We start from the raw sequence: 285,079 nt of genomic DNA, 5'->3' as shown, positions 1-285,079 counted from the left end.
GTTTCATTATCTGTCACATCTTTATCATCCAAACTTGAAATCTCAAAGAATGAAATCAGGTTGGTTTGACAAGACCTATTTTCCATAAACCCACATTGTTTTTATTATTGAGTTTCCTCCATGCCTTGAAATCCACACCTATCATTTCACACACCCAGAACAGGCAAGGCATGTGCTGTCAACCTAAAATAGCTTCTGTTTGTCCATGACTTGGTCACAGAAGTGCAATAATTCCCTCCAACCCCAATGGATGGGGGGAGGGATAGCTCAGTGGTTTGAACATTGGCCTGCTAAACCCACAATTGAGAGTTCAATCCTTGAGGGGGCCACTTAGGGATCTAGGGCAAACTCAGTACTTGGTCCTGCTAGTGAAGGCAGAGGGGCTGGACTCAATGACCTTTCAGGGTCCCTTCCAGTTCTAGGAGATAAGTATATCTCCAATTATTTTAAATTTTATTTTTATTTAAATGGAAGAGGTTTCCCCACCTCAGGGGAAGGGGCAGAGTCCTACACCTAGGTGGTCCTATTTATAGGGCCTAGAGCATTTGGGCAGCCATGCCATATTACTGACCTTGCTGTAGGATCATGCTCTGATCATTAGACTATCCCAGGAAAAACTCCCTTCTCACCTGAGTGAGCCTCCTTGGCCTCGTTCAGCCAAACCCTCTTCTAAAGAAATCCCTGTGGCCCAGAATTGCTTCACTCCCGGGACAAAGCTGAGCCCACAATTCAGCATCAGGATCAACCATGAGGCCACTGAGTGCTTTCATAGGAAAGTGGGTCAGATACCAACCTGGTAGTCAGGGCTCCTGATTCTACAGCCTCTTTGCCAGGGGTGGCTCCAGGCCCCAGCACGCCAAGCGCGTGCTTGGGGCGGCATGGCGCAGGGGGCGCTCTGCCAGTCGCCGGGAGGGTGGCAGGCAGGCGGCCTTCGGCGGCATGTCTGCAGAGAGTCCACCGAAGCCGCGGGACCGGCGACCGGCAGAGCGCCCCCCGCGCCATGCCGCCGTGCTTGGGGCGGTGAAATGTCTAGAGCTGCCCCTGCTCTTTGCCCAGGCCCTGTAGCTCTCGCTGTCTTATTCACACACCCGGGCAAGGGGGCTTGCACTAATACACTGTGTTTCAGGCTTTCCCAGCTGTAACTCACCAAGCAGCATATAAAATTGGCCACTATTAGCCCAATGCTACTGGCCACTTCTCAGAACCCTCTGGACAGACTCAGACCTTGCCTACACTTGCAGCAACATGTAAGGTACACGTAGCTATACGCCCCAGTGACAGGCAGGCTGTGGCCACACTCACAGTGGCATGTAGCTACATATGGCAGTGAAAGGCTCTGGCAGGGGGGAAACAGAAGGGAAAGGCTCTGGCAATTCCCCACTACCAGAGCTTTTCCCTGCTGGAGTCTTTCACTGTGTCGGGGAAAGGCTCTGACAGGGGGAAGGCAGGGGGACACTACACTTCTAAAAATAGCAGTGTAGACATCAGAGACACGGCTTGGGCATTGCTGTGACAATTGGGTGTACACATGTACCCTGATTGTGAGTTTAACTGTAAAAAGTGAGTGTAAATTCATAAAAGGTTGCAATAATCTACACTAACAAATGTGGATGGAAACAGGCGGAAAAAAACCAGACAGAAACTGGATTAGTCTAAACCAAAGAGGCCATGTTGACATAATCCAAGGACTGTTCAAGTTATGCTTGTTAAAAACAGATGATGTGGAGCTAGAATTAACTAAAATTGGCGTGTCAGATATTAGGCCTAATTGGTGGACAAAACAATGAGGGGATGGGCTCTTCCACCCATTGCTCCCTTTTTGGGATCCTTAAAAGAAAGAGTATGTGGGGCGCCTACAAAAGAACAAGACGAAGAGAGGGGAAGAACAGACAGAGGCTACTGGAGTGAGCTCCACCATCTGCCACCCTCACCATCTCCGAGGACCCCAGGCAGGGGCACTGGAATGGGGCGGGGGGGGCAGAGAGCCACAGGCCTCCCCTTTTTCACCAGCCATAAGGGCGAGCAATGGGGTGAAGGGGACACAGAGGAGTGACTGGGGGGCGAGGCCTCATGGGTAAGCAGCAGTGTGCCCCCCCCAACACTTTTAGGGACGTTCTGCCGCTCCTGACCCCAGGCCTTCATCATCCTGATCCTGAGAGATGTCCTGACCAGAATGGGCCAGAGAGAAGCAGCCAGATGACATCACCACCCCAACCATTTCCACCTGAATCCCAATCACCACCTGGGATGAAACAGGATCGGACCTTAACAACAGCGCCAGCACATAACACCTAACTTCTTGTCTTTTCACCAAAAAGGACAGTTATTACCATCTTTGATACCATCTAAGAAGCTGCCACACAAGGGTTTTTCCTTTTAAACCCCTCTCCAGCTAATGGGAAAGTGAACAAGGGATGACGTTGAAATGAAAGTCTTATTTAATACTTTACATTGCAAAGGCTGTAACCATTTTCCCATCTTTACTGTATCTTTAGTAAGAGGTTAAAAGATGTTGAATGGTGTGCTTGCCATGGCAGTAAGCAGGCATGGTCTCTGACCACCAAACCACAGACCTTGTTTAATGTTGCTCAGTGACCGGGTTGTGTGAACACCTTTAGCCCCTATATTCTATCTAAATTAATACAACAGTGTGTAGAGACACATGTAGGGTATATACCCTAGGGTTCAGGTATGTAGGGCACTCTACTCACGTAAGCCATGCCTCACCATCTACACTACTATTTATACCACTGCTAGCTGGACACCCAGTGTCTGTACTGTACACACCCCCAGAAGCATAGACCTACTCTCAGGCTCAGGCTCCCCAGCTTTCCCAGCTGTAAGACAGACATGGCCAACTCCCTGCTGCCTCTTCTTCACTGCATCAGGCACTGTCTTATTATGTGTTTGAGCAGCACCCAGCACATCACTGGAACATGAGCCTGACTAGTGTCTGGGGGTTCTGCTACTGAGATCTGACTAACACTCCATAGGGCTCACTGACATGAGGAAATTGACCGGAATAGCTTTTGTGGAATAAGCTATTTCACAATAACTAATCCAGAATAGCCCCCATGTGGCCACTATATTCCAGAATAAAAGTGACTTTATTTTGGAATAATTCATACTGTTCCAAGGTGGAGTAATTATTCTGGAATCAAAGTGCTTGAGCGTTCCATACTAGCTATGCTGATCAGGTTCCCTGTGTTGATAAGCCCATATTTACCAAGTTCCACATAGCTTGATGAGTGATGTTTTATGCAAATTACTTAGTGGTCTATTTTGCATATAGTCATGAACTTCAGCTTTTAAACATGGGTGGATTCAGTACATGCGAGAACACCAGAACTAAGGTTACCCATCTGTCCTAAATTCAGCCCCTTTTTCCATATGCATAAAGTCCCAGACCCTCTCAGATAATGAGGTCTAACTCCCATTGAAATCAAGGGGAGTTAGGAGCCTAAATACCTTTGAGAATCTGGGCCTAAGAGACCAGGATGACACCTGTGTATGGGGTAGATTATCCACACCAGCCAGCTGGAGGATTCTTACCCATTCAGAGACAGAATGCTGGATTAGAATGGAGCAGGGGTGTCATCCAGTGTGGCCTGGTGATTCCTACTTTTGTAGGATACAGTCTTTAACATACTTCCTCTCCTCCCCCGCCCCCGCCCATCAACAGGATATAACCCCATGATCTTCAGACACACTGGGAGAACTCAAATGACAGTGGTTTGAAGAGGAACTAGTATTAGAGCTGTTTGTCTTAGCGTGGCCCAGTCTGTAACTTGGCCTTTGCCAGTGAGTCACACAACTCTTGGTGAGACAGCAGTGGCATATTGAGAATCGGGATACGTGGATTCTATTGCTGGTTCTGGGAACAAAGTATGGTCTAGGGGTTAGTGACCGCATAGCAAGTACATAATTTGGCATATTAATTCAGGAAGGCAGAGGGGCAAAGCGGCTGAGGCGTGGGTCTGGTCTGCCAGTTTAGAGATCTGAGTTCTTCTGCCGGAAGTGACCGTGAGCAGCCTCTCTGTTAGATCAGCTGCCAGATGGGCGAATGATAGCTCTCTGCTCCCAAAGTTGCCTTGGTGGGCCCAGAAATATTCACACCAGTGAGTGGAAAAGCTGGGATTAGAAATCACGTGCTCCTGGCTGGTAGCTCTGCCCACAAGACCCACACATTGCTACTGGAAGCGCTCTCATGCTCTCAGCTATGGACAGGCACAGCAGAGTTGTCAAGGCCATGCATGACGCTTGGCACGGCTGATAACACACCCATTTCCTCGGAAGGACCATTAAAGTGCTGATGTGATGATAATAATGAAAGGCTCTGGACGCACAAACCCAAACCCACAGTGAATTAGCACAAACCGGAGGCCCATGTGTGAACAGCAATCCCACACCATGGGTCACTGTGTCATTGCTGGGCACTCACTGTGCAGCCAGCCCAGCACACTTGCTCCCCTCTCATACCGACAGAGACACAGAGAGACATGTACTCCTTAGCATCGGCCCCCTGTGGGGCTGTTCTTCCATGCTGATCGAGACACTCAGGGACTCTGCAGAGAGGCCAGGCAGCAAACAGAGCATTCAAATCATCACCACCCCATTCCTGCCCTGTTAGATCATTAATAAATAGTAAAAGCTAATAATAGACTTAATAGCTACTTGCAACAAATAAATAGCTAATAATAGTCAATAGAAACCAGCCAAATATAATGAACAGTTAATAACTGGCCATAACAATAAAAAGTTAATAATAATAATTAATCTTCCCTGCCAGCTTGGGACTCCAGAGCCCTGCCTTGTTGAGCCAGACACACTAACATGCTGCAACACAGACCCAGGTCTGGTCCATGCCCCCAAAGCTGCAGACTTTAACCAAAAACAGCTCAGCAGGTTACCTCTCCAGCATCCAGACACCAATGGGATCCAAACCCAAAACAAATCAGTTTTACTCTGTATAAAGCGTATACAGGGTAAACTCAAATTGTCTGCCCTCTATAACACTGATAGAGAGATGTGCACAACTGTTTGCTCCCCCAGGGATTAATCACTTACTCTGGGATTATTAATAAACAGAAGTGATTTTATTAAGTATAAAAAGTAGGATTTAAGTGGTTCAAGTAATAACAGACAGAACAAAGTAAGGCACCAAGCAAAATGAATAAAAAACATGCAAGTCTAAGCCTAATACATTAGGAAACTGAATACAGGTAATATCTCACCCTCAGAGATGTTCCAATAAGCTTCTTTTACAGACTAGACTCCTTCCTAGTCTGGGCCCAATCCTTTCCCCCAGTACAGTCCTTGTTAGTTCGAGCAGACATCTCAGATGGTAATCAAGGGCTTTCTCATGACAGGCTGCCTCCTTTGTCCTGCTCCACACCCTTTTATAGCTTTGACAGAAGGCAGTAATCTTTTGTCTCTCTGGGTCCCCACCCCTCCTTCTAAATGGAAAAGTACCAGATTTAAGATGGATTCCAGTATCATGTAACATGGTCACATGTCCTGTGAGACCCCAGCCTCCATTTTTCCTGGGCTGGCCCACAGGTACACAGGAAGGTTTGCAAGTAAACAGAGCCATTTACAGTTCATTGATTCTGAAGCACCCTTAATGGCTTCCACTTAATATGTTTACATCAGTAATACAAGTTTATATCTTATTCTTCTAACTCCAGATATAGAAATAATACATGCAAACAAATAGGATGAACACACTCAGTAGATTATAAGCTTTGTAATGATACCTTACAAGAGACCTTTTGCATAAAGCATATTCCAGTTACATCATATTCACATTCATAAGCATATTTTCATAAAGTATATGGAGTGCAATGTCACACCCTCCTCCTGAACTTACAGCCAGAGACTTGAACACTGTCCATGGTGGAGGCATCCCTGTTCATCTTTGGTCATACTCCCTCCCACAGGGACCTGCCTTGAGCCCCGGGGCTACAGGAACTGGCCTTGACCATCCCTGCCCCCGATGGCCCATTTTCCACTGCTACAGAGGAATTAAAGAGACACTCTCCTATTTCCCTAGCAGCACCCTCCCCTCTGGGGCTTTCATCACGAGATTCCTTCTTGCTGCTAACAAACCCTGGGACACATTCTGCCACATCAAAAAAATCATTCCCAAGTAGAAAAGGGGGGAAATGGTGTGCCACGGCTGCAACACTTAGTTCATGCTTCTGGGTCTCAATTTGTGCTCGTATCTGGGCCTCAAATTCGTTGTCTTTTAAGTACAGGGTTTGCTGGTGGGCAGCCTTTTCTTTTTCCAGGGCAGCTTTTTGTGCTTCAATTTGAGCCTGTTTCTGGGCCTCAGGTTCTTTGTCTTTTAACTCCATGGCTCTTTCATGAGCAGCTTTCTCCCTGGCAATTTGCGCATCAATTTCCATTTGTCATTGCATCTGCCTTTTGTGTTCATTTTCCTTCTCAGCAATCTGCAACATGTGCAGTTCTAGCTTCTTCTGAGATTTACTCTCACTCATTTTGCTAATTTTCTGCCTTTCTTTCCCTTACCCGAAATAAGCAAACAGAAAATAACAAACCCATAACTCCTTTGTCTCTTCTCTGGCCACCACACTTAAAACTCACTTAAAATCACTACCAGTGTCTCAAAACAATCAGCTGTGCCTAGATCCTGTTCAACTATGCCACTGTGACAGGTTCGATCACAGAGACCCCCTTGGGAATGTCACTTGATGTGCTGAAATTACCTCTGAGCCTGTCTTCCCTGCCAGCTTGGGCCTCCAGAACCCTCCCTTGCTGAGCCAGACATGCTAACCTGCTGCAACACAGACTAGGGGGCTGGGCTACGCCCTCAAAGCTGCAGACTTTAACCAAAAACAGCTCAGCAGGTCTCCAGCACCCAGACACCCAGTTCCCAATGGGATCCAAACCCCAAATAAATCTGTATAAAGCTTATACAGGGTAAACTTAGAAATTGTCCACCCTCTATAACACTGATAGAGAGATATGCACAGCTGTTTGCTCCCCCAGGTATTAATCACTTACTCTGGGTTTATTAATAAACAGAAGTGATTTTATTAAGTATAAAAAGTAGGACTTAAGTGGTTTCAAGTAATAACAGACAGAACAAAGTAAGTCACCAAGCAAAATAAATAAAAAACACACAAGTCTAAGCCTAATTCGTTAAGAAACTGATTACAGGTAAAATCTCCCCCTCAGAGATGTTCCAGTAAAAAAGTACATCATATTCACATTCATAAGTATATTTTCATAAAGCATATGGAGCAAAATGTCACACAGTCAACAATAGTTAACAACCAACAACGTATAGTGCTAAAGCCAGGCAGCCACTCGGCCCCCTGGACCAATCCTGCAGGGAGCTGACTCTGGGCCCGGTGCTGGCTGCAGGGGGTTCCTACCTGTAGCCCAGTCTCTGGCAGGGCTAGGGAGGGAAAAAGGCAGATCCTGACTCAGCCACTCGGGGGCTGCCATCTCCCCCATCGCTGCGGCTTCAGGGGGTCAGACGCTGACACACTGGGTTTAAAGGGGCAGGGGAACCTCTCCCTGCAGGCCCCTCTGTAGTTGCACTGTGGCCAAGGGGATCAGGCATCAGTCTACTCCCATAGGGATCTCCAACAGCATCATGATCTCTCCTCACCCTGGCGTAGGGGGCTTGGCTGGGGGCAGGATCCCAGCCCAAGGGGCCCTTGATCCAGCTGGCAATGGCTGATCCTGTGCCCCTGCCCCAGGCTGGAAACCCATTGCCCAGAGCAGCACTCGCCTTTGCCCACTGTCTCCACCCCCAGTGGTTTCCAGCCAAACCTCTCCTGGTTCCCTTATATGCAGCCCCACTCAGCTCAGAGGAGCTGGGAGATGCAGACATGGGCTGGTCCAGGACTGCCTGGGGGCAATTTGCCCCAAGCCCCGCAGGGTCCCCCATGAGAGTTTTTCGGGGGCCCTGGAGTGGGGTCCTTCACTCTCTCCGGGGGCCCCGCATAACTCTCATGGGGCCCAGGCCCCTGGAGCTTCTTCCGCTCTGGGTCTTCGGTGGCAATTTGGCAGCAGGGGGTCCTTCTGCTCCAGGACCCGCCGCCAAAGTGCCCTGAAGACCTGCGGTGGGGGGTCCTTCCCCACCAGGACCCGCCGCCGAAGTGCTGGGTCTTCGGCGCCAATTCGGCGGCGGGGGCCCCCTGAATCCTCTGGGCAGCCCTGGGCTGGTCCACCTTCCCCACTCCCCTCCCGATGGCTCTGCAGTGAGGAAGGGAGGTCCCTTGCTTTATTCCTCCTCTCCTGACATTTTAAGTGGGGGAGACACCTTAAATGGCCCCTTCCCATTCTGGCTCTTTGGCTTGCTACTGGACTGCCTGCCCTACCCCTGATCTGGGCATCACAGGGTCACAGCTGGCTCTTTGGAGGCAGCCAATCCCCCCCATGATCCCCAGGGACTGGACCCATCCCCCATCCTGCTTTTCCAGTGGGGTTCAGTGTGGCAGGCCAGCCACCCCAAGCCCTCAGCACCCCGGGCACAGATTCCCTGCCCCCATCCCATTGTGCAGCAGTGGGACCAGGACCAAGCCCTCTCTCAACCTGCCCTTGGGGTTAGGGCACCCCAGAAGTCCCCTGCTAATGGCCTGTGCTGGGCTCTTAGAAGGTGTTATGCTTATAGAAACTCACAGAATCTCTTTCAGAGGACAGGGCAATACGCTGTGTTTTACACACACACACACACACACACACACACACACACACACACACACACACACACACACACACACACACACACACACACACACACACACACACACACACACACACACACTCTCTCTCTCTCTCTCTCTCTCTCTCTCTCTCTCTCTCTCCTGCAGCTGGTGTTATAGTTACAATCCTTATCGTTGGTCGAGTCACTCTAGTGGCCAGCTAGACGGAACACGAGTGGGAGCTGGGCCTCTGTCGGCCGCGCGTACCAATGCTCCATTGTTTTTGCAGAACGAACCCAACGCCTCCTGGCTCTCACTCCTCTTTTATAGGAGTTGATTCTTATGTTAGTCTATGGAACCTGCTGTGTCATGCTGTAATCATTTATCATCAAAACTGGTTGTTTTCAGTTCATTCTCCATCTCCTTATCTTTTGCTTTGTTCTTGATTTAGGGTGGATGCCTTTGTACTTTAGGGTTGTTAATCTGCACTTCTTCAGCCATCAGGACAAGGTGATACTGGCGACTTCTTCTTTTACTCCCTTTTTGCAATTAGGCCCATCTGTTGCTGGCATCTTTTCTCTTATTTGCTTACATACCACACAGATCTCATTCACACAAGGAACAGCACAGTCACACAGAATAGCAAGACAATATTAAAAGCAGGCCTCTACTATAGAAAAATAAGGCTAAATAAAACAATCCTACTATTACTAATCTAGCATCCACAACATTCTAACAAAACAAATGCAAAGAACAATTTAGTATTACAGACTTATAGTAAAACAATTCCATCAACCGAACTTTAGTTCACAAAAGCACCAGCCCAGCCCTGGGGGACAGACCCTGTCCTGCCTCAGGGAGCTGCAAACAGGCCCCGGGTCCCACTGCCAGTGGGTCTCAGACTGAGCCAGGAGGAACAAGGGCACCAGGCAGAGCCCAGCTGGGGACGCTGCATTAGCTCACTGTGGATGGGAGACCCCTGGGATGATTTGGCAACTGACAAGCCTGCCCTGCCCACAGCCTGAACCCACAGGGGCTGCTGTCCCCCACCACCTGGGTACCTCCTAGGGGGTGATTACCCCACCCATACCCAGGTTGGGTTTGTGAGGGATGCCCCCACCAGAGCTCTTCCTGGTGGGTGCTACCTACCCCCATCCAGGGTCTCTCTTTGGAGATTGCCCCAAACTTTGCCCATATTCTTATTAGATTTGGGGACAAGGACCACCCCAAAGAGGAAAATCTCCCACCCTGGGTCCCAAAAGCATTTCTCCCCATTCTCCTCCCTTCCCCATCTCTGCTGGTTGGTGCTGATCTTCAGAAATGGTCCCTGCTGCAGATCTGGAGAGGAGGTCCTGGAGGGACTCCATCCCACTTCTGCTCCTGCTGCCGACCAGAGCAGCTAGCCTAAATTATACAATTCCAGCCCATGGCAGTGGAGAAGATTCTGGGATGGGACAGTCAGGTAACATCAGAGATGACAAGGGGATAGGAGACATCGTGACCTGGGGCCCGGCTGGAGGGACCGGGAAGTCCCTGGGCCCTGTTGCATGTGACATTTATGAGGTATTTGATGCCAGAGACCAGCATTGATTAAAGCGCTCATTTCCCCAGACAGAAGGGGATCCAGCAACAGTCTCCCTGCCATGGCCTCCTGGGGCTGCTCAGGGCAGCTTTGTAGACCCTCAAGGCCAGCTCTGTTGGAGTGCTGTGACCACTGGAGAAGGGCCGCATGCCCAGTCCCTCACTGCCCTAATAGCCTTGGTGACTGGCCCATGCCCAGATTCCTTCCCCTGCAGGAGTAGCTTCCCCACACCAGCCTTGCCTCTCCTGTGAGCAGAGCCACCTTGAGGGGGCTCTGTTCCTAGCTAGCCTCCAGAGAACACAACAAAGCACCTTTGCAGGTACATATGCACCAGTGGGGACATTACTTAACCTCCATGTAAGCAGCTCTCAGCAGCAGTGCAGCCTGTCCGGCTCAGGTAGAGCCTCAATCACTGTATGACAGGGGTAGTCAATAGGCAGACAAATCCAGGCCACCAGACTTTTGAATAAAGCAAAATCTTTATTTGCTTATTATCATTATTGTTGTTGTTTTATTATGTTCTCTGAAGTATGGACCTTGACCAAGAAATTTGGACCTTGAAAAAAAATTGACTACCCCTGCTGTAGGACCTGGCCAAGATCAAGAAACTAGGGCTGGGAACCACCATCGCAGTCTACGTGGCATAGACAGAGGCTCAGCTAAATCCCTTTGCTTCCCCTGACTCCTGGCAGAACACCTGCATGGAGAACTCTCTGTGAGAGACCACTGCTGCTAGCCCACATCTGCCTTTGCCAGCTGACCCAACCAATCCCACTGCAGGCAGAAGGGAGCAGGAGTCCTGACTGGTGCTCAAGGCATGTCATGATAAAGTGATCCACGTGTTTGCACACAAGTCCTGATGCCAGTAGGGAAATGTGGAGCAGGGCGGGGACAAGGGGGATGATGACTCCAAATGGCTCCAGTGTCTCAGCAGTGAAGCCAAACCCCTTCTATGGCAGGCTGCAATAGAAGAGGCGGAACCAGGGCTCTCTCAGGAGACCATGGGGGGAAAACATCTCAGCCTCTTGCTAATAGGGGTTTTACATCAGAAATCAGGTCTTAGGGGACTGAAATGTTGGATTTCAGATTCAGTCCAATAAGCCACAAAAAGCAGAAGCAATGTAGTTTCTGCATGCTGCCGGAAACACGACTTTTTCTTGTGACTGATCAGGAGAACACAGGAGTGGCCACTCTAAATCAGACTTATGGTCCATCTAGCCCAGCATCTGGTCTTCTGACAGTGGCCGGTGCCAAGTGCTTCAGAGGGATTGAAAAGACCGGGCAATTTATCGAGTGATCCATCCCATTATCCAGTCCCTGTTTCTAGCAGTAAAAGGTTTAGGGACTCCCAGAGCATAGGGTGTGATGGGTGGGGGGGGTGCTCTACTCAGCACTGGGATAGTATCTTCACTTGGGTGCTTTGGGAAATAGCTTGCAAGGTCGATGCCTCTTCCTGCAGTTGCATCCTGTCCCTTTGCCTCTCTCTCTGTTTGCAGCCCCCATCTTGCTCCAATAGTCACTGCAGCCCCTCTGTGATGTAGCCCTCCGGCCAGATCACTAAGTGGTTCCCCTTCGGGGGTAGGCTTTCAAAGCCTCTTCTGTCCACGTGGCATCAGGCAGTCCTCATGGCCCCTGACCCTGGCACTCCAACAGGGCACCAGTGAAGGAAGCAGGTGCCTGGGGCGGCTAATAGAAAGGGGCAGCAGTCCGTCCCTTGTTGGGGTGGCACGTCCAGGTCCGCGGTGGCAATTCAGCGGCAGGTCCTTCAGTGCCTCACTTCCTCTTCGGCGGCACTTCGGCAGCAGCTCAATCGCTCCGCTCAATCGGGCTTTTCTTTTTTTTTTTTTCTTCACCGCTTGGGACAGCAAAAAAGCTGGAGCCGGCCCTGCACTCCAACAGGGCTCAGGCAGTCTTCCTGTTCACGGCCCCTAAACAGTGCCACTCTGCAGTGGTTGGAGCTGGAACCCAGACCTGCCCTGTACTCCGGGTTCCACTCCAGGGCCCTCTAGTGAATAGTTAGGGTTGGCATCTCCATCACCTTACTGCTCTCACCCCGGCCCAGACACCTTCCTACCAGGCTTCTTCTCCCTTACCCCAGGAGGAGGACTGCAGGCTTCCTCCCTGCTGCTTGCCAGCCTCCTGGCTTTGCAGAAGCCCCACCTGTTCCCTCACAAGCGATCCTTCATCTACTTAGCTTCCTCCAGCTTCAGTCTCCTCCCATTTGCAGCCTAATTGGCTGTGACAGCGAAGCAAGGATGTTCACATCTCAGTTTGCAATGTCACCTTCTCCAAATCCCCTTCTTGTCACCAAATGCCGTGTCCTTGGCCGGGGAGGCCAGCCATGCCGTGGGATGTTCCTAACCAGCAAGGTGAAATGTGGTGGGGAGGGTGGATAACAGCCAGACAACATCACAGAGTGGGTCTGGCAACCAGGAAACTGGCTTGGCCATGATCCAGGGCAGCTGCCCAAGAACAGGCACTCAGACCTGCCCTTCCAAGAAAGACAAGGTCAGTGCCAGGCGGCCCCAGTATGCAGTGGTAAGGAAAGGATATCCAGAGATAACGAGGGCACCAGGGCAGCTTTGGAGACCAGAATGGAAACAGCTGCTACCAACTGATAACACACCCGAGGGCCACTTCGCTCTCCCTGCCCTCCCGCAGAGTGATGTTGATGGGGGCATCAGAAACTTAAACAGTCAGATTCACTTTGATGCCAAAAATGGGAAGTCCCTGGTGAAACATGCTTAGAGCGAGAGACCCTGAGGTAGCCCCATACCACAGAGTTAACTGAAGAGCTGCTAGCACCAACTGAAATTGTATGATCAAATGAACACGTTTCAAAAATGCTATGAGCAAGCCAGCCTACGAACATTTGACTAGCAAGTAACTCAGCCCACTGGAGGTCATGTGCCAAACCTCAACGTAGGAGGAAACGTAGGCAGCAATATATGTAAAAATATACTGTTCAGCCCCCTTTAATACAGATGTATATAACAGGAAGTAAAGCAGGTGACTGCATCATCCAGGAAGAGCAAGAAATGATAAGCTCTTAGAGATTAGTACAGTGGGAAGATCTGACTTCGGCACATGAACCTTTAATAAGAGCAGAAAAATTTCAACCAAAACTAGCATGAACAGGGAGAGAGCTAGCTGGAAATTAGCTATGGTTAATGACTGAGGAGGATCAGTAGACAGCAAATTAGAGACACATTTGCGATTTTTGCAGCCAATGGGATTCCGTGCAGCTCACGTGCAGCCACAACTTTGTACAGAAAGGAAGTTGGTGTTGAGTCCCTCGTGGTGTCACTGGCGATACCATATCTGGAACAATCATATGCAGTTCTCAGGACCAAGATGATGTCACCAAACGAGTGGGAGTTCAAAGAAAAGAAACACAAGCCAGTAATGAGAAAATGACCTGGGAACATTGATCACTTGATGATTGCCTGGTCTGTTCATTTCCTCTGAAGCACCTGGCATTGCCCACTGTCAGCAGACAGGATACTGGGCTAGATGGACCTTTGGTCTGACCCAGTACGGCCACCCTTATGTTCTACCATTCTTTCAAAACAAAATCGAGATAACCTCCATGGTGACTAAGGGAGATAGGATGCTATCTACACCTATATGAGGGGTTAAAAGCCACAGAGAGGAATTAGATTAATAGATTTTAAGGCTAGAAAGGACCATTATGATCATCCACTCTGACTTCCTGTCTAACAGAGGCCAGTAGAATTTCACCCAGTTAGGGCAGTAACCAGACAGGATAAATCAAGTATTTGTACATCCCAATCCGACAGCCAATGCTGAGATCTCCTAGGTTGCATTTCAAGGGAAGTGATGCGATCCCTACCTCCTGAAACATCTAATAAACTAGAATGGATTAAAAGCAGTAGGCAACAGATTGCACTGTGCCAAGTAATCTAGCATTTGCCTTCGTGGGATGGACAAAACCATGTTAATATTTGCAGAGCACTTTAAAAGTGAAATAGGCACACATTAAGGTCTCAGCAGGGGCCTAGGAGGCAGGAGACCTGAGCTCTACCAGGGACTCCCCATGGGTACACATCAGTGAAGCCCATATGTTCAAGTGTCTACTTATTTTGGGGGCCCACCTTGAGATACCTAGGGCCCGATTTTCAGGGTTCCAAAGCATCCACAATGGCCACTGACATCACTTACTGTGAAATTCAATGAATTGACTATGAAAGTCAGCTCCAAACTGTCCTCCCGTTGGGCAACCAAAACCAGGGGCCACTCCTGAAAACACTGGCCTGGGCTTTTCTGTACCCAGACTCACTCCTATGAGAACTGTGATATTTTCCTCCCAGCAGGACCATGGTCAAAGGCTTTGAGGTCCTCTCATTACTGGCTTGTCTGAAGCGCACCTCCGATGTGATGTGCCTTTACTGCCACACTATGGTGGCTGTGTGCTACTGCACCCCTACTGGGAATAATCCAATCACATTTTTGTGAATGTGATTGATGAAGTGGGCTTTAGCCCAGGAAAGCTTATGCTCAAATAAATTTGTTAGTCTCTAAGATGCCACAAGTACTCCTGTTCTTCAAATTCCAAACTGGTTCCCCACAGCTGGTGGGAGCAGGTCTCAGCTGAAGAGGGAATCTCATGCTGTAGGGTACAGAGTCTCTCCTTAATACAGATGCCTGTACAACCCCTCCTGCTGACGAGGCCAAAAGCTCATATTCACTTAAGACAAAGGCCCATGTTTCCAGAAATGGCTGGAAATGCAGGGTGCTCAGCAGCTGTGGCATCTTTCTCTCTGCACCTGCATGTCCCTTGCATGTTTTGGTGAGGTGGAATATGGCAGCCACTATAATGACACCAGCACCAAGTTAAGAGCAGAAAATGAGGAGGAAGAGCATATCCCTGGAAAGCAAGGAGAGAACTTTCAGTGGGCAGAATGGAATTATTCCTCCTGGATTTTAGCCAGTTCCTGTCCTTCCCTGCTTTCGCCTACTTCCCAGGGATCATGTGAGGATCAATCAGTGGGTGCAAAGGGCTTTGCAGATGAGAAGTGGGATGTAAATGCTACATGTTGTTATGAGGACACCCCACCCCCATTTTAATGCACACAAATGATCATCTTGGAACATTTCCGTCAAGAGACAGCACCTCTGACATCGCCCAGGGACATTGGCTCAGCATGGACTCCCGGGGAAGAACACTCCCAGCTGAATTATCGGCAGTACTTCCTCCAGCAGCCTAGCTTATTCTTGGAGGCCTTCCACCCAACAACCACTCAGGCTAGCTCTGAAATCTACCGGATCACAATTCCAATGACAGACAAGTAGAGAGGTTCAGCTTTATTAGACTCAAACACTGATGAACTAAAACAGACCGAGGCTTTCTAGGGTGGCAGGAATGGAAGTGCAAGCAGGAGAGGGAGCTGGCAGATGCCTCATGGGAGCAGCTGTGGCTTTGCAGCGTCTCCTGGTTCAGGGGGCTGTTGCTCTGTTCCTGTAGCTGTACAGAAATCCAGTGGTCTTGCCTGTGGTGGCTATAGCCCAGGGGAGTGCAGGAGGAAGAACCTCTCTGAGTCTGAGTCAGAGTCCCCATCCCAGTGTAGTGCATCATCTCCTCTGCCATCAACTGCATCCTGACAAGGCAGGGGAGAGTCCCCTACGCTGCCCAGGGTAAGAGAGATGCTCAGTTCTGTCGAAGTGTTTCAGGGCTGAGGTGGGGATAAGAGACGGGAAACTTCACAATTGTCCTAACCTAGCAGCATCATGCCACTCCGCCCTCGCTCACAGGGTGTTAGTGCGCCCCGCCCGCAAATATCAGCTCCAGGGCAGCCTGAATGTCCCCTCCGGTGGCCTGGAGGGCTCGGAGGCTCAGGTCGTCGTCATGTATACCCATGTCCCGCAGCTGCTGCAGCTGTGGCTGCCACTGGCTCTGTAGAGAGAGGAGAGATAGCTAAGGGGATCTCTCAGTACCCGAGAAACAAGAGTTATTCCCCACCTTCCTCCACAGCCTCCAGTGCCACAGCCGTTCCCTACTGCAGCTCTACACCTCTGTCATCTTGGGATCTAAGCAAACCCACAGTCCTGCCCCATACCCTCCACCTCCAGTGCTTCTGCATCATTCCCTACAGCACCTCTTGCTGGGAGCTCTGGCCAGCCACTGAGCCACCTGCAACGCAGGGCTTCAAGTGAAAGACTTTCCTGTCTTGCAATAGCTGCTGGAATCAGGGTGGAGAGAGGTGGGTCACAGAACCCTGAAATGACAAGACTGAGTTACTGACCTGCATGGCGGGCTGCCCAGATGCCTGCAGGGCATGCTGCAGGGCCTGGCTGAAGAGGTCGTTGGTGATGGGAGTTCCTGATTGGACACTAGAGGACATCGGAGAGGTGCCCGATGAGTGACCCTGGAAGACAGGAGACCGTGCTAGTGGGATCCACACACAGGTGTAACATTAACTGGCCAACACAGCAATCTTCAGAGCAATGCCTCCTCCACAAGGGTCTCCCCAACCCCAAACATTCTCCCTCCCGGAGTCTGTACAGAGGAGACTCCTGCCATAATGGGCTAGCCCAATGTCAGGTCCCAGGGCCGTTAGCTGGGACTGGCTCTCAGCGTATCTTGCTGCAGTTTGTGGCCTGAGAGAGGGGTTCCCTGATGCTGTGCTGTTACCCTACCTGGGTGCCAGGGGTAGGAGTGTGTGAGCTGCTCTCAGGCGTGCTGGCCAGGGCCAGCGCAGTTGCCAGTTCACTCTGTGTGATTGGCCGGGGTCCGGCAGCCCCAGTGTAGCCGAGCGATGCTGGGCGGGACCCAGAAGTGCTGCTGGAAGGTGTGGACCTTGTGCTCTGCCGGGACGGGAGAAAACCCATGAGTTAACGTCTATGTCACAAAGATACTCAAGTGTGCTCAGGATTCCAAGGAAGTCAACATCAGAGCCACCTTCAGAACTAACATTGCACAGCTCGGCCTGCCAACTCCCCTGCCTTTCAACGTTAACCTTCAGAGTCACCAGCTAAGAACCCCCAGTATCAACCACGGCTGTTATAGAGACACTGGAAGCCCTGAAAAAATGCAGCAATGGATGATCATACTGCAACGGTGTCAGTAACTTCAAACAAACAATTGACAGAGACCCAGAGTTCAGAGGTGGCTGGGGCCACCGGCAGTCTAGGCCATCTAGTGATCATGGCTCAGTGCTGGCAAATTGAAGGGAAACAAAGAGAAAACACAGGGTTGGGGGTCAGGGGAGTTGGCTTTGATCCGACACTTGCAGTTACTGGATGTATTATACGGAGGGAATGATTGACTAGCCATTAATCAGTGGTTCTATAAAAGGATCATGGGTTGGGACATCACCTCAGCTTAATGATCCCTGTCAGGCAGGGTGTCCCTCCCCACCCATTGCTGAATAATCAAACAATCATCCCCACCAAGACCTTGTTCCTCTGCAAAGAAACCTGCAGTGCTGCCCTGAAGCAGAAGTAGTTGCATCACCCACTCTTCACATCCAGACAGGTGCTGCACAGCTCCTGTGGTATTTGGTGCTGGACCTACTTATTTCTTACTACGTAAGCCTAACTAAGTACTGTTGTGGCTCCTCTCACTGTAGTATTTGAGCATCTCACAATCATTAATACCTTGAGTGTCACAAGAGTCCGCGGAGTTAGACACAATTTTAATCCCTAGATCAGGGGTGGGCAAACTTTTTGGCCCGAGGGCCACATTGGGGTTGCAAAACTATATGGATGGCCAGGTAGGGAAGGCTGTGCCTCCCCAGACAGCCTGGCCCCCACCCCCTATCCAACCCCTCCCACTTCCCACCCTGACTGCCCCCCTCAGAACCTCCGATCCATCCAACCCCCCTGCTCCTTGTTCCCTGACTGCCCCGACCCCTATCCACACCCCCACCCTGACAGGCCCCCCGGGACTCCCACGCTTATCCAACCGCACCCTCGTCCCCTAACAGCCCCCACCCCCAGAACCTCTGCCCCATCCAACCACCCCCTGCTCCCTGTCCCCAGGGCCCCCTGCCCCTTTATCCAACCCCCCACTCCCCGCTCCCTTACTATGCCGCTCAGAGCAGCATGTCTGGCAGCCACGCCACCCGGCCGGAGCCAGACATGCTGCCGCGCTGCCCTGCAGGAGTGCGCAGCCCTGCCGCCCAGAGCACTGCCCGCACGGCGGCGTGGCTGCGGAGGAGGTGGGACAGCAGGGGAGGGGCTGGGGGTGAGGGCGAGCAGGGGGCAAGGTCACACAGAAGGCTGTGGCAGAGCCAAGGGCTGAACCTGGGTCTCTCAAACCCTAATCCAGTGCTTTGACTGCAAGACCACCCTGCCCAGGGAGCCGCTCCAGAATCTCTGATTTTACTGTGCCTCTAAATGCAACCATCCCCCAAACCCAGACCCCTCACCTGCCCCACTAACATTACCTGATGAAAATCATCTTCGTCGTCAGAGAGACCTTCAAACAAAAAGCCACCTGCCCCAGAGAAGAGAACACATTCAAGTGGAGAAAAGCTCTCAAAACCACAGACAACAAAATCTCAGCTCCCACTTACCCTCCCAGCAGAGACTGTTAGATCTCCCATGCCTTCAGAGAGGTCAAACCAGCTGATAGACAACACTCAGCCTCCCAGGGAAAGACACTTCATGGACTACATTTTATAAGCTTTGCCCACTCACCATTAAAATGCAGTCACCTCTGGGGTGGAATGCAGCGACATTAATGTGCCTACAGCACTAGATGGGGAAGTGAAAAATAACTTCTCCTAGTGAAAGTACAGAGGGAATTTAGGGAGGCAGCACAGTTACCCAAATTAGAATACAGCCAGGACAATGGAGCTAACACCTCTTCTCATGCAAACCAACTCTGGGATCTTTAATATTCACAACTGTTTTATGTCTCATTGGAAAAGGCCCAGCCTTCAGCAGCACAGGGCCAGGACCGCTATGTGGGACACTGGTTTAGTTCTGATCAGAGGAAAGAGTGCCACCTATGAATCACCAGCATCCTAGCTTTTCCTTGGAGGATTCCCACCCAAGTGGTGACGAGGGTCAGATACTAAGTGGGATGGAGAAGACCTACAGCAGCTAAAGAGTCTATGGTTGCAGGCCCAACACACCCAGTAACTTCTTTATTGCACTCTAATTGGAGGATTCAGTGAGTTCTACTTAACGCTGCATATGTCAGAGAAGGAAAATCCCTCTCTTTCTGCCCTAAAGATTATGCCCCAGAACAGATGCATGTTACCAACTCAATAAACCAGGACTCCTGCTCTACCTGCCCCTGGAAGGCTCAGGGTCAGTTACTGCCTGGATTAGTCTGTAGATCCTGCAGTTCATCTGCCCCATGTGCACACACAGCTGGATGCTTCACACGGGCAAACTGACCAGGCATGTCCCTGTAGGAGCTGGAGGGCATGCTGCGTGAGGAGGTCTCCGGAGTTGGGAGGGGCGTGCTGCCCGCCACTGAGTGCAGAACCAGGATGATGGCATTCACCAGAGCAGGGTGAGCTGGGATTAGCCTGGACAGAGACAAAACAAGAAACCTGGAGGTTGCACCAGAGGAAGGGAAGGAAGGCTGCTACAGCGCCCAGAGTAGCAATTTCAGGCTTCCCAGTGGGCTATGCTTCACCACCATCTCCAATCCCGGCTCTGGCAGCCGGGTGATGTAACCCCTCCAGCCTACCTGGTCTAGTAACAATCCTGCCACCAGCCCAGGAGTCATGCTCCACATTTTTTATTTTATTTTATTTTTTTGTTTAAGTGGATTTGGTGCTAGTGAAAGATGGCAGGTTTGACATCCCCAAAGGCTGGAGTCTTCTCTTTATCCACTGAACATGTACTGCATGGGCAACAGTAGTGCCAGCTCCTCTGGCTGATGTATCTCATGATAGAGATCATCCTTCTGTAGGTGAAGGAAGCTCCCTCCCCTTGACCCACTCAATCCTACGCACTCTGCTGAGTTGGCCAACAAGAGGAGCCAGTTAGATCCCATTTTGGCAATGAGTTTCTGCTTAGGATTGCCAACCCTCCCAGACTGGGCAGGAGTCTACTGGAATCAGCATCAATATCCTAGTGACTACTGAAAGCAATCCGGGAGATTTTAATAGGCTGCTAAAAGTCCAATTGGCAGTGCAGCAGGGCTAAGGCAGGCTTCCTACTTGCCCTGGCTTTGTGTGGCTCCCGGAAGTGGGTGGCATGTCTGGGTCCTAGGCGCAGCGGCAGCCAGGGGGTCTCTGCGTGCTGCCCCCACCCCCCATCTCCAACTCTGCAGCTCCCCCTGGCTGGGAACCACTGCCAATGGGAGCTGCGGAAGTGGTGCATGCAGGCAGGGGCAGCACAGGGAGCCACCTGGCTGCCCGAGCCTAGGAGCAGAAGGAACATGCCAGTTTTTCTGGGAGGCACTCGAGGTAAGCGCCATCCAGCCAGAGCCAAGCACTTCTCACCTACCCCAGCCCTCTCCCACACCCAAATTCCCTTCCAGAGCCCACATCCCAACCCCCTGCTCAAGCCCATAGCCCCCTCCTGCACTCCAAACCCCTCGGCCCCAGTCCAGAGCCCCCTCCTGCACCCCAAACCCCTCATCTCCAGCCCCACACCTCAGAGCCTGTACCCCCCAGCCGGAGCCCTCATAACCTCTATCCCTCCTGCACCTCAACCCCCTGCCCCAGCCCAGAGAAAGTGAGTAAGGGTGGGGGAAAGCGAGTGACGGAGGGTGGGGGGATGGAGTGAGCAGGGGCAGGGCCTTGGAGAAAGGGCGAGGAAGGGGCACGGTCTCAAGGAAGGGGCGGGGAAGGGTGTTCAGTTTTGTGCGATTAGAAAGTTGGCAACCCTATTTCTGATGCAGGCTGCCCACTGGGACCAAAAATGAGATTCCCCACCTCAGCTTGCACAGGTCTCTGAGCAACAATCAGGTGGTAGCAATTTTCAGCCACAACCAACCAAGACTGGATTTGAACTCAGGAAGCAGAGGTGAAAGATCCAGCACTGAAGTACAAATCTCTTGAGCCATCGCACCCCCTAGAGTGCAGCCTGGGCAGCTCAGTGACAGACACCCCAGCTCAGTCTTTTCTCAGACTACTATTCCTAAGAGAGAGGGGTTGGAAGAAGGGAAGGGAAAGCCTTCGACCCAGCCTATGCCAATGGAATGGCATGTCCACACCGCTAGTTGAGAACTGGAGTAACCTTCTCCTCCCACCTAAAGAAAAACAGACTGTGCAATTGTACAAACAGGCATTGAGTATAGAGTGACCAGATGTCCCGATTTTCTAGGGACAGTCCCGATTTTGGGGTCTTTTTCTTAAATAGGCTCCTATTACCCTCCACCCCTTGTCCCGATTTTTCACACTTGCTGTCTGGTCACCCTAACTGCGTAGCTATGTGATGGCTTGGACCCAGGACGGCCATTCAAAACTTACGTGTCCAGCATGTTTGGGTCAGCGAAGACAGAGAAAAGATCTTTGTCCTGCAAGACACCTGTAAGAGACCAGGACATGTATTGAATCAGGGACAGGAAACAAAAGGGGCATCTGTCAAATGTGACCCAAAACACAAGCAAAAGTCACTCAGATCCTGGAACAGCTTTACCCCTGGGGCAGTGGAGCAATGTGTACCCCAGATGGTATCTCTCCGCTATTATTCTCTTGTAAGGCTTCCACCTCTTCCCTACAAGGCTCTGCATCATGACCATCAGCTCCCAAGCACAAGGACCATGTTTTGAGTCAACAATGGTTGCTGCTGAGCATCATGCAATACTTCCGCTCTTCAGAGCTATCTGCTCTTCTTGGCTCAGGGCCGTAAGAAGCAATAACCCAAAGTCCTACTGGAATCCGCACATGGCCATGCAGAGATGCTGCTAGCTCACTAGGCCAGGCAGGCCTGGATTAGAGTTAATCAATCCTCTGTGGCACTTGGAAGGGGCAGGTGCAAAGTAGTTGCATTCATTACACACCTCCCTCTGTCTCAAAGGTGGAGACTGCCTTTTCCTGTTCTTCCTGGAGCCTGGCGCTCCCTCCCCCACGTGAGGAATTAATAGGTTCCATGGACCATGCCTATTTACTATGTCCTTTACACTGTCTGGCCACATCTGAACTCACCCAGAGCAACAGGGTCGCTGCTGAGACCAGGGGTAGCTACAATGATCTGATCCAGTGATTCCTTGCTCCCCAGCATCTTGAAGACCTACCAAAGAAATCAAACGGATCAGCAATGCCACATAATGAGGCCAGTCTAAAACTGCAGTAGGCCAATTCAACTGCTGTTGGGCTCTCCATCCCTCTCCATTGTTCAGTCACACATGGTGGATGACAACACTTAGGGGCGAAGAATAAGCCACACTCACTGCGTCTCTATATGCAGGACTGCTATGCAGGGCGGTATGCAGGACCCGGAACTCTCGCAGTGCAGCTACTTTATCCACAGGCTCTGGGGGAGACATTCAGAAAGAGATGGGAAGAAGAATCAAGAGCTTTTATTGGTCAGTTTCATTCTGCCTGCCCTTTATGTCATCCGTTTCCTCGTAGCCAAGAAAGCCAAACCCAGTCTGACAGAGCAGTGTATGTGTGGGGGAAGAATCTTAAGACCTTTGCTCTAGCACTCCCAACTCTGCAATCCCAGTGCCACTGCTTTAATTTACCTGGTCTGATGCTGACCACAGAACACTTCAAAGATGGATCAAAATGAGTGGGGATCTGATTTTGGTCCTCAACAGAACCAGTGTAATTGACTGGAACTCAGCTAGGGGGTTCTTTCTCCATGTATCATGGGGCTCTTTCCACAGTTCCCATGTCAGCGTGAAACAGACAGAGAGAGCTCCCCTTCCTTTGAGACTGGAGGTTTCAGAGAAGACACCAGATCAATCCCAAGGAATTCACCTCCTTCCACTATACCTCTGTCCCTGAAAATGACAGGCAAGCAGGCATATGTGTCCCCATCTCAACCACAAGAGATAAGCACCACACATACACATGTTTAAAAGTTCCAGAGGGTCATCCCAGGCATCCTCTCTCTTACCTGGTTTCTGATCCGGCTCGGGCCATGACTTCCGTAGGACATGAACAGTTGAGCCTGACTGGATGCCATAAAAGTCAAGTGTTTGGTCATCCTTCAGCTTGCGGCCACAGTAGATCAGATCTGAGAGAGAAAAAGCACAGCTCTATAACACAGTGTGTTTCTGTGGAAAGCCCTACTGCTTGACCTTTATGGGATAAGTACATTTCCAGGCGTGCTATCAGCCTGCCACATGATGTACCTATTGAAGTGGCAACTCCTAAATATTCAGCCGCATAAACACTTGCACATTTAAATTCAAGGGGACCTTGAAGCTTAGGACACAAGCCTGGCTGTGCATCCTCTCACAGAACTACACAGTTTAAAAGAATTGCCCCAACCCCACAGAGTTCTACTGGTGTGAGACACAACGTACATCTCATAGCAGAGATAGGGGTCTACTAGCCTGCCTTGTTAGAAGGATTTGTTAAAAGCAAACCTGGAAAATAGGGATGGCTAAGGTCTCCATAATAACTAACATTATACACAGCAGCGCTGGAAACAAAGAAGCTATATCCAGCTGAAACTGCTGTATGTAATTACCCCGTTGAAATTTGGCCATGATCCCAGGCCTGACTAGGCCCAACCCTGCAGTAAAAGCAGCAACTCACCAATGAGTTCCGGGTCTGGGACTGACTCCTGCAGCTTTCCAGTGATAAGCTGCTTCAGGTAGGAGATGCTGCACCCACCCAAAGGACACTCTCCCAGCTCGGTCTCTGGTAGCCGCAGGATGGATTTGGGGGCCAACGGCTGATCTGCCAGCTTCACTGCAATATGCCACTCTGACAAAGACATTGTAACTGTGTCACCGAGAGGAACTGAGCCTCAGAAACCCAGTTCTGAACTCCAGGAGAGGCTGTGAACGGAACAAAACAAACCAACATGAGACGGAATGGATCTAGATTAGGCTATACCCTGTCCCCAGTTCTGGGTGGGGATATCTACAATAAGTCCCTGCCCTAGTCCCCAACACTGGGGGGGGGGGGCTATGTCTTGGTCCCAAACCCTGATAGAGCGGGGAGGGGCTCCCCTACCAGGCCTTACCACGGAGCCCAGCTCGGCGAGTGGGCAGGTTCTAGGCGAGGCCTTTCCCGGCCCCAGCCCGGGTTAGGGGTGGGGTCTATGTTAAGCTTTGCCCTGGTGTCCAGATCCGAGTGCCGGGGGTCGCTATTGGACCCCAAACCCAGCCCACAGCCCTAGCAGTGGCGGGAGACGGAGCCACACCAGGCCGAGCTCTAGTGCCCAGCCCAGTGGACAGGATAGGCCTAGGATAGCCCAGTGACCTAGGATAGGCCACAGCCCCTGTGGGGATGGATCGATACTGATCCAACCCTGCCCGAGGCGGGAGTCGCGGCCAGGCCGCCCCCTCGGGGGCCGCGGCGAACAGCTCCACAACCCCCACCTGATGTTGTTTACACTCACCTGAGCACCATCACCGGAAACAGGAAGTGCCGGCGGCTTCACGTGCCGCATGCTGGGAATTGTAGTTCACGAGCCGAGACCAGACCTGGCTTAACTCCCCGAGCGCCTCCAGCTCCCAGCATGCTGTTCGGCCTCCCTGCCGCAAGGCCTGCTAGGAACAAGACTGGTTCGGCCAGCGACGTTCTGATAGGTGGATGGGAAGGCGGATTATCAACGCGACAACCAATGGGCGTGCGGGGCCGGAGGCGGGTTTCCATTTCCGGTGGGGATAAAGCGGCGCGCGTGGTGCCTGCGGAAGGAGACAGAGGCTGCAGCAGTTTCCGGACGTGACTGCGCTGCTTTAGGTACCGGATGGTGGGGGAGGGTATGTGCCCTGCGGACAGGGCGGAGCGGGGCTGGGCTGGCGGGGCGAGGTGTGCTGTGCTGGCCGCTTTGAGCTGGGTCTCGCTCGCCCTGGTCTCCAGTCGGAGCCGCTGAGTCCGCGGGGGCGGGCTGGGCCTGGCATGGCCTCTGTGGGGGGTGGGCGCTTCCTAGACTGAGCCCTGCTGCACCCACATCCCGGTCCAGACAACAGCAGTGTCTCTCTGCCGTAGAGCGAATGGGGGAGGTAGCCAATAACATTTCCTTGAAAACTTACATGCACCTAACAGGATCTGTGCTCCCCTCTCTCTCGCTCTCTCTCTCAGATTAACTCAAAATGGCTGATGAAGAAATTGCCGCTCTCGTTGTTGATAATGGCTCTGGGATGTGCAAAGCTGGCTTTGCTGGGGATGATGCTCCTCGAGCTGTGTTCCCTTCCATCGTGGGACGCCCCAGGCACCAGGGTGTCATGGTGGGCATGGGGCAGAAAGACAGCTATGTAGGTGATGAGGCCCAGAGCAAGAGAGGTATCCTCACCCTGAAGTATCCCATTGAGCATGGCATCGTCACCAACTGGGATGACATGGAGAAGATCTGGCACCATACCTTCTACAATGAGCTGCGAGTTGCCCCTGAGGAGCACCCAGTCCTGCTCACTGAAGCCCCCCTGAATCCCAAGGCCAACCGAGAGAAGATGACACAGATCATGTTTGAGACCTTCAACACCCCAGCTATGTATGTGGCTATCCAGGCTGTGCTGTCCCTGTATGCCTCTGGGCGTACCACTGGTATCGTCATGGACTCTGGGGATGGGGTCACCCACACAGTGCCAATCTACGAGGGCTACGCCCTGCCCCATGCCATCCTGCGTCTGGACTTGGCTGGCCGTGACCTGACTGACTACCTCATGAAGATCCTGACAGAGAGAGGCTACAGCTTCACCACCACGGCCGAAAGGGAAATTGTGCGCGACATCAAGGAGAAGCTCTGCTACGTCGCCCTGGACTTCGAGCAGGAGATGGCCACGGCTGCTTCATCTTCCTCCCTGGAGAAGAGCTATGAGCTACCTGATGGCCAGGTGATCACTATCGGGAATGAAAGGTTCCGGTGCCCAGAGGCCATCTTGCAGCCCTCCTTCCTGGGGATGGAGTCCTGTGGCATTCACGAGACCACTTTCAATTCCATCATGAAGTGTGACGTAGATATCCGAAAGGACCTCTATGCTAACACGGTGCTGTCTGGGGGAAGCACCATGTATCCTGGCATCGCTGACAGAATGCAGAAGGAGATCACGGCCCTGGCACCCAGCACAATGAAAATCAAGATCATTGCCCCACCAGAGCGTAAATATTCTGTCTGGATTGGTGGCTCCATCCTGGCTTCTCTCTCCACCTTCCAGCAGATGTGGATCAGCAAACAGGAATATGATGAGTCTGGCCCATCCATTGTCCATCGTAAATGCTTCTAAAGAGGGTCCCAGCAGGTGTGCTCAGCCTCTGCTGATGGGGTTACACACAGTATAATTGTCAGGGCAAATGTATTTACCAAATTGAGTAGTTACTTGTAAACTTTGCCCTTGAAAAGCCTTTCGTGTTGGACCAATATTGTTTGATTTACTCACCTCCCCTTATGTTTAACTTGAGTATTCCTTTGATGTACTATGTAGTAACTATACCCTGTGCATCTTAAGCTGTTGCAGGTTGCACATGTGACCAAGGTTACAATTAACTGTATTAGTAGAGAGAGTGAGTGAGCGCTACTTGTTAGGCTTTAGTTTTCTTGTGGCTGACTAGTAACCCTTTACTTTTTTCCCCCTTTAGCTATAAATTCCCTGGGGCTGGAGACTAGACTAAGGGTGGTTGACTTTACAATGTAACTTTGATGTAATGGCATCTCAGAAGTAGATTTGTAACTAACCCTAAAGGTGATAATTGTATTTTCACTGACAGCTCCTTGTGTAAGGCAAACTAATAAACTTCTGTGGTGTAAAATTTAAAATGTGTTGTACAATTGGTTCAGGGTAACTGGGGTGATCAGCATGAAGAAGCTAATTATTCTTTCAAGTGTACTAATAGAAATGCCTGTTCCTTAGTAGTTTGCATAATTAAATTGCAAGGCTATACTGCAGCCTGCCAGATTAATCTCATCACCCTAGTGTGGTGATTGAGTGCCCAGAAAATGCAATGGGGACTTCTGAAACCTGCATAACGTGTCTCGCTTCTGTTTTGGTACAGAGATTAGCTTGGTGTTGACTAGGTAAGAAATTTTGACCTGCATTTACAGCAGGGTCCTGAAGAGCCCTCTCTTCTATTAGAAAAGCATGGTTACCTGTAGCTGTTGCTGGGTACCACTAATTTTGTTCAGCGAGGGAAAATGGTGTGTAAAACATCTCTTAAAGATGGGCAAGAGAAATGGACTGGGGGGAGGAATATGATGTATGAAGGCCTGAATGTTAAATGGACTTTCTGCTGTAGATGAGGACAATTTCTGCCCCAGAGAATTGACTGGAGAAATAGTGGAAATTCACCTAATGAGTGAAGTTGGGGTGGGTTTTTAGGCTGCTTAAACAGCTCTTTTTAATACTGTAAGAATTTGTTTAAGCCTTTTGGAAATTTGCTTTTTGGCTTAAAGGTCCATCATCCTGCTGCTTCAACTAAGATACAAGAACCCACAATAACATCCACTCAGGTATCCAACATGTCCTGTCTTCCAGGCAGGACATATCATTCCTGATGTTAAAAGTATCTTCTGAGCTGCCTTTGGACTGTGAGAACTAAAAGCATATGCTCAACTCTAGTAAACTGTCATACACTTCTAAGATCAGTCAGACTAAACTAAACACTATAACTATCTTAAATGGAACTGCCCTGTCTTGCCTTGAGTACTGTCTCCAAAAGAATAAACACACTCCACCCTAGAGCCTTGTAGGAGGGACAGTTTTGTATTCAGCTGGACAGACTTTTTGCAGAAGTGGCCCTTAATTCAGATTTTGGCAGGCTTCTGTTTCACTTCACTTTGAAAACACAACTGTGAAGCTAAACTGATCTTAAAGATGAACTCAAGATGAAGTGGTGGTATCCTTTAAATAGGATACCTTCTTGATCTGGTCCTAATGGTTGGTGGTGAAACTTACCTACCTCTCTTCCTTTCCAAACAAAATCACTCCACAGGGTAAAACTACCATGCATTATGATCTCTCAAATAGTAACTTTATATGCTGTTGTATATCCTTGATTTTTTTTTTTTGCTTTTTCTGTATGTGCCCTGGTTTGAATCACATTCCTTGAGGCTGCCAGCAGCTGTGTACCTCATCCACATATTTCATTGCCTACATGCATTCTGGATGGGAATGTCCAGCTAGCATAAGCAAAGGCAAGTAGCCTGGAAAGAGTCTCTCATGGTATTGAACACCTGAGTGTGCTGGACTGGTGGCTGCTGGTTTATCCAACTTTAGTATAAAGTTCAAGTTGTACAATACTTAGAAATATTTCTATGTCCCTATCACTTTCAGATACCGATATGGCAAAGTTACTTTGCTGTGGCAACAATGGACTTGCCTGTGATCTAGGGCAGATTATATATGGGATAGCTCAGGGGTTTGAGCATTGGCCTGCTAAACCCAGAGTTGAGTTCAATCCTGAGGGAGCCATTTAGGGATCTGTGGTGGCGCAAAAAAAAAGGTGGGGATTGGTCCTGCTTTGAGCAGGGGGCAGGACTAGATGACCTCCTGAGGTCCCTTCCAACTCTGATATTCTATGATTCCCACCATTGTGGTGTACGGTATAAAAGACATGGTGAGTATTCTGCTGTGTGAGTGCACAGGACAATGGTGCCCAGCTGCTACACAGGCAATAAAGGCACAAAATATAGGAGGTGTGGGCTGTGAGGCCTTGAGAAGCAACACAATGCTATCCAAATTCTCAGACAGCTGGCAGTGTGCCTGCTTTCTCTCACCTGTCCTTATCCCATAGCTACTGCCATGGTGTGGCTTGTGTTCCTGTTACTTCTCCTAACATCATTACCCCCATACCTCCCTCCTGATACCCCATAACCTGGTCTTTAGCCTGTCCTGCCCCCTTACCAAACTCCTGCTCCACACTAACACGCCTTGCATTCTGCTACCAGGTGTGAGGATTGCAGCCTTTCTGGTTCTTTCATGAGAACAGAAAAAAGGAAATACTTCTTTGTCTCTCAAGGTGAATAGCTCTCTTTTTCATGGGGGGAGGAGAGGAGGGGTTGCTCCTTTTACTGATGGATCCTACTCTGTTCCCAAGTGTAGCAAAGGAATAGTTTCTAGGCATTTGCTATGGGGAGAACACTCTTAAATGCCATACACTTGGCAGGCAACCAAGAGACTGCTTACAATTGTTCCAAGAAAATGATTGGGAGCATTAAACTATAAATCAAGTGGTGAGGTGGGGACTTGGAACCTGAGCCTGATGCAGTCCATGCGGGTTTCTTCATTGACTACAGCAGGCTTTGGATCAGGCCCTGAATGCAGCATCTTCTGAGGAATTACAGAGACTTGCTTTGCTGCAGGTTTATAAAAGATGGTAGCCAGTAAGTCATCTTCCTGCTCTTCTGCTAATAAAATGTTCAAATGGAGACAGCATGAGTCCAACTTGCTTGCCAAGCTGTACAAAGTCGTAGCTTACCTGCCAACCCAGAATTGAATCCACTAGCTTGGAGCCTTGCACCCTACGTCTACTAGAGTCAAGGGGCCTTTGTGGGGGTGTTGGGATCCCTTGCAGGATCAGATCCAAATGTCAGACTGTGCAAACACAAGAGCTTGCGGTGCTGCAGCCCAGAAGGATACCTTGAGGAACCATCCATACAGTCACTTTGGGAGCTTGATCAGCCTTGAAGCATAGAAGGGCCCACATTGTGTTTCAACCATCTTTTCAAATCATGTTGCCGTCTAGGGAAGGTGAGTTAATCCCACCTACATTGTAAGATTGAACTATGTTTTACCTCTGATGGCCATGTGGTAACTGAGCCCCCAAGGAGGTGAGAATGATAGTATAGATAAGCCCTTATTAACACTGCATAAGGCATAAATCTGCCCCTATCCTCCCATCACTAGTGGGAAACCAGGGATATGGCTACAGTGTGAAACTGACCATGTTAATAACATCCCTTGGGCCAGCCTGTAGAAAAGACCCAGGTCCACAAAGGTATTTAGGCTCCTAACTCCCACTGAAATCAATGGAAGTTAGAAGTGTAAATACCACTGAGGATGTGGATCAAACTTATAAGCAGGGTAGTTTTTGTTTTAAAAACAGCCGGGGTGTCACGAAGAGGTACAGACCCACTGAGAGTGAGGAATGGGGAGGACAGAGCCCTTTGTCTTCCTTATAATGCTGTTGCTAGATGAGAGTGTTGGGGGAGGACACTCCTGTGGGTCTGAATTTAAGAGGCACTCACCTCTCATGGAGCAGGGATTGTGGATGGCTACCTGCAGAGGGTGGGTGCTGGGGGCCAGGTTCCTGTCATAGGCTGGAGCTGATGCAAGCTCCAGCTGTAGTGTGAGGATGGTACCTGCCATGGAGCAAGGGAGGGGACTAGGGAAGGTACCTGCCATGGGGCGGGGATGCAGTGGAGGACAGGATCAGGCAGAGGAGGAAGCCAGGTTAGAATGGCTGCAGTGCTCTGCTTCCAGCATTGTGAATGAGAATGAAACCGAATCTTTCCCAACCTCATTTGTTTCCTCATGTTTTGCTGACATCCAGCACAGGCCAGGAAGCAGGGCTGCTTTGCCCCTGTACCAACGGCTTTGCTTCATTCGGCTTCTAGCCCAATGGTGCTCGCAGCCCCTGCCAGCCTGGGAAGAGGGAGACTGGGGTTGGGTTCTGACCCATCTCCCGCAACACAGCACAATGTGATGAATCTGCTGAGTGGTCATAGTCTGAGGGTGGGAGGTATTGAGGAGTCGGTCAGGCAGGCAGGGCATCTTGGGGACCAGGAAGGACAGTGACCTTTGGAGATAGCTGGGTCATGGCACCAGGGATAGTTCCCATCAGCCTGTGATCTGTCCTATGACAGCAGGGTTGCATGGCACCACAGGGGAAACGTCAGAGGCGTCCAGGACCCAAAACACCTCTGCTGGCCAGATGCCATTTTGGGCCTGTGATCATGGAGATACTGGCACCCATGGAATGGGGGATGGACAGGGTGTCCCATGGAGAAGGACATGTGGGTGTCTCCAAGGAGGAAGTCACATGGGGACAGGTTGTATTTGGCAGGCTGGGTGGTGAGTCTCTGTGATGTCTAGAAGACCCCAGCAGGGAGCATCAGAGGGGCGCTCAGCTGGGTGGTGAGTCTCTGTGATGTCTAGAAGACCCCAGCAGGGAGCATCAGAGGGGCGCACGGGGTTCCTCAGCATGGGAATGAGGGAAAGGGGAATGTTGTGTCAAATTAGAATCACAGAAATATCAGGCTGGAAGGGAGCTCAAGAAATCATCAAGTCCGTCCCCCGGTGCTGAGGCAGGACCAAGTAAACCTAGACCAGCCCGGACAGGTGTTTGTCCAACCTGTTTTTAAAAAACTCCAGCAATGGGAATTCCACAACCTCCCTTGGAAGTCTGTTCTAGGGCTTAAATACTCTTTTATAGTCAAAGTTTTTCCTAATATCTAACCTAAATCCCCTTTGCTGCAGATTAAGCTAATTACTGCTTGTCCTATCTTCACTGGACACAGAACAATTGATCCCAGTCCTCTTTGTAACAGCTCTTAACATATTTGAAGACTATTATCAGGTCCTCCCTCAGTCTTCTAGTCTCAAGACTAAACATGCCCAGTTTTTCAACATTTCCTCATATGTCAGGTTTTCTAAAACTCTTATCATTTTTGTTGCTCTCCTCAGGACTCTCTCCAATTTGTCCACATCTTTCCTAGAGTGCAGTTGCACACAATACTCCAGCTGAGGCCTCACCAGTGCAGGACAATTGCCCCCATCTCTTATGTATGACACTCCTGTTCATAGACCCCAGAATGACATTAGCCTTTTTCATTAGCTGCATTATATTGTTGACTCATATTCATTTTTGATCGCCAGATCCTTTCCAGCAGTATTACCGCCTAGCCTTGCTGCACCCCCCGCCCCCATAGTAACTTCATGTAGACCACATTTCCCTAGTTTGCTTATGAGCATGTCATGCAGGACTGTGTCCAAAGCCTTATTAAAAATCCAGATATAGTATAGTGTTATATTTGGATTAGATTGCAAGCTCTCTGAGGCTAGGGACCATCTGTTTCTTCTGTCTGTATAGCACCCAGCACATAGGATTCCAGTCCAAGCTAATATTGCAATACAATATTTCTGTCCATGGTGTGCTTTTGTAGTCATCTTTCAGTGGTCTCTTTAGAATAGACAAGACCCACAAGTAAGTTAAGTCTCTAAAAACATGTCACTTCCTTAAATGCATATTGGCTTGTGTAACAAGTTTGCCACCACCGTTTAGAAGTAATGAGTATTATTTATTGTAATTAAAACAGGTAACAGTTGAGTCCCACCTAAAAGAAAAAAATTCATCCCCTACCCTCATCTCTTTTAAAATGTGTTAATGAGAAACTGCTGCTAAGTCTGGTTTCAGATGTCAACACTGCAAAACCTCCTAAAAACTTTGTTACCATAGTCCAAAGTAGCACTTTAGGTTGGGTTTCTGCATTGTAGGAGGCTGACCCTAGCTGGAGTGGGGTCCCATCCAAGGCTCTAGTCCCTGAGAAAGAGGAAGAGCTAGTTAAGAGGAGAAGTGACTGAGGAACCAAGAGGACTAGAAATTCAGGTAGAACTGAGTGTATCCATGGGGAAAGCCAACCCAAGAGGCACACACACAAAAGGGAGAAATCTGGGAATCTGTACTGCTGGAAGGAACTCAGGGGTTAAACTAGCAAGTAAATTGTGTATTAGCTTGCATTGTGCTGGGGCAACAAGAGGTGAGGTCATTTTGGGGCAGACTGAAGCTGGGAGGTAATCAGTTGGTCTGCACTCAGATTTTGATGTTTGAGGACTGTATTTTCCCCCTACCTACCCACCCACAGAACAAGACCATTTTAAAAGAAAACTGCATGATTGAGGACTGGGGGAGATTGAAGAGTCAGTCTTGATCACTTGTATAGGGGCAGCTGCTAGACTGTTTAGAAATTCTCACTTTTCTATGCTATTGTAGGCTACTGAGAATTTGAAGGAAACAGCAAGTTCTAGTATCTTCTCTTCCCCAACCCCAAGACAACTCCAAAAAAGGTCAAAGTGGTAGTTTTTAGAACCATGGGTAAGGTCTCATTTTACTATACGTAGGGAAAACTCTATACCTTCATTGCAAGTTACTCTTTGCAGGACAACTACTGCAACTTTGCATGGTTTTGCTGGTGTTAACCTTGTAGAAAGCCATTTTCAGCTAGACAACAATGGAGGCAGTAAAATACTCCACCGCAATGCCATTCAGCTATAGCAGTGTTTCTCAAACTGGGGCTGCCACTTGTGTAGGGAAAGCCCCTGGCGGGCCAGGCTGGTTTGTTTACCTGCCCTATCTGCAGGTCTGGCCAATCGCAGCTACCACTGGCCACGGTTTGCCACTGCAGGCCAACGGGAGCTGCTGGAAGCAGCAGCCAGTACATCCCTCAGCCTGCGCTGCTTCCAGCAGCTCCCATTGGCCTGGAGCAGTGAACTGCAGCCAGTGGGAGCCGCAATCGGCCGAACCTGCAGACCCAGCAGGTAAACAAACCAGCCCAGCCCACCAGGGGCTTTCCCTACACAAGCAGCAGCCCCAGTTTGAAAAACACTGAGCTACAGGGAATCTTAAGAGGAAAGTATTCTTTATACAACAGCAAAGTTATTACTCCTAAAAAAAATAATCAGGAAATGTGAGTTAACTGCATTATATTACACTGGTTTTGCTTTTAGATATCTCCCTACTTGCAACACCATTAGAAATAGCGTTAGCTTCCTTTGCATCGAGATATCAGAACTTTTGTTCCCCCTTCTTCCTTACTTTCTTTCAATGTCAGAACAATGCATAAAGGAGCCCCTCCCCCATCTACAAACTGAGTACGATGATGATAGCTCCAATACCCCATTACCACAAATTCAATATTTAAAGAATTTGTGCTCTCCACTTTGGAGTGGCAGAGTACATGTGTCCAGCACAACTGTTCCTACTGAGGCCTTTGGTATATAACCAATTTGGCATGCAAGAGTTAGAATTATGATTTAGCCAATATATGATGGTTTTATTAAAAAAAGTGAGATGACCAGGCTTATTCAGCCTGGAGGGCAGACCATGTGTGATTCCTGGCATACAATTATGACAACTTTTTAAACCACAGAAGTTTATTAGTTTGCATTATACAAGGAGCTGTCAGTGACATTACAGTTATCACCTTTAGGGTTAGTTACAAATCTACTTCTGAGATGCCATTACATCAAAGTTACATTGTAAAGTCAACCACCCTTAGTCTAGTCTCCAGCCCCAGGGAATTTATAGCTGGGGGGTGGGGGAGTAAAGGGTCACTAGTAAGCCACAGGAAAACTAAAGCCTAACAGGTAGCGCTCTCTCTTCACTAATAGAGAATTGTAACCTTGGTCACATGTGCAACCTGTAACAGAGCTTAAGATGCACAGGGTATAGTTACTACACAGTACATCAAAGGAATACTCAAGTTAAACATAAGGGGAGGTGAGTAAATCAAACAATATTGGTCCAACACGAAAGGCTTTTCAAGGGCAAAGTTTACAAGTAACTACTCAATTTGGTAAATACATTTGCCCTGACAATTATACTGTGTGTAACCCCATCAGCAGAGGCTGAGCACACCTGCTGGGACCCTCTTTAGAAGCATTTACGATGGACAATGGATGGGCCAGACTCATCATATTCCTGCTTGCTGATCCACATCTGCTGAAAGGTGGAGAGAGAAGCCAGGATAGAGCCACCAATCCAGACAGAATATTTACGCTCTGGTGGGGCAATGATCTTGATTTTCATTGTGCTGGGTGCCAGGGCCGTGATCTCCTTCTGCATTCTGTCAGCGATGCCAGGATACATGGTGGTACCACCAGACAGCACTGTGTTAGCATAGAGGTCCTTTCGGATATCTACGTCACACTTCATGATGGAGTTGAAAGTGGTCTCGTGAATGCCACAGGACTCCATCCCCAGGAAGGAGGGCTGGAAGATGGCCTCTGGGCACCGGAACCTTTCATTCCCGATAGTGATCACCTGGCCATCAGGTAGCTCATAGCTCTTCTCCAGGGAGGAAGATGAAGCAGCCGTGGCCATCTCCTGCTCGAAGTCCAGGGCAACGTAGCAGAGCTTCTCCTTGATGTCACGCACAATTTCCCTTTCGGCCGTGGTGGTGAAGCTGTAGCCTCTCTCCGTCAGGATCTTCATGAGGTAGTCAGTCAGGTCACGGCCAGCCAAGTCCAGACGCAGGATGGCATGGGGCAGGGCGTAGCCCTCGTAGATTGGCACTGTGTGGGTGACCCCATCCCCAGAGTCCATGACGATACCAGTGGTACGCCCAGAGGCATACAGGGACAGCACAGCCTGGATAGCCACATACATAGCTGGGGTGTTGAAGGTCTCAAACATGATCTGTGTCATCTTCTCTCGGTTGGCCTTGGGATTCAGGGGGGCTTCAGTGAGCAGGACTGGGTGCTCCTCGGGGGCAACTCGCAGCTCATTGTAGAAAGTATGGTGCCAGATCTTCTCCATATCATCCCAGTTGGTGACGATGCCATGCTCAATGGGATACTTCAGGGTGAGGATACCTCTCTTGCTCTGGGCCTCATCACCTACATAGCTGTCTTTCTGCCCCATGCCCACCATGACACCCTGGTGCCTGGGGCGTCCCACGATGGAAGGGAACACAGCTCGAGGAGCATCATCCCCAGCAAAGCCAGCTTTGCACATCCCAGAGCCATTATCAACAACGAGGGCAGCAATTTCTTCATCAGCCATTTTGATTTAATCTGAGAAACAGTAAGGGGGACAGAGAACAAGGGTTTGTCAATATCTGACTACCCTCCCCATAAGCCCTACTTAGATTACCACTGAGGCAAGAGGACAAGGATCCGGGGTTAGAAACTAACATGAGAGCCTAGGAGCAAGGCTGCAGGCCTTTATAGGGAGGGTGCATAAAGATGTCTCATCTGAGGGAGATCCCATCCGCTCACATGACCTGGCTCTACTTCCGGCCAGGCACAGAGACAAGCATTCAGCCAGGTTAAGTGATTGTACACTAGGCACTAGCAGCAACCTAGGAAGGGGAGTTTAAGTCTGAGCTAGTTAAACTGGCGCAGTCCTTGCACTCCAGACAACGGCTGTGCCGGGCGAGTCTGGGAATCCCGAGGCTTATTCCCAGCCCTCCTCCTCCCCCGCCACGAGTAGCACCAGGTTACGCCATAACCGAAGTGGTTTAAGCGTGTTCACATGAGGGGTTTGCGCCCATTTTGCTGGGCTGATTGCAGCTTCGTGTCGCGGGGGAGGGGTGCCACGGGGGCGGCGGGCCCTGCTTGCCACGCCCAGCCCACAGCACCCAGAAGGCTGTACACAGCCAGCCAGCCACCTCAACAGCGGAGATCCGCTGCACCCCTTCCCCGCACCCCGGTACCTGCACCGGCTGCCCACACACGCTCCGGCACTGCTCAGCAACTTCCCCGCAGCAGTCAGTAGCGCCCGCGCCCAGCACCGCTTTATCACCACCGGAACCGGAAACCCGGCCCCGGCTCGGTGCGCCCATTGGCTGCTGATGATAACGGCCCGCCTACTCGCCCCAGTTCCTCTACCTGATTCCGCCTCCTGACAGCTACTTCCGGTCAGCGTTCTCTCTGCGGGGGGAGGGGAGGCTAATGGCGTAGCTTCCGCTATGCGCCCCGCCCCCTCCCAGCCCCGTTTCCGGTCTTGCTAAGGGGGGCGGGGGAGGGGTGACGGTCAGAGTCGAGTGGCTGCGCGCGGGCCTGCAGCGACCCGCTCCCCTCGCTCTTGAGGAGGTAATGGCCCCTCTGCTCCCGCTGGAGGCAGGCTGCGGGGGCTGGGTGCGAGGTAGGGGTAGGGGCGGGGGCTGGGTGCGAGGTAGGGGTGGGAGCTGGGTGCGAGGGCAGGCTGCGGGGGCTGGGTGCGAGGTAGGGGTGGGAGCTGGGTGCGAGGTAGGGGTAGAGGTAGGGGGTGGGGACTGGGTGCGAGGTAGAGGTAGGGGTGGGAGCTGGGTGCGAGGTAGGGGTAGAGGTAGGGGGTGGGGACTGGGTGCGAGGTAGAGGGCAGGTTGAGGGGGCTGGGTGTGAGGTAGGGGTGGGGGGGCTGGGTGTGAGTTTGAGGTGGGGGGGCTGGGTGTGAAGGCAGGCTATGGGGTTGTTGTTGAAGGGCTAGTTATGAAGGTTTTGGAGAAGCTGGTTTGGAGGAGAAGGGTTGGTTATGGGGGTTAGAGGTGGTTTGAAGAGGTTGGGAGGGAAAGGGGTGGTTATGGGGGGGCTAATTGTCAGTTGGTTTTGTGGGGCAGGATATGTGACTGGTTATAGGGCGGCTGGGGGAACTAGTGGGGGGGCTCTGTGAGGACGAGGTTATGAGTGTTGAGGAGTGGGTTGGTTGGGGCAGGTTGTGGGGTTGGTTGGAATGACTGGCTCTGGGTTAGTGGGGTTTGTGTGGTTGCTTACTGGGGAGAGGGATTTGGTTTGGTTGAGGGACAGACTATAGGGTTGATTGGCATGACTATGGTGGGAGGAGTTGGTTGGGTGATAGGTTATGGGTGAAAGTGGTTAGTTAGGGGGCTGGTTTAGGGAAGTAGGTTACAGTGATCTGGTGTGAGAACTAGATATAGAGGGGATAATAAAAACTTGGGGGAGCAGGAACATTCCATAGTGGAGCCTGCCTGAAAATACAGGGAGCATTCACAGTTTTGTTTACTACTTTCTAAAGCCTCTCATTTCTTTTCAGAGGAGCTTGAATTGTATACTTTTAAGCATTTTTTCTGTTTCAAAATGTCCTTTTTATAGCCCCACTCAAAGCTGTCAGAAGCACACAGTGTGGTTTAATTGCAATAATTAGGTTTGGTTAAAACAAAGAAGGAAGGTTTAAAAATTCAGATGGGAAGGCTTTTTCTTTAATTGTTCTTCCAGGATGGAAATCCACATGAGGTTGGGTTACTGCACGAGAATGCAAAAGTTAAACTGAGTAATTTCACTGACCAGAGTTGGTTGTAAATCAAAAAGTTAAGCAAATACTAATACTGAAAGAAAATCAGATGTTAAAACTATTTTTAATAATCTAAAGTAGTAATAGCAATCCAGATGGAGAATTTTTTAAAAAATTGTATCCTGATCTTGTACTCTTTGTTGTAAGTATCTTTATTTACTTAAAACACTCTGAAATGTTGAATATCTTTTTACAATCACATTGACACTTAATCAGGGTGTGGTTACTATATCTTTGGTTCTGGAATCATAGAAGATTAGGGTTGGAAGAGACCTCAGGAGGTCATCTAATCCAACTCCCCTGGAGCCCTTTGGGGTTCACATTCATGTCTAATCCAGGAGAAATGTATAAATCTTGGTATAACCTTTCATACATTATTGTATCAGAGCTGTGAGAGACACATTGGAACTGCATACCAGGGCTGTGTTTCTGCATCTGAGGTGTGTTTTCCTGAAGTTAATCACACACTAATCACTTCTTATTGTGTTGCACATGAGGCATGTATTAACTGCACACCCTGTTGTGTATTGCTACATTTGAGATATGATAGTTGACACCCTAATATGCCTCAGGTGCAGTGCTACACAATAAGGTGTGTTGTGGGAGTTTTATACACATGCCTTAGGCACAGTAATAAACAATCTGGTTTGTGCTTAATGTTAGAATCCACATTCCAGTTCATTATTATTGTACAAGGGAGATGTGTATGTATTATAACACCAATGCCAGGCTGTGTATTGTGCCTGAGGAGTGTCTGATGCCCTAATCGCATGCCAGATGATGTATGATTGTTACTGACATTCGAACTGTCTGTTGCTTCACTTTTAAGCTAAAGGATGTATTGAAATATGATAGTTAAGAATGCTGGTAGACCTGTCATTGGAATGATTTTATTTATGACAATAGTTGCTTAATACAGGAAATGATTTGCTGAGAAAAATGTCTCTGGTATTGTAACTTGCACAATTTAAAATCAATTGTATTATGTTTGCGGAAGATATTGTTGAATCTCTTTTTTTAAGGAGAATCTAGGGACATTTGAGGTCTTTTCTCCTATTTTGGAACTGTGTGGAAATTGCGTCAATTAGTGTATTTGACTTGCCTACAGAAATGTGTTTTCTTGCGTTTAACCGTAGAGCATTAGCAAACTATCTTCCTTTTTAAGGACCTGGTGTTTGTTAGATTGCATACCACAGTGCTGGTTATGTGGGTGGAAGGAGGATTTCCTTAGTTTGTTTGCTGGCTGCCTTTCCTTTGTTTCTCGTACTTTATTGACTGTGTTCTGATTTACTGGTAAGTCTTGAAGGGCAGCTACTTAGCAGTTAGATCTACTTACATTTCTGATTTCTGTCATAATGCCTGGAAATGCACATTCTCCTTTAGCCTTTGAAAATTGTCTTCCCAGGATTTGCCTAGTATGTCTCAACTGTATACCTGGTTCTAGTCAGGTCTGCTAGTCTCTGTTCAAGAGGTGCCTAATACTGGAAGAGCAAGGGATGTTGTAGATCAAAATGGAGTGCTAACAAAGCCCTGTGCATCCTCTAATTAGAAAAACAGAGAGTGTCCCATCTTGGGATGTTAGGTGCATTGGCAGAGTTGTGTGTGGAGAAGGTGGGGTAAAGGTTTCCCAGTGACTAGCTATTTTGGGGGTAGGCTGATCTTTACTTTCATGACATCCAAATTACTCAGAAGAGTAACAACTGCTAAAAGAGCCCTGTTTTTACTAAGATCTCAGGGAGCATGTGGAACTTCTTTAAAATCATGAGGCATGAAATAACCTGCAAAGACAATAGTATTTGATACAGGATTATAAATATTTTCTTAAAAAGCATGCACTTAGTGCAATTATTATGATGTGCAATTCCTTCAGATAGTATATGGAGTAAGATTGAAATCTAAATTTAAAATCGAACGCTTTAAAGGTAATTAGTAAAACTTGTGGGAGAGGGGTCAGTGAAGAATATGCTCTTAGGGCAGGGGGGCAAACACTTCAGGTAAGCAGTTTGTAAAACTGAGGTTATGTTGTCGTGTGTTCAGTTTGAAAATACAATTTAAACACACTGAAAATCAAGTGCAAGTTTGAGCCTGAGGTTGTGAAACTCTAGGTTTACTATTTCACGGTCTCCTGAACTGGAAAGAGGACTGGCTTTGCAGCCTGCTTATCCTGTGACAGGGAAGAAGATGAAAGTGTGTTATATTCATACAAATATTTATCTATCTTTCAGGTTCTATTGATCTCTGAAGGTCGGGGCTTGAGCCCTGCTGGATAGAAAAGCTGTCTTTTCACAGCCATGCTAACTGCGGGATGAAGCTAGAGGCTGTTGTTGAGCAGCTGCAGAAGCAGCAGCAGCAACAGCAGCAAGGTCCTCTGCAGATGGATTCCAGAGAGAGACAGCAGAGGCAAATGAGAGAAACCCAGCTGCTTTATACTCAGCAGCTAGCAGCACAGCAGGCTGTTCTAGCAGCCACATCTGGCAGGGCTTCGGGCAGCCAAGCACTTGGTCCTTTGGCCAAAGTTCCACCTGTAATTGGGGCCACCCGAGCTTTTGATCAGAGCAGTGTGACCTCAGAACCGGAAGAGGATGAAGAAGAGGATGAAGAGGAAGAGGGTTTGGAAGATGGAGATCTTGAGGAGGACACCGAAATGACTGGGAAAGATGCCTGTTCTACTTTGAAGTATTTTCATTCTCAAAAAGTTTCCCATCACAACCAAAGAGTGGCTGCTACTTCGAATCCTCTTCCAGCCCCAGGACTTCAGCGGGGACAGCAGGAAAAGGAGGAGCAGGGTAAAGACACTACTAAACAATCATATTCTGGTTCCCCATCTGGGCGGCAGACCTGGAGAATGGATGAGCAGCTCAAGCAGGTCAGTTCTGACATCTCTTCTCTCTGAACAAAGGCTCTTTCTTTCAAAAGTGAATTTAGTACTTGTAAAAGGGGCTATATTTGACAGCTCTGGGGGTGCAGCTCTCTAACTGTACATAGAAGAGGTAAATTAAAGCCTGATCAACAAGGGTCACTGCTAGAGGTGAAAAAGGAGTTTGGTCTTTTTGGCTCATTCATTCTGTCTCCTTTCTGCTGAGACTGTCAGCATGGGGCTAGTTAGTACCAGTTGTTGTGATTAATTTTGATATAGGCACCTGTCTGTTAGCAACTGACTTAATTTATTTCACATTAACCATCTGTGAGCCCTCAGGTAGTAAAGACTTCCAGTTGCTATGAAGTTGGCCAGAATTTGAACCTGTGTCCTTTTGGGGAGAAAGTTCATATCCCATTCCTGATCATCTAAGAAGCACAGCCATTTTGTATTTCATGAGTGGATGGAAAGTGATTGACTTGCTTATTGAATAGTTACAGCAGGATGTTAATATTGGGCTTGAATCAATAATTACCAGTGCTTGAAGCTATATGCCAGTACAGCTAAGGGCTCTTCACTTTACTGTGTGCTTCATCATAAATGGGCATTTCTTTAGTGTAGTGCTAGGGTGCTTTATAGAGTTAAGATTAGCTCTGTTAGGTTAGGAACAGCCCATCGGTGGGTTGAGATTGGTTCTAAGGTTTAGGTGTGGGGGTTGGATTAGCTGCTCTTTGCTACAAGCTATAGTGTGGGTGAGCTTGGGTAAGGGTTCCATTAGGTGCTGTTAAGGTGGGTTGAATTAACTCTGCTGTGGAAGTCTCTTTCTCTATAGACAGAGAGTTTCTCCCTTGGAAATCCTGTGAATAAGTGGGAAGATTGGAGCTCCTTAGTGATGGCCTATGATGAATCATAGACTTCTGAATGTTTGCTATGAGTGCTGACAGTTCAAAGCCTGTCCCCTAAATACTGTGGGTCAGAGACCAGAGGGCTTTGCTTTACACCATCATAGGTTTTTTCAGTGGGGAAAGATTCTTATTTGACCAGCATAACATGACACAGCTCATGGAATATCACCCAGTAATTCCTGCATCAAGCTCATATCCTGATTCACTAGCTTCCATGTTGATGCACTTGGCAGGATTCCGTGAAAGTTGCCAGGTCAGTGGTAAATGGGATTCTGGACTCTCCATGCTGGTGAGCACACTAACTAAACAACTGTAGGATTTGGCAGCCTGCCAGCTGATACTCCAAAGTGCTTGTTGCTCAAGAGTGGCTAATTTGAGTGAGGAATTATTCAGACTGGTCTCAGGAAACTAGGTGGGTATGTCATTCAGGTGACGAGGTCTTTGGAGAAATTGCTTCAAAACTTGCTGCGCTTTCTAAACTGGAGTATAGTGGTTGAAGGGAAGACTAGTTCCCTTTTTCCAGTCTCTTGATACGACATAGCAGTCAGGGAGCTGACAGCACAGCAAGGCTCCTTGGTGGCACATTGTAGCAGCCTTAAAAAATGGAAACCTGGAATTTTAGGCTCCTTTGTAGTAGCTGCTGATCATATTGAGGTGTATAGGCTTGTATTTCCATGTTGACTCAGAAGACTGTTTTGGCTCCTGACTTTCTTTGTGCTTCAGTATAATACTTTCGTATCTTGCAAGAAATTATGGAGCTTTGTAAGTTAATAGGCTTGATTCACAGCCCCACAGCAGCCCCTTTATGCCACTCTGACAAACCATAAGGGCTACCAACTTGCCGGCTCTGGTGCTCAGGTAATACCTCTGGCATAAGATTCCCCAGGTGGCATAGTGATATTGTTACAGCTCCATCCTGGCTTACATGCTTAAAAGCTCTCATTGCTGTTGTACTTCAGCTGTCCTCAGCTGCCATGTGACCCTGTAGGGTCTGTTGCAACCTCATGTAGTTTTGGACCTGCCAAGTTTGTTCTAGAATCCAGGAAGTATAAAAGGGGGTTTACAACTAACTTTACTCCCCACCTCTGTGGCCTTCCTGACTGTAGTGTTGCATGGATCTCTGCTGCATGCATGAATGTGGCCCAGTGTTTGTAAAGCACTTTGACATGCACAGATGAAAATCACTGTGGTTGTGTAAAATACTGCTGGTAAATCATGCTCACTTTGGGTAGGGTAAGTATCAAAGGTTGATTGTGCCCTCAGTTGGAGTCTCCATGTAGGAGAGTGACAATTTAACTGCAAGATGATAGGTTCTGTCTCATGCTAGTCACACTTAAGGTACTGGTAGTTTTACCACTGGCTTCAGATGAAATGGGATCAAGCTTGTGTGGTGATTTCTGAATGCAAGAAAGAGCAGGCAGATATTTTTCTTCTGCTATTTAAATGATTTTTTTTTGGTTTCCTGGTGAGGTAAAATACCTTAAAAACACATGTATCTGTCTTTATATTTAACTAATATGTAGCTTTTAAAATGATTTGTGCTGCCCTTTTTAGAAGCTTCAGAATATTAAATACATCATCATTTCATCCTCTACCATTTACAAATGTCTTTCTCCACACTCTATTTTTGAAGATGTAAGTTCAAGCTCATTTGTTTTGCTTGCTTGTTTATGCACCAGTGTCATTAGTGATGTTGGCACAACATTGGGAAGAGGAGCTGATTAAATGATGCTGTGACTGCAGCAAGCAGGGATAACATTTTTTTTAGGTTGTAGAGCCCAAATGTTTTTAAAGTGTGTACAAATTTTAGCAGTAGTATTTTTAACTGAACAACGAAGTAGTAGATAATGGGTACAATTTTCAGAAGTGCCTAACTCACATTGACTGTCAATGGTACTTAGGCACAAAAGTCACTTATGTGCATTTTGAAAATGTTATCTTCAGTTTTAATACTGTACAGATGTTGAGCCTGGAGGGACATTCACCAGCAGGGTATGACCATTTTAGGCTAGATCAGATTTTGGGGGTAAACTTTATGACAATCTCATGATATTTGTAGGTTATATTTAGCTAGTTTTTGCTATTAATTATGGAGTGGAAAGTCATTTGTATTTCTTCTTTTGATAGTTATTTTCTTTTTAAAATGGGGTCTTCTGAAATGTTTTTTACTTCATAGCATAAGACTGAGATCCTCTGGAAGGGACCTATTAGTAGGGCAGTAGAAAGATGAATACCAGCATAGATGTCTGGCTACTTTTAGAGACATACTCAGCTTTGGACAGCCAAGTAAATAATTGTAGAACAAGCCAGCAGACAAAAGAGCTGGCTCAGCTTCTGACACGGGCAGTGGGAATCCTGTCAGCACAAAACAAGGAGGGAGTGTTAGCTGCTTGTCAAGGGGTTGCTGTTCCGAAAGAAGGGCGGAGGGATGCGGTAGGCTCAGTCTCTTCTAGCACTACTCAAATCCTGTGTAAAGACATCAGCTCTCCGACAGCCGAGGTTTCCCACGGCTCCTATAGAAAGGGAGATGTGGGCTGCCCGTCTTCATCTGAAGAGAAATGAGATTTTAATTCTGCGGGTGAAAATGTTGCTTTTAGCAGACGGTTGGGTGAGAGTTGGTCTAATTTTAAGCATAGCTTGGCAGTTTCTTTGGTTACTGGAAAGAGCCTCACTGCTGAGCAGATTACAGCCAGTTCAGTTCTGCTGCTGCCTTTCCAGTTCAGGTCCCAGAGAATCCTCTTCGAACTCAGGCTGGTATGCTCAGCAGCACGCTATACCACTGCTATGCCACTTTGATTGTAGATATCAAAGTGTATACATTAGTACTTGTATCCTTTCATGGGCTATAAATAATAAGGCCAGGATTTTCAAGTGCCTACTGACCTTGGGTGCCTCATAACACTTTAAAAGGACCTGATTTTCAGAGGGTTGCTGCTCAGTACTTCTAAAAAATCAGGTGTCTCAGGTTGTATACCCAAAACCACTAGTAACTTTTCAAAATCTTGACCTAAACTTTTAGAAAGATATTATGTGTTTGCAAAGAGAAGCCCACTTAGAGTGATCACTATAAACCAGCTCTGGGAAAGGGTGGCAGAAGTTCAATGGGTGCTGTGTTGCTTTAAATATAATCGATGCTGGGGTACTATTCAGAGGGGATACCTGGTAATCCAAAGGGATCGGAAATCATGGGAACAAATTAATTGTTTTACATGCTAAATGCCCTGCACCTTATTTGGAGCACTCAGTGCACACTTCTTAATATGGATTTCCAATTCCACTTGTGGGTCACCTTTAAAAAGCTGTCATGTAATGGAAAACAATTTTCTCTACTAGCAACTGTGTGTATCACATGTTCATTTAGTTCCTCTTTATTGCAAAGAACTCTTGCATGAAAACAAATTATTTGATTCTTAAGAATTTACCTGCTTTTCCTTCTTTGAATTCATTTATTCCCCATCTGAATTCCTTATCCTCTCTTAGCTGTGCAGATGACTGATGTTGCACCACAGCTGAGGTCACCATTGAAGTTGTAACTTAAAATGGGAAATAAGCAGCCAGAGCAGATAAACGTCTCAGAAACAAAGATGCTATTTTTGTTAAATGTCCCAAATTATACAGTAGAGAGAGACAGAAAAATAATTGAAATTTACTCTGTGGCCAGATTTTCAAGATTGGGTGTGTACAATTGCATGCACATATTTGATGTTCATGCACAAAATAAGGTATTTGTGCATGTTAGTGGCCTGTTAGATAACAAAATGATATACCCAATATACAAGCATAATTTCATGCATAAATTAATTTGTGTACAGTTGTGCTCACCTGATCTTGAATTTCTGGCTCCACATATCCTTTTAAAATTATCTAGGAGAAGTCAGTGTGTCTTGGTCTTCATGGTTCTATTGGCCCTGTTATCTTTGAGCTGTAAGGCAAAAGGGTTTAATTTTTTAATTGGAATGCTCTGATCCAATTTCCAGGGAGCAGATTTGGTGCTGGTTTATATCCCATGCAACTCCATCTGCATGGGATTATAAATTCCAAATTTGGCTTAAGTGTTTGCCTTTAACAATGCCTGTAGCTTGTTGTTCCAGTGCTGCTTTACAGGTGTACTAGTTAGACTAGGGGTACATCTACGCTACAGCTGGGATCGATGCTTTGAGATTGATCCACCGGCAGTCAATTTAGCGGGTCTAGTGAAGACTTGCCAAATCAACAGCAGATCGCTCTCCAGTCAAGCCCTGTACTCTACCCCCGATGAGACGAGTAAGGTAAGTTGATGGGAGTTTCTTCTCTCGACACCCCCCCTCCCCCCAGTAACTCAACCTAAGGTACATCAACTCCAGCTATGTGAATAATGTAGCTAGAGTTGCGTAGCGCAGGTCGACTTACCACGGTAGTGTAGACATAGCTTAGATCAGTGTTTCCCAAACTTGGGACGCCGCTTGTGTAGGGAAAGCCCCTGGCGGGCTGGGCCGGTTTGTTTACCTGCCCCGTCTGCAGGTGCGGCCAATTGTGGCTTCCACTGGCCGGTTCGCTGCTCCAGGCCAATGGGGGCTGATGGAAGCGGCGGACAGTACGTCCATTGGCCTGCGCTGCTTCGAGCAGCTCCCATTGGCCTGGAGCAGCAAACCGTGGCCAGTCGGAGCTGCGATCAGCTGGACCTGTGGATGGGGCAGGTAAACAAACCGGCCCGGCCCAGCCCACCAGGGGCTTTCCCTACACAAGCCGCGGCCCAAGTTTGGGAAACACTGGCCTAGGTGATCATGGCTGGGAAGTGCTTAAGTGATCTCTCTCCTGCCATCCATCTCCATCCTCTGACGAACAGAGGCTAGGGACACCATTCTTACCCATCCTGGCTAATAGCCATTTATGGACTTAGCCACCATGAATTTATCCAGTCCCCTTTTAAACATAGTTATAGTCCTAGCCTTCACAACCTCCTCAGGTAAGGAGTTCCACAAGTTGACTGTGCGCTGCGTGAAGAAGAACTTTCTTTTATTTGTTTTAAACCTGCTGCCTATTAATTTCATTTGGTGACCCCTAGTTCTTGTATTATGGGAATAAGTAAATAACTTTTCCTTATTCACTTTCTCAACATCACTCATGATTTTATATACCTCTATCATGGCCCCACTTACTCTTCTCTTTTCCAAGCTGAAGAGTCCTAGCCTCTTTAATCTTTCCTCGTATGGGACCCTCTCTAAACCCCTAATCATTTTAGTTGCCCTTTTCTGAACCTTTTCTAGTGCTAGAATATCGTTTTTGAGGTGAGGAGACCACATCTGTACACAGTATTCGAGATGTGGGCGTACCATGGATTTATATAAGGGCAATAATATATTCTCAGTCTTATTCTCTATCCCCTTTTTAATGATTCCTAACATCCTGTTTGCTTTTTTGACCGCCTCTGCACACTGCGTGGACATCTTCAGAGAACTATCCACGATGACGCCAAGATCTTTTTCCTGACTCATTGTAGCTAAATTAGCCTCCATCATGTTGTATGTATAGTTGGGGTTATTTTTTCCAATGTGCATTCTTTACATTTATCCACATTAAATTTCATTTGCCATTTTGTTGCCCAATCACTTAGTTTTGTGAGATCTTTTTGAAGTTCTTCACAATCTGCTCTGGTCTTAACTATCTTGAGCAGTTTGGGTACCTTCAAGGTGAATATGGGGAATGGCTATGCTGTATGCCAGTGCAAATCTCTTCTCCCCAGCCACACAACAAAGCTCAGATTTATTTGAAAATTAAATACAATCAGCATTGTGAAATTGCATCGCCCAGTCTTTGGTTTACTTTTTTTCAAGGGCCCAATTCAGCAGTACCCCAATACTATGGAGTTCTTGTCTTCCATTGGTTTCCTGTGCCAGGAAACCACAGGCAATTACAGCAGCTGCACAGCTGGGGGAGAGTTGTAAAGGAATCTTTATTAAAAGGTGTAACTGTCTAATTCCGAATTCATGCACTTCAGTCCTTTTTTATTTCCTCCACTTAATCTTGAGATCACTAGAATAAGAAGTACCTTCAAAGCCATAGATGTTGAATTGTGCTGTCTTGCTAGTAAGAGTGGACAGGATTTTTCAGCTCCTACAAAGTTTTACCAGACAACGGAAGGTGTGTATGTAATAATTATAACTTGGTTCTTACAGTGCCTGAGAGTTTGCAGCTCAGGGCAGTAATCCTGATCTTATCTGTGTTTTGTAGTACAACAGTTTTCTTTATACTGGCATCTGTTTCACTTCCTAGGGCTCAGCCCCACCCACAAGAGGAATTTCTGTTGATTCTCTGATAATCCTGAAATCACCCCTTTGTACATTTCCCATTAACTCAGTGTTTGCTGTTAACCTAGTGAGATAGGATAGAAAAGGGTTTTTCACAGTAACATTTAGCTTAGTGTCTAGATAGATATTTGTCACTGGGAAACCACCATAATGTTTGAAGTCTGTCTAGAAACACTAGGACTGAAATAGTAGTGATGGACGAAGCAGATCAAGTTTGAGGTACATTGGCAGGTGAGGCTCCAAGCCAATGTGCTAATGCCTCCTTACTTTGTGTGAATACTAAACTTCAACTTTAATACATAATGGGATTTAAGTCCGACATCATAGTCTCATAAACCTTATCAGACCTCAGCTGAGTCTCGTTAAAATATTTAAATAACAAAGGTATATTAAAACTTTGAGAGTTTTTCCAAGAGGCGAGTCTCATGCCTGAGATGCAGATGTTTTGACTTTTAGTGGTGAACCTTTAGGTCCTGGATCCTTTGAGTTGGACACAGGATTTTGGTTCTTGGGGAAAATTAAGACTCTGGCCGCTGTCCAGAGGGTTGGAATATTAGTACTCTTGAGTTCTAAACAGCTCAATCATGGGAGTTTTTAGGTGAATAATTTGGAGGTTTGGGGCTTGAAGAGGCTGGAATGAAAAACAAGTTGTTTGTAATTGTCAGTGACCTATTCCAGTAACTTATTTTTGAGGAAAGAGTTAACTCTGGCTTTTGTAGGTGGTAACTGAAACTGCTTTTGACATCTGAGCTCTGCTTTAATAAGATATTCCAGGTGGTTAGGAAGTAATCCTAAAATAGCCCATGCTCTAATTGCTTCTAAAGTCAGGCCTATCCTCTCTGGGGAGGAGCAGAACACTTTGATAGCTGATGAGCTTCAGAGGTGTGTTTTGGGGATGGGGGCAAGGGGAATGGGGCAGGCAGCTTCTAGGGACAGCCTGCAGGCTGAAAGTTTTTTCTCAGGGCAGGAACTATTTACAGAATTCTCTGCCTTTCTTCTACTGATACATAATGTCAGAGAGCTGAGCCAAGCTGTAGGGGGGTTCTTAGTTTTTTTCAGATGTCAGAAATGTCAGGTGAATTCTTGTTTGTGATTTCCCAATCGGTAACTATGGAAATGATTGTTTCTCAAACATCAAGTAAATTCTCTTGCTACAAAATGAGGGAGAAAACAGTAGCATATTCCTTGATATTAATTTTAAATAGTACTGGAAGGAAGCCGAAAGCATCAACTCCTGACCTATAAAACCCCCTTTTGATGCCTGGTAGAAGGAATATTGATTTCTCAAGCTCCTGCTGTTAATGGAGAGAAGGGTCTCCCAGCATAGAGTAATTATGTTTTCCGAGAAGGAGTGAAAGTTTGAGATACTGAAGCTTATGCAGAGCTATATCCTCCGTGCAAGACGCCTTTATGTAATATGTAGGATCATTTATTTATGTCAGTAATTGTGCAGCATTCTCATCTATAATTGGATAGCTATTTGTTTTCTTCCTTTTGAGCTCAAGTCACTAGCAGTGGAACGCTGTGAAATTCTGGTGGCTCTTGGTGGCTTATGTGAAATCAGTTGATGGATTATGGTCTGTTTCCCAGTGAACTGGTTTCTGACAAAACTACCTCACAAAACTGGCATTGCAATTGTCACTGCTTCATATTGTTGTTGGTAGTCTTGGCAGGGAGGCCACAAAATGGTTGGTCATGAAGGTAGTCCCTTTAGATCACAGTCAAGGTATATGGGCAGGGGAAAGTTTGTCTGTTGTTGCCTATGCTGTGGACCTGTTCTCTGGATAAATTGACAATACTGGAGAATAAAGTCTATCTGGTACTCTCTACTAGCCTGAAATTCACTAAGTCTGGTCTCTTTGTCCCTTACCTTTGCACTGGATTGTACTCTGTTGCTACCCAGAAGCAGCCCTGATTGCATGGAAGGGAGAGTTATAAGAATTTGGTCTAGCTCATCATAAAAGAAGCATAGCTTATTCCCTGAGTCCCATGTACTTTTATTTCCCCAGGTCTCATTATCTGGGAGCTTCAGTACCTTAGTCTCTCTGCTGCTTGCTATGCCAAATGATGCCCATCTCATCCAGCCACTCAGTTAAGCATTGCAATGACAGAGTTCAGCTGGCCTTTATCTCCTTTTCACTAAAAAAACATGGAAGTAGTGATGCTTTCTCACCTTTGAAGTGCTTTGAGATCTAGTGATTTAGGGGCACATAAATACTACTTTGTGTTTTTTATATCTTTGGTGATCTCTCTGATAGAATTTAAACTTCAAAATTCTAAAACTAATGAGAAGTAGATTCTTCTTTAAAATAAAGAATGTTTTTAATGCTCCATGCAGTTTTCCCACAGTAGTTCTCCCCCTCCCCTGTCAGTTGTAAACTGTTGTCAGTGGAGAATTGTTGGCTAATGTGTGCCACATATAAAATATATTTGTGGGTTAATTTGCTTTTCACACTTCCTCTCTGCCTGGGGAAATTTATACATGTTCTCTTGCCCTCTCCCCTCCTGGATTTTAAAAAACAAAAATTAGTATAGCAGGTATGGCCAAGTATTTTAAATGTTCCTATAGTGAGTTTGGGTGTTTTGACTCTTATATACACAACTTTAAATGGGGGTCTGCTTTCAGAAGGATGCTTAACACTGTCTGAAAAACAGAGTCCCTTAAGTTATGTCAACTTGGGCACTCAGAATCACTAGTCACTTTTGATGATCTTGGCATGTGTGTTTTATTCACTGTTCATCCAGGTTTTTAGTTGCTCTTAGTTTTCTGGCTTCTCATCAGCAGGATGTTAGGAGCAGCTGGATGTTATCATAATTAGCAAAAATGTGTTTTTAATCTCTGTTAGCCAAGGACACCCAGATGAATCCTCCTGTGAACAAAACCTATCTTCAGAACTCTTCCTAGAGAGGGATAGTAATTGACCTGCTGGAATAAACAGCTGACATAACAGAAGTGGCAATAATCCCCAATTAAATATCTTTCAGCTGATGGGGCTCACTGGATAATTGACTTTCCAGCAGGAATTACTGGCTCAAACTAAATCAGCCGGCATTAGAGCAGCCCACTGCTGATTTTAAAGGGAAAATGTAGCTTTGCCTGTCTTTGACAAGTGCTATTCATCTTTGTAATTCAATGTATATGTCACTACCAGGTGACTCCAAGATTTCAGATGTTAAAGCAACTCTAATTAAAATGTATTTTTGTTCTGAAATCTCTTCACATATTCAGTGTCTTTCTATCTGATAAGGTGCAGTGCATTTGTAACCAGAATGGCAGGTGCCACTTATAATTTACCAGAGCATTTGATTGAGTGGCTGGCTGTACCAGTGGCTACTATTATTCTATGGTGTTTGTGATTTAAAGATGGCTACACAATATGCTGTATCACCCTTCTGTTACCACAACTGTGAAATAGCCAGATGCTGCCTTTGCTATTTTCCAGTTCTGCTAACTATTTCTCTGTAGTGATTTGCCAAGCAAGTGGTGTCCCTATAATGCCTAATGAGAAGTGCAGCCTTAATCCAACAGAGTTGAGCTTTCTGTCTCCATGCAGGAGATCTGAGTACAGTTCCCTAGGCTTGTGCATACCACGATTGGTACAGAGGTCCCAACCTTATTATACCCTATTTCCCATCCCCATGACCTATTCTTAGACCTGCTTATGTCGGAACGTCAGAGCAAGCCAGGCTGCATGTTTTCCCAGCCTGAAGTAAGATAGTGCCGGTCAGATGGCTAACAGAAAGGATGAGGCTCAACATGATCAGGTTGACAAGAATGGGTGCTTGGCACCTGCTGCTTTCAATATGGGCTCTATAGACCATAAGTAAAATGCACCTGTGTAAGTAAGGATGGTTATACTGTAAGAAGCTTCATTCTTGAACTTGCTCGGCTTTGAACAATGAAGTGAACCTGGCTACAGTGAATGAAGAGATCCCCCACTTCAGATGTTAGATCACTGATGTTTAACAGGTGGAATAATGTGCCATTAGAGCTGTTCAGGAATTTTCCAGCAGCTGGGCTAGAGGGGACCAGCTTCTGGCATGCAGTCAGAAAGTAAAATTGACAAGAGTCTTCCAGAGAAATCCCATGTTGGAAGCCTCAAGGCAGAATTTTTCAGTTTGCCAGCTATCTGCCTGGAAGTTCCTTCCTGCAAAAATTTTTTGCATTTTTGACTTTTCATACAGTTAAGAATAAATTTTATTTTAAAAAATATGAACATTTTTGTGGGAAGGGATTTCTATTTTCCAGCCAGCTTTTGTGGCCACATTTGCTTGGAAGCTTAATTAAAATAGGACACGATTCTCTGTTTAAATACTTCTCTCCATTCCTGTGCTCCCTACACCAGAATTGCCCTCCTCCGTACGTGTACTCTCCATTTGAAATTGCCATCCATAGCAAGGGCACTCTCCCCATAGTCCACTCATCCTCTCCTTTCTGTTCCCTTAGAATGGAAGTCTGACTTGGAGTGAAGAAGCTGACGGAGGCCGAGGAAGAGAAATCTCTCGAGATTTTGCCAAGGTAAATCTGTCTGACCATTGAATTTCACTGTGTGTGGAGCTGGGGTTGGGGGAGATAACTTTCAGCATGTTCCTCCCCTCTGTTTTGTCGAGGGATTGCTAATCCCAGATTGTTCTGCTGCAGCTTGTGGGAATGTGAAGGAGGGACTGTGTACACTGAAATTCACTTAGCAACGTCTGTGTCTGGGGACCGGTAGGGTTAGGCCATGTTATTGCCTTTGATGGCTGAAAGGCAGCTTTCAATAAAAGCTCCTAGTTGTCAGTTGTGATATTTAACGCTTTTGATCAGCAACCCTCTTCGGCTGGTAGTACAGGATTCAGCTTCTCGAAACTGATTAGCGATTTTGAACTGTGGCAGCAGTGTGTGTCCTGTCAGACAAATAAACAATGTGTTTAATTTAAACTAGCCCTTTTTGAAGGAGTGTACCTAACTGCTGCGCAAATCCAGTGATGCGTTTCCTTCCCAATAGCTTAGTGTGTGAGAAGAGGTAGGCAATAGAGGAAATGACCCAATAAACCCATTTTCTTGTAGAATAGACAGACTTTGAGTAGCTAACTCCATGTCTTGAGAGAAAGACAGACATGTTTACCCATTGGGGCTTTGCTTTTCCATTGATATCCTTCCCTAACAGAGCAGCTATGGCCAGCAGAAGAAATGATTTCCACAACTACATGGACTTTATTTCTCTTCCACATGCAGGAGTTTTTGTTCCTTGGGACTTCTTCTGCTAGCAGTACTGGCACTGTGTGTCTTTCAACCAGTCATGGTATATACCCCCACTGTCTGCCATAGGTGAAAATTGGATTTGCTATGGAACAGTTGCATGATTCTCCTGCCTTCACCTTTTCTGAAATATCAGAGGGTGATGCTAAGTAGAATTTGTTTTCTGAATATACCTTTATATGAAACTTTGAGAAATATTTAATCAGAAACACTAGATCTTGAGGACATTTTGCCAAAATATATCTTCAGAACATTGATTCTAGGCTGATTGCCGAGGTGAGTGTGAGTACTTATTTCAGAGGAGATCTCCCACCAGGCATTACTTGTTAGCACGATTTGAAAGTTCTATATCTTTTCTTTCACTTCTCCCTTCAAGGCATTTCAGGGATTGTCACATAAGTGGAAAACTCAGAGGAGGGAATAACAAGGTCAGAAGTTGCATCTCTGTGGTGCCTTTAAGGTGTGAATTGGAGGAGCTAGTGTGCTCTGAGGGCTGATCTACACTATAGAGCAGCGGTCCCCAACCTTTTTGGCACCAGGGACCGGTTTCGTAGAAAAAAAAATTTCCGCGGACCTGTGGGATGGTTTTGGGACGATTCAAGCGCATTACATTTATTTTTGTACTTTTATTTCTATTATTATTGTAATATATAATGAAATAATTATACAACTGACCATAATGCAGAATTAGTGGGAGCCCTGAGCTTGTTTTCCTGCAACTAGACGGTCCCATCCAGGGCCGCCCAGAGAATTCAGGGGGCCTGGGGCAAAGAAATTTTGGGGGCCCCTTCTATAAAAAAAATTGCAATACTATATTCTCCTGGTGGCCCTTGCGGGGCCCACGGCAAATTGCCCCACTTGCTCCCCTCCACAGGTGCCCCTGGGAAAAATAAACTTTCCGCATTTCGGCACAAACCCAGTTTTGAGAAAACTTCTTTACAAGGTATCACCAGTTCTCAGCATCAGCTAGTGCTAAAAGGCATAAAGCTCATTAAAAGGGTTGGACAAATATTTTCCATCAAAACTTTTTTTGGATCGAAAACTAGGGGTTTTTAAAAAGCAGAGAAAAATCACGGACAATGTCTGCTTTCCTTCAAAATTTGTTGTGTTTTTTTTTAATTGAAAAGCTGAAATTAGTCTGCCAAAACCTGAATATGGTTTGAGGTTTCAGAAGTGTGTGGCCAAATATTTGCTGCTTGCTGTGTTTGATTGTTTAAAGAAACAATAAACAAATCCAAAACTTTTGAACCACCTCAGCTTGTAACCAAACACCTGAGCCCATCCAGGCAGAGATTTTTCCAGGTTTCTGATACTCTGCTGGCTTCCTTGACTCATATCTGTCTCCATAACTTTGGGTTCATTTAGCTTAGAACATAAGAGCAGCCATACTGGGTCAAACCAAAGGCCATCCTGCCCAGTATCCTGTCTACTGACAATGGCCAATGCCAAGTGCCCCAGAGGGAGTGAACCTATCAGGTGGTAATGATCAAGTGATCTCTCTCCTGCCATCCATCTCCACTCTCTGAGAAACAGAGGCTAGGGACACCATTCCTTACCCATCCTGGCTAATAGCCATTAATGGACTTAATCTCCATGCATTTATCTGTTTCCTAGAGACTGGCTCCATGGGGTCCCTCACAAACTGGAGACGGTTACTGTGGGTTTTTCTTTACTATAGCTTATGTACATACTCCACAAACTGAGCATTTGAGCTTGTTCCAGAATCTGGGATGTGCCTATGTTGTCAAAACTGAAATGCTCAAAATAGCACATGCATGTGAATGGACACAGGGTGCTAAAATTAAATTAATCCAGGGGTTCTCAAACTGGAGGTCGTGACCCCTCAGGGGGTCACGAGGTTATCACTGGGGGTCATGAGCTGTCAGCCTCCACCTCAAACCCCGCTTTGCCTCCAGCATTTATAATAGTGTTAAATATATAAAAAAGTGTTTTCAATTTATAAAAGGGGGGTCGCATCAGAGGTTTGCTATGTGAAAGGGTCACCAGGACAAAAGTTTGAGAACCCCTGAATTAACCCCAGAAGCCTCAGGGAATGCAGAGAAGGATATTGCTCTTCTCATGTGATCCTTCCCCCAACGTCCCCCCTCCTGTGCCCTGACTGTCCCCAGGACTCCCTGCTATAGAGGTTCAGCTCAGCTTGCTACACTTCAGCCTGGTCAGTGGAGGAGACCAGAACTCTAACACTGATTTGCCTCTACCTCTGTGGCGGCATGTTGTCCCACCATCACATGAGGCCCAGTACAATATATGGTGGTCTTACCCTCTCTGTCTGCCCTAGCATCGGTTATACCGATATTTTTCTTGATTTCCCCAGCTGTACGAACTGGATAGTGACCCTGAACGGAAGGCGTTCCTGGATGACCTCTTCATCTTTATGCAAAAGAGAGGTGAGTGAGCCATTTGCTTTATTTGGATAATATAAAATGGGACAGTGCCCTAGGAGCTGGCTCAAAAGAATGAAGCTGCCACTTGAGCTTGCTGATCAGGTGGGAGAATAGTAGTATGACCTGAGATACTTGTTTTGAGAGTAAAGGGGCTGTGTAAAGAACTGTCCTGTCCTTGAATCCTGGATTATAAGGACATGACCAGTTTCCCTACCCTCACTTTCACTTGCCTAAAAAAAGCAGACTGTAGGATCCATTGTGGAACAATTGACTTCTGCTTCTTATCCTGCAACAAACCAATTTTTGAAACATTCACACAAATCTACACCCTGTCTCAGAATAAGCTGCTGTGTTGACACTGATCACCCACAAGAAGCCCCTGGTGTCTTATTTTCATGCTGTACATCATGGAAGATGTGTGTGAACACCCACTCTGTTAGACAGGATCTGCATATAAAGTAGGTGCTCATGCTAATGCCTAGAATCCGCAATATGGGGGCTTGGAAAAGAGATACAAAGCACTCTTTTTTTTTTCTTACCACACTGCATTCCTTAGACCTGGATTTCTATTTCATATCATTCTGCTCAGCTGAGCCCAGGAACACAGTTTAGAGGAAACTGTCATGCTCTTTTTGCTGTCAACCACTTTATCTTGCGGTTTTTCTCATGAGAGAAGTAGGGGAGTGGGGTTGCTCAGCTAGAATATTTTGTAGGTATCTTTCAAGGTATAGTTCTACCAGTTGAAGAGGAATGATTAATAAATGCCTACAGATACAAGAACATAAGAATGGCCATCCTGGGTCAGACATTGGGTCCATCTATCCCAGTATCCTGTCTTCAGATAGTGGCTGGTGCCAGATGCTTCAGTGGGAATTACAGAACATGGCATTATTGAGTGATCTATCCTCTGTCATGCAGTCTCAGCTTCTGCAAGTCAGAGATTTAGAGACACCCAGGGCATGGGGTTGTGACCCTGACCATCTTGGCTAATAGCCTTTGATGGACCTATCTTCCATAAAATTACCAAATTTATTTTTTGAAACCAGTTATGCTTTTGGTCTCCACAACATCTATCCCAGTATCCTGGCAATGAATTTCACAGGTTAACTCCTGCGTTGTGTGAAGAAATACTTCCTTCTGTTTATCTTAAACCTGCTGCCTATCAACTTAACACACAAACCAGGGGTCACAGTGACGTGAAGTGGTAAATAACAGTTCCCTATTCAACTCCTCACCATTTTTTATTTTATAGACCTCTATCATATCTCCCCTTAGTCTCTTCAAGCGGAACAGTCTGTTTTTTTAATCTCTCCTCATATGGAAGCTCTTCCATACCCCTAATCATTTCAGTTGCCCTTCTTTGTACCTTTTTACAATTCAAATATCTTTTTTTTTTTTTTTTTAGATGGGGCAACCAGAATTGCACATGGTATTCAAGGTCTGGGTGTACCATTGATTTATATAGAGGCATAATAATATTTTCTCTTTATCACTTCCTAATAGTTCTTAACATTCTGTTCACTTTTTTGAATGCTGCTGCACATTGAGCAGATGTTTTCAGAGAATTATCCATGATGATTCCAAGTTTCTTTTTCAGTGGTAACAGCTAATTTAGACCCAATTATTTTGTATGTATACTTGGGATTATGTTTCCCAATGTGCATTTCTTTGCACTTCTTAACATTGAATTTCATCTGCCATTTTGTTGTCCAGTCATATGTGGCAAACCATCATCTGAGGTTGAAATGAATTTTCCTTTCAAATGTTTTTTTTTCCCCGCAGGAGTTGGTAAAAAATTGGCAGTCTGACCCTCTTTTAATATCTCTTTTGCAGCACAAAGAAAGTTGAAGTAACATTCCTTTGCTAGAGAACTGTAATGTGCCATACTTGGTCAATTTGTCTGTTATGTTTTAGGCAGATCTGTCATTGAAACAGGAAGATAATGGCCTCTTTTAGATATGCCGTAAGGACTGTGGGCTGGCAGTGAAGAAGTTCTGTAAATGAAAAGTGCTACACCACATTCTGGTCCTTTCATTGTCTCAATCTGCTGGGTTCTAGGAACTGGCATAGTGAGCATTTAACATGTAAGAGGGAAATACCTTGCCCTCCGCTTACTCCCGTCGTAGTATAATGTTCTATAACTGACAGTGCACTAGAACCAGGAAACCATCTCACTTCCCTTAGGGCTCTGACAGCAATGGTCACTACCCAGGTTATTTCTCAGGAAATCTGGTAAAGAATTGTGGGAAACATCTGTCTTCTGAAGCTGAAGAGCAGCCAGTTGCCCTTTAACTGCCTTATACTGGAGTTTGGGCCTCACCTCCACTTGGTTTGACATTTCACCATGGTATTTCTGGGGCACGTTCCTTTCTTGAAAATCTCAAAGGCTTGCAGAAACATGATGAGGATGGGGGAAAGGGTGGCCCCCATTGCAATCACATTTCTGGCTAATTGCGGGCACATCTGCTGCATGGTTTGTACCTCATCTGTCTTCCACAGCTTGGCTGTAACATGCCACACCCTTTCTGATGTTGCTAGGGCTTCCACATCCAACAGTGTGGGAATTTACTCTTGTGGCATTTTAAAAGCTTGAGCCCTGTTTCACTGATTCTGGGTCCTCTGTGGGCAAAGGTTTAAGAAGTCCTAATTAGTTTGTATTTACGACTGTTATCTGCATGTTTCAGTCTAAATGAAGAAACAAGAATATAGTCCTAGAAGAGTGTGATTGGCAGCAATGAAAACCTCTTGTTACCTTGAGAGAAATCTGCTCACTACCTCAATGCCTCCTTCCAATTACCGTTTAATTATTAACTAGCAACATGCTCCCAGTGCAGAGGCTGAGCCGGTCACCAGCTGGCTGTTGTAGGAGTATAGCTTTGAATCAGCTGTACATTGCCAGTGTTTTGTTTTCTTGCAGCTCTTGTTTTCCAGAAGGATATTTAAGAGGACATGTTAAGAGCACTACCCATAGTGGGAGTTAAATTCTAGAGTGCTGTTTCCAATCTTTCTGATAACTCCTACGACTGACATCCATTTACTGCTGCTACACAGAACAAGCTAGATTGCGAGTCATATGGCTGGACTGGTATTTGCCTGGGAACCATTGCTCCTGTGGCAACCCCCTAAAAAGTTAGTCAAGAGACTCTGTGGAGTTCAGTTTCTGAGATTGGTGTACTGCTAACAGTGAGTTTTCACCCTAGTATTTTCCTGTGATGCCTTCAGTACTGCTAGCAGCAGCAGGAGGAGCATATCAGGCAAACATGCACATATTTGTGTACACACTGATGGACTCTGGCATGCTCCCAACATTTAGTCACTCTCACAGCAAAGTGGAGACACAGATTATTATGAATACTTGTCTCTTTCCCCTCTGCACTCCCACCTAACACACACCAGTCTTCTTTCTCATTAAATATAAACACCTTGTTCAGAAAGAGCCCACCAGAAAGAAACTGATAAACTGAGGCGTTAATGCATCTGGGAGCTGAGAACAAAGTGCTATGTTTCTGTGTGAGTGTGTCCCCGGCCATCTGTGTCCAGTTAATTCATACCTCAAATCCAGGTGGGAGTGAATGCAGCTCTTTTTGTCAGTATAATTGGTATAATGATGGGGATTTTCCTGCCCTATTACAGAGACACTGGATGGTGCTGGCCCTTGTTCGGGTTGGGGGTGGGGATGACAGCAGACTGCTAACAGGTTGATACTGGAGGCCTGATGTGAAAAACAAATAGCAGATTTCACAGGAGCTACTGAAGAGCTCTGAGCATGAAAAGACTTGGCCCTTGGTGCCGCGGCTTGGAATGTACCTAGAATGTGAAGCCATGAAATGGGCTTAATGCAGATCAAATGTGCAGGTCTCATCAGCCTCGGAGCACAGCAGGTTGTCGCAGAATGCTCCAGCTGCAAGTGATAAAATGGCCCTTCAGTGGCACTAATGATGGAAGAGGGAAATGAGGGGAAAGCTGTAACTCTTCCTTTGTTGGGAGATTTTTTTGGTATGTATTTAGGTGAATTGTACTCTCCATAGCTGTGACGGGGCGGGGGGGGAGAAAGGGGTTCGGACAATCAGGGTGACTGTTGTGCAGAACAAACTCTGAACTGGCTCAACAATGTGACCAGTCTACTGACTTCAGGCTTGCCCGCATGAGACGTTAGTGCATGGCAAGCCTGGGTGTAAATCTACAGTGCACTAGCTTACTGCACAGTAACATCCTTTATGGACACTGCTACAGCACACTAAAAGTTCCATAGTGCTTTTCGATACATTTGTGTTTCAAAGTGTCCATGTGGGACATTACTGTGCAGCAAGTGAGCCCTCTAAAGTCAGACACTGACCTTCCATGCACGAACCTCCCGTGCAGACAAGCCCTTATCTTTACCTTGCTTTAGGTTGCTGCACTGCTCTCGCACTCTCTCCTTCTAGACTGCATCTTCCACCTCCCTTCACTGTGGGAGGGAGAGAGGTTGGGAAGGGCATGACTTCCAGCTCTGCTGCAAAAGGAGAGAATTTTAGGGATGTGAATGTTCACATACAACTAGGCATGGCACTGACAGGCACTGAGCAAGTCTCCTCACGTAGTTTTGCTAGTGTGTCTCAGTCCTGACCTATCTCAGTCCTTAGCAGAGAATGATAATCCTAGCAACCTGTGTAGCAGTATTGTGGCATGGATAAACATCCACAAAGCAGTAGGTTTTAGACCTAACCCCTCTGAAACACACTTGCAACTTAAAATGAATTGGAAAAACAGTTCTCCAGAGAACTGCAAACACCTAAAACACTGCATCACCTACAACAACTCCTCCGTTACTTAAGAGGGGAGGAGATGGAGGCATAGAAAAGGCTGGCAAAAGAAATATATGTATGTAGTGTAGTTATAGCTGAGTCAGTCCCAGAATATGCGAGAGACAAGGTGGGTGACATATCTTTTGTTGGACCAACTTCTCTTGGTGAGAGAAGCAAACCTTTGAGCCACACAGAGCTCTTCTTTGGGTCCTGAAGAAGAGTTCTGTGTGGCTCAGAAGCTTGTCTGTCCCACCAGTAGAAGTTGGTCCAAAAAAAGAAATAAAGTTATTTCTGTGGATCTGTGCTCTGCACTTCCTGCACGTGCTCTTATATGAAATCTTTAGCATCTTCAGGGTCTACTTTCATTGCATGATTGATCTCATAGAATGTTGTTTCACTGACCAGTGAAATATACTCTAATAGCACTCTGAAGTATATTTTACCTTTTTCAGAACCCTCCTAGTGCACACCTTACACTGGGTGTGTCCACATTTAGTGTAGATAAGTTCTATGGAACCTACCCCAGGTGGTCATAGACTTTGCATTAGGTACACAGTGATGGTCTTCCTCATGACACTCCTCTCCCTCCCCCCACCTCCCCGTTTTCAACATATTGCCATCAAAACTTCTTGGAGGTGTTCTAGTATAATGGAAATATCTTACTGGGATTATCACTAGTGTTTTGCAAGAAGTTACTCTGGAGAAATGACTGTGTGGAAGAGAACTAACTGAATATTGTGGTGTAACGCTCTGAGATAGCCTAAGAGATTGCATGTATTAGCACATCGGAAAAGGCTCCTTTTGAAGGAAGGCTGTTTTGTTCATTTAAAGTACTGCCTTTGTGATGATCTCATAAACCCTCTCTGATTGTACAACTCTGCTAATTCTGGTCAAGGTTACTGTGTGACCTTGGTTTTCCCAGGTGGTTTGGCCATTCTGTTTTTGATGTGCATATACATAGGAGGGACTTTGTAAGCCTGAGCATGTGGTTTTAATTTTTTCCTTCTGTCATGTGCTTTATCTGCACATTTTAGATATGGAAATACTCATGGCAAATACGTGGTATTGACAAAAGCATTTACTGATGGATTCTTTTATCTATAGGCAACACTGGTGCTTATCATACACATGTCCAGGATATACCCCCTCCCTCTGCCCTTTCTCAACTTCACAAGTTTCTTTTGCTCTTGCAGGGATATCTTGGTTTCTGAATAAAATAATGTAATTCTCTAAATTGGGTGTAAATTTTCCACTCCTGTTTGTCAATGTTAAGCAGTAAGTGATTTTTAGAGCAGATATGTCTCCTAGCATCAAAGCAGAAGTTCCACCGTGGAGAAATCTCCCTCAGCATGCTACCCCAGAAAGAAGAGTTCCCAGTCATTGCTCTCAGGAGAGATGAGTTGTGAGCAAATAAAGAATAAAACACTTGGATGTTCTGAATTAAATTAACAAACCTCTGTCCTGTGCTACCGGTCCTAGAACCTGAATTGTATAAAGCTTACTTCGGGATTTATTTCATTCACTGAATCGGCTACTTATTTTGGCCAATTGATCTGATTTAAGGAGCTGAGAACTGTGGTAACTGGGTTCCTATGTAAAATGATGGATAGGTATGAAGTAGGGCATATCATTTACTCACTAATCTCCCCATTATTGATTACTTGTTTGTGTGTTAGGAGGAGTTATATATGCTTTTATTTATATTGCATTCTTTTGTAGGGGCCTTGAGCACTTAAGGAGGGAAGGGTCACGCAGTATATGATATTAATGGAATCATAGGGCTAGAAGGGACCGCAAAGATCATCTAGTTTAACCCCCAAATCACACAAGGAGTTTGTAGCAAAGCAGGAAATTGAACCTGGATCTCTCTTGTCCCAAGCTAACATCCTAGCCACTGCACCATCATTCCTCTCATTAAGGTTGCAGAGTTAGTCACTCAAGTTAGGAAATTCCAGAATGAAAATCACCCATTCAACCTTAATAGACATAGAAGTAGTGATGCTTTCTCACCTTTGAAGGGGCACATAAATACTACTACCAGTCCCGTGGTTTCAGCGGTAATTTGGTGGTGGGTGCCCCGAAGGCGCGGCACTGGTGGATCTCCCATAGGAGAATCCATGTGACTGCCGTGCTTGGGGCAGCAAAAAACATAGAGCCGCCCCTGCCTCTGGGACCCCTGCCCCATCCACACACTCCCGTTCCCTGTCCCCTGACCACCCCCCAAACACCCCTGCCCTCTATGCAACGCCCCCTAACTGGGCTGCCTGGAGCACCAGTGGCTGGCGGCGCTACAGCCAGGCTGCCCGGCCGGAGCCAGGCCACGCTGCCACCACCAAGCAGCACAGAGACCGGGTCAGGCCAGGCTCTGCCCCAGGAGCTCACAGCCCCGCCACCCAGAGCATTGCCTCGGCAGCGAAGTGAGCAAGCTGAGGCTGCGGGGGAGGGGGACAGCCGGGGAGGGGCCAGGGGCTAGCCTCCCGGGCCTGGCGCTTGCGGGCTAGGCATGATGGTCTGGCCCACAGCCCATAGTTTGCCCACCTCTGTCTTAAAATAACCAATTGGAGGACTCCCTATTAAGCTTTTCCCTGGAATGCAGAATTGAGGATGTAAAGTTCACCTCCCGCCTGGCCGTGAGGAATTAGATTTTGGCTTGTGAAGAGTTAATCTATTGTCCCATAGCCTGGATATTAGTGATCCAAATCCTCTCCTCCCAAAGATCTTCTTTATATTGGTACTTCCTAGTCATTGTGGATGCTCTGGGCTCTCTGGCTTCCTAGCTAACTTGGCAGCCTGTTTCTAATCAAGTGATTAATGACTCTTGCTGTGCTCAAGCAACTCAAAACCTAGCCATTTGGATACTGTGGTGATGAGGGCCTTACAGGTACATAGGCAAATACAAAAAGGCAGAATTGTTTGGCATGGATTCCAGACCCTCTGCCACAACCCATAAGCAGCTGGCCTTACGTTGCCCAGCTAAGCCTAGTTGTGGCTGTGTGTCTGCTCCGCTTCCTTCTTTCCTTTGCATTTCTTCCAAACGTATTCATGTGTCCACTCTGACTGGGGAAGAGGAGTTCATCTCCCACCTTTGCTTGTTAGTCCAAAGGTCATGGGGTGGAAACCCCACCAGTTGCAAAGCTGTTCAACATCTGGCAGAGAAATGGGGAATAGCAAATATATTGGACCCAGCTGTGTCAGTAGTAGTTGAACAGTGGGACTTTATTTGATCTTAATGTGAGGAGCAGCAAATTTCCATGGGACCTCGACTGGGATGGGAGTGAACTTGGCACTGGGATGTAGAAGCCCCCTTCCCCAGAAAGTTAAAATGGTTGGAGGCTTGATCAATATAATAGGATTGTGGTCATTGGGAAAGTGTGTGCATGTGCCAGTTAGGCCGCCTCCGGCTCAGCAGCTGAAATCTGATAAGGGGCCGCTAACTGTCAGTCTCACTTATTGAGGAGGGAAGCAGAGACCGATGGCATTTCTAGGGGTCCAGATAAGAACTGGGCCTCCTGTCAAATAGAACATGATTAATTACCCTCAGTCCCAGCTCCTGCTTTGATAGGAGTTTCTGATGATCTGCAGGCTTGCAGATCAGGTGGTGACATTCCCATTGGGAGGTGAGAATGCCCGCTGTGGAAATGCAGCAAATCTGGGGAGAGATTAGATCAGTGATGGCGCTGGCAGAGAGGGGTCCTTTATTCTCATTTCCCCATAGCTGCTTTTCTCATTTTAACATCGAGTGAGACCTAGGGCAGCTTACACAACAGAGGTGACAACGGAACCTTTCATGTGGAGGAAGTGGGAACAGTTTGACTGCTGCTTGCAGGGTCTCTGGTTCAACACAACTAGCCCCGCTTAAAACCCTGGATTTTGTGCTTGGTGATGATTCTAAGCAGAGCAGGAGCCTGGAATGGGGACTTCTGATGTTAGTTGCATATTGCTGACTAATTTAATCAATGGACTCCATTTAGAGAGAAGAGGAGTAACAGAGGGATAGTGCATATGTAGAAAGTACAACCACGTTCCCCCTCCCTCCCCAACTAATTTAGTTTTCATTTCATTTCGAGATTCAGTTCCTGTTTTCCTTATTTTTTAATATCTCAACAGGCTTGCTCCGGCCTGTTTCACAGGCCTCACTGTCTTCCTTCTCCATTCCCTCTGATCATCTGGTGCTTCTGTCCTACCCCTTCATGCACTGTTGGTGTAAGTGTCTGCTCCCCTGCAGATTCAGAAGTCTAGAATAGCATCTCTTCCCTCATCTTCTATCTGTATGCAAGTTGTTGAAAACTGTCTTCTCTTTACCTATTCATTTCTCTTTCTAACTCTATGAAGCATTTTGTTACAGTTTGTACGAAAGACGTTCTGCAAGATAATATTGCATGGTGGCATCCTTATCTAGTCTCTCTCTCTCTCTCTCTCTCTCTCTCTCTCTAGAAAGGGAGACTTTAAAGAGATATGAGGGAAAGATTTAAAGAGTACATCACTAGGAAGGATGTGAAGAAATTGCCTGGGGAATTGCTGCGACAAAGGAAGAGTAATGACCTCTCTTAAATCAAAACAGGTTAGGACTCCCAAACCTGGCTGAGAAACGATCTCTCAGAGAAGTGTTGGCACAGGGTAAAGTGAAGAAGAAGGATGGGTCACTGCTCTGGTCGAGTCCCAGGTTAAAATACCACAAAGACCAGCCATCTTGAGGCATGTGTAATAGGGGCGGGGCTGGGGGGGGGGAGAGGGAATATTTTGCTCCAAAATGTAGATCTTGAAACACGTGGATAAATTACATTATCCCCAGTATACAGATGGGAAGATTAAGGCACAAATCAGTAAAGTGATTGGCCAAAGTCCTACAGGAAGAAGGCAGGAGAGCAAAGAACCCAAGTCTCCTGACTCCCTCACCAGTGCTCTTTCCATTGGACCTTGTAGACTCCTGGCCACCAGTTGTAAAAATACCTGTTAAAAGAATACTTCCAAGGTTCTCTTCTTCCTCCCCCCTCCCCCCCCCCCCGCTCCAAAATTAGGAAAGAGCAAGCCAGTAACTCAACCCCATATGCTTCTTAAACAAGGGATTAAACAAAGACTGTGAATGGCTAGCCAACTACAAAAGCAGTTTCTCTTCCCTTGGTGTTCACACCTCAACTGCTAGAAGAGGGCCTCATCCTCCCTGATTGAACTAACCTCGTTATCTCCAGACTGATTCTGGCCTGCATAATTATACCTGCCTCTGGAAATTTCCATTACATCCGTCTCACAAAGTGGGTATTTACCCACGAAAGCTTATGCTCCAATATATCTGTTAGTCTATAAGGTGCCACAGGACTCTTTGTTCCTTAAACAAGGGAGACATTCAAAACCCTCAGAATAAAACCTTTAGCTTCTGTGTATTTATTCAGTTACATTCTCTTGAAGGTAAGAGAAGGCTTTCGGAGAAGGGAATGGTATGGTTGGAAAGAAAGGGCAGCGAGGGTGGCTCAGACATAACTACAGTCATGATTTTCTCAAGAAACCCTGATTGTAGTTACAACTTTCCTCCCCCTTGCAAAATCCACCTGCCTAGGGGCTGTTCGGGGGCTTCTCCTTTTTTCATCTCCTCAAGTTCAGGTGTCTTGTGGAGGATTTTGAAAGTGAGGACAACTTTGCCCCTCCCTATTTGTCCATCCATCTCCAGAGATGCCAGACTCAGCCCCCAGCTCGCTTACTTTTCCCACCCACGTTGTCATGCTTTCTACGAGCTTGCTCTGGGAGCGCCCTTGCTGGATTAATCCAGAAGAGCCATCTTCTCCTGTAAATCATTTTTCAAGGCCCACCTCTGCAGTGATCCCTACAAGTAATGGCTAGGTTGTGCGGTAGTCAGGGAAAACCAATCTAACCTTGCCTTTAAAATATAATATATACAAAATAATATTATGCCATTGAAAAATCTTGACTCCCATTTTCCTGCCCTTGATCCTTTGTCATATTAGAGGACAGAGACAATCTGCCTGGTTGCCTATTCAACATTTAGCACAGCAGAGCCCCCATTTTCATTGGGGCCTGTGGCCACGACTGCAGTATGTAGACATTTGTGGTCCTCAGAATCCCATCATGTCAGTTCGGCAGCAACCCTTTTCCATGGGATGCAAATGCCTCACCCTGTTGTTTATGATAGTGCCTAGGCCCCAGTCTGATTCTGATTACTCGGTATCAGAGGTGAGGTGGCCTGGGGTTGCGTAGTGAGTTCACTTCAAGGGAGGAAAAGGTAGTCATTCCTGCAACAACTGTGTGGAGAGGAGCCCCGTGCCCCCCCCCTGATTTAAAGAAGGCCCCACTGCCAGTGTAGCGGCTGCAGAAGGCGTTTCCGTGAGCTAGTAGAATAGAGGGAGACAGGCTGGAAAGTACAGTAAAATGAGTTTGCCATCAAACAGCAACAAGTCTTATGCTGTGCCCCAGGTCAGTGACCTTTCCCTCTGGAATTCTCCCCTCTGACCTCCGGATCATTAATCCTGATGCTGCCAGATGACAGTAATCCATCATGGGCCCTGACAAGGCTTGCAGCCAACTGTGAAAGGATCCGCTCTGCTTCAGCCTCCTCCTGTCCCGTGATGCTGCTCGTTTTTCAGCCTTTCCTGTTCAGAGCTGGAGGTTTCCAATAAAGACTTTATCACCTTTCCCTTCCTCTGAAAGGACTGGGGGAGGGGGGCTCAAAGAGCAGCCTTTCCTCACTTACTGTCTGCGTTTTGCAATCAGCTCCTGTGAAATGTGCTGAGCTCTGGCTGACTAAACCAATGGAGAGCACCCAGAGTTTACGGGAACCCAAAACACAACCCCCTGTTGCATTCCCTAGCTCATGCAAGTTAAGAGAATGTTACTCAACGTTCTCCTTTTATGGAAAGTCCTGTAGCATTTCATAGAAAATGACCACTTCCCTCTATGCTGTGGTTTTAGCTTTCCTACAGAACGTAACAGAAAGTGTCTCTCTCTTGTAAAACTCTGCAGGATGGTTAAAGAAAATCCATTAAAAATCTCATTCTGTGGGTTTTTGGAGTCTTTTTTTTTTTTTTTTAATAGTTTCTTATGAAGTTCTGTAGGATTTTCCTATAAGGGTCCTAAGTATCAGAGGGGTAGCCGTGTTAGTCTATATCCACACACAAAAAAAGAGGAGTCTGGTGGCACCTTAAAGACTAACAGATTTATTTGGGCATAAGCTTTCATGGGTAAAAACCCCACTTCTTCAGATGCATGGAGTGAAAATTACAGATACAGGCATGTCTTTAACGTGCCACAGGACTCCTAGATTTTTCTATAAGGGTCCTGTTTTTAAAAGTTATCCAGAGGAAGGGAGTATTTCCTGGTGGTTACAGCTGGGTATGGGAAGTCAGATTTGAGTTCTGTTCCTCCATCAGCATTTTGACTGTGCCTCAGTTTCCCCATCTGTAAAATGGGGATAATATTTTCAGAGTCCCTCTGTGAGGTAGGTGAGTTAATTCATTAATGTATGTAAAGTATTTTGAGATCATGGGTTGAGAGGAGCTAGAGAGGGTGAAAAATTATGGTTTTGGGTAAAGCTCAGTTTTTAAAAAAAAATCTGTAATATCTCAATATTTCCCCTTGCCAGCCCCTTGTTTTCCTGAAGAACCTTATTAATGGCCCTTTCTTTCATGTTCCAGCTGTCCCATCTGGCCAGTGTCCAAACATAGCTGGATGAAAGTCCCTTATGAGCGAGCAAATACCATTCTCTAAATTGGATTGGGGAAGAGTGGGTGGTTTTGAGCTGCACAAGATGGCCTCGGGGGAGGAGGAGAGAAGAGGGAGGAGTGCTCCAGTTCTGCCCTCCCCTGTCATTGCTGACCAAAGAACTGGGCTCTGATATGGACTGTAGTATCATCAATGCAACTTTTGTAATTATCTACTTTGTTGGAATGCTCTGGCATTCCATTGAAAGTGGCCACCTGGTCAGAAATATGTATCCCGCAGTAAAGGAGTTAAAAAGAAACTCTCTTCCTATTTGTGGGGTGGGATGAAAGAGGGATAAATAAGATTTTTATTTACACACCCTGCCCTGCAGAGAAGTGGAAAGTTCCCAGTTCAGTGTCTGCAAGTCCTCCAAGGAAAATAAGCGAATAATTCATCGACATAAGCCACCAGCTCTATTAAACAAGGACTGTGGTGAGAAGGTGGAGCACATGCTGTTGCCAGACTGCTCCTACAGAGTTTTCTGTACGGAAATGCTGTCTGTGTCTACATGGAACCTTTAACCGTCCTAAGTGAACTTCTTTACAAATCTTAACACAGTTCAAGCTGACTTAGGTCTTGTCTACACTAGAAAATTGTACCACTTTACTCATCCTGTTATAGTTAAAGTGGTATAACCCCTCTGTGTGGACACAGCTCTAGTAGTATAAAGGTGCTTGCCGTATGGGAAGGAGAATAAGTTATCTTGGTATGGGGCATATTTATGCTGGCATAATTGCATCTACCCTAGGAGTTGTACTGGTGGAACTATACTAGTTAAAAAAAAAAAATCACACCCTAACCAATGCATTTATACTGTCACAACTTTCAAGTGTAGACCAGCACTTGCTTTAAACTCTGGCTGGCTAGTTAGGGTGAATGGGGACCAAACACATTTCCATTTTTTGGGAATGATTCTAGTCTTGGTCCTGGAGGGAACTATAGGATGCAAAATGAAAGCGACAGATGAGATACCACTGATAGATAACATTACTGTTTTACAGGTTCCTCCCCTGTGGCAAGAGTAACTCTTGCCACAGAGGAGAGAAGACAAATAAATGGGAATATGATCGATGTATACAGAGTAGTGAATGGTCAGTCCAGGGTTCCAATTTACCTTTTCCCATAATACAAGAACAAGGAGACAAGTCGGTACAACTGAAAGGTAGCAAGTTTAAAACTAACAAAAGGATGTATTATATAGCATATAATTAACTGGTGAAACTCAGTGCCAGCAGGTATTGAGGGGAAAAAGCATAACAGGATTCTAAAAAAGGATTACACGCTTAGGGCACTGAGAATGTGAGTGGAGTTTAGATGGACTCTGTTATGCAAAGCAGAATAAAAACCATTTATAAGGGCTATAAAGTCTTTTGCTCTATGGTATATACCATATGCCACTGTTGGGTGTTGGAAGAAATCTCTTTGTGGGCTAATTATTTCACAATTGTCCATTACTGGGTTACTTATGCCTTCCTGTAAAGATTTTGATACTGACCTCTGTCCTAGACAGGACAGTGAAATTAGATGGGCCATTGCTTTGACCCAGCATGGCATTTCCTATGTAATGAAATAAATGTAGGCATGGCAAATTTCTTTCTTGTTGGCTAGATTTCATTAGTTTCAACTTTGAAATCCCAGCTTCTTACTTTTAAGTTCTGGGAAAGGGGCACTGGCAGGTTAAAAATCAGATTTTCATACCTGTGTTAACCCGTGAGTTTACTAAAACTGAACAGATGTTTGTCCCACAGCACCCTGCAAAAGGAAGCCTAGAGTGGTGCAGTGAGTTGTGGGACTGTGCTCTATGGGATATACACTCCAATATCTATGTGCCTCTCACGACTGGATACACTGTACTTGTGCAGGTGTGTGGCTTTACAGGAGGCATGTGGAGCTAGGATGCTGATCATCTGCAGTGTGGTCGTGCTTGATCATATAAGACTAAAGTAAGAGTAACTCCTGATTTCCCAACTCAGTGTCAGACTGCAGGAAAGACGTAGCCAGGGTCTGAAATCTAATGTACATTTCACTCTGTATGCTGATTGTTTACTCAGTTTGGACAATGAAAATGGATTAGTTAGTTTCACTTTCTGGCTCTCATGCACTAGTTTCTTGCTACTGTATTTGGGTTGCAAATGCAGCAAGGGAAGGTCTGCAATGTCACCCAGAAAACCCACTTAAATGGAATTTAAAAAAAAAATCAGATTTCAGTTGATCTTCAATTTCTGTTAAACTTAATTTTAGGAAGCGTAGATGTTGAGACTAAATCAACTGGGCAACAATGTCTCTTTAAACACAAGGTGTGGGGGGACTTAACATTTGCAAATGTGCTCATAATGCATAAAAGAGCCAAATTGTGTTTGGAGGTGAAGGAGACAGAGCGCTGGAGTAAGCGTCCAAACCCCTCTCACTCCCTAACCACCCCTCTCCCCCTCAAAAAGGAGAGGGGGCAGCAGTGACATAGTAACACAGAGTATCAGAATTCAGTTTCCCCATGCTTGTACTGGGGGGGGGAGGGGGAGGCTAGAAGCAGTGTGGCAAGAGTATCCTACCCCTTGGAGGGAGGGATCATCCACTGACCCTCTCTGGTTTATGCAGGAACAGTTCTGATGGACTCTGGAGGCAGCTGTATAATCTGGCTTCCCTCTGCCAGGGAGAATGTCAGCACCAAATAAGGAATAAGAGAGAAGAGCTTAAAATGGGAGAAGGGGGTTAGAATCACTCAAGGGAGGGGAAACAGGAGTAAGACCAAAATTGTTGTACTAAGAGCATGAGCAGAAGCAATTGCAAAAGGGGTGTGTGGACAAGGGGAGAGTATATCTTAGCCAAAATATCATCATTCCCTTCCATCTCTGCTCTCTCATATTAAGTACAGAAAATATAAAAGAAGAAAAGAACATTTTGACAACCACTCAGAGAATCCTGATGCATAAGCAGGTCTTGTTCTTTGCCAGGAGCTGTTTCATGGGTTCTTCAGTTCCCTCATGAGCATGAATGAAACAAATTGTGTCTAGTAGTGCACTGGGAAGCTCACATAGTGCTGCTCCTCTGCTATCTTTCACATCTCCTGTCCTGAATTTAAAAGCCCCCTACTTCTTCCCCTCCCCTGAGTTTGCCTATTCCACAAGTTGCTGCCTAGCCGCATATTTTTATTTGTCTGGTAATTGCTTTTGCCTGCAGGAAAGGATTTTCCATGAACAGGACTTGGTGTGTAGCTAAGACGCTCTCATTTTCTTGCCTACAGAGCACGCTCTGGTCAGGTTACAAACAAGATTGCCTTCATTTCTCATTAGCAGGAAGATCAATAGCTCCAACCTGCCTGACTCTTTTCTTGTCCTCATTTTCTTTCTCCATTTGCTGTTCTGTTGTGATATTGCAGGAACTCCCATCAATCGGATCCCCATCATGGCGAAGCAGATCCTGGATCTCTATATGCTCTACAAACTGGTGACTGAGAAGGGAGGGCTGGTGGAAATCATAAACAAGAAAATATGGCGGGAGATCACCAAAGGCCTTAACCTGCCCACCTCCATCACCAGTGCAGCGTTTACACTTCGGACCCAGTAAGTATAGAGCCCTTCTCCTGGGAGCACAAAACAGGAGGAAGTGGGAAGGGGGCAGAGTCGAGAGGAGAAAGGAAGAGGGGGAATGAGGGGAAAGAAATAAGCAAACTGCCCCCTGCTATGGCAAGAATGGACCTGATCGGCTGTTTGTTTCAACCTTCCTCCTCCTTGTTCCCCACAGTCTCTTCACCTCAGTTTCGCTCCACACCCACCCCTCTTACCTTCTTTCCTCCTGCTCTGCCCTCTCACCCCCTTTCTCTTCAGTGATCCCTCTCTCTTCACTTGTCTTTCTCTTCAGCTAAGCTAAATCCAGCCCCCACCCCTCCAAAACTAGTAATCGTGGAACTATCATGCCATTTTTTGCAATCACATGGTTACCCCTTTCCCAACCCTGTGTCTGGTCTGTGTAGATTGTAAGCTGTGGGGCACGGAGCATCTACTGCTTTGTGTTTGTGCAGTGCCTAGCACAATGAGGGCCCATTCATGGTTGGCCTAAGATACTACTGTAATAAACATGATTAATAATAATAATCAAATAGTCTTCTGAGTTTTCAACGTGTGTTTTAGCACCTAGATACTGTGATAATTGCTCCCTGCCCCATAAACACTTAATATAGATTAGATACGTTAGCAATAAACCTAGGGAGAGAGGAATAGAACTGGCAAAATGAAGGCAGAGGTGCCTCCTAACATTTTTGTTCAGGTTCCGAGGCAGTGTGGTCCAGTGACTAGAGCAGAGCACTGGGAATCAGGACTCCAGGGATTCCCAGCTCTGTCCCTAACTCATTATGTGACCTTGGAGTGACCCGTCCATCCCTCAGTTTCTCATTCTGTAAAATGGAGATACTCACATATTTCACCAATGTTCCTAAACTGCTTTGAGAGCCTTGGAAAAGGCTCTATAGAAGGGTAAAAAAAAATTCCCCATCTGTAAATTGAAAATAATGATACTGACCTTCTTTGGAGAGTGCTTTGAGATCTACTCATGAAAACTGCTGTATAAGAGCTGTGTGGTGGTCTTATCACTGGAGCAGGAGATTATGAACCTCTTTTCATTCTAAACTGCTTCTCCATAGCTTGGGAGTTCTTGGAATGTGCCTTTTCACTACAGTTTTCAAGGCGTGGCCTCTTCCCAAAGTGATTCTTTTTTTTTTTTTTTTAAAGCTTGGACAAAAAGTGTTCGGCCTCTTGAATACAAGGAGAGTTTGGGAGTTTTATTATGTTTTTTCAAACAGTCAAAACAGCTGGGGATAGAAAGTTGAAATGTGGCATGAAAACAGCTCTCAGTGAGGATAAGTATTTGTGAGTGTTCAGTCAAATTTAGTTGTGCCCAGGTTTAAAAAGCGCATGCCTAGTACAGTTAATATGGGATTTTTCACCATGTTCATAAAGCACACAGAGAAAGATGGTGCAGCTGGACCCCGTGCAGCTAATTTAGGAGCATAGTGAAAAATATACTGGAGGTGCATTTGTCCAGTGTTTTGCACAGCAGGTCCTGATTCATAGATTCCAGGGCCAGAAGGGATCACTGTGATCATCTGGTCTGACCCCCTGTATAACACAGACCGGAGAACTGCCCCAAATAATTCCTAGAGCTGAGCTTTTAGGTCATGATTTTAAAATTGTCAGTGATGGAGAATCCACCACAGCCTTTGGTAAGTTGTTCCAATGGTTAATGACTCTCACTGCTAAAAAAGTACATCTTATTTCCTGAATTTGTGCAGCTTCATCTCCCAGCCATTAGATTGTGTTCTGCTAGACTGAAGAGCCTGCTGGTAAATATTTGTTCCCAGTGTAGGTATTTGGAGACTGTAATCAAGTCATCCCTTAAATCTATAACTAGGTCTGTGACTAGAGTCCCAGGGTGATACCATAATAAACTAGTTTCCGGCAAGGGCTGCATGGGAGCTTTGGCCCCTGTCCTTCTGAACCTTGAAGGTGCAAAAGGACTACGGACCCCTAATGTGCACTAGATCAGGGCCCTAGGTGGGAGCCCTACTCTGATGCACCTTGGGAGCTTGGCAGTTCTTTGGGCTCAGAGAAAGGAGAATTTCTCCTGTGAACCTCCCTAAGACATTCAGGAAAGCATCTCCCTCCTCAGTTGCGTGGGACAAGGGTGCACCAGTGATCTAGCCACATAAGTTCAGATAAGGGAATTCACATTGCTTATGTCAATTTTCTTACAATCAGAAGAGCTTTGCTGTCTCAGAGAGTGAGGTGCCTGCTCTGTTTTATTTTTCTTTTCTACATAATTTATTTAAAATAAACCCCCAAAATCCACCTAAGAAATTCCAAGAGAGGGGGGCAAACCCAAGAGAACATTATGGTTGTACCTGTCAAGCAATTTGAAAGTTAGAGTTGATCCCTTAACTCTTCCCCTTGTGCATAAGCATTCAAATTATGGTCTTTAATTGTATGACCATGCATAATTTCTTAAAGACAATGTTATGTCACACGCTTTCTTTCTACTTCCTTAGAGTTACACATGTAGCATCATGTAGTATGGTGCTGTCCTCTGCAAAGGCTAGACTATGAGTCCATGGAAGTCATCTGTACGAAAACAACTCCTGACACCCGAACTACACAGCTGGCTGCACACTAAGCAAAAGACCACAAAGCAAAAATGAATATTGGTTAGCAGAGTTAGGTCTTCAAAGGGCCCAGTCCTGCAAGCACACCTGAGCAATGCTTAGTACCATGAGAATTCCCATAATCTACTTTTTTCAGATGCTGCTGAGTACACTTGCTTTGATCTCCCCTCTCCATGTGTTTCTCCCAGGTATATGAAGTACTTATATGCCTACGAATGTGAGAAGAAGTCCCTAAGCTCTCCTGCCGAGCTGCAGGCTGCGATCGACGGCAACAGGCGGGAAGGCCGACGGCCCAGCTACAGCTCCTCCTTGTTCAGTTATTCACCCACTGCCACGGGGCCTCCTTCCCTCCTGTCTCCTCCAAAGATTCGCTTCCCGATCATTGGCCTGGCCCCAGGCAGTGGAACCAGCAACTCCCGTCTCTCTCCAGTGGCAGCTCTCAGGAAAGGTCTGCTGTTTATCTCTGTGCAGGACAGAGAATGTCTGTTGGGGGAGTAGGCAGTGGGTGAAAATCAGTTTCAGTGTCTGGCCAAACTTGGGTCAAAGAAAGTTTGGGGACACTGAGAGGACTTGGATGGCTCAAAGATATAGAGCCGTCAAGCTCCAGGTTAACCAGTTTACGTATGCGCTGGGTCAGTAGTGACAACATTGTCATTGATACTGACTAATCACCCAGGACAGCAGAGCAGGATGAGAGAGGGAAGGATAGAGGAATGAGGACAGGACTGGGATCAACCAGGAGTTACTGGGGCTCTAGGCCCAGCTGCAGCTCTGACTTCCTGTCTGCATCCCTAGTTCTCCATCTGTAAAATGATGGGTAATTCCCAGCAGTGTGATGGGGATTAATTAGCTAATCTTTGTTAGTTGTGTGAAGTTGAAAACTGTGATGGAAGTGCTAAGTCCTGTTAGGAAGTGGGAGTGATGCTATAAGAGGTTGTGAAAATAAGCAGCCACCCCACCTTGGGGGCACATCGGCAATATCCTGGTAAATTTCAGAGGAAAAAAGAAAGGGGAGGGGGTGTCTCATCTGCTCACTTTAGTGCCAGTCTCTGAAGGCATTTCAGAGGCCCAGCTCCTCAAAGGATCCAGGCTCCTGATGTTCATTGGTTTCAGTGGCTATTAGGAGCCTAAATACCTTTGAGGATCTAGGCCAGACAGACTACACCAAAGTGGAGTTGAGATTGCTCCAGCAAAAAGAGCAAGGAAGGCGATTCTGTTTGAGGAGCAGCAGTTCCATTTGGGAATGTGGGGGGATTTCAGTGCCCTGGAAGTGCGAGCTGATGTTGGTAGAAATGGCCTTGTACAGTGGGAACAGGCCACAGGCTGCCATGAAATGGACTAGTAGTGTTTGGTTCCTCAGAGCAGCATTGTCCCCCTTCCACACTGGGTTTTAAAAGCTGACTGCTTACACTAGGAAGCTCTGTGCAGAGCTTGACTGACTGACTGGCTGCTTTTCTAGGCGATGGCATCCCCCTGACTGTGTCCATGCCAAATCGCATTGCCATGCCAGTATCCTTGGCTAACCAGCAGGCAACTGTAGCAGCAAGAACAGCCACTCTGGAACAGCTGAGGGAGAGGCTGGAGGCTGGAGAGCCACCGGAGAAGAAACTCTCGCGGATGACGGAGGAGGAGCAGCGGCTTGTCCAGCAGGCACTTCAGCGCAACCTGTTCAGCATGGCGCGGCAGATCCCCATGAAGATCAAAATCAATGGCAGGGGTGAGGAGGCTCCCATGCTAAATGAGGGGGTTTTGTATGTTGGAGTGAGCACCCCAAAGAGGGGAAGTCTTTCTTTAAACCCTGGGTATATGGGCTTCACCCCAGTGCAGAACTTTAGGCAGTGGCACCCTTGCACTTCTGCAACTTATCCCACTCTTTTGGGTGCGCCCACCCAGCCCATCAGCCAGAGTGTCTTGCCCTGGTCTATTCTGATCCTAGTGCCAATGTGCTGCAGCAGGGCATGAATTCCCTAACTTCCCTTTGCTGCTCCTGGCTTGGAGACTAAGGTATGGCATCACCTCCTAGCTTCCCTGTCACTAGAGGCAACAGCTTTTCATATACAGATTGTAGAAGGCATCTAGGATGTCATGGCTATACAGTGCGCAGGAAACCCAGGTCATAGGTGGGGAGTAAGCTGGATGGAGATCTGCATTTGTTTGCTTGGGGGCCCTACTTATTATCCAGCATTGAGTCTGTCTTTTTTTAAAGGGTCACGTGACATCTCAGATAAGGTTGGGACTAGTGATGTTATTGCCAGTAATTGCTTCCAAGAAGAAAGGGCCCTGCTTCTCCTTAGTATAGATTACTGTGCCACTGCCCTGCTCCCAGCCTCTAGGGAAAAGCCCCTGGCATTCTGGTGGGAGGTGACTGCCCCAAATCATAGCCTCCAGGCCCCTGAAGGCTGAGTTAGAGGTTTGAGTGTAAGCAGCACTCATGGCCAGGGGAAACTGCCACTGAAAATACTGGGTAAGTGGAGATTCCATCCTTAAAGGTCACTTGTCAGAATCAATGTAATTTTATTGTGACTTCCAAAGCTGATTAAACAGCACAGCACTTCCACCTATCTGCCCTGGGGGCTGCCGTTAGATGGGGAGTGTAGCCAGCAGTGTCTCAGAAGATTTCAGTCCAACAGCTGTTTTCTCTTCTTCAAACGTTTTGATCCATTTAAATTAAAGAGCTCAAACCCCATCTAATTGCACCTTCAGAGGCAGACACTAGGCCACAAAGGTTTGACATTGAGTGGGGGAAGGGAAAGAGTTGTTCTGGAGGCCAATGCACTTTACTCAACAGGAGCAGTGCTGCAGTGTGAAGCTCTGGTTGAGAAAAATACACGTGGCATAGGGTCAGATCTTGGTCCTACTGAAGCTGATGGAAACGTTGTCACTAACTTCAGTTGGACCAAGATTTTGCTTCCCTAAGACTTTGGACCTACTTAAATTTCACACACATACTTCCTTAAAAAAGAATAGTGTGTGAGAGGAAAGGCAAACTTTGTGGCATGTCTTAAATCCCCTCCACTTTGCTGATGTCCTTCCCTTATCTCTCCTCTCACTGCTTCTGGCATTAAGTTGCAGTTGTAGCCTCTAAACCTAAAAACACACTGATGGAGGCAATGTGGCCTAGTAGATAGACCACTGGACAGGACTCAAGGGACACGAGTTCTTTTCCTGGCTCTGCCACTGGATGACCTTGGACAAATTCACTTTCCCTTTCTTTGCCTCAAGTTTCCCCATCTGTAAAATGGAAATAATGATACTGGCCTCCTTTGTAAAATGATTTGAAATCTACTAATGAAAAACATTATAGAAGAGCTAGGGATTGTTTAATAACCACTCTTGGGTTAAATGCTAGTTATGCCAATAGCATTCCTCGCTGGGACAGCAGCCATGATATCCCAGAAGGAATGCAACATCAGATGGGAATTGGAAAAATGTGTAAGATTTATATAGAAGATTTCAGTCTGAGCTGTCACCCTTGTACATTTCAGCCACAGGAAAACCTCTTTTGTCCTTACTTGGCATTTGCACACTGCACCAAAGCCAGCACCTCATTGTGAGAGGTCATTGCAATGTGATGCTGCTGCTTCACAAACTCTGAGCCGGATTTTAGGGCCAGCGAATGTCCCACAAATCAGGGTGATGGGGGAACAATCCCATGTCTTTTTCCACAGATATCACAAAATTGTAGTGTATCTAGTTCCCATTTCACATGTTCCTAAAGGTGACCTGTTTCTTATTCCTCTCCTGAGTCTGGTATTTCAGAAGATTTTGCTCCCTCCGCTGGCAGGCAGCAGTACTGCAGCCTAGCCTTTGCTAACTAAGGGTACGTCTACACTGCAATAAAACATTGGCACACACCCACAGTTGGCCTGTGCAAGCTGTCTCAGGCTTGAGCTGCGGGGCTATACAACTGCAGTGTAGATGTGCAGGCTCAGGCTAGAGCCAAGAGAGCTGTGGAGGTTTCAGAATGAAGTGGAATAAAGCTACATGCTATCCATGTATCAAATATTCAGTGGGTTTCTAACCAGTTACCTCTGAAGGGCCAGGATTTGAATCTGGCAGTGGTCACAAGCGAAACAAGTTCAGTATTGTCAAATGTCAAACAGTTCTGCACATTTACAAAAGACTTTTTCTCCATTCAGCACCCTCTGACTCGCTACTTTGGGCATGAGGGGGTGTACTGACAGAGCTGTACAGGGGAATCTTACTTGCCTGCATTCTGATTTTATTTAAATCCTAAGTCCCATCATTTAATAGAAGCTGATTGTACACTGTCCAGTGTACTTCACGGCCTGCAAGCAGGAGCAATGTATTTCCAAACTTCAGAGTCCTCCCCCCGCCACCCAAAGCAGGCCACCAGTTCATGAGTCGGAGTAGTGGGACTGGGGGGAAGGGAGGGCTTGGTTCCATTTTCACTGCAAAGGGGAGGTGAAAGAAGGACCCTCTAAGTACTAGATTGTCCATGGGTAGTGCAGTGGAGATCCAGCGCAACCTAACTCTCAACTGTCCTTTCCCCCACAGAAGATAAACCAGATGCCACGGCGGCGGCAGCAGCAGCAGCAGCATTGCATTTGTCACCCAGCGGCATTGGGAGTATTAACATGTCTGTGGAGATTAACGGCACAATCTATGCTGGTGAGAAAGCAACAGCTGCCCAGAGCGGTGGTGCAGCAGGGGAAAGCAGCTCTTGTTTGAATGCAGGATACTCTTAACGGTTATAAATTTACCAAACATAAAAAACAAAACTTTTGTTACTTTGAGAGACCCTTGAGTTGACACAGGAGCTGCTTTTCCACAGTCGTCCTCTGCACCACTCTGTCAAGATGGCCCCTTCTTATGTCATTGGGGTTTTTTTTAATATATATTCAAGAGCCTTCTAAATGCTTGGCAATTCCATCTTTGTGTGTGCTGTCTAAAGAGATATTCTAATCACTTTGTCCAGTTTTCGGATGTGATCTCTGTGTACAGTGGGACTCTGTCTGAGGGCATGTCTGCACTTCAGTCAGGAGATGTGATTTCAGCACCTGTAGACATACCTGAGCTAGGTTGGGTCTAGCGAGGTCAAAGCACACTTGAGTAACAATAGCAGTGAAGCCATGGCAGCCGAGGCCATGGCTGCTCAAGTGCATACTCAGGGTTCTGGGTGAGCGGGGTTAGCCCAGGCAGCCACGCTTTCACTACATTGTTGTTTGAGCTAGCTAGATCAAAGCTAGTTCAGGTCTGTCTACATGTGCTGCAACCGCATCTCCCGATTGCAGTGTAGACACACCCTTATAGTGAAGTAGTTTTGATTGCAGAACCTCTGTACAAGCAGCATTTCACTGTAATGGGAGAAAGAACTATCTGGCAAGACAACCCTCCCTACCTTCACCCTGAGTGTGGTACCAGGGCCACTTTTCATCCCTTGCTGCTATAGGAGATACCACCAGCCCTGGGGGAAGGGGAACTTTTGGAATCTCTCTCCTCTCATGCTGAGGAGCAGCTTTGACAAGACTAGCTTCTCTTCACCCCTTTCTGAGGAGTGTCGGTTTCTCTTTACATCCCTCACTCCTGCTCGGTTGGGTGGTGATCCCCTCTGAAGGCCACATTTAACACTTCCCTAGGTGGGTGCAGAGTGCTGCGTTGCCAGTGGAGTAGCTCAGTGGAACTCAGTTGTAGTGGAGTGAAAGTGCATTGAAAACGGCACCGAAGCTGTTGGGGATTTTCAAGCGAAGCGTCACACTATCAGCCTGCTGTATTTCTTCCGGTTGCACTGTTGCTGCAGCTTCCTGAACCTGCTTGATTGGGTTGGGCTAACTCTCACTGGTAGAATTCCCTGAGTGCTGTTCTAAAATCTCTGGGGTTTGTAGACTTTTCTCCTCTCCTGCCGTGTACATAGGTCTGGGCTAGCCAGTTGCTTCACCTTAAGCACTATGTTGTTCTGGTGTCCCAGTAACCCAGTTCCAAACCCGTCTCTGTCCTGCAGGAGTACTGTTTGCCCAGAAGCCCGTCGTCCATCTAATTGCAGGATCCAGCACCCAAAGCACCTGCAGTAGCAGCAGCAGCTCCCACTGCTCCCCTAGTCCGACCTCGTCCAGGGGCACCCCCAGCGCAGAGCCCTCAACCAGCTGGTCTCTCTGACGGATGGGGGAGCGGGCTCTCTCTCTCATTGGCTTCAGGCAGCTCTGCCCTCTCCGTTCAAGGCAGAGAGCGAGCCAGGAAGGAGTCGCACAGATTACCTCATCTCAAGGAACCTGCTTTGCGGTTGGTCAATGGCCGGATGATGAAACCTTCTGTGCTGGCGCATTTGCATTGCCTGTTTGTCCAGCCTTTTTTATTATTTTTTCAGGTTTGACTGTGTTCCTGCTGGGGGGTTGGGGCGAAGGGAAGGGGACATGGGGCATTTTTCAATCAGGGATTATCTCTAGGGGCTCTGGGTTTGCAGATGACTGAGACATCATCATGGCAGGTGGAAGGAGCAAGGAGGTAGTAATTGGGGTGGAGGAAGGGTTCCTGTTCTCTAATCAACAGATGTGTGAACTTCCCTATCATAACACAGTTTATTGACAATCCTACCCCCAGAGGGACTTTGGTCTCCTTTCCCCTTATATTTGTTCCCTCTTGCGGTCACTTGCAGAGCAGTCGTGCAGATTGATAGCGAGCAAGTCTCATCTGGTCACCCATTCTGTCTCCACTGTGTTCAGCCTCCTGATGCTGTCTCCTTTGTGTTAGACTAGGCTGAAAGGCAAATGGTCACTGATGCTGGATTCACAGGAGACTTGCATGACTTCTTCCTCCTTTGGCAACTACCTCTCTAGGGTCCTGGCAGCACACAGAGGACTCTCCCACCTCTGTATCTGATACACGGAGATGGAGAAGGTCTTTTAGTCCAGCTAGTCGTCTCCCATGGCCAGTGCAAGCCTGGACCCTACTGTTTTTTCCAGGCCTTTGCCCAGCCTAGTTTTAAATGCCCCAAGCAGTGGCCCTTGCACTGCTTCCCTTGGGGGAGCATTGGACAGGCTAAATAAACTCACCACTGAAGCCTTTATCCTGATAGTCATCCTGACTTTTCTTTTGCTTGATGTCATCCCTTTGCTCCTAGTTCTAGCCCCTTGGCCCTCGATAGAACTGGGTTTGCACCAAATGGTGATTTCCTGCAGTGCTTCCTCTCCTGTATGTTTCATTAGCCTCTCCATCCTGTCCCCACACAGACATGTCGGCTACGGGCCACTGTCACCCAAAGGAGATATGAGGTGACTCTGACAATCTGCTGAGCTGTGTGTGTCTGTTCATGTAATACACGCTTTTCTCAGTCGGGCTCTTACCAGGTATCTTGGCGCATTGGCCGAATCACAGCCATCGTTCATGAGGCTCACCTGGGCAAAAGAGACAGAAGAGCCGGACCTGGGACAGCTCCACATGGGTGCAACCCAGTTGAATGACGACACGGGCCTCTGGTTGTGGAGAGAGGGAAGAAAATCTCCCCCCATTCCCAGTAAATTCCCAATGGGTGGAGCTAGCGCTGCTTTAGGCCATCATTCCTCCTTTGTCAGCCAAGTTAGTTCCTTGGCTCACTTCCATAGACCCAGCTCTTTGCTGCTGCACTCCCCTCACACAGGCACCCGTGCTGTCCTCTCCCCTCCCGCAGCACATAGGACTGCCCGGGCGATGTTCTCTCAGCCTGTGGATCTGAGCCCTCCCACTCCCGCCCTGGTGATGTCTCTTCCATCGTGAGGCCTGAGTCAGGTTCTTTTGAGCAGATGAAATACCTCAGATATGGACTTGTTATTGTGTTACCTCTTCAGGAAGTATTGGCATATCTTAAAGCTTGTTTTTATATGTGTTTTGCTGACTTTGTTTTTAATTTTTATTTTTTATTGTAGCACCAAAGACAACAAAGCTGAGTGAAGGAGCATGTGGCTTCCCTGTCCTTAGGATAGCCTGGAGACAGTTCCAGCAGCATTGACCCAGGAGCTGGGCATGCGGACAGGGCGATAGAGGAGGACAGATGCAGGTAGAGAAGGAGTAAGAGGGCAGATTTATTTCTCAGGCTGGCTTGAGTTTCAGGATTTCCCCTCAGTGTGAATAGTGGGGTGTCCCCAGAGGGGGACAAGTGGTCCCAATGTTTGTTACAGAACTCTGTGATCTACTACTGGGCTTATCTTTAGCAAGTTTCATTAGAACAGCTTTGAAGATAACAATCCTGTCTACACTACAGATTTTGCTAGACCTCTTACAGCACGGCAGTTCCTGACATGTTAAAGTACAGTTCACTCTTCTAGTGTGGGCAGGACCAGACACCTGAATTGTGCTGCAGCTTTGGATTTTACTGGTAGGATTCGGTCACATAGATAAAAATACACCTGAGTCCTGTTTATGCAATGAGACCAAACCACGTTGTGTGCTACTGTATTGTACCCAAATGGTGCATTGTGGTAGTTTTTCATGGAGCAGATAGGACCTAAATACTGGAAGGTGTTCTAGGTTCTGCTTTCACTTATGTTGTAGAAGCCTATGTTACCAATCTCTGCAACCATCCCCATATTTAGGGGGTTGAAATACAATTTGGTAACACAAGTCTAAACCACATTGTAACTCTCTTCACAGGCAAGATGATCAGCTGGCTAGAAATTAGTTTGTTATAGCCTGGTCTGTGGGCTGTCATGTTACCACTGAAATGGTCAGTGTGCTGTGCCCTTTCAGATCTGTCTGTACTTGGAGCAGAGACGTGCTAGCTCCCACCATGTGTGTGAAATGTTATTGCTCGCAGGGTTCTAGCACTGTTTCTTTGAACAGTGCCTTTTCAGAGAGTCCTGCTGCAGACTGATCCCCCTCAGCAATCTATTGGACGGTTTTCAATCATAGTTCTAAGGCAACAGTCCCTGATAGCAACAGCCACGCATCACATGGTCATAGCTAACCCAGTTCTGCTCCCAGTGTCTACAGAATCCAGGGGCTTCTCTGCTCCACACAGGCAAGCAATCAGTGTTGGGGGATGGCCTAACAGTCACCCAGCCATGTTATCACTCAATTGGCTCTTGCCTGTGTAGATAGGACGGAACCATTTTACCAGATTGGTATTACAGCCCTCTGAAGGCAAGGGACCTGATTCTCCTACTTATGCAGGTGTAAATTAAGAGTTAACTCAATTGAAGCCAGTGTAAAACTAGTTTGAGATGAGAATCCAGCCCAGGGGCAACTGAACAACTTAGTGACGTTGTTAGAACACCCAACACCTCGAGGCAAGACCAAACTGTGCTTAAGAGGTTTGATGGACTACCTCAAGTCAGCTTGCCTGCACAGCTGGACATTAAGCCATTGCACATTTTCCCCTCTCTCCAGCCCATAAGTGTCTCGGACACCTCCCCTTAGTCCTAAAGTGCGTTTAAGTAAGAGCTTATAAACTGATCCAAGGTTCTCTGTACTGAAATTGTTAAGGTACCACTTTGGGAGCCAGTCTGGGGTCAGGCTGCTGGAGCAAGCTCTGAACGGTGAACAAAGCACCTTCTGACGTCAACAGCATTTAACCTCAGAGTGGGGGATGCACACGGGGCCTGAGCCAAAGCCCACTCAAGCTAATAGGGAGTTTTTCCACTGACTTCAGTAGACTTTGGATCAGGCCTATTATAAAAAAACTGGAGGTAACTTTATCACAAATTGTTTAAAAGAGTATTTTCCCAGTGATAGGTGGCTAACAAATAAATAACCTCAGTGTAACAATTACTGCGGGCTGCTCCTAGAGGGAGGGGGTCCTAACTGGCTGGTGAAATGGTAATTTCTCTCCTGGTGAAATATTCCAAGAAAACTGTCAAGTATCAGAGGGGTAGCTGTGTTAGTCTGGATCTGTAAAAGCAACAAAGAATCCTGTGGCACCTTATAGACTAACAGACGTTTTGCAGCATGAGCTTTCGTGGGTGAATACCCACTTCTTCGGATGCATCCGAAGAAGTGGGTATTCACCCACGAAAGCTCATGCTGCAAAACGTCTGTTAGTCTATAAGGTGCCACAGGATTCTTTGTTGCTTTTACAAGAAAACTGTGATGCTCCATCTTCATATCTACTGTGTAACATATTACTAGGGTGACCAGATGTCCCGATTTTATAGGGACAGTCCCGATATTTGGGGATTTTTCTTATATAGGCTTCTATTACCCCCCACCCTCTGTCCCCATTTTTCACACTTGCTGTCTGGTCACCCTACGTATTACAGAAAGGGAGCCCTGTCCCCCAGAAGCAGCAGCAGCAGTGCCTTTGTGGGCACCGGCAAATCCCTTTGGTCCCAGAATGCTCTGCTTCTTCGTGATATAATCCATTACCACTCATGGAAAGAGCATCTACCATAGAACAGGTGATCAGACTCTGAACAGTAAAGGCCAGGCTGGAGACTTTTAGAAGCCCAAGGGCCGGATCTGATTTGCATGTACAAATTTAATTAATGTGGTTTGGTTAATTTCAATTTAAAGCTAAGTACTCCCATCCCTTACACTCAGTCAGACTTGATGGTGAACAAGAATCACTTACTGGTTGAGTTCATCAGCAATAAAACCCTGCAATGGACAAGCTTTTTCCTCAGCTTGATGCTCCAGTAAGAGTGGTGGCATTTTCGGCCTCAGGAGGCCCACAGTTTTGACCCCCCGTTGTGGGACGCTCCCCTGCCTGTGTGTATTAGTTTATATTGTATGGCTTAGTTGGTCTCATTAGCAGACACTGTGACTTCTTTTTAACCGGCAATCAAATTATTTATAATTCACCTGTCCTGAGGCATTCTGCCTTGGGGCATCCTCTCTCCTATTGCCTTCAGTGGAAGCTGTATGCACCCGTGCATTTGTGGGGACCAGACTTTGGCCCCAACGCATTTGTGAATCTTGCAGACCTCCAGGGCATTTCATTGTCTCAAACTCTGAGATTTTTTCCAGAGTTGGGGGAACCTTTATAATTGTCCTGTTTCTTTTTTGGGGGTGGGGCTGGGGATTATTTCCCAAGGATAGGGCTAGAGGATATCTGCTTTTCCGTATGCTTTCTTCTCTTGTCCTGGGGAGCAAAGGTTAATATTGGGTGTTTTGCTTGCGTATCATGTGCTACCGTTGTGTTTTCTTGCACAGAAAGCCACTCGAATCACTGAACTGATAAACTGCTTTGACACTACTAGAGTATTAATGTTTATAAGCTTTACACAGCTAGTCTGGAAATAGGCAGGGACTAACAGATTGGTTTTTATCAAATTCAGGGAAAGAATAAAGTTGGGATGTGTAACAGATACCTCAGTAAAATAAGCTGCAACAATAAACTATTCTCTTTCATTAGCTGGCTACAAGGATCAGCCATTCAGACTGTGAATACTAACCCTTTCCCTAGCCTGAGCTTGATACTAGCACTTGGCTTGATGCACATTTTGCTTAGATCCAGATATTCCTGCTGAGCTGCCAGGTTTTAGGGATAGGGGTATAGAAACCAGCACCAGATACAGGGTGGAGGGCTGGGAGTGGGAGCGTGTCTCCTCAGCTCCAATCCATTTAATTAAGAATGTTGAAGATTGTATGGCACTCAGGGGTTTTGATATTGCAGGAAGGACTGTTCCTGGTGTGACATGTTCCGTTTTGCAGTGTGTCTAATCATCTTGAAACTCCAGAGCAACTAGGGTCTCGCAACAAGCGGCCAAAAGGGCTGGAGGCAAAGGCACAGTGGGCCAGCAGCAGCCAAGCGCTCCGTTTTCAGAATGAAGTGGGTGCAGATGTGCTGTCTGGTTTCCAACCAGGTCCGCATAGAGAGCCACCTCCTGTCCTCTTACATTCTATACCAGCGTGTTCTGGTAGTGCATGAAGATTGAAAGGACGGAGTCCAGCTCAGAAATAAGCCTCAAACTACACAGGCGGAGCTGTTAGCAATTGGCTCCTGGAACAAATATGAATGTGTCACACAGTCCTTTGGTTGCTGTGTATGATCTCCAAATGGATTCAGACCAGAAGACATTTAAACTGAATAGCAGCAGCCTTGCTACTAGTTTTGTTACCTATTTAAAAAAAAAATGTGATAGCCTAGGCAGTGAATAAATACCTCAGACGTCTGCTTCCAACAAGTGTCTGTATATGTTGTTGTTGGGTTTTTCTATCTTACATGTTATCTGAATGTTTATATTCCAATAAACTTCTACCTCTTCATATGATGCCCCTGCAAATGTGTTTTGTTCCATTGACTGGGCTGGGAATCACTCCAGGTTTCTGCACTCGAGCTGACTTTTTAAACACAAATGGAAGGTGCAGTAGTTTTATGGGCCACCATGGCCATAACCTTGCAGCTAACAGCCTCCCATTATAGATCAGTGCATGGTAAGGGGCCAGATACCAGTAACAGTTTGTACTTCTATAACGCCTTTCGTCAGAGGATCTCCAAGCACTTGGCAGACATTAAGCTTGAGCCTTGAGCCAAATGAGTATTATCTGCATTTTACAGATGGCTAAACAAATATGCACAAACAAGGTGACATGCCATAAGCCACACATATACATAGTGGTAAAGCCAGGAATAGAACTTGAGTCCTGCCACTCGATTCCCAGCCCTAACCAGTAGACACACTCCATCCCAGTGTGAGATGGCCTCTTCTCAGAGAGAGAAAGATGGACACATGCACACAACCACCCACCCACCCCTAAATACCTACAGCAGAGTATGCAAAAGCTGTGTATCAGGGTTCTTAGCCCTTTTTCTATCTGGTTTTAGAGAATATTAGAGAGTTAAAACAAATTTGGTATTTTTTTTAACATAAAGTGGTAGGAATTTAATCCTGGGTGGATTCCAGGTCCTAGATGTACACTGACGAAAATCATATTATCCCTCTGCACCTGTTACTGTGGGGGAAGTACCCCCAAAGACTAAAATGGAAGTAAACTACAAGCAATAACAACTGCACATACGGATCTGTAAGTGTCAAGGCTGATCCCAGAACTGATCTGCCAAGTTCTTTTTCATTGTGTGATAGTCTCTAGGTTTTGTGACTCGTCCTTCTATCTCGTTCCAGTTCAGGGTTGGAGCTTGTCATACATACATGTTTCTATCCAATCCTTTGGGAGATCCTCTTTGTGATGGTCCTCATGTCTCAGACTCGCATGCTTATCAGGAATGATGGTCTCTGCTGTTGACAGTGGAGTATGTGGATTGAAAGCGGATGCAGACTAGCCAGTGTCATGATAGTAGGGCACTTGAAAATGAATTGAGCAATATTTTTAAACTACTCCAGTAAATTGAAAATTAACACAAAATTATCCCAATAAATTAATGAACAAAAATTTGTTTTGTTAGTTTTTAATGTATTGAGGTAGCTTTTATATGTGTTTCGCTCATATTCACTTCTGAGTGGAATTTTATGAGATGACTTAAGTGGCATGTTGCTGGGCCACAGAATGTTGCCTGTTTCAGAACTGGGCTTTAGTGTGCTGCAGAATTCTGCAATTTCTGGGTATCCTCCTCTACTTCTATGGCAGGGTTGAGAGGCTTAGATTTGTCAAGTGCTTGGGGATCCTTGGATGATCTGCAAGGTATTCTTAGATTGGCCCTGGAATCTCCTGGGGGGCAGTGAGCCAGAAAAGTGTTGATTTGTGACACACGTAGTGGGAACTAGCTGTAGGTGGCAGGAACTACTTTCCAAATCCCTTCAACTGTACTATTCAGTGGTTATAAGAACTTTTAATACTTCAGCTATTTTCTGGTTACCCAGGAGACCGCAGAGTTGTTCTTCCAGTTGTTGAACCAGTTTGGCAGTTGGATGGAAACTGGTTCTGATTCCTTCACATCAGAGTTTGCCTGTCACCAGTGATGACCTTGCTCTGGAAGTTGGCTCATTCTGGCACTTGGCACAAATATATAACTTCCACAATAGAAACCAGAGAAGGAAAATACCTCTTGGGTGCCATCTGATCTCCCCTACCCACTGCCCTCTGGCTGAGTGTAGTTCCTTTCACAAGAAGCCCAGTCCTGCAAAGCAATGAGCTCCTTGCATTTACGCCAATAGGAGTTGAGGGCATTCAGAACGCTGCAGGAGTAAGCCCTATCTGGAGTGCTTTTTCTAGTTCACTTTTAAACGTCTAGCACTAGGTTTCCATTTCCCTTCGGGACACTATTCTACAGGCAAATAGATATTAGAGTTGGGAGATATTTTCCCACCATCCAGCTCAAATTCCCCCTTGCTCAGTTTCATCTCAGTACTCCTAGCTACAATCCTCTTAGACCACTCTCCAGGCTCCCTCCCCCTCCTTGGGAACTTTAGATACAGAATCCATCTTGGAGCAAGCATATTCCAAGACACTTCCTGCCATGTGAACCACATTGCAGCACTTAGTGGGAATAGGTGGGTAGCTCTTTCCTGGATCTCCCTCTGGACTCTGAGCATCTGGGCCTAGCAGAAGTTCCAATTGCTTTCAGTTCTCATGTGTTACCACTAGATGGATGCAATGTCAGCGACCTGCTGTTGAAATATGGGCACTGCTGTGCTTCCTGGTTGGACAAGTGTTACTGAATATGGGAAATAAGGAGAAGGGTGGTGTAACATCCTACTTAGGACACCCAGAACTGTGAGCCACTGTGGTACCCCTCTGCCTTAGCCAAGAGCGAGAGCTTTGCTGCTGCTAAGATGCGTGTCAGTTCTCTGACCTGCCAGCTTGTCAAGACTCTGCCAGTCTGAACCTTGCCTTGCAGGTAACAATCTGTGAACCCCAGGTCCTGAGTTCACCAGAGATATTTCCCTGCAGTATCCAGTTCCTTTTGCTGGACACTCTCAGAAATTATGAAGTTCTCTGCCTCCAAAAAGACAGTGCACACACCTGCTGGAGATGCACACTTCACTTCAGCATAACAGCAGTGAGATGATTTTTAGAAAAACTAAGAAAACATTTTTTTAATTAACAAAGAACAGAGATTTAAGTGATACTAAGCAAGAGTAAAAGAGGCAGGTCTGATTACAGACAAAACAAAACACACTTTCTAGTAACTAACACTTTATTTTAGCAAGTTACAATCATTGCCTAAGCAGTTTTCTTACATGAAGTTACCAACATCCCTGGTCCTTCGAACTCACCAGGGGATCCAACTTTCACAGGCTCGAAGAGTGCTGTTCCTTCTGTACCCACATTCATGGGGAACTAAAATGTCGTTTTGCACCCCTTATATTACTCAAGTCTGTTGTCTCTGCCTCAAGAGCCAGGAAGGCTTCCTAGGTGCAGATTTTATCAGTTGATGTGATTGTTGAAGGGTTTTCTCCCCCAATTGTTTAGCTTGATGGCTTTGTTTACCTTGGATGTAAATGTACTTTCATTGTCCTCTGCCTGCAATGAAGCCAGTCAGACAGGTAAATAAATCCACATTCCCTTGTCTAGGGGGGGACTGAGTTTCCGCACTGCTCCCAAACACATTTTAAGAATGCATTTTCAGCACACATCTGTAACTCTATACACACCCCGTACACACATCAGTATGGGAGACAAGGCAGGCTGCTGACCACTTGAAGCAGTGCCCTGCGCACACCAGAAACCTCTCTGAGCATACGTATAATACTCCTCTCTCATGTCTTTCAGGAAAGTTTCATTCCAGGGCAGCATCTTGCTGCACCCAAGCTAAATCTACTGATTTGGATGGTTGGAGAAGTCGAGAGGTGCAGTGTCAGGTGACTGACCTGTTCCTCGTTTTCCCCAGATCTGCTCCTTTTCCTCCCCTCTTAATTAAGGCAGGATGGACATAGTTCAAGAGAAAGGAGGCTCTGTGAGTATTTGGCTGGGGCAGTGGCATTCGCTTTCTGACCTGAGCTGTTGCATAGTGTTGCTGTTAGATGTTTGCTCCCTGCTGCTCCGAGTGGTGGGCGAAGTGACTGTCAATAGAAGGTGGTCAAGCACTTTGGGATCTGTGAATGGAAGATGCTGTGTAAAGGTCACTCCTCCCCCATCAGCGTTAGGGCAGGTGCACATTGAGCTCCAACTCTGCATCCTTGAACTAAAATTATCTATGCAGGTTCTGATACTGGGCCCATCATAGTGATTATGAAACTCAAGTGTCTGTCAAGGTCTGTAGTATCACCAAACTATGGGAGAAAAGAAGCGTTTGCCCCATTTTACAGCTGGGGAACTGTAGCACAGAGATACTAAGTGACTTGCCTGAGATCACACAGGAAACCTGTGTCAGAGCCAAGACTTGAACCTGGATCTCTCCTGAGTTCCAGTCCAGTTGTAAACCCACCTGATGGCTGAAGGGCTCAGCCTGCCCGTGGATGAGGCTGGGGAAGCATTTGCAGCTTGGTAACTAGTAAGGACATGAGGATTGTTGGGGAGATGGACTCCCTGTTCCACCAGTACCCATTTCAGCAGGAGCCCAAGATGTCATTGGATGCTCTGCCCTACCTCAGCCCAGAATGGCTCTCCTGTCTTCATCCCAACAAGCTTCACCCTCCTGTCCCCTCCCACCAAGAATCCTGGCAGAGTTCAGATGAGCTCTGAAGCACCCCGCAACAAAGTGCTTCAGGCCAGTTTTCCTCTCTCCTGTGCCGGAGGCTATCCCTGCATCTCCCCTTCTGCCCTTAGGACGGAGCAGCCTGTCCTTTCCTGGGATCAGAGGGGAGTAAACTGGAATTTTCCGTCTGTTTGCTCAGCTCTGCCAGCCTGGAGCAGTTCCTGGCCTCTGTATATCAGACAAGTGCAGATTGCCAGAGCTCTCCGCCGCTGCCAGACTCACCTCCTTTCTGCCATCCCAGCCTCTCTGGGCAATGAGCGACTGAAAGCAGAGACCTCCCACTCCTTTCCCCCCACCCCATCCCTGCCCCGCACAGGAGTGTCCTTTGGTGGCTTCATTTTGTTCCTTTCAAACTTCGAAAGCTTTGTCTCGCTTGCCAACAGAAACTGGTCCAATAAAAGAGATTACCTCTTCTCCCCCTCCCCCCTACTTGTCTCTCCAATATCCTGGGACCGACGCGGTGACAACAACACTGCATACAGACTTCCTCATGTCAGCCTTTCTGGGGTCACCTCAGGACTCGTCAGTTCTCACTGCTCACCTCAAAAGCCAGAGCGATGAAGCAGGTAAGGCAGACTTGGGAAGCAAGAGTGAACAACCACCCTTCTGTGCAAAGGGCTGGCGTTTGGCTGGCAGCAGCCTTCACATATGAGCAGGGATGATTGCCTGTTCTTGAATCTGAAGTAGGAGCCGTCGCGCTGGTGCGGCAGCAGGGATCAGAGAGGAGTTCACTGGAACCCTAGCTAACTAATGTAGAGGAGTCCTAGTATCTTAAAAGAGGCGCTTATTGTTGGGATCTGTAGCTGGGGTGTGGATAGCCATCTAGAAAGCAGAATCAGAGGCATCCCTGAGGGGACAGGATTAAAGAACTAGGATATTGTAGTGACGCTGCTGTGTTGTCTTCAGAGATTATAGATGGAGCTGCTGCATATTATTAAGGATACCTGACATTTTCCATTATAAACCCCTGTTTTGAGTTGTTTATTATTTTGCTAAAGGATCACCATTTGGACTGAAATTTTTCATGCTGGGTGTCTGGCTGATTTTCTGTGGGAAATTTCAGTGAAAATGGGTCTGCCATTTCCAATGATGAGGCTAGGGGAAAATTAGGTGTTTTGCTTTGTTTTTTGTTTTTGTTTTTTTTTTAATAAAAGCAAGGTTTTGCATGGGTGTAATTTCCTATGTTAAAAGAACACTGTTAAGGCTGCAAAATAAAGCACTGACAAATTAGGAAATGCCAAAATTAAGGTTGTCTATGCAATCTTAATCCAGCCCCCTTGTGCATGTGCATTATCATGCATTCTTTAATTGCATGACCACATACTGTTTTTTCCACAGGACCCCTGCCTCATTCAGTGCACAGGATGGGGACCTGCTCGAGGGATGCATCAGGGTTATGTAGCGAAGGAGGCTGTTGACTACAAGAACCTGTCTTGTCTGTTGCAGAAGTCAGCAGGGGCATAGTGAATGAGGCAGGGGGCTGCAGGAAGAGAAAAGGTGCTCTTATGGTTAAGGGAGTTGAATGCTGCCTTGGAGAGCTGGATTCTGTCCCTGTCTACCACAGAGTTCCTGTGTGATTCTTGGGCAAGTCATTTACACCATACTTCACAGGTGGTGGTCACTCGTGTATTCCTCATTCTCTGGGTATTTGACTTGCTACCCAGGGGTCTGATTTTCAGAAGTGCTGGGCACTCTTGGCCACAGCTGAAGTCAATGGGAGCTGTGTGGTGAACATATAAAGTGCTATAGAAAGTTAAGGACTCTAAAAATCAGGCCTAAGTGTCTCAAACTGGGCACCCAAAATTAGTGGAAACTTCTGACTTCAATCTCTCTGGGTCTCCATTCCCCATAACAGCCACCCTTCACCTCACAGGGGTGTTGTGAGGCTAAATTAATTGATGTTTGTGAAGCACTCAGGTACTATAGTAATGAGTGCCATAGAAAAGCCCACAAGGCAATTAATAATTCTGCCTTCAGAGCAGCATGCAATAAATAGTGGACAGTAAATAAGGCCTGGTGCCACACAGGTGCGGTAAGGATAAAGCAAAATATTGGAAAGTTGCTCAGTCGATTAGCACCATCCATTCTGGGTACTGAAAGAGGCTGGAAAAAATAGTGTGGGATCATATATATTATAGATTATTATAATGCACAAGGGGGCGTGGGAAACTAAGGTTGCACAGGCAACTTTAATTCTGCCTTTACTAATTTTTGAGGGCGTCAAGCAGTCTCAGTCATGTTTTTCTGACATAGTTTGTTTGTGTGTAATGTTTACGGCGTGATAGTGCTGCGTTACACGGGCCCATGGATTTTTGTGGTCTGGGCCCTACTGTGTAAGAAAAGAGCCTATTAAAAAAGGGCAGTGCAAGTGCTATACAGGTGACAGGATACAGGCACGAGACAGCTTGGTTTAGTTCTTCAGAGGAGACAAAGTGGCGGAGGGAAGAGGATTGCAATCTTACCACCTCTAGGATTGACAATGTGCCAGCTAGTGTCTGGCATGTTTTTAATCCAAATCAATACTTTCAAGGTTACAATAGAAAGGAAGGGCTATTACAGTAACCCAAGATGCGAGGGCTAGAGTGGGGAGCTGGAGGTGGAACAAAAGTCAGTGTTGTTTAACAGAGCCATTAGTAATAGTCTTTAGCCGCTTTTCTGCTGTAGAACTCAATGCACGTTACAGAGCTGGGCTGGACTTCGCTCTCCCTGTTTTACAGATGGGGATATTGAGGCACAGAGGGGTTAAAGCTGGGATTTTCAAAGGATCTAAGGAGAATTAGGTGCCCAACTCCCTTAGGCTGGGATTTTCAAAGGCACCTAAGGGACTTACCTGAGGGCACAAAGCGAGTCAGTGTCAGAGCTGGGAACAGAACACAGGTCTGGTGCCCTCCCATCTAGACCCTGCAAGCAGCGGGACAAAGGGTTAAAGCAGCAGCATGGCCAAGCGTCAAGGACGGGAGATAAAGGAGAGGTGGGGATGATGTAGGAAGTCAGACTGGATGACTGAAGTGTAACATTTTTTAATCCTACTGTGGGTGGACCCAAGTTATAACCTGCTCCTTTGGGGCCCTGACCTCCTCAGTCAGGTAAAACCTCACCTTGGAATCCATGGTAAGGGCGGTGCAGGATCACACTGAGCTAAAGAAACCACTGTGAACTTCAACAATGGCAGCCTGGTCTATCAGTAACTTCATCCTTGTGCCACCTGGCCTGTCACAGGGATCTGGAATGACCTACCAGTTCTTTGACTGCTGCTTTTAAATGTTCGTTTGTTTGGGGTGGTTCTGTTAGGGAAAAAAAAGACTCTAATGGCATCATGGGCTTCTATGTTTAGTGTCTCTTGTTAATTTCAGGTTAACAGTGCTTTGTTTACTAGCAAAGGGGGGTCTAAACATTGAATAGTGGGCTTGATGCGTTAATGATTGGGTGAGGGTCTCTGGCCTGTGCTATGCAGAGCATCAGACTAGATTATCAGAATGGTCCCTCCTGGCCATAAAAGCTCTGCATCTAAGTTGGGTTGTTTTCTGGCTCACGCATCGCTAGCAACATCAGTTCTGCAGCTGGGCCTTGCTTAACAAATCTATGATGATACAGGAGCTGGGATAGAATCCAGCTCCCTTCTTTATAGGCTTCCTGGCTATGCAGAGCTAATGGGAAGAAAAGGGAGCAGGAGCTTATTTTCTGGTTACATGAAGAGAGCAGATTTGCTGAGTAGAAAGGGACCATTTTTATAGTCCTTTCTCAGGGTTGCACTGTACTATATGTGGTTTTTAATCTCCTCCGCCCCCAGATCCCCTAGTGTGTAGAGGTGCAAAAAGGCATTTCCTTTTTTCCTAATCCTGCTGCACTCATCATTCTGCATCTTTTAACAACTCAGTGGAACCTGGGCTATCTGGCACATCCCTCTGCAGTTTAACTGGCCATTTCCTTGGCTTGTTTTACACACTGTGCTCAACTCTTTGATTCAGTGTTGGGTAAAGTTTTAATGCACATAAGCGTTTACCAGACACTTCACTTTACTGCACTCAGTGCAGGATGCCACTTTCTGCCTTCTTGATGCACATGGGGTGTTGCAATGTTACACATGTGGTGTATGCAATCCTGTACCTGACCCGCTTGGTGTATTCAGTATCAGAGGGGTAGCCGTGTTAGTCTGGATCTGTAAAAGCAGCCAAGAGTCCTGTGGCACCTTATAGACTAACAGACGTATTGGAGCATGAGCTTTCGTGGGTGAATACCCACTTTGCCAGATGCCTGGTGTATTCAGTTCCTCTTCCTCTCCATCTTGTTAGCTTTGGGCAGACAGGTCGGAGGGCTTATCTATACAGACAGCTATTCTGGAATAGTTTACTTGGCAATAGCTATTCCGGTCAATTTTCCCATGTAGCCAACTCCTTACCCTAGTATCCTCTGGGGACTAGAATCAGTCCTGGAAAGAATTGTACTTACTTATGCAAGGGCTGAATTTAGCCCTCAGTCCACTCAACCTATAGCGATTCTCTCCATTAGCAGCAGAGCACACTGTGATTGGGCAGGAGAGGTGGCTTTGGTGGTTACTTAGTATAGCTGGAAAGCTATTAGAATGGGAGGAGATTCTAACCCCTATGCCACCGATGGGTCTTTCCCATTATCTCTAGTGATCAGCACTGATATACAGCACAAACAGCGAGAGAATCCACACCTGGCATATTCTGGCTCTCCTGGCTCACATTCCCAGAGCTTGAAAGCCCTGGGTATTAACTTCTGTGGTCTCCACTGCAATAGAATACCTTGCACATCACTGATCCCACCTCCACCCCCTTCACCTTCTTAATACAGGCCATTCACTGTTCAGCCAAGCAGGAACCCAGTCTTCAAAAGCTGCTTGGTCTCCTCACAAATAACAAAGGAGCTAAAGATAGCTCAGTGCAGATGAAAAGGCCTGCATGTTAAAACCCTGACTCAGCACAGTCCCATAGTGTAAGATGCTGCTTTTTCCCTCCTCTCTCCTAATATTAAGATCCCCTGAGTCGGCCTTAGACCAATCTCAGCCTCTAACTATGCTCTGTCCAGAATCAGACTCCGCTTAGCTCCTCACTTAGGGCGTAATTCAAAGTTTATAAAAGTCGGTGGGAGTCTTTCCATTGACTTCAGTGGGGTTTTGGATCAAGGTGTTTAGCGCACTTTACTGTATCCACCATTTCTCCTGTAGTTTGGACTTTCTCTGGCCTCTCTCATTTGATGGCTCCACTGCAGCCGGCCTTCCCCAGGCAGCCCAACTAGGTTTACTAAATGGGGATTCGGGTGCCTTACTAAATTGATGATTGAGCTACTGAGTTGAATGGTGCAGCTCAAACCTTTTTCAGAGCTTTTGTTTCAGGCTGTCTGCAAACTCGGGCAGATATTGCTGCATTAGTTTATAGCTTATGTTCTGAGGGCTTTTTCATATAAAATGTTCTAAAACTCCTAGGTGAGTTAGGAGCTGAAGTTTCATTTTCAAAGGTGATGTGGACACTTAGGAGCCTAACTCTCATTGTGCTTTCAATGGAATTTAGCCTCCTAAATCACTTAGGTCAAAACTTTACCCATAGTTACTCTCTTCTTTAAATGAGATTGGATTCTGGAAGAAAATTCTGTAGCAGCTTCAGAAAGGCGGGCAGCCATGCATGCATGGAATTTGCATGGCCAAGTGATCACTTTATATACAGAGCTCTGTTTACTGTCGTCATCTGATGATCAGCCCAGTGGAGTGTCCACTTCTCAAAATGCATCACAATTAGCACTGTCTCCCTTGTTAGCCATCTCAGCCAAGAATCAGGGAGAGTCACTGGAACCTGGTGGCAGATGTCCCCTCTCAGGGTTGAGGCATTTTTGACAGACCATTGTGGGGGAATCTTGCACAGCTGATGCCTGGTATAAACCTAGAGAACTTCAGTTTCCAGGGCTATTAATCCAGGATTGAGTGAAGAAGCAAACAATGGGATTCAGCGTCATGATGATGTCATTATTATGCCCTGCATGACAAAAACAAATAGGTGGAAAGCTTATGCCAGATGGATTCAGCTGAGTGCCTGTCCCATCTTGAATTAACTAGTTCATTGCCATCCTTTCTCCTCTGCAGCTTCTCTCGCATTGGCCAATAAGGTCTGTAATAATCGGACACTTTCCCACCTGCATCCTGCCAGGTTGGTCCTCATGTTCAGGGCACTTTAAGTGAGTTCGGGGTCGGGGCTGGGGGCATGTGTGAGAAAAGACATTGAATCCGTGGTCACTCTTCCTGCTTGCAGGAGTGAGTTTCATAGTCTAGGTGCAGCTCCTGGGACAGATCTGTCTTGTGCATGCACAAGCCTACCCTTTTTGGGTTGGTTGCTCTGCTGGAATGTTGCTTTCTGGGGGGCGTGTGGCCACGAATGGAGAGGCAGTTTCCAAGAGCTGATCCCACGGAGGGCTTGGACTGTCAAGACAAAGGGCTCTGTATCCAACAAAAGAGAGTCTGAACAGAAAGAGGAACCCCAAAGTTGACCTCGCTAGCTGGATGGGCCATTGGGTGTTGTATTTTCAAGGGTGCGTGGCCACATTTCCAGAAGTGAGTGTCAGTCACCAATGCATGGATAATGGTGGTCAGGTGTATGTCTGGTGGGATGGGGTGCGATCTCCTGGCCAGGTACGTACAGATGGAAGTGGGGGTGCTTTTAAGCAATGAGGGGTGCAGTTTCCTTCCTTCTGATTTTCCTTTCATCATTCAGCAGTGCTTCCCATACGGTAAGTGCTATCCTGATTCTACAGAGGGGGAAACTGAGGCACAAAACTCTCATGATTGTCCGAAGTGTCTCAAGCCTGGGGCAGAGCCATGACTAGATTGAAGGAGTTCCTGACTCCCAGCGTTGTGTTCATTCCTACAGAACACATTGCGACACACTTAGGCTTGCAGCTCTCTGCAATAGTATTCACAGTTAAAGCCTCCCCCCAAATCCTCCGCAGAGTGTTTCAAATCCAAGCCCAAGATGAGTGACAGACCAGTACTGATAGCTCCATTGCAAATAAAGAGCCTGAATAATCTGTGTGGTCTAATTCGACCCCTCTCAGGAAATGCTGCTTTTGCTGATCGCGTCCATGCTGTGGGCCCAGAGATCATGTCTGGGGGCTGATGCCAGCAAGCAAAGTCCTTCCTAAATGAGCCGGCTTTCTGCCACCTCCTCTAATCCTGCTTGCTGCTCCCTCAGCTCTCAGCCTCTTTCAGCTTTGTTTTATCTCATTGCCACAGAGCAGAGCGAGCTCTAGGGGTGGCAGGAGTAGTGGGGGAGGGGAATGCTTTGCTTTCTAGCACTTTGCGCTAGAGTGAAGAGAGACCCAGATCCTCAAAGGTATTTAGGCTCCTAACTCTCACTGAAATCAATGGGCATTAGGAGCCTGAATACTTCTGAGGATCTAGGCCAGAGTTCCCAGCAGTGTTTGGGAAGATCAGTTCCAGGATGGTGCCCCAGAAAGACACAACCAACACCCATTCCTTAGGGCTTGGAGCCTCATACCCCGGAGCTGGGATTGTGGGGGGGATCAGGCAGAGGTACAGACTTGTACTGCCAGCAGCTATGTTTAAAGAAGGTGTCTGGCTAGCGCAGTTTTCGTGTGTAATTCCTACCTCAGGGAGGCCCAGTTCATTCGTGTGTGCTTTGAGATCCTTATGTGGAAAGATAAAAACTATTGCTACTAGCAGGACAGGAGTTAGACATAATTCCCTGACGTGCAGACAGGGATATTTTTTCTCACTTGTGATGTGTGGTATAAACCCAGCCTTTTGGTCTCATTAGAGCAACTTTGCTGGAGGGCTGTGCCCAGCATAGTACAGTGCACAGAGCATGGGGCAGGGAGGCAGGCCACCTGGGTTCTATTTAATGCCTTGGTTTCCCTATCTGTCAAACAGGGCTAACGCTTTGAGATCTACAGACTAGAAATGCTATCTAGGCATTAGGCATGGCCATTTATTGAATGTGGCTCCATTTTGAGCTACAGAAAGGACTTTAATTGCACCCTCAAAGTACTCTAAGGAACTGAATGGTCAAGGTTCTAATACCATTCAGGATCACAGCTATTGCCCTGTGGAACCATGTTGTGTCTGGGTTGGAAGATGGCTGCTTGAATCACAGTGTAGAGTGTTGCTGGGCCCATCCCCTGCCTTGGCTAGTTATCTACAGTGTGATTTGGCGAACGAGGTTGCTGCTTTATTAAAGGTCCTGTTTCATACTGGCCACGTGTGGCCTTCCATCTGAGGGTCTCAATCACATCACTAAAAATTAAGCCCCTTCATGCACCCCTGAGGTAGGCAGATATTATCCGCAGGGGAAGGACACTGAAGCATAGAGAAAGAAAGTGACTCAAAGGCCTGGTCTACACTGCGGGGGTGGGGGATTGATGTAAGATACGCAACTTCAGCTATGAGAATAGCGTAGCTGAAGTCAACGTATCTTAGAGTGACTTAGATTGACTTACTTCGCGTCCTTGCGGCGCAGGATCAATGGCCGCCGCTCCCTCGTGGACTCCGCTTCCACCTCTCGCCCTGGTGGAGTTCCGGAGTCGACGGGGAGTGTGTTTGGGGATCGATGTACATTGATCCCTGATAGATCAATCACTACCCGCTGATTCAGTGGGTAGTGTAGACATACCCTCAGAGTGATTCAGGGCAGACCTGCGAATAGAACCCCTGCATCCTGACACTCACTGCATGGCTTTAACTACCAGACAGTGCTTCCTGCTGCGTTAAACTTGAACAGGATGGGGCACGGGGAGGGCCTCCAAGCTGACTTCGGGCAAAGAGACGAGGAAGTTACATTGGCAGTGTCAGATGAAGAATGTCAAATGTTTATTATAGTTACAACTCTGTAACCCAAATAAATATTGGTCCCAATATTTTCTCTCTCTGCCATCTAGCGACCTGTGAGGGAGTAAAACAGGGGAAAGAGGCACTATGAAGAGCAAGGAACAAGGCTGATTGCAAAGGGTTTGGCTCTGTGACCTACCATTGTAGAAAGAGAGGGCCAGATCCTCAGCTAGTGTAAATCAGCAGCAGCCTCTGCCACTTTACACCAGCTAGGGATCTGGCCCAGAATACTTGGAATCTGTTAGCACCCATTGTGCATTTGTTTCCAGTAACTGCGATTTCTGGAGCCATTCGTTCCAGCCTCCAGGGCAAAATAAAGTCAGAGGCATAATTCTTTTGTCTGTGCTTAAAGTGCAGGACCTTTTGGTATCTGTCTCAGAGAGGTTAGTGGTGTCCTGAGGTGATAGGCTGTCATGCCTTGAGTGGATTGCTGCTGCCACCCGTCTTGCTCTGAAGGAGGTGACATAGGGATATCACTGTGATTCTTCAGTGCTTTGAAAACAGTGATTTAGCTAAGGACACGGCTACCGAGGCAGCTGGAGAGACCACAGGGAAATGAGGCAAACCTCCCAGCCCATTTACTGGAGCAGTCCCAGTTCCCCTATCAGGGCAGGTGGGACAAGAATTAATAATGAACAAAGCATGTTAATCAGTATCCAGGGCATTATCGTCAATTCTCAGTGAAACAAAAATAAACCAGTGCAGGTCTATGGGGTATCGCCAGCTCTGCTTAACTGCGTTAGCACTGCTTCAGATAGCAGGTACACAGCACTCCGCCTGCTTTCAGCTCTGTACATGATCTGCCCTTGATCTTGAGGTTATAGCTGGAGCCTGGGAACCAGGCGCTCCTGAGTCCTAGTCCTGGCTCTTGTCCCTGACTCACTGTGTGACTTTGGCTGAGTCACCTAATCGCTCTGCATCGGTGTCCCAGTGGTAAAACTTCAGTTTGCTGTCCATGTGCAGCTAACTGACAGGCAGCTTTGCTGTGAAAGGACTAATCAGCCAAATCTGCTGCAAATTGGTAATTGGAAGTGGGTCTGATGGAGGTTTTCTAGCCAGACTCGTAAGGTTCATAGTTGCTGAAGAGGGGCTCTGAATTAGGGTTGCCAACTTTCTAATTGCACGAAACCGAACGCCCTGGCCCCAACTCCTGCCCCAAGGCCCTGCCCTGCCCCTTCTCTGAGGCCCTTTCCTCCCACTCACTCCACTCTCCCTCCCTCCGTTGCTCACTCTCCCCACCCTCATTCACTTTCACTGGGCTGGGGCAGGAGATGGCGGTGTGGGAGGGGGGGAGGGCTCCAGGGTAGGGCCAGAAATGAGGGGTTCAGGGTGCGAGACTCTGGCTGGGGGTGCAGGCTCTGGGCTGAGGCCAGGGATGAGGGATTTGGGGTGCAGCAGGGGGCTCTGGGCTGGAGCAGAGGGGTTTGGAGTGAGGGTGGGGGTTCCAACCTGGGGCAGGAGGTTGGGGTGTGGGGTATGAGAGGGTGCCAGAGGGTGTTCCAACCTGGGGCAGGGGGTTCGGGGTGGGGGCTCTGGCCAGGCGGCACTTACCTCAGGCGGCTCCCGGTTGGCAGCACAGGGAGGCTAAGGGAGGATCCCTGCCTGCCCTAGCTCCATGCTGCTCCCTGAAGCAGATGGCATGTCCGGCCCCTAGACGGAGGTGTGGCCAGGCGGCACTGTACAGTTCCCAGCCAATAGGAGCTGTGGAGCTGGCACTTGGGGCGGAAGCAGCGCATGGAGCTTCCCTGGCTGCCCCTGCACCTAGAGGCCGGACATACCGGCCCCTTCCAGGGAGCTGTGCAGAGTCAGGGCAATCCTTCTGCGCTGCTGACCGGACTTTTAATGGCCCAGTCAGCAGTGCTGACCGCAGCCGCCAGGGTCCCTTTTCGACCAGAGGTTCCAGTCGAAAACCAGACCCGTGGAAATCCTACCCTGAATCAGAGAGGCCTCTGCTTTGGTGGCGCTTGAGAAATGCATTGACCTGGAGTCTTACTCAAATTCAGAGAACCGAAGGGACCTGATTCTGCATCAGTGAAGTCAATGGGAGTTGCAGTGGGAAATGTAACAGAACGGGCATGTAGACAGAGTGCCTGGTTATGGAATTTATCTGTGCTATCTGAAATGCATTGCAATACAGCTCTGAAGTCCTGGAGTCTGAAGATCATCCTGTGCATTTTCTTTTCAAGAAAAAAACACCTAGGAAACTCTATTAAACAAACAAACAAACTTGTTAATAGAACATTAAGGTTGCACAGGTAAGGATTTAAAAATCAGGAAATGGTTGAGGTAATGCATGTGTAACCTTAACTCTGCCCCCTTGTGCCAATGCTTCTATGATACCACCTTTCAATTACATGATCATGTGTTATTCCTAATTTTTCCTGATCCCTTAGATCCACAAGTGTAGCATGTTGTAGTGTTGTGTAGTATTCTGTGTGCGCCACTTGGAGTCCATGAAATTCACATATATGAAGAATACACACAAAATCATACATATCCAGAATACCATAGATTAATCATGGTAGCTCAGAATATCTGTGCTACATCAGTGATGGGTCTGTGGAAGTACCTAGCTAGCATAATACTGCCATCTTGCTGGAATATAGATAGGCTAATTAAATTCACAGCTAAGTTAGCTTCATAACTAGTTGTTGAAAATAAAATGTACAGCAGAGATAAGGACTATAAAGATATAGAGACAATAAAGATGTATGTAAAAAAAGAATTAAACAATAAAAGTATGCTGGGCCATTATGACAATGAAAGGAATTAAAACTTTACAAGACGCAGCATGTGTGAAAACTGTTGTACTGTACTGTGTTGTTTGAGAACTGCACGATCACATGGTTTAATGCTACTGCAAGAATACATATGCCCAAGGGGGCAGAGTTAAGATTCCATGTGCAACCTTGTCTTGGACACTTCTGAACTTTGGTCTGATTAGGTGTGTAACTGTTCCAATGAGATTTGATAGGGTAGAATCCATTTGCTCTTAGCTCAAAAATAATGTGGCTCAAGGGTGAAGACCGAGGCATGTGTGTAGGGAGGGAGAGCAAATGCAGAACCACTAGAGGTCTGGGTTGATCTGTTTGAGGTCAGGGATATGGATAGTGTAGTGGGGATCTGGGAACGGTGTGTGTGCATGGTTAAGAAAGAGATAGGATTAAGACTGAGATATTGGGTGGGGGGATAGGGATGCAGATCCATAGGAAAGATCCACTGTTAGAATACTTTGTCCAGTTCTGGAGTCCACAATTCAAGAAGGAAGTTAATACATTGGGGAGGGTTCAGAGAAGAGCCACGAGAATGATTAAAGGGTTGGAAAATCTGCCTTATAGTGATACAGTCAGGGAGCTCAGTCTATAAACAAGAGAGAAGGCTAAGGGGTGACTTGATCACAGTTTATAAGTACCTACATGGGGAACAACACTTTAATAAAGGGCTCTTCAGTCTAGCAGACAAAAGCACAACACATCTAATGGCTGGAAGTTGAAGCTAGACAAATTCAGATTGGAATAGGATGTACATTTTTAACAGTGACGGTAACTATCCATTGGAACAACGTACTAAGGGCTGTGGTGGATTCTCCATCGCTGTCAATTTTTAAATCAAGGCTGGATGTTTTTCTAAAAGATCGACTCTGGTTCCAACTGGAATTAATCCTGGAATGTCCTGTAAACTGTGTTATGCAGGAGGTCAGACTAGAGGATCACAGTGGTCCCCTCTGGGATCTATAAAAGGTCCAGGATGGGTGTGGGGCATGTGATGACAGAGAGAGGAAAAGCTGGATCAGTAAGTCTCAGAAGTAGGTAGGGTTTGCAGGCAAGTAGCTCAGAAATAATAGAGCAAGAAAGGAAGGAGCTGTCACCCTGCAGGGCTCCTGAAGTGAGCAGCAGGGAGGATGGAGTCCAGGTTGTGAAGTCTGATAAATTACCAAGAGGGAACGGCCGGGCCAGTCAGAATACTGATACCATTAATAAACAGGTGCGTGGTGTAACATGGACAGGTGTGACGAGTGTGGGGGGAGTGGAGGAAATGGGGGACTTGAAGATAGCAGCAGTAAGTCATAGACTAGTTACATGTATGTAACAAGTTACATGTAGTACAAACATGAATGTAACTAATCTGTGACCTCATATCACACCAATGTCTCTTGCCCTCACTGTCCTTCCTGTTCCTCACAGTGCATGCTCCCTCCTTCCTCGCCCCCGTGCCACGTGTCTTAAATTGGCTCAGAAGGTCTCTGGGGTAGGGGCTGCACCCTGCTCTGTTTGTTTATGTGCAGCACCTAGCACGACGGGGCACCGATCCTCTGGCTGCTCATGTTGTACCAGTAATTCAAACTGAAAGTCAGCTGTGTTCTGCTTGGCTAGCCTGTCGCTGCTGATGTGAAGTGGCAGGGCCTTAGCAGGGAGGAGGGCTCTGGACTGGACTGACTGGAGCAGAAGCCATACTGATTATTAACAGCAACTGAGATGACTCCCTGCCTTCTGCCTCTGTCCCTGGAACTATTTAAAGAGGGCCACTGACATCTGCACTGGCGGGTGGTCTCTGGGGCTGCTGGATAGCTGGCAGCCTGCTGGCTGATTGGGGCTGTGCTTTCACACCGTCTGCCTGCTGGGTCCCACCAGGAGCTGGCAAAGCATAGGCTCTGCTGGTGAACTCTGCTGCTCTGGCTCTTGCTTAGCACACAGGCAGGCTGGACTGTGTCCTCCTCCCAGCCAAGGCCCTGAGGATGCTTTACCAGGGCAGAAATCTTCAGCAGGAGGAAAGCAATTCCCCTGAATGGGAACCCAGTCTACGAGCTTCTCCCTTAGCCTTTGGGATCTACTCTCTGCCTGATGGCTCTGCTGCAGGCTGGTACCACAGCTCCCACAACCAGCTAGAGCTCCTGCTCCGCTCCTGCTCTCTGTAGCCAGTAGGATGGCATATGTGGATCCTGAACACCCAGCTCTCACCCTTTGCCAGGCCATCATCATCTTCTGCAAAGGAATGATAGAAGGGGTGGTGCCTCTCCTCTTCCTCTGGCTGTTCATCCAAGTCCTTCTCAACAAACATCAGCAAGGTTGGTCTCTTTCCTTCCCCCACCCCTCCCTTCCCTGGGTACATGGATTTTGTATCTTGTCTCTTGCCACATAGCTCTCCAGCCTGTTAGATCTGTTTGTATGGGGGAGTGAGCCTTTGTTCCTTATGGCCTAGAGCTGGACAGCGGGGTTTGGACAATCCCGTTTTTGTCCCTTCCTTCTCACTCCCTTATCCGCTGCCACCCTCCCAGGAGTGAGAGGAAAGTCATCAGTTGCTCCCGCATGAGCTAATGAACCAGGAGACGTTTGCAGCTGGGCATTAATCACAAAAGGATTTAAAATGTGAACTCGCACTCCTGGGCATGCTCTGGGGACAGGCCCTGGGGAAGGGGCTCCTCCGGGCTGGTGACTTCATCAGTTATTTATAGAGTGCCCATGCCTAGCTCTACAGAGGCCCAGCATGTGCTCGAGACAGGGATGGCAGCTGGGGCCTGCCCCGGAGAGCTTGCAGTCTAAAAGGAGCAGTGGTTGGGTATTGGAGAGGAGCTTGGGAACCTGGCCAAATGGCAAAGTGGTTGTATCCGCATGACATCATCATGGCACAACCTAAATGCCTAGCACAAGGGTGCATTGAGCTCTACCGTGGCTGATTCGGATGGGCTGGGATTCAGTTACCTCCACTCCAGGGGCTTTCCAAGCTCTCTGCATTACGGCTGGTTTATAAAGTAGGGACTCTGAGCTCCCCAAGGTGAGATGGGAACTCCGTCGTGCAGCACTGCCGAGCGCTAGGAAGGAACTGCGCGTGCACCTTCACAACCCTGGTTTCTGCTCCCCACCCTGCCCCATTGCACCGTGATGCCCAAGTTCTTCCCCCTCGGCCCTGCTCCTGCAGGCTGCTGAGATGCAAACCAGCCATAATGCAGCTGCAGATGGAACGCCATGGACTGACACCTCCTCTGTCACTTAGACTGGGGCTTGTTGGCACTGAGCCCAGGGAACATTGTTGACTGAGCTGAATAGAATTTCTGATGGATTCTGGCCAAAATTTTCCAACTTGGGAGCCTAAAGGTAGGGCTCCTAAATCCATACATAGGCTCTTAGTTACAAGTCTGGGCTGATTTTTGAGTGGCGTGGCACACCTGCAGCTCCCGCTGAAGTGTACAAGGTCTCTGGGTACGTGGCACTTCTTCAGATCAGGCTTTTTTTTTCTGAATCAAATTTTAGCCACTCAAGTTTGAAACTATAGGCCTTGCTTTAGGCACCCTGGGATGCTACACAAACCCTTTAGATAGTCCTCAGCCTGAGTCCATTGCTGGGAAGGGACATGAGAGGAATGCCTGGATGGACTATGTTCAGTCTCCTCCCCAAGGCCTGAACGGACGCCCGGTCTCCTCAGACCGGGAGGGCAGCGGCCTCCTTATTTTTCACGCAGGCATCTTTCACTTTGCCTTAACCCTACGTTACTCCATCCCTATGCCCAAGAGATCATCCAACTCCATAAATCATTCCTGGCATCCATTTTGTTCTCTGATTCAAAATTTCCGAGTTAGTGCTGATAAAGAAACAAATAATGTACTAGAACTAAAGGACTAAAAAGATCTTAGTTTCCATCCCTGTTCGGAAACTGGCTGGAAGTCAAGAGCATGGGAACTGCCTTAAATATTTAGGGCAGATTGTCTCCTGTCCTGGTTACTCCACATATGGGATTGGAAGCTTGGTGACTTTTGACACCCGGGTTGCCCCATTGAACCTACTGATCCAGATCTACCACGGCATCCAAGGTGGATTAGCTCTGGTGCTCGAGTGCTACTGCAACCTGCTTCCCATGCCAGGCTTTGAGGTCGAGATGTCAACATGTTCCTTCACTCTTGGCCCTGCAGCCATAGGGAGGAGGATGGGGCCATCATGCTCAATTACTGGGGGTGGGAGGAGGTGTCTCATGTGGCAGTTCCACTGGCTGACTTAGAGTAAGACAGGTGTGGATGGGTAGTGAGGGGAGCTACATCTAGCTCTCCTAGGCTGGCATGGACAGCATCATGGGGGGGTGAGTGCAGGATGGGAAATCGCTGGGGCATTGAGGGAACCTTGAGAGTCAGGGGAGAATGTCAAGGCTGAGTTTACCATCATGATCCTACCATGCATCTAGTGTTTGCAGTGCCGCATGCCACTGCCACACAACCAGCTGCTGTCTGCGTCAGGGCACCTCCACTTCCAGGCTGTTTGCCCTTCCTCTAGCACATGTGGGGTCACCCCATGGCTGTCAACGAAGCCTCAGACCACTGACCGGGAAAGGAGGCTGAAGAGAGGATTCTGTGTTTTTTCCCCTGGGTGTTTGACTGGCGTCAATCATGTGTCTTACATAAACAGTGCGTCAACTCGGCTGTGGGGCTGATAAGAGGAGGTTTTTTTCCATGGCCATTATCTTGTTTAGGGTGAGGCTGGATTTATTTTAGCCTTGCGACGGATGTGTTGATCTGATGTAATAATTCCAGCTCCGCTCGGGAATGGTGCTCAGAGAGAATGGAGCGCTGCAGATGCTGACACCCTCAGCACAGCTCTCTGACCCCGCTCCTTTCTCTTATCACTCGATATTACACAGTAATCTTGCCAGGCATGTCCTGTGCGGTGATGAGAGAGGGCCTGACAGGTTTGGTTTAGTAACAGCACAGAATTGAACCACTGGCTCTGACTGTTCCTGGGGTGTGAGTGTGTATCTGGATTTTGACTGCTGTGCAGTTGCTGGTGATTGCCAAGATTCAGTTGTCATCAACCTATTTTCATAGATTTTAAGATCATAGAGAGTTGGACTGGGACCTAGGTTCTACACCTGGCTCTGACACTGGCTTGCTGAGTGACCCTGGGCTCTTCATCACCCTGTGCCTCAGTTTACCAATCTGTAAAATGGGGGTCCTGATACTGACCTCCTTTGAGAATAGCTGGGTATTATTATTATAAGGGACGATTCTGACCACTTCATCCTTGGAGGAGTGATGTGAACTCCTGATTTCTGATGAGCTGAAGGAGGTACCTGCCCAATCAGTCTAGCTGTGGCATTTGTAATAGGCCCATTGCCGTAGAACACAGGTACAAACTGCTACATCTTAATCACATATCCCACCCACTGGCCAGGCACCTTCTGCCAAATGCCTTCTGGTCACACGGGAGCTCTGCTACCTGCAGCCCCCTTCATATACTCATGCTGTAATTCTTCTCTGCTCCATTTAGTGCATTTGCAGATGCTCCTCGGAGTGGGGCTGGCTCTTCTGTGCTTCTGCCTTCTCCTGGGCTGTGCCGTGTGCTGGCGTCGAAGCGAGAGGCGCAACCAGAGCAACAGGAAAGAGCAGGCACTGACCAACACTCTGGTGGAGCTGGGACCTGCTCTGCCTTCCCAGACCACCACCGTGCCCATCCAGCAACAGTACGTGGAGCTAGAGGGAGAGGTGCTGGAATGTGCAGGGAATGACTCGCTGGGTTCTCCTGGAGCTGGCAGCCTGCCACGGAGCATGTTGCATGGGAGGGCCTCTTTACCCAGCATCCCTTTCTCCCAGAAGCTTGGCCTGTTCTCCAAGACAGAGCCGGGCTGGGAGCGCCGGTCCACCATCTTTGGGGAGACTGACAAGAGCAGCTTGCTGACTTGTCCTGTTCTGGGAGCCAGCGTCCGCCAGTCATCCACCATGCCAGGGAGCCTCTCCAGCGCCAGCCCCAAGCAGCGGCCCCAACTCCACTTCATCCTGTTCTACTCCCAGCCTGAGGCCACACTCACTGTGACGGTGATCAGCGTGTCCCACCTGCCCAAGGGCTTTCGAAGCAGCCGGGACTCCTATGTCAAAGTGTACCTGCTCCCCAAGTTCATCGAGCCCCAGCGCACAGCTGTGCGCAGGAAGAGCCTCAACCCCGAGTTCCGAGAGCAGTTCCAGTTCGGCCGCTACCACCTGGAGGAGCTGAGGGGCTTCACCCTGCGCTTCGCTGTCTATGTGAAGGAGTTTCGCAGCTTCAGGGACTCCTTTATTGGGGAAGTGATGTTCCCGTGTGCCCAGGTTACTTGGAACCCCGAGGCAGCCTCCAGCTACACTCGGGAGCTGTCAACCGCCAAAACCAAACTCAAAAAGGTCAGGACTGGGTCACTGAACTAATAGTACCCAGTGGGGATAGTGCTGGCTAAGGTCTCCAGGGCCCCGGAGACTTAAAGGTCCACCTGTACGGATGCAAGGGGAGGACTTTTTCATTACAGAACCTCTGTGTCATTCAGTGGAATTCCCCTCACAGGACAAGTGAGGACTGGGTGTATCACCACTTCCCTCTGCTATATGGGATACCAGACCAGCTCATGTCTGATCATGCATCCTGTGAGGGCCACAGATCCAAAAAGATCCTCCTTTAGCTCAAGATGAAGCGAAGTCAGCCTTAGCTGGAAGCAGAGCAGCTGGGCGGGAGGTAGAGTGACCAGATAGCAAGTGTGAAAAATCGGGACAGGGGGTGGGGGGTAATAGGAGCCTATATAAGAAAAAGCCCCCAAAATCGGGACTGTCCTTATAAAGTCGGGACATCTGGTCACCCTAGCGGGAGGGTATATGTGATGGGGGTAAGTGGGTGGGAAATCCTTTGGCTGTGGTAAGAACGTGAAGGACTTTCCATTCTGAAGCTCCTGGATGGGCCTGACCTTTGTTCGGTCTCAGTAGCTGCTAGGTGCCCTGGAGGCTGCAGGGAGGAGATGAGATTGGTGGGTGTTTCATTGTCTCCTGCTGTCCATGTTGTTTCAGTGTCTCAGTGCTCAGGACATGAGCTATGGCGCTGCGTGCTCCCAGTCCTCGTCCCTGGGCCAGCTCTTCATTCTCCTCCAATACCAGGCTCTAGCCAATCGTATCAAGGTGCTGGTCCGCAAGGCAGAGAATCTGGGCCGGCTCACCCGCATGCCAGGGGCACCAGGTAGGGAGGTGCAGAGGGAACCCCTCCAACAAGGCTGAGGGGCAGGCCAGGTTCAATAGGCCTCAGCAGCGGGAAGGACTTCGGTGGCACCGGTAATAGTATTCCTGTTGTAGAACATACAGTTGTGTCATTTAAAAGTCCTCGGGATCTGCTATGGTACATGCCCCTCTCAGTTACAGACCCCCTGGACCACGGAGTCTGGGCATCTCTGCTATGGGCCCTATCAGCCCCCCACCCAATGGCCTGTACAGCACACACGTAACCCTATGAGGAGCATGCCCATGGTGACACCCCTGCAACCATGGTTAGAATGAAGATATTTTCAGTACAGCTGGGAAATGTGGGCTAAAGTGAGGGATCCAGAATGGGGGGGTATCACAGTTGTGGGATTTCCAATTTCCCTCACAGAGGTGACACATCGGGGTGGGGGGGGCATGAGGGGACATGTGCCCCCGCATTTGCTCCTTGGCTTGTACTGGGCATGCTCAGTAACACTGCTGAAGCCGACTGCCCTCCCTCTCCCCCACCCCCTTATTGGCAGGCACGGGTCCTCTCTGCCCCTTTGTTCTAACCCTTCTTTGCATCCCATTTTCCCAAGCCCAGCAGTGGCAGATCCCGTTGCCTTCCTGGGAGCAGGGGTAGAAGGGTTGTGAAGCCTCTAGCCAGGCCAATGCTGTAGGCTGCTAGTGAAGAGAGTAGCTGGCTCAGATGCCTTCTCTTGTTTAAATGACCTTCCGAGGCCCGGGGCCCTCTGACCAGCGCTTATGGGAGTGTCCAGTGCTTCAAAGCTCTCTCCATTCTATCCCGATAGCTCCACAGGGCCTGACACAGAGCTTCTGGGAGACAGGACTCACCTATTCAGCTGCCCCAACTTACCTCCTCATGAGCCTCGCTGCGTCCAAGCAAATCTGTGTCTGTTCACAGCAGATCCCATGTGCTGTCAGCAGTCTCCTTATTCTCCTATTCCATTCCCAGACCACTACGTTGTCATTCAGTTTTACTGTGGTGGGCGAGTCATGGACACGAAGGAGACCAAGTCCATAGCCGGCTACAACCCCGTGTGGAACACGCCCTTCCTCTTCAACGTCCCTGCAGGAGACATCCAGGAGCAGCAGCTGTGCCTGGAGTTCACTGTCATGCAGGTTGGAGGGACAGGAGCGGGAACCTGTGTGCATCAGATGGTGCATTAGCATGCTGCAGGGCATAAGGGGTGGGGGCAGTATTTATCAGTGCAGGCACTGATTCCTTCCAGAGCAGGCAGGTGACAGTGGAGCATTTGCAGGGGCAGGCTGGCAAGTGGGTGGTGACATATGCAAGGAGGTTTGTTGGAGTGATTTGATGCTCGGGGGCATTTTCAGGGGGATTGGTACCAGTAGGCACTCAGTGCCCTGGGGAAGTGTTTTTACTGTGGGAAGGTTGGCTCCTATAATATATGGAGATATACCTACCTATCTCCTAGAACTGGAAGGGACCCTGAAAGGTCATTGAGTCCAGCCCCCTGCCTTCACTAGCAGGACCAAGTACTGAGTTTGCCCCAGATCCCTAAGTGGCCCCCTCAAGGATTGAACTCACAACCCTGGGTTTAGCAGGCCAATGCTCAAACCACTGAGCTATCCCTCCTTGAGCTAGCTATCCGTCCCTCCTCAGTGGAATGTTAAGGGGTTTGACAAGGCAGCTGGCACTTGTAGGGGGTTGGCACACATGGTGGCATTTGGAAGGGGCTATGGGGTTGTTGGCACAGGTGATATTGGTGGAGGAGGTGCTGGGACTTGTTGCTGTCAAGGGGCTGTCGGAATGGGATGGCATTTCCAGGGGAGGGGCTGTTTGCTGAGCCTTCTGGCTGGTTCTCCCATTGACTCCTCCCTGCCTCATGCTGCCTTTCCCCTTCCTCCCCCAAGGCTCGTCTCTATACGCGCAGCTGCACCCTGGGCCGAGTGCTGATTGGGCCCCACGCCCCAGAGGCAGGGCTGCTCCACTGGAAGGAGATGTGCTGCCGAGGGCACGTGGAATCCGCACGGTGGCATGTGATTCAGCCGAATGTTTTCAGTCTCTCCCCTTGAAGTTCCCTACGGTCAGTCGGCAGGTGACTCATTGAAGCTCATCAGTTGGAGCAGGACAGGGAAGTCAGTGCTGATGCCTGAGCGGGTGATTCCCGCTGGCTGCATGGCTGGGTTGAAGAACTGCAGTCATGTCAGAAGTGTCGTCTCCTACGTGGTGCGAGTCTGCTCTGTGCTGCCCTGGATGGCCCTGAGGCCACCAAGAGGGGGAGCAGCAAGGAACTTGAAGCAAAGCCAGAGACTTTCCGTGTTAAGTATCTTAGATAGAGAGCATGTTTCTGAAATTAAAGGGAAAGAGCCTCACCGTCAGCTCCTGGCTGCTGTTGGAACATTGGCCCAGGGAAGGGAGCACTGGCAGCAGCAGCGAAAGGAGGGCAGGAGATGGGCACAGGAACATGAGATGTGGAAAGGAGCAGAGGGAAGTGGGAGCATTGAGAGGAGAGGAAAGAGCATGGACAGATGAAAAGAGGAAGCTTCATGTGTTCCAGACTTGCTCAGGAGGATTCCAGGCTGGCCCGTCAACAAAGCTAGTTGTCCCCAATCCCCAAACCAAGACAGTAACCAGTGATCAAATTTAAGACAGCCTTGGAGGCCCTGACCCACATCCAGTCTGAGGATAACCAGGTGCAACACCATTGACTTCACTGCAGTTATGATGACCACTTACCCCATGCTTGATGCTCTTGTGAAGTCAGTAGAATTACACCTGCTTTGGGTTGGGTGTGGCCCCTGCTGCATTTTGTGAATTCTGCTCAGCGTAACATGTACGATCAGTGCTGCAGTCACAGTCCAGTCTGTTCCAGTCCACTCGTAGGGAACAGCCAGATCACACATGGATGAAATGTCAGCCTTGATTCCTAGATCTCTGTGTAAGAAAGCCCAAGCTAGCTGTACTGTGTAGAGCACTGATCTGTGGGGTCCCTGTGAAGGAGGAACCCATGTGCCCTAAGCATGGGCAAGGAAGAGGTCACGGAAGGGCTGGAAGGCCATTTTCCCTATCCCCAACTTCCTGCATAAAATACCAGATTCCATCCCATTCTCCCACCTCATTGTTTTATAATGGAGTGTTGAACTGTTGCACGTCTCACCTTGGACCTGCCCTGGGATGCATCCCTCTGGTGCATAATCCTCCCTGCTTTACTTGGGCCTACAGTTCTGAAGTTCAGAGCTGCTGCTGGAGGAGCAGGGCTACAAGGTGAAAAAAGGAAGATTGCAGGGATGAGGTCCAGCAGGTGGATCCAGGAGAGCCCAGCTTCCTGTGATTCTGCTGATGTCACTGAATCTTCGGAGGGATTCCCTTGTTAAGCCATGGTCCCCCTTCCAGCACAACACTGAGGTAATGCTGGCAGTGCCGGCTTGGCATAGAGCAGCCGCAACTTGCTGGCCTGTTACTGCCAATGCAGTCGTAGTTTTATGCCTATTCCAATGGCCAACCCATCACCCCAACATCTCTTCATTCAGATCCTCTTATCAAATCTGCAACCATAGCAGTCAGTTACTTAACACAGTCCCCAGTCAATGAAAAATGCACCCCTCCCCCCAGGGTAATAGGTAAGGTAATAGCCTGGAAACTTATTTTTAAAACACAGAAGCTTTCCATAGAGGCTAGGTGGTCTCCCAAGATGCCAGACAGGAAGTGACATCATTGGGAAGGCCCCAGGGAGCCATCACTATAGTGCAGGGCCCAGGCCTGCAGCCCCACATCTGGTTGCTGGCTCAGACCTTTGTGTTTTCTATCCACTTTGTCCCCTTTAAACAAATAAAAGGAATTTGTTCTGAAGGTGTGTTGCTGCCTCTGTGATGTCATTCCTGCCATGCGACTGTACCGATGTCAGAACAATATTAACAGGGTTTCCTTGGGCTTTGGTTATCAAACTCCCAAGTCTCGCTAGTGAAATAATCTGGATTGTTGGTTGTGTTGGGGGATGTATATGGACATGGACTGTAGGTGTGTATGTACACACGGAGGAGTGACTGTTGTGTAGTTGCAGCACTGCTCTCTCCTAACTGGATTTAGAACCTGTGTGTCATAGGCTCTCTATTATTATGAGTCGCCTTTAACTCCCGTGGCCTGTGCTGTGGCGTGGGAGTTCCAGCCCTGCCATCACTGCAGGTCCAAACGGCCATGGTTCATGGGCCGGTGGAGATGGTGTTCTTGTGCCACATCTGGCCTGCCTGAGACAGGCCCACGTTGGCAACCTTATGAGAAGGGCAGAATGCGAAGATATGGAAGCTGAGGCACAAGGTGTTTCATTTCCTTCCAATTGCTGTTGCTTTTACACTGAAGGGGCCGAGATGCGGTGGCGACGGGTGGCAGGATAAACCCCTAACAGCGAACGAATCACAGGGGGCTAACTGTGAGATGTTGAGCTGTGGTGTGTCCCCATCTGGAAAAGGAAGCCAACCTGCCTCTCCTCATACGCCAAACACTGGGGAGCCTACCTGCATCCTTAGCACAGCAATGGGCTGAACCAGAACCTGGCTCTGATCCCTAGACCTAGAACTCCAGCCTGAAAGGCTTCCTTGCTATTAGCCTCTCAGCCATCTTCCTGCCAGCCTTGATGCCCAGCCTCCCGTCCCTGGGGGCCCAGCAGAAGAACAGTCTGAGGCAGCAGAGCACATTCCAGTCCTTTATGGAAGACAGACACATTATCCACACAGGAAGCAGAATAGTGAGAGTGGGGATTCGCTCTCACCCCAGAAATCAGCTGCGGGGATAGCGATCGGTGCCCGATGCCAAGGGGTTTTCACAGCAAGCACAGGGCAGCACGGAGAGCTGGGGGAGAGGATCAAGGCCTGCTCCAGAGGGCATCAGGCCTTCACAAAAATCAAATCCATCTGTGACTATGCTGACAATCCTTAGCTGCCCACCGCTGAACCCCACTTCCCTGGGAAACCCAAACTCTACCAGTGGGGCACCTGCCCCCTCCACCAACTCTTCCACCTCTTTGGAAGGGCTGTGGCAGCACAGCGGTGAGCAGGAGGGGAGATCTGGCTTACAGTGCAAAAGGTCGGCCCATCCAGTGGTCATTGCCTGATGACTCTGAAGGCAGGGCTGCTAGGGACGAGGGAACTGGAGGCAGTGAGCTACGAGGGCCCGCTCTGCTGCCTGTTCCTCAATGCAGCAGCTGAGCAGTGCAGCTGGTGTAGCTTGGGTACTCTATCTACGGCCTCCTCTCCCTCAGGAGGCTGAGCTTCCAGGGAAGGAGAAGCAGCTCTCTATCTCAGGGGGAACAGAAGAGGCCCAGCCTATGTAGTAGATCACCTAAAGCTCTGGGCTGGGGCCTGGCTGGGCTCTGCTCCTCTGGCACCAAGGCACTTCCTAACTTCAGGGTAAAGCTCGGCTCGGCTATGCAGGAGGCAGAGTTGTCTTGGGGGCCAGCCTCAGACTGTGGGATGAAACCAAGGACCATCACAACCCTCCCCACCTCGTGGTCTAGGTGCCAGGCGCACCCCTCTGACCGTCCCTTCCCCATATAAACACAGAGCAGGGGGTATGTTTCCCAACACTCCACTGCACATTTCTCCCCCTGAGGAGAAGACGAGCGAAAGCAAGAACTACATGTGGCAAAAGTGAGTCAAATCCCTTAGTGCATGAGCGGTAGGTGCTCAGATGCTCGGGCAAGGAGGGCAGGGGAAGAACCTGTAGCATACATCAAACCATTTGCTGCTCACAGACCACACTGGTGGCTCCCTACTCCAGGAGGCCCAGGGGCGCGGGGCGGGGCACTGAGGACTGTTGGACTTAGTTGCCCGGCTAGTGCAAGAACAGCCCCTCCCCTGTCATGCCCCCAATCTGAATTCCAACCCAAGGGGTCAGGAGACCACCTTTCCCCGCTGCCAGGGGGAAACAAGCTAGTTCCAAGAAAACATGCTATGTTCATTCATTTACCAGCCAGGCTCTATGGCGAACAGCTCAGAGGACAAGAAGAGGGCACAGAGCAGATCATTCAAAGCCACGTGTACCCAGCCATGCAGGATTCATAGATTCCAAGGCCAGAAGGGGCCCATTGTGATCATCTAATCTGACCTCAACGGACAGGGTGCTTCAGCTGCCACAGCTCTCCCCTGGGGGCTCCGGGCTCACTCTGAATTTAAAGGGAGAGCCCAGTCGTTGTGCCCGGAAGGGTCTCGGCGAGAGCAGCACTGCCCCCTTGGGAGTGTACGAGGACTCCTGGCTTCCAGGCTGACTCCGGGGGCTCACTGGGGAGGAGCGGGCCTCGGGGGAGGATTTGCCAGATGCCGGGGTGGAGGCTGGGAGGGGCAGTGTGGAAGGGGGAGGCAGCTTCCCAGTCACAGAATCAGCAGGGAGCTTGCTCAGCGGCGGCGCTGGCAGTTCTGACCCTGCCTGGGACCTGTGGGACTGGCTGCCACTGCTTTCAGAACTGAAGCAACGCAGCTCGTCTCCTGCCTCGGGCAGCACCACCTGCTTGGCTAGGTACAGAGCCGCTCTGCTGTGCGGGGGGCAGAGGGAGGAAGCATGGGGATCACCACCTGTCGGAGGTCCAGAGCCATCGCTCCGCTGGTTCAGCCCCAACTCCAGCTCTTGCTGGCTGGAGAGCCTAGGAACCAGCAGGTCTGAGTCGCTCCTTTCCTGTCGCTGCTGCTGGAGGCTGCGGATGTCCTGGATTTGCTGCTGAAACCGCAGTTTCGCTGTTAGGAGAAGAGGAAGGAGATTGTTACTGGGCATCAGATGATCAATTCCACTGCAAAGCTCTAGGTGGCAGTTCCTTTCAACTGCCTCAGCAAGGAGTGCTAGATCACTGGGACTAACTCCTGCTGCAATTCTGCTGAAGTCATGGGCTGGGGTTCTCGCAAGGATGGACTGTGTGGAACACCATGAATGGTCAAGCAGAGACTCCCAATCACCTTTTCCAATCAAAGAGCTGGAAAGGGACGGGGGAACTCAATGGAATTATAAAGCAAACCAGTTACAGCTGCCAAAGGTAAGGTTGAAATTGCAGAGTACGTGTTAAGCTGCAGAACTCACTGCTGCAGGATGTTACCAAGGCAAAGGACTGGGTAAATGCTGAAATCTAGTCTATAAAATAACAGCAGCTGGGGTCACGTACGTTAGGGTAAAAATATCAAAAGCTATTCATGTCCCAGGTCAAACATGCCTTCCCGTCACAGCATGATATTGCACTTGTGTTGTGTACCCTGAAGGCTGCCCTGCTTTCCTCTGATGCATCCAGAAACTAGATGCAGATATGGAGGATCGTTGGATTGTTCAGAGACATGGTGATTCCTAACATAGGCCTCAATCTAGAGAGAGACTGTCCCTCTTCATGGAGGCGTTGGGGCCCAGATCCTCAAAGATATTTAGGCTCCTAACTCTCATGGATTTCAATGGGAGTTAGACCTTTAAACATCTTTGAGGATCTGGTCCTGAGCAACCTCAATTCCCATTAGAACCAGGTGGGATTGAGAGCGCTCGGCATCTCCCAGGATCAGGCCCTAGTCTGCAGAAAGGCCTTGAGCTTTCACTTTTTAAATGAGCAGCCTATCTCGGTCTCTGCTGGCCCAGCACCCCATTCCCGCTGCCCTGCAGTACAGCTGCAAGCAGCAGCCTGGTACCATTAAGAACAGCCTGTGCCATGGCAATGCCACCATCCTACCTTTCATCAGGTGTTCGTTCTTTTGCTGCAGTCCCTGGATCTCAGAGGCCATTGCGGAAATCTGGAAACAACACAGAGCGGCTCGGTTAGAAACCCTGCGGTGGGTACATTGCCTGGGTGGCCCCTTGCACATGTACATATTTTAATGGGAGGCCATGAAAATGGCAGATTCCTTAAGAGGCAGACAGAAAATCCGATGCAGAGGGATAAGGGTGTGGAGTAGGATGCACAGAGCATGACGGGCTCTTGCAGCACATGGGCCTGGGGATCCTTCCATAATGGTGGATGGCAGAGGAGGAGTTTGCACTGATGCTCAAACTGATTCCCAGCCTCTGGCCAGCTTGATCCTGCCTCAGGAGAGCCAGATCTACAGCTCCCCACTCAGTACCGAGCTTGCCCTCGAGCTGTGGTGCGTTCCCTGGGGCAGGCAGGCCCATACCATTTCCGTTTTCTCTTGCAGTTGCAGCCTGAGGCTCTGCACTTCTTCGGTGCTGGTGGAGAAGCCCAGATCTCCTGGCACAGGCTGCTGCTTTTCTTTTAGCTCCTGCGGCGGTTTCCCGTGTGGCTTGATGGCTCCTCTTGCATTCTGCAGAAACCACATGAGACCAAAGACGATAGTGGGTTCATGGCAGATACCAGGAGTACCTGTTGGGTTCGTGGCTCGTACCTGACAGCCCTTCAGAGTCAACCGACTGCCACATTCACAATTGCTGCCTGTGTCCCAACACCCACAAACCAGCACCAGCCTTACTGCAGCCACCTCCTGGGTGTGAAGATGGGCTGCATGGAGCTGGACGAATGCGGGGCGGGGACGGGGCAGGCAGTTCTTACCACTTGAGAGTTCTTCACCCATTGCTCCACTGAGCACTCGTCCTTCTGGTCTCTTGACAGCTTCCTGTGCCCTGACTGCAGCTGCTGCCTCTGTCTGAACAAGCCCTTGAGCTGTTGGAGCAGCAGAGAGTGAATTTCAGGGGCTCTACCAGCCCTCACTGGCATCGGCCTAAATCCCCAGGTGCAAGAAGCTCTGGACAGTAACTAGGAAGCCTGTTCTACTTTCCATCCATTCTGGCTCCTTGGGATACCCCCACACTTTCCCAAGCTGCTTGTAGCTACCCCTGCTTTCCTGTGCCTTGCTCCAGCTAGCTGGGACACTCCATCCATCCCTGTCATCTCAAATGCCCATGCAACTTCAGTCAGGGCTTTTGGCTACCTCCCCTCTATGCCCACATGTTCACGCCGCCACATGCCAGAGCCTACGCTCACACAGCCACTCTGACAGCAGAATCCTGCCTGTGATGGCTCCCTGGCCTTGGAGACCACCTGCCCGCTTCAGAGAAGCGTAAAAACTATGATGAGGCAGAGAGCCTAAGACAAAGCCAAACGCATGGCTCGTTACCTGCTCGGTCACCAACTGCTGCTGCTGTTCCAGGGTTTGGCTCTTTTCTTGGGGGCTCCTTGTGACTTGGCCGGCCGCGCACTGACTCAGCCCCTGCAGAGAAACAGACCCACGTGGACAGGGCGGAGCGATGAATGGACTCGGATCTCTCGCTCTGTTCTATTTCAGTTCCATCTCCTTGCCCCGGTGGGCGGAGGAGGTCAAAAAAGACACCTTGGAGACTGTCTGGGAAAGCGGAACCATCAATCTACAGTGCAGGGATTCTGAACGGACGAGTGGTCGGAGCTTGTCCCATTAGGGGCTGTAGTAAGTGCAGGCCCTGATAAAGGCCCGGTATGAGGCCTGAGGCCTGAACTAAAGTAATGGTCAAGACTTTGCTAACATAAAGCAAAGTTAAGCTGTGAGCCAGAGGCTGGCTCAGTTCACAGAAGCTGGCAAGAAAAGGGCTGACGCTGCATAAACATATATTCACCTAGCATACCGAAGTATAAACACAGCACTAGAATACACTATACTGAAACATTCCATAGAAAATAAAAGGACAGGCCGACCCATCCCAATGACAGGGGCAAAAGGGTAAAATGATGGATAGAGTTGTTTTGATCGAACCAACATGTACAAGGCAGAAGGCGGCACCTTAATACGTAGAGAGGTTGAACCTCGCTGCGTAGAGGGGTGGCCCCCTCAATACGTCAGGTGTGATGTGTAACTTGTTTGTACCTGTGTATAAGAATGTACCCCTGGGGCGGTGTCTTTGTCCGGCCGAGGGGGAAGTGGAAAGTCTCGCCACTGACTGAGCCGGGTCCATTGCCAAGAGGCACTCTGTCGCAGTACGCCCGGTAGACTAAGTAATCTACGGGGACCCTGCAAGGGTGTCCAAGATCGCAATAAACCTAGCCGACGTGGCTTTGCATCTTACTGGACTCTGTGGTTATTGGGGGGTCTCGTCGGGTCTGCTGTGTCAGCTATCTGCGCAGAGCTGGGGCAGCACACAGAGGGAACACACGCACGCAGCCGAGTGATATCAACGAGGAGAAAGCAGAACACCACACCGGTAGTACTCTGACAACAGGGGCTGTTCCATGTCTTCCTGGAAAGGGCAATTTCTCTAGATCTCCCAGAAGGTCTCAGAACTGTCCCATCACCCTGGTGTTACTAATTTAGCTATGGTTCTGCTGAGAAGCCCCATGCGCAATCAGAGCCCCATTGTGCCTGGCACTGTACTAGAGCCAGTCCCTGCCCCAAAGATGTTACAGACCAGCCAGCTAAAGAGCAGGAGAAAAGGAGTGGCATTAGCTATGTTGTACCCTGAGGCCCAGAAAGGCCTTTAAGCCTGGAGCATCGCTACATCTGGATGCCTCATGGGCTAAGCAGTAGGCAAGACAGACCCGGGCAGAGGCTGGGTAGTGGGTGTCCCAAAGAGGGTGCCGCTTTACTAGGCGGCCAGCAGCAACCTGACTGAGCGACATTCTGATAAGGGGATGCGCCCTGCGGTGCTTTGTTACCACGTTTAGGGCCAGTCGAGTGATGCAGTCCATGGTGTCTGTATGTCTTGCTGTTGTATCTGGCTCTCTTAGGCCTGGTCTACACTGTGGGGTCGAACTAAGGTACGCGACTTCGAAATAGCGTAGCTGAAGTCGAACTACCTTAGTTCGACTGACTTACCCATCCTGACGCCGCGGGATCGAAGTCCGTGGCTCCCCCGTCGACTCCGCCACCGCCGTTCGCGGTGGTGGAGTTCCGGAGTCAACGGGCGTGTGTTCGGAGTTCGAACTATCGCGTCTATGCGATAGTTCGAACTCCGAGAAGTCGAATGCTACCTGCCAACCCGGCATGTAAGTATAGACTTGCCCTTAGGCACTGCCCTGGCTCCCCGCACCACAGGAGCTGAGTGTATTATCCTCACACACTCCTGGGGGGCAGCACAGAGCTACCAACCCCATTATACAGATGGGTAGCAGAGGCTCAAAGGGCCAGATCCTCAAAGGTATTTAGGTGCCTAACTCCCTTTGGAGAGCTGTACTAGAGAAATTAAGGGCTGGTTTTCAAAGGTATTTAGGCACCTAACCATGCCAATAGGCTTTTCAAAATCCCACTGGGCACCTAGCTGCATTGGGTACCTAGATACTTCTGGAAATCTGGCCCTAAGTGACTTGCCCACGGTCCCACAGGGAGACTGAGGCAGAGGGCAGAACTGTACCTGTCTCGCCCAAGCCCAGGCTGGTGCTCTAACCACTACCCAGTCTCTCTGCTTCATTCTCTGCTTTTCTCTCTGTTTCTGGACCAAAGCCAGTAAAATATTGGTTTGGTTAAGACCAACTCATGGGGGGTGTGGAGGCTAATTTGCAGCATTTGTGCCAGTCAGAGGGGAGATAGATCTCTAGCCCCTCATGGAAGACAGGGCAACAATGGGTCTATTTCTCTTTGTCTGCTTTGTCTTTTAGCTTGGTAAATACGGTAGCAGAGTGGGCATCTGTGTTTGAAGCCCATGGGGAAACACAAAGGGAACTGGAGTTATGCAAGCAGGAACGGTGGAAGAAGAGCTGTTGGTTGATGTTTTAGGAGAGAAGCTGAATCGGAAGAAAGAATTTGTGTACCTGTGTTCTGTGAGTGTAAGGGGACTGCTGGACCCTCACTGGAACTTAGTGGGGCTTTTTAGAAAGGGGAAGGTCTGATGAGAAATCAAGACCCTGAGACTGACAGTCCCCAGGGGCAATGGGGAGAGGCCAATGCTCCAGGTCAGCCTGATTGACAAGCAGGTAGGCCAATGAGGGAGTCAGGAGGCCAGGGGGTCCCGTCCTCTGTGTGAGCTGGAGCTGCCTGGCCAGAGGGGCTGAGCTAAGGAGAGAGCAGGAGCCTGAGGGGCCAGAGGAGCAGCCCAGGTTTTTGGGGCAGAGCAGCAGCAGTGCCGAGGCAGAGTGGGGCTGGAGCTGGAGCTGGGTGCAGTGAGCAGCTGAGGAGAGCAGGGGGGACCCTGGGCAGAGGGCCCAGTGCAGGGAGACACCCCCACCCAAGAGGCCCTGCAGGCCAGACTGTGGGGAGGGGGTTGGTAACCCCGATGGGGGGTGGCGGGTGACACTGGGGGAAGGGTCCTGCCACCTAGAGCCTGAAGGCATGTGGCCACTGCCAGAGCAACTGTCCGACCCGCAGCATCCCTGGAGCACAGCCAGGGCCTGGGCAGGGGCCTGGGATGTGTGAGGAACGAGCTGTGAACTGCCCTGACATTCCAGCCAGGACTGGTTGTGGTGTCCCTGTGCCACAGAGCCAGGTGATGGGTTTTCCTTTAACCTTTCCCATTCTTTCCTTGTTTTTTTAATTGAATGCTCTTTAATACATTGTATTTGCTTTGAACTCTAGGCACTGATCAGTGGGTTAGGGAAGTGTCCAGTGCAGAGCAAGCACCCCAGAGTGGGGACACCCTAGCCCCTGCCCTAAGTGACCATGACAAGGTGGGGGGTTGAGCCCCCCAGGAATCCTGGGCCCACCCTTGTTGGGGTTACAAGGACTCTGCCAGACAGGAGAGTGGAAGGGGAGCCCCCGAGGTCAGGCAGGCCTCTGGGTAAAGGGAGTGGGAGCAAGGACTCAGATCCTTTCGCTAGCCCATTTCACTGGGGTAGTGTATAAGCCAGGAAAGTTCCCCACAACAGTGGGACCATTCCCCCGCTCACATTAGTGCCACTGGGGAGAGGGCTGTGCAGTGTGCATGGGTGGCAGCAGTACTGTGGGATCAGCAATTAAGGCACAAATTGAAATGAGACGTGTACGCTGCTGCGTGTGTCTGTCCCTGCCTGATCTCTAGTTTGGAAACAGTGGGGCTTATGGAGATGGGAGAAAAGCAGATACAGGCAGTAGAAAATAATATACTGAGGAGAATGGCAGGCAGGCGGTGGGTAGACAGTGTGCACATGGAAGGAATTAGGGGGAAGATGAACTTGGGCCTGTGAGTGATAGATAGGCTGGAGGGTGCGAGGTTGTGGTGGGCTGGACGTGTGATAGGAATGGGAACAGCAAAGAAAGCCTGGGAGGAGGAGGATGGCAAGAAAGGGCGTGAGAGACTCACGATATGGTGGAAAGAAAAGGGCTGGAACGCCCCAGTGCCATGGACCTGAAGGAGAACTGTGGGCCCTCCACCCCTGTGTAAACAGGAAAAGAAGTGAAGAAGCAAAGTGAAGTGAGCAATTAGCTTGTGAGCTCTTCAGGGCAAGGACTGTTTTCTAGTCTCTGTACAGTGCCTAGCACAATGGGACCTCACGACCATACTAAAAATACTAAAGGAGCATCTGGGTGCCTGGACACAAAGTCATAGGCAAGGCTATGTCCGAGGTCTCCCTGCCCAGAGGGTGCCACCGATGGGCACTGGGGTTGTTGAACATTCCCCTGACCCCCCAACCTTGTTACAGTGAGAGAGACGGTGCAGATTTGAGGGTCACAACTGGGACGGGACACAGAGCAGCGCTCCACATCCCTGCGACATCGTCCAGCAACGCTGCATTCCCTGGGCGAGCCCTTTGGCGGCAGAACCGGGACAGAAACAGACCCAGAAATGGACTGGGGTTCCTTCGGGGGATGTGAAAGCCCCTGCATGAGCTGTGCTGTCCCACAGAGGGCCTCTGCTGTCACTCACCTTGAGGAGCCCCTGCAGCTCACACAGGTAGGTCAAGGCCTGGTCCTCCTGCAGCACAGCCCCTTTCTCTGTACAGCCTGGAGCCAAAGCAAGCAGTGAAGGAGAGACAGGGGTGAGGAAAATGTTATAGCAGCAGCTGCAAACATTGAGTCCAGCACTCCCCAGGCAGCAAATGCCTTGTCCACCCCCAAAAAAAGAGCCTTGCTGCTAAGCATCATGCTCAGGTCCAGGGTGCCAATAGAATTAACAGCCAGGAGGAGCTATCAGATCATCTGGTCTGACCTCCTGCATGTGCCAGGCCAGAGAACTTCACCCAGCTCCCCCTAGATTAAGCCCAAGACTTCAGTCAAAGTATTTGAGTCCTCTGGAAACTGAACTGTTGTGCCAAAGGGAGAGACCAGGAGCGACCAAGGCACCACCACTGCCCCTGCAGAGAGCAGCTGAGCAAGTCAAACCAGCAGAGGACATTAGACTCGGGGTGACCATGTAGGGAAGGGAGAAAGAATGGACCGGCAGGTGACTGTCACCACACTTGTGTAAGAAGGAACTCAGAGTACGGTTAGTGATTCTCCAGCACCTGCCATCAGGGATCGCCAAGCCCTCTGCAAACGCTGAGGAACTGAGCCTCCTAACCCCACGGGAGTCAGAGCAGCTTTCACTTACAGGGAGGAGCCCTTACTTTGAATCATCTTGTTCAGCTGGGCCAGAAAAGCATCGCACCGGGAGCACTTCCCCTGGGAGTGGCTGGCACGGCCCTGCCTGGGGCCCCAGTTCTGTACCTCTGGGGGGCCTGATGCCTGGTTGCGTCGGTGGGCGTCGTCTTTCAGGACCTCCACTTCTGCCAGCTAGTCAGGATGCAAAGGGGAGTCAGACAGGAGCATTTAAAAGTGTGACCTGTGCATGGGCCAGTCACTGAGACAGCTACAGACTCAGTGGGACAGAGCTTCTGGCATAAGGGCTAGTGTAGCCTATTGGAACAGGAGAGCGATGCCCTCTGCCCATAGGTACCGCACAGGCAGCAGCCACACCAGCTTTCCTCCACCACCCTGCAAATGTGCCTCTGTCGTGACCTAGTGGGAGCCCCACAAGGAGGAGTGGGGAGTTCAGTCTCTGTGGCCCATTTGATCCTTGTCCTCTGTGCTGGCAGTGGGGGTGGGGTTTTAAATGCAGACACCTCCATCCCCTAGGAACCAGGCCAAAACCACAATCTCCTTTCATGGGGGCTGCCAACCCACCACCAGCTTTAAGAGCCCAAGGAGAGGGGCTGGATTTGAACTGGTGGCTCCACAGCTCAGCCTCAGTCTTCTGAGCCATCCAGCCCCCCTGCGATAACATCCCACATCATCCTCGCTCTTCATCGGCAGTGATTCACTCCAGCCTACTAGATGTTGGGAAGGGATGGCGAGTGCAGAGAGCATTTCCACGGATTCATACCCACCGTCAGTGCTAATTAGCTCTCTCACACTACTAACCGCTCCCCAGCCTGCCCGGGTATCCTCCCCCCCAACCGCTCCCCAGCCTGCCCGGGTATCCTCCCCCACAACCGCTCCCCAGCCTGCCCGGGTATCCTCCCCCACAACCGCTCCCCAGCCTGCCTGGGTATCCCCCCCGAACCGCTCCCCAGCCTGCCCAGGTATCCTTCCCCCCTTCCCCCCAACCGCTCCCCAGCCTGTCCTGGTATCCTTCCCCCCAACCGCTTCCCAGCCTGCCCGGGTATCCCCCCCGAACCGCTCCCCAGCCTGTCCTGGTATCCTTCCCCCCAACCGCTCCCCAGCCTGCCCGGGGTTCCTCCCCCCCGAACCGCTTCCCAGCCTGCCTGGGTATCCTCCCCCACCCAACTGCTCCCCAGCCTGCCCGGGTATCCTTCCCCACTTCCCCGCAAACCACTCCCCAGCCTGCCCAGGTATCCTTCCCCCACCACCACTCCCCAGCCCGACCTCGTATCCTTCCCTCCAACCACTCCCTAGCCTACCCGGGTATCCTCCCTGCCCCAACCACTCCCCAGCCCGCCTGGGTATCCTCCCCCACCACTCCCCAGCCTGCTCGGGTATCCTTCCCCCTCCCTAGCCTGCCCTGCTACCCCCAACCACTCCCCAGCCTGCCCGGGTATCCTTCCCCCCAACCACTCCTCAGCCTGCCCGGGTATCCTTCCCCCCTACCCCACCAACCACTCCCCAGTCTGCCCGGGTATCCTTCCCCCCAACCACTCCCCAGCCCGACCTGGTATCCTTCTCCCCAGCCGCTCCCCAGCCTGCCCGGGTATCCTTCCCCCCTTCCCCGCAACCGCTCCCCAGCCTGCCCGGGTATCCTTCCCCCCAGCTGCTCCCCAGCCTGCCCGGGTATCCTCCCCCCCCCAACCGCTCCCCAGCCTGCCCAGGTATCCTTCCCCCCGTCCCCCCAACCGCTCCCCAGCCTGCCCGGGTATCCTTCCCCCCATCACTCCCCAGCCTGTCCTGGTATCCTTCCCCCCAACCGCTTCCCAGCCTGCCTGGGTATCCTCCCCCCCCCCAACTGCTCCCCAGCCTGCCCGGGTATTCTTCCCCGCAAACCACTCCCCAGCCTGCCCAGGTATCCTTCCCCCACCACCACTCCCCAGCCAGTGCTGGTATCCTTCCCGCCAACCACACCCTAGCTTACCCGGGTATCTTCCCTGCCCCAACCACACCCCAGCCCGCCAGGGTAGCCTCCCCCACCACTCCCCAGCCTGCTCGGGTATCCTTCCCCCTCCCCAGCCTGCCCTGCTACCCCCAACCACTCCCCAGCCTGCCCGGGTATCCTTCCCCCCAACCACTCCTCAGCCTGCCCGGGGATCCTTCCCCTACCCCGCCAACCACTCCCCAGTCTGCCCGGGTATCCTTCCCCGCAACCGCTCCCCAGCCTGCCCGGGTATCCTTCCCCGCAACCGCTCCCCAGCCTGCCTGGGTATCCTCCCCCCGCAACTGCTCCCCAGCCTGCCCGGGTATCCCCCCCAACCACTCCCCAGCCTGCCTGGGTATCCTTCCCCTTCCCCGCCAACCTCTCCCCTGCCTGCCCGGGTATTATTCCGTCACCACCAATCCGCAGCCGGTCCTGGTATCCTTCCCCCCAACCACTCCCCCGCCTGCTCGGGTATCCTTCTCCCCTCCCCATCCTGCCCTGCTACCCCCCCAACCACTCCTCAGCCTGCCCGGGTATCCTCCCCCATCCGCAACCTGCCCCAGTATCCTCCCCCCTCCATGTAACAAGTAGTAGCAGCTGGGGAGTGTTAGGGCAGCTAGACAATTTGGATTAACTTGCCCAGGGCTGTCATGGAGATGGGGCAGACTAGAGGAGAAATAGGCCTAGGACACACCTGTGCTGCTGCACAAAGGCTAGTCTCCAGCACAAGAAGTTCTCTCCAGCCCCATCCTCTATCATCATCCCAAGAGCTTCACGCAATGGCCACAATGTTCCAGAGGATTGAGGTTCTGAACAGATTTCCCCAGTGCGCTGTTCAGAATCAGGGCCATGTGTTCTTGGCTGCATACTGGCTGCTGGATTCTTTTGGAAATCTGGCCCCACTTGTCAGGCCCAGGCACCCAAAAATCCAACCTGCCAGAGTCCTCTGGAAAGTCCTGGCCATAGTGTGAGGCTGTTGTGCGAATGGGGTAAGATGGAGCTGGAAAGGAAGATTTGGCCCTAGCTGTGTTACGATCACAGTGCGAATTTAGTGACACCCCCACACAAAATCATATGAGCCTTTCCTTGGAGTGCCCTGGCATGGAGGAGACACACGGACACACAGCTTTCTCACGCGTTACCTTCAGCTCTAATGAAGAGGCTTGAATCTCCAGCTTGGTTTTTTCCATCTCACTTGCTTGTTGAAGGTGCCTCAAGGCCTGTTCTCTGTGGACACAAGTCCCTCCTTTAGTGAAACTGCTGTTGTCTGGAAGAGCCTCCACCCCCCCTCCACCCCCCTGCACTGTTGCACCATCTTTTATGCTGCAAAGTCTGTGACCATGGACCTGGGGGGTCTGTCCTGTCTCGAGAGGCTCCAGTCGCATGTAACTCATGCTGCTCTTGTCACAGCTCCACATGGTCCCATATGGCTTCATGGCTCCAGAGCATTGAGCGGAGCCCCAAGCAGGGAGCTTGAGATCCTTTAAGGGGGGGCTCCTCCCACTGGTAACCAACCTGCTCCCTGTTAAACAGAGGTGGGTAACATGAGCCCATGCACATGCAGGGCCAGACTACGGTGTAGGTAGCAAGGGAGGAAGAGGCTGCATGGGGGGCTGCACACCACGAGACTCTGTGCTCGGGGGGGTCAGATTGTGCCCAGAGATCAGTGCACAGAAGGACTCCCCGTGCACAGGTCCTGTGAGCAACGGGAGAACATCAGCCACTCCTGCAGCAGCATCCCTGCCCGTCCCTCAACCCAGGCAGGGCATGTGGAGAGGGGTGGGTAGACAGGGGTGGAGCTAATGCTCCCCTTAGAAACTTACAGGGATTATGCAGGAGAGTTAGTCCAGCCTGGGGCCCCCCAGGCTAGAGGGGGTTTCCAGAAGAGGGAAGTGCTGGCAGTTCAGCTCTCCCAGGAGCAGAGAAAGCTGAAGTATCCTGAAGCCAGTAGAGAGACACAGGGGCCTTTAGCAGATCCCTAGGGAGCCTCCCCACACTAAGGGTGGAGAGAGGAGCCTGATGGAAAAGTCAGGATGACACTTTGTGAGGGGCATCTTGCAGGGAAAGCCCATCCCTGCCCCTCTCCCACAGCTTTCCCCACTGCACGGCATGACCCAGGCCAGTGCAAGGATCTAGTGCCATGGCTAGTGCTATCCTCTCCCAAAGGGGCAGGGCCTAGTTTGCTCCTCCCCCTAGGGTGACCGGATAGCAAGTGTGAAAAATTGGGTCGGGGGTGGGGGGTAATAGGTGCCTATGTAAGAAAAAGCTCCACAAATCAGTACTGTCCCTATAAAATTGGGACATCTGGTCACCCTACCTCCCCCTCTCCCTGGCCCATCCCACTCCTAACATGGGGCCACCATCCAGCCCTCAGCCTGGCTCTTCTGGCTGAAAGGGGCCCTATCAATCTAGTTCCAAGGGCTCCCACCAGTTCCCATCTCTTCTGCTCTGGAAGACCTGGGGCCCAGCTCCACCCTAGCGCAGCAGTTAAGCTCTGCAGGTGCGCACTGGTTCTCAGTTGCTCTCCCAGCACAGGGCTTCCATGTGGGGAGCCTACCAGAACCCGCCTGTGGCAGCCTTCACGCCACGGTGGAAGGGCTTGCTTTATAACCAGGTTTTTAACAAACCACCCTCCTGGCACAGGATGGGCGCCTGGGCCCCGATAGATGACTCAGCTGCAGCTACCTACGTTATCACTGTACTAGAGGTGACTCGGGATCCGGCTGTGCTGACCCCAGCTGGTGAACGTCTTAGGGATATGACCCAGCTCCAGCTTTTGGCTTGTGGGTCTAAAGAGAACTTGCCTCTAGAGCCAGGAGTGCCTCTCACATGCCTGGTGCTTGGCATTCCCAGGGCTGACTGTGGGGCAGGCAATGCTAGCTGCCACACATTGCGGCATCTAGATAGTTTCTGACACGTGCCCAACAGAAACGTTTCCCTTTATTAACTAGTGCAATCCCTCTCTCTGGTGGCCAGAGCGGGGTTCGACGCAACAGAGACAAGAGTTTGCTGGAGATGGGTCTGAACCAAAACTCTCGACCCAAACTGCCTCCCTCTTCCGGAATGCTGGACCCGGATCTCTTTGTACGTCACCGTCCCTGGCATTGGGCCCCCTCTGCTGCCACTGCTATAAATGAGGTGACTGCAGCAGCCAGGCAGAGGCACGGAAATGCCCACCTGAGAAGCAATACACCGTTTCTTTCCCACGTGCATCTCCACTTTCCACATGGGGGCGGCGTGTCCCCATGGGATGTCCCAAAGGCTAGTGGAGCAGAGCTTTGGTCTACCTGGCGCCATGTTAGAGGGGACAGGTCTACTGGGTTTGCACTCCACCACCTCATCACATTGCAGGTCTCGGTGGGAGCCTGCCATGGCTGTTCCATTCACAGACAGGGCCAGGCTCATTCCCGGTGCAGCTCCATTGGAGTCACACCAGGGATGATTCTGGCCCATACCTTTTAAAGTTACACGGCAGGGGAGTTGTGCCATGCAGTGGAGACAGCGCAGCCTCCCCTCGGGTTTCCTTAGCGGGGGCAGCATATGGAGCACCCACAGCTCAGTACTGCCCTAGGACTGAATCCCTGCTAGCTCCGTACCTCTCCGCCAGCTGGTGCTCCAGAGAGGCGACGAGTTGTTCCAGTCTCAGCTTCTCTGAGCTGCATTCAGTGTACTGGCAACAGACAGAGGATGCAGGTTAGCATTACTCAGTGAAGTCACCTACTTCATCATCAGCCGCACCTGCTGTCTGCTAGCTACTTACGCAAGGACTATTTGAGTTACCCCAGATGAGGAGCTAGCCCAGACAAGCTCTGTGTTCCTTATTCACAGGCACTACAATGGCTGGTTCTGGGCTGTATTCTTATCTCATGGAGTCACCCCTGCCTGACACCAGAGTAGGGCTCTTTGGTGGTGAATCTAATTTGCTAACATCCAAGAGAAGGGGGTAGGGCAGCTCAGACTGGGGTTGAGGTAGATCTCCACAAACAGCCAGGGACTAATCCAGCCACCTGCCAGGCATGTGCAGTGAACTCTGGGGAACCACTAAGGGAGCTGATCCAACCAACGGACACGTACAGGCACAGAAACACACACTACTTTGAGATGAGTCCGTCTGAGGGGACAGGCAGCCTGGTTCCATGGACAGAAATTGGCCTGGGACTCGGGAGACCAGGTTGGTCAATGGAGTGACCATGTGCAAGTCACTTCCCTTCCCATCCCATCCTTTGTCTGGCTTGTCTATTTTGATTGGATGCTTTTTAGATCAGGGGAAGTCTCTCACTCTGGCTGTGTCTACACTGCAATTGGGAGATGTAATTGCAGCCTGTGTACAGTCCTGATCAGTTAAGGACTAAGGCAGCCTGTGCCACCACTGCCAAGGCTACACTGCTATTTTTAGTGAGTGGCTCCATCCAAGCTAGCTCAGGCACGCTGCAATCACACCTCCTGATTGCAGTGTAGACATATCCTCTGTGTTTGTACAGTGCCTAGCACAACAGGGCCTTGATCTCAGCTGAGGACCCTAATACAAATAATAGTATAATAACCCAGCATGTCTGCAGGACGTTCAGACAAGTTTGGTACCTGGTTCCTTGCTGATTCTAACTCCAGGTGTTGTTCTTCCAGTGCAGTATCACGTGTTTTCAGCATGTCCCAAACCTTCTGCAGCTCTTCCCGGACCAGCACTAACTCTGTGTCTACTTCCTCCAGGGAGGCCTGAAGCATGAGAGAGAAAAATTGGCATTGGATCCCTCTGCCAATAAGCTGTGCAAGAGGAGCAGAGAGTCAGATGCCATTCGGGGGTATTCCATTTCCAAGCACATTTATGAAAGAGCTTCCAGATATGACAGCGATGGGTACTTTAGAAATGGATGTAATATAAAACCAGACGCATTCTCTGATCTCAACAGGCTGTTCTAGCCACGGTCACGCAGCAGATATTGCCGCACACCAGATCCTACACCAGCCCCGGCTGTGGGACGCAACCAACTTCAGGTGTTAGCTACAGATGTCCACAAAAGCCAGCGTGAGCCTATGGAGTATTGTCAATGGGTCACCTTAGTTCTCAACAATACTCATTACATGCCAACACCCAGGAGAAGTGATGCCAGTGGAAGGTGAGGATGGGTATCTCACCCACAAACTGTCCATGGGTCCTGACACAGTGCCAGGCATGGACCAGCCATGGAATTCATGTCCAAGCAAAACCTTTGACCCTCTTAGAACTCTCCCAAAAGTTCCCAGGGCTGAGTCCGAGACCCGCCCAAATGTACTGGCCTTGCTCCTACACTGAGATCTCCTGGGCCTGCATGCTGCCTCTTGGAAGGTCAGAGTCCAAAATGCTCAACCAAATGGTGGCCTAAACGCTGGACTCTTGTGGGAAGGAAGCTGTGTGCCACACGGAATAACACTCAGACCCTTGAAATGCAGCGTATTCCTGACAGAGAGACGTGGGCGCAGCTTGTTCCAGGATCAAGCCCCTCTCAAGCCTTCTGCATGTTTCCTGGCTTGTTGGGAAACAGAGGGAGGCTCTACACTGGGTGTGATTATTATGGCCAGTCTCATCATGTTCTTGGGTTAGCAGCGACTATATTCATCTAATAATATTTTCCATTTATTTCAACACCTTCCATTCCCCAGGACCCTGTCATTCTTCCCCATTGGAGAGGAAGGGTCAGCCAGTGGTTAGGACTTGAAAGAGCTGGGATCAATTCCTTATTCTAGCATAGACCTTCTGGTGTGACCCTGGGCACATCACTCAGCCTCTCTGCGCCCCAGCTGTACGACGGGGTAACAGCACTGCCCTACCACACGGGGCTGGGAAGAGCAATATATTGAAGATGACAAGGTGCTCAGAGACCACAGTATTGAGGAGCAGATAAGAGCCTCAAGCTGAGCACCACATTTCTGCCAGACTCACAGAGCAAAACAAGTGCTTGTTTATTTCAGACTAAGGAAAACAACAGACCAAGGACAAAATGCTCCAGGGCCAGATCCTCAGCTGGTGTAAATCTACGCAACTCCACTGGCTTTAAATCAAGCACATGCGTAAGTGCTTCGTTCAGCTGGGGCATCAGGCCCCTAGAACTGGCTGCTCTGAGAGCCTGCAGGCCACCCCTGCCAAGATGAGTTACTGAACGCCACTGGCACGGCTGCAGTTGTACCTTGTACCAAGTCACTCTAAGTGTTAAGACGTCAGGGTAGATCCTCTCACCTTGATGTCTCCTGGCTGCTTAAGTTTCAGTTCTTCTAATTCCTAGCAGTAAAAGAAAGGAGATTGAGGGTACGTCTATACTACCCGCCGCATTGGTGGGTAGTGTTCGATGTATCAGGGATCGATTTATTGCGTATCATCTGGATGCAATAAATCGATCCGCTAATCGACGCCCGTACTCCACCTCGGCAGGAGGAGTAAGCGCAGTCGACGGGGGCGCCGCGGCAGTTGACTCGCCACCGTGAGGACGGCCAGGTAAGTCAAACTAAGATACTTCGACTTCAGCTACGCAAATAGTATCTTAGTTGCGTATCTTAGTTCGAACCCTGCCCCCTAGTGTAGACAAGCGAACCCTGCCCATTCTCTTCCTCTGCACCCTCCTCATGCTGTTCCCAGGTCTGCCTGCGGGGACTTTCTTCTCCTGGAAGTTGCGTGGTTCGTTTTCACATGTCCTCATCTCTTGGCATCCCCCACAGGGATGCACATATTCATCCCCACCATGCCCTGAGACTGGACAGCTTCTGGCACATCCCCACAGTGGGGATCTCTGTATTTCCATTGTGTAACTATCATCCGCCCAGTGTCTCACTCCTAGTTTCCTGTCACTGGGCTCTGCAGAACCCCCTAAACCCCATAGTTAGGAGAAGTTCCTTAGCCGCATGGGAACAGACTGTGCTCTCCATTAGCCAATATGAGCCCAGAGCAACTCCACTGTCTGTGGATTCACCCTGGTGTAACAGTAGAATCTGGCCCAGAGACTCTTCCCTAGGAGGCACTCATCAGCAGGAAGGGACCAAAGAGAAGGTATCACACTCCATGATACCCATCCTGTCCTCTGCAGCATTCTGGGATTCCTACCCTCCCCCTCCATCACCTCCTATGTGTCTACACACAAAAGCTGTAAAGTACACATCCAGCCCGCACCTCTCTCAGAGTCCAGATCAGCGCCTCCTTTTCCTGCCGGGATGCAGTCTCCCTCTGGAGCTTCTGCTTCAGGCTCTCCACCTCAGACAGGCCCCCTGAGACCATCAAGCCCTGGGGGCTCTCCATGGCCAATGACTCTCCTTGAGGACTGGAAATCTGAGAACTGAGATACAAAGCAGACACCGTTCACCATCAGTGGACACGGTCCTCATTTCAGCAGAGTCCCTGGAAGGACCTTCATTCTGCTCTACAGCATTGTCTAGGATGTCCTCCAACTCCCCCAGGGGCTGCGATCATCACTTTAAGAGCCCACACACAGATAAAAGTCTGATCCATGTTCACTTTCCTTCCAGGTCTCCCTTTTCCCATTCCCCTTTTCAGGCTGCCCATCCCGCAAGGCTGGCCATGGGTAACATGCTGCCTGGAGAATGGGGTGGGTAAGACAGTCAGACGTGCTGCTGGATATGTAGCATAGTGAGTATAGGTATGTCAGGGCAGCATGCAGGATGGGACTGATGGACTCACAAACCATGCTGTGGTGCTCACCTTCCTGGAGAGGACACAGGACCATCCATCTCTAAGCCAGATGTTGCTGTGGTATTGGAGGCTGCTGGGAACTTGATCTGCTGGAAAATACACACAGAGATGTCACCTAAGCAACAGCAGCTCAGACCTGTTGCTCCCTGGCACACAGCTCACACCTTGTCCTCTACAAAGAGGTGGCTGAATCTGGACTCCCACTGCAGCGGAAACACATCAACATCACCTCCCAGCCAGTGACCTCAAAGCCTCACTGTTCCCCAGTGGGGTTGGTCAGTATCATTAACCTCAGTTTACCAGAAAGGAAACTGAGGCACAAAGAAGTGCCACGACTTGCCCACGGTCACAGAGCAAGTCAGTGAATGAGACAGGAACAGAACCCAGGTATCCTGACTGTTGGGGTTGTGCTTTAGCCACAAGCCCTGGCTTCTTGGCTACTATTGTTAAGTATCTGTTAATTCTTCAGATGCGTTCTTAGGGTATCTGCAGCTCACAGCTAGAGCCAGACTGGACAGGGACACTGCAGGGCCCAATTTCCATGGCATTTCTAGGCCAGATGATCACTTCCAGGAAGTGGTTAAAGCCCTGATCTCGCCTTCCTCTGCAGCATGGGGCATGGGTCCCTTGCTGGAGGATTCTCTGCAGCTTGAGGTCTTCAAACCACAATTTGAGGACTTCAGTAACTCAGACATAGGTTAGGGGTTTGTTACAGGATTGGGTGGGTGAGATTCTATGGCCTGCATTGTGCAGGAGGTCAGACTAGATGATCATAATGATCCCTTCTGACCTTAAAGTCTATGAGTCTATGAGAATCAGGATCTGCTACCACAGGCTTGTGCAGTAGGCAGGGGCAGGAAGATCTGTGACTATGGAGTCTATTGCAGGATTGGGGCCTAAGTCAGACAGGGTCTGATATACTAGCATATGTACCATTGCCCTCTACCAGGGAAGGATGAGTTGGCATGTCTGTAACAGTCCTTTCTACCTGCTGAATGAACAGTGTTATCTCTTTAGCTCAACAGACAGAGGCTTCTGTAGTCAGAGCAGTAAGGGCTGAGTTTGAATCCTGTTACCGTCACCTGACTGGTAGCTAAGCAGAGAGTGCAGGCCAAAATTCAAAGCACAGATATGCACACACTCTGCGCTGCTCCAGTACAAACACTGAACAGAACAGGTGGAAAAGCAACAGTGGTCATGGGGTACTAAGGTTCCAGGCCAGTTCAGAGACACAGCTGGATCAGCCCCATGTGGGCTGGATGCTATAAGGGCTGAGGAGCACAATTAAAATGCAGGGTATTTAAACGTACAATGAAATCGCTATGGAGTCACTGTGCTGTCACTTGAGAATTACGGAGGTTCCAGCACCAAGCAATAGAAAATAGCTCAATAGGGATCATGACACAGCTGTGGGTACAACACCCAGCTCTACTCCGGGGAAACCTAGAATGGTGCTGACCTCATGTGGTGGAGTAGCACTGTCCCAGCGCCGGGACTGCAGCAGCTGGACTTTGCCATTCAGAGCTTGACTGCGGCTCTTTTCCAGCTCCAGCTCCTGCTTACAGGCGTCCAGTTCAATCCGCAGGATGGAAGCGCCGTCCAGCTGCCAGAGAGGGAAGAAAGCATGATGTGTATGAACCTTCCCGATGCCCACCCTCCCTGAAAGCCATGCTTGGTGGGACACCAGTGCACGCGGATCACAGCAGCATGGCTGGCCCCTGGCTAACGGGCAATTGTTACAACACACCCGGCAGATCTCAAGGCTGGAAAAGAACAGATGGGGGATCAGAGCCAAGGAAAGCCATTCCTACCTTCAGCTTCCTGATTTCGGACTTCATCTCAGCTTTTTCATTCTCCAGCCTCTTTATCCTGTCACTAACAAGAAACAAATGCAGGGAACCCAGTTATATTCCAGAGAAACCAGAGATTTCCACAATGGGGCTTGGCTCCCTGGAAGCCAATCTGAGAAAGGGACGAACGAAGCCAAGAAGTAAACCAATAAATCTCCAGTGTCTTAAACAGGATCTTTGCCAAACCAAAAAGACTGGGGCTATGGCAACCCAATGGAATTTTGCGGCTGAATTCAGTGGTTCAGAAGAGCCAGCATTTCACACGTTAGAGCTGGGGGTAGATTGCTACTTGTGTGCCAATTAATAAGAGGCTGTCCTAAACCATGGCCCAGGAGCCTAAAAAGAAAGTCTGGTCAACTCTGTGAGCACCAGGATCCAAAGTCAGCAACTCTATGATCAGCAGGAATTAATTAGGTCTCCAGGAGCCTGGAGAAGAGGCAGATGCCTGCATTGACTAGACAGCCCATCACCCTACACTTCTGGCCTGGTGGGTAGCATTGAGGGACCCAAGATCTCTCACTGTTAGAGTCTTCCTATGGTTTTATACAACAGGGAAGTTCTGGCTTGTAACTGCCTCCAACAGGATGATGGATGAACCATTCAATTAACAAGAACAGCTGTTCCCTACTATCTTCCAAGCAAGAAATCTCCCTCTCGTCACCTGCCAGTGACTTCCCAGCCAATCAATCTAGTAGTTCTGTAGCATGACAGGAGAGGCAAGAACTCACTGGGTTTCCTGGATCTCTTTGTAAAGGGCCTCTTGTTCTGAAGTCCTCTCTGAGCCTGATCCTGGTACAGACTGGAAGGAACAAATATAAGATGTTTTTCGAGTAACCTGAGGTGTTGGCTTCCCTTATTTCCGATCTGGCACCTTCCCCACCTACCCCAAATCAACTGCCTTCCTTTTGTGTGTTTGGGGGGTGGGTGGCACATGGAGAGCTAGGATCTATCACAGTGAGTCCATAATGTCCTTTGCTTGGTTCCATCTTTGTTATCAACCAATCATTCACCTCCCCAGAACCCATCTGCCCCCAGGCTTGGAACTGGCCAGAACAGCAGCCTGTATTTAACCAAAGACCTCTTTCATCCCCTACAGTGGTGCTGAGGCTGAACCCTGGCTTGTGGAGCTGCCTTAAACAGCCATCGACCTGTTTTGCTATGACTGGGTCAGATGTTAAAGAGGGAGTATGAAACGGGAAGTGCCAGGGCTTCAGCCAGAACTCTGCTCCTCATTCCAGCCTGCTCTGATTAACGGCTGTGACTTATGTCCCCGGATCAAGCGGTGAGATATGACACTGTATGCAGCGTACATCAGGGAGATGAAAATAAAAGGGAGGCAGGGGTTGGCTGGTGTCTCTGCAGCACCGTGGGCACCCAGATGTACCATTGGACACTGTGTTCAGGACTGGGGAGATGAGAGGGAGAGAGAGGAGCAGAACAACTGGCTATTAGGTGAGGGGGGTCAGACTGGTTGATCAGAATGATCCCTTCTGGCCTTCGAACCAACGCATCTAAGAGTTCTCCCCGGAGGAGGGAAAGGGCACATACATCTCTCTGTTGCTTACTGTGTTTGTAGCCAGCTCTTGCTGTAGCTGCAGCAGCTCGGTGGCCTGTTGCTGCTCCCTCAGCTGTCTCATTAAGTCTCTGTTTTGTTCCTTCAGGCTAGGGGATAAAAGGGGTTGTAAATTTACACTGGGGTGAGATTTTCAAAATGCCTGATGGGACTCAGGAGCACAAATCTCATTGACTTTGCCCGGAATGTGCACTCCTAAGTCACTTAGGGGCTTTGGAAAGTGCCACCAAGAGTACCATGGCTCTCCTCTCGGAGCCCGGACTCAGCTGGATTCAGTGGCTTGCAGGGGCCCAAATCTCCATTGTCCTGAGCCTTGGGGAGTCATTCACACCTGTGCAAAGTGGGGGCAAACAAAGGGTCAAACACTGCCCGATCAGAATGGTGCAGTACACCCACACTGCAGTGCCAGGCAGTGGTGGATGAGCCCCCTGGGGGTAGGGACCCCACTGCCCTCTAATGAATGGAAGACGACAGAAGCACAGGCAGCCCTGTGTAGAGTGGGGCAGCTGGGCTGGGACCCAGCGAGCTTTGCACTACCTTTCCATCCTCCCCCTCTTTCCTCCCAAGTTTGGGTATCTGGGACCTCAGGCTGGCACATACACTCATGTCCATTTTCAGCACCTCGGTGCCAATCTGAACTCCCAGTCCCAGACCTGGGCACCCAAGTCTGAAACTGGACCCTGGGTGTGTACGTGGGGACACAGCGTGCAGCCTTACTGGAGACTTCCTGGCACCAGCGGTGTGTCCCTGGGCTGATGCAGCTGTGACTCTGCTAATGCAGAACCAGGGACGCAGGGTGAAGCCTTTGCTAGGCCGTGTCCTGTGGGCAGGAGACTCTGCCGTTCACCCGGGAGCGGCACAGTCTGTACTAGAGCCTAGGCAGGGAGAGGTTCACGCGGCTATGGCTACCCCAGTATTGAAGTCCATGGGAGCAGAATCAAGTGCCAAGTCTGTGCTGGTGCCACGTCAGGGAGAGAACTCCACTGGCCAAATGCAGCCGCAGTGTCAGGTAAGCGGGCACAACTCCATTTACGCCAGCGAGCTGTGCCTGCTTACACTGCACCTGCATTTGCCCAAAGGAGTCCAGGATTCCTCTGCAATGGATCCAGAGAAAAAGGGTTTCCTAAGGAGTTCTGCCTGCCTCTCTCTTTATGTCCCTGGAGCCCAGAGGAAGCCGCAGCCTGCAGGCAAGTGGGGAGGGAAGGCTCCAGTTCATTTTTAAGGTGACTCCTCCATGCCAAGGCACCCAGGATGGTGTGTCTGAAAAACACTAGAGGGGACAATGGAAAAACAACCTTCTGATAAGAGAGAGGAAACCACACCACAGGGTGGCCCTAGCTGGAGAGGAAAGGGGATAAATGCAGGGATCAGAGCAGCAAGACAAAAGGACCTATGGAAAAAACAGCTGGGGAACGAGACCATTCACCCACTACCTGCACATGGCGCCTCTCAGCTCGGCCAGCTCTTCCACATCCACCTGGAGAAGCTCGCAGTCCTCCAGGAGCTCAGTGTGCTGCAAGGCACATGGGAAGGACAGTTAGGCCTGACTAAGCAGTGCTAGGATCCCCTGCCAGTGCCTGGGGACGCCGCAGGAGGAATGGGTACAGGACAGCCCAGGGACATGCCAGGAATCCCCAGTGCAGGAGCAAGCCTTGAAATCCACTGCCACAGACACAATGTTAGCACATAACAAGCCTTCAGAAGACAGACAAAGGAACCACCCCATCCCCCACCTTCCTGTCAATCCCAGGTATTTCTAGAGCTGGTTGGAAAAATTCAGAAATTTCAGAAACCGGACAAAGAAAGTTGTGATTTTTGTGTTCCTTTTCTAGCCGGTTCTAGGTATGTCAAAGGGCTCCTCGCCTTGGGACCCAGGAGCTGGCCATCTTGCAACCTACATTCCAGGGCACATCAAGATGAAGCTCAGTAAAAAGCTGACATATAATCAGTGGATTTTGGTGGTGGGCTGGGTGGGGGCATTGACCATGGGGTTCTGAGCCTCTCACTTCAAAAGTCTTGTCTAGATAGAAAACTTGCACTGGTTTAGCTAGATCAAATTAAAATCATAGTAGTTAAACTGATGCAAAGAGTGTGTGGATCTATATATAACCCTCCCACCACCTCTATGAGGGAGGTGTCCTTCTCCCGGTTGTACAGATGGGGAAACTGAGGCAGATGGCAGGGAGGTAACTTGCCCAAAGTCACATGCTGACTTGGTGGGAGACATGGGATTAGCACCAAGGAGCTTGCAGCTCCTAGCTCCTCAGCTCAGTGATCCACTGGCTGGGGAGTGGAGGAGAGAATGAGAAAGGAGACTTGAGTGGCTGAGTGCAGAGCTGGGGCAGGGGTGGAAAGATGGTGCAATCCCAAGCCTGCCAGGTGGGGCAGAGAAACTGCAACTGGCGTGGGGCTCGCTGGCCATGTCCCACCTTGGCAGACAAGCTCTGACGCGCCATGTGTGCTTGCTCCAGTTCCTCCTCTTTGGTTTTTAGGGCCACGGCTGCCTGGTTCCATCTGTCCTTCCAGTGCTGGGAGACCTGCTGCTGCTCTGCGAGCTGGCCACACAACTCCTCCTGCTTGTGCCGCAGGGCAGCCTCCAGCTCCATGCAGCGAGCCTGCAGGGCTTCCTTCTCCGCCTGCAACAGGGACTGTGATGCCCTGCAAGACAGCATGAGTGCTGCAATGCACCCAGTGATGCTGCATGGGCTTCTCCTACCCAGTCTTCCACACAGACCTGCTCCCCTGTCCCACCTCTGCAATCTCCTTGGCCCTCCATATCAGCTCAGCGCAGCTGGTGAGAGAGCCTTCCCCTCTGCAGCTGCCTGGAACAGCCTCCCTCCCTCCCTCTCCCCACCTCCATCACCAAATCCCAGTGGGAAACCTCCCTCACCTCTCCACTGTCCCCTCCCCAGTGACCCAAGGGGCCAATGGAACTCCCCATCCAGCGTCCTTTCTGCCATCTGTACCATGTGCTGCCACCTGGAATCATTTCGCTTTGGGCAGCCTGTGGGATACAGGCTGCATGAAAGGCACTAGAAAGCACCCAGCGGCTTTGGGCTGGACTGCAGCAAAGAGAAGCCAGTTCATCAGATTACAGATTATTTAACAGCCAGGATGAGCTGCTGGACTGAAGGACTTCCCATCCTGACCTCTGACCCTTAATGCTTCCACTCCTGACACAGGAGCAGAGAAGCAGCATGAAGATCTCAGCTAGGGGATGCATTCTCTTCCCTTGTGCCTCTCTATCCCTGTCTCCTACCTTTCCCGCTCCCAATATTCAGGTACCTGAGCCCTTCGCAGGTCGTTTGAAGAGCTGCCACATCAGTCCCCTGGTCTCCAGGATCCTTCTGCATTTGTGACTTCAGTGCCTCCTGTTCACCCAGCAGCTGCATGCGCTCAGTCTCCAGGGCCTGGATCCTATTGGTCAGGATCTTCTTCTCAGCCTCCAGGTGGTGGAGCTGACCCAGGGAGGTCTCCAGTCTCTGGTGGCTCTGACCCAGTTCAGAGGAGAGCTGCTCATTTACCTGCAGTGGGAACCCATGTGCATAGCTGAGACTTGGCCTAATTCACTGCAGTGATGTCCATGCACAGGACAGCAAATGAAATCTAGAAGCTGTGTATGATGAGATGGCAAGGGTCTTGGTCCATGAGATCCAGCTGACACCAAATGACCTACAGAAGTAGACTGAGCAGCTCAGCTCAGAGACATGAGGAGGTCAGGCATGTCCCACCCATGAGAAGGCTCTGTTCAGGTTACAAATTCTTAGGGCTGTCGATTAATCGCAGTTAACTCATGCAATTAACTCAAAAAAATTAATAGCGATTAAAAAAATTAATCACGATTCATTGCAGTTTTAATTGCACTGTTAATAGAATACCAATTGAAATGTATTAAATATTTTGGGATTTTTTCTACATTTTCAAATATATTGATTTTGATTACAACACAGAATACAAAGTGTACAGTGCTCACTTTATATTATTATTTTTATTACAAATATTTTCACTATAAAAATGATAAACAGAAGAAAAAGTGTTTTTCAATTCACCTAATACAAGTACCTTAATGCAATCATCTTTTTATTGTGAAAGTGCAACTTACAAATGTAGATTTTTTTTGTTACAGAACTGCACTCAAAAACAAGCAATGTCCCAGGCCAATGGGGGTGGCGGGAAGCGGTGGCCACTTCCCGCCGCCCCCACTGGCCTGGAGCGGCGAACTGCCGCCAGTGGGAGCCACAATCGGCCGAACCTGCAGATGCAGCAAGTAAACAAACCAGCCTGGCTAGCCAAGGTGCTTACTCTGGCGAGCCGCGTGCCAAAGGTTGCCGACCCCGTGCTAAACATTCATATGCCCTTTCATGCTTCGACCACCATTCCAGAGGACATGCTTCCAGGCTGATGACACCGTTAAAAAGATAATGCGTTAATTAAGGTTTGACTGAACTCCTTGGGGGAGAACAGTATGTCTCCTGCTCTGTTTTACCCACATTTTGCCATGTATTTTGCATTATAGCAGTCTCAGATGATGACCCAGCACATGTTGTTCGTTTTAAGAACACTTTCACTGCAGATTTGACAATGTGAGATTTCTAAAGATAGCTACAGCACTTGACCCAAGATTTAAGACTCTGAAGTGCCTTCCAAAATCTGAGAGGGATGAGGTGTGGAGCATGCTTTCAGAAGTTTTATAAGAGCAACACTCTGATGCAGAAACTACAGAACCCGAACCACCAAAAAAGAAAATCAATCTTCTGCTGGTGGCATCTGACTCATGATGATGAAAGTGAACATGCGTCAGTCCACACTGCTTTGGATCGTTATAGAGCAGAACCTGTCATAAGCATGGACGCATGTCCTCTGGAATGGTGGTTCAAGATGAAGGGACATATGAATCTTTGGTGCATCTGGCATGTAATTATCTTGTGAAGCCGGCTACACCAGTGCCATGCGAACTCCTGTTCTCACTTTCAGGTGACACTGTAAACAAGAAGTGGGCAGCATTATCTCCTGCAAATTGTAACCAAACTTGCTTGTCTGAGTGACAAGCTGAACAAGAAATAGGACTGAGTGGACTTGTAGGCTCTAAAGTTTTACATGTTTTATTTCTGAATGCATTTTTTTTTGTACATAATTCTACATTTGTAAATTGCACTTTCAAGACAAAGAGATTGCATTACAGTACTTGTATGAGGTGAAATGAAAATACCATTTCTTTTGTTTATCACATTTACTGTGCAAATATCTGGAATCAAAAATAATAATAAAAAGTGTACACTTTGTATTCTGTGTTGTAACTGAAATCAATATAGTTGAAAATGTAGAAAACATCCAAAAATATTTAAATAAATGGTATTCTGTTATTGTTTAACAGTGTGATTAATTGCAATGAATTTTTTAATTGCACCATTGATCACGATGAATTTTTTCAGTTGCACCATTAATCGTGATTAATTTTTTTAATCGCTTGAAAGCCCTACAAATTCTTGGTCTTTTCCATCAGCTCAAAATAGAGTCTCTGGGCTTCACTCCAGTTCCTGGAAAGTCTAGCCTGGGCTCCAAGCTGCAGTGGATAGATGACAAGAATATCATGAGGAGACAAGGAGACAGGAGCTGAAGGCATCTGGCTCCAAGCACCTCCCTGCTAGTTCAGCTAGTAGAGGGGACTGTTGGAGAGAAGAAGATCTACAGTCCCCCAGCAGAGGGTGGTGGTGGGCACACACACAAGCCAACACTGTACCTGAGACTAGGCTGGGTGGTGGGGTAGGGCAAGTGGTTGGGAATATGAGAATGGAGGGAGCATCTTGGAAACCCACTTTAGTAAATCAGCTTATTACTGGCTCTTAAGGGGCTGGGGCCCCAGGGCCCTCATTTCACCGAGAAGGGTGGGGTTTGGAGGCAGTGCTCACAGAGCGGGGTCGGTGGGTGATGCCCGCAGAGTCTACTTCCTCCCTCCTCCCCACCCCAGTCCAGCACAGAGAGTCACTCCAGGAGTCACCTGTCTGAGAGTCACCAATTCCTCCTTCATCAGGACCTTCTCCTGGTCCTGGCGGTTGGCCTGGGCCTTGGCATTCACCAGCTCCAGGTGAAGGTCTGACACTTGGCCGTTGAATCCCTCTCGGCTCCACTGTGCATGTTCCAACTGCAGGGTGAGATCCTGCACCTGCTGGTGCAGCTCCACTTTCTCCTGAAAGCCAAGTAGCACAGTCACCTTTCCCAACGGCCCATCTGCACCCGGGGCTGATCTGGATTCCCCAGCACAGATGAAACTGGTGAAAGTCACTGCCTATACAGACAGAGGGACCGCTCACCATTCCTCCTCTCTCTCTTCTCTGTCCACCCAGGCTGAACTCGTCACCAGGGTATCTCAACTTTCCTCCTCTCCTTTCTCCCACTCCATTCCTCCTCTTGTGTCATTGCCTCTCTTCCCCACCACCCCCCGTCCTCTCTCTCTCTCTCATTTGCCTGTGTCCACTCAGTACCTTTAGGAACCTCTCCCTGTTGGACAGGGCAGAATTCAGCTTCATGGTGAGCTCAGATACTCTCTCCTCCAGCCTGGCCACCTTGGAAGACAGCAGCTCCTTCTCCTGCCCAGGAACATTACACATCAGGATGAGAAAAAACAAATCATATTTATAGAGACTGTAACTGATCTGTGAACCCTTCCTGGCATGTGAGAGAAAGCCACAAACAACTGGGGCAAATAGCCTGAGCCAAATAGCCAAGCCCTCATTCAGGAAGGAATCTTTTGTCCTCCTAACTCTCAACAGTCCAGCCAATTGGATACTTCAGTTCTAGCCAACTATCGCCCAAGCATCAAACCCCCCATTCCTGAGGAAGCTCACAGAGAAGCTAGCTAAAGGCCAGCTACGAGCACATCTAACTGAAGCTAATGTTCTAGATACAGCACAATCCGGATTCAGGCCAGGACAAAGAACTGAAACTGTTTTAGTGGCACGGATGGATGATCTCCTCCTGTCAATGGATAGAAGCCAGACGTCCATTCTCATTCTGGACCTCTCTGCAGTGTCTGACACTGCTGACCATGAGATGCCGCTGTCTAGCCTGACAGAGTTGGCAGGAGTCTAGGGTAATGCACTAAAGTGGTTTGAGCTCTTCCTGGAGGGATGCACCCAAAGTGTAGTGATGGCAAACTACATCTCCACCACTAGACCCTTGTGAACCTCCACAAGGATCAGTTCTCTCTGGTCCTTGTCAATATCTTCATGCAGCCAGTAGGTGAATTGGCCCAATGACATGGACTCAAGTGCCAGCAACATGTAGATGACACACAGCTCTACCCACCCTTCACCACATATGACCACACAACCACCACCAAGATGGCCCAGTGCTTGGATGAGATCATCTCATGGATGAAGAACCGCTGGCTGATGCTGAGCCAAGCAAAGCAAAGGTGATGTTGATGGGCAGAAGAGAGTATTTTGAGGAGTTTGCAGTCATGGAGCAGTCTCCAGATTCACGCCCACAGTTGGTCAATTCAGTGCATATTGTAGGAGTACTCTTGGATTCCTTGCTGATGCTGAGCTCTCACATTGCAACTGCCATGAGTAATGCATTCTACCATCTCTGGTTGGCTAGGAGACTCTGCCCCATCCTGGCCTCAGTTACTCACGCCTTCATCACTTCTCAGCTGGCCTACAGCAGTGCGATGTCCCTGGACGTGAAACCTTCAGCACTTAGGAAACTCCAATTAGTACAGAATGCTGCAGCATATCGCCTCAGCAACACAGGCTACCATAAGCACATCACACCTGGCACATGCTCTCTTCAAAGCAAGTTGAAGGTCTCAGTCCTTATCTTCAAAGTGTTCCGTGGCCTGCGCCCAGGGTATCAAAAAGACCTTTTACAGTTCCTGGCCAAAGACTGCATTCGCTCCTCCAGCACAGTGGAACTTTCAGCAACATGGGTCAAGCTCAACTGTTCAGGAGACAGAACCTTCTCCGGGGCTGATCCAAGACAGGGGAATGAATCCCCCCAGGAACTAAGGACCATCCCAAACCTCACCACTTCCCACTGCAAGTGCGGGGCACATTGCTTTGACCTGCCTCCTCTGATAGGAACACAGAGCACAGGTCTATTTAACAAAAGACCCCCAAACAAACAAATAAATGAACAAGAACCCTACCAAAACAAGACCCTGCAATCCACATGCTTCTCCCTCTGGGGAGAGGATGAGTGAATAACCAGCACGTGACAGATGTGTAATCACATTGCATTACTGGAAGGCGCTCAGATACTACAGTGAATAAAAGCCTACAGAGAACAGAGCAGAATAGAAAACGCAGCCATCCCAATTGCCAGTCAGACCACAGCCCTGCAGCGCAGGAAACTGAAATCTGGGCCTTCTGCGCCACAAGTGCACTCCTGGAGCACTTGCCAGTTTAGCCTCTTCTTGGGTCAGCCACAAGAGGGAGAGAGAGCCCACGAGTGCTTAAACGTGTCTGACTTTCGAGCCAGTAAGGAGCCCCCTAGTGCATGTGTACACTAGTCACTTCATTGCACAGCACCCCCATCAGACACAGATACGCATCACACCCATACTCACACACTCAAGTGTGCACCAGTTCAGGCGTGCACGTAGAGAACAGCTTGTCCTTGTTCTCATGGTGCACCAGCCAGTACTACAAGGGGAGACCTTGTTCTACATGCTACCAATGGGAGCTCAATCACAGGCTGTTCGTTACTCAGACCCACACGTTTCCTCCATCCCCATACCCGGCTGGTGCTGCTGTAAGCTGCTTGGAGTCTGCCAATTTCCTTGTGCAGTGCTGTTGTCGCCTGGAGTGAGTCTGTCACTCTCTGGTTGGCCTCATTGGTCTGGCTGAAAGCCAGCTGTTGCCCCTGGAGAGCAAAAGGAACAAGGGAACCTCTGAAGTAGGGATATGACCTGAATCTACATGCCTGAATTTCTGGGGTAGCTACGCCCCATCTCTCCTCTGGAGAGAAGCTGGAAGAAGGGAGGAGCAAATGTCTGGACACCCAGGTAGGGGCGAGAGCAACTATTTGTACAGCTTCCACAAACTCTGCAGTGATTGGGCTGGGCAGCTGCTCCAGCAGCGTCATGGTTTGAGGTTCACCAGCCCCTAAGGAGCGTGGGGTGCAGTGAAGACACAGATGCGAGCGGACAGGACAGGAAGCATGTGAGAGCACAGATTGTAACGTACGGGCTTGGCGTGTTGGAGTGAGTTGGTACATTGCGGGCCTGCTGACAAGACACAATTTAAACGCAATCGCTTTGAGTCCAGGCAGTAGCATGTGTGTTTTTGGAGCGGAAGGAGTGAGGGGTCCAGTCCCAGCTCCAACATGTGATATTTCTAAATGTGTCTATTTTCTGGAGCTCATGGACTCATTACGAATCGTTGCCTAAACAGTGCAGTGAATCCTTTCCCAGCCCCCTTGGGTACAACACCTACTCTGAAACGGAAGACCTGCGGCACGGGTCAGCTGACTTGGGCTCATGGGGCTTGGGCAGGGCCGGTGCAAGGATGTTTCGCATCCTAGGCGAAACTTCGACCTTGCGCCACCCCCGCGCCCCCACCCTGAGGTGCCCCCCCTGCGGCACCCTGCTCCCCCGCAGCAGCTCCCCCCCTCCGCCCTGAGGCGCCCCCCTTGCGGCAGCTCCCCACCCCCATCCTGAGGCACCCCTCCACCCCAGCTCACCCTGTTCCGCGCACAAGCACGAGCACCCTGAGCACGCCGTCGCTGCTTCACTTCTCCCGCCTCCCAGGCTTGCGGCGCCTAAGCTGATTGGTGCCGCAAGCCTGGGAGGCAGGAGAAGTGAAGCAGACACGGCATGCTCGGGGAGGAGGCGGGGCAGGGGTGAGCTGGGGCGGGGAGTTCCCCTGCGTGCCGCCCCGCCCCCACTTGCTGCAGGCAGTCCTCCCCACGCTCCCCTGCCCCAGCTCCCTCCGCCTAAATGCCGGCGGCGATCGGGACGGCCGAAGATCCGGCCGCCACGGTCACTGCCATAGAAAATGGTGCCACCCAAATCCCAGCGCCGTAGGCGACTGCCTAGGTCGCCTAAATGGTTGCACCAGCCCTGGGCTTGGGCTGCGGGGCTAAAAATTGCAGTGTAGACATTCGGGCTTGGGATAGAGCTCAGGGTCTGAAACCCACGATGGGAGAGGGTCTCAAACCCAGGCTCCGACATGAACCCGAATGTCTATACCACAATTTTTAGCCCCACAGCTCGAGCCTTGTGAGTCAGTTGAGCTGGACTCTAAGACCCAGTGCCATGGGTTTCTTATTGCAGTGTAGACATATCCCTAGACAGTGACAGGGGGACTGTGCACATTGGACCAAGGAACTAACCTCTTTGGCTGAGTTCAGCTGCTGGGTCATTTCATCCCGTTCCGCTTCCAGAACCTTCATGTGCTCCTTGTAATCACTCAGGGTTTCTTGAAGAGCTGTCATTTCTCGGTTCAGCTCCTCCTTCTCCTACAAATCAGCACAATGGATACATCAGCCAGCTATGATGAGGCACCAAAGTCACAAACCACCCCCTAGCATGCACAGAGCTGGGTGAATAGTGAACAGCTTGATCTGCAGATATTTATGGGAATAAAAGCCATCCAGTTTGGTTTGCTGCAATCACGTAAAGTGAAAGATTTTTAAGGCCAGCAGGGACCAGAATGATCATCTCATCTGACTTCCTGTATAGCACAGGCCAGAGAATCTCACCCACTGAATCCTGCCTCCAACCCATCCCTTCTGGTTGAACATGACTGACTGTTTCACAAGTATCCGCAGGACTGCCAGGCATTGGTGAAAATATTCACAAATCCTGATTGTTTCACAAACATTAGCACAAATGTCACAAACATTCCCTGGTCATCATTCTGCTATTTTTAAAAGCATCAGGCAGCCAATCAGGCAGCAGAAATACCATTCAAGTATGGTGACCATTCACGCCTCACAAATAGCTAGCACTGCCTACTCAGCGCAAACAGATTGCGAACCGTTCCCTCCACCCTCTCCCAGGATGGAAGTGCTTGGGTAAATGCTTGTTTGCAGGACTTGGGTGTGACTCATGAACAATCCTAGTGTGACCAACTCACAATTTGTCCTTGAGTCTCACAATACCTGGTGCTTTTTGTAAAGCCCCAGCTGCTGGATTCATGTTATTATAAGAGAATTCCACCTTTCCTTTGTTAAAAAAAGTACATTTCTTGCACTCATAGTTGCAGAGAAAAGCTGGAATACCTGACCCAGGTGTTACTCAAAGGCTCTGTAGTCAGGAGGTCAAGGGAAAGAACTCAGGTACTGTTGGGTTTTCTTTAAAAAAGCCATGAATATTAAGTCAGCCTCATGATTTTGGAACACATGGGGTTAGCCATGCTGCGATCTGCTAACCAAAACAGGCCTCAGTCCCTAACGAGTGCTGCCTGTAATGGCTAATACAACCAGCTCTTGCCTGTGCCCAAGTGAGAAAGAACAAGCATGTCTGTTTGCTGGAAGTATTATTGTTGTGCCTGTCACTTTAAGGGACAGACTGTGCCAATTACTCCCTGCCTGGTCTTGGGGGTGGTGTGGAGCTGCACTCCCCAGGGCAAGATTACTGGGAGGGGTGGGGGGGCACAATCCCTGAGATACAAGGAGGTGGGGAGGGGTTCACCTGATTCACCACCTCTGCAAAGTGTTCCCCTTTCTGTAGCCAGCCAGCCAGTGTGGACGGGGGAGAGCTGTAGCACCGCCCCATCTCTGCCTCTTTCAAGAAGATTGCTCCCTGCACACACACAGAGGGAGTAGTCCCCGCTCTTCCCTGCGCTCAGAGATTAGGATTGTACCTAGCCTGTGTGCAGAGTGGGTCTGGCAGGGCAAGCAGCTCTTTTTGCCTTCCCATGGAATACCCAGGGTCAGCCTGCCCTCAGCCTCTGCGCTCTGATCACAGTGCCGGTCCCACTGCTCCATGGGAGCAAGGGCTTTTCATGGTCTGCCCAGGCCACTAACAGCAGGGAGCCTGAAGGTCACTGCTCCCCTCCTTCCCTAGCCCTGTGCTATATTTAGCTCCTGAGTGTCCTCTAATTAGATCTGTCCTTGTTGTGGGTTTGCTGGCTGGGAGCTGCACATTTCCAAGTCTCCCGAGTCCAGGAGCAAACAGGGAGAGTCACACAGCAGAGTCCAACACAGAGCACATGCGATGGCAACTCCTGCACTCTGCCCCCGAAGATTTACCCTGAGTATGTGCCGGGGAGTGAGGCTCCACAGCAGGCCTGAAAACGCCTACAGGGACTTTAGGAATCAGGACGCATAACATTAACCTTTTGGTCTTCCCAGTGCCCCAAAATTGTGCAACCGCCGCTGTGCAATTCCAAGGGCTGCAGCCTTGTAGCAGTGCTGCATCCTAGTGCATGCAGTCGCGGGCGCCCCGGCCCTGTTTCAGTGCTGCAATCGTTATTGCGGGCAGTTGAATGTGCCACTGCCCGATGGCTCTATCCGCTACTATGTGCAAGGCCTTCTCTGAAATGTTTGGGCCCAGCCCCAGGTAATAGCCACTGGGGTTTGCAAGGCCTTCCTTACCGCAGACAACCTCTGCCTGGGACTTGGGGAGACCGAGCGGCAGCTCATTCTGCTCAAGCAGGATTTGGCCTTCTCCACCTCCATCTCCAAATTAAGGATCCTAAAAGACAGACAGACAGACAGACAGACAGCAGCCCCACCCTGCTTCCATTCATCACATCTCAATCTCTCTGTCACTTTCCCAACTGCCCCTCCCTCTGCCCTCTTTCCAACCACCATGTCCATTGCCTGGGCACTACCTGACAGCTGTCCCCACCCCCACGCTCAAATGGACCCCTTGTCCAACAGCTGCTCCCTGTGCTCCCTCTAGAGATGCCCCAGACCCAAACTGCCAGGTTGCCCAAACCCCCTTGCTCGCACCCAACCTCTGGGTCAATCACTGTCAGCCACTGTCCCCAGCACAACCCCTTTCCCTAAGGAAGAAGAGTAAGTTACGCTGGTGAGGTCAGTGCTGGCGAAAGGTGCCAGGCTGACGTATAGACTGAAGTCCTTTGCTTATCCACAGAACAGGTACAAGGGACCGAGCAGGGCACACACCAATCCCGACCTGAGTGGAGTTAATTCAAACCCTGGCCTCTCTGCTGAGCATGCCAGCCAGGGAGACAGCTACTGCCAGATCTGGGGGCTGCGTTTCTGGTGTGGACACTGGGCCACTAGGACTGGACTGAGACCTTCGACAGAGTAACTCATCACACACAAGCCACTAACAGCTCTTGGGTCAGAAGAACTTTCACTCACTCCCCACTGGCCTGGGCTGGAGTGGACATGGATGCCTAGGGGCGCTCTCCACCTCCAGTCTCGAGCCACCCAGTCTCCTGGGTTGGGGCAGCTGCCCCACTGAGAACACAGGCCACCGAGGGAGGGTAATATGGTGCTGACAGAAAAATTTAGACTAGGATTTCCAGGGGCACCTAAGGCAGGTAGGTGTCCAACTCTCATAGACTCTGGGTGCCTAACTCCCTTAGGTATGCCTAAAACCTCCACTCTAGCGCAATGATTTCACATGCTAAACAAGAAGTTCCTTAAGCTGCCGTCTTCACCGACCCACTCTGTGCCCTAGTCTCTCTCTGTACAGTACCTCTGACCCTGTCCCAGCTGCCTGCATCCTACGTACTCCTTGCCTAGACGTCTCAACCCAAGGCCTTCCTACCACCCGCCCTCAGTCCACCTACTTCTCTTGCAGGTCCCCTTTCTGTTTCTGGTCTTCATAGCGGGACAGGTCCAACCAGCTCTTTTCCTTCTCTAGTTGGGCGAGGGAGCTCTCCATCTGCTGTGGGAAAGGCGAGGTCAGGAGAGAATTCAAAGGCAAGCAGCTTAATTTTATACTAAACCTTGAAGAGGACAATGCCAGAGGAGTGCCACGCTCTGTTCTCAGTGACAGAGGCTGGACTGTTCCCAACAGAGATAAGCCAGAAGCTGCTCCAGCATCCCAGATAGGCATTTCTGATTTCCAGGATCACAAGCTTCTAGTTCCTCAAATGAGAGCACATGCTACAGGACATAACCTAGCTAGTGCAAAGCCCACTGAAGACAGTGGGACCTTTCCATTGATCTCAACAAGCACTGAGCACTCAGGCACAGAGAGTGTGAACAGCACCATCGCACTCCACTGTACTGCATTCACCCTCCGAAGGATGGGCACACACCAGCAGGGCCAGCTCCAGCTTATTTGCCGAAGCATTTCGGCGGCTGCTCTATCGCGCCGCTTCGTTCTTCGGCAGCAATTCAGCGGCGTGAGGGACCCGCCGCCAAATTGCCGCTGAAGACCTGGATGTGCTGCCCCTTTCCATTGGCCACTCCAAGCACCTGCTTCCTTTGCTGGTGTCTTGAGCCCACCCTGCACACCAGCTCGAGTCATCCCAATGGAAACAAGTGAGCAGCCTGCCCAGACCACTGAGATGTAATGTGCTGCATCTGAGAAGCTTGGAGTTGGTTAGACTCAACAGGCCTGAGCCTGAGGGGCTCTGAGCACATGTAGCTCCTATTGAAACCAATGGAGGGTGCAGGTGCTTAGCATGTCTCAGGGTCAGCCCCAAAATCAGGTGAGTGTCTAGAAGAAGGACTAGAACCAGCAGCTGCTCCTGTGTCCCAATCAGACAGGTCCTCACAAACTCCTCCAGGCTTTGGAGAGACTCCAGTTTACCTTCTGCTTAATGGAAAACAGCTCAAACTTCACCCTGTTGAGTTCCATCTTCTGCAGCTCTTCTTCCTGTCCCTCTAGCACCCCAGGAGCGTCCCGCAGAGAGGGCCCCAGCCCTGCTGTCCTCTGCACATCCTCTGGTAAAGATGCCCGCAGGTCCAGCTCCAATCCACTCCACACCCTTCGAGCCAATGGCCGCATGGGACCATATTCTTCTGTTTCCCAGTCCGGGAGACGAGATAAAGAATGCCTCCTTCTGAGTGGTGGGCTGGAATGTTTCCAGGCACATTCCATGCCATTGGTTAAAACTCTGCCAAGAAAGAGATCCATCCTTTTTTATTTTAATGACTGATTGAAAGGCCTAGGAAAGCAGAGCAATGAGGCTAGCTAACAGGAGACCCCAATGGTGACAAAGATGATCCTTAAACCATTGTTCACAACTCATTAGTCATACCACTTGCCATTAAAGGTTACCTGGTGCAATGGATTCGGGGGCATATTTAGGAAAAATATCTTGTCCAACTATATATCCTAGGAGACTCTATGGACAACTGGAGAACTAGTAGGATGATGTCATCCCATGTATCAAGTAGATGAAACCTGAATGACTGAAAGGGGAAGGGATAACTCCTATTTAACTCAGATGTCCTATAAGCAGCAGGAAGAAAACCTCTCTTTGTTAAAGATTCGATACCCACCCCAGTCCCTTCAATGAATGGCCGAGAAAGCTCACAGTAAACACCTGATACCTCCAGGGAGTCCTCAGGCAAATTCAGGGAAGACCAGATGTCTGTTCCCAAATGTGTCCCAGAAATCACTGCGCTAAGTGCAGCATTGCTTCAAAGGAGGCATGGTGAGAGGGAGAGGGGGAATCTGAGAGCCAAATGCAGCCACTGCACGTGGCTGAGCAGAAACATGGCCTCCCTTTCTGGTGGGAGTGAGCAGGACTAGAGCGGGCATAAACTTCACAGCCAAAGCTTAATTCCAAGAGCTACCAAGCACCTTTAACTCCCACTGATGTTAGTGGGAATTGCTGATACTTAGCCCATATCAGGATCAGGCACTTTGGGAAGAGCAGCAGGGGACAAAAGTATTGCTGAGTGATCATTATGGTCCCTGTGCTAGTCCAGTGACTCCTGAGAGGTGGTACCCTAGGCAGCCACCTGCAGTCCTGACACCTGAAAATTCCTCCAGTCCAGTTGGTGTCCTGCAGGTGAATTCCATTGAATTACACTGGGATCCTACTAAAAAAAACCCCACCACTTCTGCAGGGCAAGCGGAAATTTAAAGGCATGGACTATACTTCCCCTCTGCTCTTTGCTCAGGGGCTTCATTTGGTAAAATCAGTTATAGGAATGCTAGTGAAACCACCATCTCAGTTTGGATGACTAGATGGATGGATGTGTATGGGGATGAACAGATCAACTGATAGATCAATCTATCTTAGGCACATTTTTCTCATTATAGTTCTCAGGGGAAGGACACATTTCATATTTTAAAAGGAAATTAACCAAAAACAGTCACTCCAGAGTATGAATTATGCTGCAATATTCCACAGCTGGTGCAATTTGAACTCATGTGATTGAAACAACTTACTGCACACAAACTAGCTCTGCTCAGTAATTCACAATCCCAGATGCGTGACGTAAGAACATGGCAACTGTCTGCCTGAAACCCACCAGTGATTAATCTAATCCAATCCCCTGCATGCTGGATGCTTTCAAGGAAGGAGAAAACCTCTTCAGGCACCTAGTTGTGCAGTGCTATATCCAACAGGGAAATTTCTTCCTGACTGCAAATGGTGATCAATTTCTGGCCTGAAGCATGAGGATGAACAGCCCTTGTTTTGTCTTACCTAGTGTGACTGCAGATGCTATTTGTCTGGCTGTGAGTGTCTGATCCATTTTTAAATGTATTAAACAAGTTGATCCAGTAACACACAGCAGCAGGGAGTTCCAGTTGTAACATATTGCTTAAGAAAAGGATCTGACCTGCTATGTAAGTATTTCTTTCTGTCCTTCCATTCATCCAACTAAACTGTACTTATATATGAAAGATTCCTTGCAAATCTTCCTAGCAAGCAAGTTTTCCGCACCCCTGATCCACAGATGATTCCACTCAATTCCCACAGAATCCCTCCCATCCCAAGCTCTTTTAAAACTGAACTTACATCCCACTATCTATGGAGTGGATCCCTCGCAAGGGGCTCATGGACCTGGCTCTTTCGATGTGCTTGGGGCTAAAAAAGCCCCTGCTGGACTCTCTCCATGCGCTGTTTGAGTGGCTGGGCTCCCAGGGTCCTGGCGTCCCGTTCAGAGGGTTCTGAATGAGGTGAGGAAGAGAAGATTGATGCAGAGGACAGGGATGTGCCACTTCCATCTTGATCCCCCCTTGATACACACGCTCACACTCTCTCCTTTTCACTGTACCCGTCCCCCACTGGAATCACTCCCCATCAATGTCAGGCATGTTGCCTGAACAAAGGCAGTGAAACATGGGGGCAGTCACTAACAACCCCTGCCACCCGGCCACCCCATGAACAGTCATGGCAATACAGTTCAGCTTGTGAGGGAGAGGGGAACTGGGGTGTGGCAGAGGTGATGCCAGAGGTGAGATCATGGAGGATTGCTGGCATATTGCCCTCCAAGCAGTTTGAGTGTGTCAAGGAACCCAGTCCCAGACCCATCACTGGCAGGACATCAGCCTGCTTTATCTTAGGAGACACATGGTATGATAAGCAGAAGGCCGGGGTGGAACGTGACCCCTTTGCAGGGATCCTGTGACGCCCCAGAGAGATGCCTGGTCCCCCAGCGTGAAGGTCAGGCTGGTCCCATTACCTCTCCTCGGAAGGGGACCCCTGACAAGGGGTAGCTGTTTGTGTAGCTCCTCTCCAGCTCCGACACGGAACAGGGTCGAGATGCCCGTGGGCTTCTTTTATAGCTCTCAGGATCCTGGCCAGCCCAGCCTGTGGCCCCCGTGTCAGTGCCATGCTGGAAGCATCCATCACCGCTGTACCGGGACGGCAGGCCAGGAAAGCTGCTCTGCTTCTGGTGGGACATTTATGGCCCGGTGGTATGAGGGAGGGGTGGTGCCCTCCCTTGAAGGGTCATCAGTGCAGCTTAGTCTCAGGTACTGATGTTTGCTTCACATACTGCACTTTCCCTGGAGCTTCCAAGGGGAATCTCACAGATCCAGATCTATGACACACGGAGGAGGTGCAATCCCGCTGTGGTGTGGAGTGCCAGAGGCCTGTCACCAAGGGCAGCAAAAGGAAGAATCAGTGGCTACCCAAGGGAGGAATTCGTATGGGATACCTCACCCTGCAATGTCACTCCCTACTGCGCCACCTCCAAGCACATCCCAGAATCCTCCGTTCCATTTCCCAGGGTGCCGTGCGAATCAGCACACTGCGCTATGGGGCAGATCCTCTGGCTGCAATCAGCTGGGCAGATCTGTATGGTCAGGACACTGGAGAGAGGGAACGAGAGGAGGCTTGCAACCCCATCCTTTCCCCTGGACTGTGCTGGTAGCCCCACTGGAGGTGATGGCCAATAAGAACCCTTAGTGTTTTCTCTCAAATGTCACAGCGCTGAGCACAGCATAAACCCACAGACAGATGACTGCGTCTCCTCTCACAGAGGTGACTCCCCGAACGAGCTCAAAACCTTCCACAGCAGGAACGTCTATATCCCACTTCACTCGCAAGGCTGAAGGCCACTCTCCCCTACCAGTCACAGAGCTCACCTGGTCAACCCCACAGCAAACATCCCTGTAGACGTGTCTGACACAGGCGACGATGCTGCAGAGGGAGGCGGGAGGCTCTGACCATGGACTTGGAGGTAGAACACAAGTGGGCAGATAAGGCTCGGTGGTTCCTTGGCAACGTCAGCTCCCAGCAGGGGAGAGTCCAAAGGAGGAACCTTTGCCCCCAGGTGGCCCTAGAGCTCCAAACTGGACCCCATCTCTATTCACAACACCCTGCATTTGCCAACACAGGGTGTGTGATAGGAAAAGACCAAGCCCTGGTGAACATGAAGTGGCTGCACCCTCTGCTCCAAGCTCTGGCCAGGAGAAACGCAGGCACTGGTGAGAGTGGAAGCAGAGCGCTGGTAAGTGACTTACCCATCCGCAAGTCTCCCCACAGGCTCTCGGGGACCCCAACCGACTGAATTGCCTGGGTGTCTCTTCGTTCAGCTCAGCTGCTGTACTCACCACCGCTCCCCGTGTCAGGAAACACAGGGCTGCTGCTGCCACGGCAACCGAGATGGCAACAAGCTTCAAAGTGCCTGTTCCCCCTCTCCTGATAAACTGGCTCCGATTGTGAAGCGTAGGCGGCTGTCAGCTGGGGGAGCCGCAAGGGCGCCTGGCAGAGTTACTCACCAGCCGCAGCAGGCCCACGCTTCCCCACGCACCCTGGGCCCCTCTCCTCTCCTGCAACTATCCCTCTCACTCTATGCTCAGCACTTCCCTGGGAATGAAAGTAGAACTGCCCCACTCCTGCCTCCCCCGCTTCCATCCTGGGCCCCAGGGATAGAGGAATCGTGGTGGCGCAGCTGAGATCCTATGTGAGTGGGGGGTGAGGGTCGCCACAGCCAGTGAATTTGCAACTAACCAGATCCCCCAGCCTAAACCCTCCTCCACAACTAAACTCTGCTTTCATTTCTCTGGCTCAGCCTTCCTGCGGTAACTGTCTTGTTAAAACAAAGAAATCTGATCTGCCCTTGAACATATGACTGGAAAAGTGCTCAGATGTAAAAAAAATAAGATACTGCCCCAAAGAACTTCCAATCTACCTAGAGGGAAAACAGGCCCCGAGACATAAAATGACTTGCCCACGGCCACGCGACAGGACAGTGGTGAAGCAGGGGAAAATGGCAACTTCCTATTTGGTTTTTAATTATTTTAAAGATTCGATGTAAGTCGCTTAAAATCTCTGTTGAGTAATTTACTCTTCTCGAGAATGAAATGCAACAGGTAGAAAATTGTGTCTGTTACGTGGCAGTTTTCTTTCAATCCCCTCTTAGTTCATTTGCAGCTATAGGTGCGCTGCCTTTCCACCTGCCGCTCAATCTATACATCCCTTTACAGACACCATTTACCTAGCACTCCACATTCCCCACTGCCTGCACAAGCCTGCCGACAACAATTACCTCCCAAAATGTCCATCAAGTCTCTTTTACATACCGTACATGACTCACCGGCTATTAATAGCAGCAACCACTGATCCCTTTATTAGCTTTTCATTGACACTCATGTTTGCACTCAAAGGGGAAAAGGGGGCTGGGAATCCAACTCCTCTCTGAATGCTGACAAACCAGCCATGCCAGGGATTGCTGGATCCAGGGATAAAAGCTGCCAACCCTCCATGTTCAAAACTCATGAGTCAGGCCACAAAAATATGAGATTTTTTGTAAAATACATTTTGGGTTCTTTTCATTTTTCTTCAAGACTTTTCAAGCTTTTCTCTGCAACCATGAGGGTGAGAAGCTTTTTATGAAAACGAAAGCTGAGCGTCTCACATACTCACATGACTCCAGGAGCTGGGGCTTTAAGGAAAACACCAAATATTGTGAGACTCATGATCAGATCACAAGGGTTGGCAACCCTGAGTAACCAGAGATAAGTGAGCACAGAGGCTGTAAGCCCCCGCCGAAGGCATACTCATGGCACAGGAGGCCCTCTGACGGAGCTGCAGAGCTGGCTCTCCCGCCCCTTCTCTCCCATGCTGCAGAAAGCCCCAGCGCTGGAGGCACTTTGAGGGCAGTGGCTGGCTTGGGCATTTTAGAGCAGGTGATGGGGGCGGTTCACCTACATGTACCGCAGTGGGCCCCAGTGAAGGGAGCATTTTAGGATGGGGGGGAGTGTGCTGGAGCATTTCATAGTGGGAGTGGGGGGCAGTGCTGCACCCCAACAATTTTGCAACCGTGCAGCAGGCAAGTTCAAGCAGAGCTACCCCAGCCTGCATCAGGAGACAAACCTGCCCTCAGCAGGTCCAGAATAAGGGAGATACTAGGCCCTTCTCTGTCCCAATGGGGTCTTGTCAGGTCACAAATTACCCCAAATTTAGTTCTTTGTAAACACAAGATTTTACAAAACAAAAGGTCAATAGCAACATTTCCATGATCTTATCAATTCCCTTGGAAAAGCAAACAAAGCAATCATTCTCCAGCACTGTTTGTGACCCAAACATTGCCACCCTGGGCTAGCAGGGTGGATAAAAATCAATTATTTAAAAAAAAATCGGATTTTTTTTATTTAAATCAGATTTTTTGATAAAATGCTTTTTGAGGAAAAAACCTATCTAAAGATAGTTTTAATTAAGATACATTATAGCTCAAAGATATGTCATCATGGAAAAGGGATTCATGTAATGTTTAAGAAAAGTTTTGTAAATGAGTTCCAATAGTTCATGGATTAGGGATTCAATCTTATTGGGGGGGGGGGGGAGTTCAGGGGCTTCTGTATAGATTATTTAGGTTAATCTTTCTATCTACCCAATGGGGCTCAGTTCTCAGTCTAGAAGATACCCTCAGAGATGCTTAGTTTTGCAGTTCTCAAGCTGTGGATTTGTGTCTCCGGAGGTAATATGCTTGTTAACAGCAAAATGTTCTTAAATAAATAATATATAGAGGTGAGAAATAACAGACCTCAGCTCCCTCTGCAAATTTGTGTACACAGAGTCAATCCCTTACCTCTCTCTAAAAGTGCAAAGTTTCAAAAAGTTCAATTAATAGAAGATTGTTCAGGGCAGAATAGATCTGGACAGGGAGAAGAAGTCTGGAGATAAATGTGAGAAGCGAGAGACATGCTTGTTTGGTTAAAATATTATATGTTTGCTGTTGAAGAAAAAAATCCAGAATACTTAACATCGTTGTTTTAGCTAAATAAAACTATTTAAATGTCCGTCTGATGATGTTCTCCTCCTAATACAGCATGGCAAGAAAATCCTCCGAATATTAATGATTAGCCTGTTGAATTGGAGATAGTTCACAGTCCAATAACTTCATAAATATCTGCTTCAATTACGTTTGGTAAATGAAATAACCAATCATTCATTTTCTGATATAGCTGTAAAACTAATCTGAAGTTTTCAAAATAAATCACTTAAAAATGTGTAGTGTGTACCTTCTAAAAATGAAACCTAAATCTATCTCTGAGTTGTGAAGAATATGTATTAGGGTTGTAACAACCAACAAGAATGCACTTTTATGTAGAAAGCCATGATTAAATCAAGTCTTCCTGACCAGTGATTTAAATCAAATTTGCACTGTGGGCTAGCATATAACATTCTTTCATTCGTTTCAATTTATTGAAAAGAAGTTCCTGTCTCAAGCATTAGATACTGTAATATACACGCTTAGGATTCTTTATTGATCCCACTCACAGATCAGGGGAGTTCCAGGTGAACAACTGCTAGGAGAAGGTCTTGGCAAAAGCAGAGGTTGGGGAACATAGAAGCTGTCAAGAGTCACCCAGTGGCCTGCAGATGCTTTGAATCCTGGGGACCCACCATCCTTTCCTTTTTTGGGGGGGAAGGGGGATCCTGACCCATTTGACAGGACAAGGAGGGGGAATCCTCCTTCTTGAATCCCTTGAGAGGAGAAGATCTAGGTCAAAAATTGGCAGGGGTATTCAGGTCCAAGTGTAGCAACTGAAATTTCTTGTTTTGTTTTTTCAATAGGCTAGACAGGAGGTTAATGGATTCCCTTTAGTATAGATGAGATCCTTTGCATGGAACTTTAAACCACCCTACAGCGTTTCAGAGAAAATTCTCTCCCTGATACACAATTCTAGAGGGTCTCTTAAAAATTCCACCGACAGATGATCCGGCTCCTGAAAGCTGCTCCCTGCAGGTGAGACCCTTCAGGGCCGAAGTGCTACAAGGCTTTTCCCTCAGAGGTATCACTCCGCAGCCCTGCAGCCAGGCACGGCCTGGGCGGTGCAGCTCTAACCTGCAGCCGGGTTGTGGCTCAGGGCAAGGGGAGCGCTCCCGAAGGCGGGGTGCGAGTGTAGGGGAGCATGGCACGGGCTGGGCTTGTGCCAAGCGACCCCTGGCAACAAATACAACCCATTGATGGCTGTTATGCAAGGAAACCGAATGCGCAGGCGGGCGGGCACGCTACAGAGGTGCCCTGTTCTACGCCGAGCCCCTGCCCGCCCCCTCCCGGCCGCCACGTGCCCGGGAGGAAGGGGGGTTTTGCAAAGGAGTCCTCCAAGAGCATAGAGCGGGCGGTTAGAGGAGCCAGGAGCATAGGTAGGGCTCGGAGGAGCCGCTCTTGCCGGCGTAACGGGTTGTCAGCAGGGAGGCGCTGCGCGCGCAGCTCGGGTCGTGCTTGGAAGAGGTGGCTGCGTGGTGCCCGCTCGCGCCGCAGGTCTAGCCGGAAGCGGAAGCAGCGGCGGCGGCGGCGGCGCAGGGCCTGAGCGGATCCGCTGAGCGCAGCTCTGAGGGGGTGCGGGACGGTGAGTGCGGGGCGCCCGGCCGCGACAGCCCCCGGAGGCGGGGTGCGCGAGCGGGGCAACAACATCCGGGAACTCGGAGTGGGGGAGGGGGAGAGACCCGGATGAGGCACGGCCCGGGCCTGAGGGCCGCGACGCGCTTCCCTAGCGCCAGGTCTGAGCGCCTCCCTCCGCGGGCTTCCCCGCCGCTGCTCCCCACCCCCGCGGGTCCCGGGGCGCCCCCCTTCCTGCCCCCCGGGGCTGACCCCCATAAACTGAGGGTCCGGGGCGCCCCCTTCCATGTCTCCGGCCTCTGGGGCTGATCCCCCATAAACTGAGGGTCCCCGGGCGCCCCCCTTCCCTGCCCCCCTCCCTCGGGCTGACTCCCTCTCACCCCGAAGGTCCGGGGGCGCTCTCCTTTCCCTGCCCCCCGCCTCTGGGCCTGCTTTGTTTATGCTGTAGTGTGTGTGTCTGGAACCAATTCCTCCGCAGGTTCCTTTCAGATGGGAGGGGTTTGAAATTCACAAGGGTTTTCACAGCTGAGCCCCGGTTTTGGAAAGTCTGCCGATGAAGATGTTGTAGAAATAATATAATTGTATTGGGTGAGATAGAAGGGTTTTACTTTTGGATTGTCAGCTATGTCCATTTAAAAGTCTTCATTACTATGATCAAATGAAGGATGCAAAGAGACCAAAGTCCTTTTTTTGCAACTCTCAGATAACGACCAAGTGCACCTCTTTGTAATATACTGCATTGAGAAACACTGTGCTTCCGACTGGGTTCTGTTAAAGCAGCAACTGGAAACCCGTTTGTGTCAGAGTGGTTTGGGAGATGTTTTGTTTCTGTGTCTATCTGGATTGGCAGAATGAGACGTGGATACACAGATTGGGGAATCAAGTGGATGAAGGGAGGGGAAGTGTTCTTAGAGGCTGAACACTGTGGGCTCTACTTTAGTCCCTCAATCAGAAGGCCAACACTCGCCTTGAGGGAGGTAGTGTTTTGCATTGTTCCCTAATCACGATTTTCACTATCTGAAGAAACAGCTGATGGGTCCAATAGAAGCTTTATCTAGAACTCTTCAGGTAGATCTGAGATCACCATGATGGGATGGTAGAATATGGTAGGAGGAACCATTGACACCCTTGGTTAAGGCTCTGCACCTCAAAAGAATGGCACTTAGAGTATCTCAGACAGAAGGTGGAGATAAAGTAGAAATAAGGCAGAAGAAGAGATCTAGAAAATCCATACAAGATGAGGGAGAAACCAGGAATGATTGCTTTGTTCTAGGGCATTATTAGTGAAAGATAAGCTTTTGCCTTTTTTAACTTGATTTTTTTTTAACCTGACTTGAGGGCTTTCAAAATCTGACAGGCTTTCCACATTTATACTGTCTACATTTTGCATTTCTCTACCAAAGAAGATCGACTTAGTTTTATTTTCTAGCTCTTATGAATTCGTCCAGTTCTGTGGGGTTTGAGTTGTGAATACTACTGCAAGGGATACTGAGAGGATAACAATAAATTATTTTTAATTTTTAATTTTTTTATTTAAATCAGATTTGATTTAAAATATATTTTCTTTTAAAAATATGTTTAAAATTAAATTAGAAATTATTACCCATGGTAATGCTTAAACTTATTATAATCTATTAAAATCATGTAAATAAATCCAAAATGCGGCATCAATGAGCCCTCCTCAAATTATAATGCATTAAATGGTGATTTTTTTAAATTATATACAGAATCAGGAGGAAAGTGTAGAAATTAAGAATCTGAATACATATGTTTTAAACTATATAATTGCTTAAATAAATGTGAATAGGTATGGCATACCTCCCCGGATAACAAAAAGTAGTATTGCCTTTACACGAAATTTTATATTTGGTTGCAAAGCAGCTCATTTTCATGGTTATACCAATTGATCTGAATGAACCTTTCTTTAGGAAAATGACTGAAAAATACAAATGCAAAACAAGTTTAAAAATGATGACTTAAATCACCTTGATTAAATCAATCTACCCGTAGGGTTTAAATCCAAATAAGCTGTTTCACTGGAATTTTTCTTAAAAAAACCAAAACAACAAAAACATGGAAATGGTTGATCTTTTTTTAAAAAAAAAAACACGGTAAAATGTTATAACTTACACTTTGGCCCTAAATTGATCTGATGGTGGCCTTTTAAGAGGCTTATAGTTTGTTCCAGTCCCAGTGTAACAGTGATAGTTAATTTCTTAAAAGAAGATCCGACCCATGTTCTCTAAGCTGGCCAAGCTGTCCTCAGATGCTCCCTGATCCTGGAACTGGCACCCAGGCTGATCCAAGAGAGAGTAGCCTTCAGGATACTGTCTTGTATGAAGTACCAACAAGGATTTTTGAGGAGCTGGGCGTCATTGTGCAGGTTGTCCAGGCCTCTTTCTGAGACGCGTAAGAAGTGCTATGACTTCTTTATGCCACTAGAGGCTTTCCTTATGTCAGGGAATCCTCCTGAGGCCATTTAAACCAGGATTTATGGCTGCTTTGCACTGGAGCAGGGCAAAGCGGTGAGAGAGGATGCTGGATAATCACTCTCTACTCTGGCCACTGCATTCTCTCTTGTCTTTCAAATACGTGTGTGTGGAAGATTCCCTAACAGATACAGTTGAAATCTGTTTTTTTCTGCAAATAAGAACTCCAGTCCACAGGAACACCATTTTGAATGTCAGTGAAAAGCTGTTAGGAAGTACTGATTTTTTTTCACACCATATTAATATAGACTGGATTCTAACTGTGATCAAGAAGTGAAAGGCTCTGAATCTACTTACAAATACTCTGAGCCATCCACATCCCTTTTATGTCTGATTATTTAGGTGTCATTTATATTTTTTAACAGAGCGGCAATGCTCTTTTGTATTAAAGGGACACTTTATTTAATGTAGTCAGTTTTTAAAAAGTTAAAATAGCGTCAAGTCCTACATCTGCTCCTGTGTCTCCCTGCCAATTTCCATAGTTTTATAATCACTTTTCCTATTTAACAGTGTGTTCTCATCTCTGTTGCTTTTGTGAAACAGGGTAAACTAACCGGTATACAGAGGAAACAGTGAAACAGATTACAATTTATTGTAAAGCAAATAAACTTGAAATAAATATAGGGAAAAGTTTTTCCTAGCCCCTTTCAGTTACAGTAATTTTAGGTGTTTGTAACAAAAGAGGATATAAAACTTTTTAGAAAAAAGGTGATTTTTATGTTGATGGTGTACGTGTAATGTTTTTGGGGTTTGGTTACATGCATTGCTTGCTTTGTGAAGCCTTTTAAAAATTATAACTTATTAATATTGCTGGTGATGGCTTTTATGGGACTTTCCTCCAGCTCTTCAGGCATGGTTTCTGTTTTCATGCTTTTCGCTTACTATGCAGTGAGCTGTAAGAGGCTTTCAAAAAGTTGGTAAAATGTGAACAGTTAGTTCCAGAGAATGTTGGAGCTCCTGAACTCTGTGTAGAAGTTGGTGGGGATCTGGGTGTAGGAAACTAGAAATGTTTGCCCATAGAGGAAATGACAGTTTTTACTTGAAGTGCCTTTCTTATGTCCCTAGATGCATCACTGCAAGAGATTTCAATCCCCTGAGCAGGAGACCTATATGAGTCACAAATGGAAGAGGAGGAGGTCTCATAGCAGAGAGTATGAAGGAAGACTGCGATACCAGCCTCAAAGGGATCTTCCAAGGAGATCACGGTCTAGAAGGTGAGAGTTGGTTTAATCTGAGGCTGGGATTCTCCTCTAAGCACCTATTCTGGAATGGGAGGGTATATATGGCTGGGTGACATTCTCTAATGTACTGTCTTAGATTCTAATCAGATTTCAGGAATAGAATTGGGTGATGACAACATGCATTTCCTGATCATGGCTAATAGCTTCAAAATTATAAGTCCTTGATATGGAAGTAAATGGGTTTATTTGCTTCTGAGCCTCCTGTTAAACTTTGACTCCATATCCGACTACGACCCCTTTCTAAAATACTGAGATACCTTAAGTATTGATGAAACAGAACTCTCTGCCCTGGAGTCAGTGTTTCTCAGTACTGATAGCAAGGAGTGAATTAAATCTCTAATGTCAAACCAAGTTGTCGTCTGAAATTGCTGCTCATATTTAGTTAGTTGGGGTGGAGTGAAAGTGTTACCTTAAAATTTAAAAAAATAGAGCTGTTTTAGTTAAGCTATATGTGTTCTTTCCTAATTTGGCCCTGCTTCAATTCCAGCCTTGTTCAGAGTATCCATTGGAACAAACCAAAAATATTGCATAGGTGCAAATAGATACAGCATAGGCACTAAGAATCTGCTGCAGGGATCTATGCTGGGAACTGTGGGGATGGGAACTGTAACGTTTGCAAATAGTGCTGCATGCCAATGTGGTACACTGTGTGCATCTGAAACAAGATAGCTAGTCAGCATAGCAGCTTGCACAGGTGTACTCTGCCTGGTTCAGCTTGCAATTGCAGTTTGCTAGTGCAAAGGCAATAAAAAGTGTATCCAGCTGACCCTTAAATTCTTTAATCTTTCCATCGTTGATTTTTCTTTTTGGTTGTTCTTGAAGTCTTTATATCAAGATTTGAAGACTTGAGTAATTCAGCCAGAGGTAATGGGCTTATTGGCCTGCAATGTGCAGGAGGTCAGACTAGATCAGGGGTCTCAAACACGCGGCACACGGAGTTATTTCCTGCTGCTCGCCATAGCTTCCCCGAGCGCGCTGTGTCCCTGCTCCTCCGCCTACCTCCTAGCGCTTCCCGCTGCCAAACAACTGTTTGGCAGTGCCTAGGACTTTCCAGGAGGGAGGAATGGGGATGCGGTGAGCTCAGGGAAGGAGGCGGGGCAGGGATTTGGGGAAGGGGTTGGAATAGGGGCGGGGTTGGGGAGGGGACTTTGGGTAAGGGGTTGGAATGGGGGCAGGGAAGTAGTGGGAAGAGGCGGGGCAGGGGTGGGGCTTCATGGAAGGGGTGGAGTGGGGGCAGGGCGGGGAACAGAGGTGGGGGGCTTTTGTATCTTTGTATGAGACGGTGTCAGTGATGCATCCCTTAGGCCAATGTACTAGTCCTCATGTGGCCCTCGTGGTGATTTGGCTTTGAGATCCCTGGACTAGATGAACGTGATGGTCCCTTCTGGCCTTAGCGTCTAGGAATCTGAGATCTATATTTCAGTTTCAACGAAGGTCAGTAGTGACCTAAAGTTGGTGCCATCTGTTTGGCAGCCTGTGTTAAATTAGTTGGTCTTGGTCCAGTATCTAATGAATCAAGTGAAATCACTATCCTGCTTGGCAACAATTGGCCCCTTGGTTGGCAAAGAGGGAGAAAAATGAAGAAAATCGATTCATGACAAACTGGAACATTAGCAGCCCCCAAAATTATGATTAAAGATATGATTGGTTGCTCTTATGTAAATATTGAATGGCATCAAGTCGTGGTTAACTGCACATCAAGAATACATGTATAAAGTAAACTTCAGACAATCTTAAAATATAAGACACGCTCACTTTGAATGTGAAAGGGCAATAAACTGACCTTTGTCTTTATGAACTACAAGCTTTCCTACATAAACACTGACTTCTCATTCAGTATCATACACCACTATGACCATATGGGGAATCTGTATGTACAACTTATGAATTCTGGTTGATATGAAATTATCATGGAATGCCTCTGTGTGGATGTGGAAGCAAACATTTGCTAACAGTACTATAGCATGTCTTTCCTAGACCTAATAAATGGAGGAGTTAACCTTCACAATTGTGCTCTAATGTGACAATGGGTGTGTTAAGGAGGTTGCCTGAGCAGGAAAACCAGTTTGACTAAATTTCTCTTCAGGGGGCTGATGAAGTGGAGTGTGCAAAATCACCAGCAGAACAAAGAATCCAGGTGTTGGTAGGGGACATAAATTCAGGACTCAGACACAAGGGCCAGAAAGGGGAAGAGATGGGTTTGCTTTTGTTGTGGGAGTAGTCGGTAGCAGGCATTTAGACCATGGCATTGCCTCTGCCAAGAGGGATATCAGACATGAGGTCTGCATCTGGAGTATGTACGTAGAGCCTGGGACAGTGCCTAAACCTTGCCCAGCCCCAGCAAGCTAAGGGAATGTGGGTGTGCCTGGGGTCCCAGGGGAGCCACACTGAGATTGCAAACTATAAAGAATGGGGCAGACAATCCCCCAAACTGGTGGTTATTCTGATACTTAGATTTACCAAGCCAGCAACAAAACAGCTTCCATAATGCCATACTGGTTACCAAGGCGCCAAAAACACAGTTCCCATAAACTTTAAGGCTTAAAGCAACGCCGCCTTAGTCTCCAGACAACCAAGTCAGATATGATGGGGCTTATTGAAAATCTTGTTCATCATATAAAAAGTTCTACGAGTCCCAACAGATCGGACACATTACCTTACCAGGTTAATGAATATTTCAGATCTTACCCAAATACATGCGTGCAGCCAAATTTTATCAACTAAACTAAAATTTATTTAAAAAGAAAACAGAGATAGTATTGGTTAAAAGATCATTATACATACAGCTATAACTAGAGTGTTTAGGTCAGTTTTATAGTAGAGATAGTGAACTTCAGAGTTGCAAAGAGTCCTTTCCGGAATCAGTTCGTCAGGGTTATAGTTCAGTGCCCAAATATTCAATATCGGGGCAGTCCAGGTGGCACTGGAGATCTCAGTCTTACACCTCAAACTTCCCCTGAATGAAGCTTAAGTAGATCTGTTCAAGATCAAGAGTTTGTATAGAGATTTTTTGAAGCCTCTTGACAGCACCCGTCCTTAGGTGAACAATAGGCTTTTGAAGTAACCTATATTCTCACTGGTAATTAGCCACATGGATTATCATAAGGCAGTTGCCTATCCCCACAATTTGCAGGTGATTTGCTACATACTTCAAAGAGAAATTGAGACAGTGATATCACTATATTTACAGTTCATTTAAACATTAATATCTTTTTCTTTGAGTGATTGCTCATCTCAGTTCCAAGCAGGTGTGTGTGCGCCACATACACAGTCGTCAAAAGGTTTTTCCCCTATCTTGTTTCAGATACACACAGTGTACCACATTGGCATGCAGCACTATTTGCAAATGTTACAGTTCCCATCCCCACAATTCCCAGCACAGATCGCTGCAGCAGATTCTTAGTGCCTATGCTGTATCTATTTGCACCTATGCAATATTTTTGGTTTGTTCCAATGGATACTCTGAACAAGGCTGGAATGGAAGCAGGGCCAAATTAGGAAAGAACACATATAGCTTAACTAAAACAGGTCTATTTTTTAAAATTTTAAGGTAACACTTTCACTCCACCCCAACTAACTAAATATGAGCAGCAATTTCAGACGACAACTTGGTTTGACATTAGAGATTTAATTCACTCCTTGCTATCAGTACTGAGAAACATTGACTCCAGGGCAGAGAGTTCTCTTTCATCAATACTTAAGGTATCTCAGTATTTTAGAAAGGGGTCGTAGTCGGATATGGAGTCAAAGTTTAACAGGAGGCTCAGAAGCAAATAAACCCATTTACTTCCATATCAAGGACTTATAATTTTGAAGCTATTAGCCATGATCAGGAAATGCATGTTGTCATCACCCAATTCTATTCCTGAAATCTGATTAGAATCTAAGACAGTACATTAGAGAATATGTCACCAGGGGTGAGCTGGAGCCTGTCAAGTGGAGAACCATATGCGCCTGGTGTGCATGATGTTCCTCAAGTTTGGCCTCATTCTGAACATGGCAAAGTCAACTATAACCCCCACTCAGAGGATAGAGTTTATTGGCACTCTAAACTCCATGCAGGCCAGGGTTTTTCTTCTGGAAGCTCGTTTCCTTGCCATGAGTGCCATCATAAACGATCTCAGCGGATTCCCAACCATGATGGTGTGGAATTGCCTAAAATGATTTGGACCTATGGCTTCTTGCATGTAAGTGGTACAGCATGCCAGACTGCAGCTTCATCCCCTGCAGGCTTGGCTGGCCCTGGTCTTATAGGCCAAACCAAGACTACCTGGACAGACTGGTCACTCTTATCCTTCAGGTTCTCGAGTCCCTCCAGTGATGGCTTGACACACAGCCAGTATGTGCGGGAATACCCTTCTCCAAAACTCAAATGACGCTGTCACTAGTGTCAGATGTGTCAGTGATGGGATGGAGAGCACACTTAGGCGACCTCAGGACTCAAGGTCTGTGGTCCTAGGCAGAACTTTTGCTGCACATCAACATCAAGGAGCTGTGTGCAGTGCACCTTGCTTGCCAGACATTTCAAACCCATCTTCAGGGCTGATGTGTGTCAGTTTCGACAGACAACACCACAGCCATGTTTTATATAAACAAACAGGGTGGTGCTTGCTCCTCTCCCACAGAAAGCCATCAAGCTGTGGGGAATTTTGCATCACCCAATGAGTACAATTGGAGGCGTTGTACCTTCCAGGTTCGCAGAATGAACTGGCCGACTGCCTCCGCAGATCCTTTCATGGCCACGAGTGGTCTCTTCGCCTAGCTGTCCCCATCAGTATTTTCCAAAGATGGGGCTCTCCCCAGGTAGGCTTGTTTGCGACACGACACAACAGGAAGTGTCAGCAGTTCTGCTCCTTCCAGAATCATTGCCAGGGCTTCCTCGCAGACGCCTTCCTCCTTTTCCCTGAAAGGGTGCCTGCTGTATGCATATCCACCATTCCTTCTTATCCACAAAGTCCTTCTCAAGGTCCGAAAGGACAAAACATCATTAATCTTGATAGCTCCAGCGTGGTCACATCAACACTGGTTCACCACGCTGCTGGACCTGTCTGTGGACACACCTCTAACTCTGAGCTTGCATGCTCAGACTTGGTTAGGGAGGTTCTCGGCAGCAGAAAGCCTTCCACTCTTGCCACTTACCTGGCTAAGTGGAAGAGGTTTACAATTTGGTCACTTCAGAAGGGCACTCCTCCATTGCAGACCTCAAGTCCCTTCATCCTGGACAATTTACGCCAGTTAAAACAGCATGGGTTGGCAGTATCGTCAATAAAGGTTCACCTGGCTGCAATTTCGGCTTTCCACCCCGGATCAATGGGCCATTCGGTGTTTCCTAACTCTAGCGTAGGCCATTTTCTCAAGGGTCTAGACAGACTGTAGTCAAGTGTGGCAACTGATCGATCACCCCCCCCTCCTCCTCTTCCCCCGCCCCCCCCGCAAAGGGCTCTCAGTTTGGTGCTATCTAGGCTGATGGGCCTTCCCTTTAAGCCCCTGGCAATTTGCTCGCTCCTGTGCCTTTCATGGAAAGTAGCGTTCCTAGTGGCTATAACATCGGCCAGACGAGAGTCTAAGCTCAAATCTCTGACATCCGAGACCCCTTATACTATCCTTTATAAGGACACGGTGCAGTTACAACCACACCTGGCTTTCCTCACAAAGGTAGTCTCCCAATTTCATGCGAATCAGGACATCTTTCTGCTGGTATTCTGCCGCAAGCCACATGCTAACAGGGAACTCACACTCCATTCCTTGGATGTTAGATGCGTGCTAGCTTTTTACATTGGGTGGACAAAGCCGTTTAGAAGGTTGATGCAGCTATTCATGTCCATTACCGAGAGGATGAAAGGTCTTCCTGTCTCATCCTGAAGAATCTCTTCTTGGGTCACGTCCTGATACAGGCCGTGATCCATCACTTGGCAAAGATTCCGGCTCCACCATTGACGACGCACTCCACAAGAGCGCAAGCTTCCTGTGTAGCGTTTCTGGCTCACGGTCCCCATTCAGGACATCTGCAAGGCGGTGACGTGGTCATTGGTTCACACCTTTGTCGCACTAAGCCATCTCTCTGCAGGCTAGAGACGATGCCACATTTGGTAGAGCAGTGTTTCAGTCTGCAATTCGGTGAACTCTGACCCCTCCTTTGGGGGACTGCTTGGGAGTCACCTACGTGGAATTGACATGAACAATCATTTGAAGAAAAACCTTTTGTCACTGTTGTTCTTTGAGATGTGCTCTCATGTCCATTGCAAGACCCACCTGGGAGTATCCAGCAAGAAGGAACTGAAGAGGCAGCGGGTCGCCAGGGACTTGTATATACCACCATAAAGGTGCCACTCCAGGGGGTTCCACAGCCGACCCGACAGGTACCGCTAAGGGAAAAACCGTCCGATGACTGTGCGTGCAGCGCGCGCACACCTACTTGGAGTGGACATGAGTGTAACATCCCAAAGAACAACAGTTATGAAAGGTAGGTAACCGGTTTTTATCTCTGAATTAAGAGAATCCAGTGATAGACAGGAACTGTTTGATTACATTCTAACAGCATATATGTATACACTAGTGCTGTCAAGCGATTAAAAAAATTAATTGCGATTAATCGTGCTGTTAAACAATAATAGAATACCATTTATTTAAATATTTTTGGATGTTTTCTACATTTTCAAATATTAATTTCAATTACAACACAATACAAAGTGTATAGTGCTCACTTTATATTTTTTATTACAAATATTTGCACTGTAAAAAACAAAATAGTACATTGCAATTCATCTAATGCAAGTACACCTCTACCCCGATATAACACGAATTCAGATATAACGCGGTAAAGCAGCGCTCCGGGGGGGCGGGGCTGCGCACTCCGGTGGATCAAAGCAAGTTCGATATAACGCGGTTTCACCTATAATACGGTATGATTTTTTGGCTCCTGAGGACAGCGTTATATCTGGGTAGAGGTGTACTGTAGTGCAATCTCTTTATAATGAAAAAAGCAACAAAGAGTCCTGTGGCACCTTATAGACTAACAGACGTATTGGACCATAAGCTTTCGTGGGTGAATACTCACTTCATCAGATGCACCTAAGAAAGCTTATGCTCCAATACATCTGTTAGTCTATAAGGTACCACAGGACTCTTTGTTGCTTTTTACAGATCCAGACTAACATGGCTACTTTATAATGAAAGTTGAACTTACAAATGTAGAATTTTGTACAAAAAATAACTGCATTCAAAAATAAAACAATGTAAAACTTTAGCGCCTACAAGTCCACTCAGTCCTACTTCAGCCAATCGCTCAGACAAACAACTTTGGTTACAATTTGCAGGAGATAATGCTGCCCCCTTCTTGTTTACAATATTGCCTGAAAGTGAGAACAAAGTGTTTGCATGGCACTGTTGTAGCTAGCATCGCAAAATATTTACATGCCAGATGTGTTAAAGATTCATATGTCCCTTCATGCTTCAACCACCATTTCAGAAGACATGCGTCCATGCTGATGATGGGTTCTGCTCGATAATGATCCAAAGCCTTGCGGACCGACGCATATTCATTTTCATCATCTGAGTCAGATGCCACCAGCAGAAGGTTGATATTCTTTTTTTGTGGTTTGGGTTCTTTAGTTTCCGCATCAGAGTGTTGCTCTTTTAAGACATCTGGAAGCATGCTCCACACCTCATCCTTCTCAGATTTTGGAAGGCACTTCAGATTCTTAAACCTTGGGTCGAGTGCTGTAGCTATCCTTGGAAATCTCACATTGGCACCTTATTTGCGTTTTGTCAAATCTGCTGTGAAAGTGGTTTTAAAATAAATGTGTGCTGGGTCATCATCAGAGACTGCTATAATGTTAAATATATTGCAGAATGCGGGTAAAATGGACAGAAGACGTACAGTTCTCCCCCAAGGAGTTCAGAAACAAATGTAATGCATTATTTTTTTAACGAGCATCATCATACGCCCCTTCATGCTTCCATGCTGAACATTTAGCATATCTAAATGTTCTATATAACGTAAATACCTTGCAACGCCGGCTACAAAAGTGCCATGTGAATGCCTGTTCTCACTTTCATGTGACATTGTAAATAAGAAGCAGTCAGCAGTATGTCTCGTAAATGTAAACAAACTTGTTTGCCTTAGCAGTTGGCTGAACAAGAAGTAGGACTGAGTGGACTTGTAGGCTCTACAATTTTACATTTTGTTTTTGACTGCAGTTATGTAACAAAAAAAAATCTACATTTGTAAGTTACGCTTTCACAATAAAGAGATTACACTGGTGAATTAAAAAAGACTATTTCCTTTATCATTTGTACAGTGTAAATATTTGTAATCAAAAGTAATATAAAGTGAGCACTGTACGCTTTGTATTCTGTGTTGTAATAGAAATCAATATATTAGAAAATGTAGAAAAACATCCAAAAATAATAAATTTCAGTTGGTATTCTATTGTTTCAGTGTGATTAACGGTGATTAATTTTTTTTGTTAATCGTGAGAGTTAACTGTAATTAATTGAAAGCCCTAGTAAACACACACAAACACAAACATTATCTATCAATATGTTTCTAAAGGTTGAATCTGGGTCAATTAGCCTGCAAGTTCCTTAATCTGTACTGGACCTGGGTCACAGTGGGATTCACTGTTTGGATCACAGCAGTCTGGTCTGTCAGGAGAAGCTCGACCAGATTTGTGGAACTCTCTCCCCCCTCCCTTTTTTTTTTTTTTTTAAAGTATTAACATCATTATATTATTTTGCTATTTAAAAACGGAAGCACTTGGTACTGAGGTTCAGGCTTCAATTTATAAATAATTGTGGAAGAGAAGTTTGTAGCTGATAAAGGTGGAAGGTCTAGCATCCTTTGGCACTTAGCATAAAAATCTGCTTGTGTTACTATATTGGTCTAAAATTTACTCTAAACGTTGTATAACTTTATGCAATGTTATCGCTGGTCAGTCCCAGACTAGAGAGACAAGGTATGTGAGGTAATCTTTCTTGTTGGACCAACTTCTGTTGGTAAGAGAGAGCAGCTTTTGAGCCACACACAGCTCTTCTTTAGGTATAACTTTGGTGTTATTGACCAGTCATAGAATCATAGAATATTAGGGTTCGAAGGGACCTAAGGAGGTCATCTAGTCCAGCCCCCTGCTCAAAGCAGGACCAATCCCCAACTAAATCATCCCAGCCAGGGCTTCCTCAAGCCTGACCTTAAAAATGTCTAAGGAAGGAGATTCCACCACCTCCCTAGGTAACCCATTCCAGTGCTTCACCACCCTCGTAGTGAAAAAGTTTTTCCTAATATCCAACCTAAACCTCCCCCACTTGAGACCAACTTGTCATCTGGTACCACTGAGAACAGTCTAGATCCATCCTCTTTGGAACCCCCTTTCAGGTAGTTAAAAGCAGCTATCAAATCCCCCCTCATTCTTCTCTTCTGCCCACTAAACAATTCCAGTTCCCTCAGCCTCTCCTCATAAGTCATGTGCTCTAGTCCCCTAATCATTTTTGTTGCTCTCCACTGGACTCTTTCCAATTTTTCCAAATCATTCTTGTAGTGTGGGGCCCAAAACTGGACACAGTACTCCAGATGAGGCTTCACCAATGTTGAATAGAGGGGAATGATCACATCCCTTGATCTGCTGGCAATGCTCCTACTTATACAGCACAAAATGCTGTTAGCCTTCTTGGCAACAAGGGGACACTGTTGACTCATATCCAGCTTCTCGTCCATTGTAACCCCTAGGTCTTTTCTGCAGAACTGCTGCCTCGCCATTCAGTTCCTAGTCTGTAGCAGTGCATGGAATTCTTCCGTCCTAAGTGCAGGACTCTGCCCTTGTCCTTGTTGATCCTCATCAGATTTCTTTTGGCCCAATCCTCTAATTTGTGTAGGTCCCTCTGTATCCTATCGTTACCCTCCAGCGTATCTACCACTCCTCCCAGTTTAGTGACATTTGCAAACTTGCTGACCATGCCATCCTCCAGATCATTAATGAAGATATTGAACAAAACCGGCCCCAGGACCGACCCTTCGGGCACTCCACTTGATACCGGCTGCCAACTAGACACGGAGCCATTGATCACTACTCATTGAGCCCGACGATCTAGCCAGCTTTTTGTCCACCTTATAGTCCATTCATCTAGCCCATACTTCTTTAACTTGCAAGAAATACTGTGGGAGACCGTATCAAACACTTTGCTAAAGTCAAGGAATAACACATCCACTGCTTTCCCCTCATCCACAGAGCCAGTTATTTTGTCATCAGAGACCAGGGTGGATTTGATTTAAATCATAATTTAAATCACTAGCCAGGAAGATTCGATTTTAATCATGGATTTCTACATAAAAGTGCGTTCTTGTTGGTTGTTATAACCTTAATACATACTCCTCACAACTCAGAGAGAGATGTAGGTTTCATTTTTAGAAGGTGCACACTATACATATTTTTAAGTGATTTATTTAGAATACTTTTCAGATTAGTTTTACAGCTATATCAGAAAATGAATGATTGTTTGGTTATTTCATTTACCAAAGGTAATTGAAGCAGATAGTTCTCCTCCCAATGACTTCATAAATATCTCCAATTCAACACGTTAATCATTAATATTTGGAGGATTTTCTTGCCATGTTGTATTAGGAGGAGAACATCACCAGACAGACATTTAAATAGTTTTATTTAACTAAAACAAACAACGTCGTGTATTCTGGATTTTTTCTTTAACAGCAAACATATAATATTTTAACAAAACCAGCATATGAATTTTTGAATTTAAACATTCAAGTTTTTTAAAATCAGGTTTGTTTTTAACAAAAATAGTTAAATGAAATATTTTTTAAAAAATTAAATTGACTGGGTCAATATGAGAAGCTTAAAATATTGGCTTCTGCAGCTGACTCAGTCGTCTTCACCTTCATTTTCCTGTTCGTTCATAATCTGGAAAAGAAAAACAAGCTTTCCTGCTTTTTCAGGTCCCAAACGATTTCTCAATTTGGAATGAATTAGTTCAAAGGAAGAAAATATTATTTCTACACCGGCAGAAGAAGCTACTGCTGTTAAAAGTGAGATCACTTCAACAGTCTCTGAATCCAAGTGCTTAAGTGACTTCCACCAGTTCACTGGTGTGATTTCTTTAAAACATCATCAGCAAACATATATTTCTTGAATGGTTCTTATTCCCAAACTGGGTCTCTCTTACGGCCTGCTGCCATTATAGGTTTTCCCTTCTAGTGAGAGAATGGTATGAGAGATCTCAAATCAGTGAAGGCTACACTCAGAAAGACCTCAAGACTTCTGGAATATGCTGTTCAAACAGTTTCACTTTTGTTTCTACTGGCTGTTCCTCCCTTCTCACATTTATCTGCAGACTTCTTCTCCTTGTCCAGGTCTATTCCGCTCCCAACAATCTTCTATTCATTGAACTTTTTGAAACTTTCCACTTTTAGAGAGAGGTAAGGGATTGACTCTGTGTACACATGTGCAGAGGGACAATAGGGTTGAGGTCTGTTATTTTTCACCTCTCTGTATTATTTATTTATTTAAAAACATCTTTGCTGTTAACAAGCATGTTATCTCTGGAGAGACAAAGCCACAGTTTGAGAACTGCAAAACTAAGCATCTCTGATGGTGTCTCCTAGACCAGAGGTGGGCAAACTACGGCCCGCGGGACCCTCCTACCTGGCCCCTAAGCTTCTGGCCTGGGAGGCTAGCCCCCATTCCCTCCCCTGTTGTTCCACCTTCCCTGCAGCCTCAGCTCGCTCCGTCACCAGCGCAGTGCTTTGGGTGCCGGGTCTGCGAGCTCCTGGGGCAGCGCAGCTGCAGAGCCTGGCCTGACCCGGTGCTCTGTGCAGTGCGGTGACGTGGCTGGCTCCAGCTGGGTGGTGCAGCTGTAGCACCGCCAGTCACCAGTGCTCCAGGCAGCGCGGTAAGGGAGGGTTGGATAGAGGGAAGGGGAGTTTGGGGTGGTGGTCAGGGGGCATGGATAGGGCTCAGGATGGCCAGAGGGCGGGGACTAGGGGGGGTTGAATGGGGGCAGAGGTCCTGGAGGGGCAGTCAGGCAGGAGGGGGAGGGGATGGGGGCAATCAGGGCAGGGGGGATGGGGGCTGTCAGGGGACAAGAAGTGGGGTGTGTGGATGGGGCAGGGGTCCTGGGGGGCATCAGGGAACAGGGGGGTTGGATGGGGCAGAAGTCTCTGGGGGACATCAGGGGGCGAGAAGCAGGGTGGGGTCAGATAGGGGTGGGCCATGCCTGGCTGTTTGGGGAGGCACAGCCTCCCCTAACCAGCCTCCATATAATTTCCGAAACCTGATGTGGCCCTCAGGCCAAAAAGTTTGCCCGCCCCTGTTCTAGACTGAGCCCCAAGCCCCATTGGGTAGATAGAAAGATTAACCTAAATAATCTGTACAGAAGCCCCTGGAACCCCATAAAATTGGGTCCCTAATCCGTGAACTATTGGAACTCATTTACCAAACTTTTCTTAAAGATTACATGAATATATTAGAATTTATTATCCCTATTCCATGATGAGATATCTTTTGAGTTATAGTTTTAATTAAGATACATTATCTTTAGATACGTTTTTTTCTTCAAAAAGGATTTTATCTCAAAAAATTGATTTAAATAAAAAAAAATCTAGATTTAATTCACCTTGTCAGAGACCGGGGACTGACTATAGAGACTGAACAGTCCTTGTGGCCCACAGAGGTAATCCTTTCTGGTCAAGATGTGCAGTAACATGGGGGTTGCTTGTGTTGAGCATGCAGCACCTGCTCTGTAATTAAATGAAGGACTCTAGTCTTTAGAGAGGAAGGATGGTGTGGTTGTTAAGGCAATGGTGGGGTAAGTTCCCATTGTGCTACCCTGGGATTCTCTGTCTGCCTGGGCAAATCACTTAGTCTCTCTGGGCTTTAATTCCCCATCTGTTTTAAAAAAACAAAACAAAGAAACTTCCCTGCTGCATAGGGGAAGTGAGGGATTGTGAGGAAAGTACTCACAGACTGTGGTGATAAGGCACATAGATAGAATCTAGTCCTAAATTTGCACCTTAAGCCTTCTTTCCCATAAAGGAGAGAATACCACATGGTTTCTGACATCCCTTCCATTTGAAATACTTGGCCAAAAGTCCTGTGATACGGTGCAAACTCCCAGATCAGGGTTCAGTTCAGAACTGCTACTGTTGTTCCTCTTGTTGAGGGCACAAGAGCATGCATAGTCAGGCTGCCTTTGCATGCAGCAGTGCTCTGTTGTTTGTGCAGTGTGCTCTGCCGCCCCAGGTTTATAAGTGGGTTCTTATTTGTAATGCAGCCACGAGAGGATGCCTTACCAAAGGAGGTATAGAGACAGACGGGAGAGCGATAACTACAGGTTTGAAGACCGAAGCCCTTCTTTCGGAGAGGATTATTACTCTACCCGCTCACACCACTGCCGGAGATCACGTGACAGAGAGCACCACCGAACAAGGAAGCACCAGCATCGCTGCCGGAAACGCAAGACCAGGTCTTGTAGCAGTGCCTCATCGGTGAGTAGCATCCAGATGAGTTCAGGATTGTTCAGGTTTTAACTTTTTACCTTCTGTAGCTCTGAATACACTGGGTGAGTACCTCTAATCCCTCTTCTGTTTTGTTCTTGATTGTTTCACTTCACTGTGTCTTTAAACTGGAAGCATTAATAGTTGTTAATTTTGACAGACCACTCCTAGCATCTGGAAATAAAGCCTAGCTTCCCAAGGCACGGGGTGGGCAGGAGGAGTGCAGTGAAGCCAGCTGCAGTACTTGTCGGCACACTTACAAGGGGAACTCCTGGATGCAGGCCTGCACTGTTGCAGCATCCACTATGGTTGTGTGTATCCTCTTTTATTCGCTTGATGGTTCCACTCTGCTGCATATTGAAACTTCTGCCTGAGTTGATACTGCTATATTGTGACAGCATAAGATACTCCAGTGTAGATATGTTTGTTGTGGCAGAATCTCGTACCCCTTAGGACAAGGCAGCTGTGTCAAACCCATTCCTCAGAACTATTATCAGCCACTTCCCCACAATACTCAGGAGAGGTGCCCTGTTGTCACTAGTTTCCTTGGACTGAAGTTTTGTTTGAGAATGTCACTGTTCTCTCTCTGACTGGAATGAATGACAACCTCCCTCTCCTAATTAGTGATGATTAACAATCAACTTGTGGCAAAGGAGGGAGGGGAGGTTATCCCGGGACAATGGAGTGACTTGGAAGTGTTGTGAGATGCTCATCCAAATGTCTTAACTTTACCGCCTCTGTCATACCCTAGTAAGGACCCGTTACTACTATTCACAGTTCTCAAGTTTGTTGCTTTTATATAGTTTAAACAAAGTGATTGATTCCTAACCCCTGTGGTTATACTGGATACTTGCATGGTTTGGAACACTTAATGGCCCATCATTTGCCTTTTTTTCCAGCCGATTTTATTTGAGTTTTAATGCCAAGGTTAAACGATTGAAATGCTCCAATAACAACTGTGCGTGTGGTGGTACTGTGCAGGTTTCGGTTGTTGTGATTTCTACTCTTTGTGTTGTGAAGTCTCACAGCAGCTATGTCAAGTACTCTCTGAAACTTTTCTCCATTTCAGACGATCTCTTAAACTTTGTCTGTAGTTCATTCTTCTTGACTTGTTGGGGGAAGGAATACGGCGGAGTACATGTTAGGAAGTTCAGACATGGAAGTGTAGAGCCCTGTCACCATATCTCTCACTAGATAGAATGTGACTAATTTTACACTTCTTTTTTTTTTTTTTTTTTTTGAGGGACTAAATAGAAAAGTTCAGTCATTGGACAGAAGAGTTGTTGGCTTTGATGGGGGGGTGTTTCTGCTGGCAGGAAGGAACCTCCAGGAATGTTTGGCTGGTTTTCCAGTAGAAGCTAGTAGCGATGGGCTTGATTGTGAGCTCTTACCTTTAGCAGACCAGGAGCTATGAGGTATAAGGCTCTCCAGGGACTTAACTCTCCTGCTCCTAGAATTCTTTCAAGCTTTAAATCTGTTCCGAGGAAGGACGATGACACTGGCCCTCTGTGGGTCCAGTCAGGCTTGCAGATGTAGGATCAATTCTGTTATTGGTTCCATCAGGATGGGAAGGGCTGAGTAGTATTGGGTCAAGGGTGGGACAAGTTCCTGGGATAGCTGGAGATGTTTATTAATAAACATACAAAGGAAAGCGGGACAGACTCCACAGAGGGGGAACTGCTAATCTGGCTTCTACTGGACAGCCTGACCAACCTGACTTGTGTACTCTACCCATCGGCACACTTGCCACTGGAGAAAGTGACGTGACTGGCAAAGCATTCGCTCTTCTTGCGCCGCTGGCAGTGTCCTCTATTCACATAGAGGAATCTGCTCCTCTGTGGCAAAACATGGGGGGAATGCTTGTACGAACCCAGTGACTGGAGCATCCCAGCTGCTGCTCCCTTCCAGAGAAGAGGGTGGCACTTTCCGCTAAGAGGCAGCTGCATCAGACACTGTAGCTAATGAGACAGTTCTTTACATACCTGTAGCTGTTTTTTACTTTTCTGTTTTGAAGTTAGTTTGTGTCTTGACGTGTCCCTTGCAATATCCCTATCGTTATATATGCTGTGTGCCTTATGAAATGCGGGGATCTGGAAAATCCAACCACCGACGCATCGTCGTCTCCACCTTTGAATGACAACTCAATCTGCCAATCGGAACTGCCCGCTGTGTGCGATTGGTCGGATGGCGTTTCGGGGGGCGGTGTGTGCAGAGAAGCCAACAGAGCAGTAAACGCAGCAGGAGCGTGGAAGATGACAAGGAAGGTCACCTGGTGTGCAGAATCGGCGATTGGCTCCAAGAGCGATGTACAGCCACCTTTCGTAAAACTTTACCTCTCTACTTTCTATCCCCATGTTAGACAAGATCTCTCTTATTGTACTGGAGGGGTCTCTAGTGTTTATTGCTTATAAATGGGCTGACCAGTAATTGCCTGAAGCAGACAATAGACACTTCTGTTTTAAAGAGTGTAGCAGGGAGATACCTTTTTGAGATGTGAATGCTGTGAAATTGCAGGACCTCATGCCCGTCTGGTTCTCAAAGCTCACATTGGCTCTTGTTTTCTCTCCTAGATGAGATTGTCGGCAGCCTAGGTGAAGGCACTTTTGGCAAAGTTGTGGAGTGTGTGGACCATGCCAGGTATGCTATCCTTGGTCTCCAAGTGACTTACCTATCATGTACCAGTCAGTTCAGACATAGATGAGGTGGGGTCGATTTGTCCTGTCCTCTTCAGATGGTCTTCAGTTTCCTCTTAGCTGCTGATACACAATCCCCAGCTCTTCCACACTCAGCATCTGGCGCTGAGCCCATGGCCTGTTTAGTCTAGGTGCCACCATGCTCTTCCTGTCCCTTCAAAAAACGTCACTAGCAAAGCAGGAGGGAAGAGATGAGATGTGATTAAGTGGCCTTATTGATTACAGCATGAGGCCATCGTATTCTGGGGCTTTCTGCAGTTCTGTTAGAAGCGGTTATTCAACGTTAGTTTGCCTCAGCTGGGATTCCACTCAACATCTTCTTTTGCTAATAGACAAGAATGGGTAGATCATCAAATTCCCCACAAGCTGTTATTTTGCTGGCCTTGCTCTCCACTCCATTATATGCCCATCCCAGATTTGCCAAAGGGATATGATCCCCTTACTGTCAGTGCTTCTGCCAGGTGTTCACTTAGCTACATCTCTGAACTACATGTGTTGTAGGGCTTGGCTTGACCAACGGAAACAAGATGTGTTTATATGCCTGCAGGGGAGGCTTGTTACAGCCTAGTAACTACTGCAGAATTACAATCACTTGATGTATACTTTCAGGTGACCATTTAGTGAAATGGGGAATGCTTGATTGCCCCCTTCCACCAAAGTATGAACTTTGGCTTTTGTGTCTACAGGGGCAGAGTTAGGACAGTGGTGGTGATTTGTGAGAGATTGTGATGTATTGCAAACGTGCAAGCTTAACTCTCATTTTCCTGAGTCTCTAATGTGCTGGAAGGGTAGTATATGCTCAGGGCACTACATGCCTGTGACCTGAACAGCATCTTAATTTTTGGGAGGTAGGGGGAAATGTTGTTAGTTTGTATTGTCTTTGCCCAGGACCCCATTGAGCTAGGGTCTATACAAACCCACCAGAAAAGACAGTCCTTGCCCCAGAGAGCTTAGTTATAAATGGGGCTGAAGAGAACACAGGACTTTAGGAGGAAGCATTCTTCCCCTTCGTGAAGTCTGCAGGGGTGGAGTCCCTCTCTTGTGCACTGTAAAATATGGAGTAGGGAAATCCCAGTCCTTAAATCCTTTGGAGGTGCATCGGAGACAATCCCTCAGAAGCCAGGGAGGAGGATGAGGGAAAGCAAAGGGGTGTGGCCAGCAGTACATTGGGGATGATTTCCACCTCTCCCATCCTGTGGATATATGAGGGGCTCCCCACTCCTATAGTACGTGCAGAGTAAGGTGTCACTTGGATAAGTGCATTAGCTCCCAGCAAGCCTTGGGAGGGTGACTGGGGACCATTCCCACAAAGTGGTTTTAGTTGCCTCTGGTGGAAGAATATGCTGATGAAGCAGGGGTGATGGATTCTCCTTGCAACTTGGGAAAAGCCAGGATCATTTCCTAGTTTCATGCTGCAGTCAGTTACAGGGTATAACTTACTAATACAGTGATGGGCGGCTGTGGTTTGCTCCCACTGCATGGCCCTGAGAACCGATTTGGAGAGGGGATGAAAAATGACCACAACACAGGATTTATTGTAGAGACACTTTCTCATTCCCCATCCAAAAAGGAATGGGGTAAGAATCTCAGAAACTGGGAATTGTTTTTTGTGTAGGGACAATTCTTTGTTGAGGTGGTCTGGGCCACTCCACGTCTGACCCATTCATGTGTCATCTTCCCCTCTGCAGAGGTAAATCCCAGGTGGCACTGAAAATTATTAGAAATGTGGGAAAATACCGGGAAGCAGCCAGACTGGAAATTAATGTCCTAAAGAAAATTAGAGAGCGAGACAAGGACAACAAATAGTAAGTTTGATCTCTTGCGTAGAAGTTGCTGCTGCTTAGTGCTGTCAGTATATCTACTCAGAGAGGAGAGTGGTCGGAGCAAGGTAGCATGGGGGAGAACCGGAGTAAGAGCATGGAAACTTAATACCTGTCTTTTCCGTCTACCTAGAAAATGGTGTCGTCTTCTCCCTCATCCACCCTCTGGGATTGGGAATATAGAAGAGCTTTTTTCAGTCCGAATTGTGACCTTTTATTCCCAGGTCCCTGAATATGTAATTATTTAAATATCTGGGAATTGGGTTAATTTATCCTTCCATATTAACTAAACACAGTTCTTTATAGTGAAACATTTGCCCTCCCGCCCCCCCCCCCCCTCAGTGTAAGAATTTTGCTGCTTACACTAGGATATCTGTGTCCTTGGCATCTCTGGATGATTGAGCAGGTGAATCCCAGGTTGCTTAGAGAGAAGCATGGCTGTGCTGTGTCTGTAAACTGAGTGTTTGTGTGCTAGTCACTTGGAGAGAGGGAGGGATGGGAATACTACTTCCTTGGAAGAGTGTTGTGTGGCCAATAACATCCTTATTATCCATTCTGTCCAGTTTGTGTGTCCTGATGTCCGATTGGTTCAACTTCCATGGCCACATGTGCATCGCCTTTGAGCTTCTGGGCAAGAACACTTTTGAATTCCTGAAGGAGAATAACTTTCAGCCATATCCCCTCCCCCAGATCCGGCACATGGCATACCAGCTCTGCCATGCCTTGAGATGTAAGTTACCCAGATTCCTTTGCCACGGTTGTCTGCAGCAATGAGGTGAGTTCTACTCGCCAGCTAGTGTTTTCTTCCCGTTTGTTTTTACATGCATGTTAATTGTGTCTGAACATTTTGGCTAGTCTCACTTTTCACAGTCTGAAGAGTTTAAAATCAGGTGAGCGATTCCGATGTTTTTGGAGAACAGTGAAGGGAGGTGGATTGAGGACATGGCTTCTAGATTCACCTCAGTTTCCTCCTGAAAGAGAGGGGAAACTAAACCTTGTGAGCGTCACACAGATGAGACTTACTGCCTGTATGTGGTGGACGTGACGGGATGACTGAAATGTATATTTAACAGTTAAAATGTGATGACATATAGTGAGGAACTTGGCTACAAATAAGAGAATTCTATGTAGCTTAATGAAGCTGTTTGATACACAGTTGACTTGGGTTATGGTGCAGCACATTGCACTCTGGTTCAAAGTACGGTTCCTTGGGGCAAGGGAGCATGTGTTTGCAGGGGGCCGATGTAACAGACATAGCTGTATGGAGGGTCCAGTTCTTGATTCTTAAACTTTTCTCTCCTCTCTCCCCACCCCTCTCCGCAGTTTTACATGACAACCAGCTGACTCACACTGACCTCAAACCTGAAAACATCCTCTTTGTGAATTCCGATTTCGACACCATGTACAATGAGACCAAGGTAGGTTGCCTCTCTGAGCGAGAGGGTGAAATGATTGAATGCCTTGCCTCTTTCTGCAAGAGAAAGGTTTTCCTTTTTCCCATTCTCTGGTTGAGCATGAGGGCCATCATCTCCAGTGGCTTGGACACGGGAGACAGTCAGGAGGCCTGCATTCTATTCCTGACCTTTCCAATCTGTAAAAACGAAGAGTACTTGGCTACCTAGATTAAAGAGCTTTGAGATTTCTGATGGAAGGCCCTATACAAGTGCGATGTTTCTGTATTTTGTGGCCCTTTTTACTGCTGATACGGATATCCAGGTTCCTTATCGCTATTTCTTGTGTTGCAGAGCTGTGAGGAGAAATCTATTAGGAACACAAACATCCGTGTGGCTGACTTTGGAAGCGCCACCTTTGACCATGAGCATCACACTACTATTGTTGCTACTCGGCATTACCGCCCGCCAGAGGTGATTCTGGGTGAGTGCAGTTACGCTTCTGTCTTTACTGATGGGTTTCTGGGGAGTGGGCCATGGGGTACATTAGGGTAAGAATTGGGCTTTGCAAGAATGAACTGACTGGAAAATCTCTGATTCTGGAGTGCAGAAATGGAACAATCTACACTGGCATATTTAGACAAAAAGTTAAACCTGCTGCTGTGATGGGTCTCTTGTGAGCGAAGGTTTGGGTGGTGCTGCAGATGAGGCATTGAGACTGCTGAGGCAGCACACCCAGTCTGCATCACATCCAAAGCCTGGAACAAAGACGACGCTTTCATTTAAGCAAAATATTGTCCATAAATATGTGTCCAGAACTTTGGGCGAGTGCTCGTCACAGAGATGTGGGATGGCAGAGATCTGAGATGCTCGTGTGAGGTATCGCAGTTGAGTTAATCAGAGAATAACCACTTCCGTGCACAGACTGTAAAGGTGGCATCTCTCTGTTCCGGGACTCTGACTCCCAGAGGACTAAGCAGTCATCTCGCCACAGAAATCCACTGGGCGTGTAGCTGAGTTTTAGGGGTCTCCAATTTTAAAGGAAACTAAAAACCACCAGCAAGGAACTTGTTCAAGCTCCACATTTATCACTGGAAGCTCAGTCATTTCTCTCCTCTTCATTGCAGAGCTGGGCTGGGCACAGCCGTGTGATGTCTGGAGTATTGGCTGCATTCTGTTTGAGTATTACCGTGGCTTCACACTCTTTCAGGTACACTTTCGCAAGGCCTTTACACCCCTGACTGAACTGTGTAAGCTTTAGTTCCCTTTTAAGCCATGAAGCCCAAATCAACAATGGTATTTATGCTCCTAATTTCCATTGAACTCAGGGGAAGTTAGGAGCCCAAATACCTTTGTAGATTTGGGCCTACATTTTTCTGGGTACCATGAGGAGACTGTCCTACTAGTCCATCCTTAGAAGGGTGGGTTTAGACCTTCCTGTCTTCGTTGTGTGACTGTTTCAAGGCTAAGAAAATAACCCAGTCGTTCTTCCTCCACAGACTCATGAGAATCGTGAGCACCTTGTAATGATGGAAAAAATCCTTGGGCCAATCCCATCTCAGATGATCCACAAAACCCGGTGAGAACCAGCTTCTGAACTCTGAGCAGCTGACTTGGCTGTTGCATTGTTCTGGTGATGGGGAGTAGGTGGGATACCATCTCTGATGCAGAGAAGCCACACATCAGAATCCTAACACTAGGGTTGTAGCTCTGGGTGGAGATCATAGGGTCAAGAAAAGACTTGAACTTGAAATAGAAGTGAGGTTGAGTACAGGGGCTGGTAAAAATGGCTGAGCAGCCTAGAAATAGTGGAACCCTGTTGTTCTATACCACTAAGGGGGCCTTGCCTAGGATTTCTTCCATACTTTTGCTGAGACAGGGTCACCGTTCCTGCCTGAGAAGACAGTGAACTTTCATGCAAACAGCATCAAAATCTGAAACGTCTGTCGTTTTCTGGCAGCATGGTCCAGTGGCTAGGGCACTACAGTGGGAGTCAGGTGACCTGGGTTCTGTTCCCTGCTCTGCTGTTGACCCTAATGTTTGAGCTTGGGCAAGTCACGTCCCCTCTCTGCCTGTTTTTCCCACCTGTGAAATGGGAATGATACTTTACTATCTTTGTAAAGTGCTTTGAAATCCGTGGATGAAAAGTGCTATATGTGAGATTTATATTAAAACCCCAAGTATTGGCTGCTAGAAGCCGTCTAGCTTGGCTTTAACGAGGCTTAGCTTTTAAGACCACCTTGATTGCTGGCTGGGCTAGTAGAATACCAAGCATATAGTTTTCTGAAGTGCTTTGGAAAAGGGGTACAGCATCCTCTGAAAGCACTGGCTAGCTTATATTATATATAGCTTGAGTCTTAGTACTGATGTCTTGCCTTGCAGTGAGGCTACGCATACCCCATACGTGTGCATCTCCAGATTTCTCTTGTAGATAGGACTCTTGAATAGTTCCTTTTATTGTACAGGAAACAGAAGTACTTCCACAAGGGGGGCCTGGTATGGGATGAGAACACATCAGATGGAAGATACGTCCAAGAGAACTGCAAACCACTGCGGGTATGAGACGCTGCTCTAAGCTTTCTATAGAAATCAGCTAGGTCTGCAATGGGTGCTGAGAGTCCTAGCTTCCACCATGTCACCTGGCACGTTCTTGGAGTGAGATGACACTGGATGGAAATGGGGGTGCTGCTGTCAGTATCTAAATGACATGGGAGACAGATTGGTAGCTTCATTCCGTATATGCAGGGAGCACCTTGGCACAAAAACAGAACCTTGCCAAGACTAGAATGACTGGTCGGTCCCAATATAATTGTTTTAAGCTGTATTAGCTTTTACAGAGCCTATTACCCAATGCTTTATAATCACTCCCGATCCTGTTCCCAAATCAGCTGTAGTCACAGTTAGTAAAGACTTCACTTTGTGTCAGTGCGGTGTGGTAAGAATCAGCAATGAGGGATGCAATTGTTAGGCCATGTAGCTCCTCCTCTAGCCAGTTCGGGACTGCTCCCTGCACTGTGTTCTGTAGATGGGCAAGCCCTTAGAATTCCCTGGCAGTACCACAGTCCTGTAGATGGGATTAGGAGTGGGAGCCTGGTCTCTAACGGTGCTGAGCACTCCAGCTTCAGTGGATGCTCTGCGCTTTTGAAACTCATGGCCTTGGGTTCTGTACTGGAGCTGTGACTGGATTGCTGTGGCCTGGGGCAAATCTCTTTGAGTGCCTCCAATTCCTCAGCTGTGAAATAGGGACTGTGATGGTGAAGATCACTACAGAAAGATGTTGGTTACTCTTATTCTGCCTTTATTCTTAAAGAAAGCTGAGGACATGTCTGTCTCATGTCTGGCTAGTTTTAATCCTTTCTGAGGCAGGACAGGGAACCCTCTCATGTGGCTGCTGCTCACTGAAAGGACTTGGGGAGAACCCCCAGCTTACAGGGAATCTGATCTTCCAAGCAGGAAGGCTGAGGGGATCCGTGCAGGACTGCATCTGGGCATGGCAACCTTGGGCTTTGTCTGTTGGAAGGTTGGGGTCCAGCTTGTGCCCCCATCACAGGGCAGAGGAGCCCTGTGCTGGAGAGGAAGATTGGTTCTGTAGTCAGGGAGCTAGACTGGGACTCAGGACACCTGGATTCTATTCCCTACTCAGCTGCTGACTTCCTATGTGACCTTGGGCAAGTCACTTAGCATCACTGTGCCCCAGTTCCTCCTCTGCCCAATGGGAGAGATGCTCAGATACTATGGTGATAGGAGTGGAGGCTCTATGCAAGGGTACATATGATGGCTCCCAAGAGATTTCACCCTACAAGGGGGAAGTAGTATGTAGGTAGGAGTGGGCATCCTGTGACTTCTTACCCAGTGGAGACCATCAGAGATTTGCCTGGTGCTCTACTGGATAAAAATTTATCTAATAGACAAGGATGCAGCAAGAATGTGGGAGAGATGGAAGATGGGCCACATCAGGCCAGAGGTGGCTGTCACCTCAACAGAAGTTGCACTGAGGGCAAAAATGTGGACCTGTTGATAGGGGAGCAGTGACACTTCCTCAACATTTGCTTTGAGCTACTGCTGTAGCTGGTGGAGGAGACACTCGCCACTGCCAGAGGGTTCTACCATCCCTAGCTTTGTCTGCTTGTGGAGGAAGTAAAGGGACAACCTTTGAAACTTTCTTTGAATGCCCAAAATCTCCTGCAACTTCCCTTGGCTTTCTCAGGAATAAAGTTCTGATGGTGTAGCACCCTGCCATAGCTGTAGTGGCGTTGCCAACTCTCAAGATATATAGTGTGGAGGGTCATGTCTAGTTTTTGCCAGTTGTTTGTCTGCATTTTTCCATAGCTGAATCTGTATTATTCTGTTTCAGAGCTACATGCTGTATGATTCACCGGACCATGTGCAGCTGTTTGACTTGATGAGAAGGATGTTAGAGTTTGATCCTTCCAAGAGGATCACATTCTCTGAAGCTCTGCTGCACCCGTTCTTTAGTGGCCTGTCTCCAGAGGAAAGGATGCTGTGTAGTCGAGTCTCGAACCGTGACCTGAGCAGATGACAGATGGGTGGGTGGTGATGCCTGCTGGATATGAACATACTCCTGGATGGGTCTGACCTCTGCTGTAGAGGCTCCAATCAGCCCTCCTGTAGCAGAGAGTTGAGAGGTACTGGTGCAATGTGATATGGACCCTGGGCATGGGAGGGGGGAGGAGAAAGCTACATGGAAAGCACAGATGTCTCATATTTATATGTTGTAAAGTTAAAATAAAGTGTTTCTTATTGTTTGATAATTTACTTGTAGGAATGTGTCCAGCTATTTTTTTGCTCCCACCCTGCCATATTTTTTCTGTTAAATAAAGAGTGGTTTTATATTTCTCCACAAAACGGCATCGTTATGAATGTGAGACATTACTGCTGCGCTGGCTCTAGGCTGTCCTTCATTTCCAAGCATGGGCTGGCCTAACCTTGCTTTGTCTTCTCCATTAGCTAGTGTGTAGGAGAGAGGTACTGCACTGTTCATCTCAAGTCTGGCTGTGGTATTGGAGGGGAGGATTGGGGTTACTTCTTGGTGATTTGCTAGTCCCCTTCAACAACTGCCAGGGAAATATAAATCCCTTTTCAAAACACTTGTAACTGCTTGTATTGTGCTTGGCTAGAGTCCTGAAGCACCTTACTGGTTTTATTCAGGAAAGTAACTAGTAGAATGGCTGTTGGGCTGGGCTTAATTGTGTACAAGGGCTCTTCCTTGCAGGTGGGGCAAACTTTTCCCATATACATAAGTCACTGAACACACATGAATAGTTGCACTTTATTTCAAGGCTGGTATTACCCCAGCTGCTGCATGAATTATGGAACAACAGTGTTTGTGTCATCAAGTCAATGCTTCAGTCATATCATCATTACAGAGTTGTGGTGCAGTTGTCTTTACACTGGGTGCCTGAAGCCAGGGTTTTATTCACTGCTGCTGAAAAGAGGGTGCATGTTTTATGACAAGCTGTGAGGGAATGATGCAGAACTTAAATCTACTGCTGGTTACTACTGAGCAGTGAAAGCTGCATTTCTGCTTTCTAGAAAAGCAAAGTCCATTCCAGTGCTTATTTATAGGCAGCTGCTTTTCCTGGGCCCCGGGAAGTCAGCTCCTGAGTATTCACTACACCACGTCCTTGCACACTGGTGAAAATGTTAACTTTTAGTATTTAAGATGTGAACATCCCTTGAAGCCTACTTCTTAATGAAGAGCTCTGACAAATGGGTCAGAGGGAGGCTGTATCCCTTCCTGCTGTTGTCTATTGCATCCAGCATAAAGCATGTGTCTGCAGTAGCTATGTGACAAAGGGCCAAGAATCCCAAAGCCTTGATCACATGGATGTGCAGCAAGATGCATCTGGTCTAAGACAAGGCCAATAATTTCATTCCTCTGGCAAGAATACAACTCTGCTTGTCAGAAGAAAAGCAAGCACCCTTACCCTTGTGCTACTTAGAAGGGAGAATGCATTAAGTTTAGTAGAGTAACACACAGAACTTGTCCCAAAGCTCCTTAGTTGTGCTTGCGATGAGTCAATCTAGAATCTGTCAGTGCCCCCACTCTTAAAATCCTATTGCTTGTCCAGAGGCATCAAGTGTCTGTAGCAGCAATAACACTGGCTACTTTAATTCTTTATTTAAAAAATAACCCTTTGAGCAATTCTTACTACCTCTTCTAATATGGCTGGTAGGACCTCAGCCACTGCTGCACACTTTAAAGAAAAAATTCAAAGTGCTTCTTAACCCTTCCAAACAACCTTCAACGTGGGCAAGTTAAAGATGCTTGTAAAATAATATAGGAGAGGAGCCAAGTAGCAGGCTGTTTTCTTACAGGTGATAGGCAGCTCTGCTTTTATAAAGGAAGGTGAAAACAAGGCAATTACAGAGTTACTGTACAGAGATTCATCAATTTTTCACCTTGTGTAGGCCGTTGCTACATCCTCAGTACCTTACACTAACACTGACTGCCAGGATAACCCCTCATGTACCATGCTGTCACTAACCAGTGCTGCTTGCTAGTCAAGTGCCATCCCTTAGCATTAAGCTGAAACTAGACCTGAGGCATAGGTGCTCTAAGCCTTGCAGAGAAACACACACAGAGCTAGAGCTACAACCACATACACCCAATTATGTTAGTGAAGAGTTTAGTCATTGATAATCTGTGTTAGCACTAAGGCCATTAAGCGTAAACCCGTGGACACAGCTGAGCAGTCTAACCCTCCACATGAGAAGTGTGCTGAACCGCAGGCCCTTTATCCTCCTGAGGTAGATGAGTTCTGTGCTGTTTGGCATGGGAAGTCCTGACTGTGCTGCCTGGATATCGGTGTACCATGGAATAAGAGCAGGGCTATTCTCCAATGCCCCTGCCCACCATTCCCACACCCTGTGGTATGAAATACCTACTTGCCATCTCCCCCAGGGTACATTAAATAGTGCTGTACAGATTAGGGTGTGGTGTATTTTCCTATTCTTCAGTGACTTGGAGCACTGCTCAGGTAGACAGTCTCTTCCCAGCCACCCTCTTTTCTTTTTTACTTTGATTGGTGCACTCAGCCTTTGTTCCTAACAGTTTGTTTTTTTAAGCATACAAGTGCCTGACTTGTATCCCCACATAACCCAGCTGGTTGCAGTTTCTTCATGAGTTCAGTTGCTGAATACCCAGACAGTAGCTCCAAGTGTTTCACACAGAACAGCTGCTCTACACTTTAGCAAGAGGAGATCTAGCTCCCCTGGGAAAGGCACCAACAGAAGCTTTGAAGTCAGTCAGTGCCAGCACAGACCTATCAGGCAGAACTTTAAGCCGAGCCTATGCTCCCAGCAAAGTTCAAACTGCAGCAGAGGAACTCAGGTCGGTTTTGCTAGAACAGACATTTGGAAAGCCCAGAAACTCTCAGGCAGAGCACTGGTTTGGTCCAAGTTTAATATTTCTCATCACTAGCCAGTGATAGTTTGGCACGTTGAGAGACAATAAAAGGGTCCAGCATGATAGATTTACAGAGCCAGCCAAAGGTTCAGTAAACCACGTACTCTAGGCAGTGCAATGAATATGAATGGTTTCCTTGCAGCACATAGGGGGAAAAAGTCTGCAGCCCAAAACCAGCTAGCAAAGTAAAAAGGGTGAGACGACCTACAGTAATTCAGGTCAGAATTTTCTGACCTTCCCTCAAGTGTGATGTAGCTGGAAAGTTCAAAGTTTTCTGAAAGCCACATGATACAACAGTGGTCACTACCAGTGGTGATGCCTGAGGCATAAGGGACCAGATTTCAGTGCACTAGTACACGCAGGAGCAATACTGCAGATGCTTCTGAAGGCAGCCTAACAAATCAGCTTGGCAAGCACAACAGCATTTGCTGTAGCACTACCAAGATCACCTGTGCTCAGGAGGCCATACAGCTAGTAGCACTACACTGAGCTGACAAGCAGGCCTGGAGGAAGATTCCTCCACTAAAAGGTTAACATAAGCCTTCCATAACACCCCCCTAACACATTGTGCACACACTGCTGTCTGCATATTAAGACAAACAGCATTTGACATCTTTACAGTTTGCATAACCAGGAGAGGCAAGTGCCCTATGATTTCCACTGAGATCCATGTGGAACAGTGCATTAGAACAAAGCACATATACTTTTTAGGAGGGAGGATCCCTCCCCCTGATGTGGCTATTGCTCCCAAAGGGAAAGGAGCACTGCCATGCTTCACAAGACGTATTCAGGTGCAGGGTGTGCTGCGGGGGCCCACTGGTAGCACTACTCGCAAAGTGGGCACTGAGGCTCTACGATAATATATCCAAACACTACCTGTGCTGAACACAAGGTATTAAAGAAAAGAGGGTAACGTCTGCCTGTTCCCCTCGCATCTTCTCCGAATCATTGAGGTTACTCAGCTCACTGGAGAAATAAAAACCCACCTCAGGAAAATGCCTTTCCCAAAGCACTGTCTGGTGGAAGGACACTATGGTAAACACCTCACTCCCCCACAGTTTCCAGGCCTGGGCTGCATTCACTCAGCAAGCGGTCAAGGAACAAAAGCTTTACACCCGCTTTCTAAACAGGGAGCCCCATCCACAGGGGCCTGGCAGCTCCAGAAAGAGACTTAACTATAATTGCTCTTATGAACATAAAAGAAAACAAAGAACAAAATCAAAACAGTAAAACTGTAACAAAGACATTTCTACATCATCACTGAGGGGTAACTGCTCCTGAAAGGGGCCCCCCACTGGGCTAAATTTCCCCCCCCCCCAGAAGTACTAAAAAACCATCTTGTAAATCTCCAGGCTGTCTGACAGTCACTTGCATCTGTAAACAAACCCTCTCACCCACTTTAACCATCCTCTGGCTGGTGACCAGGCGCTGCCTTTCCCAATGTTAGATACCAGCTTCTTCCACATTCCTTCATCCAATGGCACGAGAGAGAGAGAAAGCATCTTGCAGTAACATTTGCTCCCTTAATTTTTATGTTTTTAATACACATTTCTTCTGGAAGAAAAACTCCAGAACTTTACATCCTTAAGGCGTCAAGAGTTTACTTGTCAGGATCCTTTATACAGCTTGCTAGGCAGGACTCTGCCCCATCTCCCGCTCCAGGGCTGATACACTGCAGGGTCTGCTCTATGTTGAATGCAATGGGATGACGAATTTGCAGCCAAAGGGCGAGTGGTAGTTTATTCCCACCTCCTGAAAGACTTTCTGTGGAATGCCGATGTCGCACAGATATACTCGCCCTGCCCTCTCACCCAGCGGCAGGGGCAGGCCCAAGGCCAGTGACCACTTGGCATCAATGCCCTGCTCCATTTCACTCATAGGAGGGTCTATGCTGAGGACAGGGGCTCGGTTCTGGTTGGCCCAGTCCACAGCTGCTTTGTACCAAGGCTGATCTCTCAGGAAAGCATTTTCATGACAATCCAGACAGTTTATCACCAGGTCAACAGGGGTATCTGGGAGATCTGAAAGAAACATGCATGTTTTAATGTGCATCCAGTACCAGCGTAGGAGAGAACCTCCCCTCCACAGAAACTGCAGCTGCCTACAAAGAACTGTACTCCCAACCTCCCTCCCTGCATCTCCAGGAGAATTCTTCCAACCTCCCTACAGAGCAAGAGGCCGAAGGGAGGTCCATTTTAGCACTCAGGAGCAGCAAAGTAACAACAGACTTGCCAGCTAGATAGACTCTCCCACAGCCATCTGTCAATGGAACTCAAAGGCTTGAGTTGCAGGTTGGCAATTTCTGCTCATCATGCAGAAGCATGGCCCTTTTGGGATGGACGTGGTTGAAATTGATCAGTTTTGAACCCAGGCCTCCGGAGGGACATCACTTCAATGAACCAACTGGCCCCCTGAAGAGACCACCTGCCAGAACAGCTCTGTCAGGTTATGTGGTAGTACCTGCAATGTAACACCAGGTTCTAATGTGGAGCGTCTTGTTGTGTAAAGCCTGGCCCAGAGACTGGTGTGCCACTATTCCTCCAGGGCCGCCCAGAGGATTCAGGGGGCCTGGGGTCTTCAGCGGTGGGGCCTCCCCGCTTCGGTGGTAATTCAGCAGCTCCGGGACCCGCCACCGAAGTGCCCCGAAGACCCGCGGCGGGGCCCCCCCTTTGCCAAATTACCACCAAAGAGCTGGCACTTAGGCGGCGGGTCCCGCTTGGGTGGTAATTCAGCGGCGGGGGGTCCTTCCACCCCAGACCCCCCGTCGACCCGGAGCGGAAGAAGCTCCTGGGCCCCCGGAGCAAGTGAAGGACCCCGCTCCAGGGGCCCTGAAAAACTCTCATGGGGGCCCCGGGCAAATTGCCCCACTTGGCCCTCCCTTCCCCCTCCGGGTGGCCCTCTATTACTCTCCTCCTGCCCACTAGGGCCCTACACAATGAGTTTTATGCCTAACATTTGTTAAGCTTTAAACATGCTTTAATCTGGTGCAGAAAGTCCCCTGGATTCTAACTGAATCTACTCCCAGGAAATCTTATAAAACAGCCAACGCTTTTGTAAACCCTACCCAAAACATATTATTTGCTCAGCTGAGCCACCACAGCTCTGCAGGGATCAGTGGTTTGCCATTTTCACTAACGATATCCAAAGAGATCCATTAAAAAACGGTCAGGGAGGGGGGAGGTTCACCAGCCAGAGAAGAAGAAAACTAGGAAGGGGATGGGCATTTTGGAGAATCTGCCATGCTGCAACTGCTGCTTGTCATGCTGATCAGTACTGTCTTGTCATTTTCTTGTATTCCCCCCACATCATCTGTCTGTTGTATTCACCTGTTGTCTCATCTTAAAAAAAGTAATTGCGTGATTAATCGCACTGTTAAACAATAATAGAAAACCATTTATTTAAATATTTTTGGATGTTTTCCATATTTTCAAATATATTGATTTCAATTTCAACACAATATAATGTGTACAGTGCTTACTTTCTATTTTAATACCAATATTTGCACTGTAAAAAACAAAATAAATAGTATATTTCAATTCACCTAATACAAATACTGTAGTGCAATCTCTATCATGAAAGTTGAATTTACAAATGTCAAATTATATACAAAAAAAACTGCATTCAAAAATAAAACAATGTAAAACTTTAGAGCCTACAAGTCCATTCAGTCCTACTTCAGCCAATCGCTCAGACAAACAAGTCTGGTTAAATTTGCAGGAGATAATGGTCCCCGCTTCTTGTTTACAATGTCACCTGAAAGTGAGAACAGGCGTTTGAACGGCACTGTTATAACCGGTATCGCAAGATATTTACATGCCAGATGTGTTAAAGATGCATATGTCCCTTCATGCTTCAACCACCATTCCAGAGGATATGCATCCATGCTGATGACGGGTTCAGCTCGATAACGATCCAAAGCAGAATGGACCGATGCACGTTCATTTTCATCATCTGAGTCAGATGCCACCAGTAGAAGGTTGATTTTTTTGTTTTGGTGGTTCGGGTTCTGTAGTTTCCGCATCAGAGTGTTGCTCTTTTAAGATTATGAGAGCATGCTCCATACCCTCATCCCTCTCAGACTTTGGACAGCACTTCAGATTCTTAAACCTTGGGTCGAGTGCTGTAGCTATTTTTAGATAGTCTCACATTGGTACCTCCTTTGCGTTTTGTCAAATCTGCAGTGACAGTGTTCGTAAATCAAACAACATGTGCTGGGTCATCATCCGAGATTGCTATAACATGAAATATAGGCAGAATGCAGGTAAAACAGCGGGGACATACAATTCTCCCCCAAGGAGTTCAGTCACAAATTTAATTAACGCATTTTTTTTTTAAATGAACATCATCAGCATGGAAGCACGTCCTCTGGAATGGTGGCCGAAGCATGAAGGGGCATACAAATGTCTAGTATATCTGGCATGTAAATACCCTGCAATGCTGACTACAAAAGTGCCATGTGTAGCCTGATTTGGGGTGGGTTAGTAGGGTCAGTGGAATTTATCCACTTAATTTAGTTTTATTTAATAATTAAATTTCTAATTAATTAGTAATATTAGTAGATAATTAATATATATTAATAATATGGGTATGGTATGCCAATATGTGTGTTCAAAAGATAAGAGTTCGTCTTAAATCAGGCTTTGCAGAATTTATACAAGAAGATTGGGGTATATGACAGGAACTTACACTGAGACAAAATTAGTCAATCAAGACCTTTTATTTAAAATCAATGAAACAATAGGTAAATGTAAAATGTTAAAAGCAGTTTGAGATTACAAAGTTACAAATATCACAGTTCTATAAGAAATATACCTATGATAATAAACAGTTCTAAATTCACTAGTGCAGTAGCACTAGGGAGTTTTTCACACCTCTGATAGATAGAGGAAGTGATGAAAATGGTTATGAGTTAAACCCTCTATAAACTAGATGCTTTAGAGGTAAAGCAGAAATTAAAGTTTTTTATACTTACAACTTTGAAAAGAAATAACACCACGATTTATCAGTAGTTGACAGCTTTCGTAGGTGTAGGCAGGGTGAGACGATGGAGAATAGAAAGATGGATGTATCGCCTGCCTAATGGTGGATTGTCACCCTTTTTATAGGGAGAAATCCTTCCTCCTATGCCCAAATTTGTCTTTCCCCACGGAAAGGTTAGGGAACCTATTCTCATAGGCCAACATAAACATGCGTATGAGTGACAGGTATATACGCAGTTTGTGGTGTACATGTTAGATTTGTGGGCAGAAATTCCCACTTTTCACCCTATCTAGGTGAAAGGTTTTGAGACATTCAAAAGGTCCTCAGACATTTACGTGGGTTTGTATTCTATTATTACTTTTCTGAGTAAGGGTCCTAAAGGTTGCTTTCAGCATCACGCAGGAAATTGGCCAGGGTGTCTGGCCTGGATATCTGTAGGTATCTTGCATTTCAGCTATTGCAAATAATTCTATATCTATAAAGCCTACACACTTATATCAAAAAGACATTTTATACAAACCAACAGATTAATCCTCAGGGCTACACATGCAAACGCCTGTTCTCACTTTCAGGTGACATTGTAAATAAGAAGCAGGCAGCAGTATCTCCCTTGTTAACAAACTTGTTAGTCTTAGCGATTGACTGAACAAGAAGTAGGATTGCCTGGACTTGTAGGCTCTAAAGTTTTACATTGTTTGTTTTTGAGTGCAGTTATGTAACAAAAAAAATCTACATTTGTAAGTTACACTTTCACTATAGAGATTGCACTTCAGTACTTGTATGAGGTGAATTGAAAAATACTATTTTTTGTTTATAATTTTTACAGTGCAAATATTTGTAATAAAAATAATATAAAATGTGCACCGTACACTTTGTATTCTGTGTTGTAATTGAAATCAATATAATTGAAAATGTAGAAAAACATTCAAAAATATTTAATAAATTTCAATTGGTGTTCTATTGTTTAACAGTGCAATTAATCGTGATTAATTTTTTTGAATTAATCGCATGAGTTAAGTGCAGTCGACGGCCCTACAAATAATCCATAGGTGTGTAAAAGGAGGGAATGCCACTGGTGACCACTAAGTGGTGCCATTGGACTAAGAATACATGACAGTGTTAGAATAAACACGCTCAATTAGACAGACAAGTTCCCTTCCAAGAAAAATGGGTTACTTACCTGTCCAATAACCGTTGTTCTTCGAGATGTGTTGTGCACATATACTTTCCATTGAGACTCGAGTGCATTGGGTGCACGCACACCTACAGCGGAATATTTCTGTGCATAATCACTCGAAGGAAAACTGTTGATGCTGCAACAGTGCAGGCCTTCGGTGCTGCACTCAGAAGTAGGACCTGACTGTTTCAGCACAAGCTTCTTCAAGTTGCTCAGTGTCCCAGCTCAGACCCAGCTTTCACCAAAGCCTTACACTGCTTACCTTTGACACTGGACACCTGCTGGCCTTGGGTCTTGCTGAAGAGGTTCAGCTCATTAGTGATGGATTCCAGCATCTTGACAAAGTTGGGTAGGAAGAGAATGACATGAACGTCATGGTTGGAAAGATGCCGTCCACAGCTGATTCCCTGGGCCCCCTTCACATGGGGGCCACACAGCAGAGCCACTGTGGGTCGCTGGTGAACATTTTTAGGATTCAACCTGAAACACAGAGATGGGGAAACCATTAAAACCCACGTGTCTTCTGCATTCTTTCCATGGGAGAGTGATGACAATGGAATCTAGAGTGTGGAGGTCCCAGAAATCTCCCTAAGCTGTTTAACGATCTGAAGATTAGGAACCCAGAGTTCTCCTGCTCTGGAAAGACACATATATATGCTGTGACAGCATCTCATCCTGTCCAGCACTTACGCACTGGGAAATTACTGATGACCTGCCTGCTCCACTTCAGTGTTTCCTCAAAAGGTAAAACAGACAGCAAAACTCTGGAACCTTGCAGCACTATTCTATTAATCTCATCAATACCCCGTCCACAAGGGCTCTGTTTCAAAACAAGGGGCACTTCCATTGGATGCTGAGAAGGTGTTGCAGTTCAAGCAGGTTGGAGTTCTATGGTTTCACCTTTTCCTTTGTTTGGCTCTCTTTTTGTGGGGCTTTGCTGTGAGACCATTGTTCTATAGTAGCATACAGTGCAACACAGGGAGAATAAAAGAGCCATTTTGCCCCTCTCCAATGGGCTTGTTTTGAACCCAAGAAAGGAATGAATGAATAAGAGCTTTTTAAAGCATAGCAACGCCACCATGAACTTAGGGTTCACCTCAGACCCATCAGATACATTAAAAGGTAGAAAACAATTCATACTACCGTATTTCTAAAGCACTCCCATTACCTCCATGCACCACCAGTTTCAGGCGCAATAACAGATTAAGTGGATGTGTCTACTTTCTATCCAGCAAGGCAGCCTCATGAATGATCTCAAGGCATAAGCAAGCATCAATTGTTAGGGAAAGCGCTGCTGCTGTGTAGACAATGTTTTGAGAGACATTGGATTGAGGTGCAGCACTATCTACACAACACAAGCGGGAGTTAATGCTCTCACTCCAGTGGGATGAAAATACCTTAAAATATTAGGGTCACGTAAATCAGGCTTAAAAGTGTGATGCAATTATGTGTCTACTTGACTAGTTAGTGACTGCACACTGAAGGCAGGTTTTTGCTCACATAAAGGGTGTGTGCGCGCACACATGCAGACAGGACCAACTGCATATCTGACCTCTTGTCAAATTAGGCCCCAGGAAAAGATTAAGACTCCCAAACTGGATTCAAGTTTTAAAAAAAAAATTAAGTGATATTGTAACTAGATGGTGCATTCCTCTTAGTTCTTGAGTTTTGTTTGTTTTTATTGGCATCTGCCTTTAAAAATATGACATTTAAAATAAATACCTAAAGAAGGGTGTCATTATTCATGCAAAGGATCAGCTAATCTGAAATTATAAAGTGTTTTCATCTTTCTTGAGTTACGTCTTCCCTGAGTTAGCTTCTCTGAAAAAGTTTCCACCAGGAATTGAGTCCGGGAGCGTGACCTCAAGTAGAAGAGGCGTGGCCTCAAGATTTAAAGGTCCTAGGGCACCAGCTGTGGCTGGGAGTCCCAGGGCCTTTAAATCACCCAGGGGGCTCCCAGCTGCAGAGGTGGCTGGTAGCCCCTGGGCGAACTAAAGGGCCCGAGGCTCCAGCCACCGTGAAGCTTCGGGCCCTTTAAATGCCAGCCCCAGCCCAGCTGCCGGAGCTGCGGGTGGGATTTAAAGGTCTCCCCTCCCGCCCAGCTGCCAAAGCTGCAGACGGGATTTAAAGGGCTCCACCAGGCTTCCCGCCGTGGTGGGGAGCCCGGAGGAGCCTTTTAAATCCCGCCCGCAGCTTTGGCAGCCGGGCTGGGGCTGGCATTTAAAGGGCCTGAAGCTCCACAGTGGCTGGAGCCTCGGGCCCTTTAGTTCGCCCAGGGGCTACCAGCCACCTCTGCAGCTGGGAGCCCCCTGGGTGATTTAAAGGCCCTGGGACTCCCAGCCACAGCTGGTGCCCTAGGACCTTTAAATCTTGAGGCCACGCCTCTTCTACTTGAGGTCACGCCCCCTCCCGGACTCCAGGCCTTTCAACATAAAGCTGAAATCACGCATGTTAAATGCGCGTAAGTTGCGAGAGACCTGTACCTGGGGAATGCAAATGACCCACTTCAAATCCTCCCTTTTCAAATGATGCCTGGAGGGGAAAACCCATTGTCTACTAATTACCTGCTCCTAGAAACTCTAGATCAAAGACCCCTGAACTGTATAGAGCAGGGGTGGCCAACCTGAGCCTGAGAAGGAGACAGAATTTACCAATGTATGTTGCCAAAGAGCCACAGTAATATGTCAGCAGCCCCTCATCAGCACCTCCTGCCCACCGGCAGCCTGATCAGCGCCTCCCCACACCTGATCAGCTGTTTCGTGGCGTGCAGGAGGCTCTGGGGGACAGGAGGAGGCGGCGAGGACATGGCAGGCTCAGAGGAAAGGGTGGGAAGGGGTGGAGTTGGGGCAGGGCCTGTGGCAGAGCCAGGGGTTGAACAGTGAGCGCCCCCCGCCCCCGGCACATTGGAAAGTTGGCACCTGTAGCTCCAGCCCCAGAGTTGGTGCCTATACAAGGAGCTGCATATTAACTTCTGAAGAGCCACATGTGGCTCCGGAGCCACAGGTTGGCCACCCCTGATATAGCGGGTAGACTAAACATGCTATGAGAGTGCTTGTTCTGAGCTGAAGCTGTGATGAATTTGTAACCCTTGGATTGGGGGGGTGGGGAAGGAAGCAGGGCCTGAAGGACTGCTCCATATTAGGGTTGGGGTTAACTCTGGTAAGCTTATTAGTATTTGTATAGGTTGTTTTATTACTTTTAATGTTTTCTCCTTAATGAGTTTTACCTTAAGAATAAAGTAGGCCTGCATAGGAAATGCTGTGTGGTACCTCATAGCTGTTAACAATTACACCTGTTAACTGTGTGCTTAGGCAGCCTGTCTCTGCTGGGGAGAACAATGAAGGCAGGGAACTGTGCAGCCTGGATATACCTGGGTCAGAAGGGAGAGATGCAGGTCTTTACCCAAGAAAGGCACTGGCTGGGAGCCAGACGCCTGAGAGCAGGTGCCCTTGCTGGACAGGTGCAGTGTCCTGAACTGTGACAGTTACAAAGATTGTCACTGGAGACTATTTTATACAACTTCATTTGGCCACATCTTTGATGAACAAGCTGGTTTCCGTAAACTCCATTCACAAGGCAAATGGGGAGATTCACAGCAGGGTTTTTTTGGTTGTTTACCTGTTGGGTCCTCCGAGCAGACTCAATGCCATCTGGCTGGCGCACACCCCAGTCATCTCCAGTCTGCGCTCCAGAGTCAGTCCATGTTTCTCAGCTACTGAAAGCACCTTTTTGTGCAGTTCATAAGAGACGCTTGGGACGACTAGCCCAGAGTCTGCAATTCAAAGAGAAGGGGCAGGAAGGACAGAATAATCAGACACATCCAGAGGGTTAAGATCTGTTCTGAACTAAATGACAGACCGCTCCAAAATGAATATAACAAAGAGGCTACTTGTCTCTACAGGAGGTCCCCTTATCTCTGATGGGTGGATCAGCAGCTGTGCTCCCAGCAGGCTCCAGCTCCCTTCAAGAGGCAGCCATTTGAATCTCAACTAGCTAGCTACTGCACTTATTCGGCACACTGCCACAGGAACTATTTCTTCAAGGGGTGTGAGAATGGCTGCATTCTCCTCTAGGCTCCTAAGAAACAAACTTGGAGGACAAACCACAATTACTAATTGGGAAAGGGGCCTCCTGGCTCAAGTTATTACTACAAGTATGCCTAGAACTTGCACACACACACACAAAAAAAGGTTTCTTTGGAAGTAGCTTAATCCTGGAAGCTCAACAGCAAAAGTGACCTTGTCTCAGTAGACCCCTGTTCTTGCCAACTAGCAGCCTCCGCTCAAGAACAGGATAGCAAGGGGAGCGTGGCAATTCTGGATTGAGGAGTCTTTGGGAAGGACGTTTCCCCAAACTCCTGCTTACTCCATGTCTTACTACTGCTACCAAAAACACTAGCATTTCCCTCCTTAATGAGACAGCGGTTACATTGTTTCTAAACCCAGACTCTCCAGAATAAACTGCCCTGGGATCCCAGGATGGAATCAATACATGGATAACTGAAAAGCTAGATGGATTTGTGAGGGCAAACTATAAAAGCCAGCTAGTTTCCTACTTCACAAGTCTCAAAACAAAAAAAATTTCTCCCTCCATCAACCCAACTTCTTATTCATACAGCTGGCAAGGGCACCATGTTACTCACACCACCTATAATCCCCTAAATCTTAGCGGCTTCACATCACCACCAGAAGAAATGAAAGGGTGTCCCCCACAGTCCCACTGTACTGTACCACCCCGTCTCAGACTTTATGCAACCTCCAAAAGACCCCAAATGTCTTCTCTGGCTGAATTGATCTCAACTCAGCAGGTGATGCTGGCTTCCTGGCCAGGAATCCACACCTCTAAACTCAGAAAGATAGCAACTAAAGCCCTGTAACTATATAGGGTGGGATTCTCAAGAGTTTTTGCCATGGTATTTGGGGACCTACCTCTTGCCAGCCCCTTTGAATAATCCAGCCATAGACTTTATCAGGCAGCAAACAGCTCAAAGGCTTCTGACTGGTGCCTGTGATACACCGCTACCTCAATATAACGCCACCTGATATAACACAAATTTGGATATAACGCGGTAAAGCAGTGCTCCGGGGGGCAAGGCTGTGCACTCCGGTGGATCAAAGCAAGTTCAATATAACACAGTTTCACCTATAACATGGTAAGATTTTTTGGCTTCCAAGGACAGCGTTGTATTGAGGTAGAGGCAGTTTTACCATGGCACATCTCAATCTAAGAACCAGCCCTATGCAGAGTGTGGCTGAGAAATTAAAATGGTTCAATTGCATTCTGCAGTTATTTTAGTTCTGTTTATTAATAGCTCTCATCTTCTGCAAGCCCATGAGAGCCATCCTTCAGGTACTTATACAACATTGTGACAGCCCACAGAGCAGCTGGGCTTAGAATAATATGGCAGACATCCATCCAAAGGGCAGCCCATGGCTTTGAGGATCATCATAAATGTGGGAAGGATCATACAGACCTTAGGTTTCTCTGGCCAGGGATAACTCCTTTAGGGGGAGAAGATCTTGTGTAGCCTGCAAACTCCACTCTAAGGCTGTGGCTACACTTAGCACTTCAAAGCGCTGCCGCGGCAGCGCTTTGAAGCGCTAAGTGTAGTCAAAGCACCAGCGCTGGGAGAGAGCTCTCCCAGCGCTGTCCGTACTCCACCTCCCTGTGGGGAATAACGTACAGTGCTGGGAGCCGCGCTCCCAGCGCTGGGGCTTTGACCACACTGGCGCTTTGCAGCGCCGCAATTTGCAGCGCTGGAGAGGGTGTGTTTTCACACCCTGCTGCAGCGCTGCAAATTTGTAAGTGTAGCCAAGCCCTTATTCTTTAAATTACTTGAGTTCTTTAAGGGGCTTCCATGACACCCTGAACACAAGAAACCACCTCCAAACTCATTATAAGGGATGTGCACATGGCTGTGACAGACTTTAGTGGCACTGGAAGCCAGGGAACAGAAGCTGTGACCTAGATGCACCCCATGGAGAGGAAAGATATTATACCTTAACGTGACAATAATGACCAGCCAAATTAAAGGATCCTGAGGTTCCAAAGGACGAGACCACCAACCTCTACACATTTTGCTCAATCCAGCCTCATTATCTGTTCACGTTATTCCTAACACAAGTAACGTAAAACAAATATCTTTGAGCTAATGGAGGATAGCTGTCAAGGTCACCTCAGTTGTGCCCTGTTGGGGAAATCTGTAGAGCCCTGCAAATCTGCAGATATCCGTGGATGAGGATATCTGGGAACCATTTTTGCATATCGGATGCGGATACAAATTTTGTATCCATGCAGGGCTCTAGAAATCTGGTCACAGAACACCAAGTCCCAACAAGAACAGTATCATTCCAGGATCTGCTCTGGTTCTCCACACAGCAAAATTCCAGAGGGACAGAACTTCTGCCAGGATCATATGGGCACAAGAATAATGAAGAGGTCACTATATATTTCTCAGTGTTTCTCAGACACTTGTGTGTTGTTTGGCAACACCATTCTCTAACACACCGGGACTTGCTCCAACTCTGGAGTGGAAAAAAAGACTGGATCAGCAGGACTGAAGTGCTGAAAATAACGTACCCTGCTGCAATGGATGGCAGAGCAGAGATGGTTCCTCACTTCTACAGTGAGATCCCAAGAAGTCAATGGTAAAACAACCTAGATTTTTTTATTTAAAGTATTTGGAGCTATGACTACCCAATTCTCTACCCCACTCCAACTCTAAGCAAGAATGAACTTGCACTAATGGGACACCTTTCATGCAATGAACCCCTAGAATTTTACAGACTTCACTAATTTTGGAAAATCCACTTCCCTGCCACAGAAAGGCAAACCCCTCTGAGTTGGAACACAGCAGCTGTAAACCGGCACACGACAGCAATACATAACCGCTTAGGACAAGAAGTTTAGAATACTGTATCCAATTCAAAATGCAGGGGGAATCAGGTAGAAAGAATGTGCTTCCAAAATATCACTGGATCTTTGACCACACACGTCAAGACCTTTAACATCTCAATGAAAAGTTCTCAAATAATGCAGCACCTTCTAGCGCTGTGCTAGAATAACGGCTCAGTAAAAACTCTAGGGATATATGATACTCGTCCCTCAATATTCCACCCTGCAGTACCTGGATTTCCCTACAGGTCTCCCATCCACATACCAGCACAGCTCAATTCTGCTTAGCTCATGATATTTGATAATCACAGCTTGAGGGGGAATGACTGCAGGCAGGCAATTGCGCAAGTTCTTGGCTCACTTCTGTTTGGCTAATTCGGATACACTGCTCTGAACTGAATAAGGAGTGCCTAGAGGCATTCAGGAACAATCAGCAGCCTCTGAATGAGTGAAGGCTTTGGGATTTATTGTTGAACATTCTGTCTGTTGTCACTTTGTGAGACTGGCAGGTGAGAGGCACAGGAAGCATGTGGGAGATCATTACAGATAAAAAAAATGTACATCACTCACGAGAAGATGAAGCTCTCTTTCACAGCTTAGGCATGGCATGAAGTGCCAGGCGGAGGGCCTGACTGAAGTGCCAAAAAAATCTGGTACTTTCATTAATGTTGCCCTACTTCTGCAACAGTCACAAACATCAATCCTGATTCATTTTCACACACGTATCAGTTACAGACACAGTCTACATATGAACTCAGGAACGGCGTCAATTCAGCTAGTGGTGTAGCTGCACTGGTGCCGACTCCCAAGCACCAACAAGAGCAAGCCAGAGTTTGCACCAAGAGAGCTAGCTTAGCTCAATCCATGTAACCCCCTGCTTGCCCTTGTCTACCCGTATGGTGTTGCGGATCACAAAGACTGGTGGAATGGTAAATAATGACGACAGGGCAAACATACAGAGTCATCTGGATTGCTGAGTGGGCTGGGCTCATGCAAATAAAATGGTTTTAATACAACCACAACTGCAAGGAACAAGGAATGCAGGCCATACCTACAGAATGGGGAACTATCTCCTAGATAGCAGTGACTCTGAAAAGGATTCAGGAGTCACGGTGACCAAGCAACTCAACATGAACTCCCTGTGCGATGCTATGGCAAAACTGACAAATACAATTAGTGGATATACAAACAGGGGAGTAGGGAAGCATTGGTGAGACCAGGACGGGAATATTGTGTGCAGTTCTGATGTCCACATTATAAACAGGATGTTGAAAAACAGGGTGCAAAGAGAGCCACAACTATTTGAGGGCTGGAGAAGATGCCTTACAAGTGAGAGACTTAAGCTAAACAGATCGAGCTCAAAAAGAAGCTCAAGAGGTGACTTGATCACAGTGTATAAGTGCCTTCATAAAGGGAGAAAACACCAGCTACTAAAAGGCTCTAATCTAGTGGAGAAGCAAAACAAGAACCAATGGCATGACGTTAAAGCCAGATTCAAATTAGAAACAAGGCACAATCTTTTAACAGTGCAGGTGATCATTTGTATTCCTGTAGCACCTAGGAGCCCTAGTCATGGACCATTGGAACAAACCATCAGAAGTGGTGGATTTTCCATCTCTCAAGATCTTCAAGCCCAGATGCCTTTCAGGAAGATATGCTTTAGTCAAACAAATTATTGGGCTCAATGCTGGAGTAACTTAGTGAAATTCAATGGCCTGTGTTGTCAGGCTAGATCTAATGATCTTTTCCGGCCTTAACATCTAGGAACCTGTTGAAACAAACTAGACATATTACTGCTACAGAGACCTGGAACAGTTTTGAACACTTGACCTTGCATGTTAACAGCTAATTAGAAGACTTTTCTGTAATCAAGCTTTTATTACGTGCAGCACATATGCAAGCATGTGTATTATCAGAAGTAATTTAAAACAGTTGATAGCAGCAACTTCAAAAAGCTGAACGTTCAGAGTCCTAAGCCACTAACTCCTAAACCTGTCAAACTAGTCACGCACCTGTCAGTGTTCACACACTCTCTTTCCCTCCAGAGTCACGCAAGGTTCAGCCATAGCTCATTCCCATTCATATCTTTGCTCATTCATCAGATCTTGTTTCTCTAGCCTGAGGTAGGATTGAGTGACCCAGGTTCAGGGTCTCTCCAAACTTGTTATTTCACATACTCCCCTCTCTGACCTGGGGCTTGAGACTCCCAAATTGCTTTTAAACAATGCAGATATTTTTAAACTGGAGGACAGGGTCCTGGGATTCCCTGTTTACACTCTACACAGCATTCTCATTAACCAGAGGGTTGGGACTCCGGGTCCGCAATTCACACCAGCCTCATTTGGCATATTACAACCAAAGGTTTTTCCTTTACAGAAGAGGTGGTAAATCAGCAGCACCCTCTCCGGATGCTGAAAGTTACAATGTGTGCCTGCTCCATCAGTCTGATAGCTCGGGCAACCGGGAACACTTAGGATACATCTACACTGCAGTACATGACCTATGACACAGCTGCAGCTGACCCAGGTCAGCTGACTCAGGCTAGTGGGCCTTGGGCTCAGAGGCTTAAAAATTGCAGCGTAGACATTAAGGCTTGGGCTGGAACGTGGGCTCTGAGATCCTCCAAGAGGGATGGTTCTCAGAGCCTGGGCTTCGGCCCGGCATCCACACTGCAATTTTTAGCTCTCCAGCCTGAGCTCCATGAGCGTGAGTCAATTGAAGTGGTCTCTGAGACTCAGTGCTGTGGAGGTTTTATTGCTGTGTAGACATACCGTTAATGGGTTAATGCAAAAGACATTACTTGGAGCTGACAGAAAGGTACAGTAAGATTACACAGTATCATAGCATGCAAACAGCAAGGCCTGAACCAGTATTACACTTTGTCCTAATTGCTCTTTCACAGGAGCATGCAAGCACCAAGAAAACTTCCCTTCTTAGCGCTCACGCAAGGTCCAACCAGTCAGGCTGGTTTATCTAAAACAAGCTGACAGAGACAAACAAACTCGGAGGAAAGCAATCAAGGAGGTAGCGTGTAAACCCGCAAACAATAACACTACTGCAACCAGAACTGAACTCTAGCCAAGCTTAATTATGTTTGGGTTGGAAGGTGGATCTTTACTGTTCAGTAATCAAGAAAATAAAATAGGTCCGCTTAGGCCTTAATATTAATATATATTTTACAACTGCCCATAAAAAAAGGCAGATATAATTAACTATTCCAGGACATGCACAGCAGCACTAAATCCTCGTTAACCCAAGAAATATAGAAATAATTTCTAAAGTACACTCCATACTTGGCACAGACCTATGAACAAGTTACCCATTCAAATCAATTACTATACCACACAGCATAAGCAGAGGCTACACAGTGCTGGAAAAAACCTGATATCCACTACCAAAAGGGCTAAGCTCATTAATCCGGAGTACAAGAAATGAGGATGGTGGCTTTAAAAAGCAAGGTCCAGGTGCAATGTCCAGACGAGAAGTCCTACTACCCACCCCCCACTACTCAACTGCTGAGAAGAGTGATGGGATTGCTACCAGAGTGCTGTTCCTGGGCCCTACCTTTTGTATGGGCGTCTGACATATGAAGTTTCACACACCCCCTCTAGAGTCTAGCTCTTGGAAAGCAAAAGAGGAGTGGTCTCTTCCCCACCCCCAAAATCCACAGCCTTTTGGCTGCAGTAAGGGGCACGCAGGGAAATTCTCTAATTCTCTGTCCCTTTCTAGAGCCTCCTGACAACTACAATGGAGAGAGCGTTTTGTCTTGTTCTATTCCTTCTCCAGGGTTTCTATTTTTAGTTCCTCTGCCACCATGAATAGCTCCAGTTTCCACCTCTGTTGCTGCTCAGCTTTCCTAAGCAGGAGCAGCTTTACAAAATCTGCATAATTCTTGTCAGTTTCATGTTGGACACAAGGATTGTGAGTAGCAAATGTGAAACTGACCAGCGTCTGTATCTCATTCTGCTGCTGGTAAAGCTATGAACATGGACAGAGGCTCTTAAGATATCTGTCTGTAGACTCAGGAAGACAGTACTACATTGGTTTACACTTGATTCAGAACCTTAAGGGCTAAAAAAAACCCTTAATTCTTCTACAAATTAAATCTTAAATTCTGCAGAAAAATTAACAGTAAAAAACGTTTTTAGCTACATCAGAAGCAGGACACCGGACAAACAAATCAGTGGGACCACTAGACAACTGAGGTGCTAAAGGAGCACTCGGGAAGACAAGGCCATTGCAGAGAAGCTAAAGGAAATCTTTGCATCTGTCTCCATCCTCACAGAGGATGTGAGGGAGATTCCCACACCTGAGCCACTCTTTTTAGGTGACAAATCTGAGGAACTTTGCCAGACTGAGGTGTTGATAGAGGAGGTTTTGGAGCAAATTGATAAATTAAACAGTAATAAGTCACCAGGACCAGATGGGATTCAACCAAGAGTTCTTAAGGAACTCAGATATTAAATTGCAGAGCTAACTGTGGTATATAACCTATCATTCAAATCAGTCTCCTTATCAGGTGAATGGAGAATAGCTAATGTGATGCTGTTGCAAAAAAAAGCAAATGCAATTTTGGGTTGCATTAACAGAGGTGATAGTACCACTCTATTCAGCGCTGGTTAGGCCTCAGCTGGAGTATTGTGTCCAATTTTTGGCCACCATTGTATACAAAGGATATAGAGAAACTAAAAAGGATCCAGACATGAGCGACAAAGATGATCAAAGGGATGGAATTCAAGCCATCTGAGCAAAGGCTTAAGGAACTGGGTATATTTAATTTGGAAAAGAGGAGATTAAGGGGGGGGGGGCGGGACATGACAGAGGTCTTCAAATTCGTGGCACACTTCAGTTCTCCAGATGGGCAGCAGTGGCAGAAAGCAGGCAAATTGCTCCCCTCTTGCTCTCATAAATAGGACATCTAGGCTTTCTTGGTAGTCAGATTTTTATTTTTTTGGGTCAACATTTAACTTTTCTTTTTAAGTATTGCGTAATGGGGAACAAAAGGGGCATTTGGGGGGTAAATTCACATGAAGAGCCTCAGGGATGGATTCAAATAAGTGATGACCAAAGACCTGATAAGCACTGTACTGGCTTCAGTGTTCGTTTTTCTCTGGAACAGATTCCAGTTTTGAAGTCTGCCTTCTCCATTCTAAACCTCCTGCTACACTTCTGAAGAGCTTACAAGAAAATATACTACCCCTTCACCACTATCACCACCAGAGCATCTATGTGCGCCCATGTACTGGTCGGCGGACAAGCTTCTGCCAAAATGCCACCGAAAAGCAGCATCATCAAGAGGCGTCGCCGCCAAAATGCGGCGTCACCAAGAGGCATCGTTCGGCAGCGATGCCTCTTGACGTTGCCACTTCTCGGCAGCATTTCAGTGGATGCTTGTCCGCCAGCCACGGTCCTCGGTGGCTCACTGTCCAGCACCCACCACCCGGAAAAGGTTGGGGCCCACTGGTTTACGAGATACAAGAGGCAAACAGCTGCCAGGGTATTTTGCATTTCAAAACAATCACTTTAACCAAAATCTACAGAGATGGTCACTTACGAGACAAAGGAGAAAACCCAATCTGTTCATTTTACCTGCTGTTTAATCAAAGAGGGCAGAAATTAAGAAACGCAGCAGAATGTGAATGGTCAGGGAACAACCACTGAATAAAATATTAAAAGTCTCTAAGAGAACAGCGTTTGGAGAGCTGGGCCCTAACAATCTTAAAAGTTCCTCTCTGTTGGGTGAAGGTTGCTAGATTCAGAGCATCCCCTTTAGTGAGACAGGTTAATAGAATTAACCTTTTAAAAAAGATAGGTGAGCATAACTGTGGAAGAGAGACCAGGACTGACAATGGAGCATCAGCCACTTTCATCTAGCCTTCGGGGTACTGGATTTTGAATCAAAGGCAATAAAAGATCTATGAGTCATGGGTCTACTTAAGACTATGGGCTTGGCTACACTGGAGAGTTGCAGCGCTGGTGGTGGGTTTACAGCGCTGCAACTTACACACCTTCCACACTTGCAAGGCACTTACAGCGCTGCATCTCCCTGGCTGCAGCGCTGGCTGTACTCCTGCTCTGCCTCAGGTATAACTATTGCAGCGCTGGTGATGCAGCGCTGCTCCGCCAGTGTGGCCACCAAAAGTGCTGTAATTGGCATCCAGCAGAATTTTCCCATAATGCTTTTAACTAAAGAACTCTCTTTGTTTTGTTATGATGCCTCTCTTTGTTTTGTTGTGAACTCGGGAAAACAAACACAGCTCCTGTTTGCTGTGAATGAGGCAGGCAGGGGGATGAATGTCTACAGCCTAGTGTTTGCTTTAGGAGAGAAACAGCACAGCGGGGAGTGGGAGTGGGGGAAAGGGAGTCCATCGGAGCAGCTGCTTATCTGGTCTCCAGGCTGTTTGCATTTAAGAGTGAATGAGGCGTCGGGGAAATGGTTAGAATTTGCAAGGCAGAGAGCTGACAGTGTCGGCTCCAAAAATCCACTCTCTCTCTCTCCCCCCCATGCTCCCTGTCACACTCCACCCCACCCCCTTCTTTTGAAAAGCACGTTGCAGCCACTTGAACGCTGGGATAGCTGCCCATAATGCACCACTCCCAACAGCGCTGCAAATGCTGCAATGTGGCCACACTGCAGTGCTGGTAGCTGTCAGTGTGGCCACACTCCAGCGCTTTCCCTACACAGCTGTACGACGACAGCTGTAACTCCCAGCGCTGCACATCTGCAAGTGTAGCCAAGCCCTATTTATCTGAAACATACAGTTGACTATAATAATGGTTGGGCTACCAAACATTACTTCCTAGTAGTCCACTGGGTTGCTTTGGTACAAATGGATTTGTCCAGCCTTGTGTTCATTACAGAATCATAGGACTGGAAGGGACCTCAAGAGGTCATCTAGTCCACTCATGGCAGGACTAAGTATTTTCAGACCATTCCTGACAAATGTTTGTCTAACCTGCTCTTAAAGATCTCCAATGATGGAGATTCCACAACTTCCCTAGGCAATTCATTCCAGTGCTTAACCACCCCCATTATAAATGAACTTATTTAATGGGCAATAAAATGCACTGACAGATAGACCAACAGTTTCTTTTGAAAAATTAGTGGCATAACACAGCTGTCCAGTCCCCTGATCTTTGCAGTGATGATACCACTTCAAAAGCCTCCCAAATTATTCCCTGGGCCATGTGTTGGAGTAAGATGCAGGAGCATGCAGGGATTCACACCCAAATGGCTGAGATTTCCCCCTTCAGGCATGGCAAGAGCTGGACATTAACTGCCTGTCAATCAACCCAGCAACTGTGACTGTGTTCTTATTACATTCATCAGACAGACCAATCACTGTGTCAGTCAATGCTGAGCTCTCACAAGGCAATCAGTATCCAAGACAGACAGGACTAGATTAAAGAAATGACTAAAAAGTAGCTATTTCCAGTATAACTAGAAAGTTTGCTTTCCCAACTAGAGAGTCACTGGTGAGTTTAGATAGAGCCTTTTTGAGAGAAAACGATGACGACTCGGGTTCCTCTTTGTTACAGATATCCAGAAATAATAGATTTCAGTACCACGGACACTAATGAGGGGCCTGTCACTCTGAACCTTCCCTCCCTTCCAGTTACTCCAGCAGCTGCTACCCTTTAATCGTTAGAAGGAAGTTACCAAGTTAAACAAAAGGAAATCATGACCGTTTAAATAGATAATCAGTTATTACCCACAGAGACTCTGTATCTGTGCCGAGAGAGGGTGGAAGAGGCCAAAGATACTGAATCCACCGTTCTTGCAGCAAGATCAAGAGGGTTGACCCGCTAACTCCAGAATCAAGTTTATGCCAATGTTCCCCAGAGTTAGCAATAGCCAAACACACAAGTGTTTATAAGAGCTTTCACCATGCAGCTATTAGCATTTCCCTAGTGGAAGGAAACTTCCCCACCTAACACAAAGGAAGTTACCCTTTATGGAGGAAGATGGGAAGACCTGGTACATACAGAAATGGAACTTTTCTATCATTATCCAAGTAAGCACAAACAGGGAACTCAATGTCTGATTGCTTTCTTACTGTATAGTGACAGCTTTTTTTGGAAACAAATGTAGAATTCCATATGGGAGACTCATCAGAAAGTTAGCTGACCCTGCAGAATGATCCATCCCTTAGATTTATAGAGTGCTTTTCATCCTAGACTTTAAGACGTTATGGAAACTATACAGACAGGAATCACTTATTCTCCCCCCTGCCCCACACACTGCAACAAAAAGAGCAGTGTTTACTAATTTACTGCTCTGATCCCTTTTCAGTTATTACTTAGTTTAATATACTGAGCACTTGACAAGGTAGGAGAGTGCCAAGTTGAGAAGATGACTGGAAAAAAGCTAATGTAGTGCCCATCTTTAAAAAAGGAAAGAAGGAAGATCCAGGGAACTACAGGCCAGTCAGTCTCACCTCAGTCCCTGGAAAAACCATGGAACAGGTCCTCAAGGAATCAATCCTGAACCACTTAAAGGAGGGGAAAGTGATCAGGAACAGTCAGCATGGATTCACCAAGGGCAAGTCATGCCTGACTAACCTAATTGCCTTCTATGATGAGATAACCGGTTCTGTGGATGAGGGGAAACCAGTGGATGTGCTATTTCTGGACTTTAGCAAAGCTTTTGATACAGTCTCCCACAGTATTCTTGCCAGCAAGTTAAAGAAGTATGGGCTGGATGAATGGATGGTAAGGTAGATAGAAAACTGGCTAGATGGTCGGGCTCAATGGGTAATGATCAATGGTTCCATGTCTAGTTGGCAGCCGGTATCAAGTGGAGTGCCCCAAGGGTCGGTGCTGGGGCGGGTTTATTCAATATCTTCATTAACGATCTGGAGGATGGTGTGGACTGCACCCTTAGCAAGTTTGCAGATGACACTAAACTGGGAGGAGTGGTTGATACGCTGGAGGGTAGGGATAGGATACAGAGGGACCTAGACAAATTAGAGGATTGGGCCAAAAGAAATATGATGAGGTTCAACAAGGACAAGTGCAGAGTCCTGCACTTAGGACGGAAGAATCCCATGCACTGCTACAGACTAGGGACCGAATGGCTGGGCAGCAGTTCTGCAGAAAAGGACCTAGGGGTTACGGTGGATGAAAAGCTGAATATGAGTCAACAGTGTGCCCTTGTTGCCAAGAAGGCTAATGGCATTTTGGGTTGTATAAGTAGGGGCATTTCCAGCAGATCAAGGGATGTGATCATTCCCCTCTACTCAGCACTGGTGAGGCCTCATTTGGAGTACTGTGTTCAGTTTTGGGCCCCACACTACAAGAAGGATGTGGATAAATTGGAGAGAGTCCAGCGGAGGGCAACAAAAATGATTAGGGGGCTGGAGCACATGACTTATGAGGAGAGGCTGAGGGAACTGGGCTTGTTTAGTCTGCAGAAGAGAAGAATGAGGGGGGATTTGATAGCTGCTTTCAACTACCTGAAAGGGGGTTCCAAAGAGGATGGATCTAGACTGTTCTCAGTGGTAGCAGATGACAGAACAAGGAGTAATGGTCTCAAGTTGCAGAGGGGGAGGTTTAGGTTGGACATTAGGAAAAACTTTTTCACTAGTAGGGTGGTGAAGAACTGGAATGGGTTACCTAGGGAGGTGGTGGAATCTCCTTCCTTAGAGGTTTTTAAGGTCAGGCTTGACAAAGCCCTGGCTGGTATGATTTAGTTGGGTTTGGTCCTGCTTTGAGCAGGGGGTTGGACTAGGTGACCTCCTGAGGTCCCTTCCAACCCTGAGATTCTATGATTTCCATACTCTGGCTTTGCTCTCTTTTAACCCCCCCACCCCGCCCTCCTTCCACCCTCCCCCACCCCCCGAGTATTAGGTTATGAAGATAGAGCCTTCTATAAGATGCAATTCTTAGAGAAGATGAGGGAAATTTACCTCATTAGTTGAACTAAAATGTCACCAGGACAAATATAAATACAAGTCTTGTTTGTACACATCTTAGTAGAAATAAGGAAGGAAATAAACCGCACAACAAGAAACAATGACCTCCTGTACTAGGAGCTCTGTATGTTAGAATAACTGTTTATCCAACCTTTGTCAATTTCAAATTCAGGCCCTTAGATTGTGTCTCTTATACACACTCCCTGCTTAACTTTCACATTAGATTACAGCTCCAAAATAAACTCTGATCCAATTTCTTGGCTAAGGTCCAGCACATTCATTTCAGGCATTTTTTTTACATAAGTTTGTTGACTGAAACTGAGTTCTGTGATTAACTGGATTCCTGGTAGAGATGAGGGCTAGCTGATGTGTCAGCAGTTTGATCAGGCAAAGAGAAAATTCTCTCCATCCTCCACTTGTTTATATTAGGCAGACAACGTTTTGGCAGACTCATTCCCAGCAGCAAGAAGTGATTTAGGCCTGGGCACCTCCCACCTAACACTGCTATTGCATGTAACCTCTCCATCCCCAACAACTGACTCCCTACACGAAAGAAGAAGGTGGCCTGCTCCCAATATCCCTATAAACAAATACTCAGACTCAGGGGTAGAGAGTTTATCTGGAACACGGTAGCAAAGCAAAGATAGGCCAATGAAATTTTGGGCCACACATCCAAAAGCACGGCAAAGAGCAGAAAAGTAATAGTCTAGGTGGCTCTGAATATTGTGTTCAGTTCTGGTAATCGCATTACCAGAAAAAGAGCAATGAACTAGAGGAAGAACTACAAGAATGATTAGGAGGTTGGAGGTAATAAGATTAAAGACATTTATAACTATGTATCATTTAGCTAAGCATCAATTAAAGGTACAGAAGACTCTGTCCGCACATTTTTTAAGTGTGTACACTCTAAAAGGGAAAGAAACTATTTAATACACCTCTACCCCGATATAACATGGTCCTCGGGAAACAAAAAATCTTACCATGTTATAGGTGAGACCACGTTGTATCGAACTTGCTTTGGCCTCCCCGTTCCTTGCTCCCTGACCACCCCCTCCAGAGACCCCTGTCCCTAATCACCCCCAGGACCCTCCCACACCCAACCCCCGCTCCTTGTCCCCTGACTGCTCCAACCCCTATCCACACCCTCCGCCCCCTGACAGGCACTCACCGGCAGCGGCAGGAAGTGGAGCAACGTGGCCCCAGCCCGCTCCACTCCGCCACCTCCCGCTCTGCTTCCTGCTGCTGGTGAGTGCGGAGAGGTTGGGGAAAGGACGCCCCCCGTACTCACTTGTGGTGGGAAGCGGAGCGCCGCAGCTAGGAGCTGGCAGAGTAGAGCGGGCTGGGGACAGGCTGCTTCGCTTCCCATTGCCGGTGAGTGCGGGGAGGTTGGGGAAAGGACACCCTCCGTGCTTACCTGCAGTGGGAAGCGGAGCAACGTGGACCCAGCCCGCTCCACTCCGCCACCTCCCAGCCGCGGCGCTCTGCTTCCCACCGCCAGCGAGTGTGGAGATGTTGGGGAAAGGACGCCCCCCGTACTCACCTGCGGCGGGAAGCGGAGCACCACGGCTAGGAGCTGGTGGAGTAGAGTGGGCTGGGGGCGGGCTGCTCCGCTTCCTGCCGCTGCCAGTAAATGGGGGGGGGTGGGAAGGGAGGGAAATCCCTTCCCCCAAGCCTCCTCCCCTGAGCGACACGGCTGGGGCCGAGGTGAGGGAAGCAGAGCAGGCTGCTCCCGGGCCACTCTGGGACTGAAGTGCCCCCAAAATTGCCCCCACACAGCTCCTGCCTCCTAGACCGTGGCAGGGCGGGAGGAGCCCCTGACCGCTCCCAAGACCCTCTGCCCCTTATCCAACCCCTTGACCGCAGCCTGGCCCCCTTAACATGCTGCTCAGAGCAGCGTGTCAGAGCTTTACCGTGTTGTATGCGAATCTGTGTTATATCGGGTCGCATTATATCGGGGTAGAGGTGTATAAATAAGAGGGGGTATAAGTGAGAGTGGCAATGGGTTGAAATTATTGGAAAATAAGGGGAGATTATCAGAAAAGCTTCCCAATAGTGAAATCTCTTAGCCTGAGGAATTGGTTCCCAGAGGTAGTGCTAGAAGTACTGTCACTTGCGGTATTTAAAACCAGATTGAACATTTACTAGTGCTTTGTGCAGTAGGGAACAGTCCTACACTTGCCTCAGGGAGATGGACTAGATGGCCTAACATAGGAGTAGGCAAACTATGGCCTAGGGGCCGGATCCGGCCCCTCAGGGCTTTGGATCCGGCCTGCGGGATTGCCCCCCATGGTGCCGCGGGCCCCGTGCTGCTCTCAGAAGTGGCCAGCACCACTTCCCCGCGGCCCCCGGGCAGGGAGGGCAGAGGGCTCCGTGCGTTGCCCTTGCTCCAGGCACTACCTCCGCAGCTCCCATTGGCCAGGAACGGGGAACTGCGGCCAATGGGAGCTTCGGGGGACGTACCTGGAGGCGCAGCAAGGGCAGCGCATGCAGAGCTCTCCACCCCCCTCCAAGGGCCGCAGTGCTTCCTGGAGCATCGTGGGGCTGGGGACAGGGCAGGCATGCAGGGAGCCTGCCCTGGCCCCGGTGCGCGCCGCTGCCACCCCGGAGCCGCTTTAGGTAAGTGGCGGCATGCTGGAGCCTGAACCCCATCTGCACCCCGCCCCCAACTCACATCCCAACTCCCTGCCCTGAGCCCCCTCGTACACCCCTCACCCCTCCTGCACCCTAACCCCTTACACCCCTGTGCACCCAATCCCCTGCCCCGATCCCCCGCCACACCCCTCCTGCACCCCAACCTCCTTCCTTGAGCCCCCTCGTACACCCTGCAGCCCTCCTCTGCCCCAATCCCTTGCCCTGAGCCCCTTCCTGCACCCCCCTGAAACACACCCCTCACACTCCCTCCCACATCCCAACCCCCTGCCCTGCATACAATTTCTCCACCCAGATGTGGCCCTCGGCCCAAAAAGTTTGCCCACCCCTGGCCTAACACAAACATTTTCTATATTTAGATTCCATGACTACTGCAATCAAATATAACTCACTGACCCATACATCATTAATCCCTCAGTCTGACAGCTTGCTGTCTGCTAGGAAGGTATTGGTACTGGAATTGCAGGGGTGCATTCACACAGTTGGGGAAAACTTGCACAATGACTGCTTATACTATGCTTTGCACTAAACAGTGCTATTAACCTCTGCACAGGACTGGAAAGTGTATTAGTGCTGCAGCTAGTATTGAGATGCACTGTTCGGGCCACTTAAGGAATTAATATGTTTGTCAACAGGATTTTACATGATGAAAACTTCAAGTTAAAGGAACATCACGCTTAAAAATCAAGTTTTACATTCTTGTAACAGCTAAGATTACTTTAAATGGAATGGGTGGGGGGAGGTGAGAGGCGGAGGGATGTATCTCCCTAGGTATCCGAATGTGTTTTGTGCACCTAACAGCACTACATGCAGTTTCCTGTTTGTTTGGACCTTTCACACAGCAACAGGCAAAAGTGGTTATAAAAAGAGAATAACTGTAAAACTACAACATTTGGACATGGACATTCAGGAATACATATAGTACCTGAAACTACTTTCAACTCATCATTTTAAATTGACTAGATTTCAAATTTTTAACAATAAAGCATGTTAGCAGCTTTACTGGCAGATGCTATTCAAATCCAGGCAGAACATGAGAAGCTCATGAACTGTACTGCCTCATATCACAAGCAAGATACCAAAAGTGCCAAGATGGTCACATGTACTGAATCCTGCGACAAACCCTCTCAGGAGCCAGGAGTCAATCCACACAGGCTCTTCATGCTACTGACAGCTAAGCCTTGGTTCCAATTATCACAAGTCATGTGAACCTAGTCTGATAGTTCACAACACAACTCTGTTCCACTGTAGCTCCTTTTCTCCAAATCCTGGCCTTATTCCCTATTGTAAGCGTATCCCCTTTTACCTTAATGCTTTTAATGTCTGAAACATGGCAGATAAAGAGGGTTATACTGCAAATACTGTGGTACAGTGTATGGATCCAAGCCTCTGTAAATGAATAACCATGCTTGTTGCACTCAGGTGACAGATGCCCCCTGTGGAAACACTTCCCAGTTATCTCCTGGAGGAGCCATGGAATAAGCATCCTCAGAAGTAAACAGACTAGCATACCAGTGCAAAATTCCTTGTTAGTATTTTGGGGTACGACGATCCGTCTGTAGACGACGGGCTCTGATTCCAGGATGTTCTCGTCATGCCGGTAGCGTGCTGGCCTCTCGTTGGGGGTACCCCTGGAGCGAGTGCCACTCCTCCTCTCGTAAGTGTCAATCTCTTCAAACACTGCTGCCTTGTCAAAAAGCGCCAGGTTCCCTTCAAAATCAAAATCTGTGTCTGGGATTTCCTCAATGTCATCTCCAAAACACTCATCGTCTTTACTCTTCATCTGCCCATTCTTCAGGCCACTCTTCTTTGGAGTCACCTGGTTTGGGTGGCGGCTACTGGATGACCCTAAACAAAAAATAAAACAGGTTGAAACCCAGCCACAAGTGTCACAAACATTCATTCAGATGCCTCCTTTTGTACAATTATCTAAGTTGGGTGTTCAAGATACTGCATGATTAGCAATAGTGCGTGCTGCCAGGAGGTGGTAGACAGGCATTGTGCCGGCTTTCTCACACAGCGTTTTTAGTGCACCTCCAAATCCTGCTGAGCTGCTACTCCCTCTTACAAACAGACTGCCAACAATGGCAAGTTGTGCAGTAGGCAAAAATCCACCGGAGACTAGGCAGAAGCTCCCATTCACACAGTTCTAAGGAAAAATCAAGCTTTGCAGCAGTAGTGTGCGTACATTTATTATACTGCCCCTTAAAAATCATTTAAGCCTCATCTGGGTTGCCTCCCCATTATCGCTTATGTTTGTGGGTAGAAATTATTTCTCACAGAGCAACACCAAGACTTCCCATCACAAAAGTACCTCAGAATTCCTTGTGCTAGTGACTACATGCCTCCTTGAAAGCAATGCAGCCACCAATATGGGGAATTTGGGTGTTCATCTCTGATCTAATCAAAGGTTTCTGGCTCCACATGGCTCAGCTGGAAAGTTGGCCTGGACAGAGTGAAAAAGTTAAGGGTCAAGAAGTATTACTGAGCTGCTGATGGGCAGCAAGAGTCACATAAAGAGCATTTAAAGTGGGGCTTTCCATATATTGTATGTAAGGTATTCAGAACGGCAGACAAATTGTTACCCTCTACATTTACATTTTAAAGCTTCAACCAGTACTTCAGATTGCTATTTAATTTCCCCCTTTATCTCCTGCTGCCTCACCCACAGACATCCCTTCATTTTTATCACTGTTTCCAGCAAGAGAAAATACAGTGACCCTCAACTCAAAAGTTTCAACTGCACCCCTGCACTGTGACCAGACTGATTTGAAGCTAGAGTTCCAGACCTGAAAAAAGATTTGCATTAAGCCCCTATCATCAATGGCCTGACACTTATTCATTGAACAAACTACTTCATTGCAAACTCTATGAGACAGGAACATCTTATGTTTGGACAATTCTAAGCACACTACCACTGCTCAACACAATCATATTAGCCACAGCTACCGCCCCTTTGAGCCACTCTCTGTGTCCTTATAGAAACAGAAAATAATCAATTGATAGAGACAAGGGATTCCCAAGTTGTCAAAAAGACATGCTGACATCACCAGTGCTGATGAGTTAACTAATCTGTAAAGCAGTGCTTTCTTTGCAGGGAAGTGGCAAACTCAGATCATACCTGGCTTGCTCACAGGGGAGTTACTTGTTCATTTGAGTAAACTAGTGGTAGCTCATTCCAGTATAATGTTCCCTTCTAGACTGTCTGACCTGCTTTGGGAATCTCTTCCCATTTGTAAGTAGCACTGCAATCACATGCAAGCTAACAAGATTGAATGAGACTATGTACTCTTGTACGAAGAAAAATTCACCTCATGTGACACTTGGAAATGATAGTTCACAGAACTATTACAACCCATTGGAACAAGCACCCCAAAGTGCCATAATTTCTGGTGATATGACTTGTATGTGCTGGTCTTTGTGGGCAAAGTCCAGCCCCCAGAATGTACACTTGTATCAATCAGACTCCATGGAACACTCTCCACACTGCCATATTCTCACAATTATTTTCTTCCATCATGTCATGAAATGTATGGTTCCACTGTTTCTGAATTTAAAATCACTTCATTTACAGATTAGTCTAAACATGCTCCAGCCGCAACATTAAAAAGTTGACAGAACGCGAGTGCAGGGGAGCTTTCAGATAAGACTTACAAAAAAACCCAAAACAAAACAGGAATTCCAGTCTGTTCTGTGTGGACACAAAGGATCCCAAGGCATTTTAAGAGAAGAGGGCTTTGTCCTGCTTTCCTCAGTCAACCCATTTTCATCCTTGCATACTGTTGTGTAGTACACTAGTTGCTGAGGTGGTTGTTGCTTTCCACGACAAATGTGTCCAAATTTCAGTGGTGCAGTATGTGCATACATCACTGTATCTTGTAAGCTGTTGTTGTAACCTTTGGGGCGAGAAGTACTATGAAAATATACAATATATAAACCTTTGAATACCCTATTATAAAGTTGGCTATTACCCTACTGTACCCCAATTCCCATCTGCGACTAGTGGGAAATACAAGACAATCTACGAATAACTATGATTCTATTACAGAGGTAACAGGATTTACAGAACTGGCAGAATTTTAGAGAGCTGTTGCAAAGCTACTTGTCTAGGCAAGTTCTTTCTGTCTGGACAGACAAATTATTCACCTGGGATCAGAGACTTTGTCAAGCTCTACCTGACAAGGTCAATCTGCAGAAAGTTTGAACTTTCTTAAAGTCTCTGTGCGTGCTGTGGGTTGGATCCTCTACTCCCTTCACAGAAATCCCACTCCCTTACCATAGCACTAAACACTTCCATTAAAAAGTACAGGTTCCTGTTTAGCATAGGAAGGTCATTGAATTTTAGGTTGATTCTACATGTGCATTAATTCAACTACAGCTGTCAACTGCTATATTTACTCAGAAGCAGCTAAGAACATCGAGCCATTTTTAGCCAAGCTAGCAATGAACAGAATCCACAAACTCAGTAGGCCAAGTTAACATCTATGGAGAGATCTGTGTAAGTGCCTCAACCTGTTTACAGTTTAAGCTCCAGTGGCTAACCCCAAAATAGCCTCCACTCCTTACCAGTAAGATAGATGGCCATAAAGCAAACTATCCTCTTTTCCTCCCTGGCAATAGGCTCACTGGATAGAGAAAGTTCTACCAAGACACACACCAGACAGCTGCATCTGTGGCTTTGCAATCTTAAGCAATTTTCTCTGGAAAACAAAGAGAACTCACTGAATAACACGTCTGACTTATTGGGGGGGGTGCTAGTGGTGGAAGGTATCATTTGGTTTTGCCCTTTGTTTATGTAAAAGGACACATACCGCGAGACCGGTTCTCGCTTACTTTTGATTTTAGAAATTTGTGTGTTCTTGTTTTTGCTGGAGTACTCTAGATGACTTGAGTGTGCTTTCCCAGCCCTCCACTGAAAGGGATGTTGACTCTTTCACAAAACTTTCCTCTTAAGTATGTGTCAGATGTTTGAGTTAAACAAAATAGTTTTAAGCATTCTGACTAAAAGGCTCTTCTCCACAATTGTTCAGCTTCCAGTATCCCATGATGCCATGAACACACTACTTCTCCAGCAAAGACAGGAAAGTCAAGGCCTGGTATTTCTAAAATTAAAAAAAAAAAAAAAAAAGCAGAAACCCTTGAATTTTCTTCATTAGTCAAACAAGGAAAAAGGGCACTGATTTTTTTCCATTATAGGTTGCCTTTAAAAAATCCAAAGGTGGCGATGACGTAAGAGAATTTTACTGTCAGAGAAGAATCTGTTTTGTTTTTAAACAAAGTGTATTTATGTCTTTGTATTATAGAAGCCATTCTGAACAAGTGACTGTGGAAACGGCATAACTGTTAAAAGGTTTCTATAAAATCAGAGCACTTAAGTCACGTTTCCCCCCCCCAAGACTTCTTCTAGCCTGACACTGCCACACAGCTGTGGAAACTTTCCCCGAAAGTTTACCAGCTAAAGCACAAAATCTACTTGCCTGTCCAGATGGAGACTGATGGAAGTTTAATAACTTTTCAAAAAAGTTCTCTTAACCTTGGGTAAGTAACATTTTTTATGCCACACTAGAGGGAAAGGATTAATTACATAATACTATTACTTATATGGCAGCTCCTGCAAAATCTAAGGCCAGACGTATACACAATTCTTGTACAGTTATAGACATTTTGGTTAGGGATATGATTTTTTTAAATGAAATTATACCAACACAACACATAGCATGGATGCATAATGGTATACAGGTGCTCGCTAGGGACAGTGAAATTGATTATACACCTGTACACACACACACACACACAAAATGTTCTCATCAATTTCTTTCCAGTAGAAGCTATCCAAGGTTCTCTGTAACTACAGTAGGTAGTTCATTTTCAGACACAACTGTGACTTTCAAGTTGATAGCATTCTTTAAAGCTGTCATCTTACTACAATCAGAAGACAAAAATGAGATGAACCAAGAGATTTTTCTACATTAAAGAAGCCACACAGAGGGGAAGGATCTATTTTTCACGCTGATAAAGGATTCAAAAAAAATTGGCAGATGACATGCAAATGCAAAAGATTAGGAAACAGGAATAAATAAGGAATTCAAGCAAGAAGAACTGTAGCACCTGGAACTGCAACATACAGAACGTGCATGCCAGCCCCTTTAGCAGTCATTTATCTGTATAGTTTTGTGGGGGGAGGGAAAGGTTTCAGTTACATCTCACTTCCAATCTCTTTGCTTCGATCAATACAGTAACATTGCAGAGAGCTTCCAGGAAAGCATTCAAAGACTCAAAACTAGGCAAATGATTCCCTGCAGAACTCCTGAAGAGTCTAGTTCAATAAGCCCCAGAGCCTACGCTGAACGGTGTCAAGAGAAATCTGCTTTTCACGTCAACGTCAGCTATTACTCCAATCCAACCCACTCCTGTTACCAAATGAGTGTTTTTAGACTCATTGCCAGACTCTTCTGAAAACAACGACATTCTACTCTTCACTTGCCCTGAAAAACAAAACATGGACATAGAAGCATCCCCATGTGGTGGTTCCAGGGGATAGTGCGCACTGAGGTGAATGGAGTGTAAATGCTGACAGAACAGAAAACTGCATTAGAGAAGTAGAGAGAACAATGATGGGAAAGCTCCCCCAAGCTCCCTGCAGACATATTGAGTGAGAGCCAAGATCATGCCCCTTCAAAATTAAACACACACAATTGTGGAGGGCAGCTCTTTAATCCACGCTGATGGTCGCCAGCTCTGCAATACTGCTGACCACCAGAGTTAGCTCTTGTGTAATGAGTCCGTTACACCACCACAAGAAAACTTGCGTAATTCATGGTTGCCAGAGCATATCAGAGTTGTGTCCTGGACATTGTGACCTCCAGTCACAGAGCCTTTTCTGTGGATGGTTTGTGACCTAGATAAGGCCAAAGGTAATAAACCACACAGACTGGGGGAAAAGAAAGAAAACAAGGAGAGAGCATAGGAAAAAAAAAGTAAAGCTGAGGTGAGGGAAATGGTTAACTCAGAAGACTAATAGGATGCAGAGCTGTTGACCATAGGTGGCAGGTTTGTATAATTTTTGGTGGGGCCCAAAATGGTGGTGCCCCCCCGCTCCCGCCCTGTAAGCCGATATAAAATGAAGCTACAACGCGTCAGTGCCACAAGATTACAAGGGTCAATTAAAAGTGGAAAGTCAGAAGCAGCACTTGCCTACTTCAATATACAGTATTATATTTTGTTGCACCTGTTGTGATGAAGTGGGAATGTTCTTAATATTTTCTCTGAATACTGTATGGGTGCCTCAGTTTCCCCTGCAAGATGCCAACTGAAGGTGTTGGGGACAAAGAGATCAGGTGGCCTCCTTGTCCGGAAGAGACACAGAGGCCAGAGGAGGGAGTGTCAGTTTGGAGCTGGCTGGGGAAATGGGAAGAGACCCAGAACTTGGTTCTGGGCTCCCACCCCCCAAGATGGACCTGACAGAGGGGTTCTGTTTTCTGTACCAACAAGCTCTGTTTAAACTGTGTTCCCGTCATCTAATAAACCTTCTGTTTTACTGTCTGGCTGAGAGTCACATCTGACTGCAGAGTTGGGGTGCAGGGACCTCTGGTTGCCCCAAGACCCGCCTGGGCAGACTCACTGTGGAAAGTGCATGATGTGGAAGGGCTGAATGCTCCAAGGTCAGACCCAGGAAGGTGTAAGCTTCTTTCCCTGGAGACAGTATGCTCCGAGAGAGGAAGGTTGGGGGTGGGGAGGTGATACCTTATTTTAAATCAACCGGGGGGGCTCCCAGCTGAAGAGGTGGCTGGGAGCACTCAGGGTCAAATTAAAGGGCTCGGGGCTCCGGCGGCTGGGGGAACCTGGCAGTGTCAGCTCTAGGTTTTTTGCTGCCCCAAGCAAAAAAAAAATTTGTTTGCCCCACGTCCCAGCCCTGGGCTCCCCCCTGTACCCCCCTGCTGCCCCCATCCTGGGCTCTCCCCCCACTGACCCACACCCCCTGCCGCCCCAGCGCTGGGCTTCCCCGTTTCCTCCCCACCAGTGCCCCAGCCCTGGGCTCCCCCACACCAGTGCCTCCCCTCCCCCCACACCTCCTGCTTCCCCAGCCCTGGGTCACTGGTAACGCTCCCAGGGCAGGTCATTCAGCAGGAATTTTGTATGTGCACAAAGCACAGACAGGATTGGTTCCCATATGGTTACAGAGGTGCAGTAAAGTGGAACAATTTTCAGCTTGTGTGATTGGAAGATATCTGGATGCATATTATAAGACTGTCCTCCATAAATGAGGAAAAGTTGAGGTGCCTTTATTATTCTTTTGTTCCACTCTTTCTTTCTATGGGGAATTTGCCAATGCAATATCACTGTCTTCCTTAAACAAACAAAAAGGCAATGGCTGTTGAAAATAGCAATTCCAGTGCTAATAAGCATTTCTTGCTCCATTTTATCCTGCTTTTTCTACAGCAAGTTACAGTGGATCAGTATATTTGATTTGGGAGAAATGAAGTAACAGCTGCCCAAACTGAGCTTGAGCACTCCTGAATTTTGAGGTGCTCAAATCTGGAAGGCAGGTGCTGGGGTGGGGGTGGGGCTGTGGGCTCTGTGGGGGAGCACAGCAGGATGTATACAGCAGCGTGTCTGGAGCTGCATGGAGCCAGACACGCTGGTCTGAGTGGCACAGTAAGGGGGCTGGAGGTTGGAGAAGGGGTAGGGAGTTCCAGGGGGCAGTCAAGGGACAAGGAGCAGGGGTGGCTGGATGGGGCAGAGGTTCAGGGGGGCAGTCAGGGGAGAGTCAGCGGTTGGATAGGCATGGGAGTCCCAGGGGTTTAATCAGTGGACAGGTAGGGGGTGGGGTCCTGGGGGAAAGCTGGGGGGGGTCTCAGGAGGGGGAAGTTGGGGACAAGGAGAAGGGAGGCTTAGATAGGGGATGGGGTCCCAAGGGGCAGTTGGAGCAGGGGTCTTGGGAGGGAACAATCGGGGGACAAGGAGCAGCAGCATTTAGATAGGGGGTGGGGGTCCTGGGGGGCAGTTGGGGCAGAGGTCTGGGGAGGGGGCAAACAGCGGCTGCATGCCGGGATTGAAACAGCCCTGGGCTGCCGGCAGCAGCGGGGAGCCATAAGCCCTTTAAATCCCAGCCAGGGCTCGGAATCTCTGCGGGCAGCCCAGAGCCCTCTGATTCCTGGACGCAGCTGAGATTTAAAGGGCTCCGGGCTCCCTGCAGCTGCGGACAGCCCAGAGCCCTCTGATTTCCAGCGGCAGCTGAGATTTAAAGGGCTCTGGGCTCCCCGCCGCTGCGGGCAACCCAGAGCCCTCTGACTCCCTGCCATGGCTGGGATTTAAAGGGCTCTGGGCTCCCCGCCGCTCCAAATACTGGTGGAGCAGAGCCCCTGACTTTGAATATTCCTGGGGCTTTAGCCCCAGGAGCCCATATAAGTTGGGGCCCATGCTGTTGACCTCTAGGGCACTGGCTTGAATCTAATGCAGATCAGTAGTTCCTGAGATTCCTAACTGATGGCTGTTCATATATTGCTCTTGCCTTTGCTATACCTGTTCTGTGGATAAACAGCAGACAGTGTGTCCGGGGTTTTCAATCCAGCTCATTCATGAGCATGCAATTTTCTCACTCTCATCACAGGCACACACACACAAACAACTTCTCCTCTCCCAGCCCATTCATTCTCCCAATACACCAGAAAAGTCATTGCTAGCCAGCCTTCTGTGTCTGTGTGTTCAGCTTATTCAAGTGAAAGATGTATGGCTTGGCATCAACTTGGCAGTTTGCCATGTCACAAAGAAAAGCACTTCCTTCGGAAAAAGTAAACAATACTTCCTGAACTTCTTTACCTTTCAATTATAAACAGTCAAGCAAGTATAAAGTCTCCAGTGAGTTGGCTGCCTTCCTGTAAGATCCCCCGGGGAGCTTTTACTACCAGCCCTAGCATGAATGAGCACAGTGCCAGCATTGCACGTAACCCATTGTTGTGTAACCCACACTGCCATTAGTTATTGATTTCTGTCACACAACCAAGCACTGTAAAGGGAGAACTATGTCCCTGACTTAGCACGCTAAAGTCATCGAAAGGTCAGTTGCAGCTGTTTTAACCCCAGCCACTATACCTTCTGAGAGAAAGCTCCAGAGAACGTCTCAGTGCATTCCTCCATGGACTTCTTAATACCCCCTCTTGCAGCTAGCATCTCTTGCATCCCACTTCTGACAGATTCACACATTTAATCTGCTCCCCCAAACCTATACATTTCAGAGAGGTTAGGAGTTTTGATCTGTTTACAATCCAAGTTGTCATGCACTGGACTCTCAAACATCTAATACAGAGGGTCCAAGACTCTCCACCAAAACTGTGGGGGACTGAGAAGATGACTGAATAAAGTTGTAGATCTAACACCTGTAGATGTCTCAAACTCAAGCCTGCCTTATGTTTTCATTGGTTTCCAAAGATTTTCAGACAGTTTTAAGTCAAATCAGTAAAAGAAGATGTGACATTTTGGGTTTTTCTCAGAGTAACTGTTTTCTGTCTCTTGTGTTTAAATACGAATTTGAGGGGTTTTAAGCTCTCTCTGCTAACTACAGAGCTACCAAAAGGCTAGCAAGGTGGTGTAAACTGGTGCAACTAGCACACAAGCTTCATTCAGTTAGCTCAAAGCAAAGCAGGTCTCAGATTACAGCTGTATAAATCTATATTTGGGAAGCTGAAAGAGGGACTTTCAGAGAGATGCCCCGGGGATATAACTTGGAGTGGCAGGATGCAATTAAGGAAAATTCAGGAAACTTACTAAGTGAGATTTAAGAGACTATGGAAGGGACTTGATGGAAGCACTATCAAATTAAACATTTAAAAACTAGACAGGATTAAGGTGACAAATGTCTATACCCAAATGCAAGGACTATGGGGAACAAACAGGAAGAACTTGAAGCGAGGATGGCATAGTATTTTCCAGAGGTGTTTTTTACCATGTAAAATCACGCCTTTTACCACCTCAGGAAAAACCAGCTAGTCCCAGTTTAAGGCATTTTCCAGTTTAAAAACTGTTACATTAATGCATACGCACATTACACTTAGTTTTAGTTACATATTCAAGTTGTGCTTACCTAAGGCAATAGATCAAGAGATTAATTTAAGGTTGTACAAATAAAAAATAAAACTGCAGTGAGCGAAGTATTAATATGTTGTTATAATAGTGAATGTTGGAATGTCGTATACACTTTGGTTGGATATTTTTCCAAGGAAGTCACACGTCATGACTCACTTCATATTTTCAATATTATATAAACAAAAGTAAAAAACATCCGATTATGTGAAAATGACAATAATCCAGAGCTGTAGGTTTGAAGCATTAAACAATCAGAAACATGCAGAGTTGTAGACTACAAGTCCAGGTATATTTGGCCACATAGCATTCTGTAGCAGACCACCAAATTTGATGGAGCAGATAGCCCAAGCCTATTCCTCAGTTTTGAATGTATCCAAAGTTTAAAAGATTTGTTCTATGCTTGCTGAACTTGAGACACATGCAATTGTACTACCGGTTCTATGAAGTCAGATGGAATATCAGCACTCTTTAGATTTCCCCCACCATATTAAAGGAAAGCTTTTTCCTTGATAGCGGATGAAAACATTGATTTTGGATACAGCAATTCTTCTACTTTAAATGCAAGTAAATATGGCAGAAAGTCAGGATTTTTGCTGAGCAACCACTGTCTTACAATTTCTTCTTGTTCAGCTGACAAATTTCTTTCCTGCATATTTTGCAAAAAGGAGGTTGGCCAACATGTGTACAGGAGTAATTGCCTCAGGAAATCTTTTGTACTTTTACTTTGCATGGTGCAATATCTTCATTTATCAGTAGACCCAACTATAATTTGTACGCTACAGCAATTGTTGATGTGTTCCTTTGGAGTCCGTCAAGTGCCACTGCAACTGATTTCAATCGACTGATCAAGTTATTTCCCTCTTGGTAAATCCTTTGATTATCAATTATACTGACCATCCTATCTTCAAGTTCTGCCTCATGATCACTTACAATCCTGAGATAATGTGGCTGATTATTAAACATATCACTAAGACACTAGGGCCTGAGAAAATACACCCTAGAATATTCATGGAGCTGACTGAGAAGATAGCTGAGCCATTAGTGATGATCTCTGAAAAGTCACGGAAGACAGGAGAGTTTCCAGAAGACTGGAAAAGGGCAAACATAGTGTCAATCTATAAAAAGGGAAATCAGGATAATCCAGGGAATTACAGACCAGTCAGCTTAACTTCAATACCCAGAAAGATAATGGAGCAAATAATTAAGCAATTTGCAAATACTCAGAAAATAATAAAGTGATAAGTAACAGTCAGCATAGATTTGTCAAGAACAAATCCTGTCAAATCAACCTAATGGCTTTCTTTGACAGGATAACAAGCCTTGTGGAGGGGGGAAAGCAATAGATGTGGTATATCTTGTCTTTAGTAAGGGCACGTCTATACTGGCACAGTTACAGCGCTGCTCAGAGAATGTTGAAGGGAAACCGCTGTTAGGTGTTCACACTGTCAACTGCCTATATAACATGTTCACACTTGCAGCAGTATTCAGAGCGGTGCACTCTGGGCAGCTATCCCACACAGCACCTCTTTCTCTTCTGCCGCTAAGACTTGTGGGAAGGCGGAGGGGGTCGCGGGGCATCTTGGGTCCAGTCCCAATGCCACGTGATGCATTGCTTCACATCCCAGCAATCCCTGTGCTTCCGTCTATATTTGGCACCATCTTTCAACGCTTTGTGTACTGCGCGCCCTTCCTCTTCGGGCTGCAGGAATGGATCCCGAACTGTTGACCAGTCTGCTGCTCACTTTAACGAATACGTCATGAGTGGCAGTGGAATTATTCCTTAAACTACAAAGGCAAGAGGAGTGAGACATTGATCTCTCCATGCATAGTAGCTACGACACGAGATTGCTCATGGCATTCATGGAGGTGCTGATCATCATGGAACGCTGTTTTTGGGCTCGGGAAACAAGCACTGAGTGTGGGATCACATTGTCATGCACGTCTGGGATGACAAGCAGTGGCTGCAAAAATTTCGGATAAGGAAAGCCACACTCATGGGACTGTGTGACGAGCTCACCCCAGCCCTATGCACAAGAACATGAGAATGAGAGTGGCCCTGATGTTGGAGAAGCACGTGGCGCTGGCTACTCCAGACTGCTACCGATCAGTTGCTAATCAGTTTGGAGTGGGAAAGTCTACCATTGGACTCATGTTGACGGAAGTGTGCAGGGCCATTAATCACATCCTGTTCTGAATGACCTGACTCTGGGCAACACGTGTGACAGTGTGGATGGCACTACACAAATGGGCTTCCCTAGCTGCGGAGGGGCAATACATGGCACGCATATTCCAATTCTGGCTCCAGACCACCTAGCCACCGAGTATAATAATCGCAAGGGATATTTCTCAATGGTTCTCCAGGCGCTTGTGGATCACCATGAGCGTTTCACAGACATTAACGCAGGGTGGTCTGGAAAGGTGCATGACGCACGCATCTTTTGGAATACTGGCCTGTTCAAGAAGCTGCAAACAAGGACTTTCTTCCCGGACAGGAAGATCACCGTAGGGGGAAGTCGAAATGCCCATTGTGATCCTGGGAGACCCCGTCTACCCTTTAATGCCGTGGCTTATGAAGCCATACACAAGTCAACTTGACAGCAGCAAGCAGCAGTTCAACGACAGGCTGAGCAAGTGCAGAATGACTGATGAGTGTGCTTTTGGCTGTTTAAAGGCCCACTGGCGCTGCTTCTATGGGAAGCTAGACATGGCCAATGACTATATTCCTATGCTTATAGCCGCGTGCTAGACACTCCATATTTGTGAAGGGAAGGATGAAGCTTCACTCAGATCTGGACCTCAGAGGCTCAGCACCTGGAGGCTGAGTGCAAACAGCCAGAGACCAGGGCTATTAGAGGGGCACAGAGCAGGGCCATAAGGATCAGGGATGCTTTGAGGCAGCAATTTGAAGCTGAAAGCCACTAATATTTGTTGCTATGCTCGGGCATGCAGTGTTTGTAATGCTAGGAGGTGATTGGTGCCGACAACGCAGTAAGTGGGTTTAACATAATTGTATGTTGGTTTGCAGGGCTCTTTTTGCTTTCAGTTAATATAATGAAGATTGCTTTCAAACCAACACAATTCTTTTATTAAAAGACAACAACCCGAAGAGAGAGTCAAATGAAAAACCATCAGCAGTGAGGGGGATGGGGGAAAGGAAGATCCCAGAAGGAGGAGGGGTCCCGGGACGGCTAAGGATTTGTGTATGTCCAGGGATCATATCCAACCTTCTCTTTTGGAGTACAATGCAGTGGGTACTGTACTTCAGCAGGGCCAAACTGCAGAGGGATGGCTGTTGTGAGTAGTGGGAGTCCACAGTGCTGGACTGTGAGGGGACGGAGGAGTGGAATGCTGCGGGTAGAGACTGGAGCCAGGAGGTTGATAAGAGTGTGTTGGCGGTGTCTGGGGGGCACATGGGAAAGAGTTTTGCGACAGTGGCTGCAGGGGAGGGCAGGTGCGGAGCTGCTCCGTTTGAAGAGCTTGTATCATCTGGAGCGTGTCTGCTTGGCGCCCCATAACCTTTAAGAGACGCTCCGTGGCTTCATTCTGGTGTGCTGTGTTCTCCTTTTGGTCCCTCTTCTCGCTGTCCTGCCACTCCTTCAAATCCTGTTTCTCAGCAGCTGAGGGCATCATAACCTCACGCAGAAAGTCCTCCTTAGTTCTTCTTGGCCGCTGTCTAATTCTGCGCAGCCGTTCGGCCGCAGATAACAAAGAGGGAGGCTGGGCTCCCAAGATCATCTCTGTGAAGTTTAAATGCAACATTTTACAGCAGCACTATTGTTTGCAACATAGAAAACACTGATTCATTGATTTAAAACACAGCCACTATTCACACACCTGTCACTAACAGGCTGACCCCAGGCAAACACACATGAGCCACAAGACCCCCAAAATGGTGAGTAGCTGCAGGGGCAGGGGAAATCACTCTTCCCAGACCCTGATGTACACTGGGCACGTGGCTCTTGGGGAGAGCCAGCACTGTAGGGGGAGCCTGATAATCATTCCTGTCTCCACATTTTCCACAGGATGTGATCATTATGGAAGATATCTCACTGCTGAGGGTGAGCAGGGAATCAAGGGAGGGTCTTCTCCAGGCCTGCGGCTTCCGCCTTGGCACCTATGCGGCCCACCTCTGTGCAGCAATGATTCCTCCCCCCCATGATGGCACAGTGGTGCAGGAAAGTTACTGTTAATGGGGCAAGAAACAAAGCAGCTCTGCCAAAGAACTTGCGGCAGTGGATTGCCCAGTATCTCCACGAGAGTTTCCTGGAGATCTCTGAGGGAGATTCCCAAGAATTGAGGGAGTCAATCAATGGCCTGTTCTGCCACTCAGACTAGACATGCGGTGGGAGACAAGCCTGCTTTCTGCAACCCTCCTGTCCCCAACAACTTGCTTCAGCAATTCCCAAAATCAGATCCACTTACCAGGGGCCTCCCCTCCTTTTCGCACCTTGCCAATCTCCAACAGCTGAGACTGGCTAGTCTCCTCCGGGGTAGAAAAGAGCTCCTGGCTGCATGCATCTCTGGTCTCCAAGTCATCCTCTACCTCTGGGTTCCCCTCCCCGTTCACATCCTCGTCCCAGATTTCCTCTTCCTGGCTCGGTCCACTCTCAACTGGCACGCGAGCCACCAAAGTATCCACAGTGGTCTTCACATTGGAGGTGGAGTCACCTCCAAGTATCGTGTCCAGCTCTTTGCAGAACCAGCAGCTCATGGGCGCAGCACCAGAGCAGCAGTTTGCCTCATGCGCCTTGTGGCAGGCGTTTCACAGCTCCTTCACTTTGACCCTGCACTGCAATGTATCCCGGTCATGCCCCCTTTCAGTCATACATCATGAAATCTGTCCATAGGTATCCTAATTCCTACGGCTGGAGCGCAGCTGGGACTGCACAGCCTTCTCTCCCCACATGCTGAGGAGGTCCAGTAGCTCGGCATTGCTCCAAGCAGGGGATCGCCTGGTGCATGGAGCAGGTATGGTCACCTGGAAAGATGCACTGAGACCACTGCATGGATTACCGAGCAAACAGGAAGGGGAGTTTCAAATTTCCAAAAGCATTTACAGGGTGGGGATGATGGTTGGTCACCTGAGGGCAGGGCTGTAGAATTCAAACCAATGACCAGAGAGGTGAGAACAGGCATTATGGGACACCTCCCAGAGACCAATCGCAGCGCTGTAATCGCCACGGTGTCTACACTGACACCGCAGCACTGTAGCTCCAGTGCAGAAACTATACGCCTCTCGTTAGGGTGGTTTTTTTAAAGCACTGCAACTTGACAGTGTGTACACCTCGGGAGTTACAGTGCAGAAAGCGGCTTTACTGCGCAGAAACTTGCCAGTGTAGAAAGGTCCTAAGGCTTTTGATACTGTCTTGCACAACCTTCTCATAAACAAACTAAGGAAATACAACCTATATGGAGCTACTATCAGGTGGGTGCATAACTGGTTGAAAAACTGTTCCTAGAGAGTAGTTATCAGTGAGCTGGAAGGGCATATCAAGTGGGGACCACAGGGATCAGTTCTGGGTCCAGTTCTATTCAATATCTTCATCAATGATTTAGATAATGGCATAGAGAGTACACTTATAAAATTTATGGACAATACCAAGCTGGGAATGATTGCGAGTACTTTGGAGGATAGGATTAAAATTCAAAATGATCTGGACAAACTGGAGAAATGGTCTGAAGTAAAAGAATGAAATTCAATAAGGACAAATGCAAAGTACTCTGCTTAGGAAGGAACAATCAGCTGCACACAGATAAAATGGGAAATGACTGCCTAGGAAGGAGTACTGCGGAAAGGGATCTGGGAGTGATAGTGGATCACAAGCTAAATATGAGTGAACAGTCATCCCTGTCAGGGATGGTCAAGATAATACTTAGTCCCGCCATGAGTGCAGGGGACTGGAATAGATGATCTCTCGAGGTCTCTTCCAGTCCTACGATTCTATGTTTCCAGACATGTTATTTGACTTTTCCATCGTGGATCACCATGATTTGAGTCTTAACAGAACTTGGCATTCTTTTAACCAGTATTACGAAAATACTTTGCAAATCTATAGCATGTTTCATCAAAGCACTTCATGAAAGGTCTGGCTAAATCTACCTCAACAAATGTGATGCACATCCATACATAATCAAAGCGTTGCCATCTTGTTCCAAATCACTTCTCATACTTTGCATCTTTTTCTCATTGCCTGTCAGGTAGCTCTTAACACAATGACAGATCCTTTGCTAATATTGTGGCTTCTCTTTCCAGTGTAGTTCCCAGTGCCAGGTACTTCCCAGTTTTCTTACTGCTTCCAGTATCAATCACTGGTCCAGAAACCACAGTTAGATATCACTGGATCATTGCACATATTAATACTAGCTGACTGAAGTAATGTAACTGCTTTTCCATGTAATCTGTTGAGTGCTTCCACCTTTAAACCATTAGTAACTGCATCTAACTATTCACCTGCTGTCTGCTTTTGACTGGTGCTTAGTAGTCTGGCCTTAGGAAGATGATCATTGCTTGAAAAACTGGATGCTCAACAAGAGAAAAGGGAATTTTACAGCCACAAAAAAAAAAAAGGCTGTAATTTTTATGTCTACATTTTGTTTCAATTCTGGAGTTGCTTTTGTTACACACACATTCATTTGTGGTTGAAAAACTGACATTTCCTCCTCGTTGTCTTTGGCTGACCTGGATGCGGTTTTCTTTTGACGTTCTTGGCAATGGCAAGTACCTTCATCCTCAGTCTGATTCTAGTGCTCACATACGTCTAGCCAGAGTCAGTGATTCTGGTGTCTCTTTGCTCTTTTCTCAGCATTTTGCAACATGTTTCCTCGTATAGTCTGCCTTCCCACTTACTTTTTCTTTGCAACTTCTGCATCTAAGATTCTCTTTGCCATCTTCATGAACTTTCTCAAAATAGCCATGAATTGGATCAAATGGTCATTCACATTTGCTCACATTGAAATATTTTGACTTGAGACACTGAGTTCAGTTGCAGCAGTTGCAACTCCAGCCAATCAGATCAAGAGCCGGAGAATTAGACTAGACTGTTTGGCAGTTTACCTCAAACAGAAACAAACTTCTGAATCTGGGAATTCCCCTTCTTTCTTTGCTAAACAAATGTAATTTGCATTGCTGAACAAAGAAGGGGAATTCCCCAGGTCAGAAGTTTCAGTTTCTGTTTGAGGTAGCCACGGCAACAGCATATAGCTTCTATTTTTTGTTTTAATTTTAATTAAAGGAAATAAAATAAAAGGATCATATTACTGCAAAACTAATATCAAATTGCTAAATATTTGTCACTAATTTTCATTAGTCTATTTTAATAATAATTTTATTCTTTCCACTTTCCTGGTTCAAACCAGTATTTACCAGCACCCTAAACTAAACTAGTTTTTCCTGGGAAATTGCCAACCCTGACTGAAAGTATTAGTATATAAGCTACATTATGACTTAATTGACAGCAGAGACTTGCTGGGATAAATCTCATGACTGGAATATTGCTATAGGGGGTACAGCTTGTTCAGGAAGGACAGGCAGGGAAAAAAGAAAGATGGTGTTGCATTATACACCAAAAAAATATACATTTGTGCTGAAGTCCAAAAGAAGGCAATAGACAGACCAGTTGGAAGTCTCTGGGTAAAGAAAAAGAAAAAAGGGGAGGAGAAAGAGACAGGGTGATGTCAGGAAGAAGAGGTGGATGAGGCATTTCTAGAACAAATAACAAATACCCAAAACACAAGACCTGGTAGTAATTTGGGACTTTACCTATCCAGGCATCTGTTGGAAACACACACACATTTCATTTCAAGAACTTATTGGGGACAACTTTTTGTTTCAGAAAGTGGAGCAAGTAACCAGGGGGACAGCCTTTTGAGACTTGATTCTGATCAACAGGGTGGAATTGGTTGTGAATCTGAAGGTGGAAGGCAATTTGGGTTAAAATGAACATGAAATGATAGATTTCATTATTCTAAGGAAAGGAAAGAGTAAAAACAACAGAATAAGGACAACGGACTTCAAAAAGCACACTAAAACTCAGAGCTGGTACGTGTGACATTATACTCCATACTCTTTATGAAAATATCCTTATGATATGAATGACATAACTGAGACATACTTTATGCAAGATGGCTCATGTGAGATATCATTGGAAAGGTTATGATTTACTGAATGTGATTATCCAATTTGTATGCCTGTATCATTTCTTTATCTGAAGCTAGTAATATTGACTATCTATATTTCAACTATGTTACTTTGGGTGATGCCCCCGCTAACACTTCAGGTACAACAATGAAAAAGCCCGACAGTGCTGATGGCCCATCAGCAAGAGACAATAGACTGTAAAAGAGCTTAGTCTTCTTGTGAACATGGTCAACTTGTGAAGAATGGCTACAGGGATCCTACAGAGGCATGTGACCATGTCACTTGATACTGGAACCCATCTTGAATTCTGTACTTTTCCACGAGAAGCTGTTGGGGGGGATGGGGAAGGTCAAACTAGAAACAAAGGACTCCCACCTTATGCAAATCCTATTTAAGGGTGGGGAGTGAGGTAATCCAGGTTGTCAGTTCTCCCCTGCTGCCCCACCCAAGATGACTGCTGGAAACAACTAAGACTGAACTGGAGGAAAGAAATGGACCCATGCTGGAAGCGTATCTGGCCTGTAAAGAAGATCATTAGAACCACAGTTAGGGTGAGGAGTTACATGTAACCAGTTTCTTTAGTGTATTAAGCTTAGTTTGCGTGCTCTGTTTTATTTTCTTACTAATCTGCCTTGTTCTGTCTGCTACCTCCTTAACTACTTAAATACACCTGTTATAGTTAATACATTTATTTTTGGTTTACAACAGAACCCAGTTTATGTGATTTCTAATGGGGGGGAGGAAGGGGAGAGAAGTTGTGCATACCCTCCTCCACATTGAGGGAAGAGGCAAATTTCATATAATTTTGGGTTTGTATTCCAAGGCGGGGTAGACATCTGGGTGCTGTGGCAAGCCCCTTAAGATGAGCCTTCTCAGAGCAGATCTCTGTCTCTCTGTGCAGCTGGGCATGGCCCTGCCTGTGTGCTTGGCTGTTAAAGGCTGGGGAGCCAAGCCCAGCAAGACCAGGTAAAAGGGGGCCCAGGCTGGCAGAACAGTCTGCCTCAGTGGCGTCCCAGCACACCAGGTGACATCCCAGGGGGTCCAACCTGTCATAGTAAGGTCCTATAGGAAGAAAATCTAAGGGATAAAGGAGTTCAAGGAAGTTTCACTATGAAGGCACAACTGCAAACTATCCCAATGTGAAGGAAAGATAGGAAGAATAGTAAGAAGCCAATATGGCTCCATTAGGAGCTCTCTAATTACCTTAAAATCAAAAGGGAACAGAAATTGCTAAGGAGGAGTACAAAAGAATAGCGCAAGCATGTAGGGACAAAATCAGAAAGGCTAAGGCAAAAAATGAGTTACACCTAGCAAGGGTCATATAAGACAATAAGAAGAGGTTCTTTAAATACACTAGCAGCAACGGAAAGACGAAGGAAAGCATAGACCCTCTACTTAAGAAGGCTGAGGTGCTTAATGCCTATTTTGCTTCAGTCTTCACTAAAAAGGTTAATGGTGACTAGATACACAATTATCATCATCAAAAAAGAGGAAGGAACACACAAGCCAAAATAGGGCAAGAACAGATTAAAGAATGCCATCTAACATTGGCAGGGCCTGATGAAATTCATCCTAGGGTACTTAAGGAACCAACTGAAGCAATCTCAGAACCATTAGCTACTATCTTCAAGAACTCTTGTTGGAGGACAGGTGAGATCCAGAGTACTGGAGCAGAGCAAACATAGTACCTATATTTAAAAAGGGGAACAAAGAGCACCCAGGGATTATAACTCAGTCAGCATAACTTCAACCCAGTCTCCTGCACATATGTGGACCTTGCTTTCCATGCCCTCCAACACCTTGCACTCATTTCTATACCCCTTTATCTTCCCCAGAATTCTCCATCACCTCCACAGTCCCCTGCACAAACCCCCTCATACGTCTTCCAGATCCTTGCACACACAACACTCGTGTCTTAGTACCCCTACATAACTCTTCCCTGCTTTCCACTTGCCATTCTATGTCGTTGATGCTCCCTTTCTCCCCATACTCGTTCCAGGTACACCCCCATGCCACTCTGTCCTAAATTCTCAGCCCTGTCCTACCTCTCACCTCTGGCTCAGCTCAGCAACCACAGCAGCAGTCCCTGAAGCCAGGATGAGGTCAGTCTACTTTTTAAAATATTGCTCTATATACACTTTAAAATAACTATTTCAGTGAAATGCTCCCCCTACAATCCCCTCCCCCCCCAAAATCTATTTCTATCGAACTATATCTCTATCGGCATTTGTCAACAACGTGGACAAAAATCAAAATGAATTTGATGTAGCCCAAACCATCTTGAAAATAAAAAATTTCTAACTACTTTTGTGTGGGATGCAAGTGAATGTCAGGAAAATTATTTTTAACATTTCTGAATTCTACTAAGATTACAATAAAAGCTTGAGATGAGATACAGCATTTAAAAGTTTTAGAGACATTGGTTTCTTTTTGCACTCTTTGGGAGAAAAGATTTAAAGTCAGATTTATAGTGAGAAGTTAGTTTCAAGTCTAGGGAGGCTACCACCATTCCATAAGAAGTCATCCTGCACTGTAGCATGTAGTTCATAAAACTTCATATTTACCCTCTTCTCATCTGTGCCACTGTAGATTCTGAAAGCTGCTCTGGGCAGTTGCTCTTTTAAAAACAGAAATATCTGCCCACAACCCCTGTAAGTGTTAATAAGCCTTTATGGTAAAATAATGATATCATAAAAGCCAGCTCAAAGGATGCCTGCAGACTTAAATCTGTTGGTTGCATTGGGTAAATACTAATAGCCATACAAGCAGCCTTTCAGACCTAGATTTCACAAAACACATGCTTAACCTTTAAGTATGTGAGCAGCCCCACAGAAATCAATAGGGCTGTGCACATGCTTAAAGTTACACACGTGCTTAAGAACTCTGCTAAATGTAGCAGGCCCAAGATTTTTATTCTAAGAATGGCTGCATTCTATTGTTCCCTCTAATGGTTTATAGCAGCACGTGAGGGTAGCACATACTATAGTTTAAGACAGTGGCTCTCAACCTTTCCAGACTACTGTACCCTTTTCAAGAGTCTGATTTGTCTTGCATGCCCCAAATTTCACCTCACTTAATTACTTGCTTACAAAATCAGACATAAAAATACAAAAAAAAAAAAGTGTCATAGCACATTGTTACTGAAAAATTGCTGACTTTCTCATTTTACCATATAATTATAAAATAAATCAATTGGAATATAAATATTGTACTTACATTTCAGTATATAGTATATAGAGCAGTATAAACAAGTCATTGTGTGTATGAAATTTCAGTTTGTACTGACTTCACTAGTGCTTTTTATGTAGCCTGTTGTAAAACGAGGCAAATATCCAGATGAGTTGATGTGCCCTCGGGAGTACACAGAAGTCTTCCCGAGGTACACGTACCCCTGGCTGAGAACATCCATTCTAATTCACTTATTTCTGTTATTCGTTACTTAATAAATCTAATTCTTTTCAGGTTGAAATTTTCCAAGCTTTCCCTCAGCTTGGAGATGATTTTTTTGAGGATTTGGAGCAAATATTTATTCACCCACAATTAAGCACTTATGCATCTATAAACACACACTTTTCCCTATGCTGCAATCAGAAATGTTGTACCGGGATATGAGTGTGTTAATGCACTTCTTAGTTAGAGATGATCTCATAAAAAGGCTATATTTAGCAATCTGAAATCAGAGTGTGCTGCCTGATCTTGCTAATCTCTATCCAAGATACACGCAGTCACCTACATTAGATAACCATTACACACAATCATCAGCGTAGCAAAAGCAATTAAAAGAGACCCAAACATGAAGAACTTAAAAGTCTGACATAGAACTCAGCGCAGGACTATTGTTTTAATCTGTTTCTGTCCCATCCCGTAACACACACTCCCATCCGCACTGTTTGTTGAATTTTTATCTCCCTATTATGGCAGCTGGTTCTCAGAGACCTGCTGGATCCCAGTCCCACTGCAGGGCTCTAGTCTGACACAGTTAGGAATTCTAAACTGTAGCTAAGAAATATGCCCACTGAAAAGAAGTTAAAGATGGAAGGGACCTGGAATTTATTCAAGAGAGTTCCCAGTTACCTGCATTGATTTGATGGAAACAGACTTTTTTGTCTATGCTGTTGGAGGCTATTATAATGTGAAGTTATTTTGTGTAGAATATACATTACGCACCTGGTTTTTGCCAGTGTATCCTGGACGCTCATAAAAAGTGCAATAAAACCTTACTTTCAGGGAAAAAAAGCTAGAAATGGAAATGACAGATTAGGTCATCCAGTCCCTTCCACCCAACAACCCAAGGGCCAGCGTAAGAGCATTTTATGCCCCTTGTGCAGAATACTCAGAGTGAAGCCAAGTCCTGAGTGGTACGTGCATGGTCTCTCCCATTAGTAGGGCCCTACCATATTCACGGCCATGAAAAATGCATCACGGACCATGAAATCTGGTCTCCACCCTGAAATCTGGTCTTTTGTGTGCTTTTTACCCTATAGTATACAGATTTCATGGGGGAGACCAGTGTTTCTCCCGAAAAGGGAGTTGCAGGGGAATCTCAAGGTTATTCTAGGAGGGATCACGGTATTGCCACCCTTATTTCTGTGCTGCCTCCAGAGCTGGGCAGCCAGAAAGTGGCATATGATGGCCAGGTGCCCAGCTCTGAAGGCAGCGCCCTGCCAGCAGCAGTAAGGGTGGCAATATCATACCATGCAGCCTTACTTCTGTGCTGCTGTCTTCAGAGCTGGGTGGCCAGAGAGTGGCGGCTGCTGACTGAGGGCCCAGCTCTGCAGGCAGCAATGCAGAAGTAAGGGTGGCGATACCATACCATGCTACTCTTACTTCTGCGCTGCTGCTGGCAGTGGGCTCTGCCTTCAGAGCTGGCTTCCCAGACAGAAGCCACTGCTCTCCAGCTGCCCAGCTCTGAAGGCAGCGCCACTGCCAGCAGCAGCACAAGGGTAAGGGTAGCAATACTGCAACCCACCCCACAATAACCTTGTGACCCCCAACAACTCCTTTTTGGGGCGGGGTCCTACAATTACAACTCCATAAAATTTCAAATTGAAATAACTGAAATCACGAAATTCACAAATTTTTAAATCCTATAAGTGTGAAATTGACCAAAATGGACCGTGAATTAGAGATGCCATAACAGCAGTTGTCCACTCAGAGAAACTACGGATGTAGATTTTGTCATCAGTTTCTCATGTTGTTATTAATATAGCTAAAAGCCATCACTAAATCACACTTGATTTAAGATAAATGGCTGGCAGTTTTAAGATCTACATTTATCAAACTTTTGGGGGTAAAAAAATATTTGACAGCTTGTAGCACTTTCCCAAATACCTTAACAGGGTGGAGAAATTAATGGTGTGGAAACAAGAATACCAGTAACAAAATGGTTTTTTTTAAGTCTTTCCAGCACCATTTTAATTGCTATATTAAATACCCATTTGAGAACAGTAGTTGATGCAGCAGTGGACTAGACTGACAGAGCTAAAGAGAAGGGAAAGCTGCTGAATAGGCAATATACTCACAGGAGTTGTGTCTACGACGGAAACCTTTGGACTGATTCAAGGATTCCAAATGTCGGTCCATGTAGCTCTTAGAGCACTGCTGCTGTTGTGGGGAGATGACAACTTCCTGGTTTTTCATGTCCGTTCTCCTTGGGATAACCTGTGGGGCACTGCTGGTAGGCTTCTTTAGCAATTTGCCAGTGCCGTTTTGATTGGTACCCACTTGGCACCCAACGCCAGGGATGCCTAGTTCAGTATGCTGCAGGTCCCCACTTTGTTTGCTGTCCCCAGGACCTGGGATCTGCAGAATCTTTAGCTCAGTAATATCACCTGCCCTAAACACAGGAAAGAGAACAAAACAAAGTGGGATTCAACATTGGCGCCCAGCTCTACAGAAATCAAGCCCATAGTATGTTAGAGTCTGCAGAAGCATAAGAATGACATTTTTCTCTTAATTCACTGGAACCCAAGGAAAAAAAACCCATTAACATGGATTACAATGCCTATTAGGAACATACACACTTAAAGACTATATTTCTCAGACAATACATCTGACTCTTCTGGTCCTGGAAAGAAGTGAACCCCAAATACCTCTTTATCCCACTGGCTCTGTACCTAGTCAGAAGTGGGGGGAGCCATGGTTGGGTAGAAATCTGCTTGAGTTAATAGAGTCTAGAAGAATATAGGTGCTATGACTAATCTTATTTTTCAGGTGACTTCCCTTTACCATAGTCTGTTTCTATTGAGAGCAATCCCTAAAACAATGAAACTCAGAGAGATGGCACTTAAAAGCTCCTTTGAAGGTCATGAAAACTACAATGTAGTATTGGAAATAATCCACACTTTCATATAATAAAGGAGTTGGGTGCAAGCTGTTAACTAGTCACTCTGGAAAGAGTGGCTATAAGATATGGTCTTTGTCTTTAGATTTATGAAGAATAATCAAACTTCAGAATGAATCTATTGTACTGGGATATAAAAGTAATGTTGTTACCAAGACTGAGTATGTTATGGACTTCGATACCTTTACCAGCATTACATGGATTCTTCCTTCTCTATTCTCCCCACACCTCCCACTCTGAGTTTCAACTCTCTAAGGCCTGGTCTACACTGGGGGGTGGTAAATCGATCTAAGTTACGCAACTTCAACTATGTGTATAACATAGCTGAAGTCCACATACTTAGATCTACTTACCATGGTGTCTTCACTGTGGTAAGTCGATGGCTGACGCTCTCCTGTCGACTGCGCCTGCCTGGTGGAGTACCGGAGTCAATGGAAGAGCGCTCAGTGGTCGATTTATCACGTCTAAACTAGACACGATTAATCGACTCCCGCTGGATCGATCACTGCCTGTTGATCCAGCGGGTAATGTAGACAAGCCCTAAGCAAGAGAGACTGCCTAAGGTTGCTATTTAATCTTTGTTTAGTAATAAAATAGTTAAATCTGAGTATTTGTGGAAATCATTTAAATCTGTGTATTAACTTTGCCAATTTGCACTGATAATAGAAAAAAATCTTTGGTTACTAATTTTTACTCTTCTCCAATAACATAACAGGGGAGCTTGGGGCAGAGGTAGAGGGCAGGTAATTTAGTAGAACAGCAGCAATACTTCCTACACAGCAGTAGGCTTGTTAGTTTTGGATGCTGTTGGTATGTCTCTCCAAGGCCTATCTGCACCAATTGGCTTGCGAATTATAAAACAAGATTATTGTGCCAATGAGAAGAGAATTCTTGCCAGACAGATATCAAGAGCTATCTAGATGGAGGAAAAGAAAGAACATGGCAGAAGATAAGACAGATCTGAAGATAAACATGCAGTTGGAGCCATAAAACAGATTTATTTGGGGCAAGGATCTAATTTAAATGATTAACAGCTCCACTTTCACTTCAGTTGTGCTTTAGTAAACACAAACATTAAACTTGCCATTGGCAAAAATTCCAGAGTCTGCCAAATGTCTCATCTAACTGTAAGCTGGAGGACAGGTAATACACAGTGACCCTGTGCAGACAGCCATTTTCTTTGCTCCTACCAATGTGTTCCAATTGTGATCTACATCTGTGTCACATTGTAACCCAGACAACAAAAAGCCCAAAGACAGCATCTCTTGCTTTCTGTATAGGTCCTACCAAAAGTAATAGAGGCACTTTTCAACCAAGGATAAGCAGTAATGAGTTTTGAAGCAAAATGCCCCAACTTCAGCCATATGTAAAGTTTGCCTGGAAGAAACAGACAGAGGAGACACTTACCTGAAGGTGACCTCTGGCACAAGGCACTTGACCCCATTATGGAAAGGCCGCGTAAGGGAGATGGTCTGACTGATCTGATCCACAGCCGACACTCGTCCCTGATAGACTCCCAGGCTGTCTCCACAGTTAATGGACACAATGCTTCCAAGCCAGTCTGTAGCCATATTTCTGACACGTGATCACTATAAAATGAAGACACGATTGGCTGGGGGAAAAAAAAACAACAAAAAAACAGGAGACTGACAAACCTAATTAGCATCAGCTATATCCCCCCATGTCATGGTCCTAGACCACATCTAGGCCCTTACTTTGGTGGTTTGTCTTTTCATAGTGGGAAAGGGATAATACCCATATATACTTTAAGATCCTATTTAGATTGTAAGATCCTTTGACAGAGACCATGCCTGTAGGCTTGTCTGTAAAGTACCTAGCAGAGTTTTGTTGCGACACAAGTAATACTGGATAAAACTTAGTCTCTCACAACCAGATTCCATATAATGCTGTAATCTAAAAAAAACACCAGTAATTTTCTGTAATGCATTCCAACCCTAACTACTTTTTCTGGGGTGTTCTGGTTAAATTACAGTTCAAGTATCTAGATCTGCCAGCCTACATTTTCCCTGGAGCTTCAGTCACATATCTCTGTCGTAGCTTCCCATTCTAAACACTTGTGTAGTGATAGTGGAACAGAAAGATGGAGCTATAGCTATATAGGGTAAAATCCTGACCTCACTGAAGCCAGGATTTCACCCATAAAATACTATTATCAATCCCACAATTAGCTAACTGATAAGTTTTAACATAAAACAAAGTTCAAAAGTGACTAGTAAGTTACTTTGTTTGATAGTAACTGCATATACACCTCTACCCCGCTATAATGCCACCTGATATAACACAAATTTGGATATAACGCAGTAAAGCAGCACTCCGGGTGGGGGGGGAGGAGGGAGGGCTGCACGCTCCCGCAGATCAAATCAAATTCGATATAACGCAGTTTCACCTATAATGCCGTAAGATTTTTTGGCTCCCAAGGACAGCAATATATCAAGGTAGAGGTGTATTTCAAAGGGTAAACAGTCTCATAAATACATATGGTGTGTTTATTTAAATACTCAATCCACCAGTCCCCCCCCTCAATTCTTAACTCTAGAGTCTCAGGGAAGTGCAACTTTCAATCAACACACTGAAGTGACTGTGCATGCCTTTCCATGTGTGGAGATGTGAGACCCCTAACCTCTGGCTGAGTTACTGAAGTCCTCAAATAACTATTTAAAGACTTCAAGTAACAGAATCTGCCATTTACACTAGTTTAAACCTGCAAAGTGACCCGCCTCATGCTGCAGAGGCAACCCCCCCAGGGCTTCTGCCAATCTGACCTGAGGGAAGATTACTTCCCGACCCTGGACCTTGAGCATCTGGGCAAGACCCGCCAGCCAGACACCTGAGAAAGAATTCTCTGAAGTAATTTAGAGCCCTCCCTATCTAGCACCCCATCACTGGCCATTGGAGATATTTGCTGCTAGCAGTCACAGATCAATTACATGCCATTGTAGGCAGTCCCATCACACCATCCTCTCCCCCTTCCCCCCCATAAACTTATCAAGCTCAGTCTAGAAGCAAGTTAAGTTTTTTGCCCCCACTGCTCTCCTTGGAAGGCTGTCCCAAAACTTCACTCCTCTGATCATTAGAAACCTTCATCTAATTTCAAGCCTAAACTTGTTGATGGCCAGTTTATATCCATTTGTTCTTGTGTCCACACTGGTGCTTATAATTCCTTTCCCTCCTGCAGATTTGACAAAATGCAAAGAAGGTACCTGTCATAAACAGATAGTAAGGGTTAAGGTCTCTTTTACCTTAAAAGGGGCGGGGGGGGGGGGGTAGAGGTATTCAGTTTCTAACAAGGTATTGTTAGAAGGAGTTTTTTCCAGCTGGGCTAAGTTGGAGGTAATAGGTTTTTCTAACAAGGCTTGTTAGAAAGGACCCCTGCTGAGAGATCATTAGCAGTTTGCCAGAAACAAGTTACAAAACCAGATTTTCTGGTTCTCCCTCAGCGAACAACCAGCTACACATTTGCAAATGAAAAGTTTTGTTTTCTTTTTAGTCAGTCGGTGATAGAAAGGGTTAGGAATTTGTAACTCAAGCAACTGAACCAAGCAACACAGTTCACTGACTGCAGAGGGGTGTGGCCAGCACCAGAAAGCACACAGACATGAGTACCAGTGAAACAGTTGACAAACTCCAACTGGCCAGGCTGCAAGCAGAAGAAAAGGAGAAAGAACATCAAAGGCAGATGGAGCTACTTAAGGCAGAAATGGCCAGGGAAGAAGCTGCCCACAAGAGAGAGATGGAGAAACAACAAGCCAAAGAGGCTGACCACAAGAGAGAGAGGGAGAAGCAAGAGGCCGAACACAGGAGAAAAATAGAAATAAAAGACAAAGAACTGGAATTAGAAAAGGCTAAGCAGAATGTTCCAGACAACCCTAACAACCCTTCTCCAGGCACTGTTCCCCATCCCAAGAAATTTCCCACCTACATGTCAGGTGATGACACGGAGGCCTTCTTGGAAAATTTTGAAAGGACCTGCCAAGGGTACAGCATCCCTGAAGCCCAGTACATGATAGAGCTGAGGCCACTGCTCAGTGGACCCTTAGCAGAGGTGGCAGCTGAAATGCCTAAGGAAAACATGAACAATTATAAACTGTTTCAAACAAAGGCCAGAATCAGGATGGGGCTAACACCTGAACATGCCCGTCGGCGGTTCAGAGCCCTGAAGTGGAAACCAGATATGTCATTCCCCAGACACGCCTACTACATTAGGAAGAATTGGAATGCCTGGATGTCAGAACTAAAGATTCAGTCTCTAGAAGACCTGGCCCACCTGATGCAAATGGAACAGTTCTTAGATGGTGTTCCTGAGGAAATAGAACGGTACATCCTAAATAAAAAGCCCAAAGATGTAACAGAGGCAGGGGAAATTGGAGGCAAATGGATGGACCTAGCAGAAAAGAAAAAAGCTACTATCAAAGGGAGCGAATATAACAAGGGACAAGCTGACAATAAATCCTACCACCGGGGGCCACCCAAGACCCCAGCTACAACTCAAGGAAAGCCTCAAACCACCTACAGTCCCACCTCACCAGCCTCCAGCAACCCACCTCGGCCCAGTGACCCGTCAGCTGGACGATGTTTTAAATGTAATGAACTGGGACATATAAAGGCCAACTGCCCAAGAACCCCAATCGAGTACAGTCCCTTACACCATCATCACGCCAAGGATCCCCAGGCCCAGATATCTCTCAAATACCCCCGAAGCACAGGGAAACCTTGAGAGTGGGCGGGAAGAAGATTACCGCGTGGAGAGACACTGGGGCACACGTGTCAGTTATCCACCGGTCCTTAGTGGACCCAAAATTCATCAACCCAGAGGTCAAAATCACAATTTCTCCATTCATATCAAGATCTGTAACCTTACCTACAGCTGAATTGCCTGTCCAGTACAAGGGCTGGTCAGGAAAGTGGACTTTTGCTGTCTATGACAATTATTCCATCCCCATGCTACTGGGGGAGGACTTGGCCAACCATGTGGAGCTGGCCAAGAGGGGGGGAGTAGTCACCCGCAGCCAGGCCAAACAAGCTTCCACTCCCATCCCTGTTCCTGAGCCGTCCACCAGGGCCCCATCTGTGTTACCAGAGACCCAGACTGAGGTGGAGGAACCGGATCCCATGCCAACAACTACCACAGCCATAGTACTTCCAGTCCCAGAACCGGAACTGGAAGAACAACCAGCGACAGAACCATTGCCAGCACTGATGCCAGCGCTTGCAAACCCGTCTCCAACCCCATCGCCAGAGGGCGCCAGCGGGCCTGAACTGGCAGAAGCAGCAGACAACCCTATCCAAGAGGCTCAGCCAGGGCCTGAAATATCACCTAGTGCACCAGCGGAGAGCGGTTCACAGTCAACGGAAACAACCTCATCACCTACATCGCTTCCAGAGGGACCAGAGCAGGAAGCCGATGACAGCCTTAAGAAAGCTTGGGCGGCGGCACGGAGCAACCCACCGCCTCTCAACTCGTCTAACCGAAACCGGTTTGTTGAAGAACAAGGACTTTTATATAAGGAGATTCTTTCTAGTGGACACCAGGAAGGCTGGCATCCTCAAAAACAGTTGGTAGTTCCAACTAAGTACCGGGAAAAGCTCTTAAGCTTGGCCCATGATCATCCCAGTGGTCATTCTGGGGTGAACAGAACCAAAGACAGGTTGGGGAAGTCCTTCCAAGGATGTTGCCAAGTATGTCCAGTCAAATGGTTAAAAAGTGTTCTTGAATGTCAAATATCTTGTTGTTTACATACTTAGTAGTATATGTAACGGTGCATGTGTTTTATTAATCTGTTTATTTTTAAAGTTCTAGGAAGAAATCATCGCCAGTGTGGTTCCCCCACTGTCTGCGATTTGGGGGGCGTGTCATAAACAGATAGTAAGGGTTAAGGTCTCTTTTACCTGTAAAGGGTTAACAAGCTCAGTAACCTGAGGAACACCTGACCAGAGGACCAATCAAGGGACAAGATAATTTCAAATCTCTGTGGAGGGAAGGCTTTGTCTGTGTCCTTTGTTTGGATTGCTGTTCTCTCTTTGGATTTAAGAGAGGCCAGACATATTCTTCAAGTTCTCCAAGGTTTCCTGAAGTATTTTCTTCTATTCAGTATAGTGAGTATTAGAAGGCGGTTTAGTCTTATAATTGATTTCTACATTTGCAATTGTATGTTTGCTGAAGAAATATCTTTATTTCTGTTTGCTGTTACTTTGATTATTCTGAGAAAGGGGAGCGGGGGAAGCCTCTCCAGGTTTATAAGTTAGACCCTGTATTTTTGCATCCTGGTGATACAGAGATAGAAAAAAAAGTACACTTTCTTTAATAAAATCTTTTCTTTTTAGAACTTGATTTCTTCCCTTGTTTGGATTTTCAGGGGAAGGGGAGGGGAAAAAGTGAATCCCTCTTTGTTTGATTCAAGGAGTTTGAATCAAGGTATCTCTCCCAAGGACAAGGGGAGGGGGAAGGAGGTGGGGGGGAATGGATTATTTCCCTTTGTGTTAAGATCCAAGGAAGTTGGGATCTGTGTTCCCCAGGGAAAGTTTGGGGGAACAGGGAGTGTACTAGACACTGGAATTTCTAGTTGGTGGCAGCTTTACCAGATCTAAACTAGGATTTTAGTTTAGAGGAGCCTATGCAGGTCCCCATCTTGTGAACGCTAAAGTTCAAAGTGGGGAATAAACCTATGACAATACCAATGTGAGATTTCTAAAGATAGCTACAGTACTCGACCCAAGGTTTAAGAATCTGAAGTGCTTTCTAAAATCTGAGAGGGATGAGGTGTCTTTCAGAAGTCTTAAAAGAGCAACACTCCAAAGAGGAAACTACAGAACCCGAAACAACAAAAAAGAAAATCAACCTTCTGCTGGTGGAATCTGACTCAGATGATGGAAAATGAACATGCATCGATCTGCACTGCTTTGGATTTTTATCGAGCAGAACCCATTATCAGCATGGACGCATGTCCTCTGGGATGGTAGTTGAAGCATGAAGGGACATATGAATCTTTAGTGCATTTGGCATGTAAATATCTTGGAATGTTGGCTACAGCAGTTCCATGCGAACACCTGTTCTCATTTTCAGGTGAAATTGTGAACAAGAAGCGGGCAGTATTATCTCCTTCAAATGTAAACAAACTCGTTTATCTGAGCGATTGGCTGAACAAGAAATAGGACTGAGTGGATTTCTAGGCTCTAAAGTTTTACATTGTTTTATTTTTGAATGCAGGGTTGTTGGTTTTTTTACATAATTCTACATTTGTAAGTTGCACTTTCATGATAAAGAGATTGCACTACAGTACTTGTATTAGGTTAATTGAAAAACTATTTCTTTTTTTACGGTGCAAATATCTGTAATAATATAAAGTGAGCACTGTACACTGTATTCTGTTATAACTGAAATCAGTATATTTGAAAATGTGGAAAAAATCCAAAAGTTTAAATAAATGGTATTCTGTTATTGTTTAACAGTGCAATTAATCATGAATAATTTTTTAATTGCTTGACAGCCCTAATTTTTATTAATGATCATGGAGCAAAATATGGGCGTGCGATAATAAAATGTACAGGTGACACACAGTTGGGAGGTATTGCCAATACAGAGGAGGACCAGAATATCATACAAGAAGACCTGGATGACCTTGAAAACTGGAGTACAGATGCTCCCTGGGTTATACAAGATCCAACTTACACAAATCCGCACTTACAAAAAAAGTTCCGTAAGCTAGAAATAGGAGGTGGGTGGGTTTTTTTTGCGTAATGGTCAGAGATACATTTCCGACTTATGCAAAATTTGAGTTAGGCAAGGCATTCCAGAATGCTTGCATAAGTCGGGGAGTGTCTGTAATAGAAATAGGATGAAACTGAATAGTCCAAAGTGCATCCAAAATATTTAATAAATTTCAATGGGTATTCTATTGTTTAACAGTGCAATTAAAACTGCGATTAATCGTGATTAATTTTTTGAGTTAATTGCGTGAGTTAACTCCAATTAATCGACAGCCCTAATAAAAATGTTAAATAAGAATGGCCCCAAGACCAATCCTTGAGAAACTCCACTAATAACCTCCCTCCAGCATGACAGTTCACCTTTCAGCATGACCCATTGTAGCCTCCTCTTTAACCAGTTACTTATCCATCTTTCAATTGTCATATTAATCCCCACATTCTTTAATTTAACTAAATTTCTCAAGTGGAACTGTATCAAATGCCTTGCTGAAATCCAGATAGATTTTTTTAAACAAAGGAAATGCAGTATGTTATCTTCTCAAAGAAGGAGATCAGGCTGGTCTGGCATATTAGTTTACTTAATGTTTATACAGTGCTTTGAGCTGGCAAAAAATGTTAGGAGATTAGTACATAAACATTTGAAATGCTAAATTATTACATGGGTGGAAAAAAATCAATAATCTTTGCTGTGCACTTTGAGCTACAAACACCTCAGAAGAAAAGGAGCCACTAAGAGCATGTCTACACTGCATGTGGGAGCAACACTCACAGCCCAGGTCTACAAACTAGTACTTGCGGGGCGCATACTATCACTCTAGTATTTGATGTGTAGACGTTGCAGCTCGGGCTCTGACTCTTGGGGCATGTGCTTGCCACAATGTCAAAGCAATGTCTACACAGCTATTTTTAGCTAGCACAAGTCTGTGGACCCTGGCTGGGAGGCTTGCTCCCAGATACAGTGTAGACATGCACCAAAGCCACTCGCTGCCCTGTCTATACTTGGAAGCTGAATTGTTGCTGCAAATGATTTTAGGCAAATAACCCTCTTTGAACTGGGACTGAAAACAGTTTAAATGCTAGGATCAAATTTCAAGCCTCAATCAGCTTTCAAAAATAAATCTGAAAGTGTTTTTTTGTGGTCTAAACTAGCACTAAGGCAGTTTCCAATACCTGTTCAGGGAGACCCATCGAAAAGTTATTTTCAGCAACAGCTCATTTTCCCATTATAAGTAGGGCTCAAGTGTCTACTCCACTGGTTTTCAAACTTTTTTTCTGGTGACCCAGTTGAAGAAAATTGTTAATGCCTGCGACCCAACAGAGCTGGGGATGAGGGGCTTGGGAGGGGCTCAGGGCTGGGGCACAGGGTTGGGGCACGAAGGTGAGGGCTGTGGGGTGGGGCCAGGAATGAGTGGCTCAGTGTGTGGGAGGGGGCTCTGGGCTGGGGTGTGAGAGGGGTCAGGGCTCTGGGTGGGGGTGCAGGCTCTGGAGCGGGGCCAGGGATGAAGGGTTTGGGGTGCAGGAATGGGGTCTGTGGGGGGGCTCAGGGCTGGGGCATGAGCACGGGCTTACCTTGGGCAGCTCCCGGTCGGCGGCACAGAGCGGGTACTAAGGCAGGCTTCCTGCCTGTCCTGGCACCACAGACTGTGCTGTGCCCCAGAAGCAGACAACAGCAGGACTGGCTCCGCGCGGCTCTTGCCTGTAGGCACTGACCCCACCACAGCTCCCATTGGCTGGTTCCCGGCCACTGGGAGTGCAGAGCTGGTGCTCGGGGCAGGGGCAGTGCACGGAGCCCCGTGGCCCCCCTGCCTAGGAGCCAGACCTGCTGCTGGCTGCTTCTGGGGCACAGCACAGTGTCAGAACAGGTGGGAACTAGCCTGCCTTAGCCAAGCAGCACTGGCGATGGGACTTTTAACGGCCCAGGCTGCAGTGCTGACCAGAGTCGCTACGACCCAGTGGCTTCCATTCTGCAACCCAGTACCGGGTTGTGACCTGCAGTTTGAAAACCACTAGTCTACTCCCTCCCCCTTATTTTAGAACAAGAATACTTGGAAGTCTAATCTTATAGGAACTGCAATACTGGATCAATCTCTAAATCCATCTGGTATAATATCCTGTCTCTGACAGTGATCTGTACCAGATGCTACAGAAGGTGTAAGAACTGCACAGTAGGTAGATGGGGAATAACCTATCCCCCACATAAAGATCAAGATGAGACCTAGTAGACAGGCACTGGCATAAACACTGAAGCATGCAGTTTAATATGCCTTCCAAAATTCATGGTAATTAGTTAGCATAATTCTGGATATTCCTAATATCTATAAATAGCCAATCCCTTTTTGAACCTTGTTACACTCTTGGCCTCATCCAAAGCTCACATCCAAATGTCCTGCCTTTTTCCCAAAGATGTACAAAAGGCAACTTGTGCCAGTGTAGACACAATCTTGTGGTCATCAAGGGAACACACAGTTAATCCTAACATTCAGGAGAACAGCCTAACAGATGAAACAGCAAAGTTTCTATTTATTATTCTTATTGTGGTAATGCCAAGTGCATCCAATCAGGAGCAGGACTTCATTGCACAAGCCACTATACAAGTGCATAGCAAGACACAAACTCTTCTCCAGTTTGCTTACAAAGGTTAAAGAACAGTGCTTCTCATTAATGGAGATGGTTTGCTTTCAGGTTACCTCATTATGTATGTCTTGTGAGTATGGAGGACTAGGATCCCATGGATGGATGCTCACTTACATCTTCATCCAGGAGGAGATAGAGTGATAAACTCAGGCCTCTCTTGAAAGCAAAACAATGCACCCAGGCCCGCATCTATGATCACTCAAGCTGGGAGGTTTCAAAGGGCCACGGGGAAATAAAGGAGCCTTGGGGGCTCATCAAAAACAGGAAAAGGGATTCAAATCCCCCCGGGAGAAGCAGCTCTGGGGCTGTTGAGGCTAAAGCGAGGGGAGGCAGAACAGCTGCCCCGCTGAAATGCACCAGGTTATCGGGCTCCTTGTCAGGGAGAAGAGCCACGAGGAGAACGAATTGAAGAAGGGGGCTTGTCCCCCTGGACATGGAAGAGAGGAAACACCCCCGTGGGGGAGGGGAACTGCACAGAAGTGGGGGCCCCCTCCCCCATGCATCTCAGTGGGGCCCCTCCCACGGACCGCCCCTGCTGGAGCCCCAGCTCCTCCCCCGGAGCCCTCCCCTCTCCTTGCCGAGATGGCGGCGCGGCTGGTGCCCTAGAGGTCGAGGCCGTGTCCGCCCCGCGCTGCCCACCCCTGAGGGACAGGGGAACCGCCCCCACCTGAGTCCCGCGTCCCGCTCTCCGCCTCTCTCGGAGCTACTCTGCACACCGACCCCGACGCACGCCGGAAACGCCGCCTGCACGGCGCTGTGCGTCTGCCGTCACTTCCGCCTCCGCTTGGGGTGGGGGTGGAATCGCCTCGCCCACCTCCCGGTGGTAGAGCCCTGCCGTTTGGCCTCAGCGCCAGGGTGACGCTCTACCCACCCCCAGGAGCATAGACAAGTCGACCTCCCACCAGCGCCGCGCAAACTGAGTCCGCCTAACTGGCTATGCGCCTGCGCAGAGCGCCCTTCGGCTTGACCGTGTGTAAACCCTCTCGACGCGTGCCGATGGTGCGCATGCTCCTTGTGCCTGCTGCCGGGGAAGCGTTGTGTGCGCCCTGAGAGCCCCTTTTCCAGGGCGGGGCAGTGGGGTCCCGGAGCAGAGCTCAAGGAGCTTTCAGACCCCCCGGGCAGGGATTTCCCTACATCCTCCACCCCCGAATTTCCCCAACCGCCCCTCCCCCCGTTTTGTGAACTAGTTCCATGCAGTGTTGCCAATTTAATGATTGTTTGGAAATTTGAATTGAAATTGAAACATTAATACACACTTTAAAAGCATATACAGTGCATGATAAAATACGTATATCTGAAAAAGTATAGTAGATTTGAAAGGTATTACCATAGACTAGCTGCCTTATGCAGCTGTTGTTTTTTATAAGAATGACAGGGCATTCATTTTGGTGATGTTGATCAACCTAATAATTTCAAATTATGATTTGTAAGCAAAGTCTAAATGAGTTCTCCCTGACAGCTAGTGATGAGCTGGGGGCTGGAGGGAAAAGCTTCAGGACCAGATTGTATTTACATTCACAGCTAATCTACCTAGGTATCCAGCAAACAGAACTGTGTTGCCCAAGTGATAGATTTTTGGCTGGGGTTGGGTTACAAATCACTTGACTGCTGGGGTAATGAAATGTTATTATTGTATGAGTAAAGGGCAGTAGAACTGTACTTAGCCTGTGCGGCTTGAGGGCATCAAAAGAGGGGGGGGACTAGGTGTTTTACTTGATGGTCTGCCTGAGTCACAAGTACTATTTGACCTGCCCCTCTCCACTTTTTAGGCTCCATAGATAGTCTTTTGTTTTGTTAAGTGACCACTACAGCTGAAATCACTGATAATCAGGTCTAAGTGCTTAGACCTGCTGTGGGACAGTGTTTCTGTGGAAGAGATGGCCCAGTCTGCACTAACGGTGAGGTTCCCCCACTGAGAGCTGAGCTGAAATCACTGAGAGCTGGATAGAACCTCAAGAGACCAACTCACAGAGATCACAGTGGCAGGTGGCAGCAGAAGGTGATGGTGTAGGGCCATTGGCAACAGAGCGATGGAGTGAATAGTGGCACAACGAACAACAGTGGCCAGAGCGAACAGTGAGCAGCTGATGGAGGAATGAGCAAGGTGCCTTCTTGCCCCACCTGGGAGGTGAACTCATGTGAAAGCACCTCTGAACTTGAGTCTCCACTGACCAAGGACAACACCAGTGAGTGTTAATGAGGCTGTTTAGAATCCTGGAGACACAACACAGTTCATGCGAACAAACATGGCTGCGGCATCATACTTTCTATTTAAGCAAGAGATACCACACACTACAAACTGGAGGCCAATGTTAAGTGCATTATCACTTGTTCATCCTGAAGTTGAACACTGGTTCCGAACAAGACCAGCAAATGCTCACTATTTTTCTGCAAGAAACTCAACTGACCGGCTAGAAGCATGTGATGCAACAGTGAAAGACTCAGCAGCTGAAAAAGTGAAGAACTCTCTCACTGCATTCAGAAAATTTGCATACATGGCTGAAGAATGCATTGCTGCAAATGGGCATCAAGTATTAAGTCATTGTGTATGTTATCTTGATGTCAGTGGTAGGCCAGTAGATGCATTTCTAGATGTTCAAGTTATAGAAAACGCATCAGCTGCATTTGTGATAACCCACATCTTAGAAGAGTTAAATGCTTGTCAATTTGGCCTCAAACAGATGGCTGCTTGTGCATTTGATGGAGCTGCAAACTTCTCTGGAAGACACGGTGGAGTACAAGCTTTGCTCAGAGAAAAGTGTAACCCTAATCTCTCCTATACACACTGCAGAGGCCATCTACTCCAACTAGCACTAGTACGAGCTGCAGACTCTTCAAAGACACTAAAAAAGCTATAAATTTAATGTCTTCATTATTATTTTTTTCAGCAAGAGTCTAAAAAGACTGAATATATTGGAAAATATAGACAATACACTGGGACTGAAGTTCAAATTAGTCCAACCTGGGAAAACTGTCTGGCTTTCTCATGAGCGATCCTTGGCTGTTGTCTTAAAATTACTCTAACCGTTATTATTGGCTATGGGATGGATCTAAGTAGTGAGGCTGGTGGATTACTTTTGCTACTACGTTCAGAGAAGACTATTGCCATTCTCTCTCTTGCAAGTCTACTGTTGAAACCACTTGGGTCAGTAAACAATGCCATCCAGGCATCTGTTACAACAGTATTAGATCTTTGTCTAGCAATAGAAGCTACATTTGGATCAATCAGAGAGCTATCCATTGAAAAAGTACTGGAAGAAGCAAAGACTTCAGTCCAGAAGTTGACAAATGAAGGCATTTATATTGAATCCTTAAGTGAAGAGGACAAGAAGTGTTTGTTAAGGCAACTGAAAAAGTACACAGACTTGATTCTTAAAAATCTACAACAGTGACTTCCAGATTCTACTAAAGTGAAATCCCTACAAGCTGCATGGACACTATTCAAAGACACCATAATAGAGGCCCAACTTAAATGTATACCCCAAATTAAAAAAAACAGTAAAAGAACTAAAAAAGCGCCACTGTGGCTTAACAACCATGTAAAAGAAGCAGTGAGATATAAAAAGGCATCTTTTAAAAAGTGGAAGTCAAATCCTAGTGAGGTAAATAGAAAGGAGCATAAACACTGCCAAATTAAGTGTAAAAATGTAATAAGAAAAGCCAAAAAGGAGTTTGAAGAGCAGCTAGCCAAAAACTCAAAAGGTAATAAAATGTTTAAGTACATCAGAAGCAGGAAGCCTGTTAAAGTGGGGCCCCTGGAAGAGCGAGAAACAAAAGGAGCACTTAAAGACAATATAGTCATTGCGGAGAAACTAAATGAATTCTTTGCTTTGGTCGTCATGGCTGAGGGTGTTGGGGAGATTTCCAAACCTGAGCCATCCTCTGTAGGTGACAAATCTGAGGAATTGTTACAGATTGAAGTGTCACTAGAGGAGGTTTTGGAATTAATTGGTAAGCTTAACAGGTCAGGGGGACCAGATGGCATTCACCCAAGAGTTCTGAAAGAACTCAAATGTGAAATTGCGGAGCTATTAACTATGGTTTGTAACCAGTCTTTTAAATCACCTTCTATACCCAGTGACTGGAAGATAGCTAATGTAATGCCAATATTTAAAAAGGGCTCTAGAGGAGATCCGGGCAATTACAGACTGGTAAGTCTAATGTCAGTACCAGGTATCGGGGGTAGCTGTGTTAGTCTGGATCTGTAAAAAGCAACAAAGAGTCCTGTGGCACCTTATAGACTAACAGACGTATTGGAGCATGAGCTTTCGTGGGTGAATACCCACTTCTGACGAAGTGGGTATTCACCCATGAAAGCTTATGCTCCAATACGTCTGTCAGTACCGGGCAAATTAGTTGAAACAATAGTCAGACACATAGAAGAACATAAATTGTTGGGCAAAAGTCAACGTGGTTTCTGTAAAGGGTAATCATGTCTTACTAATCTATTAGAGTCTTTGAAGGGGTCAACAAACGTGGACAAGGGAGATCCAGTGGACATACTGTACTTAGATTTCCAGAAAGCATTTGACAAGGTCCTGCCCCGAAGGCTCTTACATAAATTAAGTTGTCATGGGATAAAAGGGAAGATCCTTTTATGGATTGAGAACTGGTTAAAAGACAGGGAACAAAGGGTAGGAATAAATGGTACATTTTCCAGAATGGAGAGGGGTAACTAATGGTGTTTCCCAAGGGTCAGTCCTAGGACCAATCCTATTCAACTTATTCATAAATGATCTGGAGAAAGGGGTAAACAGTGAGGTGGCAAAGTTTGCAGATGATACTAAACTGCTCAAGATAGTTAAGACCAAAGCAGACTGTGAAGAACTTCAAAAAGATCTCAGAAAACTAAGTGATTGGGCAACAAAATGGCAAATGAAATTTAATATGGATAAATGTAAAGTAATGCACATTGGAAAAAATAACCCCAACTATACATACAATATGATGGGGGCTAATTTAGCTACAACTAATCAGGAAAGATCTTGGAGTCATCGTAGATAGTTCTCTGAAGACGTCCATGCAGTGTGCAGTGGCAGTCAAAAAAGCAAACAGGATGCTAGGAATCATTCAAAAAAGGGATAATGAATAAGACGGAGAATATCTTATTGCCCTTATATAAATCCATGGTACGCCCACATCTTGAATACTGTGTACAGATGTGGTCTCCTCATCTCAAAAAAGATATACTAGCATTAGAAAAGGTTCAGAGAAGGGCAACTAAAATGATTAGGGGTTTGGAACAGGTCCTATATGAGGAGAGATTAAAGAGGCTAGGACTTTTCAGCTTGGAAAAGAGGAGACTTGGGGGGATATGATAGAGGTATATAAAATCAGAGTGGTATGGAGAAAGTGAATAAGGAAAAGTTATTTACTTGTTCCCATAACATAGGAACTAGGGGCCACCAAATGAAATTAATGGGCAGCTTGTTTAAAGCAAATAAAAGGAAGTTCTTCACACAGCACAAAACTCCTTGCCTGAGGAGGTTGTGAAGGCTAGGACTATAACAGGGTTTAAAAGAGAACTAGATAAATTCATGGAGGTTAAGTCCTATTAATGGCTATTAGCCAGGATGGGTAAGGAATGGTGTCCCTAGCCTCTGTTTGTCAGAGGGTGGAGATGGATATCAGGAGAGAGATCACTTGATCATTACCTGTTAGGTTCACTCCCTCTGGGAGACCTGGCATTGGTCACTGTTGGTAGACAGGATACTGGGCTGGAGGGACCTTTGGTCTGCCCCAGTATGGCCATTGTTATGTTCTTATGTACTCAGTCTCTAGGTAGCTTTTACAGGTCCCTGTCCTATAAAACACTGACAGTTGAGTGGAGTGAGGCACTACCAGCAATGAGGCTGCCATGCACTCAGAACAGAATAAAGAATTTGGACACAGAGTGGAATATCATACAACAAATGAATGAAGATTTGACTTCAACTTTTTTATCATCACTAGTGGCTCGACCCAATCTTTGTGCTATGTTTCCTGGGATGAAAGAAGTAGGAATTCATCTCTTGCTACTCCCAGTCACAACAGCTACAGTTGAGTGTTCTTTTTCATCATTAAATAGAATTTTGTGTTCTGAAAGGAGTCGCCTTGTGCCTGATCATGTGAATGAATTAATGAGCATGTCAATTGAAGGAATGGAAGTACTGGACACATGAGAAGCCACCAAAGATGAACGCGTTGCATTCAAGAAGTTCATTAACAGAGTTGTGCAAAATTATAACAAGAAACAAGAAGGATGTAGATGTAGTGCTTCATAGAAGGCTTGAGTAGCCAACTTTAATTTGTGTGAAGATTTTAAAACATGAGTTAAATCTAATAAAATGGTCATGAAATATTTTTCAGTTTTTACTATGGTGCCATACAGCCCACCTTCACCTTTATGGTATCACCCCTCATCGGCTCTGACCCTCCCGCCTGTACATTTGAACACTTTCCCTAATTTCAGTTCCTGGGGAAAACACTGCCCCCGGGCAGCCTGGAACGCTCCCATGCAGGCACAGCTTGCCATGGGGCTCGGCAGGGCTGCCTTCTCCACCCTGTCCATGTCCTGCCCCCAGCCGGAGGGAGCCTGCCAGACAGCTCCCTGCCTCCCTACCCCAGCCACAGGCAGCACAACCCCTCCCCCTGTGCTTAATTTGTGCCAGGGCTCATCTCTGGTTGGCAGTTCATAGTCCCTCTCACTTCTGGGCTTGGCAGTTCATAGCCCCGGCACTTCTGGGCTTGCTGCGTCAGTTATGAATGTAAAAAAATTCCTTGAGCCTCAGCACCTAATTGCTTAAGCTCTGGCACTACTTGCATTACAAATTAAGCACTGCCTGACCCCCTTCCTGGCATATGGGCACAACTGTCCCTTCTGCAGTACAGCGATGGGCCGCTGCACGTGCAATGCACCAAATTCACAGCTCAGCTCCTGCTGCAGGAGCAGCGCATGCCAGCTTGGCAGTTACACCTCAGGCTTCACGCGCAGCACTTAGGAGGACGGTGAAATCAGACATGCGCTTATTTAACAAAGAATGGCGAGTCAAGAAGAAACAAGGAGAATGCAAACAAATGGTTAAATAGCAAATAAAATAACACTTTCTAGAGCCTAAACTTAACTAAGATGACATTTTCATAATGACATTTAGTTTATCCAAAGCTTCTCTGATAGCGTTCAACAACCAGGTTGGCTGTGATGAACACGCTGGCTGCTTGTCCTCTAGGTGAAGGATGTCTCACACATTTCACTTCTCTATGAGGAAAAAGGACAGTAAACTATCTAAACTCTTACATGCCACAGTGGGCTACAACAGTGGTACCCTCAACTCACCTAACAATATTGTTAATCTATCCAACCACACACTTAGCCCGGCAGAAGAGTCTGTCCTATCTCAGGGACTCTCTTTTTGCCCCACCATCGCCACGAATATGATACAGTTCTGCAGTGATCTGGAAGCCTACTTTTGCCATCTCCAACTCAAGGAATATTTTCAACACACCACTGAACAGTGCACTGACCCACAGGAACCCTCCTACCAATACTACAAGAAGAATTCTGCGTGGACTCCTCCTGATGGTCGAATGACAGACTGGACCTCTACATAGAGTGCGTCCGCAGATGTGCATATGCTGAAATTGTGAACAAACAGCATCACTTGCCCCATAACCTCAGCCATACAGAATGCAACACCATCCACAGCCTCAAAAACAACTCTGACATTATAATCAAAGGGGCTGACAAAGGAAGTTCTGTAGTCATCATGAACAGGTCGGATTATGAACAGGAGACTGTCAGGCAACTCTCCAACACCACATTCTACAGGCCACTATCCTCTGATCCCTCTGAGGAATACCAAAAGAAACTACACTATCTGCTCAAGTAACTCCCGGCTACAGCACAGGAACAAATCTACACAGACACACCCCCAGAGCCCCGACCAGGGGTATTCTGTCTGCTACCCAAGATCCATAAACCTGGAAACCCTGAACGCATCATCATCTCAGGCATCGGCACTCTTACAGCAGGATTATCTGGCTATTTGGACTCTCTCCTCAGAACCTATGCTACCAGCACTCCCAGCTATCTTCGAGACACCACCGACTTCCTGAGAAAACTACAATGCATTGGTGATCTTCCTGAAAACACCATCCTGGCCATCATGGATGTAGAAGCGCTTTACACCAATATTCCACATGAGGATGGAACAGTATCCCTGATGAGGCCACAGTATGCCTGGTGGCTGAGCTTTGTGACTTTGTCGTCACCCACAACCATTTCAGATTTTGGGACAACTTATACCTTCAAGTCAGTGGCACTGCTATGGCTACCCACATGGCCCCATAGTATGCCAACATTTTTATGGCTGACCTAGAACAACGCTTCCTCAGCTCTCGCCTCCTAGCACCCCTCCTCTACTTGTGCTGCATTGTTGACATCTTCATCATATGGACCCACGGAAAGGAGGCCCTTGAAGAATTCCACCTGGATTTCAACAATTTCCACCCCACCATCAACCTCAGCCTGGACCAGTCCACACAAGAGATCCACTTCCTGGACAGTACAGTGCAAATAAGTGATGGTCACATAAACACCACCCTATACCGGAAATCTACTGACAGGTATACTTACCTACCTACATGCCTCCAACTTCCATCCAGGACACATCACACGATCCATTGTCTACAGCCAAGCCCTAAGATACAACCAAATTTGCTCCAATCCCTCCCACAGAGACAAACACCTACAAGATCTTTAGCAAGCATTCTTAAAACTACAATACCCACCTGGGGAAGTGAGGAAACAGATTGACAGAGCAAGACGGGTACCCAGAAGACACCTACTACAGGACAGGCCCAACAAGGAAAATAACAGAACACCACTGGTCATCACGTACAGCCCCCAGCTAAAACCTCTCCAGCACATTATCAACGATCTACAACCTATCCTGGAAAACGATCCCTCACTCTCACAGACCTTGGGAGACAGGCCAGTCCTCGCTTACAGACAGCCCCCCAACCTGAACCAAATACTCACCAGCAACTACACACACCACACCACAGAAACACCAACCCAGGAACCAATCCCTGTAGCAAACCTTGTGCCTACTCTGTCCCCATATTTACTCTAGTGGCACCATCAGAGGACTCAACCACATCAATCACGCCATCAGGGCTCATTCACCTGCACGTCTATTAATGTGTGCCAGCAGTGCCTCTCTGCCATGTACATTGGCCAAACTGGACAGTCCCTACGTAAAAGAATAAATGGACACAAATCAGACATCAGGAATGGTAACATACAAAAGGCAGTAGGTGAACACTTCAACCTCCCTGGACATTCTATAACAGATTTAAAAGTCACTATTCTTGAACAAAAAAACTTCAGAAACAGACTTCAAAGAGAAACAGCAGAACTAAAATTCATTTGTAAATTTAACACCATTAATTTGGGCTTGAATAGGGATGGGAATGACTGGCTCATTACAAAAGCAGCTTTGCCTGTCCTGGAATTGACACCGTCTCATCTATTATTGGAAGTGGACCACATTCATCCTGATTGAATTGGCCATGTCAACACTGGTTCTCCACTTGTGAGGTAACTCCCTTCTCTTCATGTGTCAGTATGTAATGCCTGCATCTATAACTTTCACTCCATGCATCTGAAGAAATGAGGTGTTTTACCCATGAAAGCTTATGCCCAAATAAATCTGTTAGACTCCTTGGGTTTTTTCGGTTTACCTCTGTACCTCTGGATATAGTTTCAACATTCCATTTACTTTACTTGTAAACAGGGAAGCCCTTGCTGCTTGTTTTCCCCTGGAGAATTTTCCCTGGAGACTTTGCAATCTTTTGACTAGCATTTTGCTCAGCATGTAAATAGGCATTGTAGCAGGGTGGACCCCTGCTCCTGCCCTGAAGGGGTTTAAAACAGCCCTGGGAAGGGGCTTTAGGCTAGGCTGATTGGGGAAGTGGCTGCAGCTGGGGCCATGCCCCAAACAGAGCTGCAGGGCCTTATAAGAAGGCCAGGGAAGCCAGAAGGAAGACAGTCTCTCTCTGCCTTCAGCGAGAGAAGGGCCTGGTTGCAGGGAGCTGAGACAAAGTACCTGAGGGTGAAGCAGGGCTGGGGACAGGCTGAGGAGCTGGGGAGCTCCAGCCTGGAAAGCCCCAGGCTGCAGCCTAGCAGAGGGCTAACAGGTGCTGGGAGTTGCAGGGGGCAGCCCAGGGGTAGGCCAAGGCAGCAGATCCAAACTCTCCTTGCCAATGATGAACAGGCGGATACTGCAGTCTGCCCCAGAGTGTGGGGCTAGACAATGACTGGCAGTAGCCATATACTGAGGCAAGGTGGGGATAGAGGGTGGGGGTTCCCTGAGGAGGGGAGACCCTGAGAGAAAGGGGTTACTGCCAGGGGGCAGCACCCCATGTAAAAGGGCACCGGGTCCAGGGAGGGACACAGGGGCCAGAGGACAGGTGGATCACCAGCCTGCAGAGGGCGCTCCCATGCTGGAAACCAAGCTAATTCCCCGGAGTCACCAGCAGGAGGCATCGCAGGGGTGAGTCCGACCCGTCTACAGGCATACATTGTGAAGTATGCAATACTCAATTTACATATAGGCAGACAGGTAGACAAGTGTTTCCTGCCTGAAAGAAATGTTATTACATTTTGGTGACCAGGCCCAGTTCGCAGACCTTAAGAGCATAATCTTTAGCATATGTAACTAACTCCTTACATATTATCTGTACATACATTTTTTCAATGATTATGTCGATTAGTAACCTTATAGAATCATAGAATATCAGGGTTGGAATATCAGGAGGTCATCTAGTCCAACCCCCTGCTCACAGCAGGACCAACACCAGCTAAATCAGTCAATCCCCAACTAAATCACACTTAGGTTTCTCTATAATCCACAGATGTCCCAACACCACTTCAGCCTTACAGCACGTTAGGCCAAAGGCTATGCAGCCTCTGCCTAAAGAGACAGGAGAGGCGGGCACAAGAGGGAAAAGAAAAAGGACCCAGAATGAGAGTGTAGAGAATAGGAAAGAAAGGAGAACAATGGGGATAAATAGGAAGGAAAAGGGGTAGGAAAGTCAGGACAGGGGAAAGAAACCCAACAGGAATAAAGGAGCTGTTCCCCCCCTTCTACTCACATCCTACCCTACGTTTCCTTTGGAAGCATCCCAAAAATCCTCTCACAGCCTGTTCCCTCTGCCAGTTGGCACCAAGAGCTCCCTGAGTCACACAGCCCCACTCACACCACCTGCTATGGGGAGGTGGGCGCATATCAATGGGGCTTCCTCCTCTCCCCTCATCCCTACCCACAACACCCATTGAGGGCAGAGGAAGAGGCCCCATTGATACAAACTCCACTGAGGAAAGACAGGCCTGGCACGCACAGAGGGAGGATGAGGCCTTCCAGGCCATCAGCCGAGGGGAAAGGGAGTTGCATCATAGCATCTGCTGAGGGTCAGAGTTTCCGGCAAAGGAATCTAAGCAAGCCTCTTCTCTTACTTAAATGTCATGGGGGGAGGGGAGGAGGGAGGGGAGATGGCAATGTCCCTGCAGAACAGTCAAGACATTGCATTTTCTGGTCTTATCAAAAGAGCCACAACAGGATAAATTGCACGAGGTCAATGCTTCTGTACTTTGGAAAGATGGAGGGCTGAGCAAGCCCTAGGGATTACATAGCACACTACTGTTAGCAGTACTAGAGAGCCGCCATATTTCGAGCAGGGAGCTTGGATATACATAATTCAGATAGTCCATTATTCACTCAAGAAATAACTGCCCTCTACCTCCTTATGTTCCTTAGAGCTCATGAATCTCACCATTCCTTTTTGGGTTACTATCCTTGTCACATCTTGCAATTAAAGGGAATCATTCTCTAGTCGTGACTGTCATTTGACATAGATTGCTTCATAGTGACATTCAAACTGGTGTGATCTAGATGAAGCAAGAGGACATATTTATCTCCCTTGGTAACCTGGCCTATTACCAGTTAGGGGAATTTCAGTGCCTCATCCATTAGAAATACAATACATATTCACCACCTTCGGAATTCTCTTCGGCTGGACTGGGATGTCCTTAAGCACAAGATGTGTGCCTACATGGGGCCCTGAGCTTCTGAGTCAAGAACATTGTGTTTATTATTGTATTTCAGTTTCTTGAACACGATGAAAGGTGATCAATATACATTTTCTTTACTTTCATACGGTCCAAATAGGTCCAAAGATTCATCTTTTATAACAGCTTACATCATTGCCTATGATTATAGATTCTGATTTCCCAGCTGTATTTATTGTCCTGATGAGCACAAGACCTGCTATATTGGCCCAGCCCTGTAGTGTCATTGATGTTAATGTCAAAGATGCACTCAGTGACTTTTCTCAGTTCATCTTTCAGGGGATTCTCTTCCACCCGATGTTTCCTTTATGAACAATATGGCAATAAGAGATATGGCTGGCACCTCCCACCTTATATAATAAGTAGGTGTAGCAGAATTCTGTGTAAGAATTGGTACAGGGCAGATCTGCCAGCTGTCACGCATGGGTTGGGTCTAATTATGTCAGCTCACCTTGCTGCCATTTCTGAGTCACTGACAGAAGAGCGAAATGAGAAAGTACATTACAATCATTTCTCATTCAACAGTAAGAAACAGAAAGTGACTTCTTAGAATGCCAAAGTGTGCCCAGCAACCATGCTTGGGGTCACAGGACTTATTCCACTCATAAAAATACTAAAGATGGGCCAAAATCAGAAGGATTTAACTTCCTTCCCCATCTCACATTTTGGGGGTTCAGGCTAAATGGGATTTAGATTTGAATCATGTCTGGATTTTGATTTGGAAAGCCAAAATCCAACTGATGAACTTTCAAAATCAACTCTAGCTTTTGCCCACATCTAACCTGTATCTCTTCTTTATATCAGATTCTCACTTTCAAGATACCATGATGTTTCCCACTTTCCCTCCATCTCTATTGAACCCAGCTGTTTTCCACCAGAAGCCCAGAATGACTCAGGAAAATGGCCGTATTTTGTTTGGCTACTAAATTAGTGGCAGGAACAGACTGTGTTTCATCTGTGAACTTGCTGATCTTGCCAACTTAAACTGCAGGCTGTGCTTGTGACAATATAAAGAACAAAATAATTAGGGTAGCTGAAGGTGGCAGTGGGAACAATAAAGGTAATTGTGGAAGGAAAGCTTCTTCGAAGAGACAAGTCATTTCACTTACCTCCTTAAGGAGGTGACCACAGAGCCACCAACTGATCTGGTGAAGTGACCACATGATGCATATGATGTAGTACAGTGGTTCTCAACCTTTCCAAACAACTGTACCCCTTTCATTAATCTGATTTCAGCCCAGGGCGGCAGGGCTCGGGCTTCAGCATGTATCTGAGCTTTGCTGGGTCTCTGCTTGCCACCCCCTAATGCTGGCTCTGTGTAATGGGTTGTGCTCACATCGTGCCACCTCCTGCTGGTTGCACCTGGAATTAACTCTGTCCATCAGCAGGGTGCCCTCCTCTTGTGGTGGCCACTTCCTTCAGTGACCAGTGGGGCAAGGAGAGGGCCCCAACCCAGGGACTCTATAGCTGGCAGCCGCTCACTGCCTCTCCTTCCCCTCTGCCGCTACCTGCTTTCCCTGGGCCACTTCTCCATAGTCCCAGCACCTACTTGGACCCTGCATCAAGGCCACAGTCTGGGAGCCAGCCAGGCTGGAGCTCCGCTTGCTCTCCTGACCCTGGCCAGCGCTGCTCTATCCGAGGTATTTCTCTCTACAGGCAACCAGTCATTCTCCCTGAAGCTCCAGGGAGAGACTCAGCTCCTCTCTGCCCTGCAACCCTTCTTATAGGGTGCAGCCTGGCCCTGATTGGCTGCTTCTAAGCTTTCCTCTGGTTGGCTGGTGTAACCGTGTCTTAGTGGGTCACAACTGAGGATGCCAAATTCAGGACAAACTGACGAGAAATAGGGCAAACACAACCCAGATCTGGTTATTCTTTTATAAGATATACCAAACCAGCTACAAAAGTAAACTCCTGTTTCACCACACTGGCTTACAAGAAAACATAAAGGCAGTTTCCTCAGGCCTTCCAGTTCTTATATCACCACCTAAATCACTGGATTCAGAAATGAGTGGTTCTTTACAACCAGTCTCATAAAATGATAGGTTTCTCTGATCCCAAAGGACCAGCCACACACCAAGGTCAATACATAATTTAGATCTTACCCCAAAATCATGCTGATGCCAATCCTTTAGTATCTAAAATCTAAAGGTTTATTTAAAGAAAGAAAGAAAGGTGAGTTAAAATTGGTTAAAGGAATCAATTACATACAGTAATGGCAAAGTTCTTGGTTCAGGCTTGTAGCAGTGGTGGAATAAATTGCTGGCTTAAGTCAAATCTGTGGAGTACATCCACAGCTTGGATGGGTCATTCAGTCCTTTGTTCAGAGCTTCAGTTTGTAGCAAAGTTCCTCCAGAGGTAAGAAGCAGGATTAAATATCCTTTATGTCATGTTGGCTTTTTGACAGACTGACAATATCTTGTAAGTCCTGAACAAGTCTTATGGAATTAAGATAAACTTTACTGAATTAAGTGAAACCTACTGAATTAGGGTTAATACCTTTGGGTACATTGTATTGAAAAGGCTATTGTGTATGTGTTGTTGCGGCACTGCATGTACCTTCTCTGGGGGGTGGGGGGAGTAATGAACTTGACCTGTTACCAGCCTTTGAGGCCACCACCCTACCCCTCCACCCATCGGAGAAATCTGCACATACTAATTCAAGAAAGTAAATAAGGAAGTGTTATTTAACCTTTTTCCTAACACAAGAACTAGGGGGTCACCAAGTGAAACAAACAAAAGGAAGTATTTTTTCATACAACGCACAGTCAACCTGTGGAATTCTTTGCCAGAGGCTGTTGTGAAGGCCAAGACTATAACAGGGTTCAAAAAAGAACTAGATACGTTCATGGAGGATAGGTCCATCAATGGCTATTAGCCAGGATGGGCAGGCATGGTGTCCCTAGCCTCTGTTTGCCAGAAGCTTAAAATGGGTGACAGGGGATGGAACACTTAATAATTACCTGTTCTGTTCATTCCCTCTGAGACACCTGGCATTGGCCACTGTTGGAAGACAGGATACTGGGCTACATGGATCTTCCGTCTGACCCACTATGGCCACTCTTATGTTCTTATGTTCTAAACTGGATTCTCCAGAGACCAACACACCAAGAAAGGTCTCTGCAATAAATAACCTGAGTTAAGACTGACTCAAGGCAGATCATCTTGATCTAGCATGCGGGCATGACATTTTGTCCATGGAGGGCCCCACTCCTTAGGGTAGGGTTGATAGGGCTTGGCCTACTGAGGCCTCATAAGACTGAGTGCTTGTTCTGAGCTGAAGCTGTGATGAAGTGGTAACCACCAGGAAACCCCCTGTATGGGCAATTGAAGAACTTATCCTGCCAGAATCCATGTTAGGGTTGGAGTTAACCCTGGGAAGCTTATGAGTAGGGCCCTACTAAATTAATTGTCCATTTTGGCCAATTTCATGGTCACAGGATTTTAAAAATAGTAAATTTCATGATTCCAGCTATTTAAATCTGAAAATTCATGGTGGTGTAATTTTAGGGGTCCTGACCCATAAAGGAGTTGTGTGGGGGGGGAGTGTTGAAAGGTTATTGTAGAGGGGGTTGTGGTATTGCTACCCTTGTTTCTGCGCTGCTGCTGGCAGCAGCACTGCCTTCAGAGCAGGGCAGCTGGAGAGTGGTGGCTGCTGGTCAGAGCCCAGCTCTGAAGGCAGCGCTTCTGGCAGCAGCAGCACAGAAATAAGGATGGCATGGTAGGGTATTGCCACCTTTACTGCTACTAGAGGGGCACTGCCTTTAGAGTCGAGTGCCTGGCTAACAGCCACTGCTCTCCTGCCTAGATCAGAAGGCAGCGCAGAAGTAAGGATGCTAATACTGCAACCCCCCTAAAGTAACCTTGTGACCCTCCTGCAACTCCCTTTTGGATCAAGACCCCCAAAATGAGAAATGCTAGTCTCCCCTGTGAAATCTGTATAGTATAGGGCAGGGGTAGGCAACCTATGGCACGTGTGCTGAAGGCGGCACATGAGCTGATTTTCAGTGGCACTCACACTGTCCGGGTCCTGGCCGCCAGTCTGGGGGGCTCTGCATTTTAATTTAATTTTAAATGAAGTTTCTTAAAAATTTTAAAAACCTTATTTACTTTACATACAATAGTTTAGTTATATATTATAGACTTATAGAAAGATCTTCTAAAAATGTTAAAATGTATTACTGGCACATGAAACCTTAAATCAGAGTGAATAAATGAAGACTCGGCACACGACTTCTGAAAGGTTGCCAACCCCTGGTATAGGGTAAAAGCACACAAAAGACCAGATTTCACAGTCCATTACATGTTTTTCATGGCCGTGAATTTGGTAGGGCCCTACTTATTAGTGCATATGTGAGTTCTTTTATTGTTTTTAGTGTGCTTTCTGTAATGCTTTTTACTTTAAAAATAAAGTAGGCTTGCTTAGAAAGAGTTGGATGGATGGCAACTTTTATCTGCAGCAGTCGCACTGTTTCCATCTCTGAAGAGAAAGTAAGCAGGCCTGTTTTAGGCAGCCTGTCTTTGCTGGGAAATATACAGTGAAGGCAGGGAACTCTTCAGCTTGTCATACCCTAGTCAGAAGGGAGAGAGACGCAGGTCTCCACCCAAGAGAGGTAATATCTGAGGTACCAGAGGCCTAAGAGTGAAGACCCTTGCTGGCCCACTGCGGGGAAATACAGGTGAAGTTGCTTGGAACTGTAATAGTCATGATAGTTTATTCAACTCTTAAGCATTTTGTTAAGTTGGTCCAATAAAAGATATCGCCTCCCCCACCTTGCCTCTCTAATATCCTGGGACTGACAACTAAAACTACACTGTGTACAGCCATGGAAGTCAAAGGGAAAATTTTCAACAGTGGTGCAATTCACCCTGGACAGAGGGCACCAGCACAAGGCTTATGCACCAACTCAGTTCTCAAAGTAGGGCTTATGTGGGACCTGAGCTGATATGTAGACGTTGAACAGACCATCTATCCAGAGGAAAACTTCACCTTATTGGAATAATGCACTTTTAGAATGAATTTTCAGTTGAGGAATCAACTGTGCTGAAATTCATGGTTTTGGGGGATTTGTACAGTTTTGGGACTAGTTGGGGGTCATTTGAATATTGCTGACTAACAAGGGCTTGCTTCTTCAGCAAGAGAGGCCAGTTTAGCACTTTTCTTCACTACAGTGGTCAACTATTTTTTACTATTCAACTTGCTCCGGAGTTAATAGACTAAAGCATAGTAAGCGTGCTTGAGGCAGGGGTGGCTCCAGGCACCAGTGCAGCAAGGTGCCTAGGGCAGCAAGCCATGGGTGTGAGGCTGCCTCATGCCTGCAGGTGGTCTGCCGGTCCCGCGGTTTCAGGAGTAATTTGGCGGCGGGCACGCCGAAGGCGTGGGACCGGCGGACCTCCCGCACACATGCTGCTGAATCTGCGTTACCAGCGGACCTCCCACAGGCATGCCGCTGAAAGCTGCCTGACTGCTGTGCTTGGGGCAGCAAAATACATAGAGCTGCCCCGGCTTGAGGGTTCCAGTAGTGGTTTTTGGTGTCACTGCTTGGATGTGTTTGAGTATATACGGGGTCCCAATTCTTCATAATTGAAGTAACTTCCATTATTTACACTGAAGGTGTTGTATTACCTGTTTAAGGAACACGTAGCTTCATTAAAGCAGGGTCTCATGTAACAACTGAGTTGCTTTGAGTTGTCCTAGAACCCCCATGGCTCTGAACAAGTCCAATCTGTATGGACATTTTCATAGCATCAAGGGCTAGGTTTTGATAAGGCTGCATATGTAATTTCAGCCACAAAAAGTGTGTGTACACAAATTTCTAGTGGGATGTCCATGTGCAAGTTAGATGCCACTGTGTATGTGCAGTTTTCTGAGAAATCTCTCATATACTATGACTCCTTGCGGCCTGGTGCAGTCTATATTTACTGCCAAGTTTCAGTCACTCTTGTGAGTTGCCTGTTTTGAGAAGGAAGTTATGCAGGGAGTAGGAAGTAATACATAGAGAAAGGGAAGTGCAGAGCACTAGTTGCAAACCAGATTGTATCCCCTGAACCATGCAGATGCATCCCTTGGATTGTTATGCATCACCGGCTGGGACAGTGTAGACAAGTATCTAAGAGGGAACACACACACACACAAGGATGAAGCATTCTGTGAAAGTCAATCATTCATAAACTATGGTCTTTGTTCCATTTTATTAGTCTCTGTAGGATTAGGCCTGACTTTCAGTGAAAGCAAGAGCTGAACTGGCTTTATAGCTCATGGTACATGGAGAATTTTTGACTCTATGACCTCAATAAGTATTAGATTAGGCATTAATATAGCTGCATTCTCTGTATGCAGAGCAAAGGCCTGATCTAGCCTCAGTGAGGACTTCAGAATTCCCATTGACTTTAGTGGCAGGACTGTTCCTACAGTGAGTAACAGCTGGCTGATATCAGAACAGAGAAGCTGGATGCAAAAGTGCCTAAATCGGGCCCCTGAAAATGAGGACGAGATCAGTAACATGTGACTGAGTTTGTTGGAGTTACCTATGGCACACAGACTTTCAGGCAACAATCAAGAGCATCTCATGTTAATGATTATTATTTCAGAGATTTTCTACATGTACTTCTTAGATATTTTATCAGTTAAATGAAACTTACATACAGATCACATTTCAGCCAGGTACAAAATAAGCAAGCCATGAGCATGGACATAAGCTTCCTTTATTTGTAATGAAGACAACTACTCTGGATGGACATATGGAATACAGCAGAGGTTGTCAGTACAAGATAGAGTCCCACTTACTGTCCCTCCTCCCCTTTTACTAGACTGAACATATAAATCTATTACCAATTCTCTCTAAAAACTAGTTTTAAAGAGCAGCAATACACAGTCTGAAGGCAAGTAATGTCTTTGGTTTCCCCTCTCACTGTCTATCCTTTGTTTTCACCCATTTTAACTTGGGACTTTGAAAAAAGGCTTTTTGTTAGATGAATAGACCTGGTCTAGTAACACTGCTGACTTAATATGATTTTCATGTACAACGGTATCAAGTTGTTTGCTAGGGGTTATTTACAAATATCCAGACAATTGCCAAATATTAAAGGAAATGCTCACAAATCCCAACAGTTTTATGAATTTTCTTACAAGATAAGCATGTTTCACTATTCTCCTCTTTAAAATATTTCAGGGAGAAGGATAGATACCATGTGATTTAGCTGACCAGCCACACAGCAGGTGACATTTCTCTCTGCAACACTTAAGTTCACATAAGCCTTGAAAATAAGACTTAAGTAGTGCATGGGTATTTGAGCTAGCTCTCTGCCAAAAGATGCATTTCAGCCAGCACAAATAGATTGGAAATTTCACAAACGACTCCTAATCTGAAAATTATTCATCCCAGCCATTTAGGAGAAGGCTGGTTATGTTTCTCCTCAAAACCTTTAGACAACTGAGATGAGCCAGTGAGATTAGAAATAATGTCTGCAAAATGTGTTCTGTTTACAGGTTATACATCTGATTCTATATTCAATATATATTTCACAGCCATAGCCAGCTGGTTACATTTCAGAGATAATCTTAGGCCAAAATTGCTTATTCTAAACTAAGGCACACAAAAAAACCTGGGTGCCTGTCATAAAAGAACTACACCTCAGGGATGTTAACGGAAGTTCAGCAGAGAACTCAAGATACTCAGTGTAAAACCTCTCAAGATCAGCTGCATGATCAAAGCATGTTGCCCGATTCTGTTGTTTCTACAGGTAAGAATGATGGAGCTGGCTAATTGAAGTGTCAGATGTCACTATAGGGCATGCTCCTCAGGGCATACTTGGCAGGCGTTACCAATTTTTGAGTCATTTGCAATACAGTCTTTGAATGCCAATAAACAGCTGCAGATAGAGTACATTGACATGTCAGATATGAGCAAACCTCCACTATGTCAGTACAGATGCAGAGTCAACATGGCTTGTATTATCTTATGCTCTAGAGCATGTCAGCATTCAAAGTGGTCTTGGTGGTAGTTTCCAAAAGCCAAACTATTGTGATGTTGCATTTCCCTCTGGGTCCTAGCAATGAGAATCTGCAGCTCACCCAGATTTCTTCACTTCAAAGCGCTGTTTAATCTGGAAGTGCTCACACCTCTTGTGCTTCATGGTCAGTCCATACTGAGGTGTTATGTCGGCCCTCTCACCATCACATACGCTGAACTCCAGTTGCTGGAGCAGGATGGTCAAGAAGAGGAAGACCTCCCACCTGCCAATGGACTCACCAATGCACTTCCTCTTCCCCAAGCCAAACGTCATCACTTTCTCACTCTCTGCCCTGTTTACTTCAGTCCCTTCAGCATTGAGGAAACGCTCTGGGTTGAAGATAGATGGATCTTTCCAAAGCTTCCTGAAATGGAAGGAGAAGACGGTAGTTGTACCATCATCTGAAAGATTACTAGGAAAGCAGGCATTTCAGCATGAATAGCATCAGAACAGACTCATGTGAAACATGGCAATAGTTTTCAGCTTCACATCCCACTACTTTTACTATTCATTCGTGCTCTTACCTTTAGCACTGCAACAAAATCCTCTGTGTCAAATTCAGCTCTGGTGTTACTTACTTGAAAGTTCATGTAGTTACACCAGGGATGAATTTAACCCATTATGTTAGTGACCAAAGGCAATATAGTTTCAGCTAAGGGGAAAACAAGTCATTAATGGGCTCAATTTTATTTTTAAAATGATGATTTGAGGTTTCATAATTTGAAATTTTCCTGGAAAAACCAGTTGAATCCCAGACCATCCATAATGGACCTATCCAGTTTTTTTTTTAAACTCAGTTATACTTTTGGCCATCACAACATCCAATGGCAGTGAGTTCCACAGGTTAGTTGTGCATTGTGTGAAAATGTACTTCCACTTGGTGTTAAACCTGCTATCTATTCATATCATTGGGAGACCCTTGGTTTTTGTGTTGTGTAAAAGGAGAAACAACAACATTTCCCTATTCAGTTTCTCCACACCATTCATGATTTTATAGACCTGTCATTTCCTCCCCCATTAACCATATCTTTTCTAAGCAGAACTGCCTTAATCTTTTTAGTCTTTTCTGGTATGGAAGTCATTCCATACCCTTTTGTCATCTTTGTTGCCCCTCTCTGAAGCTTTTCCAGTTCTACTATAGACTTTTTGAGATGGGGCATCCACAAATGGACATAGTATTCAAGGAGTGAGTACACCATCGATTTATATAGCAGCATGATGATATTTTCTGTCTTTTTTTATCCCTTCCTAAATAGTCCCTAACATACTGTTAGTCTTTTTGATCATTGCTGTGCATTGAATGGAAATTTTCAGAGAACTATCTGTGGTGGCACCTAGATCTTTGTTTGGTGGTAACATCTAATTTAGAGAAGGAGAGAGAAACGGGATTTTCCCATATGCATTACTGTGCACTTATCAACGTTGGATTTCATTTGCCATTTTGTTGCCCATTCATCCAGTTTTGTGAGATACCTCTAACTCTTTGCATTCAGCTTTGGATATATCTTGAATAATTTTGTATTGTCTGCAAACTTGCCACTTTGCCCCCTTTTCCAGAACAACATGTTGAATAGCACAAATCCCAGTAAAAATTCTTGGGTGACCCACTGTTCACCTCTCCATTGTGAAAACTGACCCATTATTCCTACTCTTTCACCAGTTTCTGATCCATGAGAGGACCTTCCCTCTTATCCCAGGGCTACTTAGTTTCCTTAAGTGCCTTTGGTGAGGGACCTTGTCAAAAGCTCTGAAAATCCAAGCTTACAATATCAACTGGATCACCCTTATCCAAATGTTTGTTGACTCCCCTAAAGAATTGCAAGATTGGTGAGGCATGGCTTTCCTTAAACTAGGTTAAACCTAGTCTAGCTGCTACCTGCGGGCCCACTATGAACAACATTAGTTACTGTGGCATATGGGTGCAAGGAAAGGCTAAAACATTAGTATCTAAAAGCCACACTGGTCCCAGTTCACCTCTCACAAGGTTGAAAGTCAGAACTCCATTCGAATCCATGGAATTCTACTAGCGTTAGTGAAGAGACTAAAGACCCATTGTTTACCAGTCGTACAGTAAATCCTCAGTGAGGTCACTCCGCCCCCACCCCAAAAGAAAAGAAACATACAAACTTCAACCTGTTTACAGACTCACCTAGGTTTGGCTTATTGATATAAAGGCATTGGAACAATTTTAGCACCAACTCATTTTATTTGGTCTGACTGAACTTACTCATTGTGATTGACTTGCCACTGGTTGATAAACACACACAGATCCTTCGGGATGAAGTAGCCATTCAGTACTGTGTCTTTCGTTGTGCTGAAAGAAACAGGGGTTGTCTTAAGTTTAAAAAAGCTGCAAGGCCCCTTTCAGGTGAATCAAAGTGAGGTGACAGTTCTAGAGAAGTGTCCTGTTTTATGCATCTTATTTGCATTCCTCGGACTTGTGTTAGGTGATGCCCATCCTTGTTTGTACTTGCAGTGTTAATTGTGAACATTTCTGGGAAATGGAGAACTTTCAAACTCACGTTACTAGCAAACAAAGTTCCTGTCACAGGAAACAAATGCCTGTAGAAGTGATCAGGTGACATGGTTTGTCCCAAGGAAGAGAAGAAAACATTAAGACACTGTGCTATAGCTCTTAATGGCCCTGCATCAGGTGAATTGGAGGGTCTGAAGTGAAACTAACTGTACTTGGGATTCAGCAGCTTGCTAACAACAACCAGTGCAGCTACACCAGTACAAACCCCAACTAAAGCCACCCTTTGCATCACAGCTACATCAGTTGCTGAATTGGAGTTAATCCCACATATAGATAAGGCTACAGGAAGGGTTTGAATAATTAATTCAAATGTATTCCCCCCCTCATTCACCTTGAGGAGTGAGGGTGCCTTTTGCACTATTCCCACAGAGGAGTATGGGTTACTTGGCTTCATATCGGGAGGTGGTTAAGGGGATAACAAGGTAAAGAATTCTGTGTTAGTCTGCACAGGAAGGGGGCTGAGTCAGAAGACCGTTCTCACCGAGCAGCACAAAAAAAAAAAAAAAAGGGGGCACAAACCAGCCTTGACAGTTACAGCACTTACCAGTGAGGAATGGTGAAGGGCAGGAAGGAGGAATGTCTGAACATCTCTAAGATAAAAGCTTCTGTATAAGGCAGCATGGGGCGGTCTGACAGTCTGGGTCTCCTCTCTCTGCCAATCATCTGATCTACAGGTTAGAGTGGAGGAAGTTGTTTGGAACCCAGCCTTCAAGACAGACCTTGAAACTTTTATAACTGAAAGCATGAACCTACCTAATTCTTCCTGAATCTTCTTCTGAATTTCTGGATATGTCACAAGATACATGAGACTCCAAGACAATGCAGTTGTCACAGTGTCAAAACCTGGATAGACACAAAGTAAAAGCATTTAGTCATCATGTGAAGACGAGTCAAAGGAAATTTACAACCCCATGACTTTAGATTTTCATCATTTCTTGGCCAATTTTGCATGTTGTTAATGTTAGCAGCAGTGCTTTTTTGTTTTATCAACACTGTGAGGTTAATCAAAAATGTGGATGTGCCACAACTTAAATTCAAGGGTGTTTGAATCAAAAATTTTAGTTCAGGCCCATCTCTAGTAGTTTTATCATCCCAGCTCTGGATTGTCAACACTAAACAGCAGTACACAACTGTCTCTTGAGAACTTGTTTCACGGCTACAGTTCCTACAAAGTCCTTCAGGGGGACTGAATTGCCAAAGACTTTATTCAAGAACTTCCAAGCTTTCAGTTTGTAAAAATTTAACTGAAGTATCCTTTACGCCTCAGAGAATGAGAGTTGCATGAATCAAAGGCCTGAGGATAAATTGGAACCAAAACATCTGGAATTGCTTTGATTTGAATGCAAGTATTTTTACCAGCTCCAAAAAGGTCATTGACAATGTTGACAATCTTCTGATCAGAGAGTTGAATTTTGGCAGATTCATCCACTTTCTTCTCCTGACAATGCCCAATCAGGGAGTCAGTGATGTCTCGAATATTGTCCTGAAATAGGAAAGTCCACAGGTTGCAAAGGGTACCAAATTCCAAAACACTAAGGCAGTTAAATAGGAACAGTCCACTGCTGGAGGGAGGAAAGTCTAGTGCCTCATTGACACAAGTGTGTGAACTCCAAAGCATGATTATACTGCAGGTTCAGAGGTGCAAATAAGCTTTTCTCCCCTGCAGTTATTAGCCAACAGATAATGCTATTTGTCCCAAGTTATGATAATAGAGAGAACTATATTACTTCCTACAGCAGCTATGAAACTTAGATTTAAAAAAGTATTATAATCAATTGAAAACATTTAGCAATTATAGCAAAATATAGCAATCAATGCCTCTAAGTCGTCTGTTTGTAAGAAATTGGGTTTTAATTTGCAACGTTTCGGTGGGAGAAATACTATTTGGCTAGAGAGAAGATGGTGCACGATCTCCACTACCTCTTCTCTAACCTCTGCTTCAACTGATATTTGCTTGAGCCAGAAAGCAACAGAGAAAAGATAATGAGCAGACAATGAAGGACAGAGCAGGAAAACCGATGCAAATGAGTCGCCTCCAAGCCAGTTACTCAGGGCCAGTGCAAGGATGTTTCACGCCCTAGGCGAAACTTCCACCTTGTGCCCTCCCCCATCCCTGAGGCGCCCCCCCTCCAACCTGAGGCACCCCCCACGCGGCAGCTCCCCCCCTGCCCTGAGGCCCCCTTCCGCCCCAGCTCACCCCTGCTCCGCCTCCACTCCGAGCATGCCGTCGCTGCTTCACTTCTCCTGCCTCCCAGGCTTGTGGTGCCAATCAGCATAGGTGCCGCAAGCCTGGGAGGTGGGAGAAGTGAAGGGGCCACGGCGTGCTCGGGGAGGAGGCGGGGCAGGAGTGAGCTGGGGCGGGGAGTTCCCCTGTGTGCCCCCCCTTACTTGCTGCAGGCATCCCTCCCCGCGCTCCCCTGCCCCAACTCCCTCCGCCTGAATGCCAGTGGCTACCGGGGCGGCTGAAGATCCAGCTGCCGCGGTCACTGCCAAAGAAAATGCCACTTCCCAATCCTAGCACCCTAGGTGACTGCCTAGGTTGCCTAAATGGTTGCACCGGCCCTGCGGTTACCTTATCAAAGCTGCTGTAGTGCTCCTTAACAATCTTCTGCAGAAAGGAGTCAAACCTCTTATTGAGATCCTTGAAAATTTTCATGGTGCGGCTAGGGAGATACTGGAGCACTGGGATGAAATCTGCAGGGTTGCCGGAGGCAGCCACCTCCCCAAATTCATTGTTCAGGTTTACCATACTGAGCAGCTCCTGGTCATCATGGTCATAACGCTTGCCAAAGCACATGGCACAGATGACATTGGCCACAGAGACCACCATGTACCGATATGGGTCAAACCTCTTCTCTTCTTCCATCAGTTGCAGGAACTTCATTACTAGGTAGTCAGCTTCTTTGGAGACATGCTCCTCGAGGAGGCAGGTGGACGAAGAGTTGGGGCTGAGTGAGACAGAGAAGGTCTTCAGGGCATTCTGGGCCAACTTCCTGCGAGCTCTCCACACCTCCCCTGAATCAGTGCTGAAGGCCAAGCTCTGGCCATCTCCAATATTGCGAAAGCTGTAGAGATCAGGGCGCCCCATGAAGTCCTCCCCTTGCTTCACCAGGGCTTGTTTGATGGTGTCCAGCCCACTCAGCACCAGCACAGGTCTGGTGCCAATCTGTATCTGCATCACATCTCCATATGTCTGGCTCATCTGGGTCAAGGTCAGGTGTGGATTGCTCCCCAGCTCCAGCACGTTGCCTATCAGGGGGTAACCCCTTGGTCCTGGGAGCCTCTTCAGCCCCTTGGGGATTTGCTGCCGGAAGGATCTGATGACCATGAAGGTCAGACAGAAGACAGCTGAGGCAATAAGGATCTCGGTGACTGAGATAATGCCCTGGCTTCCCACCGGTGACATTGCAGCCTTCATATTCAAGGGACTAAGAACCCTAAGATTAAACAAAAGATAGATAAGTAAAGTCCAGAAGGCACCTCAGGTTGTAAGGCAGTGTTATCTGATGGTTACTTCATAAAGCTAGCAGTCAGGAAACCTGCATTCTAATCTTGGTTGGGGCACTTGCTTTATGATCTTACGCAAGCTACTTAGGGTTACATTATAATGCATTGTACTCAGACTGAGTAATACTTTTCTGTGAGTTGTCCCATTGATTTTCCCACTTTGCACTTGTGGGGTTTATTCAATCACTGACTTTGTGGACATCACTGCCTTTTAAACACCCCCACAAGATATGTAAATATATGTGCAGCAAAATACTCCCCCTTCATCTTTACCAAAGAGGAGCTAGGATAGGACAGTTAAGTGTTGCTTTCTAAACATTATATGCTACATGTTGTACAGTCAGGTTCACCAAGTCAGTAGCATTGGAACAATTTTTATAGTAGGGGTGCTGAAAGCCACTGAACAAAATAGTAAGCCCTGTATATGATGGACATCACTTCAAGCCAGGGGGTGCTGCTGTCCCCCAAGTTCCAGCACCCCTGCACTAAGTGACAATATTCATTGCCTTAACTCTAATTTACATAGTGTTCTTATCAAGATGCAGTTGCAAATTTCATTGCAACATCTATTTCCCAGAGACTATTTCTACATGAACCACATTACTTTAAATGACCATAGTGAAAAAATTTGCCACATTGATTTTACTCCTAAATGATCCCAGGACCAGAGATCTTGCTCCTTTCATCCCAAGAGTTATAATACCTTACATTTATATAGAAGCCTTTAAAGGGATCCTAAAACATTTTACATACTATAGGCCTATGACAATGTGCAGTTAAGCAGCTATAAACAGAGCTTGTTGGAAGCTAGCACCCTGGTTGCTAGGTTATGTCTATATAGTGTCGGAGAAAAACTCAGTTCTTGCTTTTTCTTTGGGTGCAGCAAAATCAAATACTTTATTATTTCTCAAGCAATTGCAATAGAGGGAGGGAGTGCCCTAGGACACACAGTCTCCCCAGTCCCGGACAGGTCTCTCAACAGGTAAACAATTACAGCAAGCATTATACCTTTGTTACAGACAACAACAAGCAATAACACAGACAATAATGAGCAACAGCTGCATTTTGTTTATACATAGGCCATCCTGCTATCTTATTTTTCTCACTTCTAGGAGATGCCAGTCTACATATTTGGTTATCAGTGCAAGGTCGTGACAACTTCTCACACAGTTCTTTCCCACTCGCCTCACACCATCATCGCTTCTACAAGTCTCGTGTCATTAGGGTTACAGCTGGCCTAACTCTTGCTAACTGCTAGCCTGACTCTTGCTAACAGACTGTCATGCATTAAGATCCCTACAAATCCTTGTTAATTCTTTCCCTACTTTCACAACAGGGATAAAAGCTGCAGCTGTCCTAGGTCAGCTGACTTGGACTCAGGCTTGTGGGGCTAAAATGTGCTGTGTAGACATTCAGACTCAGGCTAGAGCCTGAGCTTTGGGATCATCCACTCTTGCGGGATGTCTCGGAGTTCCCAGGCAATACTCTGGAACTGCTCCCCACAAAGCCAGTCAGGACTTTGGGGAGCTGCCTCTCCCTTGGAGCAGACTGTTTTCAGGGCAAGAAGCTCACACGGCTTCATCTCCTGGGTCTCCTCTTGGAGCATTCAGCATCCTCTGCCCCCCTGTGTGCTTCCCACAGCAAGTCCACCCCGGCAGGATCCTGGGGAAGCCACAGGGTCCTGCGCCTCCACTTTGCAGTCAGACATGACTCTCAGCCAGCCAGTAAAACAGAGATTTATTAAGATGACAGGAACACAGCCCAAAACAGGTCTTGCCGGTACAGACAACAGGACCCCCTTTAGTTAGGTTCATCTGGGGCCCCCAGGGAGGCCACAGCCCCATTGGGAGGCCGGAGCACTCCCCTCCATTTTCCAGCCAGCTTCCAAAAAACTCCCCAAACCCCCTCCAGCCCTTCCTCTCTGGGCTTTGTCTCTTTCCCAGGCCAGGAGGTCACCTGATCTCTTTGTTCGCCCACACCTTTAGCATCCCCCTGAAAGGGGGGAAGGGCCTGGCCATTAGTTGCCATGGAGACTTCGTCACACAGGGTCCCAGAGCTCGGACTCCAGCCTGAACCCAAACATCTACACAGTAAGTTTTTAGCTCTGGAACCAGAGCCCTGAGAACCTGAGTCAGCTGAGCCAGGCCAGCTCTGGGTTTTTTATCCCTATGTAGACATACCCTTAGATACAGCACCCAGGGTATGGGGTGTAGAGTAGGAGGGAGTTAGGTAATTTGAGCAGGTTTGGAAGGTTAGAAGAGATCACGTGGATCTGTAGAGAACCTGGTGAGTTAATGAGGTAACTAGCTCATCAGCTGGATAGCCAGGAGAAGGCGGCAAGCAGCATAAAAGACCTAACCTGGGCACAGGAGGTGGATTCCTAGTTGATGCTATATTCAGTTGGTGTTATACTTGGCACACAAGGGAGAAATAATACAGAGGCTCTGATGGATTACATATGCTGTTTAATTCACCCAGGCAGGGTTTCCAGGAACTGAAGGGGGACCTGTTTACAGGGCCACATTCTCCTCCTCTTATTCATATGGTTAGTGAGTCCCATTGATTATCTAGGGGTCATCACCCTGTAGCATTCCACCCCAGCTCATCTAAAGAATGCATGCAGGGTTTTGCTTAGAATAGCCAAGAACTTCATTGCTGAAAGGTTGCCATTTCTGGAGTGGAACATCATGGTTCCCTAACAGGCTGTAGCAGCATTATACCAGCATTTCCTAGGGGACTGAAGAGAAGGTGCCTTAATGACTTGGAGCTACCAAGGGGAAATTCTGGGGCATAGAAGGTAGTTACCCAAGTTATAATTTGGCCCTAACACTGGGTCTGATGGCTCTAGTCTTGCTGAGAGTATCACAGGATGCAGGACTTGAGTGTTTTATCTCAGTTTAAGATCACCTGGAATATGCACATGCAGAAGGGAGAGATGGGGCTACCAAGATCTCTGTAAGAGTCTTAGTATGACCACACCACATTTCTTTATGCCAGGGGGGAAAAAGGTGTAATCTGAAGGCAAAGCCTAGTTCAGCTTTAGCCAAGAGGCTTTGTTATAACCAGTATGTGCCTCTCTCCAGAAGGGTCTATTGAATGAGCAGCTGTCTCTCTACTTACAGCACCTGTGCATAATAGCACACACAGATTAGACACCAGTTCTTTTCATGTGTTTGTTTCTAACACACTACATCTTATCAGTTCCAAAGAGCAGGGTATGGTTTATAGTGTCACTGATTCACCCATTAAAGATTGACATAGGGGAGGGAGTGCCTCTCATTTCCACAAAGGGAGAGATGTAAGCTAGTGAGTGAGGAAATCAGTCCAGATTTTGCCATCTCCTAGTTCACACTGAAGGAAGAGAGTCTGTTCATTCACTGAGAACAATGAGATGATGGGTAGACTCTTTAAAAGGGGTCAGTTCTCCTGGGTGGGAGGTGCTGTTTTTAAGTCACCAGGAAACCCAGACTAGACTTTTGTGCCCATCACTGAATGGACATTTGCTTGTTTCATGCAAAACCAGGAACAGTCTTCCTATTTGTTTAGTGAAAGGAAATTATGAGAGACTAGGAAAACATTAAGCAGCGGATATCCACGCCTACAAGCAAGCCAGGCAATTCGCAAGGAAGACACATCTTCCCTGAAGAACCAAGGCACAACGGGCAGAGGTGGATCTGAAAATAAGGGTCTCCCATAAGATGTCCTCCATTCTAAATGTCTTATCTTTGGGGACATTTAAATCAGACCATCTGAATTGATCTAAAGCAAATTTGTGGGGTTTAGAACAGTTTTGCCAGACACTATTTGTCTCCATTTCTTGTTCCTTCTATAGGGAATCTCTAGGTTTTGAGTCATCCCCCCCCAACAAGCATCCCATATTGCTTACTCATCTGAATCTTAAGGAAGAGAGGTCAGAGCCTTAATATGGGAACCCTTTGGAGAGCTCCTCTGGTACACCCACACATACAAACCCAGCTTGGCTGGAGTTCCCTTAACTGATGAGATTCCCATCCAGACAAATAAGTCAGTAGCAGAAGATTTAGGGCTCCATCCTTTTGCTGTTGAATGGAAGTTTTGCTAATAATTTTGACAGGAGCAAGACCTCGCCCTTAATAGTGCCAAAGATATATCCCTGCAGGAGGCTGGATATGACTCTTTGCACGACTTCTTGCTTGTGAATGTGGGAGACAGAGTTATAACTGCCCCCATGGTATTTCATCTGCAAGCTACCTGCTCAGGGGGGTAGGGTATCATTCCAGCTATTAGGTTCCACTCTGATTTTTTGCAAACAGTCTTGAGGTCGACCTGATAATATATCACACGACAGCCCAGGACTCCAGGTAATTTGAGCGCCTAACAAATTCTATCACTAGTGGGGGGGGGGAGACTTTTCTACGTTATATGTGCAAAGCCACCAGACAGCCACATTTATCTGCACACACCCCACCACCCCCAAAGCGTTTACACTGCGGCTGGATCTGCAGAAAAGCACTGCGGAGACGGGCAGCGGGGGAAAGCAGCCTGCGGTACCTGTGCGTCCCAGATGCTTGGCGCAGCTTGCCTTGGAGATCTCTTCTGAGGAGTCGGGTGCTCCTGGGTGCAGCTCGGAGATGCCCGGGGTCTGCGGCTTGTTGGGAGAGGGTACAAAGTGCTCCTCCCCAGCAACTTGACTGAAGTGCCACTTTTTGCCAGCTTTATATGCACCTCCTTGCATCCTGATTGGCCGAGCATCCTCCCGTCACGTGACTAAAGTGTGCACAAAGCTTCCAACGGCAAAGTAATGACTAGCAGCTCCATCCCCATCATAACAACCGCTGTGGTTTGCAATGGACAGGATCCCTGGAGAGCGCCAGGGATTCGCTCCGAGCAGCAGCGCAGAGATGTCAGTGCCAGAAGCAGGGGCTCTCCAGCGCAGGGGCCGCTGCGCCTGCTGGAGGAAGCTCGGGAGAAAGGGAGGTTGGCTCAGTCCGTGCAAGAGCGCGACTCCTCCATCCTGCTTCTGGAAACCCGGATCCCCCGGCCTCGGCTGCTGCTGGTCCTTGAGCTCACTAGCTCTGGGGAGTCTTTGCTGGCAGAGGGGGAGGCGGTCGGGTCGGGTGGGTATCTCTGTGCCCGGAGTCGTGAGGGCTTCAGGAGCTCAGCTCAGAGTGTTTCCGAGAATGCTGAATGCGCCTGGTGGCTCTGGTGCGCAAAATACGCAACCAGTCCTAACCCTCCAGCCCAACAACCCTGTACAGCAACACATCAGTATCCAGGGCAGAGGCTGGCGCCCCCTGTGCCCTGCCATCTCTTCTATTGCCCGGTGCAGTCCTGGGGAGGCGGGAGTCACTAGCCCCCCATGGCGAGGGGATGCCATTCCCGCGGCTGTCACTGTGATCTGTGAGAGAAAGAGGTGGTGGCGGTAACCTTTTTATTGGGCCAACTTCTGCTGGTGAAAGAGACAAGCTTACACAGAGCTCTTCTTCGGGAGATCTCTGTGCAGACACCCTTCCCCTTAGCGCAGACAGCTTAGCGCTTCGCTTCTCATTCTCCCTCGCCAGTGGCCCTAGAAGTATCCTCCTCTCCTGAAGTTACTGACCGGCTGCTCTGTTCCAAGGGACATTCTCCCCACAGGACATTGGCCCCCAGTGAATAGGAGAAACCGCATTGTCTTTTGATTTCTCTCGGAAGGGACCAGATATTCATACCATTGCAACTGTAAAGAGAATCGACCCGGGTTGCCTTTGGGGAGCGGCCGGGGAGGGTGTTGAGCAGAAAACCGACGTGAAAATGCCTTTTATTATTAGAAAAGCGGGGGTCTGATAGCCAGCCCCAAGGATTCCTAAAATCCCGAGGGCTGGGACATATCCACTAATTAGCCACTGAGCCGATTAGAGACAGAGGCAGATCCACAGCCAGTGTGTTTCTATAAGCGCCTGTAACATGCGCAGGCGCAGACAGTAACCTTGGGACGTAGGGTTCGTACTTGGAAAGTTTCACGGCAGGGGTATGGGAGGAAAGCTCCATTTACACACCTTCTCCCACCCCCACGTCTCACCCTGGAGGGGACCCGCTGCTCTGTTCCTCTTTCGTTTGCCCCATTTCATCCCAGGGCTGCAGAGTAGGGGAGCAAATTTCCCTGATCACTGGGGAGCAAAGTTTTCCTGGCCCTGGAGCGAGGGTTCCGGGGAGTTGGGGGACCGGGGAAAGAGGGGGCCGGACTGTGCGCCCAACGCAGGCAGCAGCTTTCTGCCCCTGAGCCGGGCCAAGGTAAAGATTGATGAGGTTCGCGTGAGAAGCGCTTTGGCTCCGTTTCACCACTTTCCCCGTGCAAACAAGCCGGGGGAGATTGGGGAGCAGAAGGGGAGGGGGACCTGCAGGGGGATGAGGCGGTGGAGCAGGGGGAGGGGA

General features: G+C 47.3%; 9 protein-coding genes across 29 annotated transcripts; 4 read left to right on the top strand and 5 right to left on the bottom strand.

Annotated features, from left to right (window-relative positions):
* Positions 1–15,559: 15,559 nt before the first annotated feature.
* UBL7 (ubiquitin like 7) lies at positions 15,560–24,864 on the bottom strand. Of its 2 annotated transcripts, none has more exons than XM_039490731.1 (11): positions 24,712–24,864; positions 23,901–24,145; positions 23,254–23,373; positions 22,583–22,665; positions 22,338–22,422; positions 21,660–21,717; positions 19,630–19,763; positions 18,669–18,718; positions 16,918–17,085; positions 16,524–16,646; positions 15,560–16,174 (listed from the first exon to the last, which is right to left on the bottom strand). In XM_039490731.1, the coding sequence occupies exons 2-11, from the start codon at positions 24,082–24,084 to the stop codon at positions 16,037–16,039; spliced, it is 1,143 nt and encodes a 380-aa protein (XP_039346665.1). In that variant the 5' UTR covers positions 24,085–24,145; positions 24,712–24,864; the 3' UTR covers positions 15,560–16,036. The 2 variants fall into 2 exon arrangements, with proteins under 2 accessions (XP_039346665.1, XP_039346666.1); XM_039490732.1 differs by lacking the exon at positions 24,712–24,864 and adding an exon at positions 24,334–24,668.
* A 31-nt stretch (positions 24,865–24,895) lies between these two features.
* LOC120373001 (actin, cytoplasmic type 5-like) lies at positions 24,896–27,069 on the top strand. Its single transcript, XM_039490733.1, has 2 exons — positions 24,896–25,055; positions 25,398–27,069. The coding sequence occupies exon 2, from the start codon at positions 25,409–25,411 to the stop codon at positions 26,537–26,539; it is 1,131 nt and encodes a 376-aa protein (XP_039346667.1). The 5' UTR covers positions 24,896–25,055; positions 25,398–25,408; the 3' UTR covers positions 26,540–27,069.
* A 7,215-nt stretch (positions 27,070–34,284) lies between these two features.
* Positions 34,285–36,838, bottom strand: LOC120374144 (actin, cytoplasmic type 5). Its single transcript, XM_039493438.1, has 2 exons — positions 36,682–36,838; positions 34,285–36,040 (listed from the first exon to the last, which is right to left on the bottom strand). Exon 2 carries the CDS (start codon positions 36,027–36,029, stop codon positions 34,899–34,901), a length of 1,131 nt encoding a protein of 376 aa, XP_039349372.1. The 5' UTR covers positions 36,030–36,040; positions 36,682–36,838; the 3' UTR covers positions 34,285–34,898.
* Positions 36,839–36,888: 50 nt separating this feature from the next.
* ARID3B (AT-rich interaction domain 3B) lies at positions 36,889–83,147 on the top strand. 6 transcript variants are annotated; one of them, XM_039493435.1, is made up of 10 exons: positions 36,889–37,060; positions 38,183–38,400; positions 40,484–41,124; positions 52,755–52,826; positions 55,885–55,957; positions 71,825–72,008; positions 74,788–75,047; positions 76,059–76,316; positions 79,118–79,231; positions 80,562–83,147. In XM_039493435.1, the coding sequence occupies exons 3-10, from the start codon at positions 40,564–40,566 to the stop codon at positions 80,714–80,716; spliced, it is 1,677 nt and encodes a 558-aa protein (XP_039349369.1). In that variant the 5' UTR covers positions 36,889–37,060; positions 38,183–38,400; positions 40,484–40,563; the 3' UTR covers positions 80,717–83,147. The 6 variants fall into 6 exon arrangements, 4 of the variants coding, with proteins under 4 accessions (XP_039349369.1, XP_039349368.1, XP_039349370.1 ...); XR_005585897.1 differs by lacking the exon at positions 38,183–38,400 and having other exon boundaries at positions 36,890–37,060; positions 80,562–80,839; positions 82,459–83,147; XR_005585896.1 differs by lacking the exon at positions 38,183–38,400 and having other exon boundaries at positions 36,890–37,060; positions 80,562–80,924; positions 82,459–83,147.
* Positions 83,148–91,549: 8,402 nt separating this feature from the next.
* LOC120373423 (synaptotagmin-5-like) lies at positions 91,550–111,928 on the top strand. The gene is made up of 5 exons (XM_039491824.1): positions 91,550–91,630; positions 108,168–109,051; positions 109,703–109,868; positions 110,844–111,010; positions 111,767–111,928. Exons 1-5 carry the CDS (start codon positions 91,555–91,557, stop codon positions 111,926–111,928), a joined length of 1,455 nt encoding a protein of 484 aa, XP_039347758.1. The 5' UTR covers positions 91,550–91,554.
* A 2,626-nt stretch (positions 111,929–114,554) lies between these two features.
* Positions 114,555–156,418, bottom strand: LOC120374024 (protein lava lamp). Of its 12 annotated transcripts, none has more exons than XM_039493214.1 (30): positions 156,098–156,418; positions 154,813–155,224; positions 154,146–154,297; positions 151,979–152,285; positions 151,008–151,105; positions 149,836–149,935; positions 147,628–147,753; positions 146,032–146,157; positions 143,778–143,882; positions 143,294–143,482; positions 140,581–140,819; positions 139,725–139,953; positions 138,729–138,808; positions 137,288–137,384; positions 136,451–136,521; positions 135,684–135,747; positions 135,332–135,475; positions 133,882–133,961; positions 133,336–133,498; positions 132,412–132,453; positions 130,782–130,913; positions 129,797–129,870; positions 127,343–127,427; positions 124,243–124,408; positions 123,564–123,640; positions 118,940–119,032; positions 118,375–118,485; positions 117,983–118,129; positions 117,544–117,604; positions 114,555–116,578 (listed from the first exon to the last, which is right to left on the bottom strand). In XM_039493214.1, exons 2-30 carry the CDS (start codon positions 155,032–155,034, stop codon positions 115,974–115,976), a joined length of 4,185 nt encoding a protein of 1,394 aa, XP_039349148.1. In that variant the 5' UTR covers positions 155,035–155,224; positions 156,098–156,418; the 3' UTR covers positions 114,555–115,973. The 12 variants fall into 12 exon arrangements, with proteins under 12 accessions (XP_039349148.1, XP_039349150.1, XP_039349149.1 ...); XM_039493216.1 differs by having other exon boundaries at positions 133,882–133,958; XM_039493215.1 differs by having other exon boundaries at positions 151,008–151,102.
* Positions 156,419–160,259: 3,841 nt separating this feature from the next.
* Positions 160,260–188,424, top strand: CLK3 (CDC like kinase 3). Of its 2 annotated transcripts, none has more exons than XM_039491186.1 (13): positions 160,260–160,435; positions 163,980–164,128; positions 177,437–177,650; positions 179,872–179,965; positions 180,230–180,296; positions 182,041–182,157; positions 182,736–182,902; positions 183,496–183,590; positions 183,918–184,047; positions 184,691–184,773; positions 185,063–185,142; positions 186,029–186,119; positions 187,918–188,424. In XM_039491186.1, the coding sequence occupies exons 2-13, from the start codon at positions 163,980–163,982 to the stop codon at positions 188,101–188,103; spliced, it is 1,473 nt and encodes a 490-aa protein (XP_039347120.1). In that variant the 5' UTR covers positions 160,260–160,435; the 3' UTR covers positions 188,104–188,424. The 2 variants fall into 2 exon arrangements, with proteins under 2 accessions (XP_039347120.1, XP_039347121.1); XM_039491187.1 differs by lacking the exon at positions 160,260–160,435 and adding an exon at positions 160,508–160,586.
* A 3,052-nt stretch (positions 188,425–191,476) lies between these two features.
* EDC3 (enhancer of mRNA decapping 3) lies at positions 191,477–253,382 on the bottom strand. Of its 3 annotated transcripts, none has more exons than XM_039491183.1 (7): positions 253,195–253,382; positions 243,576–243,780; positions 241,348–241,661; positions 218,119–218,454; positions 200,768–200,921; positions 197,412–197,629; positions 191,477–193,013 (listed from the first exon to the last, which is right to left on the bottom strand). In XM_039491183.1, exons 2-7 carry the CDS (start codon positions 243,737–243,739, stop codon positions 192,679–192,681), a joined length of 1,521 nt encoding a protein of 506 aa, XP_039347117.1. In that variant the 5' UTR covers positions 243,740–243,780; positions 253,195–253,382; the 3' UTR covers positions 191,477–192,678. The 3 variants fall into 3 exon arrangements, with proteins under 3 accessions (XP_039347117.1, XP_039347118.1, XP_039347119.1); XM_039491184.1 differs by having other exon boundaries at positions 243,576–243,757; XM_039491185.1 differs by lacking the exon at positions 253,195–253,382 and adding an exon at positions 252,581–253,028 and having other exon boundaries at positions 243,576–243,757.
* A 17,580-nt stretch (positions 253,383–270,962) lies between these two features.
* Positions 270,963–283,345, bottom strand: LOC120374160 (cytochrome P450 1A5-like). Its single transcript, XM_039493477.1, has 7 exons — positions 283,220–283,345; positions 277,755–278,619; positions 276,539–276,665; positions 275,936–276,025; positions 275,727–275,850; positions 274,874–274,960; positions 270,963–273,010 (listed from the first exon to the last, which is right to left on the bottom strand). Exons 2-7 carry the CDS (start codon positions 278,598–278,600, stop codon positions 272,704–272,706), a joined length of 1,581 nt encoding a protein of 526 aa, XP_039349411.1. The 5' UTR covers positions 278,601–278,619; positions 283,220–283,345; the 3' UTR covers positions 270,963–272,703.
* Between the last annotated feature and the right edge of the window lie 1,734 nt (positions 283,346–285,079).

The sequence above is a fragment of the Mauremys reevesii genome, linkage group 10 (assembly GCF_016161935.1).
Source record: "Mauremys reevesii isolate NIE-2019 linkage group 10, ASM1616193v1, whole genome shotgun sequence".
NCBI lineage: Eukaryota > Metazoa > Chordata > Testudines > Geoemydidae > Mauremys > Mauremys reevesii.
The sequence above is the reverse complement of the archived record's forward strand: the minus strand, read 5'-3'. Positions and strand labels throughout refer to the sequence as shown.

Bases quoted from the DNA above. Each gene is read 5' to 3' on its own strand.
- LOC120374160 (XM_039493477.1), bottom strand. From the start codon at position 278,600: ATGAAGGCTGCAATGTCACCGGTGGGAAGCCAGGGCATTATCTCAGTC. The intron at 276,666-277,754 runs GTAACCGCAGGG...TTCCTATTTCAG, and splicing joins ACTACAGCAGCTTTGATAAG to GACAATATTCGAGACATCAC. The intron at 274,961-275,726 runs GTAAGTGCTGTA...TGTTTCTTTCAG, and splicing joins CCCTTCACCATTCCTCACTG to CACAACGAAAGACACAGTAC.
- UBL7 (XM_039490731.1), bottom strand. From the start codon at position 24,084: ATGTCTTTGTCAGAGTGGCATATTGCAGTGAAGCTGGCAGATCAGCCG. The intron at 23,374-23,900 runs GTGAGTTGCTGC...TTTCTCTCTCAG, and splicing joins CCCAGACCCGGAACTCATTG to ATCTGATCTACTGTGGCCGC. The intron at 16,647-16,917 runs GTAGGGTAACAG...CCTGTCTTCCAG, and splicing joins CTCCTACCCCTGGCACCCAG to GGTCACTCATCGGGCACCTC.
- LOC120374144 (XM_039493438.1), bottom strand. From the start codon at position 36,029: ATGGCTGATGAAGAAATTGCTGCCCTCGTTGTTGATAATGGCTCTGGG.
- LOC120373423 (XM_039491824.1), top strand. From the start codon at position 91,555: ATGTCAGCCTTTCTGGGGTCACCTCAGGACTCGTCAGTTCTCACTGCT. The intron at 109,052-109,702 runs GTCAGGACTGGG...ATGTTGTTTCAG, and splicing joins CCAAAACCAAACTCAAAAAG to TGTCTCAGTGCTCAGGACAT. The intron at 111,011-111,766 runs GTTGGAGGGACA...TCCTCCCCCAAG, and splicing joins TGGAGTTCACTGTCATGCAG to GCTCGTCTCTATACGCGCAG.
- LOC120374024 (XM_039493214.1), bottom strand. From the start codon at position 155,034: ATGTCCCACCAGAAGCAGAGCAGCTTTCCTGGCCTGCCGTCCCGGTAC. The intron at 149,936-151,007 runs GTAGGTGGACTG...TCTGTCTTTTAG, and splicing joins AAAGGGGACCTGCAAGAGAA to GATCCTTAATTTGGAGATGG. The intron at 129,871-130,781 runs GTACCAAACTTG...GTCTGTTGCCAG, and splicing joins TAGAATCAGCAAGGAACCAG to TACACTGAATGCAGCTCAGA.
- LOC120373001 (XM_039490733.1), top strand. From the start codon at position 25,409: ATGGCTGATGAAGAAATTGCCGCTCTCGTTGTTGATAATGGCTCTGGG.
- ARID3B (XM_039493435.1), top strand. From the start codon at position 40,564: ATGAAGCTAGAGGCTGTTGTTGAGCAGCTGCAGAAGCAGCAGCAGCAA. The intron at 75,048-76,058 runs GTCTGCTGTTTA...CTGCTTTTCTAG, and splicing joins AGTGGCAGCTCTCAGGAAAG to GCGATGGCATCCCCCTGACT. The intron at 79,232-80,561 runs GTGAGAAAGCAA...TCTGTCCTGCAG, and splicing joins TAACGGCACAATCTATGCTG to GAGTACTGTTTGCCCAGAAG.
- CLK3 (XM_039491186.1), top strand. From the start codon at position 163,980: ATGCATCACTGCAAGAGATTTCAATCCCCTGAGCAGGAGACCTATATG. The intron at 179,966-180,229 runs GTACAGCCACCT...TTTCTCTCCTAG, and splicing joins CGATTGGCTCCAAGAGCGAT to ATGAGATTGTCGGCAGCCTA. The intron at 182,158-182,735 runs GTAAGTTTGATC...CATTCTGTCCAG, and splicing joins CGAGACAAGGACAACAAATA to TTTGTGTGTCCTGATGTCCG.
- EDC3 (XM_039491183.1), bottom strand. From the start codon at position 243,739: ATGGCTACAGACTGGCTTGGAAGCATTGTGTCCATTAACTGTGGAGAC. The intron at 218,455-241,347 runs GTGAGTATATTG...TTTTTTGTTTAG, and splicing joins CCGTCGTAGACACAACTCCT to GGTCATCCAGTAGCCGCCAC. The intron at 193,014-197,411 runs GTAAGCAGTGTA...TGTTTCTTTCAG, and splicing joins GCAGGTGTCCAGTGTCAAAG to ATCTCCCAGATACCCCTGTT.